This window comes from Schistocerca piceifrons, chromosome 2 (assembly GCF_021461385.2).
Source record: "Schistocerca piceifrons isolate TAMUIC-IGC-003096 chromosome 2, iqSchPice1.1, whole genome shotgun sequence".
NCBI classification, from domain to species: Eukaryota; Metazoa; Arthropoda; class Insecta; order Orthoptera; family Acrididae; genus Schistocerca; species Schistocerca piceifrons.
This window is the reverse complement of record NC_060139.1, coordinates 467,653,255-467,939,492: the sequence shown is the minus strand read 5'-3', so window position 1 is coordinate 467,939,492 and position 286,238 is coordinate 467,653,255. Positions and strand designations below refer to the sequence as shown.

The 286,238-nt window shown below is 40.6% G+C and overlaps 5 protein-coding genes across 9 annotated transcripts in view; 4 read left to right on the top strand and 1 right to left on the bottom strand.

Annotated features, from left to right (window-relative positions):
- The first annotated feature begins 21,049 nt into the window (after positions 1-21,049).
- LOC124777904 lies at positions 21,050-29,265 on the top strand. The gene is made up of 2 exons (XM_047253451.1): positions 21,050-21,182; positions 28,773-29,265. The coding sequence occupies exons 1-2, from the start codon at positions 21,050-21,052 to the stop codon at positions 28,991-28,993; spliced, it is 354 nt and encodes a 117-aa protein (XP_047109407.1). The 3' UTR covers positions 28,994-29,265.
- A 76,753-nt stretch (positions 29,266-106,018) lies between these two features.
- LOC124775492 (protein mono-ADP-ribosyltransferase PARP12-like) lies at positions 106,019-106,576 on the top strand. Its single transcript, XM_047250326.1, has one exon. It carries the CDS (start codon positions 106,019-106,021, stop codon positions 106,574-106,576), a length of 558 nt encoding a protein of 185 aa, XP_047106282.1.
- An 18,317-nt stretch (positions 106,577-124,893) lies between these two features.
- On the top strand, positions 124,894-271,632 carry LOC124777317 (dynein regulatory complex protein 9). 2 transcript variants are annotated; one of them, XM_047252673.1, is made up of 6 exons: positions 124,894-125,056; positions 252,586-252,690; positions 261,240-261,480; positions 261,576-261,782; positions 263,049-263,180; positions 271,220-271,632. In XM_047252673.1, exons 2-6 carry the CDS (start codon positions 252,662-252,664, stop codon positions 271,430-271,432), a joined length of 822 nt encoding a protein of 273 aa, XP_047108629.1. In that variant the 5' UTR covers positions 124,894-125,056; positions 252,586-252,661; the 3' UTR covers positions 271,433-271,632. The 2 variants fall into 2 exon arrangements, with proteins under 2 accessions (XP_047108629.1, XP_047108628.1); XM_047252672.1 differs by lacking the exon at positions 124,894-125,056 and adding an exon at positions 246,937-247,111.
- Positions 126,856-138,996, top strand: LOC124777319 (protein mono-ADP-ribosyltransferase TIPARP-like). 4 transcript variants are annotated; one of them, XM_047252675.1, is made up of 3 exons: positions 126,856-127,026; positions 136,410-136,543; positions 138,216-138,996. In XM_047252675.1, exons 2-3 carry the CDS (start codon positions 136,535-136,537, stop codon positions 138,804-138,806), a joined length of 600 nt encoding a protein of 199 aa, XP_047108631.1. In that variant the 5' UTR covers positions 126,856-127,026; positions 136,410-136,534; the 3' UTR covers positions 138,807-138,996. The 4 variants fall into 4 exon arrangements, with proteins under 4 accessions (XP_047108631.1, XP_047108632.1, XP_047108633.1 ...); XM_047252676.1 differs by lacking the exon at positions 136,410-136,543 and having other exon boundaries at positions 126,857-127,026; XM_047252677.1 differs by lacking the exon at positions 136,410-136,543 and having other exon boundaries at positions 126,946-126,983.
- Positions 271,633-276,782: 5,150 nt separating the features above from the next.
- LOC124777408 (mitochondrial chaperone BCS1) overlaps positions 276,783-286,238 on the bottom strand; it is a 44,810-nt gene continuing 35,354 nt past the window's right edge. The window contains exons 5-6 of the mRNA XM_047252803.1: positions 277,282-277,399; positions 276,783-277,136 (exon numbers count right to left, since the gene is read on the bottom strand). Of these exons, the coding sequence (XP_047108759.1) occupies positions 276,875-277,136; positions 277,282-277,399 (380 nt within the window). The 3' untranslated portion in view covers positions 276,783-276,874. The remainder of the gene's footprint in view (positions 277,137-277,281; positions 277,400-286,238) is intronic.

Genomic DNA, 286,238 nt, shown 5'->3' with positions numbered 1-286,238 from the left:
TGTGTAAATAAGTATGACTGAAGAAAAAGGTTGATGGTTGTTAATACATAAGAATGTCTTGAAGTTTCTTCTACAATTATAGTAATGAGATATATGAGACTGACCTACTTCCACGAGCGGAACACCACCACGCTACGAGAGCTACGGTTGCTGACCAATCATCGTGTTTGTGTTTAACATCAGGTTTATTCTTATGTTGAAGTAAGTAAAGTCACGGTACCATCACCACACAATTCAAATTGTAAACAAAGGTTTTCTCGTGTGCATCATTTTGAGCACTTTATATGCTTGCTTATAGATCAATGAAAGAAAAAAAGTTATTTTTGCCATGTATTTTGTATGGTTGTAAGTATTGGAAGAAATTCGTAATTATCATGACTGATTCGTAATAATTGGCATACCTGAATCTGAAATGTTAAATTTCTGTCCTACTACTTTTCTTCATGAAGGTGTACTTTTTTAAATTTGCGAGTTTAATTTTTGTATCAATCCTATTTTCTAATAAAAAAAATTTATCACATAACCTATGAAAAACCAACCTTGCTTTCACATGCTATACATATTGTTGGCAACAGGTTGGCTAGGAGAAGAGCGGTATCTACTGTCACGTCACAATGGATATTTAGGTTTTACATCATTGGAATGTACCGTCACAAATATTTTAACAGGTGTGCCTGACTGATTCTCTGGGGTCTCTAGGTATAATAGTGCATGTCATCCACTAAGACTTTACTAAACACCTGCTAAAACACAAGTATGAGATAGTGTGACAGATTTCAGATATTTAACAATGAAATTCGCCAAATACTCCTGCAATTGAGCTTTTATTTTATTTTCACTACCAGTTTCAGCAACTCATTATACAACCTTGATGCCCCGTACACTCCTCTCAATGGGTCCTGAAGACGGCATAATGAACTGCCAAAACTGGTAGTGAAAATAAATTATCACCTCAATTATATGGATGTTTGGTGAATTTCATCATTGAATATTTGACCAACTGCTGTCCCATGTCCACAACATCTACATTACACAACATTAACGACAGTAACAGTGTGTCCAAGACAATGATGGTTCTGTCAGTGGAAAATTAAAATATGTGCCAGATTGGGTTGTGAGGAAAGGTGAAAAAGATATGTGCAGCAGACTGCAGAAAACAAAAATACCTTAAGTTCATGAAAGAGAAAGGTTTGTTTTATTATGGCAGTAATACAAACATTAGAAAATACTGAGCCTGTTCTTATTACCACTTTTGCCACAGATAGCAAGAGTCCACTTGCTGTTAAAACTTTGTTTGCAGTTTTCTAGTATGGCCTATGATTAGAATATCAGGAGCAAATTTAATACAGAATATCTTGCAAACTGAGCACTAATGCTACAATAGATACCACTTAAACAAGATATTTGTTTTTTTAACTCCCCCCCCCCCCCTCTCTAGAACTTTAATGAAGAATGAAATGCATAAATAAGGTGGAGTATTGTTCTTAGAAAGGGGTGGGGGGTGGGGGGATTGGACTGAGGAAATGCATCACCCACATATATCCTAACAGGAGACAAAATGCAGATATATTGTATGAGCTGTAAAGGAAGCAAAATCAACAGTTGATTTTCCAAGGAAAAACAAAATTAACTGAAGTGTTTCATTGACAAAGCAGTTCCAATTGTTCATTTCTTTAATTACACTTGGCATACTGTGACCACTGCTTTAAGGATCTAACAGCAGTTAATGCTAAATGGTATACAACAATCTGCGATAAGCCACTCATGAAATTAGGAAAATGGAGAAGTTGGAATTGTTCATCATGGTAATGCCGGTTGTCACACAGTATCTCAAGGTATTTACTTGTCTTTGAGTGTTTTGAATGTTACTGATGTTAATAGTTTGTGCAAATTGAATAATACATAATGGTGCATCTATAAAGCTCATACCATTAAAGTGTAAATTCTGGTATCTATTGCCAAGATGTGATTCTATATGAGTGAGTTCCGTATCTCAAATGTCACAGCACCTCAGTTTACGCATTAGTGTCTGATGACTCAGAGTCAAATGCCTCACTCAGGTCAATCAGTATAGTTCAACAGATGATTTTGCTTCAAAGGCACTGAGTATTATCGAAACAACAGTTCAAACAGTTTTCAGTGTAGATGAATTTTCCCTGAAGTCATACTGAGCATTTGTCAGCTCCCACTGCAGGTGAAATGCTTGTAAATTTGTTGGTACATACAATGTTCTACTATTTTCAAAAGTATTGGTAAAAGAGAAGCAAGATGATAGTTATTGACACATGACTTTTCTTCTTTTTCATGTAAAGATACAATTAGTTATCTTTAAGTAGGCTGAAAAAGAACAACTCATAAAAATCCAGTTTATTGGTACACATATATTGTTGTTGTATAATGTCCACTATATTTTCGATAACAAAGTTGACAGACCATACAAGTCCTCTGATTTTAAGTTGATGATTTTTGCTATAGCTACTGCAACTTTCGTAACAGCAATTTGGGCCCACTTGGATACAGATGTTGCTGGTTTGTTGCATGATATGAATGATTTTGATTTTTCTAGATGATTATTAATGCCTGATTTATAGCTGTCACTTTGAGCTGGGTGTCCTTTATTACCAGAACTAATGAAGTAGTTCATTTCATTGGGTGTGTGCAAGTAGCTTTGTATTTGTGTTGTGAATGTTGATTATAGTTATCATTTGCCACTCGTTTCTGTTTTTATAATTTCTAATCTGTTCCTCTTACTTCAGTTGAAGGTATTGAAGCTATGTTGTTCTTTGATCTGTTAAGGAGATTGATAACCTGCGTTCTTATTAATTTTTTGAGGTCAGGTGTGAATAATCAACATCTATTATTACTCTTGCTTGTTTCCTCATGTGTCTTTTTAATACTTTAGGACAACACTTATTAAATGTATTAGAAGCAATACTGACAAAGCTGTCAAATGCTTCAACATCTATAAATTGCCCACTACCATGCCAATATAGTTTTGACTATCAATAGACGACAGGACAGTGTGTGTATTATCTTCGGGGGCAGTTGTTTTGGAAGTGTGTTTTGTTTCTTGCTTGATGTAGTTTTTTGCTCTGTTATGCTGTGTAATAAGGTTAAGTGGACATTAGCACAAATATGCGTACATGCTCTTTTATGTAGCAAGAGTTTCCCCTCATAGGTGATGACCACAAACCTACATTGTTGTGGTAGTGGACAATTTTTCTTGACACTTATTCTGCATCACCAAGTACCAGCACGTCGTCCAAATAAAAACTCCCTCTGCGACATTGATGGTCCATTCAGAGCATCACAGAGGAACTAGACACGATATAATGAACTTCCCATTCCACAGCGTTACAGGATCCTAAGTCTCAAACCGAACATGTCCATGGCATTATGGTTCCAAATGCAGAGTCACAGCATTGTTTCCCACAACACTGCAACAAGCTGTTTTCTCTCACAGGACACAGTGAAATCAACCAAAATGTGAACATGCTGGCTTTTCCATGATCAGCGGCAGTGCCACTTCCACAAGCTACAGGCCCTGCCATTTGTACCCTAGCACCCAGAGATGTGGTTCATGGTTATGGAGAACATTTTTGTGCTGCAGAAAACTGTAGATGATTTCAGACAGTTCACCTTGGCGATCAGCAACCTTGATCAATGTACTTCTTCGATGCTATCAGACATCATTTTACACACCCCTCCACAGCAAGCTTAAGACAATGTAAATCTCTTGGTGCACAAAACTTATAGACAAGCAGACTAACCTTATTTTCACAACAACAGTCACCTCGGCAGGTGTGCTTAACCTTGATAGCGCATGAGAGTTGGCCAATAAGTGAGCTGCTGCTAGTGGCTGATACGAGTGCATGCCCTGCTCACCTCACATGCCATAGTGGCTGCTGTTGCAACCACCACAGCTGATGACTCCCCAGGAGCATGGCCAAATCCAGAAACTAACCTGCTCGACCTAGTCTGCCATGGCTGCCCGATGACCGCTGGATGTGAAAAAAGATTTTCAAACCCTCCACATCGCTATCATTCAGCTGACGGCCCAACTGCAGCACTTACATCTACATATATACTCCGCTAGCCAACAGCGATGTGTGGCACAGGGCACAATTTGCACCAAAGATCGGATTTCGGAATTTAGTGAGCAGCCCCTTCCGTTTAGCACGTCATATATCTGCAAGTGTGTCCCACTTCAAACTTTCTATGAGATTTGTAAAGCTCTCATGATGGCTAAATGTACCAGTCGCTGATCTTGACACTCTTCTTTGGACCTTCTCAGTCTCTTGAATCAGACCCATACAGACAAACAATACTCTAAGACTGGATGAGCTAACGTATTGTAAGCAATTTCCTTCGTTGAAGGACAGCATCACTTCAGGATTCTACCAATAAACTGCAATCTAGAGTTCGTCTTGCTCATTAATTGTGTAACCTGATCATTCCATTTGAGATCATTCCGAATAGTTACACCCAGATACTTGACGGATGTTGCTCCACTTCCAAAGACTGTGCATTTATTTTGTACTCATACATTAATGAGGATTTTTGCCTTGTTATATGCAGTAGTTACACTTACTAATATTGAGAGATAACTGCCAGCCATTACATGATGCATTTATTTTCTGAAAATCCTCATTGATTTGTTCACAACTTTCTTGTGATACTACTTTCCTGTAGACTACAGAATCATCAGCAAACAGTCTAATGCCACTGTCAATATCGTCAACCAGATCGTTAATGAAAATTGTAAAAAGCATCGGACCTATTACGCTGCCCTGGGGCACACCTGAAGTTATGCTTGTTTCTGTTGAGGTCACCCCATTCAGGACAACATAATGCTCTCTATCTGTTAGAAAACTTTCTATCCAACCACCTATGTCATCGGATAGACCGTAAGCGCACTCTTTTTGGAGCAAGTGACAGTGCGGAACTGAGTCAAACGCCTTTCGAAAGTCGAGAAATATGGCATCAACTTGGGAGCCAGTATCTAGAGCCTGTTGTGTATCATGCACAAACAGGGCCAGCTGTGTCTCGCATGACTGCTGTTTCCTAAAACGTTGCTGGTTTCTGCAGATGAGCTTCTCAGAGTCGAGAAAGGTCATCATATCTGAACACAAAATATGTTCCATGATGCTACAACAAATCGATGTCAGTGAAATTGGCCGGTAATTATGTGCATCCGGTTTTCTCCCATTTTTATAGATTGCTAGACCTGGGCCTTCTTCCAGTCCTTTGCAACTTTCCGCTGTTCCAGTGATCTCTGATAGATGATGGTAAAAAGGGTGCTATATTTGTAGTATAGTCAACATATAATCTTACGGGGATACTGTCTGTGCCAAATGTCTTCCTGGTGTCAAGGATCTTAACTGTTTTACAATCCCAGATACACTAAACACTATGTCACCCATCCTTGCGTTTGTTCGATAATTGATAATTGAAAGGGGGAATGGTGCTGCAGTCCTCTACTGTAAATGAGTTTTTAAAAGCTAGGTTTATAATTTCGGCCTTCTCTTTACCATCATCCATTACATTACCCATACTGTCAGCAAGACAAGGTATTGAATTATTTGTAGTGTTCATAGATTTTACTTATGACCAAATTTTTTTTTTTTTTTTTTTTTTTTTTTTTTTTTTTTTTTTTTTTTTTTAGAATCTGCAGATAAAATATGGCTTTCAAATTCATTAAAAGAATCTCTCATTGACCTTTTGACAGCTGCTTTCATTTCACTTAATTTCTGTTTGTCAGCGGGGCAGTGACTACGTTTAAAATGACTGTGCAAAATTCTCTGCTTTCTCAGCAATTTCCTAACATGTTTGTTGTACCAAGGTGGATCCTTTCCCTCCCCTATATTTTTGCTAGGCACGTACTTCTCTAGCACGTGGTGGACAATACCTTTAAATTCCGACCAAAGAAGGTCAATATCTTTGTGTCCTGTGGTGAATGCTTGGAGCTGACTGTGAAGATATTCATTAATGACACTTTTATTTGCTTTCACAAACAAACAAAAACTCTACGCTGCTTCTTTGGTTATTTTTACAACTTCCACTGACATAGAAGCCACAACAACATTATGGTCGCTAATACCTTCTTCTAGATTAACTTCCTCAAAAAGATCAGGTCTGTTTGTCGCCAAGATATCTAATATGTTTCCATCTCAAGTTGGTTTTCTAACCAATTGCTGAAGATTGTATGTTGAGAGCGTTCCTAGAATAACTTCACAGGAGTCTTTGCTTCTGCCCCCTGTGATAAACTTGTAATTTCCCCAGTCAATGGATGCCAGATTAAAGTCTCCACCTATAACTAATGGATAATTTAGATATTTACTTCCTATGTACTCAAGACTTCCCCTGAAACGTTCTGCGCCATTTGTTGCAGATGCTGGTGGTCTATAAAAACATCCTAATACAATGATCAATCCTTGTCTGATTGACAGCTTTGTCCAGACTATTTCACAGTCCGACCCAGTATCAATCTCAATTGCGTTTAAGCAGCTTTTAACTGCAATAAACAGACCACCTCCCATAGCATCAGTCCTATCTTTCCTAAACATTGTCCAATCAGAGTTTAAAAATTCACTGCTATTTATGTCTGGTTTCAACCAGCTTTCGGTACCTAATACCATATTGGCATTGCTACTGTTTATTTCGGGGAGTAGCTTAGGGGATCTTGCTACAGACACTTTGACAATTTACTAACATGTGGTGTAGCATATTTAAATTCTTTGGAATCAACTGCTTAGGCGAACTAACAATTTTTACAGTTGGCACACCCACATCAGTGTCATGAACTGGTAATTTTTCACGCCAACCGTTTGTTTCCCGTGGGGAGGAACCTATTCCCAAAAAAAAAAAAAAAAGAAAAAAAACACGTGTGCACACCACAAGTACTGTGATACCCATGTAGCTGCTTCCTGTGTGTAGTGCACCCCTGATCTATCGAGGGGCATCCCACACCTTCCACCCTATAGCGCAGGTCGAGTAATCTACAACCATTTTCGTCACAGAGTCGACATAGCCTCTGGTTTAGATTCTCCACTCGACTCTAAACCAGAGGACCCCGGTCCACCCTGGGTACGATGCTGCAGATTGTCAGCTCGGCTTCCACTCCTCAAGAGATGGAGGCCACCTTCGCCAATTTAGCTAGCCGTCGAAAGGACCCAAGGATTTCCTCGTAACCCCAACTTCAGGCATTGCTGGTGCCGATGTGTGCAACAATCTGCAGCTGGTTGCACCCTGCACACTCGATAGCTGCCAGAAGAGCCTCTTCCACATCCTGGACAAGAGCTCCCCCCCTCCCCCCGGCAAGCACACAGAGTGAACGTTGGACTTTTTCCCCGCTATGTTCCTGAGGGGCTCCATGACCCGCCTAACATTGGAGCTCCCAATAACTAACAAACCCCTGCCCCTACATGCTTGTCCGGACCTTGCTGAAGGAGCAGCCACTATCCTGTCAGAAGGTGCATTCTGGTCCGGTTCAGCCACCCCCCCCCCCCCCCCCCCCCCATGCATCAGGTAGCACACTGAATCTATTAGCAAAGTGCATGGGATTTGGCAGGAGCCTGCATCCCCCATGCAGCCTTCGCCTTGAGGCTCGAGACCTTGACACAGTCCACCACCCACAATGCGGTGAGAATGGGCCGGCCAGCTCAGTCGCACCTGAGGTCAGCTCAGTGACGAGAGCTGTGACAACCACCCCACCCCTCCTGCACATCTAGTACGGTAGAGGCTGCCCCAGGCACCCCATCCCCACCGCACCTCAAGGTGGCACTCTCTAGCTCAGGGCTTCACAACCTTCCAACTTTTTAGGCTGGCGGATCCCTTCTTCAGTCGAAAATCCATGGCGGACCCCTAGTCAGTCAAGAGCACAGTAACTTTAAATTTCAGAGCGAAACCCATGGGAACTGAAAGCTTCTTAATGCAAGTGCCATGTTTCCAATGACCCCCCCCCCCCCCCCGCTCAGTATCCATAGTCTTTGGGTCTTTGGTATAGAGATGAATGAAAACAACTTGAAATTAACAATCCAATTTGAATTCCCACTGTATCCAGACACTTACTAGTGGATTTGCTCCCCGTGTTCAACACACTATAGCCTGATTAAAATTACTTGGTAATTGACATTTCACACGTTGGAGCTGCCTTCCTCCAAGAGCAATCCACGTCACGTCCAAACTGTTTGCTGTTGACAAGCTGCCGCTTGTGGTCTGTTCACTTCCACTGTTTGGCTACTGTTGAGTAAGGAGCATGCATATTTGATAACAGTTGTGTGTGTGTGTGTGTGTGTGTGTGTGTGTGTGTGTGTGGCTCAGCTGCCTGCAAGTACTGATAAGAGCAGCGCCATACGTCATACTTCCTGCAGATAATGAGCAGCTAACTGGGCGCGGCAGGAAGTACCATGCTCAGAAACCACAATGGCGGCCGGAAGCTGCATTTTTAACTGCGGATCGCGCTATAGTTCTAACTAAGCTGTCCTCCGAGCTCTAGTGGCAGCCAGGTGAACTATGTAGGCACTGGCGCTGTATGTAGCTGCAGCAGCTAAGTCAACACAGCCATGCACATAATGTTCAAATGTATGTAAAGTCTATGGGACTTAACTGCTGAGGTCACCAGTCCCTAGTCTTACACACTATTAACCTAAGTTTAACTTCTGCTAAGGACCACACACACACACACACACACACACACACACACACACACACACACACACACACACACACACACACCCGAGGGAGGACTCAAACCTCCAGCGGGAGCAGCTGCGCAATCCACGACGACATGGTGCCATAGACTGCACGGCTGTGAAGAAAAAAGGCAGACCCATGATTCGGGTTACAAACACATCACGAAAGAAAAGAGGCCAAGGAATTTCCTTTAAAGGACTATTGTGACATCTGTTGTGCAATGTGTGGGAATACATTCACCCAGTTTACATGCGTTTCAAAACCGGATTTCATAAGACGATGTCCCAGTTCCACTTTTGGTTGGTCAGGTAAACACTTCAAAATCGATTCTGGAAATCTGCTTTTATAAACCAGTTTTCCAGTACCACAATCGATTTTCGTGCCCATGTAAACAGCTCGGAAAGTCTAGTTATTTTTACGTCTTTGCGTATCTACTGAACAGCAGCTGTCAGTCCATAGCCGGCAGCTAGCAGGCGGCATTGCAACAGTGTGCTGTCAGCTGGTAGCTGGCAACTGGCAGGTGGCGTGGCAACAGCTTAGCCACAGCTGACAACTTCAACTACTACTTGGACACTATATCATGGCAGTCAGCCTCGACTGTAAACAAATTAGGAAAACAAACAAACAGACTCTGTTGTTTCTATATAAGAAGACTAAGCATTTCACAGAACATAAGATTTCTTTTCTCAAAGGAAACAATTCTGGCAGAGGTGGTTTACCTTTTACAAGGTGGCATGTGAAAAGTCCTCATTTGTTTGCGCTTGCAGCCAGTTGCCACAGTGTAATGTCAGAGTAATAGCAGGTAATTGTAATTGGAGTATAGGCAGGCCGTATTTTTAACTGAGGGGACGGAATATATTATAAAGAAAAGAAATTAGCTTTAGAGATCATTTTAATTTTCGTAACAAAAATATCAATGCCAACAGAATTCAATTAATAATTATTTTGTAAATGATAGAAGACAGAAACAAAATTCCTACAGAGCTATAGTTCAGGTACGTTCACTGAGTATCTACAAAGAAAAATGCTTTCTTCTTTACTATTGATGAGTCTGTAGGAATAATAATGGAATCCTAATGTGATGGTTGAGGGTGCTTCTGCTGACACAATTTTGAAAAGTTGGGTTCAATTCTTGACAACTGGAGATGGAAGTCTGGTTCCGCATGTAGACAGCTTCAGTACTTAGTTTTGTGGGCAGCATAGATCGAGAATACAGATTCACACATGTTTGTTGTGGCAAACGGAAGAAGTACACGTTTTGCAGTTTCAACGGATCCAAAAGTGTGAGTAAATGTCAATGCCAAAACTTGATTTCAAGGTAGGGTCTGTGGCAATTTCTATCAACAACTCATATTCATTTGACGATAGAATGTTCGGCTTTTTGGATACAGTGAGTGGGTTGACCACCCATTCGTATTTCTGCAGCTTCTCATCTTCAGCTGTTGGGAAATAATATTTCAACAATGACATCAAGCTTCAGATGTTCCAGGATTTGATGAAACAAATTCTTCCCAAGTGCCAATGTTTTGCTTTTCAAAAACTCCTTGAGAAGAGCAAAACACTTGACCTCCCCCTCCTCAACACACACTGCCCAAAAATTGATTTTCCTCTTGAATGCTCGAACTTTGTCGATAGCAGTGACCTTTGTTTCACTTTGCCCTTGGGGTAAAATATTCATTTCGTTCATTTTGGAGAAAATATCTGACAAATAGGCAAGTATACATTGCCAATTTTTGTCATTAATAAGGTCTGCTAATTTGTTGGTATGCTCCAAAAGGAAAGCTAAGACTTCCAATTTTAATTCGTACAATCGAGAGAGTACATTCCCACGTGAGAGCCACCTCACTTCTTTGTGGAACGATGAAGGCTTCCCATATCTTCACACAGTATTGTGAAAAGTCTCGACTTCAATGGCCTTGATTTTATGTAGCTAATGATTTGAATGGATTCGTCTAAAACTTTCTTGAACGAAACAGGCATTTGTTTCGTAGTTAAATCATATCTGTGGAGAGCACAATGACTACTGCTGCAGTTCTCGGCGTTTTCTTTTATTTTTATTATTGCTCCAACTGTAGGACCCGTCATAGCTTTTGCACCATCTGTGCACACATCTATGCAATTAGACCATGAAACTTCGTTAGTACTTAAAAAAACATCCTATAGACTGAATATTTCAGCACCTGTTGTGTTGGCATGTAGTGGTCTGCACAATAAATGGGTCCTCCTCAAAACATCCAGAATATTCATAACTGACAAAAGCCAATAAAATTGGTAATCCTGCAGCATCAGTGGATTCATCTATCTGCAGACAAAATGAATTGTGTTGGATGCGAGAAACAAGAATGTCTTTCACATAATTTGACATGCGTCTCTTGACAGTATTGTTTGATAATGGCACCGAGGATGCAAGCTTTACTGCCTTTTCGTCTAGCATGCAAGAACAATATCATTAACACACGGCTTTATGATATTTTCTGCAGTGGTACGAGCTTTGCCTACTTTTGCCACTCGATAACTAACCAAGAAAGAAGCTTTTAATGAATTTTCATTAATAGTTTTTGCATGAGTTTTCATGCAATGCTGAGAACCAGGTAGTTCAGCACTCTTCCTTTTGAAAAAATTGATGTCTTTAGCATGGAAATCCGGGTGAATACTTCAAAATGACGGTGCAATTTAACTGGAACCATTGAACTGTTCGGAAGGACTCGCACACAAATTACACATTGAGCTTTACCCTCCTTTGTCTCCATAAAGCCCATTTCTAAATAGCTTTCGTTGTACTTCCGCTTCTTGGTTATTCCACTTCCACAGGATATTGTAACCAATGGAGTACTTGCAGCGTTTTCACATAATAAATCCAGCTGTGGAGCTTCTCGTGATTGTTCTTCCTTTGGTCGTCCTTCCTCCGCATTCATTTCAACTGGGAACTTCCCTTGTTGTGAAGGCGATGGAGAAACTGCACCCTTCTTCAATGATCCTGACTTCAACCACCAATCCATATTAGAAGTAATAAACTGGTCAAAAATCAACTTATGAAATAGATAGTGCACTGCCAAAGCAAGTTTAACATTTAATTATGCCTGGGGCCGCATACGTGCCAGCGAGCGCTGCGATTGGTCGATAAAGCTCGCTCCGCGCATGCGTAAAAGGTTTCAGCGCATCTAGCGCCGCGAGCAAGATCATCTACCCCCATATTGTTGCGAAACAGTCGATCAGAGAAGCCGCATTCTCCGGCACTAAACTGTGTATGCGTTCTCACTTAGGAACCGCAAAGGCTGCTTTGGAATACGACCTGAAGTAAAAGTACACATTTTTCACACGAAAAAAAAAAATAGTGATGAATTTCATTTTCACATTTTTATTCAATAATTTTACTCATTATTTTACATGATTTGGTGAAAGGTGGCTGCGGACCCCCTAGAAAGAGCAGGCGGACCCCTTGGGGTCTGCGGACCACACTTTGGGAAGCCCTGCTCTAGCTCACTGAGTGTGGTCAACAAAGCTTCCAGCTGTGGTTGGACTGTGGCCAACTCCTCCTGCATCCGCACACAATACACACAGGCCCTATCCATCCAGTTAATAACTGATTTACTATAAGAAACTTAAGGAAACCTACTGCCACACAAGGTTAACAGCCACACTCTAATTGGCAGAAAGGACACTCAACAATGAATAACAATAAAAATGTATGGTAGAAGCTCAATCTGGTGCTTATTTTCCTGCTGGGGGCTATTTAGTGAATACTAAAGAATAAGACAGTGACCTATAGTAAACTGCTAGGGGCTATCTAGTGAATATTACTAACGAATTAAACAGTAACCTACTGTAAGCTACACCTACTGATTATCCCTCATATTTATAATGTAAACAAGCATTTACGTACACATGAAAATTACCTAATAAAACTATAAAAACTGCCACCTTAAATGTACAGAGTCTCAATGACACTAATAAACATAAATACTGAATATTGCACACTGACAGATGCAGGAGCAAAACAAAACCTTTAGCTAACAATAAGAGATCAGAATGTAAAGCACAAATACGAACTCTACTTTATAAGAACCGATGGGCTTAGACTACAAGATCACTAAAGCCCACAACAAGCTAAGGCATTTAAGCAGACGGCGAGGTGAGTTTTAGCTTTCTGCTAACCAAACCGTATGTAAGAAGGGCTCAGAAGTTGTATTGTAACACTAATTTACCACATATTGTACATTTGCTTAACTGTTACAGGTTCCAGGTGCCAGCTCAGGGCATTTTTCCACTGCCAGAAAGACTGGATTGTTGCTTATCCTTCCTCAACCTCGAAATTATAAGGAACTCAGGCTATTCCTAGAACAATAAACATTTATAAATACCGTCTCGCAGGAGAAGCCATCATTCAGACACCACTCAACAGCACACTGGCCAGACATACTAAGTATGGCAAATGCCAACTTCAATGGACGTCTGAGATGGAGTCAGCCTTCACTAAGCTGCAAAGCAGTCTCCATGATGAAGTTGCTCTCGCACATCCTGCACCAGCTCACCTAGCTTTAGTAATCAATGAAAGCCACTAAGTCCCCCCCCCAACATTTACATGCTGGCCTAACATATTGGAGTGCATTTGACAGAGAACTCCTTGTGATGCACGAGGGTGTCCAACATTTCTGTTTGAGGGCAGACTTGTCACAATACTCACCGATCACCAAACCACTGTGTCAGGTTTCCACAAAATGAGTGATTCATGTTCTCCTTTGTATGCTTGCCAAATTGAGCACATACGTTAATCTTCTACAGATGTGTGCCATATATATGGAGCTGGCTGACAATATGTGGTAGATTGTGTTTTGCACATCAAAGGGATAAGCTCAATATTGGATTATTCTGAACTTACAATTGCTTGAACTTCCGACGCACTGCTACTGTTGTCGTTGATAAACTCTTTTACTGGCCTGTGTTTCCAACTTATAGGCGCACCCTGCGGATCTAAGGTATGGTGCGACATTTCTACTGCTAGACCAATTCCTATGAAAAGTATTTGACGGCATACACAACCTGGTGCACTCAGGAACTAACGCATCTCAGTGGTGGGTGATGGGCTGTTTTGTGTAGCTGTCAATCAAGAAAGATACATGGAAGTGGGCCCACACCTGCTTGCACTGCTAGTGCAGCAATGTAGGACAATTCCCGACATCTACCGCACTTTTTGGGCATGTCCACATTGGTATGATCAGACATCTCCCCCCTTTCGAAAGCCATCAATTTTCGTTCACGGCAGTGGATTGTTACACAAGGTGGGCAGAGGCCATTCCAATCAGAGACATTTCCATGTAAACTACTGCACGAGTGTACATGGAAACTTGGGTGACCTGTTTAGGGTGTCCATTTTTCATTACTACTGACCAGACGCAAATTTGAGTTCACACTGTTACAGAAATTGTTAAAACTTCCTGGTTTCCAGTGTAACTGGAGAACCAGCTACCAGCCAGCCCACAATAGGCTGCTGTAATGATGGCACCACATTTTCACGGCCGCACTGATGTGCTATGAAGACTCTTGGATTTAAGTGTTGACACTGCTTTTGTTGGGTTTATGGAGTGCCTTAAAAATTGACATGGATTGTTCGTTAGCAAGTTACAGTTGTTCATTGGCTGAGTTAGTGTACAGGGAACCATATGCCATATGCCTCCCAGCAGAATTTCACACACCTGTGCTGTTCCCAAATGAGGCACAGCTACTTCAACTCTTGTAACAAATCAGAATGCAAGTGGTGACACTACACACAGCTCTTATGTCATCGCATGGCACACACCCGGTTTTTGTACAAAAAGCTTTCAATAGTTATTGACATATCATGCTTCGCACGGATCTGGCATGACGTCCTCTGCAGCCACCATACACTGGCCTGTATCAAGTAATACAATGAGACAGACACATGGTGTGCACCTCCTCCAGGGAAAGACGAACCAAGTCTTCCTAAGGTGGGTGAAACCTGCTTGGGCATTGCCAGTGCCACCCATCACCCCACAGTCAACTTCATGCTCACCTCACATTGAGTCAACAATCCCGTCAGAGCCAGACAGCTGTGACCAGCCCTACTTTCACCACCCCAAATCAGATGCATCAGCAGAACCATCCAACAGCACCCATCCCCTGCCATCAGCACTCATACAGGCTGGGAGGTGAAGTTTAAGTACCCTGCCGTACCTGTTGCTCGCACTTTAGGGTGAGGACTGTGCGGGAGTGGCTATCGATAGTTTACAGGACACCATGTGCATTATTATCTTTAGGGGCAGTTGCTTTGGACTAATGTTTCAGAAGTGTGTTCTGTTTCCCACTTGATGTAGTTTGTTGTTCTGTTATGCTGTATAATACAAGTTAAGTGGACATTAGTACAAATATGTGTACATGTTCTTTTACACAGTGCGAGTTTCCCTACAATCTTATAAATACATAGTATTTTACACATGACCTGAAGACTATGAGCAAGTGTACAAGCTTTGTTGTTGTAACCCTAATGTCAGTGTTCATATTACCAAAGATTAAAATTTTATGTTGATTGCATTTTTGCAAGTGGGAGACAGTTCTATCTACTACCTCTGCGAAGACACCACCATTGCTGTCAGGGGTATGGTATGCAGACGCTACAATTAGTTTGGGGCCTGGAAATAGTACAGCAGCTGCCTCAAATACACTTTCAATGCAGAAATCACAGATGTCAAGACTAGTGCATTTTGTCAAAAGATCTTTGCTGATGTATATCTAAGTATCTCCATTGTAATTCAAGCTTCTACAAAACTTGACACCGAACAATAGCCTGATGACTCAAACAAATTAAGTTGATTTTCATTCAGCCAATGTTCATTAATATCTAAAACAGAATGTTTGCTTTCTCCTAGAAGAACACTAAGATCACCTACATTATTTTTATCAAGATCTCATGGTGGTCATAGAGTTATTAGAAGATGGGGGGGAGGTCTGTCCTGTCTGAATGTAGTTCACTTTGTACTTTGTCAAAATCGTCAGCCTCCACATTGAGCCCAAATAAAAAATGTCAACATTGAGCCCAAATAAAAAAAGAATAGTGGTGAGACTGTTAATCCCACCGTAACATATTTTCTGTGTATGTAGAATGTGAGGTTTGTTTACAATCATACAAAGCACTTTCTTGGTTACTATACATTTAACCAGTCCATTTAAATGTGAACCACAGTAAGTGTGAAATCCACAAACCTGCATCCAATTCTATTCACATTTGTCATACTAATGTTTCTGAAGTGTTTTGTTGAGATTTGGCAGAAAAAAATGTTTGTTTTGTTGGCAGTGAGTTAATGTGTACAGATCTTTCTGCCTATCATATGCTCTTTTAGGTACCTATGCCAGATGTTCTGTGTAATATGCCTTTGTATAGTGCTGGGAACACATTAACCATAGTAGAATATGTGTTTCTAACTAGTGCTTCTCCATCAACATTATTTTACTGGTCAAATACATAATCCAACAGGTTATGGGCCCAGGAAGATTGAATTGAATAAATTTGACTAATGAATGGCAGAAAACTTAAAATTGTTTATGAGTAACAATTATATTGTAACTATGCAAATGGATTCTGCCCAGATACTGCAGATTGAGAAGTTCATGGGTTGAGAGAATTATGCAACTTGGAAGTTTACAGTAGAAGGTTATTTACAGTTGGACGACCTTTGGGATATCATTGATGGAACCTTGAAGTCCAGAGATTCTGATTCCAAGAATAAAGATCATAAGGCAAAATGCAGATTAATTCTTATAGTTGATCCTGTAAATTATGTTCATATAATAAAGGCCAGCACAGCAAAGTCAGTACAGGACAATATAACATGAGCTTTGGAAGATGGAGGTTTAACTATGAAAGTAGGTTTGCTAAGGTAGCTTATTATGACATGTTTAGACAAATGCATAAGGCTGATGAATATGCAAACAAAATCATCTCCACCTCGAACTGTCAAAAAAATACTGGATTCGACATTGCTGAGGAATGACTGGTACCTTATTACTAGTCGGACTACCTGGTAAATACTCCCCCTTGACAAAGGGCTTAAATAGTTCAGCAATACCTATTACAGGCAACAGCTTTAGGGAACCATCCAATTCCACCCATCTGCTTTGATCTATGACATCATCAATATAGCAGAAACGTTACTTCCAGCACATACAAAATGGCAACAATGTTGTCACTGTGTACATATGCCAACAAATGTGAACAAAAATAAACATGACAGAAGAACTTCTCACTCCAATAATAAATGAAACTAATAGGACAACTGTGGCAAATAGGAATTAGTGAGTGTACGGTGGGGACAAGCTAAATATATAACAGTTCAAAACACCACACCATCCCAAAACAAATATTCCAAATAATTAAATGAATAAGAATCTCAACTTAGGATGTAATGCTACAGCCACAAAACCATCAGGAATCATATGCTTCACTTGACTTACATAAATCAAAAAAAGCCCTCAATACCAGAAAATCAGCTCCCCCCCCCCCCCCCCAACTATGAAAACTGGAATCAGACACTTACCTTGACCTATATAACTCAAACACAGCTCTCTAGGCCTGCTGGCAAACCACAAATAAAAAAAAACACAACCACAAACTTCAGACACCTATATAAATCACATAACCAAAACTACTTGAAAATGTAAAAACCACCATATTCACTAGATCAATTAAAACAATCAATATGCCATAAGTATAAAACACACAAAACATCACAATTACTATAAAATAAAATCAAAACAAGAATTACTTAACACCACACATTAAACTCAACACATCAACATCCACCACAAGAGGGCACCATCAAATACAACAACACAACATCTACAAACATGAATCAACTCAAAACCACTGTTCAATAGTGATGCCACACAACACAACACATTTACGTCACAGATCAAAGCAGATGGGTGGAATTGTAGGCTTTCAATAGCCCCAGGCAACTGTGTATAAGTCAAGATATTACAGATTTTAAGCATGCACATGAACATCCTATCCAGAACAAGGAAACATCTTTATATTCAAAATACAAAAAGAAGAATCATGTTCCATGTTGTAAATGATGCAGAATGGGGCTTTTGCACCACAGTGCATAGAAAAATAATATACACAAGAAAAAAGTCAGGTTTGAAAAGGTCCAGAAAGGCAAGTAAGCAATAAGGCACTTAATGCATATCACTCTTACAGTAAGGGTGCAGATTGGTTCCTGGATTCTGAAGCACCTATGCATATTACCGATGAATATTACCAAAGACCAATCAGTTTTATAAGTTGTTTCTCCAAGAACAAACACTGGTGTTCCAACAGTTTATTGTTCTCTGTTACAATGTGTACTGGTATAGGAAAGAGACTTTTATTTTAATGTTAACCCTGCTGTTCTATTCGGGTCTATAAGACCCCAAATGGTTATAAATTTCATTTCTTATTATTTAAATATCAAAATAACTTTATGAAATTTGGTGACTTTCTCTGAAAATGCAAGGGCATTAAGTAGTTCAAAAAGTTTTAAAATATTTTAAGACATTTGGTCATAAATCTTAAGAGTTACATACACAATGTTCGGGTCAATGTGATTACTCTAAAGTCAAATACTTTCTAGTCGTCTCATATTTTGTAGTAGCAACATTCAACAAGTCAACAAAGACACTGAATTTGCAACAATGGACTGGTCATGTTACGACCTATCAACTGTTTGAATTATCCCTTGTTTCTGCTCAGTTTGTGTTCTCTGTCTTTTGTGATCAGTCTGAATTGTGGTATTGTGGTGATTACTTCATTGACTGACACGAGTTGGAAGAATTAGTACATAAATCAACAGACAAAGCGAGTGTTCTGATGAAACTGCACAGCCTGTTCCATGTGGTGTGCAGACTTCATTTCTAAAAATGAGAACACTGAATGGCAGTTGCAACCACCAGCACAACATGGCCGCGTGCCTAGTTTGAACATAATCTGGTGTACCCCAGAAGTTAGCAGATACGCAAGCAGCAGAATAAGTGTTGTCAAAAGCTCATTTGAAGTATTATTTTCTACAACATTTCAGAATGAAATAATAGAGATGTCAAATATTGAGGGGTAACAATTTTACGGTACACAATGAACAAACATTGATAATTCTCTTTTTCAAGCATACTTAGGACTCCTATTCCTTGCAGGTGTGTATTGTTCACATGGGGAATCTACAAAAATTTTGTGGGATAAGGATACTGACATATTCTGTAACATATCAAGGACCTTGCGATTTGATATGAAATCCACAAGAGATGAAAGACGACATATTGATAAACTCGCTGCAATTTGCAGTACCCGGGAAAAGTGGTTAGAAGTCCTTTGCAGTACCTGGGAGAAGTGGTTAGAAGTCCTTCCTAAACTGTATAATCCAGAGGAAAATATGAACATCGAAGAGCAGCTAGTAGCGTTCAGAGGCCACTGCCCACTCAAGCAGTACATCCCAAGCAAACCGGCAAAATAGGCACTCAAGATATGGACTCCGTGTAACACAAAGCCTTCAAATGTACTGAAAGCCCAAATTTACACATGAAAGGAGAGTGGAGCGGCACCAGAAAAAAAAAAAAAAAAATCAGCGAATGAGATTAGTTGCTGATCTTACCTCTGATTTGCGAGGTCAGAATGTAACATGACAATTTTTTTTACATCATATAATTTGGGACAGCTGACAATGTTTGAAACCTTATGTAAAAACAAGCCAGAGCTTCCACAAAATATGACCAACAAGGAGGTTCATAGCTCTTCGTGTCACTTCACAAATAATACTACGGTGGTCAGTTATATTCCTAAGAGAAATAGAAATTTTGTACTAATGAGCACCTCCACCATGGTGGGGAAATAAGTGACAGGGCTGAAAAGAAGCCACAAATGATTTTAGATTATAATTTAACCGAAGGGGCTGTAGACACACTCGATCAGCTAATAGGTATATATATACACGCAAACAAAAAACCAATAGATGACCCATGACAGTTTTTACAATATTCTTGTTGTTACTGCTTATAATGCATATGACTTGTGGACTCCGATTGACCTGAGTCGGAATTTGACTAGAAGGGGAATGTTTATGGTGGAACTTGGAAGGTCACTGGTTGCAGAGCACATTGCATCAAGGAAGCATTTTCCAAGAACAGAAGATTCTTCGAGAATGGTCAGGAGCATACAAGACCCTGAAGGAGTGGAAAGTGTGGCTAAATCAGTAACAATAAGGAACTCTACCAAACATGGACACTGTAAGTTCTGTCCTTCAATAAAACAAACATGTTGTGTGGGAAGTGTAATAAACATGTATGCAAAACATGTCACCTACTTGTGTCCAAACTGCAGTGAGTAAGGAGGAAAGAAGTGTTATGGGCAAGATGGACAGATGGTTGTTCAGAATTACTTTTTGATGGAAATTTCTGTTGTTCCTAATACACCCTGCATGAATATTAAAACAAAAAATTTTCTTGAGTCATATTCTGTATATTATTATTATTATTATCATCATTAACAACATACTGCAACATAACAAAAATGTCAATAGATAACTATACGAAAAATATGTATCAGCAGACTTTTTTCAACATTTTATTATGTCGGGTCATATTGACCCGAACGGCACATTTGTATAGTAAAAGTGGACAGCACAGCAGTGTTAAAGGAGGAGGATGGGCCTACTACAGCACATAAAGTACATTATGTGAAGAATGTCGCTACAAATTTGATTTCAGTGAGTGAAATCGTGAATAAGGGTAACAAGGTAATTTTTTATTTAAATGGTGCATAAATAATTGACCAGAGCGATGGGCACAGCAATTCAGAATCCAACAATGATAAAGTAACATTAAAAAAAGGGATATTTATAAATTAGATGCTATTCAAATTGTAAATAGTTATTCTGTATATTGTGCAAGAAGTTTTTTTACGACACTGAAGAATCGGGCATCTTAATAGGAAAAGTAATGACTATGTTAAAAAGTATGGAATATAATGGTTGTAACTTACCATGTGGAATTTTTATACAAGGAAAGCAAGCCAAATTACCATTTGTGACAAGTCAAAATATATCTACTGAGCTATTAAAGCTGATACAAGGTCGGGACACACATGTCCGGACCGTTTCCGTGCCGAGACACGTCCGAGATCGGCTGTCACCCGGAGAACGAAATACATCATTAAAACAAATGTAGCGGGCCCCACTTGACCGGGCCGTGCACGGGAACTTCAACGGGCCGGGCGGGATTTGCCGTGTTTAATTTTTCACGTGACGGACACGGCCTGACGGTAGAATTGTCTTGTGAGCTGTGCAACTGCGCAAGACTGTTCTGTGTACAAAACATGGATGTGCAACAACTAATAGAAGAAGTTCGTAAGTTTCCTGTTATTTACGATCAGCGAAGTGAAAACTACAGGAATATCGAGTACAAAGACAGAGTTTGGGAGACAATTGCAACGGATCTACAAGCGAAAGGTAAGATAAAAACTATACAAGTTTTAATACCCGAAAGATATTTATTTACTTTTTATTTTACAAACAGATGTTTGGTTTATGTCATCGTTATATCGCCAAGGCAACATGTTCTTCCATTCCACAGTCCCTTGTCGAGAATTCAGGAATTTTTTTAGTTGTCCTCGTACAGCAAATGCAGCATCTGTTGATCTCCCACGAATTCGAGGTAAGTTTCGAAGATTTGAGATCCTCCGGATCCCTCAGCAGTTTCCTTTTGATCCATCCTCTGTTCGGGCACCCTATAACCTTCCATTTTTCGAATAAAGTTGTACAGTACACACGCAGCCGTCACAGTCATTGGATTAGATTAGATTAGATTAATTCTAGTTTCATGGATCATGAATACGATATTTCGTAATGATGTGGAACGAGTCGAATTTTCCAATACATGACATATTTAGGTTAATTTAACAACATACTTAAGTTAATATAACAACTTTATTTTTTGTGTTTTTTGTTTTTCTTTATTTTTTATTTTTTTATTTTTTTAATTTTTTTTTAATATTTTTGTTTTTTTTTCTTCTTTTTCTTAATTTATATCTAAAAATTCCTCTATGGAGTAGAAGGAGTTGTCATTCAGAAATTCTTTTAATTTCTTCTTAAATACTTGCTGGTTATCTGTCAGACTTTTGATACTATTTGGTAAGTGACCAAATACTTTAGTGCCAGTATAATTCACCCCTTTCTGTGCCAAAGTTAGATTTAATCTTGAATAGTGAAGGTCGTCCTTTCTCCTAGTATTGTAGTTATGCACACTGCTATTACTTTTGAATTGGGTTTGGTTGTTAATAACAAATTTCATAAGAGAGTATATATACTGAGAAGCTACTGTGAATATCCCTAGATCCTTAAATAAATGTCTGCAGGATGATCTTGGGTGGACTCCAGCTATTATTCTGATTACACGCTTTTGTGCAATAAATACTTTATTCCTCAGTGATGAATTACCCCAAAATATGATGCCATATGAAAGCAATGAGTGAAAATAGGCGTAGTAAGCTAATTTACTAAGATGTTTATCACCAAAATTTGCAATGACCCTTATTGCATAAGTAGCTGAACTCAAACGTTTCAGCAGATCATCAATGTGTTTCTTCCAATTTAATCTCTCATCAATGGACATACCTAAAAATTTGGAATATTCTACCTTAGCTATATGCTTCTGATTAAGGTCTATATTTATTAATGGCGTCATACCATTCACTGTACGGAACTGTATGTACTGTGTCTTATCAAAATTCAGTGAGAGTCCGTTTACAAGGAACCACTTAGTAATTTTCTGAAAGACAGTATTGACAATTTCATCAGTTAATTCTTGTTTCTCAGGTGTGATTACTATACTTGTATCATCAGCAAAGAGAACTAACTTTGCCTCTTCATGAATATAGAATGGCAAGTCATTAATATATAATAAGAACAACAAAGGACCCAAGACTGACCCTTGTGGAACCCCATTCTTGATAGTTCCCCAGTTTGAGGAATGTGCTGATCTTTGCATGTTACGAGAACTACTTATTTCAACTTTCTGCACTCTTCCAGTGAGGTACGAATTAAACCATTTGTGCACTGTCCCACTCATGCCACAATACTTGAGCTTGTCTAGCAGAATTTCATGATTTACACAATCAAAAGCCTTTGAGAGATCACAAAAAATCCCAATGGGTGGTGTTCGGTTATTCACATCATTCAAAATTTGACTGGTGAAAGCATATATGGCATTTTCTGTTGAAAAACCCTTCTGGAAACCAAACTGACATTTTGTTAGTACTTCATTTTTACAGATATGTGAAGCTACTCTTGAATACATTACTTTCTCAAAAATTTTGGATAAAGCTGTTAAAAGGGAGATTGGACGGTAATTGTTGACATCAGATCTATCCCCCTTTTTATGCAAAGGTATAACAATAGCATATTTCAGTCTATCAGGGAAAATGCCCTGTTCCAGAGAGCTATTACACAGGTGGCTGAGAATCTTACCTATCTGTTGAGAACAAGCTTTTAGTATTTTGCTGGAAATGCCATCAATTCCATGTGAGTTTTTGCTTTTAAGCAAGTTTATTATTTTCCTAATTTCAGAGGGAGAAGTGGGTGAGATTTCAATTGTATCAAATTGCATAGGTATGGCCTCTTCCATTAACAGCCTAGCATCTTCTAATGAACACCTGGATCCTACTATATCCACAACATTTAGAAAATGATTATTAAAAATATTTTCAACTTCTGACTTTTTGTTCGTAAAGTTTTCATTCAATTTGATGGTAATACTGTCTTCCTCTGCTCTTGGTTAACCTGTTTCTCTTTTAATAATATTCCAAATTGTTTTAATTTTATTATCAGAGTTGCTGATTTCAGACATGATACACATACTCCTGGATTTTTTAATAACTTTTCTTAATATAACACAGTAGTTTTTATAATTTTTGATAGTTTCTGGGTCACTACTCTTTCTTGCTGTCAGATACATTTCCCTTTTCCGGTTACAAGATATTTTTATACCCTTAGTAAGCCATGGTTTGTTACAAGGTTTCTTACGAGTATATTTAACTATTTTCTTGGGGAAGCAGTTTTCAAATGCATTTACAAAAATGTCATGAAATAAATTATATTTTAAATTGGCATCAGGTTCACGGTGCACCTCATCCCAGTCTAACTGCTGTAGGCTTTCCCTGAAATTTGCAATTGTTAAATTGTTGACTGAACGTACTACTTTGAAGGACTGTTTAGTATTGCTGAATGGAGCTATGTCATATATTGTAACTAGCTGTGCACCATGATCAGAAAGACCATTCTCAACAGGCTGAGCATTTATCTGGTTAAACTTATCTTGGTCTATAAAGAAGTTATCTATCAGTGAGCTGCTATCCTTTACCACCCGAGTAGGAAAATCAATAACGGGTGTCAAATTGAAAGAACCGAGTAATACTTCAAGGTCATTTTTCCTATTACCCTCTTTCAGAGAATCTACATTGAAGTCCCCACAAATAATAATTTGCTTCCCCCTGTCTGACAGATAGCACAACAAGGAGTCCAAATTTTTCAGAAATAGATGAAAATTTCCTGATGGGGACCTATATACAGTTACAATTATAAATGTGCCTTTATTTAATTTAAGCTCACAGGCACATGCTTCTATATGTTTCTCTACACAAAACTTTTTTGTTTCTATACTTTTTGCACAATGATAACTTTTGACATATATGGCAACTCCTCCTTTCTCCATATTTTCTCTCATTACATGTGCAGAGAGCTTATAACCACTTACATTTACCTTATCCATATCAGTAACAATGTGATGCTCAGACAGGCATAGTATATCTATTTCATTCTCAGCTTCTAAATCTTCCAAACAAACCAGAAGCTCATCTACTTTATTCTTTAAACTCCCAATATTTTGATGAAATATACTTACATTATTTTTAATTATACTTTTATGAGAACCTTTCCTTATTCTAACATTTGCAGTACTCTCCTGTCTGAGTTTCTCATTGTGCTTAGGCCTAGTTCCTATACCAGTGGTCACATGGTGTTCAGAGAGGCAGATTATGCCAATTGGGTTGGGTGACTTTAGTTCATCAATGCAATTACCTAGGACTGAGATACAACTTGGTGGAGATAAAATTTCTGGTGATTGGTGAAAATTTATAATTGATAGCTGTGATTGGTGATCCAATGTGCTAGAATTGTGCTGTTGAATTTCTTTCCTAAACTGAAGATTTGTTTCAATCCTGACCTCTCGTAGAACTTGACATCTTTCTGTCTTACCTATCCTAAAAAAGGTGCTGCTCCAACACCTGTAACCACTGGTATTTTACCATTCATGGCAGTGCCTCCCCCCCTTAAATTTCCTGCTATTACCCAAGCCAGTTTCCCCTTCCCTTTCCTGTTGAGATGTAGGCCGTGCCTGGTATAGTCCCACCCACTGAGATAATCAACAGGAACCACACCAATATGAGCCCCCGCTCCCGACACAAGCAGCCGTTCCAACTCCAAATTAACTCTCCCAACAGAAGAGTTCAGATGAGGCCGGTCATGGCGTCTCAGGACAGATACAAATTCAACATTGGTGTGTCTCGATGCCGACGCAATCTTTACCAGGTCACACTCTATACTGTACCCAGGATCTCTGTCGATGCTGTTCCCTGGCCCTCCCACAATAACCACGGTGTCTTCCCTGGTAAATCCTTTACAGAGTGAACCTAAATCCTCTGTCACCTGATCCAGACTAGCACTTGGTTTGAAAAAATTTGTGACCTGGTATTCTGGTCCTAATTCCTCCTGCAGAAGTTGGCCTACACCTCTGGCATGAGAACTGCCTAACAGCAAAACTTTCTTCCTTTTCGATGACTTTCCTACATTCTTTTTCAATTTCCTATTGAAAGTTTGTTGTGTCCTGTCTACACCTACCTCTGCTTGAGGCTCATCAGTTTCTAACTGAAGCAACAGGTCAAACTTATTTTTGACATTCACCACAAAACTGTCAGACTTAGTTCTAGGCCTGTTCCTTCTGCTACCTGTTGCCACTTCCCACCTCTCTTTGCCCTTCTCCCTCCTTAACCTGTCCAGATCTTCCCTAGCCTGATCTAGCTCAGCCTGAAGGGCAGCAATTTTCCCCTCCTGTTCCACTATCTTCCTATCTCTGCTGCAAATCCTACATAACCACTGATGAGCCTGATCCACTTTCCCAACACCCACGCCACTGCAGTCCCCCCAGTGAAAAAAACTACTGCATCCATCACACCAAACCCCGGAACTAACAATTCTACAGCAAGTCAGGCACTTCTCACTCATGGCAAAAATAATACTTTAGCTAGAATAAATCAATTAAATTACCGAAAATCAAAAAAGACGTTACAAGAATTAAGCCTATTCACAAATGTATATAAGCAAGTTTCTGATTTAAAATTCCGCTGGTTTTCTGAGATTTGTATTAAAACAACGAAGGTATACGCTATTTATTATATATTTCACTCGATGGAATGAAAAAAGGGCAATTAAACGAGATACTTTAACTTTGATTCTCCAAAAACGTTACGAGAATAGGCCTATAAACAAACGTATATAGGCAAGTTTCTGATATAAAGTTACGCTGTTTTTCTGAAATCTGTATTAAAACAATGAAGTTATACGCTATTTACGGTAGTTTACTTATTTGTTACCGAGAAACTAGTTAAATTACCTTGAAACAAGAAACAAACACGTTTACAAAATTTAAGCCTAAGCACGACTTCGCGAAGTTACGATCTTTTCGTGTTTTCTGAAAAAATACGCAAATAAAAGTCAAACCTTTAACAGCAAGACTAAACGATACACTAATGCACGTATTTAATTTGTTGTCAGCGTTAAACTAAATTATATTCCTGTCTAAATCACTTAACTTTCTGGAAATGGTTTCTGGCGTCACTTACTCGGCGGCCATCTTGGCTCAAAAAACCAAGGTTATTAGGATCTCCCTGAAGGATTCTTCTAAATATTCGAAATTTCTGTTACAATATACTGAATGCATTTTCGGATATTCTTCTTGCCCGACTCAAACGATAATTAAATATAGCCTTGTCATTTGTTAAGTTCCTGCCAGGATATGGTCGCATCAAGTATGTTTTGAGAGGAAAGCCTTCATTGCCTATAATTGCCATTAGAAGTTCAACATCATTCCGGGTAAAGTTTTACTCTTTGGGACGCTAAGCGTATTGTTTTCCAATGGCTTTCCAAGGTCTGAATTTACTAGAATGCCTCCATCAGAGTTTTTTCCGTACGCTCCCACGTCTATTGCAATAAAATTATAACATGGGTCAACCAGAGCAAGAAGCACAATGGAATATGTTTTTTGTAATTCCAATAGAGACTTCGTGAGTTTTTTGGAGCCTGTATTGTTACGTGCTTTCCATCTAAAGACCCAATGCAGTTTGGAAACTGCCATTTTGTCCAAAACTCCTCAGCTATAGCGTTCCATTTTTCTTCCTTCGGCAAAGGCAACACCTCTTCTAACAATAAATCGATAACTGCTCTAGAGATGTCATGGACGATAGCTCCAACTGTGGAGTTTCCCAGCCTGTAGCTGAAGGAAATAGTTTTAAAGGAATCTCCTGTAGCAAGGAACTTGAAAACAATTGAACTGTATAAGATGAGAAATACTGTATAATCTATAAAATATTTGCAGCATTTAAACCTTGTAATATAAATACACGATTTAAAATATTTTTGCTACAGGTGGAATAGAGGAATGCGCAAAAAAAAAAAAAAAAAAAAAAAAAAAAAAAGCATCTGTTCATGACCGACTAAGGAAGATCCTGCAGTAAAGGAAAACTGTTTCAGGACAAGCTGCTGTTCATCAACATAAATATAAGTATGAAGATCTCTTAAAGTTCCTGCTACCTTACATGGTAGAACGAGAATCAGTTTCGAATGTTCCTTACACGCAAGACAGTAATGAGCATAAACAAGAATCAAATACAGATTCCCAAGACGAGCAGTCTATTGTTGAAAACGAAAAAGAGTCTACACAAGAAGACATTGCAGATGAAGAATGGATCATTAAAACCCAGGATAGTGAAACAGAGAATTTGATAGAGCGCACTCAGCATTCCCAGACGTCCTCAGCTCATTCGTCCGTCACTTCAAATAAGAACACGTTTATGAAGCCACCACTGAAACGAAAATTTCAGCGTGAGGTTAAACCAAGGGAATCTGCATCAAGCCAGCTCATGGCTTACATTTTGGCAGAAAAAAAGGCTGAAAAACAGAGAGAAATACAAAACCCAGTTGATGCTTTTTTGGCTGGTATAGCACCAGCCCTAAAATCGTTGCATCCACTACTCTTTCATCAAGCTAAAAGTAGGATTTTTTCAATTGTACAAGACTTTGAACTGAAGCAACTCATGAATGATGTATCAGTCCATCAATTCACTCCATCATCCTCCAATTCCTCAGCAACCTGTGTAAAACGAGTAAACAGAACCTACACAGCAGCTTTTGGATCTGCAAAGGGATTCCCACAATTTGTATATAAATAACCAAAGCCATCACCCTCCAAGTTCCCCTGCATCCTCATCAGCTTCAGAAACTAATTCACTGAATAGTTCTCATTTGTTTTTCTTAGGATAGTAGAAATTTAACTGTATAATTTACTAACTTACGTATTTATCTTTCAATTATTAAAGTAATAAAATAAAAATGCTGTTCTTAAAACTTCTTATTAATTGTGTTCTGTGTACTTTTCTTTAACCTACCTTAAAAAAACAGGCAATCGTTCTTTGGGTGAAACTGATACTCTCCAGAAAGTGTCAGTTTTTTCTCAGTCTTGGTTCTAGTTTCTTTGAAAGTTCACAGAAGGTGTACTGCGTCATCCTAAAATATTCATAAAACTTAGTCTCATCATTTATGAGATGAGAAAATAATGTTCGAAACTCTCCCTGTACTGGTCTTGTTTTCCAGGCTCTGTGGATCCATAGTTTTCTTCTTCTTGTTTGCCTTCATCCTTTTTCCTCTTCGTCTAAAGCAAGTGCTATAAGTTCCTAATTCATTATTACGAAAATTAGTGAACATGTTTTACAGCTTTCACAAACAGAAACACAGATCACCGCGTCCGAGTCACTTCAAGGAACAACAAAGACACGGACGTTCCCTGGTCATGTGTGACCTCTGCAGGAATGGACCGGAGCTCGGCCGTCACTCATCCGACGCTCAGCCCTGACATGGCCCGGACGTGTGTGTCCCGACCTACATGCAGACATTTGAGGGCCTATGGAAGAAGACATTACAGGAGGCAGTTATAATTTCCTTAGAACCAACGACAAAGTGAGCAAAATATTTGCCAATTTTCACACCATGGTTGAAAGAGAGATAGGTAAGAAGATTTAAGTTATCAGATCAGATAATGGTACCAAATATGTCAATAAACAGTTAAGCAATAGCTGAGTGAATTTGGAATCTGACATTAAACTACAATTCACTATAGTTCTGCTGGTAAAACTTCACAAAGGACTGTCGGGGAAATCAAAGATAGCAGAACCGCTGAACTGTGAATCAATGTTTCATCTGATTTGTTTTTCTGTATAGGGTCATTCCATGTATACAAGTAATCATTATCAAAAAATTAATTTCTCTGTGGGAATATTCCCCCCCCCCCCCCCCCCCCCGTTACATATGTAGTAGGTTGGGCATTGAATTTTGTTGGCAAGATTGATTTTTCCCTCTAAAACCTATTGTTTACATGTGGGAACCATTGTTTTGAAGACTATATTGTTGAGTTTGTTCATGTAGAAGATTTTATCAATTTCAGAGCAAGAAAAAAAAATGAAATTTATAATAATTCTTTATGGTCTATATATCACTTTAAAGTGCAAAACTTCTTTTTGGTATATTTTTAGAAGCAAACAATTTAAGCATGATAAATACAAAAACAGTTATATAACCTGACCCAAAATGTGTAACATGAGTTATCAAATGCCAATTTTTTAAAGATTTTCACAGAATACATTAAAGTATAGAAACTTTTATACCATGCTGTCCCTCATATAAGTGTACTTGATAATTTGGTGTCTCAAATAAATTTCCTCCTGGAAGCTTTCTCCTGGTATAGGATATTTAATTCACAAAACGCGAGTTACCTTTATTTATGTAATGTGAGATACCATAATTTTTGTAGGATTAGTTATAACTTTAAGCAGTCAGATCGGTTCTAAATTACATACAACATGACACTTGACGTTTTCTTTGAAAGAAGCCCATGCAATGTTTTGTAAAGAAAATAGCAAAGTGATTGGTAAAAGTGAATTCGCAGAATTAAGACCCAAACATTTCATGCTTGCTAATAAACTTCCACACAACGTGTCTCTCTGCAGATATCACGAGAATTTCATCTGTGCTATTAACTCTCTTCATAGCACAGTACCTCAAATACCTAAGTAGGCCTCCACCAATAACTGGCCAGAACTTTTTCTATGTGCCGATTGTTGATTGGGAAAGTGCATGAAATGTAAAGATTTATTGGCAGTTAAAGTTCTTGATTTATGTACTGGAGTACAAGAGTATGGTGTGTAAGGGTATGTGTGGCAGGAGAGTGATGGCAGAATTTTGAAAGTAGAGAAGAAGGTATATTACAGAGTCTTATTGATCATATTCTTACCATGGGACCTAAATTTTTAGACCATTGCTACTTAAAGAGAGAACAATCAAAGAACTATCAGAGTGATAAGGAATTACTGCCTTCTGCGATGCTAACTGCCATGATGAAAATCGATTTTTCTGAAAATTTTACATGTGTAAGTCAAGATGAAATTCAAAGTGCACATTGGCAGCATAATCAAATTAGTATTTTTACTGCCATGATTTGGCATTCAGGTACTTCTCACCCCTACATGTTGGTATCTGATAATCTGGACCACACAAGAAACACTGTCATTACCTATGTTGATAGACTTCTTGAAGAAATACCAAAAAATATTAGAGAAGTTACAATCTGGTCACATGGTCATGCTTCCAGTTTAAAAATAGATATATTGCAGAGGCTATAAAAGTTCTAAGTAAGAGTCATGCCAAAAGAATTATATAGAAGTGCTTTGCAACTTCTCATGGGAAGGGGCCAATGGATGGAATTGGTGGGGCTGTCAAATGCCAACTTTGGTCTCATGTGAAAAGCAAGAAATCTGTTGTAAACAGTTCAACAGATTTTGCAAAAGCATTGTTGAATTCTTCTTCTAATGTGACAGCAGTTCTTATGGGTGAAGACGATTTTAGCCAAAGAAGCAAAGAACTACATATCTCGGCCTTAATCAAGAACTGCAAGCCTTTCTTGAACATTTCTAAAATTCATCACTTGTCGCTCTATAATAATGAAATTTTAGGACACACCACTTCATCAGCTGCGGGGGAAAACAAAAAAATTACTAGCTACACAAGTAGATGACTGGGTGGTGGTAAAATATGACAATTCATATTTTCCTGGTAATATTACTAAAATTGAAATTGGTGAGTTTAAAGTTGATGTTATGATGAAAGATGGGAAGTTTTGAAAGTGACCTGAAATTAATTAAAGATGAGACATACTAAAGACAAGCTCATCAGAAAAGTGAACCCTGGCCAAAGTGTTGTAAATTCCCGTGGTTATTTCAAGTTTGACTCTGATCTGTGACAATATAACGTGAGTTACCGTATGTTGTAACGCGAGTTACCTGTTCATTATGTTTTGATATTTATTTTATTGGAGGTTAAATGTTTGGAACTTTGTTAAAATACTTATAAGATCTTCTGGTATTGTGTGTAAAACTTACAAGAAATGTTCACATAAAACAGAGCAGACTTTTGTATTTTCTTTATCACATGCAAAAACCATTTCTTGGAAATGTAACATGAGTTACCAAGAATTATTATAAGATTTGGTTTTATAAATATAGTAATGTGACAATTATTATGATATAGGTTTATAGAACATTCTGTATAAAGTAAGTCTTGAAGTATAAAAAATATTTAGTAGAAACATTTCCTTCAGTTAATTCCCCCCTGCGGGTTCGGGGGTTAGAATAGGCCCGCGGTATTCCTGCCTGTCGTAAGAGGCGACTAAAAGGAGTCTCAAACGTTTCGGCCTTACGTGATGGTCCCCTCTCGGGTTTGACCTCCATCTATCTAAATTATTCCGAAGAGCGAGCCAATTGGGGAAGGGCACCTTACATGGTGCACTGTATCCTTCGTGCAATTAGACCTATAGCCGTCTTTCTCGTCGTTGCAATGGTGTCCCGCTCGTTTTCGATCTCTTGGGCGATTTCCACGCTGCACGCTGCAGTGTTTCTTTTAACTGTGACGACGACCTTGGCCATTTTTGCACCTAAGATCCAGCACGGTAGCCAGTCCGTTGTGGTGGGGTCGCCATGTACCCTCTTGGTTGTAGCCCCCTGACAACACAGGGATCGCTCTACTGATGCCTGCGCCGTTCACTCCCCACGTATGCCAAGGAGTAGATGCCCATCTCCCTGGGGCATCAGGACTCCCGGCAATGGCCATCCTGCCAGGTGGCCTTTGCTGTGGCTGGGTGGCGCCCGTGGGGAGGGCCCTTGGTCGGAGTAGGTGGCATCAGGGCGGATGACCCGCAATGAAGTGTGGTACATCATCTCTCGCTGGCGGCCAGCCGTCAGCAGTCTCTAAGCGTTCGAGAGCCCATTTTAAAGGTAACGTTTATGACCCCAAATCGTTCCCCTCCCTCGCCACACCATGGGAGGAACGACAGGCATTGCGTGACACTGAGACGTATTCGCCCAGATATCTTGTCTGTACCAGAGCTGATGGGGAATCCTTTATATCCGTGAAGCCTCAGTTCTTTGTAGAGCATTTAGAGGACAAGTTTGGGGAGGTGGAGGGCTTGTCCAAGATGCGGTCCGGATCGGTGTTGATAAAAACGGCATCCTCCGCCCAGTCGCGGGCCTTGCTCGCTTGTACTAAGCTGGGGGATGTCTCCGTCACTATCACGCCCCATAAAAGTCTGAACATGGTCCAGGGCATTATCTTTCACAGGGATCTGCTTTTACAGTCCGACGACGAGCTGCGCGCCAACTTGGAGCGCCGAGGTGTCCATTTCGTCCGCCGCGTCCACCGGGGTCCGAGGGATCGTCCAGTTGCCACCGGTGCCTTCATCTTGGCCTTCGAGGGTGACACGTTACCTGAGAAGGTCAAGGTGATGGTGTACCGTTGTGATGTCAAGCCGTATATCCCTCCCCCGATGCGGTGCTTCAAGTGTTGGAAGTTCGGCCACATGTCTTCACGCTGTGCTTCCGACCTCGTCTGTCGCGATTGCGGTCGACCTTCCCATCCTGATCATCCCTGTGCGCCGCCTCCAATCTGTGTGAACTGTGGTGCGCACCATCCGCCTTGCTCGCCGGACTGTCCGATCCTGCAGAAGGAGCGGAAGATCATGGAAATAAAGACTATCGACCGCCTGACGTACACTGAGGCGAAGCGGAAATATGATCGTCTTCATCCGGTGCGCATGCCAGTTTCTTATGCCGCCACTGTCACTCCTTCTCCACTTCCATCCGCTCTGGTCAGCTCTCAGAGTCGAAGTCCCACACCTGCCCCCTTGATGGTGGGGGGCACTAAACCTCCTGTTGCTCCTGCTCCATCTACTTCAGGAGCAACACCCCCCCAACCATCGGGGACATCAGTCCCCCCTTCCCAGCCGGAGAAGCGTAAGACTTCTTCGGCTACTCTCGTAAGGAAGGGGTCCCTTGGGGACCTCCCTTCCCAAGTTCCGTCCGGTACAAAGGCCGACAGCCGCAAGTGGCTTAAACAACCGCCAGTCCCTGGTCGTAGGGACACACGGTCGTCGTCTGTCCCTGAGACCGACCCAGTTGCGCCCTCCCAGCCTGCGCCACCAAAGGCACAGCGCGAGAAGCAGAAGGGGAAGAAACTCCCCAAGGCTACCGACATTGCGGTGGCACCCATTCCACCGCTTCCTACAAGCTCTGCGTCTGAGGATGAGGTGGAGATTCTGGCGTCCGCTGAGGACATGGATCTCGCCAGTCCCTCGGATGCAGTAGATGGCTGTTGTCCAGGTGGTGACTCAGTAGCAGCAGGGGCCCCGGAGGCGTAATCTGCCTCCCCAGTCCCTTCACGCCTTTCCCATCCATGGCTAATAACATCCTGCAGTGGAACTGCAGCGGTTTCTTCCACCATCTCGCTGAGCTCCGCCACCTTATCAGCCGTCATCCTTTCCTTTGCATTGCTCTGCAGGAAACTTGGTTTCCAGCAATGCGAACCCCCGCCCTCCGTGGCTATTGGGGTTATTTTAAGAACCGGGCAGCTTATGCAAGGGTGTCTGGTGGCGTCTGCATATATGTCCTGAACTCTCTTCACAGCGAGTTTGTGCCTCTACAAACAGCTTTAGAGGCTGTCGCTGTTCGGGTGTGGACGCCCCGGGCCATTACCGTCTGCAGTATTTACCTTCCACCTGATGGTACTGTCGCGCAGCATGTCCTGGCTGCTCTGATATCACAACTGCCGCCACCTTTTTTGCTGCTGGGCGATTTCAATGCCCACAACCCTCTATGGGGTGGGACTGTCTCCGATGATCGTGGTCGGGCCGTGGAGCATGTGTTGGCTCAGCTCGACCTTAGCCTCTTAAACACCGGTGCTCCCACGCATTTCAGTGTGGCCCATGGCTCGTTCTCGGCCATCGATCTCTCTATTTGCAGCCCTGGACTTGTCCCATCCCTCCACTGGAGGGTGCATCCTGACCTATGTGGTAGTGACCATTTTCCCATCTATTTGTCACTGCCACAGTGTCATTCTTCTGGGCGCTTGCCCCGCTGGGCTTTCCACAGGGCTGACTGGCCAGCTTTTACTTCCGCTGTAACCATAGCGTCTCCCCCACAGGGTGACATTGATGAGGTGGTCCGTGTTTTAACCACGTCCATCATTTCAGCGGCCGAGGCTACCATCCCCCATTCCTCTGGCCTCCCTCGGCGGAAGGCTGTCCCCTGGTGGTCGCCGGAGATTGCTGAGGCTATTCGCGACCGTAGGCGGGCTCTCCAGCGTCATAGGCGGCACCCGTCTCTGGAGACCCTCATCGCCTTTAAGAGGCTCCGTGCGTTCGCCCGTCGACTTATTGCACGGCGTAAGCAGGAGTGCTGGGAGAGGTACGTCTCCTCCCTGGGCTCCCGTGTCTCGTCCTCGCACGTGTGGTCCCGGATCCGGCGGATTTATGGCTCCCAGACCCCTGTGGGTGTCCCTGGGCTCTCCTTGGACGGCGCTGTCTGCACGGACGCTGCCGCCATTGCTGAACGGCTCGCCGTGCACTTTGCTCAGAGCTCTGCGACTGCATCCTATCCCCCCGCCTTTCGCTCTCTAAAGGAGCGAGCCGAGCGGACGCCGTTCTCATTCCACACGCGTCATTATGAAACATACAATGCTCCTTTCAGCGAGAGGGAGCTCCTCGCTGCCCTCGCCGATTGCCCTGATACAGCACCAGGCCCAGACTGCATCCACGCGCAGATGCTGAAGCATCTCTCCAGGGACTGCCAGAGACACATCCTCACCATCTTTAACCGCATTTGGAGCGAGGGCGTGTTCCCGTCGCAATGGCGAGAGGGTCTTATTGTCCCCATCGTGAAGCCCGGTGCGGACCCACTGGCGGTGGACAGCTATCGTCCCATTACCCTCACCAACGTTTTGTGCAAATTGCTCGAACGTATGGTGGGGCGGCGTTTGTGTTGGGTCCTTGAGTCGCGCGGTCTCCTCGCTCCATCCCAGGGTGGCTTCCGTCGGGGCCGGTCTGCAGTGGACAATTTGGTGCGGCTGGAATCTGCTGTCCGTACGGCTTTTGCCCGACGTCAGCACCTTGTTGCTGTATTTTTCGATCTGCGGAAGGCGTATGACACCACATGGAGGCATCACATCCTCGCCACGTTGCATGGGTGGGGACTTCGTGGTCGGCTCCCGGCTTTTCTTCAAAGCTTTTTATTGCGCCGCTCTTTCCGGGTGCAAGTCGGTGCCACCTCTAGTTCCTCTTATATACAGGAAAATGGGGTCCCGCAGGGCTCGGTGTTGAGCGTCTCGTTATTTCTAGTGGCCATTAATGGTCTGGCTGCAGCAGTGGGGTCGTCGGTGTCTCCTTCTTTGTATGCCGACGACTTCTGCATCTCATTTAGCTCCACAACTACGGGAGTCGCCGAACGCAGGTTGCAAGTCGCCGTTCGCAAGGCAGCATCATGGGCTCTGGCTCATGGTTTTCAGTTCTCTGCTGCCAAGACTCGGGTTATGCACTTCTGCAGGCGTCGGACGGTCCACCCTCATCCTGACCTTTACCTCGACGGCCACCTGCTTGAAGTGGTGGACACTTGCCGCTTCTTGGGACTCGTGTTTGATGCCCGGCTCACATGGGTTCCTCATGTTACTCAGCTGAAGCAAAAATGCTGGCGGCACCTCAATGCCCTCCGCTGCCTTAGCCACACGTCTTGGGGTGCAGATCGCTGCACGCTACTGCAATTGTACAGAGCCCTTGTGCAGTCCCGGCTTGATTATGGGAGCCTGGCCTATGGGTCTGCGTCACCCTCAGTGTTGAAGTTGTTAGACCCCATACATCACTGTGGGGTTCGGCTTGCTACTGGCGCTTTTCGCACCAGCCCCGTGGATAGTCTACTGGTGGAGGCCGGGGTTCCCCCGCTGCGGATTCGCCGCCATCGTCTGCTCGCCGACTATGCTATCCACGTACATTGCTCGCCAGGCCATCCCAATCGTCGCCTGCTTTTCCCTGCCTTGGTCCACCACCTGCCCGAACGGCGACCTCGGTCTGGGCTTTCCGTAGCTGTCCGTGTCCAGTCCCTGCTGTCAGAACTGGGGTCATTCCCGCTTCTGCCTCCCTTCCGGGTCCGTACACCTACGCCTCCCTGGTGTTTGTCCCGGCCGTCCGTCCATCTGAATTTGGCACAGGGACCTAAGGACTCGGTTCCGCCTGTGGCCCTCCGTCGCCGTTTTCTTGCGCTCCTCGACTCATTTCCGGGCTGTGAGCCTGTCTACACTGATGGTTCCCTGGTTGATGGTCGCACTGCCTACGCTTTTGCTCACGCTGCCCATGTTGAGCAACGCTCCTTGCCGGCTGGCTGCAGTATTTTTACTGCAGAGCTGGTGGCCATCTTGCGAGCTCTTGAGCATATGCGTTCCTGCTCAGATGCGTCCATCGTCATCTGCAGTGACTCCCTGAGCAGCCTCCAGGCCATCAACCGCTGCTATCCCTCTTCTCCTCTGGTGTCCTCTATTCGGGAGTCTGTTTCCACCATTACCCACTCTGGTCGTTCGGTGGTTTTTGTTTGGACGCCAGGTCACGTTGGCATCCCGGGGAACGAACGTGTTGACAGGCTGGCCAAAGGGGCGATAGACGCCCCAGCTTTGGAGATCGGCCTTACGGCTCGCGACCAGCAGCTGGTGTTGCGCCGTAAGGTACTTGGGATGTGGGCTGCTGAGTGGCGTGGCATGACAGCCCCGAATAAACTACGGGCTGTCAAGGGGACGACCGATGTGTGGCGTTCCTCCCTGCGGGCTTCTCGCAGGGACTCTGTAGTCCTGTGTCGGCTGCGCATCGGCCATACCTACCTGACGCATGGCCATCTGTTACGTCAGGAGGATCCCCCCTTGTGTCAGTGTGGGTCCCGGCTGACGGTCGGCCACATTTTGCTGGAGTGTCCTCGACTGCGCACACTCCGGCAATCTTTTAATCTCCCGGGCACTTTGGCTTTGGTTTTATCCGACGATGCCTCCATGGCTGATACCGTTTTAAATTTTATCCGTGGTAGTCCGTTTTATGGTTCGATTTAGGGAGGTCCTGCGCCTTTCCCTTTCTGTGTCTATTGTCCTTGTGTCTGTTGCTGTTCTGGTGTGCCGTGAGATGGTTGACTCTTTCCCTTTTTTGATCTCGTGGTCAGTCAACCAGGCTCCGGCCATCTTCCTTTCTTCTGTTTCTTTCTGTCTGGTGTTCCTCTGTCCTGTTCTTGTCTGTAGTGTTTGTTGCTGCATTTGTGTGCTTTTAGCGCCTGGGGGGACGTCTCCTCCCCCTTTGGTTTTTATCTGCTTCGTAGATTTTCGGCTCGCCTGACTTTGGAATGGGGGACTGATGACCTTCGCTGTTTAGTCCCCCTTAAACATCCAACAACCACCACCATCCTTCAGTTAATTGTCCAAAACTTTTAATATAAACATCACTTTGTAATGTGAGTTACCATGGAATGATCCTATATGGGGGAAAAAAACACGGGACTATGGAGGTGGATGGGTGAAGATAAGTGATCAACTTTTAGTGTCAAAAGTAATCACACATTTGCTCTTAACCATACACGCATGTGTGTTGCCAACATCTGCATCTGGGCGGCCCATTGTAAATTTCAGCTGTTCTGCTCAAAATGGAGCAGCAGAATTGACTAACAGAACTTTTGCAGAGAAAGCAAAGAGCATGTTAAAGGATGCAGGATTACCGAAATGTTACTGGGCAGAAGCAGTATCCAAATTTTAGTGATACTGCCAAAGGAAGCCACAAAAACTCCTCAATAAAAGCATAAAAGTTGATGGCTGAATAGGAGCATGTATGGTACTAAACAGAGTGGATACTGTTGGAATCAGTATTTACATAATGCATTAAAAAGGATGGACATGAGTCAATCAGCTGCTGGTCCTGGTGTATATCACAGAAGGAACAATTTTCATCAAATGGGTTGACAATATTTTTATTTTGACAAAAAATGAAAGGTCAATGAATAGTTTCAAGAAACAACTTCAATTTGAATTTTATATGCATAATTTAGGTGAACTGAAACAGTAGCTCAGTGTCGAAAAAGTGACAGTGGAGAAGAACTGTCAACTGACCAATTAATGTACACAAACAGAATACTAGAAAAATTTGGCATGAGTAATTGTAAGCAAATTTCCACACTATGGAACAGGATGAAGTTGGTAGTAGTACAACAGAATGAAATGTGTAAAAAAGAAAGACCTTATTTGGAGGCAGTGGGAAGATTTTTATATTTAGCTCAAACTTCCAGGTGAAATACTGCCTTTGCGACTAAAACTATGAGCAAATTGTGCAGACATCCTAGAAAAAAACACTGGGTTGTAGTCACAAGAATACTTAGGTATTTAAAAGGAACTTTGATTACAAATTAAAGTACCGTACTGTAAGACAGAAATGTTACAGCAATGCAGACTGAGAAATGAACTGTAACAGCCATTCTATTACAGGTAGCTGCTTCAAGATGATAGGAGGATCAATATCCTGGTCTTCCAAGAAACAAATTGCAGTGGCTTTGAGTACTGCTGAAGCTGAGTAGTATATGGCATTGTTTTTCACTGTACAAGAAGAGCTTTAGCTAAGAACTCTATGATCAAGTTTAGCCACATACAATTATCCAGCCGACCACCATGTTTTGCGACAACATGGGAGCTAACAACTAAGCTCAAAACCAAATAACAAGCATGCAATCCAAGGAAATGATATTAGAGAGGACGTTGCTATAAACTATTTGTGTACAGATGAGATGCTTTTTGATTTACTGACCCAATCTTTGAGTAAAAGCAAATAACAGAAATTGGTAAAACGGTATGGTTTAACAAAGTTCTATGCATGGTGCTTTAAATGGAGTAGTGTCGAAAATTATTGCGACAACATAAAAATATTTGTTCAAGGGGAGTTGTTTTGATTTGGTGAAAAAATATGTTATATGGGAGTGAGTTAATGTGTAAAGATTTCTTCATCTATTACGTATTGCTATGCATCTATGCTAGATGTTTTGTGTAATATGCCTTAGTACAGTATTCCTTCGTAAAGTGCTGGGAACATAAATGTAGTAAAATTTATTTTCCTAAATCGTATTATTTCACCAACATTATTTTACTGTACAAATATATAAACCAACATGTTTACATATATTTTTGAACTGTTGATTTGCTGTAGTTATTTTTGTTTAACACAGGATCACCATGGCAAATCATTGGGGTGTGGGATGTTGAAAACCAGGACGTTGGGATTTGTCCACAGATCCCAACATTTCTTCAATTTCCGAGGGGTATGGGCATTTAGTTCTTATGAAAATAATTCGAGCCTTTTGTCGGCACGGCGAATTCGTTGGAAAACTTACCTATATCTGACAGGTTTGTAAGTTTGTTAACTTCCGCAATCATGCACCACGCAGATGTTTCAATTATGCGGGAAGAAATGCTGTCACCAAAGTCGATTGCTTTCCTATGTAGTTCTAGTTTTAGGTTGAACTGAGAAGGGGAACAGAAGTAGTGTCCTGCAGTATTTGCACGCATTTCCCTTCCCACCATGCTATGTAGGAACATTCTTGAGAGTGGCATCACTGACTTCACCATAAAAGTCGGCATATATGGTATTTGACTATATTTACGTTGTGAAAATTTTAGTGCGCTCAGTTCTCTTTTTCTTCACAGCCGTTGTTGCCCACTAAATTGGCACTGCTTTCACACTTTTTTCAGTTTTCCACTTTCCACCATTGAGTACTTTTTTATTTGCAGGAATTAATGTCCTCACCATTTTCCTAATGGCTCGAGAGCGCTTCGTTCACTCTTTGGGTTCCACATTTCATTAAAGAGTTGTTGTAAACGAAACTTACACCGTTTTTACAAGTTTTTTGGTTTTCTACTTTCTGTAGGCTGTTTGCGTACTCAGCTTTTCTCCAATGATACGAAGAAGCGTTTTATTGACTAAATTTTATCGTATTTATCTTCGACATCAGCTCAAGATTTTCGAATTACATAAAAGAGCATGTACGCGTATTTGTGCTACGTCCACTTTAGCTTGCAGCTCAACAAAACAATACATTGCGTCGAGCGGAAACCGGGAACGAAATACATTTCTCAAACTTAGTCCAAAGATACTAGCCCGATTATTCGCTGTCGTGTTTTTGTTCGTCGTTTTTTGTTTTACCGCGGTTGTTCATCGTCGCTGTCGTGTTTTTGTTCGTCGTTTTTTGTTTTACCGCGGTTGTTCATACTAGCAGTGTTGTGCTGTTAGTACTTCTTAGCAGTTTGTGTAATACCGTCAAAATGAAACATAGATATGCACTCTCAATAAAGTTATCATACACAAGGTACCTAATTTTGACTGTTGTGGCCAACTGCTTTCAAGACTGATATCTAACATACATTAAAGTACGAAAAGATGTGTTTGGAATGACACTGACGAAATTATGTACATATGTTTAACAATAGGCAGATCGAAAGCTCTCAAACACTGAAGAAGAACTCAAAGTAATCTCGTGTCTGCTATAAGCAAGCAGTCATAAGAGTTCACAAGTAAAAATTCACCCATTACACAGGCAAATATTAATGAAGAATGTCACTGTATAAATATCTGACTGCTTGCATTACGCGTTTCTACATTATCCCACTCTTATATTCTTCAGTCTTAATGAGGTAATCAGAAACAAACCAAGACATCGACTTTGCCTTGTTTATGCACAAAATTGACTTTAGACAATCGAGATAATGGACAGCATCCTTGGCGATACTACCAATTAATATTTCCAAACAGAATTTCTTACACTATGCGAGGTGACGGAAATTTGCGCTCACTGCAGTTAACAAATATCAAATTTTTTGATATAGTGCAGATGAAAGCTCATGAAATAAAAAAGACAGTGTGGATACCATTTTTATTTTTCTTTCTTATTGATGATTTTTCAACTCGCATATTAATGAACATATTTCTAATTCTTTTCACAATGGTACCAGAAAAACTGTATTTCGTACTAATAACTGATTTTCTCCCATGTTATGACCGGCATATCTGTGATACGAACAACTTTGATGTTGGAACATGCAGCAGACCATGGGCAGAGCTTAGGATATGGGTTGGTGTGGAGAGGGGTGGTTGGGCGGGACTTGTGCACCGTCCAAGGCTGTCGCTAACGTTACGTTGCGCATGGTATCCTGTCGACTATCGACAGTCACTCCCGCAAAGCCCAAATCCTAAAACGCGGAACACAAGGTATGGCCGGCTACTTAAATTTTACCTCCCGGCCGGCATGAATGCGGACAGTAGGGGGACGGGTGCTGTGGTATGGTGCTGTGGTATGGTGCTGTAGTATGGTTCTGCTGCTGCATCTGGTCCCGGGTGGCAAAAGTCGGGTCGGTCACAGCTGTCTGGTTCTGACAGTATTGTTGACTCAGTGTGAGGCATGCATGAAGTTGACTGTGGGGTAGTGGGCGGCGTTTCCAGCATCCAAACTGGTTTCACCCGCTCTGTGGAGACTTTGGTCAGCTTTCCTTGGAGAAGGCTGTCCAGCATGTGTGTGTCTCATAGAAAACTTGGTAAGGACCAGTGTATGGTGGCTATGGATGACGTCACATCATATCCATGCGAAGCATGACGTGTGATCAATTATTCACAGCCTTGTGTATGGGTGTGAGCTATGCTGTGACATCAGAGTTGCACAAAGGGTCTCTGCATGCTTCATGATTTGTTGCAAGAGGTGAGGTACCTGTGACTCATTCGGGAGTGGCGCAGGTGCGAGAAATTCTTCTGGGACGTGTAATGGTTCCCAATACACTAACCCTGCTGATGAAAAGCCCATGTCAGGTTTTAAGGCAGTCGTTGGGCATGAAGAACATCCAAGTTGTTCAATCGCTTCCGTCAAATTGCAAATGATACAAATAAGGTCTTTGGAAAAGTCATCAGTTAGTTTCTTGCAAATGGGCTTGCTCTAAACTTCGAAAAAACACAGTATGTCCAATTTTCTGCTGCAAAAAGTACAATTCCTTCAATAAATATAACACATCAACAGAAGTCAGTAGACAGGGTAGAGCATACTAAGTTTTTGGGTGTACATACAGGTGAGAATCTTAACTGGAAAATTCATATTTTGGATCTCCTAAAGCGACTAGGTTCAGCAACTTTTGCAATCAGAATAATTGCCATTTTTGAGTATACAGAAATCAGTAAGCTAACAAACTTGGCATACTTTTACTCTCTGATGTCATATAGAATAATTTTTTGGGCTAACTCAACATTTAGACAAAAAGTATTCACTGCTCAAAAGAAAGTGGTTAGAATAATGTGTGGTGTTCATAGTCGCACATCTTGTAGGCATCTGTTTAAAAGGTCAGGAATTCTTACAACTGCTTCACAGTACATTTACTCAGTAATGAAATTTTTTCTCAACAACATGGACCAGTTTAAAATCAACAGCGACATTAATGATTATAATGCCAGAAAAAAGAAAGACTTACACTATCCTTTGCTCAACCTATCTTTGGCCCAGAAAGGGGTAAAATATGCTGCTTTAAAAATTTTTGACAAATTACCAAATGAAATAAGGTGTCTGACAGAGAGCAGTAATAGCTTCAAAAATAAATTGAAATCATATCTCCTTGACAACTCCTTCTATATCATAGATGAATTCTTAAATAGGAATAAATAAATCTATAAATATAGTACATGCATTTTGTGCCATTTAAGGGACTGGGGTAAATAATAGAAATATTAATCTTTAACTCTGTATTGTAATATATATATATATATATATATATATATATATATATATATATATATATATATATATATATATATATATATACAGGGTGTTACAAAAAGGTACGGCCAAACTTTCAGGAAACATTCCTCACACACAAATAAAGAAAAGATGTTATGTGGACATGTGATCGGAAACGCTTAATTTCCGTGTTAGAGCTCATTTTAGTTTCTTCAGTATGTACTGTACTTCCTCGATTCACCGCCATGATTTCATATGGGATACTCTACCTGTGCTGCTAGAACATGTGCCTTTACAAGTATGACACAACATGTGGTTCATGCACGATGAAGCTCCTGCACATTTCAGTCGAAGTGTTCGTACACTTCTCAACAACAGATTCGGTAACCGATGGATTGGTAGAGGGGGACCAATTCCATGGCTTCCACGCTCTCCTGACCTCAACCCTCTTGACTTTCATTTATGGGGGCATTTGAAATCTCTTGTCTACGCAACCCCGGTACCAAATGTAGAGACTCTTCGTGCTCGTGTTGTGGACGGCTGTGATACAATACGCCATTCTCCAGGGCTGCATCAGTGCATCAAGGGTTCCATTCGACGGAGAGTGGATGCATGTATCCTCGCTAATGGAGGACATTTTGAACATTTCCTGTAACAAAGTGTTTGAAATCACGCTGGTACGTTCCGTTGCTGTGTGTTTCCATTCCATGATTAATGTGATTTGAAGAGAAGTAATAAAATGAGCTCTAACATGCAAAGTAAGCGTTTCCGGACACATGTCCACATAACATATTTTCTTTCTTTGTGTGTGAGGAATGTTTCCTGAAAGTTTGGCCATACGTTTTTGTAACACCGTGTATAAGGCTGCAAACAGTCTGACCTAATTGTAATCACATCTCAGTTGTAAAGTAACAGTACATTGCTATTACAACACAGATATGTTAAGTAAACTTCACACCAATTCTAAACATATTCTCAACTTTTCACAAAATCAAATGAGATTATAACTTTATCAGCATAATGAGAATAACTGTATGGTCATCATGAGTAAATATTACACCAACTCTCCTCAAAATTCATTCTGTGGTTGTATTATTAAACTACACATTATTAAGTCTGCCCAAAGTTTGTACTTTTATCCAGATAACCAGAAAAAGGCAGCTCACCCAGTATAAAATACGTGCACCAGTTCCTTTTGGCATCCGGTCTCTTAACTACTCGTCCGAATCAAAAAGTGGAAGAGGGTGAGTTTGTGCAGATAAGTAAGAGAGGATGTGACAAGAAACGGAAATAGTCAACCAACTTGGAGCCTTGGGTTCGCCACTCCCAAATCGCAAAAAGAGCTTGCAACCTCCTGAGGAAAGACAATTCTTATGATGTTATATGAGTGATGACGACTGTTTGTATAATTTCAGCTATGTAACATTCCTGAGTCCAAATAACAACAAATTCAAATGGTCCTACGTAAAATCAAACAACCCTCAATCTGTGCCAGGTAAAAGCATACACAAATGTTCAAATATACCCTTTTCAACCCCCACTCTTTGAATACACAAAAATATAGGTAAAAATATACAAATATTCAAACACAAAGAAATATGAACAAAAACTACAAAAAATATTTTACAGTACTAGCTTTATATCAAACGATTTCTTCTGTTCTTTCATTAACTGAACTAACCTATTAAAGGCTGATACACTACATTCAGATCCACAAAAGGGTGAACGTTCACTACTGTGGTCACTATTCTCTGCGATTTCACTGTCCTAATTAACTATATTATTAGCAGTAATATCTACGCTGTTTTCCAAGTTTCCATTAACCTTCCCATTATCATCAACTTGCGTATTGTTGTTAACTTCTCTATTGTCCTCCATAATCACAAAGCAGACGAAAAAACAGTTTCCAAAAGTAAAATTAAAGTAAAAAGGTAGACGAAAAACTGTTTCCAAAGTAAAATTAAAGTAAATTACAAAAAGCTGGTTCTCCAAGTTGCGTTTTCACATAAGTATACTTTGTAGTGTTACTCACGTTCCTCTTTGTCGTATACTCGTAAAAAATGGAATATTATTTCAATAAGCGGGTTAACTCTGAAACAAAATAGAAGATTAGTTTACAGATTTACACTGTATCCCAGCTCCATACACCAATTATAACATTCTTAGGGGTTGTTTTACTCATCGTATCAGGCAATCTGTCGCAGCATAAGTGCTGGAGACAGTTACTGTAAAATTCCTACTTCAGAAAAGTTGAAATTAAAAAATCATCTTGCATTATGTTATTTTAAATACATTTATTATACTTTCAAAACAGTCAAAGTATTATTACAAAGGCAAACAATACTTACAATACAAAATGAGCAGCTACATGCTCACTGCTCAAAAACTAAAACCAGACTGATTCTCCCTGCCAACATGGTAGTCACTCTTTATATTTTCTTTACAATGCTGAACAATCCTCGGCATTGTTTAAGATGAACATTTGATTAATTCACAAATAAAATTCATACGAAAACTGAAAATACATATATAAACTATGTCTGCTCAGTACAGTAAGAACACTATGATATTAGTACATGTCTGCTATTTCTTTCGAGAATAAACTCTCACATAAGAAATTACAATAATACATTTATATTTTTCTTTAATTACTAGAGACTCCCTTCACAGGAATTATTCCCTTCATTTACAGAGCTTCTACACTTTGAACTGAAGTAGATTAAACAGTTATTTTCTCAGTTATAAGTTTTTCTGGGTGAGTTACATATTTTATTTAGATACGCAATCCTGAATTAGACTGGGAAGTGTTCATTTTAAATTGGCCTTAATGGGCTGTTACGTTTCAGAGCTTATTGTGAAGATGACAATATTATTGGACTCCAATAATATAGCTTTTCGTGGACATAGGGAGAAAACAGGGAAATCAAACAATGGAAACATTTAAGCACCATCAGTCTTCTCACAAAGTACAATCTGGTATTACACGATCTTGTAAATAAACCAAAATAGGCCTATACTGGTATGCTGAAATGCCTTAGCCCTTCAATTAAAAATGTCTTATTCCATGCAGTTGAGAAAGAAATTATTAATGACATTAACACTGTCTCTTTATTTTCTATTATTACATATGCAATGCAGAACATTTCAAAATAGATCAGTTAACTCATACATTTAGATATGTTACAGTGGAATACCTTGTGATGTGAAGATAAATGAAAGCTTTTTAAGCTTTCGTGAAAATAAAAGGTAAAAGTATATCAGGAAAGGAAATACTTAATGCAATAGACGAAAAGGGACTTTTTAATTGAGTGCTGTGATCAGCGTTATTATGGTTGTACCAGTATGTCAGGCATATACAAAGCTATCAGAACGAGAATTCAACAATGACAAAAGGCTGCAAAATATTTGCATTGTCCAGTGCACACTTTAAGCCTAGCACTTAACAATGCTACATTGGAATTCAAGTCAGGTCCTTTCACGACACAGTGGAAACGCTTTATCCTTTCATCAGTCACAAAATTAAATGTCGTGTGACTAGGGCTGTTCCCCGGGTGCAAGTCTTTCGATTTGACGCCACTTCGGCGACTTGCGCGTCGATGGGGATGAAATGATGATGATTAGGACAACACAACGCCCAGTCCCTGAGCGGAGAAAAAATCTATGACCCATCCGGGAATCGAACCTGAGCCCTTAGGATTTACAATCCGTTGCGCTGACCACTCAGCTATCGGGCGTGGACAGTCACAAAATTGAAAGATGAGGACTTCTGCTATATTATCGTGACTTAAAATAGCTTCACCCAACACGTTCATCTTCGAGATACTCTACCTGTTTGTAAAAGCTCTTTGTTATGCTTATGTCTATTAGGCTGTTTATGACTCCATAAAAAATAATATCGATGTCTAAGTAAAGGGAAGAAAGAGAACAAGTTGCTGTTTTGAAAAAGCCAATTAGAGGGATGCGAATTCACTTTTCAGATAGGTTTGCAATAAAAGCTTTGCAATTTAGCATCTCAAATCCTTCAATGGGAAAATGTAGAGCTTGATAACGATTGTTCTTTTGTTCAGATTCAGCTGATAATTTATCTTGCCATCGGCACAATTTTTAAGAAGCAGTGTCATCGGCTACATCTTTGGCAAAGAAATGGGTCTTTTTAATGTCTATTTGAACATAATTGTAGTCAAGTAACCAAGTGAAAGAGTAAATTTGATAGTATGCATGATGTTAACCTTATCTTCAAAATTATTTTCCCAAAATTTATAAATTCTGTTTCCAATGAAGAGACTCAAAATGAAGCAGTAATTCTTCAAAATGAATATGAGGAGGATTTATCCCAAATGAAAAAAGCTCTGAAAAAGAAGTAGCCTCATTGACCTTGGTAGCTGATCAATAAAACTGTTAGTAACATCAAATCGAAACGTAACTATAGTGTTCCAGATAAATGCACAAAATGTTACTTGTTCTTAACTGTTGTGGTTTCTTTAGCAGAACACTTGCTTTTTAAGCACTTATTTATAAATAACTATCTGTGCAATTTCTAACATTCTGGTGGTGTCTGTTTGTTCTATATCGTGTCTCCCTACCACTTTCGCGAAATGACACTCTGAGCGTGTTTTTTTTAGGGAATTGACTAGTTTGAACCTGGGACCTGTTGCTGGTAAGGAGACCTCAGACCACACATGACATGTAGAATTCAGAAGAGATCAGTGAGACTAGCGATGATATAACCAAATACTTAATGATTTCTGCGTCAGCTCCACTGCACTCCCTGTAAAAGAATCTTAATACTAACTAAATTTAGTGGAAGGGGTTCAAGGCTTTCCTACTTTTAGTTAGCTGGTAAAATAACGTCGAAAAAGCAGTTAAGTTTACCATTGGAAATTTTATTCTACTCACAAAACATTGTTTATAAATTGCACTATTAATAAAAGGAAATGTTTTAATACAGGATGGTAAAAACCAACTGCGTTCAACAAAAATGTGAACGAATATTCCCTGAATGGGTTTCCAAGTTCTACAATGGATCGAAGGATGACCTATGCCATATCACATCTATAATCTAGGTTTAAATTAAGTTTCACAAAAGAGAAAACTATCAAAATGGTCTACAGTGACCCTCGATTATCTTTAATTACTTACCTAACTTGTCGTAAATTACAGTGGCTGATGTGGCTTCTCAATAACTATATAACAGAAAAATCATCGCGTTTCAGATTTTTACTTCAAGTGGCAAATGTGAACACCATGAGCTTTAATTGACGATCGACACTAGTATTACGCAAAAAGGGGGTGTAACAGATGAGACTTCTGCAGTTCTGAGTGAAGCCTTATACACTCAAAAATGCGGCATCGCGTGGGTTCATTACCTTGTCGGTGTTCGTCAGGGAGCGGCGGGCAGCACAGCTCCGCTCACCTCGCTGTCTCGGAAGCAACTCCCTCCTAACTTCTCCTTACTACAATTTACCAAAGTTGGTTTAAAAAAACTATCTGGCTGTTTTTCATCTGACCAATCAGGTTCTCAATGTTAACCTTAAGCTCAGCCTACAAAAATTCTGTCCATCCAATGAGAAACGTTATACTTTTCGTGGTGGGGCAATGTTTTTAAAGTTTGCAACATAACAGAGACGCGAAAAAGTCTCACGCTAAAACTTGCAGCTGGTGTGGTCCTTTTAGCGTTATTGTAACATCTATACTGTTCTTCTGGAGGGCTCTATCTTTTAACATGGGCTGGGGGGTGGTCCTGACGTAACAGAGACGCGAAAAAGTCTCACGCTAATACTTGCGGGTGGTGTGGCCCTTTTTGTGTTATCGTAAGATCTATACTGTTCTTCTGGAGGGCTCTAGCTTTTGACATGGGCTGGGGGTGGTCCTAGCGGTTAGCTGGCGACGTGGGTGTTCGTCCCTTATCGTAGGGCCTTCAGCTTAACACGGTTCTGCTCTCGGCTTCTGTTCTCGTTTCCCCCCTCAGAACTGCGTCTGTCTCATGGTGGGAAGGTATGACATGCATTTAGGCATTCTTGTGTTAGTCTGTGGTATTCCATTTGCTCACTCGTTACTCGTATTACTTTGGTTAATTTAATGTCACTATTTATTCGGAGCTATGTGACATACTACTGGATTTGCTTATCATGTCAGGGTTTTCATGGAAGGTGTGGGATTTGCCTGACACCTTACATATCACCACCCTTCGAACTTAATTTTTGCACTGAATTTAGGCAATGATTGAATCGTCTAAGTCAGTCAAAAATTATTCCTTTATCTAAATTTTGTTGCCTACTGTTCAGCCACGTTATTCTGGTTCTATGCTAGTTCGTATTACTAATTTATATTTTTATATTCTTCTACATTATTCGCAAAAATGACAAGAGAAGAATATTTTTATGCTATTATTAATTTTTAATTATTTTCTTTCTTTATTTAAGTGTGAAGTTTGTTTTTTAAGAAGTTTGTTATCGAAAAGGCCCGTCTACACGCAACGATCTGTCTGCGCAGACATCTGCGCAGATGTCTGTACATGCAAAAGATCGCTGCAAATGTGGTGTGTTCACACGACACAAACCCCAATCTACTACTCGCCCGCCATCTGTCGGTGTAGAAAAGAAATATCAGTGGCAAGCGACTACGCTCCCCGTAAACGTCAAAAAACTAATTCAGTTATTTTGAAATATAGATATGGAAAAAGTTCTGTTGTGGTCTGTGTTCGCAACTTGTGTTGCAAAAAACATTCAGACCAACCGCAGGAAACAGAGTAAGCGGTCAAAATGGTGTAGACAGTGGCTGCTAAAGCGAAAGCAGTTTTCTCATGTAAATTTGCTGCGAGAGTTGCAGGGCGAACCTAACGACTGGCGAAATTATTTGCGGATGGATGTCGACACATATAATCATCTCTTAAAGCTTGTAACACCTCATATTATGAGAAAAAGTACTTGTATGAGAAGGGCAATTTCTCCTCATGAACGGCTGGCGGTAACACTAAGATTCCTAGCAACAGGAAGGAGCTACAAGGATTTGGAATTTTCAACTGGAATATCAAAACAAGCGTTGAGTGAAATAATACCCAACACATGTGAAGCTATTTACGCTGTCCTGAAGGATGAGTTCATGAAGGCAAGTCAAGTAAATTAAGTCTGTCAAGTTACAGATAATATTTTTCGTGTTGTAGACCTGTTTGAAACACAGTAGGCCTATATTATTAGAGATTATATACCTACATGGCCAATGAGCTGCAGTTTACTTTGTTTCTGAGTAGGCATTTTCAGTTCGCTGCAGTGTAGAAGTAACCTGTTACAAACTTTCGTTCCAGGATACAAAACTCCACTCTGAATTCTAGACAGAGATTCGTTATCTGCCTGAAAAGTTTTATTTGTAGTAGTGTGGTGGTGAATACTTTAGTTAATCTCTAAGTTACTATTGTTATGAACCACATGTTAGGTAGTAAAACAAGTCTAACAATCCTTCTGTCCAGAACACATAGTTGCAAGACCTTCCAATATTAGCTTAACACAATCTTCTGACTGCACTTTCTTCAGAACAGATAGGGCATGCTTTTTCATATTGCTACAATGTCACAAAGGATTACGGCATAGGACAGTACTGAGTGGAAGTGTGCTAACAATCCCTGTTGCAGGTAAACATAATGGAAAAGATTTCAAAGGGCAAAGCAAGCAAATCTTACAATTTTGTTTAAGTTACCCAAATTGTGGTCCCACCTAACAATTTTGATGCATAAGGTACACCTGGATCCTCAGCGCGTACTTTGTTTTGGGAATGCCTTGGTAAAAAAGAAAACAATTGAATGAAATTTAAACATTTAATAAGGATTATTGCTATCCTTTTAAGACTACATTAATCATTTCTCGTCATATCTTATAGATGTTATTTTAAAAAAAGGCAGTGAAGTACATAAAATATATAATGTGAAAAATATGGCCTACTTTTCCAAAATCTAACTCATCAGCTACAAATAATAAGCTAAATTCACGCATTTAAACACAAAATAGAATAATCTTCAAAGCAGTATACCAAAAGAAGAGTGCAAATTCAGTGTATAAATTTCTGCAGGGATAACTTATCGGGTGATTTTATTGCAACAATTTCAACTGAATGACTACATCATTTATGAAAACAGTACACAGCAGTATAAATTACTGTAAAATCTTAGTTTTTGCTCATTCAGTTCACTCCAGTACTTTTAATTCACACTTGCTACGTACACTTTTAGGACACAAAACAATGGAACATTTCAAACACAACAGTGCTCAACATCTTGTCTTTGTCCTCTTTGACTTTGTCGTAGAAGCTTATGTCATTAATAACAGTATTGGGTTGTTAAGAGTACCCATAATATCTTCCTCATTCATTTTTCATAAGTATGTTAGCATTAATCCAAAATATTTAATATGATACTGAGAAAAAAAACCTTTCACTTAAGAGACACCTGGCTCCTTGGGACCCTATCATCTTAACAAAAGTCAGCCTAGCGAAGGCATACCTGCAACAAGGTTGAGGTGGTAGCCAACTGTGCTGGGGAAGTTCCAGGGGGGGGGGAGATAGTGGCATTACAAAAATAAAGATTAATAAAGGAGTTTCCCTCAGGTCAATAGGACCTAGGTGTACCAGTTGTGGATTAATATCTGCAGCAAACTCACCCAGTTAAGACTTGTATGTTTTCTATCTTGTAGAGAAGAGAATAGTAGCAAAAGTCAAGTAATAGTGTTATCTACAAGAGAAATCTTAAACTGTTTCTTATGATCCATCTTCAGTGGAATCACTCCTGGAACTTCTGTGGTGGTACAAATAAGACATCACATTGATTATTGATAATGCACTGCCTATGATGAATGAATTATTTGTTACCAGAACTTAAAAGATCCGAGGATTTCTTCAGATCATTTCCTGAATAACTAATTATTATATCACCTTCATTATAGCATATCTTTCTATTAATTTCCCAAATACTCTAAGGAACAACAATAAAACTTTATGTCCCTATAAGGGACACAGTCAGGTTTCAATGATACAATAAAAGAAATGAAATTAGTCTCTCCGCAGGTACTTCATATATAAGGCAACAGCTGTACACCGCAATTTACATAAGACACTACCATAATTGGGCATTCTAGAAAATATGTGGTACAATAATAACAGGCAAGGCACAAAAGTTTTGAGGCAACAAAACATGTTTTGAAATACACTCCTGGAAATGGAAAAAAGAACACATTGACACCGGTGTGTCAGACCCACCATACTTGCTCCGGACACTGCGAGAGGGCTGTACAAGCAATGATCACACGCACGGCACAGCGGACACACCAGGAACCGCGGTGTTGGCCATCGAATGGCCCTAGTTGCGCAGCATTTGTGCACCGCCGCCGTCAGTGTCAGCCAGTTTGCCGTGGCATACGGAGCTCCATCGCAGTCTTTAACACTGGTAGCATGCCGCGACAGCGTGGACGTGAACCGTATGTGCAGTTGACGGACTTTGAGCGAGGGCGTATAGTGGGCATACGGGAGGCCGGGTGGACGTACCGCCGAATTGCTCAACACGTGGGGCGAGAGGTCTCCACAGTACATCGATGTTGTCGCCAGTGGTCGGCGGAAGGTGCACGTGCCCGTCGACCTGGGACCGGACCGCAGCGACGTACGGATGCATGCCAAGACCGTAGGATCCTACACAGTGCTGTAGGGGACCGCACCGCCACTTCCCAGCAAATTAGGGACACTGTTACTCCTGGGGTATCGGCGAGGACCATTCGCAACCGTCTCCATGAAGCTGGGCTACGGTCCCGCACACCGTTAGGCCGTCTTCCGCTCACGCCCCAACATCGTGCAGCCCGCCTGCAGTGGTGTCGCGACAGGCGTGAATGGAGGGACGAATGGAGACGTGTCGTCTTCAGCGATGAGAGTCGCTTCTGCCTTGGTGCCAATGATGGTCGTATGCGTGTTTGGCGCCGTGCAGGTGAGCGCCACAATCAGGACTGCATACGACCGAGGCACACAGGGCCAACACCCGGCATCATGGTGTGGGGAGCGATCTCCTACACTGGCCGTACACCACTGGTGATCGTCGAGGGGACACTGAATAGTGCACGGTACATCCAAACCGTCATCGAACCCATCGTTCTACCATTCCTAGACCGGCAAGGGAACTTGCTGTTCCAACAGGACAATGCACGTCCGCATGTATCCCGTGCAACCCAACGTGCTCTAGAAGGTGTAAAGCAACTACCCTGGCCAGCAAGAGCTCCGGATCTGTCCCCCATTGAGCATGTTTGGGACTGGATGAAGCGTCGTCTCACGCGGTCTGCACGTCCAGCACGAACGCTGGTCCAACTGAGGCGCCAGGTGGAAATGGCATGGCAAGCCGTTCCACAGGACTACATCCAGCATCTCTACGGTCGTCTCCATGGGAGAATAGCAGCCTGCATTGCTGCGAAAGGTGGATATACACTGTACTAGTGCCGACATTGTGCATGCTCTGTTGCCTGTGTCTATGTGCCTGTGGTTCTGTCAGTGTGATCATGTGATGTATCTGACCCCAGGAATGTGTCAATAAAGTTTCCCCTTCCTGGGACAATGAATTCACGGTGTTCTTATTTCAATTTCCAGGAGTGTAGAACTTTATTGGCTATCAACTGTTCACAGTATGTATCACTTGCACTTATAATATGACATTAAAAACAACATATGGAAACATTTTGCATTATTGAAAACCTTTAAAAAACTGTGTCAGGTTTTGGCTTTCCATGTTTGAAAGTGTCTCAACCTCAACAACCTTAAAGTTTCTGTTTAAAGACTCCATGTCACCTTCAATAGCACATCATTGATTAATTTTTGTGTAATGATATTCTGTTGAGGGGTGAGTGCACGTAGCTTGTTCGCCACATGCTGGCCGAATGTGTCGAATGGATCTGGTGGCTGCATTGTGTTCAATTTTTTGCCCACCAGTGACAATATTTCGCCTGTTTTATCCTCCATTGAACGTTTCTGCTTCCCACGAGGAGCGTTACTCAAACTGTTATTAGAGTTTGATGATCTCGGAGTGAGAGGCACCCACATGCCTTGCTCATACTGTGGCATCAAGCAGTCAGGCCTGCAAGATGAGTGGTCTGCCAAGCGAGTGGATTCATTCTTAATTTTATCGAGTAACATGAACTCTCGTACTCACAATTTAAGTTACAAGTTATCCTCCTATATGATTAATACGCAACGGAAACACGCATCTGACTATCAATAATTTACAGAACTCTGACTGTACACTACGCACTGGCAAAACCACATTTTCTTTTTTGTCCTTTATTTAACGGCTTTTGTCAACACGTGGCCACCACACACATTATAAATTCGGGACATTATGACAACATACAATTCGAAGTAAAAGTCCACCAATCTTTTTCTTTTCACTATCTTATTTATTCCGATAAATTCTCTAACCTAAACACACAAATTCTACAACCTACAACAATAACACATAAGAAATTCCGCCCAGTGGGCATGGCTTTACAATAGTGAATCTCTATATTATGGTCTCGTAATTACTTTTAACGCTACAGTGCACTTTCTGGATAGGATGGTGGATCTTTTATTAAACCTCACGCTTCGACTCTCACAATCATCATCACTAAACCTTCCTCCAGACCGAGCGGTACCGAAGGAACAAGCATAACCCACTAATCTTTTCAAACTACCTCGCTACTCTCCCATGCAAACCACACATACCCAAATTACATGACATACACCACACTACAACATGAAATACTACACAGAGAATAGTCACAACATTATCACTTTCAGCTTTCCCACTTCAATTAATATTTATCCCAGTTTCACACGACACTGCCCCACTTTGTAATTCTACTTTCCTACTGTGAACTCTGGAGATATATGCACGTCTTCCTGTGCAATGCAAGCCAAGTGGCGTTGCTGGATAGACGGCCGACTCACCTTGATTCTCTCTCAGAGTTTAAATCTAGCGTCACACGGAATCATATCACACAATTTAATATTAAGCTCACACGCGAGTCCTCAACTGATACCATGGACGAGTACTTCTCTTTATCTTTTGTCTCATACACAGTTTGAGACTCACACAGTACTCACCACGTGGAAGTACTCGTCTCTAATTTCAAGTCCTGCACACGCCATTTCTTAAATATTTCAACTTATGGTACACACGCTATTTCTTAAATATTTCATCTTATTGTACACACGCTAGTAATTCAGCTTAACTTAAGCACACGGAAGTATTTCAACTTATTGCTACACGTGGTTCCATTGTGACCGTTGGTCACTTCTGAAGATTACTACAATCCCTTTAATATTACGTGCCTGACATTTAATTCTCCCCACAAAAGTTCCTGAAATAGAGAAATTAATATCTCAAACTACTCTTAAATATTCCACATGCATACCATGTCTCCACTCTTTCATCATTACGAAGCACAACTAAAACAGGTCTTAACAGCACAAGATCCAGCGGCAGAGTGCTGAAATATGGCCGTTCTCGAGGTGCTCTCGCACCTCTGTCGAAGTGGGGGGAGCACCTTCTTACCGTATTGGTCAGCCACAATTCAGGCGCTCAAAGCTTAGGCAAATTTCATCTCTTTGGTCCCACCAAAGGTGGCCAAAGGATCGACTCAAAGATGATCATATATTCACATTCACTATCTGCGGTTAGCAGACGACCATACATTCATTCATTTCACAGATCTCACCAAACTGGATGTAGGGATTTACTTTGTGGGAGTGCACATGTGATCAATTAAATAAATAAATTGTCATTCTTTCCCACACTGGTATCCGGCTTCGCTGTATTAATTGAAATTGAGTTATTTTACAAAAAAAATGTGTTGTGCTGACAAAAATAATCAAGTATTTCGTACCTATTTTCAATGTCGGGCGTTACTGTACCCTTTCAGGAGTAACTGGTGTCATTGGAGTTGACTCTCCAGTTACTGGTGTCACTGGATTCGAGTCAGTATCTTCAATGGCTACATTTTCTATGTCATTCTCTCCTTCACACTGAAAAAATAAGAAAGACTGTATGTTTGTGATTTTTGCTTTGGATTTTGTTTCTTATATCTTTATAGAGCTTATGAATAATTTTTGGAAAAATGTATGCATATTGGAATGTACAAAACTGATACATTGTGATAAGAGCCAAGCTGTAAATATTGTGGTGGTATATGATTTGACATGGTGTAATGAAAAACTTAACAAATATGTCTAGCTAACAAAAACCGAGAAATTGTTAATAAAAGGTCTTATAGAGTTCCATAATCTCACATCTTACAACGAAAACAGGAATGCTTACGAAACACACACTGCACTGGGCAACTAACTCTTTATCCACATAAAATTCTGAGACAGTGTGGAATGAATACTGAACAAAAACACTTTCAGACAAAAAACAACTCGATGGAGTTTCATTTTTTTGTTATTGTTGTGATCATGTACATTAACAATTAGCTGAATGTTACTGTTAACAGAAACTTTACACAAATTTATTTTAATTCTTTTTTTCATTGCAGTTCCCAAAATGTGAAGAAGACTGGCTGAGAATTGCAAGTGATTTTGAAAGCAAATGGCAGTTCCCTCACTGTTTAGGAGCTATTGATGGGAAACACATCAGAATTGTACCTCCTAAAGAAAGTGGATCGTTTTTCTTCAATTATAAGAAAACAAATAGTGTCGTCTTAATGGCTGTAGCTAATGCAAATTATGAATTTGTGTACTGTGATGTGGAAACAAATGGGAGAGTATCCGATGGAGGGGTTCTGCAGAACACTAAATTTTATGAACTTCTTGTTAATAATAGTTTAAAAATTCCTCAACCTCAACGAATTGCAAATTCGCAGGAAATAGGCCTAATGGAGTATGTTTTTGTTGGTGATGATGCCTTCGCAATTCGCAAAGATTTAATGAAGCCATATCGTCAAGAAAAATTATCAAGGGAAGAAAGACTCTTTAATTACCGCCTCTCTAGGGCACGCAGAGTTGTTGAAAATACGTTTGGAATATTGGCATCAAGGTTCCGTATTTTCCATACAACCATAAACTTGAAGCTGGAGAATATTGACACTGTGGTATTAACTTGCTGTGTTTTACACAACTTTTTGCGCAGAAGAAACCCGCAATTTTACACACCATATGAGTCACTGGATCGCGAAAATATCAACGAATGTTCTCTTGAACTGGGCGAAAGATGTGACGAAGAAATTATGCACGCCCTGCAGCGTGGAAGAAGTGGACAAATTTTTGAAAGCGCAAAAACTGTTAGAAATAAATATAAACATTATTTCAGTACTACTGGAGCTGTTCCATGGCAGGATGGATTTGTATCGTAATAAACTTTGTGTTGTAAAACATGGACAAGTAGTCAAGTATATTCATAATCAAAATATCCACGGGTATGCTGCCGGTCTATAGTGTCCAACGGGCACAATATTTCGGCGATCAAACATGTCGTCATCATCAGGTGAACTGACGGACTGAGCTCCTGTGAACGTGCCGGCACGGAGATCCGTACGCTATGGCTGCTCAGAGGGAACTGGGTTCGGTCGCGGCGGCGGCCGATTTAAATACCCTCCGCCCGCGGCGCGCTCCCTCCGCCGTCCGCGCCCAGCGCCACGGTCGCGCGGTGGAACAGATTGCGACGGCGTCTGAGATGACGTCGGTGTGATGGCTCTGTCCGCCGTGGTCGTCACAACTATACGTCTGCTCGATTTACTCTTGATTAACCCAATCGCTGGTTCCCAAGCCTTGCTAAGATTATAGCCACAGTCACGGTTTATGAGGTCGCCATTGGTGCGAATTTCGATGGCCTCTCTAACAACGCTGTCCCAGTATCTCGACGTCTGTACCAGAATCCTCGTGCGGTCATACTCCATGGCGTGATTTTCCGACAAACAATGTTCAGCGACCGCCGACTTGCTCGGATACATCAGTCGAGTGTGCCTCTGGTGTTCACGGCATCGATCCTCGACGGTACGCATCGTCTGACCAATATACGACTTGCCACATTGACACGGAATCTGGTACACGCCGGCCTTCCTCAAACCGAGGTCATCTTTGGCGGTCCCCACCAGTGCACGAGTTTTATTTGGAGGACAAAACACAGTTCCGACCCGGTGTTTCTTCAGAATGCGGGCGATCTTCCCCGAGAGTGCGCCTGTGTATGGAATAAATGCAATGCCTACCTCCTCCCTCGTGACTTCATCCATCTCAACAGGTTGTGCTGCAGAGTGGCAGATTCAACGTGCTCTCCGCCCAATCACTGCAGCACAACCTGTTGAGATGGATGAAGTCACGAGGGAGGAGGTAGGCACTGCATTTATTCCATACACAGGCGCACTCTCGGGGAAGATCGCCCGCATTCTGAAGAAACACCGGGTCGGAACTGTGTTTTGTCCTCCAAATAAAACTCGTGCACTGGTGGGGAGCGCCAAAGATGACCTCGGTTTGAGGAAGGCCGGCGTGTACCAGATTCCGTGTCAATGTGGCAAGTCGTATATTGGTCAGACGATGCGTACCGTCGAGGATCGATGCCGTGAACACCAGAGGCACACTCGACTGATGTATCCGAGCAAGTCGGCGGTCGCTGAACATTGTTTGTCGGAAAATCACGCCATGGAGTATGACCGCACGAGGATTCTGGTACAGACGTCGAGATACTGGGACAGCGTTGTTAGAGAGGCCATCGAAATTCGCACCAATGGCGACCTCATAAACCGTGACTGTGGCTATAATCTTAGCAAGGCTTGGGAACCAGCGATTGGGTTAATCAAGAGTAAATCGAGCAGACGTATAGTTGTGACGACCACGGCGGACAGAGCCATCACACCGACGTCATCTCAGACGCCGTCGCAATCTGTTCCACCGCGCGACCGTGGCGCTGGGCGCGGACGGCGGAGGGAGCGCGCCGCGGGCGGAGGGTATTTAAATCGGCCGCCGCCGCGACCGAACCCAGTTCCCTCTGAGCAGCCATAGCGTACGGATCTCCGTGCCGGCACGTTCACAGGAGCTCAGTCCGTCAGTTCACCTGATGATGGCGACTTGTTTGATCGCCGAAATATTGTGCCCGTTGGACACTATAGACCGGCAGCATACCCGTGAATATTTTGATTATCAAATACGCCGGGAGAAACTCAAGAATCACAAGTATATTTATGTTTCTTTTTATAACAGCAGTTAATTTTCTATTATGTTTGCACACAAATATATTCTTTTGAATAAACTTTTGATAAATGTATGTGAAATATATTGTTTTACATTACCTCGTGTTCCATTTCCTCGCTCGTTAACACTTCAATTTCATCTTCAATTGTACTCCTGCTTGGTCTTGGCGTTTCTTGATCACTAAGAAAGCCAAGCAGATCAAAATACCACAGCGTTGGCTGGCACACCTGATCCACTCCTACACCAGATCTTCGAGATTTCTGCACCTTCGACAACTCTTTCCGGTAAACAGTTCGCAACGAATTTATTTTTTTTATCACTGTTTCTCGGTTTGCCGAGGCGTCAACTGCCCGCAATTTTACAATTAGAGAATTGTATGCTGCTGCCTTTTTGTCTCTGTCACTATATTCCTTACTTTTTATCTTCCACAAACACGTGTGGTGTCTATATAATTCAATGAACTCACTGATAAATTCGCGCGAACACTGACGAGTATCAGCCATTTTGATGCCCTGTGCGCACAAATACAAACACTAGACTGAGCAAACAGCTGTTTCGCGCCAGATTTGCGGCGATCTCCTGTCCACACGCTCCAACTTGTCTGCGCAGATGTGGTTTGAACCCACAGATTTGAGAGGTTTCGCTCAAACCTCCAACTCCAACTTCCAGGTTTGCACACACCTCAGGTTGGTGCAAATCTTCTGTCCACACGCAACGATCTGTCTGCACAGATGTGATGTGCGCAGACATTTGCGCAGACAGATCGTTGCGTGTGGACTGGCCTAAAGTGAGGAGTCTTTCACATCGATTTTCTTAGAAATATGTTTTTTTTATAAATGTAGTAATTAAGTAAAATCTATTCCTAACACATTTTCTAAATATCATGTACAAGTAAAATGTTTTTGTTTGTAGACACTCATTTCAACATTGTTACACTAACAAATAAGAATTATTTCCAAGAATTGCTTTGACAAAGAAATATACATACAAAAGTCTTGAGATATTATCCTAACAAATGGTACAAATGTTAAAAAAAGGGAAAACATCCAACAAGATAATTTTTTATTCTTTGTTTTTATAAGAAGAAAATAAGTAAAATATAGTTATTCTTTTATTTTTATGGGGAGATAATAAGTGGCATATAGTTTTAGTGTTTATTATGTCTTACTTTTGTTCTTTACATACTGTCCATTTCAGAACTAATGACTTATTGTTATCGATAGTCTATTTTTTACTTAAGTCCATAGTCAATGACTGTTATTTTGTAGTTTATTAGCTGTCTGGTGTGCTTAACATATTTAGTTTTTCACACGTTTCTTTTGCACAATTCCTATATCACATAATTTGATTTCACACATTCACACAATCCTATGAATGTTTAAGCATGAGGTTGGCGAATGTTTTTTGCATGAAGGTGATGGACTTGAGCGAGATGGATGTGGGCAAGTATTTGATGTACAGCTTTGTTCGTCGTTCCTTGTTGGCTTTGCAAGTGTGTGTTGCTGTTGTGGAGGTCCCATAATGGAATGGAGCTGTGAGTGCAGAATCTTGTGGTTTACTGGCTTTGTATGCATGAAAGTCATCGTTATGTGTCGCTGCAAGCGGTCGTTTTTCGTTGTTGTACTTTGCAGACGACTAGTTTACAATAGGGTAGGGATTTGGGAAGGTATGTCGTCTATTCTTCACCCATCTTCTTTCTTGGTCTCAATCTTGCGAAACTTCAACTTCTGTTCTTCCTGCTTTTTCTCTGCTTCTTACTTGCTTCTTGGTTCTTTTCTGGGCAGGATATGGAAATATTTATTGATAACTAGTCGCTTTGAAGTTCTCCTCTTAGTAACAGCTTGATAAATGGTTTGGACATGTCATTTCTACTTTGTGAACGTTTTCTTCAGTTTCGTGCATCAGCGTGCTGTTTAGTAGCAGTAGTGTGACTTTTACACATATTTTTTTTACCAGTGGTGGCTTGCCCAAGCGGTTTCACGTCGGGCCGTTTTTTGCTCGCTCCGCTGAGTGGGCGTCACGGGGTTTACGAGCGGTGAAAGTCCGGTGTCTGCTTGTCAGTCCCTGCACCGGTCCCTTCAGCAGGAGATTTACAAGTGCCTTTTGTTGGTCTCACTGTCCTTTCCCTTCTCCTGACGCTTCTGCCTTGTAGGAATCGTGTCTTGCTAATTACGTCCTTTTCTTTCTTGATACTTCTCACGTTGCAACTTGTGGGTCGTTGCATCTCGTCCTTGCTGGAGTTTTTACAATGGTTCTTACAAAAAGTTTTACTTATAATCGTCTAACATATGTCTAGTACCTACATTGTTTTACGCCTTCTTAAAAAGCTTTACAAATTTCGGCGCCCTTTCCATGTTACAATTCTAAGATATTTTGAGTCTTAACCTCTACAAAAATCCTCAAATTCGTTTTTTTTATTTTTTATGTAGTGTCGTGGTGTATAGCATTTTAGTATTTCATGCTGTTAGACTATCTACGCTTTATCCCTTCACCTTAATCTATGGTACTATTGGTGTTATTTTTGTTTTTGTTTTTATTGAAATTACTTTCTTTTTCCCACCTTCCTCTCTCTTCATTCTTCTTTCTCCTGACGATCTTATCTGCAACATAATCTTGAAATATCGTGCTGATTATTTACCATTAATAAAATTATTCTTCAAACTTGTACTGAAAGTGTTTAATACTGCCAGTCTTAGGTAGAAATACCTCTGCTTTATCGCGTAAAATACCCTCTACTTCTCTTTTACTGTGTTCCGAAATACCTGGAACTTCTTGCAATTTTTCGTCGATTTCTTTATGGACTTATAAAATGAGTTGAGGCGATTCCCCCTTTTGTGCATACCATTCTAATTCTTCATCCTCTTTATCTCGCGTAATTCTTAATTGTTTGTTTATAACTGGTATTTCTTCTAATTTTAGCTTTTGCTCAAAGAGAAGTGTGACATTCCCGAATGTTACGCTACCTTTCCCCATATCTATTATCGCTCGTCTCTCATTTAAAAAATCTGCACCTATAATCAAATCTACAGTTAGTTTAGGTATAATCACGAAGTTGGCTTCGATCTTTTGACCTTGACACGAAAGAGTTAACCTTGTTTGTCTCTTACGTGTTTTCAGAACTGGCAATTCCTCATTGGCATTACACTGCATGAATAAATTTTCTGAGATCGCAGTCAGTTCACTTCCGCTATCCATTACAATATTGACTGGGATATGCTTTACCATGGCCTTCACAATTGGTTGAATCTGAAATGGTTGGTTCTGTTCTTCTTCTTCTTCTTCTTGCATCAACGAATCCTCCACTGAATCATACATGAGTCTTTTTAGGAATTTCCCTTGTGAATTCGAACTTCCTGTAGGATAAGCTTCGACTGCTACTTCTCTCTCTTTTATTTCCTCTTCTCTATTTCTTCCTTCATTTACGCTTTCTTCAACATCCTCTACTTTTTCCTCATCCTCGTCTATCTTCTCCTTCTTCGTCGCTACTTCTACATAATCACATCTAAATGCTCTAATTATCGCTTCATAACTTCCTTCATTATATACGCTGGGTTGTGTGCCCACTCGTAACTTATTTTCAACTTCTGTCGACTGCGCATTATCCTCACTGAATTCGCTTTCCCTGGTTTCCATCTCAAATAGCTCTGCAATACTCACTACTTCGTCCTTTCCTCCTACATTCGTTGTGCATGCCTCTGGTAATTCATCTTCCTCGTCAGTATTCTCCCAGTTAATTTCGTCCCAACACGATATTGTTATTTTCTTGTCTTCGTTTTCATCTGGTCCCTGCGGATTTGTTTCTTCCTTCTTCTCTTCTCGTGATAAGGTATTTACTTCTTTGTTCAAGGTGCTGCAATTGTCCTGGGTCGGTGCGTCATTCCCTTTGGCATGGGCGCTTAGCTGTCAATTCGAACGTTTATCGGGGTTTGGTGGTCTTACCTTCACCTCTTTTATCTGTATTCTCTTTTCTTGTTCAGCTTGTTGATAGTGGTTTCTTTGTTGATAATTTGTCGGTCTATTGGTTCTCCAGTACCCGTTCCGGTTGTCGTTATTCCCTCTGTAATAGTTGTTGCCGTTCCTGGGTGAATTATAGTTATTGCTATATTCTCTTCTAAATCCATAACCGGTTCTTTGTTGAAATCTATTGTCGTTTCTTGGTGCGAAGTTATCACATGGTTCGTAATTATTGTTTCTTCGTACTGTGTCTTGTGGATTCCAATGCTTTTTGCTTTCGTTTTCACGTGCGCTTCGTCTTTTTCTTGCGTCATCTTCCGAAAATATGAACTCTAGTTCCCTTAGAATACCTTTAAATGCTTCGACGTCATTGCCTCCGCGACCTACTAATAATTGCTGGTATTTCAATGGTAACTTCATCGCGCATAATTTAATCAACACTCCGTCACTGTATGGTACATCTAAGCATTGATTTTTCTTTGCCATTAATTCGAAAAATTTCACGGGACTCTTCTCTCCTGAATTTTCAAAATATGGGTTCTGTAATAATTCGTACTTCACTCTGTTCTGTGCTTCGCTGGACCAATATCGTGAGAGAAACTTCTCTCTGAAATCTTCGTACGATCGGCATGTCGCTGCAACATTGTGCATGGTTTCTGCGACTGTTCCTGACATGTGTGCAAATATAAAGTCCAATTTGTGTGCTAGCGCCCAGTGTTCTGGTAATCCTACTCGGAATTGATCAATAAAAGTTCGTGGATGTAATGAGTTTCCTTCTCGAAAGTGTTGAAATTTTCTGACTGTGAGGAAATGATCGTTATCGTACTTCGTCATAGTTCCATATGAAATTTGCGATTCTTCGCCACTTTTGATTCCGATCATTTCACCCGTCGATCTTTCCGGTTGTGGTAGATCCATTGGATATTGTCCACTGTAACTTTCGCCTACCCTTGGAGTGGTACGCAATAATTGTCTTCCATCGGTTGTGAACGTGTAGCTGAATGCATTGCACTGTACTCTTCGCGACCTGGCTTTCCATTGTCAGGTATTGGTTCGGTATCTTGTCTGGCTAACCTTGCTGCTTCATTGCACGATCCAAACTGTCTTGAAACATACATTTGTGGTTCCGCATGTGTCTGTGATGACGTTTGTTCATCAAGAATTGCGAAACGTGTTTGTTGCTGTGCAGGCTGTCTGATTTCACATATGTTACTTTCCGCCTGTGATTGGAATCGCAAATGTGTAATATCTTCGTTAATAGCTTGTTTTTCCGGTGCCGCTACAGATACGGATGTGGTTGCAGACTCTGTGCTTGTTCGATCCTGTTCACTACGCTCTTCAATGGTTTGCAACAACTCTGTTCGCAATTTCTGAAATTGTCGCTTCGTTTGCGCTTCTATTTTGACTATGCGGTTATCATATCTTTTCAGCGCTGCTTTTGTGATACGTTTGTGTAACACACTATTTTCAACAATTTCACGCGCTGTACCTGCTGCTTGTCTAGTAATTTCGTTTATCTGTTTCTCTAGTTTCTTGACTTCTCCCTGGGTGTTGTTACGTAATGTTTTGATCTCGTCCTGAATGTCATTACGCAATGTTTCTACGTCCGCTTGTACCTTGTCAATGTCTGTTCTCAATTGATTGTGACCTGTTATTAAGTTTCCTATGACGTCTCGATATTCTTTTGCCTCGTCTTCAATATGACTTAGGTGTAACTGAATTTTTTTGTTTTGTTCTTTAATCTCACGCATTTGTCTCGTGGTTTCTGCAGTTTGTTTCGTCGTTTCTGCATTTTGAATTTTAATTTGGTTCGCAATTTCTTTATTTTGTCTTGTCATGGTTTCCGTCATTAATTGTAATACTTCTGTCAGATTGGTGGGTCCTATTGCGTTTTCTTCCGACGTCCTACGCTCTGTGTTTTCGCCCAAGTGTTGGTTTGCAACCGATTGCATTGAACTGTGCGGTGACACGTTTCTGCTCGAATTCCTTGTACTCTGTGGTGAGGGAGCTCTGATTACTTGTACTATGGGTTCTACGTATTCAAGACGCAAGTTAGAATCCTCATCGACTGTCTCTCTACTTTCCTGCTCCTCTGTCGTATGCTGACTTACGTTTTCTATGCCTTGACTTTCATTATCCTCGTTATGGTGCGTTATATGTCCTATTTCTCGCGATACTGCATCGTCTGTTGTTCTGTCCTCTATTCTCTGTCCATTTTCATGCTGGGTCTCTACCTCAAATCGGTCAAGGTCTCGAACTGCCATTGCTAATCTTTCCGAATCCCTTATTTTCTGTTTTAAAAGCAATTCACGCGCCCTACTTCGAGTCAACATGCGCTCATACGATCTCACGCGTTTCATAAACTTTTTGTTCACACGACTTGACAAACCATTCACTTGTTGGGTCAGAACCAACTTGTCAACGATGTATCCGCCACCTGTGTGCTTGCATTGAGTAGAAAACTTAATTCTAACAATTTTTAATAGTCATAACTTAATTATGCTACTTTCTCTGCTAGAATGTCTCACTGTCTCTTGAATACTTTTACTATCTATCGCTGCAGCTACTGTTTTCGACTATGTATAACGTTAGGAAAAAAAATTATTTTTACAAAAATTTTTCAATAAGATATTTTTCTGACCTAGTTAGACATGTGGTCGACCTTCAATCATGGTATTTTACCATCCTGGCAGGGTCGCCATTCTCTTACATTCTGCGTGGTGTCTCTTTGTTCTATATCGTGTCTCCCTACCACTTTCGCGCAACGACGCTCTGAGCGTGTTTTTTTTAGGGAATTGACTAGTTTGAACCTGGGACCTGTTGCTAGTAAGGAGACGTCAGACCACACATGACATGTAGAATTCAGAAGAGTTCAGTGAGACTAGCGATGTTATAACCAAATACTTAATGATTTCAGCGTCAGCTCCACTGCACACTCTGTTTAAGAATCTTAATACTAACTAAATTTAGTGGAAGGGGTTCAAGGCTTTCCTATTTTTAGTTAGCTGGTAAAATAACGTCGAAAAAGCAGTTAAGTTTACCATTGGAAATTTTATTCTACTCACAAAACATTGTTTATAAATTGCACTATTAATAAAAGGAAATGTTTTAATACAGGATGGTAAAAACCAACTACATTCAACAAAAACGTGAACAAATATTCCCTGAATGGGTTTCCAAGTTCTACAATGGATCGAAGGATGACCTATGCCATATCACATCTATAATCTAGGTTTAAATTAAGTTCCACAAAAGAGAAAACTATCAAAATGGTCTACAGTGACCCTCGATTATCTTTAATTACTTACCTAACTTGTCGTAAATTACAGTGGCTGATGTGGCTTCTCAATAACTATATAACAGAAAAATCATCGCGTTTCAGATTTTTACTTCAAGTGGCAAATGTGAACACCATGAGCTTTAATTGACGGTCGACACTAGTATTACGCAAAAAGGGGGTGTAACAGATGAGACTTCTGCAGTTCTGAGTGAAGCCTTATGCGCTCAAAAATGCGGTATCGCGTGCGTACATTACCTTGTCGGTGTTCGTCAAGGAGTGGCGGACAGCACAGCTCCGCTCACCTCGCTGTCTCGGAAGCAACTCCTCCTAACTTCTCCTTACTACAATTTACCGAAGTCGGTTTAAAAAAACTATCTGGCTGTGTTTTCATCTGACCAATCAGGGTCTCAATGTTAACCTTAAGCTCCGCCTACAAAAATTCTGTCCATCCAATGAGAAACGTTATACTTTTCGTGATGGGGCAATGTTTTTAAAGTTTGCAACGTAACAGAGATGCAAAAAAGTCTCACGCTTAAACTTGCAGCTGGTGTGGTCCTTTTAGCGTTATTGTAACATCTATATTGTTGTTTTGGAGGGCTCTATCTTTTAACATGGGCTGGGGGGTGGTCCTGTCGTAAAAGAGACGCGAAAAAGTCTCACGCTAATACTTGTGGGTGGTGTGGCCCTTTTTGTGTTATCGTAAGATCTATACTGTTCTTCTGGAGGGCTCTAGCTTTTAACATGGGCTGGGGGGTGGTCCTAGCGGTTAGCTGGCGACGTGGGTGTTCGTCCCTTATCGTAGGGCCTTCAGCTTAACACGGTTCTGCTCTCGGCTTCTGTTCTCGTTTCTCCCCTCGGAACTGCGTCTGTCTCACGGTGGGAAGGTATGACATGCATTTAGGCATTCTTGTGTTAGTCTGTGGTATTCCATTTGCTCACTCGTTACTCGTATTACATTGGTTGATTTAATGTCACGATTTATTTGGAGCTATTTGACATACTTCTGGATTTGCTTATCATGTCAGGGTTTTCATGGAAGGTGTTGGATTTGCCTGACACCTTTCAAATTCTATGACCCAAGACAGAGTTAGTGAATTCTGCTTCCACAATATCCAAAGTGCTCTATTGATACCATTGAAATAATCAATACCTTCCATTGCAAAAAGTATGCCACATGGTCCATTTTCACTAGAGATAAAGGTGAACACAGTAAGGTTTTATAAGCACAAAACAATCAGACAATGGATAGAACTATAGGCCTATGCTAATGAATATTTATTGTCAATCACTGTAATGTGTTTAATTTTTAATAACATTTATCAGTATTACTAATTCTGGTTTAATACTTTCAGTATAGTAAATGAATGATCTCTTTGTTTATATTACGTGGGATTTTACAACATACTCCATTAAATTTCTATTTCTACCTTCTGCAATGAAAGTTACATTAATTAATGATAGGTTATGGCTCTGGCTCTGAGCACTATGGAACTTAACTTCTGAGGTCATCAGTCCCCTAGAACTTAGAACTACTTAAACCTAACTAAGCTAAGGACATCACACACATCCATGCACGAGACAGGATTCGAACCTGCAACCATAGCGGTTGCGCGGTTCCAGACTGTAGCATCTAGAACCACTCGGCCACCCCGGCCGGCAATGATAGATTATGCATTTTATGTTAGGGTGTCAGGATCTCTATTTTTGTAGGCAAATCTGTATGGTGTATGTTAATGCATCTGGGCTTGTGGGTTTGTCCAAATACATTTGAACTTGAGTTTGATCTCATTTGTGTTGCTTTTAAGCCAGCTGTGTCACTGACTGAGCTAGGGCAGTCTCAACATACGCTTGAAGTACTGATATATTTTACTTTATCACATCTCAGATCTTTATGACACAGGCAGTGTTTATAAAAGATTATAAATGAAAGGTAATCTTTGTAAAAAATATCGAGACTCCACAGAAAACATATACTACACTCCGCCATTTATAAGCATCCACAGACATTTTGGAAAGTCAGTACCTTTGCTGAAAGGTATATTAAAGATAACTAATGGTTCATTGTTCAACATAGCAATCATATTTATGTTCAACCAGTTGTTATCAAAAATGATTATGTGTACTTTGAAATGAATGTCAGTACCTTTAAAGTAAGCTCCAATAACTTTTAACCTGTCAGATTTCTTGCTGGAAATAAACTGACATTTTTTTTTTCAAATGGCCAAATGCAGATGAAGTCATGGGAGCCAGCATAGTTCCTACACTACAAAGAGGTCGATTTTCAACAAAACCCATTATAGTGCCATTATAAAATGAAAGCTTCTCATGAGCATAAATTTCATCTATCTGAACAACACCCTTCTCCTAGTCACTTTGCCTATTGCAAGCTGTTCCAATAATTCCTGTTTACATCTTCCAACATTAGGAGACAAGCAGTCTTTGTGATGGGTTTTACGTGTGTTTGGGATATGGCAAAGTTAATCTCTCTTCTGCTGTTTGCTCAGTGGACAAAAGTTTCATGTATGAAAATGCCATTGTAACTCAGATGTTAAAGTAATTGCATCAAATTTTGTGTGTCATTATACTTATCCAACAAGTTGCAACCATCACAACTGTGATCACTGATTGTTTTATTATTAACACAAACGAGTTTTAAATCCACTTGTACCATAACAATAACAGCCATTTTAGCCAGACATATATATTCACACTATAAAACATAGAAGCAAACAAAAGTATCTTCTACACACAGTTTCCACTTGGTACTGTAGTCACTTTTCTCATCTATCTTACTCAAGAAGTCCTGAAGTGAGCAGTTGAAGTCTTTCCAACCACTGGTTCCGCTTTTCTTCCAATGTCTTAAGTTGTACCTCTCGTCTCACAGAAGGATCAACATGATTATTAAAACGTTACAGAGACCTGAGAATATTCTTGGTACTGCACCTTCTGGTAGTTCGGAAAGTAAGCTCCATTTGGTAGTAAAAAAAGCAGTCGAGTACAGATAAAGCAAGCAATTTATTTCACAAAATCTATAATGCTTACACTACTTTTCAACATAGCTCTCGTAATTTTCCAGGCATATCTCATAGTTTGGTGTTCCTTTATGTATTCCTTCGTCATAGAATGTGTGTTGTCAACAATGATGTAACATGTTGTTTTACTTTTTCATCGATGTTGAAGCGCTTACAGCGAAGGAATGACTTCAGGTGCCAAAAAGAGATGAAAATCGTTAGGAGCGAGGTCGGGACTGATGGAAAATGGCCAAAAACGTCCCAGACAAAGCTCTGAAGTAGTTGTTTTATCGCATTCGCAGTGTGTGGTCAGTGTTGTGAATGAAAACCACACCTTTTGAGAGCATTCCTCTGTGCTCGTTCTGTATTGCACAGTGCAATTTCTTAAGCGTCTCGCAATAAACGTCATTGATTGTTTCAGCTCATGGTAAAAAATTAGTCAGCAAAATGTCTTGTCTGTCCCACAACACAGTGCACATGACTTTTTGGGGTTTCAAGAGTTGCTCGGGTTTAACCTTTCCTGGGGACGAAGTGTGCCCCCATTCCATCTATTGAGTTTCGTTTCAGAGGTGTCATAAGCAACCCAAGTTTCATCCCTCATGACTACCTGGGATAAAAATTTCTCGCCATCGTCATTGTAACATGTCAAAAAATCAAGTGCGCTGCCCGTCCGTTATTGTTGTGTTCAGTAGCTCTCGGCACCTAACGTTCGCAAAGTTTACGAGAGCCCAGTTTTTCAGTAACAATCTCATAAATTACTGTTCATAAAATTTGTGGAAGTTGACGAGCAATAGCATTCATTGTAAACCAAAGGGTTTTCTTAATCATTTCTTCAACTGCACTAGCCAGTTCATCAGAAATCACAGATAGATATGCACTTTGCTCTTCGTCATGCTCTTGATCACGCCCTTCCTCAAGTTCAAGTTGTCGGATCCATCTTCTCACCATCGAAGGACGCACTTATTGTAGTTTCTCCAAACTAGTGATGTCATTCTAAACAATTACTACGAACAACATGCAACACATAGCGAGCTCGAAATGGCGTCATTTGGTTCTGCTTTTTTTTTTCTTTTTTTTCTTTTTTTTTTTTTTTTTACCAAAAATGCTACTGCTCATGAGCGGAACTGCGATCGTAGCAGTGTTGTTCCCTAAGAAATTTAGGCATTAAACGTGTGCAGTTTATGAAACTTTCTTTCCGAGCTACCTTTGTATTTTGCAGGTTCCAGTCTTTTTGCGAAACAGTTCTACTCTGCGCAACTGCCTTGCCCTCACCTACATGCACATCCATACTATACAAACCTCTATGAAGTTGTTGTTGTTGTTGTGGTCTTCAGTCCTGAGACTGGTTTGATGCAGCTCTCCTTGCTACTCTATCCTGTGCAAGCTTTTTCATCTCCCAGTACCTACTGCAACCTACATCCTTCTGAATCTGCTTAGTGTATTCGTCTCTTGGTCTCCCTCTATGATTTTTACCCTCCACGTTGCCCTCCAATACTAAGTTGGTGATCCCTTGATGCCTCAGAACATGTCCTACCAACCGATCCCTTCTTCTGGTCAAGTTGTGCCACAAACTTCTCTTCTCCCCAATCCTATTCAGTACTTCCTCATTAGTTATGTGATCTACCCATCTAATCTTCAGCATTCTTCTGTAGCACCACATTTCGAAAGCTTCTATTCACTTCTTGTCCAAACTATTTATCGTCCATGTTTCACTTCCATACATGGCTACACTCCATACGAATACTTTCAGAAATGACTTCCTGACACTTAAATCAATACTGGATGTTAACAAATTTCTCTTCTTCAGAAACGCTTTCCTTGCCACTGCCAGTCTACATTTTATATCCTATCTACTTCGACCATCATCAGTTATTTTGCTCCCCAAATAGCAAAACTCCTTTACTACTTTAAGTGCCTCATTTCCTAATCTAATTTCCTCAGCATCACCCGACTTAATTAGACTACATTCCATTATCCTTGTTTTGCTTTTGTTGATGTTCATCTTATATCTTCCTTTCAAGACACTGTCCATTCCATTCAACTGCTCTTCCAAGTCCTTTGCTGTCTCTGACAGAATTACAATGTCATCGGCGAACCTCAAAGTTTTTATTTCTTCTCCATGAATTTTAATACCTACTCCGAATTTTTCTTTTGTTTTCTTTACTGCTTGCTCAATATACAGATTGAACAACATCGGGGAGAGGCTACAACCCTGTCTTACTCCCTTCCCAACCACTGCTTCCCTTTCATGTCCCTCGACTCTTATAACTGCCATCTGGTTTCTGTACAAATTGTAAATAGCCTTTCGCTCCCTGTATTTTACCCCTGCCACCTTTAGAATTTGAAAGAGAGTATTCCAGTCAACATTGTCAAAAGCTTTCTCTAAGTCTACAAATGCTAGAAACGTAGGTTTGCCTTTCCTTAATCTTTCTTCTAAGATAAGTCGTAAGGTCAGTATTGCCTCACGTGTTCCAGTGTTTCTACGGAATCCAAACTGATCTTCCCCGAGGTTGCCTTCTACTAGTTTTTCCATTCGTCTGTAAAGAATTCGTGTTAGTATTTTGCAGCTGTGACTTATTAAACTGATAGTTCGGTAATTTTCACATCTGTCAACACCTGCTTTCTTTGGGATTGGAATTATTATATTCTTCTTGAGGTCTGAGGATATTTCGCCTGTTTCATAAATCTTGCTCAGTAGATGGTAGAGTTTTGTCAGGACTGGCTCTCCCAAGGCCGTCAGTAGTTCCAATGGAACATTGTCTACTCCGGGGGCGTTGTTTCGACTCAGGTCTTTCAGTGCTCTGTCAAACTCTTCACGCAGTATCATATCTCCCATTTCATCTTCATCTACATCCTCTTCCATTTCCATAATATTGTCCTCAAGTACATCGCCCTTGTATAGACCCTCTATATACTCCTTCCACCTTTCTGCTTTCCCTTCTTTGCTTAGAACTGGGTTTCCATCTGAGCTCTTGATATTCATACAGGTCGTTCTCTTATCTCCAAAGGTCTCTTTAATTTTCCTGTAGGCGGTATCTATCTTACCCCTAGTGAGATAGGCCTCTACATCCTTACATTTGTCCTCTAACCATCCCTGCTTAGCCATTTTGCACTTCCTGTCGATCTCATTTTTGAGACGTTTGTATTCCTTTTTGCCTGTTTCACTTACTACATTTTTATATTTTCTCCCTTCATCAATTAAATTCAATATTTCTTTTGTTACCCAAGGATTTCTACTAGCCCTCGTCTTTTTACCTACTTGATCCTCTGCTGCCTTCACTACTTCATCCCTCAAAGCTACAAATTCTTCTTCTACTGTATTTATTTCCCCCATTCCTGTCAATTGCTTCCTTATGCTCTCCCTGAATCTCTGTACAGCCTCTGGTTCTTTTAGTTTATCCAGGTCCCATCTCCTTAAATTCCCACCTTTTTGCAGTTTCTTCAGTTTTAATCTACAGGTCATAACCAATAGATTGCGGTCAGACTCCACATCTGCCCCTGGAAATGTCTTACAATTTAAAACCTGGTTCCTAAATCTCTGTCTTACCATTATATAATCTATCTGATACCTTTTAGTATCTCCAGGGTTCTTCCATGTATACAACCTTCTTTCATGATTCTTAAGCCAAGTGTTAGTTATGATTATGTTGTGCTCTGTGCAAAATTCTACCAGGCGGCTTCCTCTTTCATTTCTTAGCCCCAATCCATATTCACCTACTATGTTTCCTTCTCTCCCTTTTCCTACACTCGAATTCCAGTCACCCATGACTATTAAATTTTCGTCTCCCTTCACAATCCGAATAATTTCTTTTATTTCATCATACATTTCTTCAATTTCTTCGTCATCTGCAGAGCTAGTTGGCATACAAACTTGTACTACTGTAGTAGGTGTGGGCTTCGTATCTATCTTGGCCACAATAATGCGTTCACTATGCTGTTTGTAGTAGCTTACTCGCATTCCTATTTTCCTATTCATTATTAAACCTACTCCTGCATTACCCCTATTTGATTTTGTGTTTATAACCTTGTAGTCACCTGACCAGCAGTCTTGTTCCTCCTGCCACCGAACTTCTCTAATTCCCACTATATCTAACTTCAACCTATCCATTTCCCTTTTTAAATTTTCTAACCTACCTGCCCGATTAAGGGATCTGAGATTCCATGCTCCGATCCGTAGAACGCCAGTTTTCTTTCTCCTGATAACGACATCCTCTTGAGTAGTCCCCGCCCGGAGATCCAAATGGGGGACTATTTTACCTCCGGAATATTTTTCCCAAGAGGACGCTATCATCATGTAATCATACAGTAAAGCTGCATGCCCTCGGGAAAAATTACGGCTGTAGTTTCCCCTTGCTTTCAGCCGTTCGCAGTACCAGCACAGCAAGGCCGTTTTGGTTATTGTTACAAGGCCAGATCAGTCAATCATCCAGACTGTTGCCCTTGCAACTACTGAAAAGGCTGCTGCCCCTCTTCAGGAACCACACGTTTGTCTGGCCTCTCAACAGATACCCCTCCGTTGAGGTTGCACCTACGGTACGGCTATCTGTATCGCTGAGGCACGCAAGCCTCCCCACCAACGGCAATGTCCATGGTTCATGGGGGGGGGGGGGGGGCTCTATGAAGTACATAGCATTAATTTGTAAGCAAACTCCTTTGTAGACTGATTGCATTTCCCTAGTATTCTAACAACAAAGTAAAGTCTACCTGATGTATTCATGACTGAGTCTATGAGAGCATTCCATTTCACATCCCTACAAAGTGTTACACCCAGGTATTTGTATGAGTTGACAGATTTCAACACTGATTCATCTATGCTGTAGTCATAGGTTGCTACATTTTTTTGATTCCCAAAGGGGACAATTTTAATTTCTGAAAGTTTAAAATAAAGTGCCTATCTTTGCAGCACTTCGAAATCTTGTCAAGATCTGACTGAATATTTGTGCACCTTCTTTCCCACAGTACTTCATTACAGATAACTGCATCATCTGAGTTTACCATTAATATTGTCTGCAAAGTCATTAATATACAGTGTGAACAGCAGTGGTTCCAACAATACACTTCACAGGGACACACATGAAGTTACTTCTACCCTGTCAATGAATCTCTATCCTGGATAACTAACGGCCTTGCGAGAAATCCTCTATCCAGTCACCAATGTCGCTTAATACCTCAAACGATCGTACTTTAGAAATAAGACATGGCACTGAGTCAAATGCTTTGCAGAAATCAAGGAATACTGTATTTACCTGACTGTCTCGATACAAAGCTTTTAGTGTGTCATGTGATAAAAGTGTGATTTGGGTTTCACATGATCGATGTTTCCGGAATCTGTTCAAGTCATTCTATTTGAGTTCAGAATATGTTATAATATTCAGCAACAAATCGATGTCAAGAATATGCGATGGTAGATTTGTGTATCATTTGTGTAACAGGTGTAGCCTATGCTTTCTTCAAACTGTTTAGCATGGTCTTCTGTTTGAGGGACCTATGATACTTTATAATTAAAAAAGGGGCCAACTTAGGTGCAAATTCAGTACAGAATCTGATGAAGCTTCCATTGGGCTATGGAGCTTCGTCCAGCTCTAATGAACTCAGCTGTTCTCTTCGCCACTGACACCAATGCTGTTTCACTCATCTCTTCAGAAGTACGATAATTAACCTGGGGCATCTTTCCTAGGTCTTCCTTAGTAAAGGAGAATTTCGTAATGCAGTTAAGCATTTCTGCTTTTCCTTTGCTACCTTATTATCTGGGCACTAACACTGGTGCTACTAACAGCCTTAACCATACGACCTGAATTTCTTTGGGTTTTGCGAAAGAATCATGTGACATAATCTGTTATGGCAGTGACAAGTTTTCACGCATTGCTGTCTGGCCATCCAACTGCATCTCTCGGTCTATAGAGCCATGCTTTGTTCTGCGCGTATTATGCAGTTGTCTCTGTTTCTTTAGAAGTTTTTCTAGAGTGACTGTATACCGCAGAGCTCCTCCCATTATGAGGAATTCTACTGGGTACATTTCTATCCCGTGTATAGTCAAATATTCTTTTAAATTGGAGCCATAAGCAATCAACATGCTCCTGTCCTGTGCTAAAAGTTTCAAATTCCTCAGTCACACATGACACTACCGGTACCGCTTCTTTTATCTAGTTTAGTGAACATATATCTTCCATCTTGTTTAATTTCCCTTTGTATTTTGGTAATCATTGTTCCCAGAACTGTGTTATGGTCACTGATATGAGTTTTGATGCAGGCATCCTCAAAGGGGTCAAGTCTATTTTTTGCCATTAGATCTTAAATATTTACATCATGAGTGAGGTTTCAAACCATCTGCTCTGGGTAGTTTGCAGAGAAGGCGCTTAGTAATGTGTCGCTAACAAAACTATAATTTTCCCAACTGATTGTTGGGCGGTTAAAATCCCCACCGATGTTCACTATATGATTACTTACATACAATCGAACCGAGGTTTTCTCTGAAGTTCTCGCTACATCAGGAGGTGAATCTGGTGGTTGACAGAAGGATCCAATTACAATTTTATGACCTCCACCGATACTGGGTCTTCTACAAACAATCTTACTGTGGAATACAGTTACATAACCTGTTTCTTTAATGGTGCTCTCGTAGTTGCTGAGACATCCTGGAACACATTTTGGATCCATCTGCAAACAAAACTTTCAAAGTAGTACCAAAGTGCAACCAGATAATCGTAGACCTATGTCTTTCATCAAAACCACAAGTATGTGAAATAAAAATGTTTTGCTAATACATGTTGACTGCTAAACACATCATTCGGCTAACTCAAATACTGGTTCATTTCAATAAGAATTTACAGTTCTTCATTATTAAAGGGTTGTGACAACTCTCAAGCTTACAGAAAAAATACGTCATCAGTAAGATATGTTGCATGAAAGGTAAGATCTCACTTCTTCACTAACAGAGTATCAACATAAGGAACGGGCAGTAGCACACAACAAGTAAGCCATCGTATGCTTCAAGCAGGCCAACAGGACAGTGCTGGTGCACTGAAACCATTCCGGCCAGTCTGTAAGAGACCATGGCCAGAGCATCTGCTCTAGGATATTATAGAAACAACAGATTTTTCCAGAAAGAGCTTTTATAAAATTAAACCCATTGTATGACATTCAGAAGAAGATGCATTTTATTGTTTTCCACGGAATAAAGTTGTGTTTGCTTGTACACAGAATTACCTATTGTCATTGTTATAAGGTTCATATCCAAAATCATAAATGCAAAGTAAAACAAAAGAAAAACAAAGATGAACAGAACAGTCTTTGCTGTATGTTCAGTAAGACCAAATGAAATATGAACGTAATTTATTCAGTCTTTAATGAAATGAATATAATTCTATCTTTATTAAAGATATAATATCCTTTGCTGAGTGTCTTTATTTTTTTTAACTTTACAACTAGCAGATACATAGTTATAGCTCAAATATATGCACTATAAAGCATACGAGGTCTGTTCAAAAACCTCTGGAACATTCGTAATTTCGCGCACATGGTCTGTTGGAGCGAAATGCGGTCGGAATCGCTGCACACGCCTGGTTTTATGTGTAACTGCCGGAAATTTCATTGTTGTATGTCAGTTACTGACCAGTGCTGTATTGAGTACAACGTTGTGTCGCACGGTTTGCGAAATTCGAGATGGCAGAGTTAACGAATGGTTCACACAGTTTAAAAATGGCCGGACGGAAGTTAAGGCTGACCTTCGTTTAGGACGCCCTTCGACGTCTACCGACTACACTCACGTCAGGAATGTCAACGTAACTATGCGTGCCAATCGAAGACTGACTGTCCGAGAGATTGCAGAAAAATGTAACATTTCAGTTGATCATGTCATTAAATTCTCGAGAAAGATTCCTCGTCAGGTCGGGTCAAATGTCAAAGCCATGCTGATAGTTTTCTCTGACTTTGAAGGATTAGTTCATCATGAATTCGTGTCACAGGTACTCATTGTTAATCGATGGTACCATCGGGACGTGTTGCGTCGCCTGTGAGAAAATGTGAGAAGGAAACTGCCTGAAATGTGGCGAGACGATTCATGGCTCTTGCATCACGATGACGCGCCCGCACATTCATCCCTGTTGGTGCGTGACTACTCCACAAAAAACGAAATCACTGTGCTCCCTCATCCTCCGTACTCTCCAGACCTGGCCCCTGCGGACCTTTTTTTATTTCTAATATTGAAAATCCTGTTGAAACGACGACGATTCGCAGCGACAGAGGAGATAAAAGAAAATTGGCAGACGGCGCTTCGCGCGATCCAGCAAAACGCGTATCAAGTTTGCTTCTGAGAGTGGAAACGGCGTTGGAAGCGGTGCATCAGTTGTGGAGAAGAGTATTCCGAAGGAGACTATCCGCAATAAATAAAAGGTAAGCGCAGAAAAATTTTTTGGACAAAGTTCCAGAATTTTTTGAATAGACCTCGTAGAGCTAAACCAGTTTTGGTCTGGGGTGCACAGTAAGTTCTATATCAATGACATGTCGCTATAGAATAAAGGGGCTATTGCTGTGCAACATTTTGTTTCAAAAGCACACATATTTCGTTATTGCCTCCTCTATCACTACAACGCTCCATGAAAATTTTCCATTGATGGAAGTCCTCCTCGGTAGCTTCTTTGACGATGCATGCTGCTTTTTATTTCTCTGCTTCGACGGACCGAAATTCCTTTTAACGCAGAATTGACGTTAGGGAATAGAAAAAAGTCATATGATGCTAGGTGAAACGAATAAGGCGTGTGGTCTAACACTGGGATGCTGTATTTGGCTAGAAATCTATTAACAGATAATGCAGTGTGAGCCGGTGTGTTGCCCTGATGCAGAACCCATGACTTTTTCTTCCATAGTTCGGGTGTTTTTTTTGTTTTTTGTTTTTTTTTTTGTATTTTGATATTCTGGAATCCAGTAAAGATACGCAATTTCATGAATATAAAAAGAAACAATCATTACCACTTTGAATCTTGATTTGCTCATTCGAGTTCTTTTGCTCTAGCTGATGTTTGGCCCTAGCGAGGCATGAACAGGAGCTTAGTTTCCAGATAAGAAGTGAAAAATCAAGATTCGTCACGTGTTATCATTCAAAGAAACTGCGTTCATTTTCAATAGTATTCAAAGAGTCAGTACAAACATTTTCACAAGCTTCATTTTGTTTGACGATGAGATTTTTCGGCACCAGTTTAGCATATACCTTTTTCAAGTTAAATTGCTTATGTAAAATTCACCTTCCGCATTGCTTGTCAATTGCTTTAGTTCAGCAATCGATCGAATACCCAACCGATAGCCAGATATAATCAGATTACCTACTATTTCGATATTTTCGTCCGTTTGTGACACTGAAGGGGGTCCCAGGCGTAAATCATCTTCAACGACATTTCGGACACCTTGGAAACGCTCGAACCACTCAAAAGCTTGCGTATGTGATAAACAGTCTTTGTCCTGCACTTCTTTTATGAAAAGGTTGGCTCCAGTTGCAGTTTTTCTACGTTCCATGTGAACCTTCATTACAATTCATTACTCTCTTATTAGACTTACCATTTCTCTGGCAAAACAAAATAATAGCTCCTACACAAACGAAGGGAACAGGCACACTGATTTGTCAACAGACACCATAGATTTCACATTGGACTGAGAAGGCTTCATGCTACATAGCTGTTGGTACTTCATCTTTGGTGTACTTACTCTGTGACAGCATCACTTAATTAAAAAAATAATTATTATATGGTGATGTGATGTGATGTGATAACACTAACCAAAACGGCCTTGCTGTGCTGGTACTGCGAATGGCTGAAAGCAAGGGGAAACTACAGCCATAATTTTTCCCGATGGCATGCAGCTTTACTGTATTGTTAAATGAAGATGGCGTCCTCTTGGGTAAAATATTCTGGAGGTAAAATAGTCCCCATTCAGATCTCCAGGCGGGGACTACTCAGGAGGGCATAGTTATCAGGTGAAAGAAAACTGGCGTTCTACGGATCGGAGCAGGGAATGTCAGATCCCTTAATCGAGCAGGTAGGTTAGAAAATTTAAAAAGGGAAATGGATAGGTTAAAGTTAGATATAGTGGGAATTAGTGAAGTTCAGTGGCAGGAGGAACAAGACTTCTGGTCAGGTGAATACAGGGTTATAAATAGAAAATCAAATAGGGGTAATGCAGGGGTAGGTTTAATAATAAATAGGAAAATATGAATGCAGGTAAGCTACTACGAACAGGATAGTTAACGCTTTATTGTGGCCAAGATAGACACCAAGCCCACGCCTACCACAGTAGTACAAGTTTATATGATAACTAGCTCCACAGCTGACGAAGAGATTGATGAACTTGTAACGCCGGAAATGCATATACTCCTATTTCCATCTATTGTACTATTATTTTTTTTCCTTGTTTTGTTACCTCAAGATATGACATTTCTGTCTCTTTATATATTGTAATTGTTTTACTGTTTGTATATATATATTTATGCACTCATGTCGATGTATAATTGGTTTGTTTCGTAAATATTATTTGTATTTTTACGCTGGGTCTTGCCTAGGGAAAACTGCTATCGAACGATTACGTCGATAGGTCGTGTGACGAATCAAAGTGTGTAGGATCTTTGGTAGTGTTAACTCTGCCGCGTGGAGCGCGGGCAGGACAGTGGGAGTCTGGCGGGAGTAGCGAGTGGAGCAGGTGTCGTGTGACGCTCCCGCGAGTTGCCGCGCTTTCGGGGTTTGGCAGCATGTAATTGCGCTCGACTCGCGATGATAGTTTCTGACATGGTGTCGCGGACGGGAAGCATTAGCTGGCGCACATCAAGAGCCCGTTTCGCCTGGTGACCGTGTCGAGAAGAAGGCGCACCAACATCCAGCTTCTGCAACAGCGACGGCCGACAATGAGTGACTGTCGCCACCTCCTCGATCGACGGCTTCAAACCTTCAATCAACCAACAAGGAAGACTAAAAGCACGTAAAGTTTCAGAACTGTATGGCAGACCTCAGCTTTTCAAATTGTTCCATTTGCCTCGCAAAATTACAGCAACTTAGCATGAATCTTTGTTGCTCATTGTCCCAATTGCATTGCCAAGCAGGGTCCCTTCCTTTTCCGAAATGAACCCGAGTGTCGTTGAAATTCAAACGCCAGCATTAAAATAATATGATTAGATTTCACTGCTTTAATTTCAAAGTTCAGTAGCTGGCTACAATATTTAGTTACACAAGCACGAATTAAGAGTGCGAGTTTTGTTACCGTATTTTAGTTACCTGTGACTGCAGCTCAGCTTGGTACGTACTAAATTTTACTATTGTTAATTGTTCAGAATCGTTTAATTCAAGTTCAAAGTTAAATCTCTTCTTTCTAAATTGCGTAGATTCAAGTAGCTTTAGAAATGATTGTTGAGGTAGTCCAAGACTAACTGTATTTCGATGTGCTTCAGAAAGAAAGCTCACTATTAACTTCAGTCACTAAATTAACTTTCGATTTTCCGGTTTAATAATTCTTTTGCTAAATTAAGTCAGAGTGTAGCGAAATTTATTACTTCTGACAAACTTTCAGTTTTCACACTACACGTGTCAACCTTTAGTTGCCACGCTTCTAGTGTTAATTATATGTGTAATAACCTTTCTTTTTCAGTTACTATAGTAATTGTCCTTAGGACTGGCGACCGTGATTTCCCCCAAATCTCAAATATCTGATTACCGCTAGTTAATTGTTAACGTAACGGCCGCACATTTACTTTCTTTATTAACTTTATCCCTATTTCAAAATTAATTTCCACCAGTTTCACTTGCATTTTTCCTTTCATTGAGATGTAACCCTTTCCTCCCTCTTTACCGATAGATTAACTTTGGTGACGATTGCTTTTCCCAAATTTCCATTAGGTACACGCGGTTTAATTTCTCACTGTCATTAAGGTCGATAAGTGAGGGGGGAGGTTACAAACTGTGTGATGAGATAAAAGAAATTATGCAGATAGTGAAGGGAGACAAAAGTCATTGGTGACTGGAACTCGTTAGTAGGAAAAGGAAAGAAGGAAACGTAGTAGGTGAATATGAATTGGGAGTAAAGAATGAAAGAGAAAGCCGCCTGGTAGAATTTTGCACAGAGCATTACTTAATCATAGCTAACTCTTGGTTCAAGAATCATAAAAGAAGGTTGTATAAATGGAAGAAGCCTGGAGATACTAAAATGTATCAGATAGATTATATAATGGTAAGACAGAGATTTAGGAATCAGGTTTTAAACTGTAAGACATTCCCAGGGGCAGTTGTGGACTCTGACCACAATCTATTTGTCATGAACTGTAGATTAAAGCTTAAGGAACTGCAAAAAGGTGGGAATTTGAGGAGATGGGACCTGGATAAACTGAAAGAACCAGAGGTTGTAGAGAGCTTCAGGGAGAGCATTAGGGAACGATTGACAAGAATGGGGGAAAGAAATACAGTAGAGAAAGAATGGGTAGCTTTGAGAGATGAAATAGTGAAGGTAGCAGAGGATCAAGTAGGTAAAAAGACGAGGGCTAATAGAAATCCTTGGGTAACAGAAGAGATATTGAATTTAATTGATGAAAGGAGAAAATACAAAAATGCAGTAAATGAAGCAGGCAAAAAGGAATACAAACGTCTCAAAAATGAGATCGACAGGAAGTGCAAAATGGCTAAGCAGGGACGGCTAGAGGACAAATGTAAGGATGTAGAGGCGCATATCACTAGGGGTAAGATAGATATTGCCTACAGAAAAATTAAAGAGACCTTTGGAGAAAAGAGAACCACTTGCATGAATATCAAGAGCTCAGATGGAAACCCAGTTCTAAGCAAAGGGAAAGGAGAAAGGTGGAAGGGGTATATAGAGGGTCTAGACAAGGGCAATGTACTTGAGGTCAATATTATGGAAATGGAGGAGAATGTAGACAAAGATGAAACAGGAGATATGATACTGTGTGAAGAGTTTGACAGAGCAGTGAAAGACCTAAGTCGAAACAAGGCCCCAGGAGTAGACAACATTCCATTAGAACTATTGATAGCCTTGGGAGGGCCAGGCCTAACAAAACTCCACCATCTATCGAGCAAGATGTATGAGACAGGCGAAATACCCTTAGACTTCAAGAAGAATATAATAATCCGAATCCACAAGAAAGCAGGTGTTGACAGATGTGAAAATTACCGAACTATCAGTTTAATAAGTAACAGCTGCATATTACTAACGCGAATTCTTTACAGACGAATGGATAAACTGGTAGAAGCCGACCTCGGGGATGATCAATTTGAATTCTATAGAAATGTTGGAACATGTGGGGCAGCACCGACCCTACGACTTAGCTTAGAAAATGGATTAAGGAAAGGCAAACCTACGTATCTAGTATTTGTAGACTTAGAGAAAACTTTTGACAATGTTGACTGGAATATTCTCTTTCAAATTCTGAAGGTGGTAGGGGTAAAATACAGGAAGTGAAAGGCTATTTACAATTTTTACAGAAACCAGATGGCAGTTATAAGAGTCACGGAGCATGAAAGGGAAGCTGCGATTGGGAAGGGAGTGAGACAGAGTTGTAGCCTATCCCCAATGTTATTTAATCTGTATATTAAGCAAGAAGTAAAGGAAACAAAAGAAAAATTCATAGTAGGAATTAAAGTCCACAGGGAAGAAATAAAAACTTTGAGGTTCGCCGATGACATTGTAATTCTGTCAGAGACAGCAAAGGACCTGGAAGAGCAGCTTAACGGAATGGACAGTGTCTTGTAACGAGGATATAAGATGAACATCGACAAAAGTAAAACGAGGATAATGGAATGTAGTCGAATTAAATCGAGTGAATTAGATTAGGACATGAGGCACTTAAAGTAGTAAATGAGTTTTGATATTTGGGGAGCAAAATAACTGATGATGGTCGAAGTAGAGAGGATGTAAAATGTAGACTGGCAATGGCAAGGAAATCGTTCCTGAAGAAGAGGAATTTGTTAACATTGAGTATAGATTTAAGTGTCAGGAAGTCTTTTCTGAAAGTATTTGTATGGAGTGTAGCCATGTATGGAAGTGAAACGTGGACGATAAATAGTTTAGACAAGAACGGAATAGAAGCTTTCGAAATGTGGTGCTACAGAAGAATGCTGAAGATTAGATGGGTAGATCACGTAACTAATGGGGAGGTATTGAATAGAATTGGAGAGAAGAGAAATTTATGGCACAATTTGACTAGAAGAAGGGATAGGTTGGTGAGGAGTATTCTGAGGCATCAACGGATCACCAATTTAGTATTGGAGGGTAGTGTGGAGGGTAAAAATCGTAGAGGGGGTCAGGAGATGAATACACTAAGCAAATTCAGAAGGATGTAGGTTGCAGTAGGTACTGGGAGATGAAGAAGCTTGCACAGGATAGAGTAGCATGGAGAGCTGCATCAAACCAGTCTCTGGGCTGAAGGCCACAACAACAACAACATACGGTGATGTTTAGAATACAAATATATGTACAAATTAATTTGCAATATGAATGTAAAATGACTCGTTCCACATCATGACGATTTATCGTGCAAAATGAGCCATGGTATATGAAAGTAACTAACTAACTAACTAGCCACGGCTCGTATACTTTGCAAACCACTGTGAAGTGGATGATTGCGGATATGTCCTACTCTACCAGTTATTAGGAATTTTTTCCGTTCCACTCACATATGGAGTGAAAAAAATCATTGCTTAAGTATCTCTGTGTGCACAGTAATTAGTCTAATACTGTCTTTACAATCTCTATGTGAGCAATGTGTAGGGGGTTGTAATATATTCCTATAGCCAAGATGGCCTATGAAGATTCCTGACAGCTCAAAGTGCTGTTGTCAGCTTTCAACTGTGAAACGCTGACAGTTGCAGCAGACATCTACAGAACTGTGGCGACACTGACGCATTGCCATAGAGACATTTACAAAATCACATTACGTTATAGGTTGAGGTTGGCCCACAAAACTGCCACGCCCAGCCCACTGCAACTGTCAGGGATCACAATGTATGCTGACTAAACTACAGATTCATCAATTAAAGTTGGGTCTCGAAATTTCTGAAGCAGATGTTCATGGGATAATTTACATCTATCTTCAAGTGTCTGCCAGTTCAGTTCTTTCAGCATCTCCATGATTCTGTCCCATGGGTAAAAGAAACCTGTGATCATTTGTGCTGTCCGTTGTTGTACCCATTAAATATCTTCTGTTATTCCTATTTGATATGGGTTCCTCCCATATGACCTGGAATCATTTATTGAAGGAATAATGGGCAACACATTGTATTTATGTACTGAAGACAAATGTGTATAAGTGAAAAATACTAGGTTTGTTTTAGAATCAGTGGTATAGAAGGTAATGGGCACAGATCCAAGGTTAAGGCTGGGGAGGGATGGAGGTCACAGATCGTTACAGACTACCCAGACCACTAAATTTAACTGGCCAACCCCAGATTTAACGTGCCACAGACACTTAGTAATAATAATAATAATAATAATAATAATAACGCCTGAGAAAGGAAAATATAATAATAATAATAATAATCCCGTGGAGGCCCGGGAAAAGAGTAGGCCTCCGGTATGTTCTGCCAGTCGTAAAAGGCGACGAAAAGAACAAACCACTAATAGGGCTAACCCCTCCTTTAGTGTGATTAGTTGGTTCAGGACAGAACTAATGAAGCCTTGGACAAGTGTTGTCATGGTCGGGGACGACGCTTGAACCCTATGCCTGTTCAAAATGGTAACGACACTGCTAACCACACGGTAAATGATTTAAATCCAGGTGTTTTGTAGGATATGCTTCCTGCAACCACTCTAGAAGGAAAACAAAGGCAGAGGATGAGATGGTCAGATGAAGTTAACCGACACCTCATGTTCTGTTATTACCAAGATACAAACTTAGGAACCAACACAACTAGATACAGATCACAAGTATACATAAAATGTATTACCAGATACCCAGAATTAAAATTTTTAACAGAAGAACGACTAGCTGATCGGATCTGTGTAATAATAAAAAATAACAGGATACTCCAGTCAGAATTAGTAAACATCAAACAACAAGTACAACAAATACGGAACAAAATAATGTGCAATCAGAAGAAGAAGGAAACACAGTAATGGACTCAAACATCCCAGAGCAAACTAACAAAGAACACCACGCATCAATTAAACAATCAGAGGAAAACAAAATCTTAAGACAGCCACCAGAACAAGCACAAATAGAACATGAAGTGACACACAAGTTAGATATAGAAGAAAAATTTCAGCTAACATATATATAATACAAAGACACAAATACAGACATCAGACCATTCTTGCATAGACCACCAAATAACCCACAAGTCGAAACAACAATAACAACTATCAACACAATCATACACAACAAAATCAATGAAAATACAACTATGGAAGTGTTACAACTACTGGTTTATATAGGAGCACTCATTACACTAAATATACACATTAGGCAGAGATCAGAGCAAACCAACACACAGAAAAAACCCACAAAACCACCATGGTAACACAGGCTACAGATCAGAATAGAAAAACTGAGAAAAGACATTGGACAGCTAACACAATTTATAAGAAATGAAATATCAGACAACAAACGAAAAAGGTTAGGTAAAATCCCACAACAAGAAGCGATAGAGCAGTTAGATGAAACAAAGCAGAAATTACAAGCATTGGCCAAACGACATAGAAGAGACAAAAAAGTGAAAATAGAAGGAAACAAAACCAAACATTCAACACAAACCAAAAGAAATCTTATCAGACAATAGATAACACACACATTAAAATAGACAATCCACCAAACATAACAGACAAGGAACACTTCTGGAGCAACATATGGTCAAACCCGGTACAACATAACAGGCATGCACGGTGGATACAAGCAGAAACAGACACATACAAGATGATACCACAAATGCCTGAAGTGATAATTTTGCAACATGAAGTCACCCAAGCAATTAATTCTACTCACAATTGGAAAGCCCCTGGAAAAGATATAATAGCAAATTTCTGGCTAAAGAAGTTCACCTCAACACATTCACATCTAACTAAATTATTTAACAGTTACATTGCAGACCCATACACATTCCCTGATACACTTACACATGGAATAACTTATCTGAAACCTAAAGATCAAGCAGACACAGCAAACCCAGCAAAATATCGCCCCATAACATGCCTACCAACAATATACAAAATATTAACTTCAGTCATTACACAGAAATTAATGACACATACAACACAGAACAAAATTATTAATGAAGAACAAAATGGCTGTTGCAAAGGAGCACGAGGATGTGAAGAGAAACTGATAATAGATGCAGAGGTGACATATCAAGCTAAAACTAAACAAAGGTCGCTACACTGCGCATACATTGATTGCCAAAAAGCTTTTGATAGTGTACCCCACTCATGGTTACTACAAATATTGGAAATATACAAAGTAGATCCTAAATTGATACAGTTCCTAAACATAGTAATGAAAAATTGGAAAACCACACTTAATATCCAAACAAATTCAAATAATATCACATCACAGCCAATACAGATTAAGTGTGGAATATACCAAGGAGACTCATTAAGTCCTTTCTGGTTCTGCCTTGCTCTGAACCCACTATCCAACATGCTAAATAATACAAATTATGGATACAATATTACTGGAACATACCCACACAAAATCACACATTTGCTATACATGGATGATCTAAAACTACTGGCAGCAACAAATCAACAACTCAACCAATTACTAAAGATAACAGAAGTATTCAGCAATGATATAAATATGGCTTTTGGAACAGACAAATGTAAGAAAAATAGTGTAGTCAAGGGAAAACACACTAAACAAGAAGATTACATATTGGATAACCACAGCAACTGATTAGAAGCAATGGAAAAAACAGATGCCTATAAATATCTAGGATACAGACAAAAAATATGAATAGATAACATAAATATTAAAGAAGAACTAAAAGAAAAATATAGACAAAGACTAACAAAAATACTGAAAACAGAATTGACAGCAAGAAACAAGACAGAAGCTATAAATACTTATGCTATACCAATATTGACCTACTCATTCGGAGTAGTGAAATGAAGTAACACAGACCTAGAAGCACTCAATACACTTACATGATCACAATGCCACAAATATAGAATACATCACATACATTCAGCAACAGAAAGATTCACATTAAGCAGAAAGGAAGGAGGAAGGGGATTTATCGACATAAAAAACCTACATTATGGACAGGTAGACAATTTAAGAAAATTCTTTATAGAACGAGCAGAAACTAGCAAAATACACAAAGCAATCACTCATATAAATACATCGGCTACACCATTGCAATTTCATAACCACTTCTACAACCCTTTTGATCACATAACATCAACAGATATGAAGAAAGTAAATTGGAAAAAGAAAACAATACATGGCAAGCACCCGTGTCATCTAACACAGCCACACATCGATCAAGATGCATCCAACACATGGCTAAGAAAAGGCAATATATACAGTGAGACGGAAGGATTCATGATTGCAATACAGGATCAAACAATAAACACCAGATATTACAGCAAGCATATTATTAAAGATCCCAATAACACAACAGATAAATGCAGACTTTGAAACAACAAATAGAAACAGTAGATCACATCACAAGCGGATGTACAATACTACCAAATACAGAATACCCCAGAAGACATGACAATGTAGCAAAAATAATACATCAACAACTTGCCATACAACATAAACTAATAAAACAACACGTTCACACATACAAGTATGCACCACAAAATGTACTGGAGAATGATGAATACAAATTATACTGGAACAGAACCATTATAACAGATAAAACAACACCACATAACAAACCTGACTTCATACTCACCAATAAAAAGAAGAAATTTACACAACTAATCGAAATATCCATACCCAATACAACAAATATACAAAAGAAAACAGGAGAAGAAATTAAAAAATACATCCAACTGGCTTAGGAAGTCAAAGACATGTGGCATCAGGATACAGTTGACATCATACCAATTACACTATCAACTACAAGAGTCATAACACACAATATCCACCAGTACATCAACGCAATACAGCTACATCCAAACGTATATATACAACTACAGAAATCTGTAATTATTGATACATGTTCAATTACCCAAAAGTTCCTAAATGCAATGTAACGTATACCGTACAGTTAAAAGGAAGTCACACTTGATGAAGGTCTGTGTCACTTTCCATTTTTAACCAGACATAACGTCTGGGACAGGAAAGAGAAATAATAATAATAATAATTATTATTATTATTCTAACAATGAGGTACGTAAAATTTTTAGTATACCAGTATTAATTACAATAATTTGTTTATATCAGTACTAAGTACAACCAGGAAATTGGATCTTGGAAGAATACTGCAGTTAAAACTATTACAAGAACATGTGTCATGTAATTGTTAAAAGAACTATAATATCAAAAAACTCTAGCAACATTGACAGCATGAAAATTTTCACGAGATGAAACTGAAGTGTGTGGTCTCCATCGTCAGTATTACACTGAACGTAACAACTGTGAGCGCCAGGTCAGTACATTACTGTTATGTGAGTGTGTATATGTACAGAACGCTGTCATTCAGTCAGTATTTTCCATCTTCCTTGTGCTACTGTTCCTGCACAAGTTTGCCAGTCCTGCCCATATGTTATCAAACGGTGTCGATTTGTTGACGATGGCGGGTAGGATCCGTCTATGAGTGTGCACCCTTCCTGTTGGAGCCGGCCGAAGTGGCCGTGCGGTTAAAGGCGCTGCAGTCTGGAACCGCAAGACCGCTACGGTCGCAGGTTCGAATCCTGCCTCGGGCATGGATGTTTGTGATGTCCTTAGGTTAGTTAGGTTTAACTAGTTCTAAGTTCTAGGGGACTAATGACCTCAGCAGTTGAGTCCCATAGTGCTCAGAGCCATTTCAACCTTCCTGTTGGAACATTCTCTGCAGGGCCCAGCACGTAGCAGGGAAAAGCAAAATATCCTGTGTTCAATATAGCTTCCTGCCATTTTCGAGACATGGTTTTAGTTTTCGCTCTGGCTGAGGAATTTGGAGTTTGGGGGCTTCATGATCACGCCCCCCCCTTTTGCCCCACTCGGATCTGCACCTGTATAGACACTCCACCACAGCCAACTACCGTATGGTGGTATTCGAAATGTGGATGTAGATAACAACATATATCCTCCAACAGCACTGTGGTACTGTACAAAGAATAGTGGTACTGACACAAGCATTACAATGCAGTTCCTATACAATCCTGCAGGACAGCTCAAGACACTCCAGTCTCCTAATTTACGTGTCGTTGAAAATTTGTAAAATGTCATTAGATTCCTGCATTAAAAGCCATCATATTGCAAATAAAAGTGTTATAATGAAGCTATTTGGGAACCTGGTAAAATATTGAAAATGCAGACACTGAAACTGGCAGAATCAATAAATAAATGCTTCAACATAGTGCTAATGCAAAACAAATTATGAAATTACTCGTAGTTTGTGATGGCGCTTCATATCACAATGTAAACTTTATATTTTTGTTTTGAGTTTTCTGAATCTGTTTAAGTAAATACAAGTCACGATTCCGAATTTTCAGGCTTCATGGTTTGATGATATCATCGCAGTAATTCAGTCTCACACAAGCTTAATTTATTATTTATTTATTTATTTATTTCGAGTTCTGCAGATTCATATGAGAATATATCTCTGGATATAGAGCAAGTGAAGTTTTTACAAATTATTGTTTAGTGCATGAGTACATTGTTCTTATCATACAAATAACAGGAACAGATTAGCTAACACATAACTTTATGTATGAGTTATGATACTTGACTTCTGAATGAATATGCAGTTATACATACAGATACACATACATTTCAATTTTTAAATTACACTGTAGATAGACAAAGAATGATGATTAAGGCCAGAAAGGCCACAAAAGTAGATCTAAGAATACTGAGGAGATATTATGAATTTTTGCTTAGAAATTCATCTGTACTATTGCATTACATGTATCGTTTTCCGTGGATCTCTTGGAGAGGAGTCTCTGGGATGGTTTTTTGTTGTTTTTTACTCAGATACATGGATATTGTACAGTTCTAATGCAGACAGAGTTATGAGCTACAATCCTTGTGAAGATATTCATCAATGGAGTAGAAGGTGTTGGCCAACAGGAAATTCTTTAATTCACACTGAAACCGACCTTGGTAATTTCCAAGAATAATTGCCTCTCGAAGTTGTGGGGTACAAACTATACATATCGAAAGTGCGGTAGTAAATCGATCATCGAGTTTCGTGGCGGGCGTTATGATCAATTATTTGTGATCGCCATTTTTATCTGTATTCCGTCATTCCTTTAGTTCCTCTACATTACATTTCCTCGCGATTTATTTGTGACTTGATTGGGAAACCCAGGTGGTTTCTGTCGATAGCGAGTGTGATGTCAGGTGCTCTTGACGTTTCTTCGGCGGATTCTCTGACATGGAAAACTCTAATTCCAGGCATATCCAGCCTAGAGAATTGTTGGACTTTTGCTGCAAATATGGAGTTCTTCCGGACAATGAAAGGAGGGACTGTGTTGACTGTGGTGCTGCAAAGTCTGTAAAACTTCGTAAGAGGAGTGTCGATGCTGAAATAACGATGCAATTTCATTGCAGACAATGCAGAAAACGAACGAGTATCAGGAAAAATACGTGGTTCGACTCTTCTAAGTTATCCATTCAGACGAGCGTAATTCTTCTATCGTGCTGGATTCGATACTACACGTTGCAAGCAACAGCATCAGAAACAGTTATTTGCAAATACCGTGTGTGACTATTTCGGGTTCTGCCGAGAAGTCTGTTACGTGGTAGTGACAAATGGTAGTGTACCAATTGGTGGAGCAAATAAAGTTGTAGAAGTAGACGAATCTCATATAGCTAGACGGAAGAACAAGAGAGGACCTTTAAAAAGTTAAATCAATCATATTTGGGTATTCGGAGGAATAGAAAGAGAGTCCTGGAAGTGTCTTGTTGTGAGAGTATTGTCCCGAGACGAGGTCATTTTAGTGCGTCTCATAAAACATTTTACAAGACCTTTTTATGCTCTGGTAAGTTATTGATTGTATGAGTGCCCATGTGTTTGACTCATTCTTGTTCTAATGTTAAGCATTTATAGTCCTTAAACAGATTGTTTTTGGTTCTGGTATTATAATCATGTTTTGCACTATTTTGTGAAAAAGAGACATATTGGAAATGACAAAGGACATCAACGAGTATATGTACTGAGAAGTAGTAGTTAGAATACCAAGTTTCTTAAAGAGGTCTCTGCATGATGATCTAGGACTGACACTAGATATAATTCTTAATGCCAAGTTGCTTTCACGCTAGAAAATGTTTTCTTTTTTAAGTTTACAGATACTTTTCGTGAATGTTAGCCCGACAGAAACTGCGAATAAAAGCAGAAAAGTGAACCTTAACTATTTAAATATTTGTGCATATAAAATGGGACAACTGCTTAAAGTTTTATTTGATAGAATGTACTTTTACATAAAACAAATACGTTGCAGTGTCTACCATCTATGGCTTAAGTTCTTGTTACTTAAGTTCTTGTTAACGCAGAGATTCGTCTTCAAAACTAGTTGAAATGTGGTTGGTAAATAAGGAGGTAATTGCATGCGGTTGCAACAAAGAAAAGACTGTATTTCCAAGGCAAATATAAAAAATTTCATCGCCAGAAACTGCAACCTACTGTCGTCAATAGTCAAACCCTCACTAGTAACCTGAACTACATAAAAAATACTACTTCTTGGTTCCTGACTATGTTTACCATGTATCCAGCTTCTGCCTGACATGTCTGGCATTTTACAATCGTGTCCATCCAAATATATACAAGTTAGGCTTTTGCCGGGTTTCTAGCAGTATAGTACAACTATGACCCGTTCCAATCTAACAATATAAGGGCAAGGAATAATACGAGAAAGATTACGGAGAAATGCCATGAGGCTCTATCAACGTACCAACCATGCTGTTCTTATGTGTGTGTCCTACGTTTTTATTATTTAATTAAAAGCTGTTTTGACATAAGATTATAGTAGGACAAAGACTGAGCAATTAACAGGACTCAGCATTTAGTTGTTGTGTATTGTAATTGTTAAATTATGATTGATAATTAATAACTATTGAAAATATCCAAATGAGTATATTTGTATTTAAAATAGATAGTCTGTCTTTCAGAGCAAAATATCGCCGAGTCCGACGTTTCTGTTTTTGGACCTGGCAACTCTATGGCTGACAACTTTGATCTGTTTTGTTTCTTATGCTTCGAAAGGGGAGTCATACACATTGTGTATTGGCGTGAGGTTCAAATGGCTCTGAGCACTATGCGACTTAACTTCTGAGGTCATCAGTCGCCTAGAACTCAGAACTAATTAAACCTAACTAACCTAAGGATACCCCACACATCCATGCCCGAGGCAGGATTCGAACCTGCGACCGTAGCGGTCGCTCGGCTCCAGACTTGGCGTGAGGAAGGCGAAGTTTGCTTCCCGTCAGCCACTACTCATCTGGTCATCCCTTGGTTGTCGATGTTGCACTGTTCCTTGTAAGAACATTTCCACTTTTCTCTACTAGGGCTGGGAGAGGCAAGGTATGTTTAAGTCTTACGTTCGTCGCTGAGCAGATAGATCTGTATGATGGAGTTGTGGTATGCACTATTCAGTACACAAAAGCTTATCTGGAAACGGAGCTGTACAGTACTGATCCACATCTGCTAAAATTTCGCGCTCTTTGCTAATCAAGGATGTCCTAGCGCTTCACATGTAATCCAGTGATGGCGCTGCAGTTTGCATGACTGCCAGTTTTCTTTTTCCTGTTCGAAATGAAAAGACCTTCCCAACTGGGTTGAAGTAAACCTATTTCTCGTTGCCAGACGGCCAGTGATGAATACAGTCACTTTCCCCTGGGGGGGATATATAGCTTGACCGGGGGGGGGGGGGGGGAGGAGAGGGGGAGAGGGAGGAGAAGACAAAGTTATAGGCTTAAAATTTAAGTGATAGCGTTCTAAAGACGTAGCAGCGCTATTAATATTTAAAATTTTTCATGAATAGCTAAAATATAATTAAATAATATGTAGGTTAAGTACTAAGTTGTTAGACTAAGCCTAAGTTAATTATATTAAATAATAAAATAATTTTATTGCATGCAAAAAAAACTCACATTTACATCAAACTAATACGTTGTGGCTATTTTACAGCATATCTCTTGATGACGTCATCAATAAAACTTTCTTTTGGCTCCTCGTCCCCTTCAGTTGAAATCTTCACACAAGCTTGGAGCGTTCCCTGACCTATCCTATTCCTTATTTTTGCCATCATTCTGTTCATTGTACTTAATAACCTTTCCACAGTGCAAGTCGAAACGGGAATGCACAGTACACGTTCAGCGAGTGTCCGTAGTGCTTCATAGCCGATGTCGGCTCTCGGAATGAAAGAAGCAACATCAGAAGACGCATCATCTAATTTATTACTAACAACGTACCTAAAAGAATGCAAGTCTGCAATAACAGCGTCGACATTTGTAAGTCCCAAAATTAAGCATAGTTCTTAACAATCATTATCACTAAACTCTAGACATTTTTTAAAATTTTAAAATATGCACTTAGTTCTATCACTTTTATTGCCTTCTCATCAAACCGTTGCTCAATTTCATCAGTCATACTTTTAACAAATTTCCTTGCACTTTTCATAGCTTTAATCTGGTCCTCTACGTTCGTGAATAGCACACCTTTAAATTCTGTTGTGTCTTCCTGCAGTTTTTTAATTTTATTTAGAGTTTCAATTTCTGCACTATGTCCATTGCAGTCACAAAGACTGTCAATGTGTCTTAAATGTTCCAGAGTTCCAGAAACAAGTAGAGGGATTTGCGATATTTTAAGTGATTGTCTCTGCAAAACTTTACGTAAGTTTGAGACTGCATTTAACATATCGTCTAAAATCACTAAACCTACAATGAAATTGGAATTCATCATTTCCAACAACATTCCTCCAGCTAAACTTGTTAAATCCACGCCATCTTTGTGTATCTGTTCACATGCCATTATAATGGACTTGTAGGTTAGGAAAATAGCATGAACTGTGCGATAAATACTTAAAACAGGTTGCTCTAAAGCACACTGAATTTCATGCAAAACATTTTCTCGTTTGGAAGAGCCATGAAAAAGTTTGTAAATGTCTTTAACAACATGTAATGTGCGTTTTATAAAGGGGTGTTTATTCCTAGAGTTGGTGGCAGCATTTGACAAAACATGTGCTCTACAGTGAATGTATGGCTGCTTATGGCCCTTTCTCTCTGACAACTGATCGCGAACTCCAGAGATAGAACCACTAAAATTAGCAGCACCGTCGAAAGAACAAGATAATAATCTGTCGTAAGAAAGTTTTCTTTTCTTTAGTTCAGCATCAATTGCTGTAAATATGGATTCAGCTGAAGTGCTTTTCAACTCAACGAGACATATAAACCTTTCCTTCACTTCAAACGATGGAGACAGTACAACTTATTGAACTACTAAAGACAGTTCACTTGGGTTGGAAACATTTGTAGATTCGTCTGCCATTAATGAAAAGTATTTGTCATGGAGAAATGTTTCATCTTGAAAGTCTAAAAGACTCTCCCAAACAAGTCAACAATTCTGACGCAGTACACTTACTAAGATATGTGGACCTTTCGCTCTGAAATTTTAACCACTTTTCAAGATTAATGTCGCTTTTCAGTACTACCTTACGAATTAGAGGTTCATATTTTGTTGTGTGGGGTATTTCTTCCTTGCTAACGAAATACAGACTTCGAATTAACGACGACAATGCTTAGCGGTTTAAAGCTTTTTCATTTTCATCTTGTTTAACTATCTGTGTATGAATTGGAGCGTTTAATCCCTGTAATCTACAATTTTCAAGTGCAGCGGCTCTTGCATGTTTTTCTGAGTTGGCGTGCTTTTCAAGTTTCCCCGTGCTTCCGGTAGCTTTTCTTAATTTAGTGAAAGGTACAGAAATGAACACTCTTCCTGTTGTCTGTAGACCTTCGATATCGTTTTTTAAATGCATTTCACACAGTTTGCCGAAATCCCCACCCCACTCGCGATCAAAGTACAACCAAGTACTTACACTCCCATTTTTGCTGATACTTAATCTCGCGTTCAATACTTTGTTTAGAATTGCAATTTACGAATGGGACAGAAATAGCACATTTATCGTTTGAAAACTGTGGAAGGGAAACTGAAGACTTGGTAGACCTACGCATTTCATCGTCACAATCACTAGCACTTCTTTTAGTAGAATCACAGTTGTCTTTTGCAATACACTGTCTTTTATTAGAAAAGAAAGAAATTAAAGTTTGTTGTTTCGACATTGTATATCGGCACAAACACTTCCTTTTATGTTATAAACTGACGAAGACTGCATGTAGTACGCTACATAATCACATCACACTTCCATAGTAACCTGTCGACTGACTGTTAAAACCTTACAATAGTTTCAACAATGGATTGAGTTTTTATACAACAATGAAAGCTTAGATTATATTCGTAGAGCAGCGTTGCCAAACGTCCCACTCATTGTGGAATGTACCGCTTCTTTAGGAAAAAAATTGTGTATCACCATTGACACTGCGAAAATCATTGTCAAGTGTACACAAATATTTTGTTTAAAGTTTGTACTCATCGATTAGGAAAAATCTATATTGCTATTAAATCTTGCAAATATTCCCAGTAATGCAATAAAAAAATTAAAACAATCTTTTATAATGTCAGATGCTACTTCCAATTCCGTAGCAATACCTGGGGACGTATTTTGCGACATCAGGTTTATTCTAAGGGCAAATAAAGTATAGATACGAGTGGCGGATGAGAATAAAGTTGGCAGCGAGGGTGGGCTGCACAGCTAAGGCACAGTCTAACATAACAGTCGCGACACTCACTGCGGTAAAAGTTGTTGCCGTTTGACAGATGGAGCGACACTAGCGCTCAGAGCGGCAGGTAAGGTGAACGTCAGACGCGTCGTAAGCATAATGTTTGTTTGGATCCATTTCCTACGTAATTTCCGAATTATTCGGGTTAGTTTATTGCCTCCAAGAGTTTGTGTAGTATCAAAAGGCATATACACTCCTGGAAATGGAAAAAAGAACACATTGACACCGGTGTGTCAGACCCACCATACTTGCTCCGGACACTGCGAGAGGGCTGTACAAGCAATGATCACACGCACGGCACAGCGGACACACCAGGAACCGCGGTGTTGGCCGTCGAATGGCGCTAGCTGCGCAGCATTTGTGCACCGCCGCCGTCAGTGTCAGCCAGTTTGCCGTGGCATACGGAGCTCCATCGCAGTCTTTAACACTGGTAGCATGCCGCGACAGCGTGGACGTGAACCGTATGTGCAGTTGACGGACTTTGAGCGAGGGCGTATAGTGGGCATGCGGGAGGCCGGGTGGGCGTACCGCCGAATTGCTCAACACGTGGGGCGTGAGGTCTCCACAGTACATCGATGTTGTCGCCAGTGGTCGGCGGAAGGTGCACGTGCCCGTCGACCTGGGACCGGACCGCAGCGACGCACGGATGCACGCCAAGACCGTAGGATCCTACGCAGTGCCGTAGGGGACCGCACCGCCACTTCCCAGCAAATTAGGGACACTGTTGCTCCTGGGGTATCGGCGAGGACCATTCGCAACCGTCTCCATGAAGCTGGGCTACGGTCCCGCACACCGTTAGGCCGTCTTCCGCTCACGCCCCAACATCGTGCAGCCCGCCTCCAGTGGTGTCGCGACAGGCGTGAATGGAGGGACGAATGGAGACGTGTCGTCTTCAGCGATGAGAGTCGCTTCTGCCTTGGTGCCAATGATGGTCGTATGCGTGTTTGGCGCCGTGCAGGTGAGCGCCACAATCAGGACTGCATACGACCGAGGCACAAAGGGCCAACACCCGGCATCATGGTGTGGGGAGCGATCTCCTACACTGGCCGTACACCACTGGTGATCGTCGAGGGGACACTGAATAGTGCACGGTACATCCAAACCGTCATCGAACCCATCGTTCTACCATTCCTAGACCGGCAAGGGAACTTGCTGTTCCAACAGGACAATGCACGTCCGCATGTATCCCGTGCCACCCAACGTGCTCTAGAAGGTGTAAGTCAACTACCCTGGCCAGCAAGATCTCCGGATCTGTCCCCCATTGACCATGTTTGGGACTGGATGAAGCGTCGTCTCACGCGGTCTGCACGTCCAGCACCAACGCTGGTCCAACTGAGGCGCCAGGTGGAAATGGCATGGCAAGCCGTTCCACAGGACTACATCCAGCATCTCTACGATCGTCTCCATGGGAGAATAGCAGCCTGCATTGCTGCGAAAGGTGGATATACACTGTACTAGTGTCGACATTGTGCATGCTCTGTTGCCTGTGTCTATGTGCCTGTGGTTCTGTCAGTGTGATCATGTGATGTATCTGACCCCAGGAATGTGTCAATAAAGTTTCCCCTTCCTGGGACAATGAATTCACGGTGTTCTTATTTCAATTTCCAGGAGTGTATGTTTCTAAAAATGATTCTAAAATAAGCGCAAGTATGGACAAAAACCATGAATAGAGTGGCAAGCTACAACACATTCGTGAAGAAACACTTGTGACATTGGACAGAATTGCAGCTTACCACGTTGATATCAAAAGAATATAAACACACAGATTCACATGTAAGAAGCACAGACATGTACCTCTACATGCAAAAGCGATGGACAGCTCGTTTATCATTCTGTAGGCCTACTGTGTTTGTCATTGTCACTTGTTTCCACGACCTTCATCTTTATATTATTCTAAGTGGGACAAGCAACTGACAAATAGTGGGAGAAATATGCTGAAAACATAATGAGCTGGTTACATTACATTTCACGAAAAGCCAAATACTTGAATAATTTTCAAACAATCTGTCTGTAGGCACTTTCCTTGTCCCATAATAGTTTCGCTCGAAGTCTAGCGATCTGGACATTCTGACACTTCACACGCTTTTGTAAGACACGAGCAGCTGCACTTAATCTAACCACTTCATCGTCAAAGCAGGTCTTGTGTTGATGATTCTCACGAATCTGGCACTAATAAATGGATAGTTGAACTAGCTGCTTCTGTGTCATAGGACTGTTTTACAGCTTTAGATTGACTGTGGTATCTTTGTGGCAGTCTCTTCCTCATCGTCAGTTGAGGTGGCTTATTTGGAATGTCAAACAGTGTGGATACTGCATTCCACACGAGTTTGTTATTGTCTGCGTTCATGACCTGGTTTTGTTCGAAATGTAGCGAACAAAACCTAATGTTATTATACAGGTAAACCGGGTCTTTCTTCATAAGGTCTTCTCATCTGCTATTAACTAGCCATTTTTTTCCTCCTAAAATGAAACATTCATGATTTATACACATACATTTGCAAATGAATCCTGACGATACAGTTTAGTAACATCATGTTATATACCTCTCAGGATCCTTAGGAAACCTAAAAAAGATAGCTGTGGTGTCTTCTTCCTATTGCTGCTGCAATTTATTGCGCTACAAACGCTCCCGATGGTAAAAACCATTGTATAAATCAAAATAAACAACCACTAGTCGCTTTCACGATCGCGCCGAACTCACAGTTCAACCTACCGGCCGCTTGGAGCGCTGCTGGCGCTGAAGGCAACAAAATCGAGGCGAAGTGTCGCGACTGTTATGTTAGACTGTGGCTAAGGGATTAGCTTACACGTTAGGCCGATTGGAGGTGCGGTGGGGAAAACATGAGAGAGGAAAGGCTGACTTATTCCACAATCGGCGTTGCCAACACACCTTGCAACGCTTAGCTTTACCGCACACTTATTATACAGCAACTGCTAATTTGTTGGTGTTGGCAATAATAATAATAATAATAATGATAATAATAAAAACAGAACAATCGACGCTATGTTCCAAACCGAACCGATAATTAACGAAACCGAACTATAGGGACCCAGCCCCCACCTATTGTGTTACACATTCATTTTGCTTGTAAAAACTGCATGTCACCACGACTTCTCCATAGTTGACTCCAAACTTCGTTAGCAGCAGTAGCTGGCGTAGTTTAAATTTTGTCACAACGTTACACGTTAACAGACCAGGTGATAATTTTTACGTTTCACCACGACTAGAGATAATTTCTCGGGGGGGGGGGGGGGGGGGGGGGGGATTTCCAGTTTGCGGAGGCGGGACTTCCCCCCTCCCCCCAGGCCATCCCCTGAATTCATCACTGCAGGCTGCAGGCATCTTCACTTTATACCGCTATCGAAGCTGTCGTCAACCGGTGCATTACGTGCAGCGTAGTAGAGGGCGACAACGTATAATGTTGGCACTACTATGTTGGCACTACTGTTTAGGGATTTTCTTTCATCCGGAATAGGCGAGGCGAGGCAGCGCTACTATATAGGTCTGATGTCAGTAAGGTGATTGGGGAAGTAAGCTGCTGTGGGGCATCTGGTTGTCATCTCTGTCAAGGGCTTACCGAAAATTCCAACTTCGTAAGTTACCACTCTCATTCTTATTACCGTGGTGAATTTCAAAAATTATAATTTATTAGTGACACGTACGTTTATCTTATTAGGATCAGTGCGTTACCGGTATGTGCGGTGTGGATTGTGTAGTGCTTATTGTTGTGTCCGTAGTGGAGAAGTTTTATGGGTACGGTTTTAAAACGTCTGACAGCTTCAGAGAATGAAAGCATTTACTGACTTGCAACGAACTTCGCACACCGTTTCAGACCTTAGCGAAATGCGTTCTCGTTGACACCCTTAAAAATGATGAAAGGTTGAGTTAATCGCTTACTACATTTTGTATGAGCAAGCATGCGCATCAGCTTACTGACTGCATGTTGCAGATAGTGTTCACGTAAAGCGCTTCATATACCAGCAATATTATGTTATTGTACGACACACAGTTCAAAAGATATGACGTTATATACACTGAGATGCGTGAAAACTTAACTTTCACGTAAATTACACAGTATACACTCACCCAGTGTTTGATAATGAAAACAAACGTCAAACAATTTAAAATCTTTTCTAAACTAATTTCTATCTTACGTGCTTAATGTCAAGTATTTAACCCATTCAAAGCAAGGTGATCAGAAACTTGATGCTGTTTTGTTAACGGGAGTTCGGTTTTTTAAACAATCGAGTGTTTACTGATATTATCCCTGTAAGTCGGAGATTGTATATACTGAAATAATGGTAAAAGTATAAACTGTGGTGGACTCGTTGGAGACTGAAAACATGATATAGTGCCAGACACATACACGTTCCAGATGATTCCCAATGAAGTTAATATTTAAGGTGCCCTACACAGGCAATTGTATTGGAATAGCACTTACTACATTTCTCTGTATCCCATGTTATAGGAGGAACAGCAAAGGCCCTATAACACAGCTTTGTGGCGCTCCTGCTTCAGGGCTGTTTGCGTCTGCCATTAATTCTAATTGTATCTCCCCCCCCCCCCCCCCTGTGTCCTGTTTTGTAAATGTGATTTCAACTTTATGTCATGTCTTTAATTTCTAGTACTCTCAATTTATGTAAAATACTATTTTTTATTAACAGTAGGACCCACTTGTTAAGCTTAGAGACACATGTGCTGCACTTATTTAATTTTCTGATTACTAGTATTTTTGCAGTGTAATCCATTATTATTGATACTGTACTTCACCTGCTTGAAAACCATGTTTAACACTGTGTAGTACTGGGGGTATTCACTTATTTAGATTTATGTGGAATACCCAAACACTCCTTTACTGATTGATAATGAAGCATTTTGCCAAGAGATTAACAGTTATTGAAACAGCCCCTGACTGTCATGAACAAACTCTTCCACATCACACCAGTTGCTGTACTAGTAATGCAGTTTAGTATTTTTTCGCTCTCATCTGCCATAATAATTGATTCACCGTGTTGCACGATCCATCTTCTGCGACTGTGTGGTTACTGAATACCATAATTTCCATGTTCCCATTTTATTTTTCAAATACATTCACTATTAGCTGTAAAAATATGCAGAAAAGTATTGAGCTACTTGTACTGTATTCATTATTGTTCTTGAACTATAACAATTTTAGTCTTTTAATCACAGCCATATATTCAAGTATTTTTGTTGTTGCTTAATGTATTGCCAACGTTAGTGGTGAATTTTAATTCAGAGACTTATGAATGTAATAGTCTGGACTCATTATATGAAAGACACACAGTTCCTTTAATCACATACAAAAGAGAATCTCCATTTGACGACTGATGACTTTCCTATGGTAAAGCAGGTATGCGGGAATTTAATGCTAACAGTAAACAAATGTTTAGTGATGAAGCCAAAGGAAGAAATTAAATTAACCATCCTCACAGATGATTTTGGGAGCAGAGAATAGGCAGAATCCCTTAGATATGCTCCTAGCATTCACATTGCAAACTACCAAGCTACATTATATAGCACCTATTTCAGTTCGTCAATGTAGGCCTATTGGTTTGGACTTTTTTTACACTGATTAGTGTTCTCCCTTATAATAAAATCTACATTACACACAATACATGTGTATCACAGTTCCAAACAAAGAATCTTGGATTATTTACAAAATGTAAAAAATGAGAGTTTGTCTGGTGGTATAACATAAGTGTTGATTTAGAGTATGATTACCCCCAGTAGCTGTATAGCAATGAGTGATGCTGTTAATTTTGGTGTTCAAGAGTTCCATGCAAGTGAACTTTATTCTTCACAACAAGCTGTTCTTGGTACAGTTGAAGGCTCAGTACATGCAGTGCTACTCATAGACGTTTTCCAGAGACTATCGTGGGGAATTTTTCAGATAGTCAGGCTTAGATTTAAAAAAGCTGACTGCTTATGTGTTCACATATTTTTCATTGAAAATATTGATCTATTGAATGAGCTTTGTGTAGTGACAGATTCAATATTTGTTGCACTGGCATAAAGATACAGATAATTTTGGGAAGCATCTCCGTAGATATGGATGGCATTCCTTGTCGAAAGACATTTTAGAAGTGTTTGTTCATTTTTTCATCAAATAAAAATATATTTCCTATCAATATGTTAATAAAACCAGAATTCACTGATGAAGAGGATGGTCGGCCATTGATCTACCTTCCAATGCATAAACCACTATGGCTACTGCAAATGCTCCCTCCTGTGATGAGAAATTAAAGATACACTTAACAGCACAAAACTTTTCAATTAGCAATCACACCCAGAGTTAAATTTCTGTAAACTGACATGAATGAAATGCAACATACAAATATTTTCATTAAAGTGTGGAACTTGTTAAAGAGATAGTATTACTTAAAAAATGTGTGAAACAGGTCCTTTCTATATTCTAGGCCTAGTTCAAGTGATGGAAATACTTTTCTCCAAATTGAAAACACTTATTATCTACAGTTAGTGACTAAATAGTTTTATTATAGAAGCAATGAACAGATTGATCAGTATCATTTCTCCTTAGTAGATCTGGAGGTACAAAATGTTGGAAGTGCAGAATTCCATATCAACCTACACAGATTTGTTTGTGTTTGTGAATGTATTATTTGATTGATTATTACACAGCATGGAATGATTACTGCACAACAGTGAATAATTGTTAAGTGAGATTCCTTATATATGTACCCTCACCACTTTACTGCCAAATTTTTATGATATTCTTGAAAAGTTACTTTGGCGAGACAGCAGGACGACTGCCTTCTTCTTTGAAGTTGGAAGTTCGTAACATTTCACTTCTCATGAAATTTCAGGCAAGCTAATTTAACAGTCACATTTCTTCTGGTTAAAAGTATGCACCTTATACGCTAATACTGATATGTAATTAATTTAATTTTTCAAATAAATTTTAATCATGAGTGCATACTGTCTAGTTCAGTGTTCTCAAATTCAGTATCTTCCCATTGGTAACACCTATTTGTATTCTGTTAGTGCCAGTGCCAAATGTTCTTTTCGCGAATCTGCAGGTGGCTGTTGTTTGGAAATATCACTATCAGGTGGAGTATCTCTGTTTTCATGTGATGCAGAGTTAATGTATTTAGTTGTTAGATTCGTTTTTTTTTTATTAATTGTTTTTATTACAATTTTCTCACAATTTGTGGGATGTTGTTTGTTTAAGGAATGAATTAAGGTTGTAATCAACTCATGAAAGGGCAACGGCATACAAATTAATAGATTACTGCAGAAAATCTATTTAACTCGCATCTATACCATAAAAAAATATAATGGCACTTCCACTATCCAAGGAATACCATCAGCGTCATCATTTCATTTTTAGAACAAAAATGGTTTAAATGTATCGAACGCATAATGCCCCAATATATAAGCAACTTTTTTCAGTTGCAAATCTGCACGACATCCAACAAAGACTTAAGATATACACAACCACCGTGTTTGAAGGCATTCAAATGGACACGTTAACATGTAGACGGTACGGTTATTTGAGAAGATGCATTCTATGACAACTGACGGGTTTTACCACTATGTCACATGCAATTATCAGGATAGGTGACATTAGCCCCTGTGACAGGAAATATTAATTCTAATTATACTGCTAAATGATGTGTGGCAGAACTTCTAGGGGGAGGGGGGGGGGGGGGTCCTTCCAGCATAATATGTTTTTCAAGAAGTATTCTCGGACATGTTATTTTTCTGATGTAAGATACTGCTCCAGTTCCCTGAATGGTTGACATATATACAAGCTCAATGTCACTCTGTTTTTCCTTTCAACCAGAACTTTTATTTTTATGCTTTGTCTATAGGGAAAGGGAACTTAACAGTTTAGCTGTTCATACAGGTGCATATTACTAAGACACTTTGTGTGTTCTGCTGCAGGGTTCTTAAGTCCCTGATGGTCATTGTGACCTACTGTTGGAGTCACGAATGATGGCAGTAGAGTTTATGCATCTGTGTGACGCTTTCTTCAACAGCCAAGGAGCATTCAGTAGTGCTCTGAGCACTCTATTGTGAATGCCATGCCAGTGCAAGCATTAAACGTGATCACTGCGAGTTATTTAGTGACTTTTCATTCCATTTGTTGTGAGCAGTCATTGCCAATGGTGATGGTAAGCAGCAGATTCTACATAAGCAAGCAAGAGACATAATTTGCAGGATACATGCTTTCTGCTAGTGCAAAGCATGTGCTGCAACTGTCACTTGGAAGTGACAACAATGCAGTTCCCATCCACGCTGCAACCCGTGTGAATTGCCATCTTTCATTGCTAAGGCTGTAGTACAGTTACACAACTACTGCTAGCGCACTTTTACTTGGTCATTCTGAGATTGCTGGAACTGGCTGACTTTATGCCATTAAGGCATGTTTACACTCATATTGCCAACATGACAGTAAGTAGCTGTTGTAAATACGGTTTTGATCTGTGTGTGTTGTTGTTACAAAAATGAGGGACTCACTATTAACTTTTGTGTCACTTCTGTGATGCATTAATACAGTGAAGTTCGTTTCTTTTATATGGTACAAGCTGGCTGCTCTGGGAGAAGGAGACGGGACTTGTCTCAGCAGCCAATGTGCTATGAGCCAATCACAAGCTTCCATTTCCAGCATCCTATGCTCAAGGACCAAATAAACACAAGCGATCAGTAGCTGAAGCAGGACACGTCAAATCCACACTGAGAGTGAAAAATTTTGTACTCAATAACACATTTGTTTCTAGCAGTAATGACAGATTACATTTGTATTTGTTGATAGACATCTTAAATATGCGTTTTACAGCTTCAAATTGTTAGTAGACAATTTCACATTTAAAGTGAGAGCATTAATGGAATTAAGTAGTTGATTTCTTTGTTCCTGTAACAGCCTTGTCTTTAACAAGATATTTCACTATTCACGGAAATATGTAGCATTATTTGCACTTGAAGAATTTCCTATTTGCTTTCTAATTGTATAAACATTATTCCTGTCAAAATAAGTTAAATGTCACATTACATAACCGTAACACGCTGCACAATACATTAACACCCATACCCTTGGAAGCACATTAGGTGTATCACTAATTTACATTTATTTACTACAATATTTGGGATATAGTTTATACTAGATAACATGAAAAATTATAGGTAAATGTTGAATCAGATTATCTTACCATTGTCCCAAAATGGTGTCTCTTTTTCAGTTTGTATGTCATAGGGTACAGTGTGCCCTGTGGCATTATGACAACAATAGTGTTACAAGCTGAAAATATTTTTTCTTTTCCAAAAATGCAAACATGAAAAATGTGTGTAAAAACTATGTGTAGCTGCTGTGCTTCACAACAGTAATCTTATGTTTCTGTGTTTGTTGCCTCATCTGATTTCTTAATCAATTTCTGTCGCAGGTGACTCAGCAATGACAGAACTAGCACTGAAGCATCTACATCCATGTTGGACATTGACATCTTTTGATGAAGTTGAAGAGGAAGAAATTGGTACATTTGAAAGATCACTTCTAACCTGTTCTATGCCACATAACTTGCGTGTCAGATCTGTTGTGAAGGTTATGAATCCATATTTATGGTGCTGTTATCAGCTGAAAAAAGCAGAATATATGAACCGATATGGCAGTGTTAGGGAAATAACTCTGTATCATGCTACAAGTGAAAGTAACGTTGACTCTATAATTAAGAGCAATTTGGATTGGAGACGCTCATGGCGAATCAAATTTGGCCAAGGTGTTAGTTTCAGTCCATCACCCAGTTATGCCAATAAATATTGTAACAGGAGCAGTGGTATTTATAGAGCAATGATTGCTGTAAAGGTACTAGTTCACACTACTTCACTAGGTGGTAGTTCAACAATATTGCCCCCAAAAGGTATTGATACAACTGTTGGAAATCGTGGGCAGGTTTATGTTAAGTATTGTGACAATGAATTTTACCCAGAACATGTCATTTACTATACAATCTGAGCTCTGCAGTTTCTTTTCTACTTCCTTTCTTGATGAAAGTGCATATATTTTTGTAATAAGTGTTTTTATTTAATTTTTTTATGAATTCTGTTTTCTAATAAAAAGGAAATTATTTTCCTACAACAACAACAAAAAATTGCTATGAAACATCTGAGATGTAAGTCTTTTCTTCACATGCTGTATATATCCTGTTGGCAACAAGTTAGCTAGGAGCAAAGTAATATCTGCTGTCTTGTCACAATGGATGTTTAGGTGCTACCTCATTGGAATGTACTGCCAGAAATATTTTAAAGGGTGTGCCTGACAGACTCTGTGGTGCCTCATTAGTTACCCAGTAAGACACTCCAAAGCACATGCGAAAAAGCAGTAATTATCACAGGATCACACAACACTGAAGGCACTAAAGGAGTGTCTAAGGTAATGACCATTCTCTGTCAGAGAAATATTAAAATATGTGCAAGATCTTTCGCGGGGAAAGGGGAAAAGGATACAGATAATAGTACAAACAAAACAAAAAGGAAATATACTTTTAGCTCATCGGAGGGATAAAGGTTTGTTTTAACAGGGCTGTGATACATACTTTACAAAATACGGAGCTCATCCGTAACACAATTTTTTGTTCACTAATAATAGGAGGTCACTTGTTAAAACATTTTTATGTACGTATTTGAAGCATGGCCATTGTTTGAATACTGTAGCAGACTTAGTATAGAGTATTGTCTCAACTGACCACCAGTGTTACAATAGGAACCACCGAGACACAATATCATGTATTGTGTGTCCCTCCCCCCGCTCCTTTTAATATTCTCATGATGTCTGAAACACACAAATATAAAAGTTTCAGCAAGTGGACTCCTGTTATTAGTGACAAGAAAAAAAGATGATTAAGGATGCCTCAGTATTCATATAATGATTGCAGGCTACCTGACTGACTATGTTGTAAGTTAAACTAACATACATCACAGAATTAATCTCAAGACTCATGGCCATTCATACAACAATTGTCTGCCGGTAAACAAGCAAAAGGAGAAAGATGTATACCCCAGACACAAATATGTAGTACATTCCTTCTACACTTAGTTACTGCAGTAGATTAAAATGATTGCTCAAAATGAAACAAAGAAAAAGCCACACAATTCCTAGTATAAATTGAATCAAACAGTTATCAGGAGTTTAAAAAGTAACAGAGCTACTGAAAATCAAATATTTGACCTAAATGGTGTTACTTCAGGTTCCATAAAGATTGCAGCAGCATTCCATTGAGTCCTTAATAAACATATTAAATGCTGCAATGGAGACAGTGTTTTACAGATTCTTCAGAACTTAAACCAGGTTTCTTTACACAACAGAGCGTATGAGAAATAGAATACTACAGGCCAGTATAAAAATTGTTTTGCTAAAATACAGGGCCTGTGCAGTGCAGTAGATGCCGGGCAGCGAGTGCTCCTTGCCCAGCGATCAGATGCTGTATCACCTGTCTACTGCTGCGGTACAACAATACTACATTTAAAATATAAGCAAATAAATTCTGTACCCACCCATGTCACGCAAGGAGATGCTGGAACAGCCGGCCATTATTTTCCATGCATTTTTGACATCTACTCAAGAAATTATTAATTACACGCTGTGTGCCGTTTATCTGATGACCGCCTGCCAGGGTATTGCAGCCCAGTCATAGAAGCCACATCTGCCGGTTTAATGGATCCCACGGAACTGCTCTATGCCCCTCTCCCTTTTTTAGGTGAATTTTAGCCTGGAGGCTGTACAGACATATGCGCCTTGTCAGCCAGTGTCATTTGAGCTGTGGAACAGGTATCAAGAGTCTAGTAGGAAGTTTGCGAATGCAGCTATGGCAAGTGCAAATTCTTCAATTCCACAAGTGTTTATTTACAATTCGTACATGCATACGGAATCCGCTTGTACTGATCAGAAATGTTTGAACAGAAGTTTCCAGGTGTTAGACTTCCAAGTCGTGACGCAGCTCACAAATTAGCGAATAAATTTTGTGAAATGGGAAGGTTTTTTTTTAATGTTTGTGGGGTGGTCATCAGCACCAGTGCAAAGTCTCAATTTTTTCACAGTCCAATTTTTTTACCCTATCCAATCTAGCCACTGTCGTGAATGATGATGAAATGATGAGGAAAACACAAACACCCAGTCCCCGGGCAAAGAAATCGGAAGTGTTCAAGAGAAGAACAGTAAACAACAACATACAGCACTCACAGAAGCTCTTCTAGAGGACATTGCATACTGCCTAGAAAATTCCCCTATAAAGTCTCTTAGACATCTTTTACAGTATCTCTGTGTATAAAAGGTGCTAAGCTGCTTGGGCTAAGGTCCTATAGTGTATCAGTAGTACAAGAACTTCAACCTGGTGACCCTGTGCACAGGGTGAAATTTTGCAAATGGGTTTAAAAACAAGTGCATGACGGTGAAATAGATCCTTGCCTCATTCTGTTTCCAGACGAGGCTTGTTTCCATTTACATGGGTATGTTAATTCCCAAAACAGTTGACATGGGAGTGCAGATAGACCTGTTGTGTTTCATGAGGAACCCCGTCATGATGAGAAAATAGGGGTGTGGGGCGCATTTAGTGGTGACAGAAATTTTTTTTTAATGGCACAGTTACACATGAAAGATAGATGCAAAACATTTTGCTTTTTTTCAACAGGATTCGGCAAGGGCTCATACGGTCAATGTTCCTTTGCACACAATTAACGACGTGTTTGATGAAATAGTGATTAGTAACAACATCTGGCTCACTAGACGTCCTGATTTAACTCCGTGCAATTTTTATTTGCGGGGTGCACTGAAGGACGAAGTGTGCACAGCAAATCCTCACACGATAGAGGAACTCAAGGATAATATCCATGAATCAGTTAATTCAATGTCTCAGAGAGAGTTACATCGTTTCATTAATAATTTTTTTAGTAGATGTTAGAAATACTTGGAAAATAATGGCAGCCTGTTCCAGTGCATGACATGGGTGAGTACAAAATTTATGTGCTTATATTTTACATGTAGTCATGTCGTACCACAGCAGTAGACTGGCGACACAGCATCTGATCACTGAGCAATGGAGTGCTCACTGCCCGGCATCTACTGCGCCGCACAGGCAGTCATCAGATAACTGGAACTCCCTGTATATGAAGAATGGTATTTATACAAAACAGATTTGTAAATTTTATAAAAATATTTATAAAACTTAACCTATCTCATTGTGTTAATTAATCATACTTGATGTAGAAGTTTTAACTATATGAAACATTTTGTAATGATATTCAATCTTATGTAATGTGTATTAAACAATGCACAGAAATTAGGCATCCTAGAAAGGTAAATATAATCAATCAAGAAGAGTGGAAGCAGCCTTTTTGGTAGTCGCAGGTTCAACAGTCTGGCTGATTGACTGATCTGGCCTCATAACATCAGCCAACATGGTCTTGCTGTACTGGTCCTGCAATGGCTAAAAGCAAGGGAAATCTATAGCCGTTATTTTTTCCTGAGGGCCTGCAGTTCTACTGTGTGGTTAAATGAAGACATCACCCTCTTGGGTAATAAAATATTCCTGAGGTAAAATTGTTCCCCATTTGGATCTTGTGCTGAGACTACCCACCAGGAAAAACAAAACTTGCATTCTACAGGTTGGAGCATGGAATGTTAGATTCCTTAATTGAGCAGGTAGGTTAAAAAACTTAGAAAGAGAAATGGATACTGAGAGTTAACAATGTAGGAAAAGACATATTACTACTTACTGTAAAGACGATACATCAAGTTGCAGACAGGCACAGTTACAAGACACTCTCATATCATATAGCTTTCAGCCATAGCTTTCATCATCAGTAACACACGATCGAGAAGCTGGAGTCGGCAGTCGTATGAGCATGAGGTGTACTTGCTTTCTTTTGTGTGTGTGTGTGTGTGTGTGTGTGTGTGTGTGTCTTACTGGTGAAGGCTGTGGCCAAAAGCTATATGTGAGTGAAGTTAGATATTGTGGGAAGTTCACTGGCAAGAGGAACAGGACTTCTGGTCAGTTGAGTCAGGGCTATAAACACAAACTCAAATAGAGATAATGCAGGAACAAGTCTAATAATGAATAAAAAAATACGGTAAGCTAGTGTGAACAGCATAGTGTGTGCATTACCATAGCACAGATAGACAAGAAGCCAGCAGTCACTGCAGTAGTACAAGTTTATAGGCCTACTAGCTCTGTAGATGATGAAGAGATTGAAGAAATATACAGTGATATAAAAGAAATTATTTAGGTAGTTAAGGGAGACAATGATTTAATTGTGATGAGTGACTAAAATTTAATAGTAACAAGAGAAGGAAAAATAGGACAAGGATATGGACTGGGGGAACAGAATGAAAGAGAGAGGTGCCTAATAGATTTTGTTCAGTGCACGAATGAACCATTGTATATGTGAAAGAGAACTGGAAACACCAGACAGTTTCAAATTGTTTATAAAGTGGTAAATCAGGTATTTTGGAACTAGACTTCAAACGGTAAGGCCTGTACAGGCACAGATGTGGACTCGGACCACAGTTTATTGGTTATGAATTATAGATTAAAACTGAAGAAACTGCAAAAAGGTAAGAAATTAAGGAGATGGGATATGGATAAGTGGAAAGAACCAGAGGTTGCTGAAAGCTTCAGAGGGAGCATTAAGTAATGGTTGACTGAAACAGGAGGAAGGAATACAGAAGGGCAAATGGAGAGCTTTGAGAAATGAAGATTGAAGGAAGTGGAGGATCAATTAGGTTAAAACAGCAGGTGTAATAGAAATCTTTGGATATCACGGGAGATATTGAATTGAATTGCTGAAAGGAAAAACCATAAAAATGAAGCAGATAAAAGGACATATAGACATCTAAAAATTGAGGATGTAAGAACAGTTAATGCTGAATGATGTGCAACAACTTGTTTGTCACAAATCATTGAGCATTCTTCATCATGACAATGCCAGCACCTCAAACAACCCATTATTTAACAACAAAAAACATGAAATTGATTCTCCTGTTTCATCGCCTATCAACTTATTTTTGTTCTGTATGGCAAATAAAAATTTTGTCAACCAAGGGGTACCAACATCAATGTAAAAAAACATCTCGGAATGGATTCTACTCCACACAACAGTGTGTAAGTATTTTGAGAGGTTAATATTTTGAGAAACGATAAAACTATGTGTACGATACAATGCTCCTCTTTCATTGTTTTTGTAAAAACTTGAAAAAATATTATTATAGATAATTCTGACCTGAGGTGGTCACATAGATACCACATGCAAGATAATGACATCATATGATAAACGAAAATTCCAGGATGAAAACAACAAATGAAAAGGAGGAATGGCAATTTTTCTGCTGCAGCTGATTGATGTGCAGTGGCTCAAAAATTACAGTGCATAAATTTGCAGTCTTCTGAGGAAACTGCTGTTGTAATGAGCATTAACTGTGGAACAACCACAAAACTGAGTAGATGAAGCATAAGAGTGAGGGAAAAAGGTAGGGAAAACTTGATTGTAACATCAGGACAAGGGAGGCACTGGGCAGAATGGAAGATAGGATTGGATTAGGAAGGACAGCTAAGAGAGGACTAGCAAAGCGTTATGCCAGAGGTTTTTGAGAACAGGCAGCATGCGCGAGGGACAGTTCCCACTTGCACCTTACAGAGGACCAGGTGCTAATGGATAGCGGTGATTCAAATATGACATGGGTTTTGATGCCATTTTTAAAGTAATTTACATTGCTGTGTGCAGCATATTCAATAATTGGTTGGTCAAGTTTGCAGTTAGTCATAGTTTTCAGTGCCCATTCACATGGGTAGACAGTGGGTATGGTATATGGTGAAGCTCATTTCACAGGTGGCCTTAACTTTGATTGGATAGGAAAGTCCTGTGACTAGGACTGTATTAACGTAGAGGATCAATTTTAAGTTTATGTATAACTTTATGTCTACAGCTATGTGCTAGACACACTGGAAGCAATCTGGGAAAGAAAGATGAAGTCAAGATGGTGGGGGTGGACAAATACGGTAAGGCTACGAGGTGACAGCTTGGCAGAATGGAATGGAGTGGATTCAAATTGGAACTGTTTGACACAAGGTCCATTGTGTAGTTTTGGGCTGGCTGTGATCAGCAGTGTGGATGACAAGAAATGCTTCCACTGACATGGAGTACAAAATAAGCTTGTTCAAACAAATTTCGGGCTTGCAGCCGGTCGTCGTTCAATACTTCGCACGATATTTCAACTGGGCACCTGCTAGTCATCTTCAGGTGAGCCGTCGCAGACTGGCGAAAACATCCTCCGTTCCGCAATATGTAACGTACTGTAACTATTCTGCGCATGCGTCAAAAACTTGATAGTTGAACCACACTGCCCGCCGGCAGCGCCCTCACTGGTGGAATAGTGGAACTCAGTCGCCCTCTGCGTTGTTGTTTGCCGCGGCCGTCGACGCACTCTGTTGTCTTCGATTTGAGCAAATCGTGGAGATAATGGGATTCCATGCACTGTCCAGCTGGTAGCCGCTGTCACGGTTTAACAGATTTTCCGCCAGTCGTATTTCTACGGACTCTTTAATAATGGAGTCCCAGAAAGACGTTGCTGTGGACAAAATCATTGTTCTCTCATACTCCATTGAAAGTCCAGTAGAAATACAATGTTCAGCAATAGCGGACTTGCTTGGCTGCAAAAGGCAGGTGTAACGTTGATGTTCAGTGCAGCGTTCTTTCACGGTGTGTGTGGTTTGACCTATGTAAGCCATACCACATTGGCATGGTATCTTGTAAATTCCGGTCTTTCGTAGTAACAGATTGTCCTTAACTGATCCCATAATGTCCGCAATCTTCGATGGTGGGCGGAAAACCACTTTTACCTGAAATTTTCGGAGGATTCTTGCTATTTTAAATGAAGTGGTGCCAACGAAACGAAGAAAAGCTAAACATTGTTCCGACATGTTCTCCTCTTTATTCACTTCCTGCTTCTTAGTTTTAACTGTTAGTTCCCTGTTAATCTGCCGGATGGAATACCCATTTTCGCTGAATACTGCCTTTAGATGGGCGAGTTCTTGAGATAAGCTATCTAGATCTGAGACAGTATGAGCTCTATGAACAAGTGTTTTAAGCAAACTCATGGTTTGCGATGGGTGATGGCAACTCGATGCTTGCAGGTACAAATCAGTATGAGTGTGTTTCCGGTAAACTGAATGCCCTAGAGAACCATCATTCTTCCTTCGAACCAGGACATCCAAGAAAGGCAAACAACCATCTTTCTCTATTTCCATGGTGAACAGGATGTTGCTGTGAATGGAGTTGAGGTGATGTAGAAACTCCATTAATTTATCTTCTCCATGAGGCCACACTATGAAAGTGTCATCCACATACCGCCAAAAAACTGTTGGCTTCAGGGCAGCTGATTCAAGCGCTCTCTCTTCAAAATCCTCCATAAAAAGGTTGGCCACCAAAGGAGACAGGGGGCTACCCATGGCGACACCGTCAGTCTGTTCAGAATATTCTTGATTAATAGACTGGGGGCTCTTCGTCTTAGCAGTGTAGACCTTCTAGTAAGTTTTGATGTGGTCTCACTTTTTACAAAAGTTCCCCTTGCAGATTCTTTGACACTGATTGGTAACCATTTTCCTGTTGATATCACTGATTTGTGCAGGCATGCATTTTCCTCAACTTATTTTATGTTTAATCAAGAATATTTTGAACAGAGCAGTTGAAATATCGTGCGAAGTATTGAACGACGACCGGGTGCAAGCCTGAAATTTGTTTGAACAGTCAATTTGCCGGGAAAATTTTAAAATTCACAAAATAAGCGACAAGCATGGTTAATCCTGAGTTTTGGACAGAAGATTATCACTTTTTAGAGAACTGAGACTTCTTATGCATCTACTTTTAGAATCTAGGTTGATGACAACATCGAGAGTTCTGAAAAAGACTTCTTCAAAAATTGTAATTTTTTTTGAGCGGGTGGGGAGGGGAGGGGGGGGGGGGGGGGGGTGGCAGTGGGTGTATAGGTAGTTGTTAATGGTAATGTGAGAGATAGAGTAGGTCAGAAAAGCAGAGTGTAGGAACTATGACAGACAAGTGAGGCAGGATATCAGGAGGAGCATGTGAAACAGGATTTTGGCTGCATCAAAGAATTGTTTTCAGAGCTTGTGGCCATAGGATGATCAAGTTTATGGTGGATCTGGTCAGAGAAAAAAAGTTAGTAAAAGAGGGATCAAAACCGGAAAACACAATAATATAAATAGTTCCAGAAGCTAATAATACATAGGAAATAGATACAATTAGTCAATAAATATATCTAAAAACAAAGATGATGTGACTTATCAAAAGAAAGCGCTGGGAGGTCGATAGACACACAAACATACACACAAAATTCTAGCTTTCGCAACCAACGGCTGCTTCGTCAGGAAAGAGGGAAGGAGATGTTTTTAGATATATTTTTCCCACGTGGAATGTTTCCCTCTATTATATTCATATCATTAATTTGAACCCAACAATTAGTCAATAAGTTAGACGAGGCAGGCCTTTTTTCCGGTAAGTGAACACATTTAAAAATGTGAACTTGAGAAGATGTGTACATTATTGTAATGAAATACATGCATTTGCCTTTGTTTGTGGAAATAAGCTTATAGACTTCTTGCATATGCAACAGAGTAAACTTTGTTAAAAAGGTTGAGGACAATGTATTATGTTCTAATACTTCCACATCACAGTGAGAACAATGTATTATGGCCTAATGCTTCCACATTGCAATATGTATCTTTAATTCTTCTATGGGGAACCTTACTGTGTAAATTTATCACAAGTATGCTTTCACAACAAAAACAGTTTGCAATTATTATTAAGAGGCCACCTAAACATTCATGAAAACAGTTTCTTCTCAAATTCCTGGATTAGGATTGCGTACTCGCTGTACATATACTCTAGAAGGCACCAAAATTAAAACTGATGAGGAGCTCTCCTGGTGAAGCAGGCACTTTAAAGGCTGACTAATAAAAAATATACTTAAAGAATGTATGAGTTTTACTAAAATAAAAAAAATTTAAGATATTATTGCTTGTGTGAACACACAACTTTGCATTTATCGGGATTATATCTCCATGCAATATAAAGGGATGATATTCTAGATGTGTGTTCAGGATGTAATTATTATTAAATATTTTTCTAGGAACAAGACTTATGATGTTTTCAGTAGCATCAGTACGAAATTGGCTAGAAGGTTTGCTGGACAAAGCATAACAAAAAAAGATTCTTCTGGGCAACTGTATTGCACTGGCCAAGAGCGAGCGAGCGAGCGCATGACCCCCCCCCCCCCCCCCTACACACACACACACACACACACACACACACACACACACACACACACACACAGGAGTGGAAAAATGGCTCGCACATGAGCGGGAAGCAAGCGCAGGTGTACTGAGGGGTGCCTGCACCCTATCAGGCAGCACTGGAACACCCAGGATATCATGTAGACTGGGTGGTTGGCAGTATATCACTTCGGTAGGGATAAGAAAGATTGTGGGTAAGGTGTTCCTCATTTTTCAGGACACAGTGATAAGTAACTGAAGACTTCGTGAAAGATACGGTTAACTCATTCCAATCTGGTTCGATACCGAGTGACATTGGTGTGCTCTTTTGCTATTACTTCCTGTGGGTTGTCACAGGATTGGAAGCATGTACAGATATGACATAGAAAGTGTGTTTGTCAACTGTGTTTTACCCTTGACAAAATTGTGAATAACTTTCTTTTGGGCTCATTGTAGATTCAGTCATTTCTTCATTTGAAATGAGAAAATGTTAAATTAGATACTACTGCACATTTTTGCAGCAGTTTATCTTAATAAAAAAATATTGTTATGAAGTATTAACGAGAATGACACGTCACATGAGAAATTAAAAATCTGGATTGCAAATTCCAAATTTTGTTACATTATTTACATTTATGTTGGATACCTGTTTGAAAAGAACCACACAATGGAAAATCCACAATGCAGCAACAACAACATGAATTACGAACAATACTCACCACAACCTGAGCTTCCGCTCACAGACATGACAGTGGCCATATAGATGTATGAATGAGTGTATATGTTTTTCTAAAGCTGAAGGAGGGCTGTGTTCAATAGCTTAGTTACTTTCAAATGTGCTTAACTCCCATTCAAGACATACTGTATGTGATGAGCAGCAATCTTTCCTAATTCATTCTGTTTGAAATGTATGTTATATAAAGATTCATCCATTTCTATGCATGAAACTACATTTCAAATTCAGACATCCATAGACACGAAATGGTTCCATAAGCTTTTCACTTTCTTGCAGCTAGTTTATTTGGTTTCCTCGCACATCCCCAACAGAAGAGCAAAAAAACTTTTATTCAATTTTCAATGTTCATAACACAATCGTCATTATTATTATTTCATGTTTCTCATGCACCATATTTGTGTGATTTCTGTTATTATAATTGAACTTTTTAGTCTACTGAAACATCTACAAATTTTAAGCATCTTCATACCAGATATGGACAAGGATTTACTGCTATCCATTGAAATTATGCGATACTTTTTGAGATATGAGATACAACAGAAATCATACTCGACTATCTAAGTTCGACATCCATAGAGAGAATAATTATTTCCTGTTTGTTGAACGTATTGCGCACAAAATTAGTAACTGACAACCGAAAAGGTCAAACTTGTTTATTAGACCTATATTTAAAAAATATGCCTAACTATCATTTTTATAATATAAAAGTAACACGTTATTACGCCAAAAATGCTTATCCTTTAGTAAGTTACATGTTAGGTGTAATAAGTGTCCATTTTACTGTAGGCAGCTGTCACACATTGCCTTCTTTAGTAGCTGATGACAATGAAGTGAAGGGCAAGACCTAATCCTGGCATACAGCCTGCTTCTATCAAATAGTGATGGCACCATTGAGCTTAACATTTCCGTGGGATTAATTTATCATCAATAGACCGAGCAAGGTGGGATGAAACGAAAAACACTGGACTTACATTCAAGCTGATCGAGGCTCAAATCCCAGTCCAACCATCCTGATTTAGGTCATCCTCAACTGCTAAAGGAAGACATCAGAATGTTTCCTTTGGAAAAAGGAAATGGCCAGTTTACCTCCCAAATCTGGATTTGTGCTTTGTTTTCAGTGTCACTGATGGGACATTAAACCCTACTCTTCCTCCCTTTTGATTATAAATATGTGGGATGTCTCCCATGACATTGATGCAAGGTTTGGTAATCATAAATTCTATACCACCTCATTTCATCCTCTTCCTGTTCTCACTTTTTCCACAAAACTCCACAGACGAAAATCTTGTTCTGTCAACTCACTTAAAACTGGCTACGAAGATAGTGTGTCACTGCATTTGCAAGTTGGAAATTTCACTCGTGTATGTAACAGAAAAGAAATAAAAAATCAGTTTTAACACAATTTCAGCAGATCACATAATCTATATATTCAATGTCAAAAGCTCTTTTGGCAGCTCAGCAAGTAAAAATTCATTCTAAACTTGACATTATTCTCATTGTGTATTGCTTATTGTTATTACTTCTTACAGTATGCTTTATACAGAAGCAGTTTTTAGCAAACACAAGTTAATTTTTATGTGGACTCAAAGCTATGTTTGATAATTTGATATACAACACATGCTGTATGCATGAATAAAAGCATTGCCAAGAAGCTTTTACTTAACAGGTGGTAACGGGTACAGCCATACCCTAAACTGACAAAAAACAATGATGTTCATAAGCAGAGGGTGTGAGGGTGCATAGCAGATTTTCAATTAGCCTCGAATACTCCTTTATCACTTGACCCTTTGCTCTCTTGTGTCACAAAATTCCATTGTTTACAAAATCTAGCCTGCTTGTATCTTTCTTTCCTGCTTGCAGGAAACAATAAACATCATGCAAACATGACAATTACCGGTAAGAAGAACAAATAAGACATTTACATACTTTCAGACAATCTTGGAAAGGGCTTAGCTAACATTATGTGTAAAATGCAAACTATGTTCAAAAAATTAGTGAAATAATGAAAGCAGGTGCCCTCTTATGTGAAGTTCTGAAACACTGTGAAAATTGTCTGAATCCTGGCAACATTGTATAATAATAGGAAGTGCTACTGATGTTAATTGGAATGAGGATACACTTGCCATAAGAGCACATTACAGAAAATTACAAATGTTAACTTCTTAACTGCTACTATTCGCAGAGACAACATGGTCTCATAGAAAACTTGTAAAATGTAAATTTTCAAGGCCGGAATTTTCACAAGTAATAAAATATTCCAGGCTACTAGGTCGAAGGGATTTCACTTTCAAACCTGACATTTTGTCCCCATCTGTGGAGGATATTTTCGAGGTGTTGAATGTCCTATTTAACCCTGTAGCGAGCCAGAGTGTTAATCCGACATTCAACAAAGCTACAATCCTCCTTGAAAATGTCCTCTGCAGATGGCGTCAAAACATAGGGTTTTAAAGTGAAATGCCTTAGACCACAGCATTATAACCCAGGATGTCTTATAGAAAACTTCTGTGTCAACAAAGAAATCACAGTTACCAACAGAAAATTTGTCACTCCTAAATGCCACATATGTGAACATACCATCTACAGAAAGATGATGTTTTATCAAGCACAAGCTACACAGAAATGAATTTTTAAAAGCATTTATTAGCCACAAAATCATTAATGCAATGATAGCAGTTAAAGTCAAGAATGGAATAACCATATCAGTTCTGCCACGAAACACAGCAACTGAAAATTTTCAACTAGAAAATGAAACAATCACTGACAACAGGTCCAGCACTAGAATCATCATTCACCACAAAAGCAGTTGAAGTAATTGATTCATCGAGGGTAGAGGCCTCCATAATTGCTTCACCAGTACCAGATGCAACTACATACTACACACTGCAACTTTAACAAAAAAAAAAAAAAAAAAAAAAAAACAGACTGATTGTGCTAGAAGCCACCAAGTCATCAGATTCAACAGAAATTCCAGCATCAAGACTTTGCAGCACAACGAAAAGGAAGAAAGGCAAGATATAGCAAACCTGTGTGTCTAAAATATTTTTGGTACCCAGTCTCAATACAAAGAAGCCGGTGACATGAGACAATAAAAATATGCTAGTTGTAACAACTTAAAAGTATTTATTCATAATATACAGTGTCTTAAAAACAAGAGCTCTGTAACTTAAAATTGAAAGCTCTGATGTTTGTTTTGACTGCTTTCGTATTAAAGAGCACTGGTGCAAAAGTCATCAACCAGAAAACATTAGTACTTCCCCATATAACTGGGTTAGTCATTGCCCTAGGAAGAAAGCAGATGAATTTATGTAAAATCAGGTGTTAAAGTAAAAAATAGATCTGAAGCTGAATTCCTGAGTACAGAAAAACATTTTGAAGCTACAGCAGTGCAGCTGAAAGTAGAAATGAGAAAAATACTAGTCATGTCAGTTTACTGATCGTCATATGATGACCCAGATTTTTTTATAAATAAGACTGAGGCACTGCTGAGCATCTTAGATGATGAAAAATCATCAATTATACAAGGGGTCATTAATGTAAAAATGCATTATGTTCAATTAAAATTCAATTCCTCAATATTTCTACACAGTTGCAACTTATATGCTAATATAAATAGCCCTGCAAGGGTAACACACACATCAATTAGACTCATACACAACATATTTTAAAATATAGAAACCACAGATACCAAAGCTACGAATATAGATCTAGGAATATCTGATAACATTTCACTCACCATTAAAGTTTTAACAGTACCAATAAATACAAAAACAGTACATCAAATGTATAAAACAATTTCTCCCTTGAAAACTATATCCATTTTTCTATCACACTGACTAACCCATCTTGGGCAGAAATATTGTCACAAACAAATGCAAATGCTGCATAAAATCTTCTGTCTTCTTTTTTCATCAGAAATGTGCTTCCCAAACAGATTAGTCAAACACAAATGCATGGATCACAAGTGATATAAAAATTGTTTCAAGACTATGAAGACTCAACTCTGAAAACTTGTACAGACCCTTAAAAAAAGTAAGAAACTACAAAAAAAAGTTTACAGAAGGATTAATCTCTGGTAAAAGTATTAAGTAATGATAGATTAATAAGGAAGTCTGACAATACAGCATGAACTACATGGGAAATCGTTAACAGGGAAATAGGAAAAATCTGTAAGGAACAGGATACTGTACTCATATCCAGTGATAACATTAAAATAAAGAAGGAAAACGTGCCCAGTTACATTAATAACTATTTTCTGTGCCTGAAAAATTGAGCAAGAACTTTACCAGAGAAAATAACAGCACCAAAAGCAGTCAGCAATATGAGAATAAATCCCACTAATGATTATAAAACCACTGGTACATATTGCCAATTTATCATTCAGTAAGCGTGTCTTCCCACACAGACTGCAAATTTGTCAAGCTGGACTGCTATTAAAATGGAGATGCCTGTAAGGTAGGAAACTGCAGACCTGTACCCCTCCTTTAACTTCTCCAAAAAGCTTCATAAAACAGATGAAAATCAGACTCATGATCTACCTTGACACTTTTAATCTCCTGAATTGTAACATGCATGATTTTCATACAGATCACAGCACAGAAACAGCCCATAAGAAAGAGATCATTAGAAATTTAAACAACAAAAGTGTAGTGGAAATCAACCTAGATCTTTCCAAGGCCTTTGATACAGTAAATCAAATTATCCCTGACAAACTGGAGGCAATACGCATCAGGAGAATTGGGAGGAAATTATTTGAATCCTGTCTCCAAGCTAGAACTCAGTTTGTGGAACTCATCTCATCTCATAATAGGCAAAAAAGAAAATGAGTATCAGATGCTAATAAAGTGGAAGCAGGTGTCCCACAGGGTAGAGTTCTTGGCCCCCTATTATTCTTGATTTATAAAAATGACATGTATATTGCTTATTTCCATTCATTCTATTGTGTCTTATGGAATAATGTTCTGGGGTGTACCAAAATCTCCCTTGAAAGACTTTTTTAAATGACAGGAAAGGACCATTAGAATTATCAGACACAGCTCTCCACAAACACACTACAGGCCCTCATTCATGCAGTTAAAAATACTTACAGTACCGTCTTTGTACATATTCGAAAGTGTACGTATAAATGAGCCCACTTGAGAAGTTTACGTACAGATGCATTTCTTCATTGTCACTTGAATCGTGCTGTTCACATTGTGAATGTCATAGGCCTAGTTTGTTTGTATGCTCTTGTAATTCTAAGTGGTGTGATAAATGTTTTATTCAAATTATACTGCATGTATGTCAACTCATTATTTACTTGTCAACAGAGTGTAAGTAAGACCAGTGCATTAGTTCATTGTATCAATTTTCTGAATTTTAAAAATTTTATTTTATATTTATTATTTTACTATGTAGAACAGTGCTATGCATACCCTACATGGTATTATTACAATTCTTATCTCATGTAAGTGATGCAAAATGATCATGAACAAAACTAAACTTGCATATCACATATTTTGCAGAAGAAGTTGTTATTGTGATTAATAGACTGTACTTTCATTTCGAAGACACTTTCATTTGTCAATAAGTAAATGCCATAGCACAGTTGAATTGAACAGAAAATGCTCCTACAACTGTATAAGAGTCTGCTAAAGATGCACAGTTCTCAACATGGAAAAACTTAATAAAGTAGTGCAGCTATGTTTAAAGCAGAAATTAACTGCAGGGAGATGCAGTGTAGGCTACATAATGATTAAGCAGAATTCTGTAAACAGAGTTAAACTGTTAATGATAAAATTGCCAACGTAAAGCTTTACTTACACATTCTGCCTCCAAGAATTTTTGTTGGCAATAGTATGCTATACTGTAAACATTCCTTTTAGCCACATTCAAACTACACCCCATATGGCTTGATATATCTCAAAAATATTGAATGGTTTCAAATGGGGAAGTACTGACTTCATAATAAATATAGCAACAGAATGGCATTAATATAATCTGCCAAGTAAAATCTGAATGGGCTACTAGTACAAAATTACAAATTCAAATATGAAGAGAGTGATTTTGCAGTTGTAAGACAGTAGGCCTGATTGAAATCAATGACATGTAAAATTAAGAAAAAGGAATTATTGTTTCCCCATCTTAAAATGGAAGAGTTGGTGAAAAAATAGCACTGTATGTAGGATTGCGGATTTCACATTTCTGACCAGAATGTTTAGCAACAGCAAACATTTCAACATTTGACATACAGTATGTAGTAGGCACCTCAGTTGTTTTGTACACTTTAATTGGCACTGATTACTGTTGTTCTAGGACGTGATGGCGGTTTAGCTCACATAGAACTTCACTAAAGTAACTTTCGCTCTAATCTGGTCTTTACAGAAGGCAGATTATAATACCAGTAGTAAATTATTACCTTGTTCTTATGCTGTTGCAATCTTGAACACAATATTCAGTTGTGCTTTGTTGTCTATAAACTCATAATTTTAACGACTGTTTTGGTAGAATGATTAGCCACCGATGTCACTTTTTCCGACGATTTAGCACCGCAAACCGCAAGGAAAATGAATCGTTTTGGTGATGTATTCAGTGCCCGGCACTATGGTATATTAGTGAAAATACCCATAAACATAATCCGCAGGTATCAACAAATATGGTATGTTTGCTTCGGAAACAGTTGGTTACTTTGCATGGTGTTCTCACTTCCGTGAGACAACCACAGGACACGTAGCTGCGATTCTTTTCGCATAATCACAGTCATCTGTGATCATGTAATACAAATGTATTGATGTTTAAAAAATTCAAACATCAAGAACGATTCACTTTATTCATTGCAGATGCTGTAGAAAACCGTGTAACTATAAATTGCTACTGTCACATAGTAATATATCATGCATTAACTCGTGAAATGATGCAAGAAACACACAATGCAGTGTTAATGATTTATTCTTATAGGTCTAAAATGTAGAAAAGAAATTTGACAGCTTCTGGAGGCCAAAATCACAACGTGATACTGGTAATACACTCGCATACAAAGTTGACACGCGGCTCGCCGGGCTCGGTGGCTGTGGCTAACGGTAAATGGAAGCGACCAGGCACTTCCCGTTAGTCGCTCCCATCAGCCACCGCGCCGACTGTCGACTTTTGTTTCTTGTGCGAATACGTCTCCAACGGCAAACTTTGACGTGGCTCTTTTTTTTTTTTTTTTTTTTTTTTTTTTTTTTTTTTTTTTTTTTTTTTTTTTTTTTTTTTTGTCATCGACTGACGTCGGGTAGCTACGGAATGTTTACGCCACGCTCATTGCGAACCATAAGTCCTAGCGGAACAATATTGTACGCCGTAGCGATAAAAGAACCATGTTTCTCTTCAAATCCGACAGCTCTGTGTGTGTGTGTGTGTGTGTGTGTGTGTGTTTTTATAGCAACCTGTAGCTGCCAGTCAAACGTGGACAAGTGTAATTTTGTCCACGTTTGACTGGCAGCTACAGGTTGCTAATTAACACACACACACACACACACACACACACACACACACACACACGCACACACACATTGCGAACCCTGTCCCACAACAATTAATATGCATGCCGGTGCTACAAAAAGGAGACGTCACAACCAAATACCAGGCGCCAAAGCCCCGCTGCCGTTGAGTTTTCCAGTGGTAAAAAAAATTAAGTCGCTGATTACGGATCAGAGTAAAAGCTTTCACTCAAGAGATAATTTAAACATTCAACTACAAGAAGAGCAAAGCATAAAACGTTTTCCAGCATAAGTAACATTCAGTAAATATTAATTGATATATATAGATGTTATGGAACTTCGGATATTTATCAACACAAAATTGCGAAAAATGTACTGAATATTTCAGTACAGACCATTTCACCCGCCATCGTCATGCATTTGTTCGAATAAACTATAATTCTGGACACGGGTATCGCTGGATTATGATGATTTGATAACAGGATGTCACGCACTTGTCTCGCTTCTTTTGATTCGGATAACGTCCATGAATTTCAGAAACTACCCTGGTGTAATTTGGTACACTAACATGCTTAAAATATATACAATAATGTATTGACATTAGTTTATTTTATTATTATGTACGTAATACTACATCCTGTATGATGAAGCCAATATCACTGTAAAATAATGTATGTAGAATACAATTCTTGAATATTTACACTTAGGTAATATTAAACTGAACATCATACGTTTAAATCTCTGTTTCCATAAGTCTTACGATACAGTGAAGACATATTTATCGTTTATAACACCCAAGTGTTTCTTGCGTTGGTTATCTGCTTACGCATGATGTGGCTTTCCTTTTACTTATGAAACTATGTTGGCATACCTGTTCGGTGATGTACTGCAGTTTTCAATCGTCGATGTTATAGCATACGTAGGCTGTTCTTTTACAAGAACGAAGGAAGTGTTGGAGAGAAGTGGTAAGTTTTTTTACTACCTTCATTTAATATTTACTGAATGTTGCTTATGTTGGAAAACAATTTTCGCTTTGCTTCCCTTGGGAGTGGATGTTTAAATTATCTCTTGAGCGAAAGCTTTTTCTGTAATCCGTAATCTATAAGACTTGAATGTTTTTACCACAGGAAAACTCAAGCGTAGCGGCGCTATGGGTCCTTGTATTTAGTTGTGCCATCTCCTTTTTTGTAGCACCGGCATGCATTTTAATAGTTGTTTAGTTGTTGTGGGACAAGGTTGACAAGTTTGATAGTGAGCTGCTGCTTCCGCCGAACTTCGAATTCTACAAGTCGCTAAGGCCGGTATTACACTATCAAATTTCTTTGTCAAAGATTTGATCAAAGATGTGATCCAATATTCCGTCCAATATATTTGACAAAGATCTTTGACGTAGCGCTAGAAGGGGTATTACACTGTCATCAAATTTTTCGTCAAAGTTCAAGATGGCTGACAACAACTTGTTATTAACCGCAGCAGTTCTACGTACTCCAATTGCATTGTGTGCACATGCGGAAAAGAAGTGGGGGGAAAAAATGGAACCATACATACGAGGTTGACAGTCTTAAAAGTCCTGGGATTACAACTTGATAATATATTCAGTTGGGAGGAGCACACCACAGAACTGCAAAAAGGCCTTAACAAATCTGTATTTGCAATTCGAGTGTTAGCAGACATAGGCAACATAAAAATGAAAAAGCTTGCATACTTTCATTCCATAATGTCATATGGGATAATATTTTGGGGTAAATCTTTAAGTCAAACAAAAGTTTTCAAGGTCCAAAAGCGTGTAATACGTATTATTTGTGGAGTAAATTCACGGACCTCCTGCAGAAACCTCTTCAAAGAACTGGGTATACTAACTACTGCCTCTCAGTATATTTACTTCTTAATGAAATTTGTCGTAAATAATATATCTCTTTTTCCAACAAACAACTCAGTTCATACATACAATACCAGGAACAAAAATGATCTGCACAAGGACTTAAAAAGCACTTACTTTAGTTCAAAAAGGGGTCCACTACTCAGGAACACTCATCTTCAATAATTTGCCAGGAAACATAAAAAAATTTAGTTAGAAATAGCTTAAAAGGAGCCTGAAAGGCTTACTACTGGCCAACTCCTACTCCATTGGCGAAGTTTTTAGTAGAAACAAATGATGTATTTATTCATACTATTAGTATTGTCATTTCAGCTTAAAAAAATCGACATGTTCCACATCCACGAGGATCTCCTCAGCACGGATCTATGGAACGAAAAACTAATCTAATCTGGGTGAAGCCGTGGGTTTTACGACGACACGATAAAAGCATTCAACAAAACTTGTTACGTGAGCTTACAGTGGAAGACGTCAAGTCGTACATCAATTACTTAAGAATGGATGAGCATACATTTCTGTATGTGCTCAATGAAGTGTATCCTCATATCACAAAGCACAATATTCACTTAAGAACTGCTACATCTTCAGAAGACTGGCTCACTGTAACACTCCGATTCCTTGCTACAGGAGAGGGTTATGTTAGGTTAGGTCACGTCTCCAATCTTCTTAATCTATTTTTGTATTCAGGATGCCTCACGTTGTAAAGCGCCTCAACAGCTTCAGACATCTCTATTAATTTTGTAGTTGTCGGCACACACCAATTGTATTTACCGGCAATGGTTATAAAAACACTACAGACGACAGAACCCTGCAGCGATGCTAGCGCTCCATGTGGTAACATGTCACATTGCAGTGAACAGAAGACAAGCGGTTTCTTTGATCAAATATACAGTGAGGCCCTAGATTTGATCAAATATTGGACGACATTTGACAAAGTCCCTATTACACTATCAGATATCTTTGACAAAGATATTGGACAAAGAAATTTGATTGTGTAATACCGGCCTAATATACCGGTAACAAGAAAGCAGTGCTTCATATACGAGTGTCATCTTTTAAGTAATGTACATTATTACGTAATTAAAACTTGTTCCAGTGTCATATACCATTGTCATGAATATCCACAATCATGTCTTGCGATGATAGATATACAGGGAACTAAGTCAAGCGGAATGACCAGAATGGTAACACTGTGTTAATGTTGGAAGTTGAGAATCTAGCTGATGTGGTTCTTTTGCTTCGGACTTCATCTGATTTGCTGCACTTGTAGATAACAATACTGAGAGTTATCTGTGGGTGTTTGTTTCTGAGTAATGGCAACTCAACTCTGCAATTGGCACACAGTACAGTCTATAGAATGCAAGAGGAGTACGGGGTGTTCAGTAACACACGAAACGAGATCTTTATGTTCTTATCCATTCTTGCCGCACATACACGTGTAAAAGAAGCAGAGTAATACATTTTTTGTACCTTACGCTAATGTCTGGCGTTTCATGTTTTGCTTCCACGAGGAGTTTTTTGCTTTGTCTAGGACGTTGTCGTCACTTCTGGTTTATTTCCAGATTGCAAATTCCCGAGTTGCCAGTTTAATTGAGTATTCTGATTTACTTACTTGCTCGTTTTTTGTCTTATTTGTCGCTTATTTTTAAGAAAAAATGTGGGGCTAATGTTTTGACCTAACACCATGAAGAGTCCTCAAGCTGGTGGATGTCTGCAACGAGTGGGCTTAATTTTTATTCGTCGTGCTTACTCTTGTGCTGTTTTGCCTTCCATGTCTAGTTACACTGGTTGATATGGAGCCTCCACTTGCACTGCTTTGCTTCCAGTGTCTAATTTGACAACTACTGATACGTCCCCCACACTTGCACTTCATCTGTCTCTGTGTCAGCTTCATTTCCATTGCCTGCCACATTATTGGTGGTTCTCTTGATATCCTGTAGTGTTAAGTCACACAGAATGCCATTACTGTGCTGTCCATATTTCATAAAATCTCTTTTTTCATTGACAGATTTAATGTATCTGTTATTTCGAGTAAGTTTCTTGAATATTTTGTATCAGAGGCACAACTACTGTAGCCTATATTTCAACTAAAAAATGGAGTTTTTTGTAGTACACCATATCACAAGTCATGGTGTTCCACAGGGCTCCATTTTAGGTCCCTTTCTTTTTTTTTTTTTTGGTCTGCGTTAATGATTTCCCATCACATGCTAAGGATTCTGAACCAGTACTGTTTGCAGATGACACCAGTTTATTGATGGGAATAAAGAAGAAAATCTTACTGCATCTCCAAAAGATATTACAAAAGGAGTGTCTGAATAGTTTACCAGAAACAAGCTAATATTAATCCCCAAAAAACGGTACTCATGAATTTCCACACTGATCAAAATAAAAATCCGGCACAACCTGTAATATGTATAGATAACCAAAACATTAGTGCTGTCAGTGAAACTAAATTTCTTGGGATTCATATCCAGGAAAATCTTAAATGGAGCACTCACATCACAGCCCTAAATTCAAAATCCGGCCAGGGTGGCTGAGCGGTTGTAGGCGCTACAGTCTGGAACTGCGCGACCACTACGGTCGCAGGTTCGAATCCTGCCTCAGGCATGGATGTGTGTGATGCCCTTAGGTTCGTTAGGTTTAATTAGTTCTAAGTTCTAGGGGACTGATGACCTTAGAAGTTAAGTCCCATAGTGCTCAGAGCCATTTGAACCTAAATTCAAAACTAGCAAAAATAAGCTATGTAGGCTAGTAACAATTCTCTGCAACAATACTAGTGCAGAAACAGTTAGGGCTGTATACTTTGCTCATGTACATTCTATACTGAACTATGGTATTATTTTCTGGGGAAATGTACACCAGGCCATAACAGTTTTCAGGAAACAAAAGGCAATCATAAGAATAATGAAACAAGTGAGCAGCAGAAAACCATGCAAACCTTTCTTTAACGATCTAAAGATCCTACCCCTTCCCTGCATTTATACACTGGAAGTAGTCACACATGTAAAAAAAAAAAAAAAAAAAAAAAAAAAAAAAAAAAAAAAAAAGGATAAAGAAAACCTTTTTCCTCAAAACAAAAGTGCCCATGATTACAGTAACAGGTCAGACAGTGACATACGTGTTTATCATTGTAGCACCACATTATGCCAAAAAGGTGTATATCATGCAGGGACAAAACTTTGCAACAGATTACCAAGACATATAAAATCTCTTCTTGAACTACAAAGCTTTAAAAAGTCTGTGTCATCCTACCTTCTGAAAAACTGCTACTGTGGTGTCACCGCCAGACACCACACTTGCTAGGTGGTAGCTTAAATCGGCCGCGGTCCATGTAGTACATGTCGGACCCGCGTGTCGCCACTGTGATCGCAGACCTAGCGCCACCACCTAGGCAGGTCTCGTGATACGAGAGTGGACTCGCCCCAGTTGTACGAGAACCAAGCTACCGCCCAGTTGTACGCGAACCTAGCTATCGCCCAGTTGTACGAAGCCTTTCTCTCTCATTAGCCGAGAGACATAATAGCCACCAGCTAAGTTAATGGCTACGAACTAGCAAGGAGCCATTTGTATCAGTGCCTATAGCTTACGAGTAATCAAGAGAGATGTATTCCAAGGAATTATTAAAAGTTAAGTAAAAAGCATCTACATACTTTTCTTCTTATTCATTCATAAGTTTTTATGTTCCAGACTTCACGCCCGTATGCTTATTGCCGTGCGTGCACTATCGGCTACAGCTTTAGTCTAGCATTCCTTTTCAGCAATCCACATCACGGTGTCGGTCCAGCTACCGACACTACAATTATTGGCGACGAGGGAAAAGGACCTTTTTCTGATTGCTTACATTTATTTCTGATTGCTTACATTATTGTGTCATGGCTTCGCCACATTCTCCAGATGTACTGTCCGAATTTTATCGCTTGCAGAATCAGCAGACGCAGGCGTTACTGGATGCCCTTGGACAGCTCGTCCAGGGTCAACGTGCGCTGCACACCGATGCGGCCGCAGCCGCTTCACCGCTACCGCAGCCACAACCTGCCGTTGCACCGCCTTTTAGGCACTACGACCCGAACCACGAGACCTGGCAAGAGTGGTCTCGTCAGTTCGCCTTTCACCTTGCTGCCTACAGAATTCAAGGTAATGAGCGGCAGCCGTTTTTGCTTTCTTGTGTCGGTGTGTCCACATACCGTGTGATAGTGAAATTGTTTCCCCGCCGCGACGTAGCAACTTTGTCATACGAGGAAATTTTGTCTGCCTTAGATGCCTATTTCAAAGAAACAGTTAATGTGGTTGCAAAACGGTATACGTTCTTTCGTACAAAACGTACGGCCGGTCAAACTAATAGGGAGTGGGTAGCAACATTGCAAGGACTTACTAGGGACTGTGCCTTTGAATGTGACTGTGGTCTTTCTTATTCAGATACAATGGTGCGTGATGCAATTGCACAGAACGTTTCTGATGTTCGCATACGGGAGCAAATTTTGAAACTAGTTAATCCCTCCCTTCAACAAGTGATAGACATATTGGATAGACAGGACACACTGGACTGTGCTCAGGAATCTTTTGAAACTTCGCCAGCCGTGTGTAACATTAACCGGCCCGCTGGACGCGCTGCGCGGCCCGGTAACTGGGCCTCGCGCACGGCGACACAGCGACCGCCGCGTGCTAAGCCAGGTGTGCCGCGCCAGCCCACAAATGTAGTGAAATCATGCCCGCGGTGTGCTACTAGACATTCGCGTGAACATTGCCCGTCACGCCAAGCTATTTGCTTTTTCTGCAATAAGAAAGGACATGTTCAAAGTGTTTGCCAGAAAAAGCTCAGATCAGACAATCACAATCATTCCAGGCCTTTTGCTTCGCGCCGGAATCGAACCAAGGACACTCAGGCTCGTGGACCTTCGCCTATGGACATTCATGTCGTTAATTCCACTTCGTCCAGTGACACTTTCTCTAACAGTAACTGTGATCGTCCCACAAAAACTGTGCGTCGACGTCGCCGGAAATCACGTCAATTAGCAAGTGATTCTGTACCAGTGTCTGTTCCAATTGCACAAAACAGTCGCTCTTGTCGTCAGCAGAACAATAAACTTTTTGTGGACTTAGACTTTGACGGCCAAGTGATACCATTCCAGCTCGATACCGGAGCTGCAGTTTCATTGCTCAATCACGACACGTACAAACAACTGGGCAAACCTCCGTTGCGTTCCGCAAATGTTAAGCTAACTACATATTCCGGACAGAAAATTCCTGTGTTAGGACAGTGCAGCCTTCTTGCAACATTCAAGGGACAAACAAAACTTGTGTCATTTTACGTTCTTCGTTCTTCTTCTGCAGTGAACTTATTTGGTCTAGATTTATTTAAGTTGTTTAACATGTCTATTGTAAATCAGGTCCTATCTGTGAATCAGACTGTGCCTACAGACAGTGTTTCTCGGCTGTGTGACGAATTTGCAGACATTTTTGCACCGGGCTTAGGTTGCGCTAAAAACTATGAAGCACATTTAGAACTGAAGGTAAACGCGCAACCGAAATTTTTCAGGGCGCGCAATGTTCCCCACGCATTGCGTGATGAGGTCGCAAGAACGTTACACGATCTCGAATCACAGGGTGTCATTGAACGTGTGCAAGCTTCTCTCTGGGCCTCACCCTTAGTCATTTTGCCAAAACCTTCCGGAAAATTGAGACTTTGCGTGGACTTCAAGGCCACAGTGAATCCACAGCTAGTGACTGCTACTTTTCCTTTGCCCCGCCCGGAAGATCTTTTTGCTAAACTGTGCCCGGGAAAATATTTTTCAAAGTTGGACCTAGCCGATGCGTACTTGCAAATACCGGTGGACGACGAATCCCAGCGCGTATTGGTGGTTAACACGCATCTTGGATTGTACCGCTTCAAAAGACTGCCATTCGGGTGTGCATCCGCCCCGGCCTTGTTTCAGCAATATTTACAAACTATTTGTGCGTCGGTCCCTACTGCAGCAAACTATCTGGACGATATAGTGATCTCCGGACAGACAGAAGAAGATCATCTTGCGAACTTACGAACATTATTTCAGGTCTTGCGGCACAATGGTCTTCGCTTGAGGAAGGACAAATGTGTGTTTTTTGCTCGTGACTTACCATACCTGGGACATGTCATTAATGCCCAAGGCATACATCCGAGTCCAGAGCACCTCCGTGCCATACAAGACTTGCCGTCCCCTCAAAATCTCAAACAGCTACAGAGTGTGTTGGGTAAAATTAATTATTACAATAAATATGTGCGCAATGCCTCTTCCATTTCAGCTCCGCTTCATCGCTTACGCCGTAAAGGTGTTCCGTTCGTCTGGACGCCGGAATGTGAACGCGCCTTTCGCCAGTTGAAATCGGCGTTGCTTTCTAATACTTGCCTTACGCCATTCGATCCCCAGAAACCCCTTTTGTTGATGGTAGATGCATCGGATTTCGGGATCGGTGCTGTGCTTGCGCACAAAGTTGGCTCCCATGATCGCCCTATTGCCTTTGCGTCCAAATTGCTCTCGTCTGCGCAAAGAAATTATTCACAGATAGAGAAAGAAGCTTTGGCTCTCGTGTTTGGTGTTACTAAGTTCCATGATTTCTTGTATGGTCGTCACTTTACCATCATCACAGACCACAAACCTTTGACATCGCTTTTTCATCCGACCAAGCCTGTACCTCCACGTACAGCGCAGAAATTCATTCGCTGGTCTATTTTCCTCTCGCAGTACCGCTACGATATCTTGTATCGGTCCACTGCTAAGCACGGAAACGCCGATGCGTTGTCCCGTTTGCCTGTTGCTGAGGATAAAGCATTCGATTCTTCCGAACTTGCTTGCATGTTCATTGATTCGGAAACCGATGAAGTGGTCGAATCGTTTCCGATTGATTTTCGTCGTGTAGCTACAGCCACAGCTGCTGACCCTGTCCTTGCTACTGTTTTACGTTTTGTTGCTACGCAATGGCCTTTTTCAAAGTATCGGATCGAGGACCCGTTGGTTCGCCGATTTTTTGATCACAAGGAGAGACTTTTTGTTCGACGTGGTGTTTTGTTGTTGCGTTCTGATAATGATCAGTCCAGAGTCGTGGTCCCACGTTCGTTACAGTCCTCTGTTTTACGGCTTCTTCACCAAGGACATTGGGGTATAGTGCGAACGAAACAACTTGCTCGTCAGCACTGTACTTGGTTCGGAATCGATGCTGCGATTACGAATATGTGTTCTTCGTGCCCGGCGTGTGCCGAACAACAGTCCGCACCGCCGCGGAAAGTCTTTGCGTGGCCAAAAGCCACTTCCCCTTGGCAACGCTTGCACATTGATTTTGCTGGTCCATTCTGGAATGCTCGATGGTTGGTTCTGGTCGACGCCTTCAGTAATTTTCCTTTTGTTGTCCGGATGTCTTCCACGACGTCCTCCGCCACCATCCAAGCGTTGTCTGCTATCTTTTGCATTGAAGGTCTTCCGCAGACTATTGTTTCCGACAATGGCCCACAATTCATGTCCGCGGAATTTCAGTCATTCTGCCAGGCCAATGGTATTCAACATCTGACATCCGCGCCGTTTTCGCCTCAGTCCAACGGTGCCGCTGAACGATTGGTCCGGACGTTCAAGTCACAGATGTTGAAATTGAAAGAGTCGCATTCTCGGGAGGACGCATTGTTGCTCTTTTTGTCTTCGTATCGCTCTCAGCCCCGAGATGGGCGCTCGCCGGCTGAGTTGCTCCATGGTCGTCCTCATCGCACCTTGATGTCTTTGCTGCATCCGCCGCATCAGGTTCCTGTGCAGCGGCAGACTCCTGCTTTTGCTCCAGGCGACGTTGTATTTTATCGCAACTATCGAGGTTCACGGCGTTGGCTCGCAGGGCGCATTCTTCGCTGCCTCGGCCGCGCGATGTATTTGGTTTTGGGGGCCTCTGGTGAGGTGCGTCGGCATCTCAATCAGCTGCGCCTCTGTCGTCGCTCGGGTTCTGCCGCTCCCCGTCTGCTTTCAGCGACGGTGCCATCCGGTCAGCGCCCTGGGGACCCATCTACTGGCTCGCCTCATCCCCAGGTGTTACCGACGATGCCTTCCATTTTGCCCGATGGCGACGCGCCGCCGCCGCCGCCGCAGCAGCAGCAGCAGCCGCCGCCGCCGCCGCTTGTTCTCCCGCCGGCGCCGACCGCATTCGACGCTTCGTTGCAGCCGCCAAGCGCCTCCCAGGGTCACGCGCCGCCGATCGCTTCCCGTGACCAGCTGTCCTCCGCCATGGAACTCCCGACCGCTCCGGACCACATGACGTCATCGCGCGTCGGCTACCCCGACGCAATGGAGGTCGACACTTTGGCCCCTCATGTTTCTTTACGGGCGCATACACCGCATGTTGACGTGCACCCTGGACTAGTTTTGCAGGCGTTTCCTAGCTCCCCTCGGACCGGATGGCCGGGTGCGGGTGGCACAGCCTCGCCTGTTGTTAGGCTCCCCACCTCATCGCATACGTCAACATGTGGTCCTCCCCACGGCGGGCGGAAGCCTTATTACACGACCGTTCGCCGATTTGCGGGGGAGGAATGTGGTGTCACCGCCAGACACCACACTTGCTAGGTGGTAGCTTAAATCGGCCGCGGTCCATGTAGTACATGTCGGACCCGCGTGTCGCCACTGTGATCGCAGACCTAGCGCCACCACCTAGGCAGGTCTCGTGATACGAGAGTGGACTCGCCCCAGTTGTACGAGAACCAAGCTACCGCCCAGTTGTACGCGAACCTAGCTATCGCCCAGTTGTACGAAGCCTTTCTCTCTCATTAGCCGAGAGACATAATAGCCATCAGCTAAGTTAATGGCTACGAACTAGCAAGGAGCCATTTGTATCAGTGCCTATAGCTTACGAGTAATCAAGAGAGATGTATTCCAAGGAATTATTAAAAGTTAAGTAAAAAGCATCTACATACTTTTCTTCTTATTCATTCATAAGTTTTTATGTTCCAGACTTCACGCCCGTATGCTTATTGCCGTGCGTGCACTATCGGCTACAGCTTTAGTCTAGCATTCCTTTTCAGCAATCCACATCACGGTGTCGGTCCAGCTACCGACACTACAGCTACTATTCAATCTCACAGTATCTTATGCAAGAAAAAATCTAATTTGTATCGTTAATTGTAGAAATAAGTTATAAATATACAGTATTTCAGAAATTTGTAATTATTAACTGTATAGTTCCAATTTGTCATAGAAATTTAAATAATGTATGTTTGACATTTGAAAAACCAATAGCTAAAAATATTGTGTCCAATATCCTGTGTACTATATATGTACTGAAAAAGAGATAGGCCTATATATGGACAAATAAATAAATAAATATAAAAAATGCATGATACAGTTTTAAAAACATCTGTCTGTTACAAAATTTTGAGCAGCAATCTGATTGTAAGTTGTTCGTTCATCCATCCAACCACTGTAAGTTGTTCATTCATCCATCCAACCACTGTATCTCATAGAGTTTTGTGATAGAAGAGGACTCTCAGCGATGTGGAAGGAGTCAATTTTATTAAGTGCTGGAATGACCAGCAGTTTGCATGCATTGTGTTTCCATGGAAATATGGCTATTTGCTCACTCATTAGGTCAGAATTGAATGCTACGACACATTTTCATACATGTCTGTAGGGTATTTGCTATTTAAATTAATGAGGTGGTTGCTCATCTTAAATAGCACAAGTGTGTGACCAAGCTTGATGTTTGTATCTAATAGATGGATCATCATCAACATGTCTCATGGTCTTGCTAGAGAAAACAGTTTGAAGAGGTTGGTGATTTGCCCAGGATATTGGTATACAATTTAGTAAAACAGTGAAACATTTTATCTATCAACAGGATTTGAATAAGTTGCCTCTAGAGTAAGAACAACCACAGTGATGTTGATCTACAGTTTTGTATTTGAGAACTGGCCCAGAAGTCCTCATCAGTAGCAGCTTAGTTATTTGATATCGACTGCTGGATAAAGGTGCCCTCAGAATTTTCCGTGCATTACAGTCTTTGGCTGTGTACATTGACATCTCTCTTGCATGTTTTTTAATGCCATCTACTCACTTTCCATTAAGTTCTTCTCTGTTGTACTCCAGCATAGAATTTAAACTGCTGTGCATCTGTACACTTGCATACATGTACTGCCCACCTCTTATTTCATTTTAATTACAGCCATAGGTCCTCTGTTTCAGTGTGTTGCTTGATCTGTGTGCATGCTTTCCTATCTCTGCAAGTAATTCCCAACATTCTTCTTGCTATTAGTTCTCCAAGCAAGCATCAGTATATATATTTTTCACATTAAAAGTTGTGGCCCATAATTATAAATTAAGACTGGTAATACACATGGTAGTAAACTTCCCTTTTCAGACAAACTGAGAGCTTTATATTAGATAAAAACTGAAAATTAATTTCTAAGTGCTTTCATTCACAGTGGCTATTTTATACAAATGTAGGAGCAACCATCCAGCAATGCACTATATCTGGTATGTGGCAGATGTGAGCTGTTTTAAAAACAGATGCATTGTAGCCTGCACAATACTCATTGCAGTTTCATACAAATGGCTTATTAACAGAATGTATGATTCAGGTGAGGAGAAGTGCATATAATTTCAACTTCCACAATCAAAGAAACAGTGGTTGCATAAATATTCCATGGTTAGACCATATAAAGTTACATAGGGGATATGTGTCTCGCTATTACAATCAGATTCAGAAACTGTCATTGTCACTACAATTTTTTGTTTGTTTCGGTATGTTTATATCATAATTGCTATGACTGTGGTTTATTATAATATTTATTAATTTGATTGTAAATGGAAATACTTGATTCATGTATTTTGATTACTATTACCTTCTTATCCTATCGTTCCCTTCAGAGTACTATATTATTTACTTTACCTCATTTTCTTCCAGAATATGCAGTGCTCTTGAGGTATGTTTCAGAAACATAATGACAGATACTTTTTCATGAGGGTGTTCACACTCGCTTCTCTTTGGCAGAATATTTTAAAAGTAGTTATGTAGGTCATCTCCATTTGTTATTATTGCCCAGTGGTTTCTTCATATTGAGTTCTGCCTTGACTATCATTATCTGTTCTTTAAATTCCTTAGTCAAATGATATCTTTTTTCCAAACTTTAAAATCATCAGTCAGTATTTGGTTCGTGGTTGCTATAATTTAACCTGACTCTTCCCCCACCCAAAAACAATAAAAAAAAATTAAACATAAATTTTTTTGAGAACTATGCATTTCATTCAGCTGTTATCAGTTAACTTCTGTGAATATCCTCACAGTACTTCCATGTGGAGCAAATTGATTGTTTACAATCTTAACATTACATATCCTTTTATTGATGAAGATTCCAAAGTTTTTCAGTCATATTCAAGAATAGTTTGTGTGAAAGTCTCTTCACACATGTACCACACTTTCCATCAATAAACCATTTTTATATTCACCCTCTCTACATTTGGTTTCACGTGTAATTCTGTTTCACATTGGCTTATAATATTACACCTAATCTCTGTAACATAGTCCATAGATATACCATCAGGCACCAAATTTTTTTCCTATTGTCTGTGTGTATTATTACCATTTGTCAACATTTTAAGATGAGCAGCCAGTTATTACACAAAATGAAAATATTACCTCACTTTTTGTTTTTATAGGTTTGTCGTCATTAGTAAGCACATTTTTTTCTAGATAACATCAAAGACAGTGTAAAAAAAGTTATTACTCGAATTATTTTTCCTAAAGCTAAGTTGATGGTTTTGGAATGTGCAGGAGGGTTCTTTGCTCTGGGGTGTGAAATGTGCTCAGGTGCCTCAATTGGTGAACCAGTTTGCACAAAAGGGAAATGACCAGGTTCAACTCCTAATCCAACGAACTTCTAATCTGCCAGGAAGTTTTGTTACATTTGACTACTGTGTCACTTGTAATTTCTGGATCTGAAATTACTCTTTGGTAATTTTTGTTTTGTGAACATTACACTGTGGTCCAAGGCATCTTTCTGTGCCTAATATTTCATGCCCAGTGCTGGAGACATCGTTAGAAGTTGTAAAAACTCAGTAGTTTGAAACTTAAAACCAAGCTCAACACTGTGTGATAATTACTCTGTGGGTCCTGTGTGTGGGTTGACTCATGCAAACTGAATGCTGTTACAAGAAAGTTATAGTTCATGTTATAAACTATCTAAAATTTTGTCTGTTCTAATTTGAACTGTGCTTACTTTTTGATTTGAGAGCTTACACTGATTTGTTTAGTTTGCAGAATTGTTAACGATGAAAGAATTGGCAAGGAGACATATTCCTAAATACTGGAGAGTGCGGCGGTCTGCTGAAGTTGTAGAAGAGGAACTCAGTGATTATGAAGATTTAGACATAATAGATATGATGCCATATGATTTGGATATCACATCTGTTGTGAAAGTTAAGAATCCTTATTTGTGGAGCTGCTACCAGCTAAAAAAGGCAGAGTACAGGAAACGATATGGCCACGTGTCAGAAGTAACATTGTACCATGCAACAGCAGAAGACAATGTACAATCCATCATTAGTGAGAACTTTGATTGGAGGTTTTCTGTACGAACAAAATTTGGCAGAGGTGTTAGCTTCAGTCCAGATCCTAAGTACGCTAATAGACATTGTAATAGCAATGCTGGATGTGCGAGAGCTATGATAGTTGCAAGTGTACTGGTATCAAATAAATGCCAGGGTTCATACTCTACTAAGATACCCACCAAAGGTTGTGATACAACTGTTGGGAACAAGGACAAAGTTTATGTCAAGTATTCTGATAACGAGTTTTATCCAGAATATGTAATATATTATAATGATGATTCAGAGCTATACTGAATGATAGATTTTAATTGGCAGTGATTCTTCCATGTTTGTATGTGTTTTGTGGAATATAATTCTGGGATTTACAATTTTTTTTTTCTGTCTCAAGTTTAGTGCCAGTATATTCTTACCCTATTTACATATTGAAAAAAAATCTACGGAAAATGTGTCATATATCTTAAAAATAAATAAAACTATTCTTACACATTTTGAAGTCTGAGTTTGTGTACAAGAAGTACCTGATTTATTCAGTTTTAAAGGTACTGTCTACAAAGTGCAGCCTGCAAACTTTTGCTTTCTTCCTTCTAAGTTGTCTTATTTGATCACTTTATGTACATTGCTGTAATAGATGAACAATGGGTTGTAGGATTCATGTTATAATGAAGTCTCTCTAAGTACTGAATGTGGGAGGGAGAACTCTCATCACTATGGATTTACAGCAGGTAACAGTTTGAGCACTCCCATTGGAGATCTGTGATCAAAGAAATACTCGTTGATTGAAAGGTTTCCAGTCAAAAAATAACAAAATGTGTGCATCATGAGGATGGTGCAAAACTTCTTTTGAGCAATTTAGAAAATGAGGTAGATCAAAAGCTAACGATATATATTTTCTGTTCATACATCTGTGTACCGCACATCAACCAGTTACCGACATGTGGTTACCTTTCCTTGTGTTCCTTTGTTGTTTCTATCCTAGTATTTTCATTATTGCAACAAGGAACTGAATGACCTCCTACACGCTAACCAGCATGGACTCCAAAAATATCTATCGTGTGAAACCCGACTTGCACTTTTCTCACATTACATACTGAAAGCTTTGTTTGGAAGTCAGGTAGATGCAGTATTTCATGACTTCCCAAAAGCATTTGACTCAGTACTACACCTACACTTATTATCAAAAGTACAAACGTGTGGGGTATCAAGAGAAATTTGTGGCTGGATTGAGGACTTTTTGGTAGGGAGGTCACAGCATTTTATCTTGGATGGAAATTCATTGTCAGATGTAGAAGTAACTTAAGGTGTGCCCCAGGGAAGTGTGTTGGGACCTTTACTGGTCATGTTGTATATTAATGGCCTTATGGACAATATTAATAGTAACTTTAGACTTCATGCAGATGATACAGTTGTCTCGTAGGAAGTACTGTCAGGGAGCTGCATGAATATTCAGTCAGATCTTGGTAAGATTTAAAAGTGGTGCAAAGATTGGCAGCGTGCTTTAAATGTTCAAAAATGTAAAATTGTACAGTTCACAAAACGAAAAAGCGTAGTGACGTATGACCATAATATCAGTGAGTCACAGTTGGAATTGGCCAACTCATACAAATGCCTGGTTGTAACATTTTGTAGGGATATGAAATGGAATGATCACCTTGGCTCAGTTATGGGTAAGCTGGGTGGTAGACTTCAGTTTATTGGTAGAAGACCGGGGAAGTGCAATCAGTCTACAAAAGAGATTTCTTGCAAATCACCTATGTGACCAGTTCTAGAATATTGCTCAAGTGTATGGGACCCTTACCAAATAGGACTAAAGGGGGATACTGAACATATACAGCGGAGTGCAACATGAATGGTCACAAATTTGTTTGACCTGTAGGAGAGTGTTAAAGAGATGCTGAAAGAACTGAACTGGCAGACTCTTGAAGGTAGAAGTAAACTATTCTGAGAAAGTCAATTAGCAAAGTTTCTGGAACCAGCTTCAAATGTTGACTTTAGGAATACACAACAACCCCCTACATATCACTCACATAGGTATCATGAAAATAAGATTAGAATATTTACAGCATGCAAAGAGACAGCCAAACAATCATTCTTCCTGCACTCCATACGTGAATGGTACGAGAAGACACACTAATAACTAGTACAATGGCAGGTACCCTGTGCCATGCATATCTCATCGGTTTGAAGAATTTTGATGTAGATGTAGGAAGAGGTAAGGTTTTTACTTCTTTAAAATTAGTGTGCTTGATTTCCTGATGTTTGCATGATTTATGTAATTTCCTTTTTCCCACCTGTGTGTGTGTGTGTGTGTGTGTGTGTGTGTGTGTGTATGTGTGTGTGTGTGTGTGTGTGGTGTTGGTTGGTGATTTACTTTCAGTCTTTTCCTGGCTTATTGTTGACGCTTTCAGTGACAGCTTTCCTGAATTAGTACATCGGTATAAGTTCGTGTATATCCCTTCATATGGTCTCTGAACATTATGACAATACATTTTAATTTATCTACTAGGCATATCTTCCATTTAATAGGTTTTTCTATGCCTTGTGATTTGCCTGTGGGATTCTTCTTGGGGAGTATTGGGAATATATCACAAAATTTAGTTCTTGACTTTTAAGTGACTGTTGGCCCTCATTTCTGCAATTTTTTACTGCCAAGTTACACCAGACAATGCTGCTTTCAGGTCATTTAGTCTTCTTTATGAAAAATCTTTTATGGTCTGGACAACCAAAGCCACAATAGATTACATTGAGAAATAAAACTGCTTCGGCTTAAAATTCTTTTGTTCCTAGGTACTACCATTTTCATAGCACTTACAGCTGTATATTCAGGTGCAAATCTGTATATAAGTGGAAAAACAATTGTGTAGGAAATTAACAATCTCAACTCTTCTTTAACAATAATCAAAGGAATAGGAAAGATTGTTACTCTCCGTGAAGATGAACCATTGAGTTGGAGGCAGGCACAATGAAAATACATACATCTGCAGCTATAAGCCAAAGCCTTCCTCAGCAAAGAAAACATACGTACCTTCACACATGCAAGCACACCTCATGCACACTCAGCCAACGTCATCAGCAACTCTGATAACAGCTGCCAGTGGTGGAAGCCAAGTGTGTGATGTGTTTGCACATGTGAAGGTGCTGAGGAAGGCTTGGCCAATAGCTTCATATGTATCAGTATTCTCATTGTGACTGTCTGCGACTCAATGAGTCATCTTTATGGCGAGTAGCGACCATATCTATTTCTTATATTGTTATTATTCCAACCTGAAGTTTCCAGTGTTTGATTTCAATCCTTCTTTAATAATTCTTGTGCCCTCTCTTTACTACTCCCACCACCTATATGTATGTTGAACTCACCACATAATGCAATTTTTAACTTAAGGACTTAAGGCATATAAACTAAGATAAGCAGTTCTCTATCTGTGCAATATTTTTCAAAGGTACCTTCTGGTGAATGGTACACAGAGATAACTATGAGATCAATATTTGTTAACACCAATGCAAGCAGTATAGTATCCTATTCTGTACAAAAGTTTTTTTAATTCAATTTCCTGTACAGCAAGACTGATTTTGCCATGCACAGACATATCACTGTGGGTTGTTGTTATCCGATACTTTGCATTTGGCATATCCGAATATTCAACAGATCTGTATTAGTCACCATGTTGAGTCAACAAGTGCTCGCAGATACATAAAACATCTGATTTTACTTGTACAAGCAAGTATAAAAGGTCCACATTAGTTCTTAACCCTGCAGTAGTCATGCCATGATTCCTATCATTAGTAGTTGCTCCAGACTGTCGGTCCAAATGGAGATAAACATAGATTTATAAATAAAAACCAAGAAGTTATTGTAAATATATAATTAACTATGTTTAAATTTTAATGGCAACTGAGACTTCCACATGTTCTGAAACAAGCTGATGAGACAACAGGTGCAGAAAATATCTTTGTCTAGTGCACTTGTCTGGGTTTATAGCAGCACGAGTTACTATAGGTTGATACCTGCAGCATGCAGTAGAGAATGAGGTATTACTATGGGCAATCAGTGTGTCTTGCAGAATTGTAGACAGCACACAACCGTCACATGTCTTGATGTCTAGAATAAAGGAGTAACACAGTACTGCTAATAACTGGAAGGTACTCGGGTTATGTGATTTCTAGGTCCAAACGTGCGAAAAGGAAAGGAAAAAATACATTCATGCAGACTGTTGTACCATGTTTAGCTACTGCAGGGATAATCACTGTATGATAGTTGCTGTAACTTAAGGGATATTACTGTCTACACTAACTTTCTTTCTATATAATAATATTTGGCCCTTATTTTTAATTTCAGACTCCATTTTATTGTAGAATTGGTTGATACCTGCAATAAGAAAATGCCTTATTACAGTATTCTTCAGCCATGTAGTAGTGTCCATTAGCATGTCCTATAGATGTATTCAACAATCTTGAAACTGTTGTTTACACTCTAAGCTTGTAATGTCTGTTCTTGAAAGTTGCTGCTACTTGAAAATTTTTTTTTTTTTTTTTTTTTCCCATTCGCTTTTCCTAAATGGAAATCATCTCTCCATGTACTACTACTTGCTTATCACATTTTTTTGTATCTGGAACTTGAATTTCTGACTGATGATGTGGCAGATGCTTGAGGGACTGGTCTTTCATTCTCTGCAGATTTCTGAAGTACAGTTTTAATGAGATTTTTGGTTGTAAAGGTGCATATGAGTCATTTTGTACATATTGTTTATTTGTTGCTCTGCACTAATGGATGAGATTTGCTTACTGTAATGCTGAGCAGTGCTTTTCTTATAATGTACCTCATGCCAGTCCATGTTTGAGTTGATATAATAATAGTAATAATATTTATTCGACATCAAATAAACAGATAAAATCCCTAGAAATTATACTGTTTCAGGACATCCTACACATTATTCTTCTTATACACCAGTGTGCAAATGATAAACTAAAGTTTTGTATTTAACACTAAATTTTTAATTTTAATAAATTTTACATTTATCAATATGTTGGGCGAGTCAGTGTTATCTGATGATTATTGAATTTATAGTACACAGCAACATTTTAAGATTTAGTGACTTACTGTATTTCATAAAATACATAGTGAATAGCATTTTACATCTTATATGTTAATTTTGACAGAAATTAATCATTTATGATAATATAAAGTCCTTTAAGCACTTGACCGTCTTTTTTGGCGCACTTGTCAACCCTCTGCATGAAGTTTGTCATCACTCTCTCCAACATGTTATGGGGTACAGCATGAATTTCTCGGTCAGGGCATCATTTAATTGAAAAACAGCATATGGTTTTCTCAAGAAAACCCCACAAGAAGGAGTCATATGGACTAAGATCAGAAGAGCAAGGCAGCCAGTCAACTTGCTTAAACCAAATATTTCAATGATTTATGCCTTAGTGGCAAAGTTCTGAGACAAGAAAATTGCACAACATGGTCAAATAATGCTTGGAGCTCACGATGACAGCTCTCCCATTTTCTCCAAGGAAATAAGGTGCCATGAAACCAGATTCCTGTAATCCAGCACACACTGTAACTCTGTCACAATGCTGGTGCAGTTGGTGAGGTGTTAATTAAAACAGCCGTTTAGGAAAAATAAGCATCATCTGACATTAAAATCATAATCTCAGGTTCTTCCTCCAACGTCTCTCTCATTACTTCAGCAAAACATTTCCTTCTCAAACAAAAAGGAGGTAACACTGACTCACCCAGTGTAAGAAACAGCATTACAGAATTTTGTATTATCATTTCATTGCTTGTGAATAACGTAAAACTATAAGCCTGATGTACTTACAAAGTGTGTTTCATAAAGGCAAAGAACTAATTTGGGGAATGAGATAGATTTTCAATTAAAATTCATTTAGTTGGTCTTTTAATTTGCTAATAGGAAGGGATGTGTGTAACATTGTTCTATGGCTATTTAAGTGGTATCTTAATTTTTGTCTTATGGTATGGTAGTGCAGGTCACAGTTTAAGTTTTGATTTTTTTGTTTTCACAAGCAATATTACATTTATTACACATTCTTGTAATTTTTGGAAACGGGTTCTGACATGGCTCTGGTTTTAGCACCATAAATATTTCTGACTGCTTTTCCCTGTTGTGTTAGCAATGTTTTTAGATTGGTTTGTGTTGTTGCACTCCATATTTCAGCCACATAGCTGAAATTTGATGAGAACAATAAGTAATATGTAGTTTCTAGCACAAATATATCTTTCCAATATTTGATAATAATTTTTATGGCAGATATGTTTTTAGACAGCTTACAAGCTAAGGAATCCATTTGCATGCCCCAGTTTAGGATGTCTTGGATTGTGAATCCCAAGAATTTTGTCTGTTTCTCCTTTCTTAAAGTGTTGATAATTTCATATCAAATGCTATCTGGTCCCTGATGCTGAATTCCATTACCACAGTCTTGAAGCACTTACATTTGTACTGGACCATATCATTGATAACATTGTTGCACAGCACTGCCACACAGTTGTAGGCTTTTTATTTGCAAATAATAGATGTATTGTCTGTATACAATATTTTTTTAGAGTTAGAACCATACTTTATATCATTAACATAAATTAAGAATAGAAGGAGTCCCAACATGGAACTTTGAGGCACTCCGTATTTGATATCAGTAATTTTGTATTTGAATGACCCACTGTTTAAGCAACCCAAGTTGCGTCCTATTGCTCATATACAGTTTTATTAATTCATCTGCAGTTTCTCTAATACCCAGGTTCTACAGCTTGTCAAGTAATATGGTGATGTTGACACAGCCAAAACTGTTTTCAAGATTAGCAAACACTCCAGTAATATGTGCTTTGTTCTCTATGGCAGTTATTATTTCATCTATTAACTGTGCTGTCGATACTGAAGTTGACATGTTTTTTCATAAAGCCAATCTGATTTTCAAATATTAGGTTGTGTTTATGCAGGAATATCGTTAGTGTAAATATCTTTCTGAGTTCTCATAGAAAATGCTAGTAAGATTGAGATGGGTCAATAGCTTTCAGTTTTAGATTCATCACCTTTCTGGTAAGCTGGCATTACTTCTTGTATTTTTGGACTGTTTGGGAAGCTAGCTGATGCAGTTAAATCATTTACAACTGTGGCCATGACATCAGACATGTTATCTATGCATCTTTTTAAAGTGCTGGTAGCCAACCTATCATAGCCTGCAGATTTTCAATTTTTTTGTTGACTTTACTATGTATTTTCCATCCTTGCTGTTAGTTGATGACTAGTATATGGTTTGTTTAACTGAAATTCCTTTATATCTGTACTGGAGATGGTTGAAGTAGTCATGGATGGATTTTCCTACAGAAGAAATGTACTGAGAAAAGGAAAGGAAAGAGAGAGAGAATCATATTTTGATCTGATATTGGCAGTTGATGATACTTTATAGTAGCTGGTAAGATAACTGACTAATTTGTCCTTGCAATTCCTAAACAGCTATGCCACTGTTACTCGAGTTTCTTAACATTGTGACTACGTATTCACTTCTAGTTTATAGTAGTAGATCTTTTTAATAATAATGATACTGGTAGTTGTTAAATTCTACCTCTATTCACTTCTGGATTTATCTAGTTATTTATTTTTATTTTTCATACTTGTTTACTGGCAGTGTTATTTCTGGGCATGAGATGTTGAAGTAATAAGAAAGGTCTGATGAAAATTCACTGAAAGTAATGCAGTTTTTTTCATACCATTGGATGCACAGTTCTCTCTCCCTCTCTCTCTCTTTTGCATAATGATTTTCTGTTTCTACCAGTACCTAAACAGCAAGGCAGTAAGGAATGGAAAGGTACAGAACTGATGCATTGTATGTAAAGTGAGGCATGTTAGTTACAGAATAGAATAGAGTCTCATAACATACAATTTCAAGCCATTGACTTAAAATTGCAAGAGATTCTTCAAAACACAAAAACTTGTTTACAATTTTCCTTACAATACAAGTAATATAATATACAGTTCTGGATAATTACTTAATTAAGCAATTAATAATTTTTCTTCAAAAGTAACAAACTTCTAAGATTAACAGTCCTAAGTATTTGCTCTCTCCTGCTCAATTTTTCAGGTTTACATTTATGAATTCTTCTACTGAATAGTAATATTTCTGCACTAGTTTCTCATATAAGGATTTTTTCAGTGTTTCTAAATTTATGCTGAGCAATTCTTTTCCTTTCACTTTGTTATAAATTTTCATACCCATATAATGTGGAGTTTGATTACAAAGTTTTAAACAGTGGGTGGGCAGCATAAAATTATTTTGTTTCCTGGTGTTGCAATCATGTTGAAAATGATTTGCCACAAATAAATCCGGGTTACTGTGTACAAAGATAATCAGCTCATATGTGTATAGTGAGGGAACACTTAGTATACTCAGATTTTTTAGCAGTGGGCGACATGATTTTCTTCGCCCTGCATTGTGCATATTTCTAGTGATAGTTTTCTGAAGTTTTAGTATTTGACACATATAGTCTGAGTTACCCCAAAATACAATTCCATACCTTATTACTGACTCAAAGTAGCTGTGATATACTAATTTTCTTATGCCCATACTGGTAGCATTGTACAATATTCTCATTGCATATGGTAGACTATTTAATTTATTTGCAAGGTACTGTATGTGTGACCCCCCCCATGATATATTTTTATCTAGTTGCATTCCTAGGAATTTCATACAGCTAGCTTCCTGCAAATCCTGGTTTCTGTGACTGACCTGAATATCAGTTAATTTTGCTTGTTTTGTTTTAAATTGCATTAACTGAGTCTTTTCCATGTTTAATTTTAATCCATTTAAATCAAACCAGTTATCTAAGTTTTCTGAAGTATTTGTGGGTTTCTTGGCTATAGCGACAGACCACGCACAGAAAACTCCAACTTATTATGATAAGACACTTTTATTAAAGTTCATATAATTACAGAAAACACAATAAAAACAATGCAGAAATTCACAACACACGTATCCCTCAGTCAAGTAGTAGATGGAACCTCCAAAGAATCTCAAGTCTCCAAAGACCATTTACTCTGCACTTCACCGGTGAAGTTACTGGCGGTCGACTGTTGCCACAGAGGCCCCCCCCCCCCCCCCTCCTGGCAGTGCGGAGCACTGGGGGGTAGGACGTGGGTGTCTTCCTGCGTAGTGGCGTTGAGGTATGCTCGCTGGTTGATAGCACCATGTGCTAAGAGTCCATACTGTCTGTGCAGAGTGGACGAGTGCTCGTATAGTCCGCCATCCAATGGGGGCGGGGGGCGGACTGGTCGACCTGCACATGTGAACTGAACTGTCACAGAAGATGTCGTCGTTGCAGTACAGGTGGAGAGGGGGATGCGAATCTTGAGCATCCCGTCAGTGCTGAACGTTGCAGCTATGGCAGCCGTATCCATGCCATTTGGGATAGGGACTGTGCACAGGATGGTGATATGTGACGTCGGTGTGGACCCACGTGAAGTGTCCCCTATGCAGAGGACGAAGATGGATCCCTCATGGCGCTGCAAGGAAAGCTCATCGCGTGGGCATTCAGAAGCATTGATTGAGTTGCAAATTTCGTCAACAGTGGATGTAGGGGCACTAGAGAGGGTGGGGGGGGGGGAAAGTAACGTAGTTCAGGAGAAACACTCTGCGGGGGTATTGGGTGCCAACACTTGGGATGGGGTAATGTCACACGCAACATGTGGTTGAGCCTGAGGTTGTGGATTGTCACACACAGTGCCTGTGTGAAACGAGGGTAGAGTATCGTTATACACAACCACTGAGTTGCCCACAGGTATAGGCTTGATGCACATACGATCATGGTGGAGCGCAGGGGAGTGGGCAGTCTGTGTGTGATCGGGGTCGTCACCTGACGGAAGAGCACTCGACCCAGGGGGGGGGGGGGGAGGGGGGGTGCTACAGATTCCTCGATTGTCCAGGCTGGTTTCACGCGTTGGAGGGAAACTGTCTGCCAGTGGCCACTGACGAGAATGTCCATAGTATTGTCCGTGCAAGGGACTACTCGATGCAGGCCAGAGTAAGGTGGCTGTTATGCCAGTTTGACTGTGTCATCCCGTAACATAACGAACTTGCAAGAGTCCAGTGTCGAATACAGGAATACCCGAGGACGGGTATGTGGTCGTGAAGGAGGCGTACGGATCATGGCTATGTGTGTCTGGACATGCTCAACTAGCGTGGGGTGATCAGATAGGTCGGTGATTGCTTCATCATTGACGAACTCCGCGGGGAGAACTAGGGTCTCGCCAGACAGGAGCTCTGCGAGTGAAGCCTGGAGGTCTGTCTTGTAAGCCGTGCATATTCCTAGCATAACCCAGGGGAGGGCGTCGCACCACTCACAACCATGGCACATGAATGCCGCTTTCAGAGTCCTGTGCCACCGATCAACCAGTCCATTGCTCTGAGGGTGGTAAGCCATAGTGCGGAATCTATCTGCCCCACAGAGGACGCAGAGTTTGTTAAACAGCAAGGATTCAAACTGTCTTCCCTGGTCGGTGGTGATGGATGTAGCGTAGCCAAATCGAGCTATCCAGGAGGATACGAATGTGTGTGCTACGGAATCTGCTGTGATGTCCTGCCGGGGTATTGCCTCCACCCAATATGTAACGCAGTCAATGATGGACAGGATATACCTGAAACCATCAGACACGGGTAACGGTCCTACGAGCTCCACATGTACATGTCAGAAGCAGCCTTTCGGGATGTCGAATTTACCTAGACTGGGTTGTGTGTGCCTGCCGACTTTGTTGCGCTGGCACTGTAAACAAGCACGAGCCCAAGTATGACAATCCCTCTTCACACCTGGCCTCACAAAGCATCCTGTAACCAGGTGCGTAGTAGCCTTAGCATCAGTACTTGCCAGGTTATGTAATGTAGTGAACACTTGGTGACGCAGCGCAGGGGGAACAATAGGCCGGGCGGTGCCCATGGATGTATCACACTACAGTGGCCTGTAGGTAGTCAGCCACCACATTTTCTGAACCTCGAATGTAACAGATGTCTGTTGTGTATTGGCAAATTAAGTCCATTTGCCGAAACCTACGTGGGGGAAGGTCAGCAGTGAGGTTATGGATAGCCTCTGCAAGGGGCCGATGTTCTGTGAAAATTGTTATATTCCTTCCTTCGATGTCTGTGCAGAAATATTTTACAGCTTCATAAACTGCAAGCAATTCTCTGTCAAATGCTGACCATTTACATTGAGCTGTGGATAGTTTTTTGGAAAAAAACCGGAGTGGTTGTGTCATGTGATTGACATGCTGTTGGAGGACTGCACCGATTGCAAACTCACTTGCATCCGCTGTAATAGAGATGTAGGCATCTGGCAAAGGGTGGGCGAGAGTGACACCACACGCTAACGCTGATTTAAGGTCTTCAAAAGCTCTCACCGTGGTGTCAGACCACTGTACTCAGTGACTGCCCGAGGTTTGTTTCCTGGCCAATGCATCAGTCAAAGTGGCTTGAATGGCTGCCACCATCGGCAGGTTATGATGGTAGAAATTGACAGTTCTTAAAATCTGGCGTAATTCATGAAACGATACTGGGAGAGGTAGATCACGAATGCAGTCAACCCACTCCTGCAGGATACAGATACCATCCGAGGAGACGGTGTACCCCAGAAAAGTGACAGCAGTGCAGCGGAGTTGTGACTTGTCATTATTGATCTCGACTCCGTTACATGTCAATAAGTCTTGTATCATGGCCAGGTGGAATTCATGTTCCCTGTCGGACTGGGAAAAAATTAGTATGTCGTCGAGGTATGCATAGCAATATGTGCAGTTAAACAGAAGTGAGACTATAAAACGCTGCCAAGTTTGGGTCGCGTTTTTGAGATCATAAGGCATGTAACAAATTTCTTACAGGCCCAAAGGTGTGTTCACTGGTGTCTTCGGTATGTCACTCTGTTCCATTGGTATCTGTAAATATGCCTTGCAGCAGTCCAAACACTGAAGATGCGTGCTCCACTAGTGCTTGCACAGTCTTGTATGTGAGGTCTCGCCTAATTGTCTAATACAGTCAGCACATTGAGGTGACGATAGATGCCGCAGAGCTGCACTGTGGCGTCCTTTTTGGGGACTAGATGTGTGGGCGAGGACCAGTTACTGTCCGATGGGCAAACAATACCTGCCTGTAGAAGTTCTTCCACTGCAGCTTTAGCAAGGCGTAGTTTATGTGGTGGCAGTCGGCATACTTTATGATGCACTGGTGGTCCATCTGTCGTGACAATTTTGTGTGTTGTGCCATTTGTGATAGCATTCAGCTTGGCTGGCAAACGCACTTGGGGGCCATCGTGAACAGGAATCGGTAGCACACAAGAGTCACTGACCTGTTGTGCCAGGAAACTGTCTGCATAGGTTCCATGAGGTGCATCTCTAGTGTCAGATGGTGGCGGTGTTGGCAGGCATTGTACGAGGCATTGTGCCTCGGTGAGGGCTTGCATAGCCGACGATATGGCATGGTTCAGTTCGGCGTTGTGAGCACGGAGATTGCCAACTGCAGGGCATTCGGGCTGGAGCTGGGCAATGGGAGTTGTGAGGCTGTCCGCCAGTGAAGAGCACTCGATGGGAGCTGTGTCGAACTCGTCGGGAAACTGAGGGGGAGGGGGGCTGAAGAGGTGACTGAACATGCAATGTGAGTGGACGAGGCGTGGTGCAATAATGCGGCCAACTGAAGATCTGGAGACAGTCCGAAGTGGAAAAAGAAGTCAATGCCAAATACTGGATCTTCGATGTCAGCCACGTAGAAGCACCAAGTGAACTGTTTGCCAGGTATGAGTTCAATAGGTAAGTTGGCCAAACCATTGACTCGAAGTGGCGACTTATTTGCTGCTTGAAGGGACAGTTTGGTTGGTGTCGTGTCCTTTACAGAAAATGTGGGATGTATGACACTAACGTCTGCTCTGGTATCGACGAGAAAATACCGGCGCGAACCTAAATCCAAGGCACACAGACTTCCTCGTGAGGTGGGGGATCTGACAGAATGCAACGTCTGTGGGCACCCCTGCATGTATCGGCGGGCCGTGGCGCCTACTGCGGCCCGTGTGCAGTGTTTGGGAACGCGGAAGGCGGACGGCAGTTGCGAGTGGCGTCCCTGAAACTGGAGTGGAACCAGCATATGCCTGAGTCAACTGTACTTGTCCCGCCAGTCGAAGCATCATGCAAGGGGAAGGTGGGGCGGGCAGGCACTAGCCCGGTTGGGGTGGGGAGAGGCTGTTGCCGACCCACTGGCGGTTCCAGGTCGTGGCTGCTAGATGGCTGCTGTTCCATGTGCTGTCCACGATACGCATGTGCCCGGCCTCTACCACCCGATGGTGGAAGTATAATCACAGGATTACCAACCTCGGCAGTATTAGGCACTGTGCTGCATGGAGGGAGGTGGCTGTGTCGAATAATGGCGTATGCCTGGTCTGCCAGCTCTAGTTTATCCTCGAGTGACACTGTGGTATGTGGAAGCAAATGTAACTGTAGTTCTTGCGGCAGCTTCACCAACCACAATGCCCAGAGCGCTAAGTTCGGCAAGATCTCGGTGCTGACCTGCGCTCGCAAGCGTCGCCACAGCTGTGAGGGTATTCTGTCGCCTAAAGTCTTATTGTAAATTATGTTGTAAATCATATTGGCTGGTGGACGAGAGAGGCGTTCGATGAGTAATGCACGAGCAGAGGCATATTTGTTGCTCTTGGGTGGGTTCAGCAACAAGTCACTGGTGAGATCAGGGTGGTCGTGCAGGTGGTTCACTTAACACACAAAACAAGTGCCGTCGTCTGCAGTGCCATGTATGTCCAACATGTTGTCCACCAAGGTACACCACATCACTGGGTTGTCCGTTTGTAATGGCAGCAGCTTCGGAAAACGACCGGTGGCCAGTGCTTGCGGGGCTGTAGGAAAGGCACGAAACGTACAGGGATTCTGCATGGTGTTCACTGGTACGAATGGTGACGGGCGATGTGTTGCGTTGAACGTCGGTTAGCTGTGTAGGTGAGACATGGTATCCAGTCCTTGAAGGCATAGAATCTGAACGGCCACACGACGAGCACAGCACGGCAGGCGTGGAAGGATCAACTGCCGATGCAGCCGAAATCTCGAGCAGAGGCGCGAGATCGCGATTAAGCGCCGAGTGACAGGGTGTAACCATGGCAGGTGTGTCGCCCAAGGTGTGCACGGGGCGGCAGGATGGATAGGCGTATAAATGGCCCGGCGTGGTTGGCCCGAATGTCCCTTCGACCGGCGTGGAGGGGAACACGTTAAATGGCGGGCCACTCTGAGGAGGGGAGGGGGCAGCCATGCGGGTGGACCCCGAAACTGGGTGGCCGTGTGGTCCATGTTGTGCGGTAGAAACTCGGGCAAGGGGTTTCCGGGATCTTGTGCTGGAGGAGCATTCTGTCGTGCATAGAGTGCCATAGAAGGTGTCCACGATGATGTGTACAGTGCCTCATGCGGTATGCCGGCAGAGGTTAGAGTCAGCCGGCCAGGGGAGGCAAACACCGGAGATATGAACATTCCTGGTGTATTAGTAGCAAATGGGGTAAAGCACTGCGCTTCACAGTCGAATGTCCATTCTGCGGTCACAGCGTCCTGCAATGCCAGGAAAACTGGAGGCTGTGACATTGTCTATTGGCGCGAAACCGGTGATACACAGCGAGCGAATGCAGCGTATTTTCGCGACTCGGGGTCACCAGTGTGGGTTTTTTGGCTATAGCGACGGACCTCGCACAGAAAACTCCAACTTATTATGATAAGACACTTTTATTAAGGTTCGTATAATTACAGAAAACACAAGAAAAACAACGCAGAAATTCATGACACGAGTATCCCTCAATCAAGTAGTAGACGGAACCTCCAAAGAATCTCGAGTCTCCAAAGACCATTTACTCTGCACTTTGCTGGTGAATTTACTGGCGGTCGACTGTCGTCACATATTTAATACAGTTTGTGGAATTCGATCTGTAATGTTACTTTCAATGATTAAAGATGTGTCATCTGCAAATAAAACTGAGTGTTACTCAATATTAAGTGGCAGATCATTTATGTAAAACAAAAACAGAATGAGATCTAAGATAGAACCTTGGGGTACTCCATGTGAAATGGTTTTCCATTTTGTAGTATAAGTTCCTCTCTCTGATGTTATAACCACTCTTTGTCTTCGGTTGGTTGGATAGGATTTAAAACATTCTAATACTGTGCCACTAATTCCATACTTTTCCGGTTTTCTGAGTAGCAAGGAGTGATTCACACTATCAAAAGCCTTTGATAGGTCACAAAAAATTCCTGTGGCATGCAATGAATTGTCTAGAGACGAGCTAATTTTATCAACAAAATTATTTATAACAAATATTGTGGTTTTGCCTTTCTGTAATTCATACTGATTTTTTGAGATTATTTTAATTTTTTCTATGAAATTTTGAATTTGTATGGTGACTACCTTCTCAAATATTTTTGACAGTGATTGAAGAAGAGAGACTGGACGATAGTTTCCTATGTGTTCTTTTGTAACTTTTTTGAATAGTGGCTTAACTGCTGCATACTTCAGTGTGCCTGCAAAACAACCTTCTTGAAGGGAATGGTTAACTATTGTAGGTAGTGGCTGCGCAATTATTTTAGAGGCTGTTTATAACACTTTTGTAGGTATATCATCGCATCCTGCTGAGGTTTTACTTTTTAGTGACAGTATCACATTTTCTATATCTTTTTACAGTGGTTTTTATAAATGTACTGAAAAATTCTCTGTCAAGTTGCTCACTGCTGAAGAAATTTACCGTTTCTGGATACTCTGCTACATTGACATTAGATCTGTTTACATTTATAAGGAATTCATTAAGCAATTCAGAAATTTGAGCACGATTTACAATAGTTTTATCATCTACCTTGATTTCAGAAATATTGTGGCCTCTACCTGTGGCCCCTTTTTCAGCTTTGATCACTGATCATAATGCCTTTGATTTATTTTCACTATCCAATATAAATCTATTATTTGTCAGTTCTTTGGCTGCCTTTACAACTTTTTAAAAAAATATTTTTGTAATCTTTTACATAGGTAACAAAATCAGAACATTTGTTATGTTTTAGTTCCCTCTGTAGCCGTCTTTTTCTTGCACTCGAGATTTTTATTCCTTCAGTAATCCACTTTACTTTATTTCCTACTTTTTTTATTATGTACAGTAAGGGAGTAAAGTTTCATTAAAAACGTGCAGGAATTTTTCCAAGAAAGTAGCAAAATTTTCAGAGCATGAAATACTATGATCTATAGACCACTCCACCTTATTTAATCTATGATAGAATAAGTTTATATTTTCTTTGCTGAACCGGCATTTGGTGTACTTTTTTCGAGCATGGTTCTATTGTTTTTGGTAACTCCATAAACAGAGCGCATTGATCAGAAAGTCCTAAATCTAAACAAAACTTATTTGCCTCATTATAAGTGTAACTGGTTAAAATATTATCTGTACATGTTGCAGACACTTCGTTTACTCGAGTGAAATAGTGAAATTTGCGCTGAAACCCGATGTTTGAATTATATCAATGAATATTGTTGAGTTATTGGCTTCACTGGCCGGATCTATGTTGAAATCAGCGGTTATGATCTATGTTGAAATCAGCGGTTATTATGACTCTTTTCTTGGTTTCTTTTTGGCGTTTTCGCAATAGACACTGGAATTTCGACAAAAAATGTTTAGTTATTGCTGCTCGCAGAATTCTGTACACAGATAAAATTAGAATATTTTGCCCTAACTTTACGTAGTAGCTTTCAAATATATATTGTTCATTTTGGGAATCTAAATAGAGTCTTGCTCTATATTCCATTGATCTTTCAACTACACTCCTGGAAATTGAAATAAGAACACCGTGAATTCATTGTCCCAGGAAGGGGAAACTTTATTGACACATTCCTGGGGTCAGATACATCACATGATCACACTGACAGAACCACAGGCACATAGACACAGGCAACAGAGCATGCACAATGTCGGCACTAGTACAGTGTATATCCACCTTTCGCAGCAATGCAGGCTGCTATTCTCCCATGGAGACGATCGTAGAGATGCTAGATGTAGTCCTGTGGAACGGCTTGCCATGCCATTTCCACCTGGCGCCTCAGTTGGACCAGCGTTCGTGCTGGACGTGCAGACCGCGTGAGACGACGCTTCATCCAGTCCCAAACATGCTCAATGGGGGACAGATCCGGAGATCTTGCTGGTCAGGGTAGTTGACTTACACCTTCTAGAGCACGTTGGGTGGCACGGGATAGATGCGGACGTGCATTGTCCTGTTGGAACAGCAAGTTCCCTTGCCGGTCTAGGAATGGTAGAACGATGGGTTCGATGACGGTTTGGATGTACCGTGCACTATTCAGTGTCCCCTCGACGATCACCAGTGGTGTACGGCCAGTGTAGGAGATCGCTCCCCACACCATGATGCCGGGTGTTGGCCCTGTGTGCCTCGGTCGTATGCAGTCCTGATTGTGGCGCTCACCTGCACGGCGCCAAACACGCATACGACCATCATTGGCACCAAGGCAGAAGCGACTCTCATCGCTGAAGACGACACGTCTCCATTCGTTTCCAGGAGTGTAGTATGTACGATTCTCCTCGAGTTAAATTACTTCTACAAAAGCTGCTTGCAACATAAAAATTGTCAAGGTTATTTAAGATTTTGATACTATCCTTTGTAAGCCAGTGTTCACTCAAGCATACAGTCTTGATATTTGGTATTTCTGATCAGAGGATTTGCAAGTCGTTAAGTTTTGTTTCTCTGTCATTTGTGTAATTTGAACTTACCCATTTATGTTCAAGTGCATTACGGACGTATTGTTACCTTTTTGAATATTCGTAAAGGCATCTGGTTTGAAACGCTGTTTGTGTATAATGCTGCAAAATTTCTTTCTCTCTCTCTCTGTCTCTCTCTCTGCCAGTGCTTTCAGACCATCAGATAAAACACGAAAAGTGGCGAGCGTCCTGTTTAGAGTTTCAGAGACATTTATTTCAACTTCCAAATATCGTCGTTTTGGCGTGTGAAATCAGATATTGCGGTTGATATCGGTTTCGGGATCTGTTTCCCACAAAAGCGGAGGAAGTGTCTCAGGAAGGTTTCACAAGTATACCGCAATCTTTTTAGAGTCAAGTGTGGCGGTATACAGCGCAAAATTGAGCTACCTTTCATTAAGTGTATTTATAGACTTATTCAATTAGATTTAGGAACTCCTGAAGCAGCTCATGCTCAAAGATAAGGCTATTTCCCACAAACGCGCACAAAGTGTCTCAGGGGTGGTTTCACAAGTGTGTTGCGATCTCTTCCTCGGGATAAAACGTGTAATTACATTGCAAATTGTTTAAATACTCTTCCATCATCTGCAAAGCTCTCTCACTCTCTTTATGCAGTGTTAGTTTCTGTGACATCCTCAAAAAATGCAAATGTGTGTGAAATCTTATGGGACTTAACTGCTAAGGTCATCAGTCCCTAAGATTACACACTACTTAACCTAAATGATCCTAAGGACAAACACACACACCCATGCCTGAGGGAGGACTCAAACCTCCGCCGGGACCAGCCTCACAGTCCATGACTGCAGCGCCCTAGACCGCTCGGCTAATCATGCGCGGCGACATCCTCAAGTTATGTGTGTGACAATATTCCGCACGTTGCTTAAACCCCACATGTAACAACTCCTGAAGCAGTTCGTGTTCAATGACAAAGGGGATCCATATGCTGTGTATGGGAAGAAGGAACGCTGAGGGTATTTCCAACGCAACAGGACGCGCGCAGCCGCCCCTGCGGCTACCAGCGGTGCTGTGAGCCCAGCAAGTGGTCTCTGGGGCAGGGAGCACATGCGCACCAGAGTGAAGATCTTGCCTCTTGCACTTCGGAAGATTGACTAGGCTTTTATTGAATGATTTACAGTTACAGCAAATATATTTATCAGTATGTGTTGCTAAGTGTCTCATCTATTGAACACATAGTACAGACAGAAAACAATTACATCTGTCCTCTCAGTCCAGCAGTTAGACACAGACTGAGTCCTTTTCCTGCCATTTTTTCTCAGACTGCCATTTTGGATTACATCATAGGATAGGAGAGGGGAGCGCCGACGGCGTCCTGTGGTGGTGGTGTTGTGAACTAGGTCAGTTGGATTCCATATCTCAAGGTGAGCACGCTGAACAGAGCGACTGTCTATAACAACTCAATTGTTTAAATAAGCAATATACTGCAATGCATACAAAATAAAGACTTACATCCATGCTATCCAGCAGCTGAGGACAGACTGAGTCCTTTTCCCACCAATTTCCACATGGGAGAGGGAAGTGGAGGGGACAGGGAGGGGAATTGGGGTGGAGTTAGGTCAGTGGAGGTAGCCCAACTGACCTGTTCCCACCAAAATTTGAGCTTCTCGCTATGACATCAGTATGACATTGCCACATGGATCCATGATCTTTAATAAATTTGAAACAATGCAGAGTTGGGCCATACGCCCTTTGTCCCACTACTAACATGACTGATGCACCACTTCACTGAACCCCTAGGAATGCACGCCTGAGACCATCGCTTCCACATTTCCGTATGATGATCATCAGGTGTCAAACAATTACCTAAGACAATGATCCATGTTCCATTCCAGATGTTGCCTTGTCCATCTTTCTTGTGTGCTGCGGTGATTGGGGGAGGTTTCTGCTGTTGTTCATAACAGACAACTGAAGGACAGATTGATGGCGTGGAGACCGTTGCATACTATCTGGGGAGCACACTCCTACCATGTACATCCAAAAAGACAGCAAGCAGTTCTGCTTCCTTGGAGTATTTGCCCTGTCAGTCCATAAAGTTTCGAGACTGGATTAATAAACCAAGATAAAAAATTCTGCATGGCTGTGCTTCAGCAACCGTGCTTGCAAGAATTTCAAAGGATTGGAAATAACAGCTAACCATTTGCAAAATACAGGTTTGTTAAGCCTTCACCATTGTCTAGACAGTTTTAAAGTTATTTTCTTTAGACAGTATTTGACGTAGAATCACATATCCATATCCAATGTAAGAGTCGTTGACTTCGTCTAGTACCTATGTGTCATCCACTTACTCACCATTTAAAATACATGATTTAAAAATAGTAACTTTCTACTGTAGAACTTAGTCTTAAAACTTCTTACAATACCCTACAGTTGACAATGATTCCAAAAATGTGTAGGGTGCCACTTGAAAGGGTTGTATATATATGACACTGAAATATAAAATGTAGCATCGAATCCTGTAGAGCGTAAGTATGCCATGTATAGAGCTAGTGATACCCACTGACTCGATGCAACACAACGTGCAGTGTGCCGCTTGAAAGATTTGTATATACATGACACTTAAAAAGGAAAAGTGGTATCCGATCCCACAGACCTCTACGAGGCTGGTCATCAATGTTTTGTGTCTCACGATAGGGGTAAAACGTTGGAACTTGTGTACGCCAATTAGACAGGCATATTCTTGTGCTGGCAACCCTTGAAGGTGCGAAGTGACAACGCGTGCACTGCCGCGGCAGGGCCGTATTTACGAACTACAACCCCTACGCTGAACTTGGGCTCTGGGTCCTACCAGGGAAAAAATGGAGGCGGCCAGCCAATAATGGACATCTCAGTCGTGCAGCCCTACGGGTTCAGCAAGGTAGTGGACGAGTCATATTTTATGCAGTATCATGTTCGTATGTTGGACAAGTCTCATTGTTATCGAATATAATTGTCAGGCTGTGAAGTATCAAGACAAGATCCTCCAACCTTTTAGCCTGTCCTACAGTCAACATTTCGGCTACGCGTTCATTGTTCAGTATAAAAGTGTGTCATTACACCATGCCTACCTCTTGAAAACCTTCTTCCAAGAGGTAATACCCAGCCGAAAGGAATGGCCTCCTGCACCTGGTAGTTAGAAATTAATTAGATAGTTAGTTACATGTTCCGTAGGTCATTTGAGCAACACTTTTATAGAAATTATGTGGTACGAGCCAGTTTACAGGATACGTATGGATGGCTGGTGTTAACAATAATGAACACATTACTTTTTATTCCTATTCATGCCACTAAACTTAAAAACTACGCTTTTATCTTTTTTTGTGCAGGCTATCAGTTTTTAAAAAGAAATTTATTCGTGGAGTCGAAGGAATGGTCCAGGAGAAATGATTTTAGGTCATATCTGAAACTTGCTTTGCTACCTGTCAGACATTTTATGGTATTGGGCAAATGATGAAAACTTTTTGTTGCTGCATATTGAACTCCTTTCCAGGCCATTGACAGCTTTAATAACGGGTAAAAGACATAATTTTTTCACTAGTGTTGTAGGTATAGACATCATAGTTCCTCTCAATTTGTGATGGATTATTTATGACGAAATTCATTAGCGAGTATATGTATTGTGATGGTGCAGTTAAAATGCCTAACTCCTTGAAGAGGTCCCTAAATGACGAGAGTGGGTGAACTCAGCATTTTATCCTTACTGCTCACTTTTGTGCAATCAACACTCTCTTTATAAGTGGTGAGACACCAGAAAATTCTTCCATGAGTATTACTAAATGGAAATATGTAAAATAAGTCAGTAGGTTAATTAGTTTCCAAGACTAGCAATTATACCAAGGACCAAAGTAGTTGAGCTTAATTGGTTTAAAAGCTGAGTAGTATGGTTCTTCCAGTTTAAGTTTTCATCAATATGTACACCCAAAAATTTACAGCTAACTAATCTATTTACTGACTCTTAATCAAGTGCTGCGTCAACTGCTGGTATGACCCTATCTGTTGTACTGAACGGAACATTGTGTTTCTTCTCTAATTTAGGTAGAGTCCATTACCTGACAACCACTTAATAATTATTTATATAATGTCATTCACAATCTCTTGATATTTCCCTCGATGTCAGTCGGTCATCCACCGTAGCCTAAGGTAACAAGTCAACTTAACTGCCCCTGCACACGTTTGTTTAATACATGATCAGAGCACTGTCACCAGACCGCAATCACCCTCCGAACTGGTGTACAAAGGCTGGGCTGGTTCCCCCCTGGCACAAAGGCATTACTGTTTCCACCCCTGACCTGTTTGCTTGCTTGCATGCTGCCATGCTTTCTAAAGCCATCTCCAAACTCTGAGATTGCAAGAACATATGTATTGTCACATGGTTTGCCAGAACATCATACCATTTACGCGATAGTTTTATAAATCAGCCACGTAGCAATATGTTACCAAAGATAAGATTATATCTCCAGATATAATCTTATCCTTGGTATCATACTGCTATGTGGCTGATATTTCAGAGTCTGGAGATGGCTGTAGAAAGCATGGCAGCAAACCCGAAACTTTAGTGAGGCGCAGTGAGACGAAACGTGCTGCAAACCCCCAAGTAACTAGAAACTTATCTCGTCTGCAAAGATCTTTACGTGAAAACTCGAAAAAATTGAAGAAACTGGTAGTCCCGCTCGTATTTTTTAAGAATACCTACAACAATGATAAAACACATTCCTAATCATTCTTGCGCTTCACAAAGTCAACTAAGGTGTTTCTCTTGTCCAAAGAACCAACAAACGTCTCTTGCAGCCGCTTTTCACTGTCCAGATGCACACAACACACATGACAATCGATGTTCTCTCAACCAAATAAAGACAGGAAATGTATACAAGCAGTCAACTGGTCAGTCTACATGGTAGGGAATAACTGCCCAGCACAAACACACAACCATACTGAACCTTCTCAAATTTCCATGGAGAACACACGCGATAACGAAGGCTGCCCAGCACATACTGAGTATTAGTTCACTGTTCACCCACCTAGAGGACGAAAGGTCAGGCCAGGTGCATTCTTGTACTCCGACCTGTCCAGTTCAGATGGCTCCCGCCGGAAGCCGGAAATGTCAACCGTTCTGGCCACACGTCACTGATCGCAGCGAACCTATTGTACATTCCCTACAAAGTATAATATTTCCCGGCCGTTCGCTGTGGCCGAGTGGTTCTAGGCGCTTCAGTCCGGAACCGCGCTGCTGCTACGGTCGCAGGTTCGAATCGTGCCTCGGGCATGGATGTGTGTGATGTCCTTAGGTTAGTTAGGTTTAAGTAGTTCTAAGTCTAGGGGACTGATGACCTCAGATGTTAAGTCCCATATTGCTCAGAGCCATTTTATAATATTTCCCCAATGCCTGAATGCTGGCGATACCAAACAACATTGAGCGAAATTCCGCGTTGGATGGATATTCCTCATTTGTTTTTCTTGCGAGTGGTACCCTTGTATCTTAGGAAGACAGACATAATCGTCTTACAATCCGCCAGATGTTAAAAACAGGATCGCAACGGGCATGTTACTGCCGACCTGCATAAAAAGCGTTCTTTGTTCTACAGGCGCACGTAAATACGACTGATGATATCCATGTTAATAACTGTACAAGCTTTATAAATCGAGGTATGGTATTACTTCCGAACGACGTGGCCTTCCACCCAAGGACCATGACATTGAATATAGATGATAATCGAGGAATGTATATTAACAAACCAAAAGCGCAGGTACTCGTCGCCAGCGGCGTAAGCTCGTAATGAAATCATCGAATTTAGAAAGTGATTCGGCTAAGGAGTGTGATAGTAAGCCGGTATTTGCAACTCCCTCATGCTGCAGCTAACTATTTCTCATGCTAACAAACAGAATTTGTAAGACATTCTATCCTGATGCCATGTCACAGGTTCTGCAATATATCCACTAGATTATAAGTGAGGGAGGTGGTGGTTGATTGAGAATGATGACGTACAGTAGATGGTGTGCTATGTGACGGATCACTTAAAAAATGCAACGCTAGATCGAGGTCGTAAGAAACGTACAAAAGCCAGTGGCCAATACACTGGCTTTTCAGATCTATAGTGTTATGCTTTCTGATAGAAATGCTGTCTGTGATTTGGAATCAAGTCTTTCCATTCAATCACATACCTGCTTTGGATCCTATGGAGATGTCTTTTAATGATTAGAGCCACTGGTTAATCATATTCGTGGCACTCTCATATCTCGAAACGAGTCACCCTTTTCAAATTTATCTGCTACAGTAAAGCTGCAGTGTAGTTTAGACAACCCATGTGCATCATGTAACAGTTTCTCAGTCTCTGCCCCGCATGCCTGCAGCTTTGTCCATGTGATCATCCAAATTTAAGTCAGAACTGGGCAGAAGTCGGAGAGCGCTATATCTAAGACTATCTGCAACCCGTGGAGACACAGGGTGAGCTGAGTTATTGTGGCAGGACCGTCTTTTCTGACCACTCGGTGGACATTGTTGTAGCTCTGCCAACTGTGTACGATGTGTAAGGCCTTCGCCAAACGAAGCTTTCTCCTGCAACGCAAGGTAGTAGAAAAGACAGTATATGCAGTTATGTGAACTGGAAGAAGGACGAGGATTTTGCTACTGCATTGCAATGCGTCTCCAAACTACATACAGGCACTGCAGTCCGAAGGAGATCGCATCCCTCAGGGTGCATTCACCCAAACATTCTCACTGTCATCGTTATTTTGTAGCATCCAACAGCGAAAAAAATTGTAAATTATAAAAACTCTGCTAACATCATCCGATAGAGATGTCAATAAGATTTGACCGCGTCCCTGTCTTCTGACACACACACACACACGCACACACACACACACACACACACACACACACACACACAGGGGTTCAAAAAGTCTCTGCAGTGCCGTATGATTGTTACCCGCGCGTGCCGTATGCCGCAGTGAATACACCGAAATGAAACTCTGTGAAACACAAGTTATTAATTTATTTAATATTCATTTTTACTTACAAATTTTCACATTAAATGTCGAAAGTGTCCCCCTGTTGTTGAATACACAATTCAATTCGTGTAATCATGTTTTCAAACGCTGAACCCGTACTTCGAAATTTATTAATCAAATCTCGCACAGTATCGCGATGTGGGAATGTTGTCTCCGTGAAAACTGAATTAAATGTTTGACGAGCTGAAAGTGTGTATTTACCGCCAGCTTTGAACACTTGTTCGACTAAAAACACACGTTCTTCAATGGTTAGCATTTTAACAGTGACAAAAACGAAACTAACGATAAAGGAACTAAACTTAAACGTTCGTGTCAACACGTAACGACACACACCAACGATACTGCTGACGCTGGCTGAGATAAACGAAACAGTGGAATGTTGGGAGAGTCCACTTGAAGGGAAGTAACCCAGGCAGGCGAACAATCATACGGCGCTGCGGAGAGACTTTTTGAACATCCCATATATATATATATATATATATATATATATATATATATATATATATATATATATATAGCCTACAGGAAAATTAAAGAGACCTTTGGAGAAAAGAGAACCACTTGCATGAATATCAAGAGCTCAGATGAAAGCCCAGTTCTAAGCAAAGAAGGGAAAGCAGAAAGGTTGAAGAAGTATATCGAGGGTCTATACAGGGGCGATGTTCTTCTTGAGGACAATATTATGGAAATGGAAGAGGACATAGATGAAGATGAAATGGGAGATATGATAGTGCGTGAAGAGTTTTCCAGAGCACTGAAAGACTTAAGTCGAAACAAGGCCCCGGGAGTAGACAACATTCCATTAGAACTACTGGCAGTCTAGGGAAATCCAGTCCTGCAAAACTCTACCATCTGGTGAGCAAGATGTATGAGACAGGCGAAATTCCCTCAGATTTCAAGAAGAATATAATAATTCCAATCCCAAAGAAAGCAGGTGTTGACAGATGTGAAAATTACCGAACTATCAGTTTAATAAGTCACAGCTGCAAAATACTAACCCGAATTCTTTACAGACGAATGGAAAAACTGGTAGAAGCCGACCTCGGGGAAGATCAGTTTGGATTCCGTAGAAATGTTGGAACACGTGAGGCAATACTGGCCCTACGACTTATCTTAGAAGAAACATTAAGGAAAGGCAAACCTACGTTTCTAGCATTTGTAGACTTAGACAAAGCTTTTGACAATGTTGAGTGAATACTCTCTTTCAAATTCTGAAGGTGGCAGGGGTAAAATACAGGAATCGAAAGGCTATTTACAATTTGTACAGATAGCAGATGGCAGTTATAAGAGTCGAGGGGCATGAAAGGGAAGCAGTGGTTGGGAAAGGATTGAGACAGGGTTGTAGCCTCTCCCCGATGCTATTCAATCTGTATATTGAGCAAGCAGTAAAGGAAACAAAAGAAAAGTTCGGAGTAGGTATTAAAATCCATGGAGAAGAAATAAAAACTTTGAGGTTCGCCGATGACATTGTAATTCTGTCAGAGACAGCAAAGGACTTGGAAGAGCAGTGGAACAGAATGGACAGTGTCTTGAAAGGAGGGTATAAGATGATCATCAACAATAGCAAAGCGAGGATAATGGAATGTAGTCGAATTAAGTCGGGTGATGTTGAGGGAATTAGATTAAGAAATGAGACACTTAAAGTAGTAAATGAGTTTTGCTATTTGGAGAGCAAAATAACTGATGATGGTCGAAGCAGAGAGGATATAAAATGTAGACTGGCAATAGCAAGGAAAGCGTTTCTGAAGAAGAGAAATTTGTTAACATCGAGTATGGATTTAAGTGTCAGGAAGTCATTTCTGAAAGTATTTGTATGGAGTGTAGCCATGTATGGAAGTGAAACATGGACGATAAATAGTTTGGATAAGAAGAGAATATAAGCTTTCGAAATGTGGTGCTACAGAAGAATGCTGCAAATTAGATGGGCAGATCACATAACTAATGAGGAGGTACTGAATAGGATTGGGGAGAAGAGGAGTTTGTGGCACAACTTGACTAGAAGAAGGGATCGGTTGGTAGGGCATATTCTGAGGTATCAAGGGATCACAAATTTAGTACTGGAGGGCAGCGTGGAGGGTAAAAATCGTAGAGGAAGACCAAGAGATGAATACAGTAAACAGATTCAGAAGGATGTAGGCTGCATTAGGTACTGGGAGATGAAGAAGGTTGCACAGGATAGAGTAGCATGGAGAGCTGCATCAAACCAGTCTTAGGACTGAAGACCACAACAACAACAACAACAACAAATGGCTCTGAGCGCTATGAGACTCAACTTCTGAGGTCATTAGTCCCCTAGAACTTCGAACTAGTTAAACCTAACTAACCTAAGGACATCACACACATCCATGCCCGAGGCAGGATTCGAACCTGCGACCGTAGCGGTCTCGCGGTTCCAGACTGCAGCGCCTAGAACCGCACGGCCACTTCGGCCGGCAACAACAACAACAACAACCATCTGTATGCTGCCAGCTAGCATGATAATCAGCAGAATGTCAGTGGATGGATTGGATGGAAAAGACACTTTCGATGTACTGTAACAAGCATCAAAGTTGCTAGTGCGATCAATTTTAGCGATTTTACCAGTTTTTTTCGGTAATTTCAACGTCGACCAATGACTGGGCAGCATGCTTACCAGTTTCTTTATCATCGCTAACCACCTGTCCTCTACTTTGCGAATACCATTGTGAATGTAGATAAATTGTGTCTCACATCCTCCCCGGCTGTGGAGGATGTGCCCATTCGGGCAAATAGATGAGCAACCATTGAGCAACTGACTGCCCAGATGAACTAAGGGGCTACCAACAGTGTCTCCTCAATGGCCGTTCAGCGAACATTGTTGCATATGGGCCTCCGCAGGAGACACCTGGTTCATCCACCCAATATGATTGCTGTTGATCGGCGACGAAGGCCGTACGCCAGTATCGCAACTGGACGTCCACTGAGTAGCGACAGGTAGCCTTTTCTGATGACTGATGGCCACTGGCGTGTACAGCGTGAAACGCCTGAAAGCAAAAACCCTGCAGCAATCATCAGAAGGGTCCAAGCTGGAGGAGGGAATGTTGTGGTCTGGGGAATATTTTCGTGGCATTCTCTGGATGATGTAGTCATTCTGGAAGGCACAATGGATCAACAGAACTATGCATCTATCCTTGGGAACCATGTCCACCCCTGCATGCAGTTTGTTTTTCCTTGTCATGATGGCATCTACCCAATGCAATGTGCCCCACAGCTCGCAGTATACGTGCGTAGTTCAAAGAGCACCAGAATGTTTACCGTTCTCCCCTGGCCAGTAAAAACCCCGGATTTAAGCCCAGTTGAGTACCTGTGGGACGACCTCGATCGGGCTATTCGCGTCATGGGGCCTCGACAGAGAAACCTGGCACAGCTTGCCAAGGCACTGGGACCAGCACGTCCCTGTCGGTACCTTCCAGAGCCTCGCTGACTCTCTCTCTCTCTCTCTCAACGTTTCGCAGAGACCTGCACCGCAACAAGTGGTTATTCAGGCATTTGACAGGGGGTCACATTAATGTTACTGGACTCTGCATAAATATACTAACTAACGCTATTCCTGTGTCTGTGTCCTATGCTCTTATGTTTAAACACCAAATGAGCCGAACACATCATGTCATAAGCACGCTACGCATAGAGTAAATGAGGCAAGTTTTCCTTTTTCTTTTTCTTCTTCTTTTCTTTCGATTCGTTTCTTTGTCGTTATGTCTTTACTGGATCTTTGTGAACGTCGCATGAACTCTTTCAAATTCTCTGATGACAACTTCACACAGTGTTTTTTATTACAGGAGGGGGCCTTGACGGAACACGCTGAGTTACCGTGCTGGCGGCAAAGTAGAATGTACTGAGCAGCCGATGACAACCCGCACTGTCCGCCTCGCTAGCACGTCAGTTTTCCCCGTGTTGAGACACGCAAGTGTGAACGAGAGTTAGGAAAAAGACCGAACAATTAAGAAGACCGAGAACTTAGTTGCTACCATAATTACCAAATTATAAGGCTGTTTACTGATCTTTTTAAAAAAATGGGTCAAATGGCTCTGAGCACTGTGGGACTTAACATCTGAGTTCATAAGTCTCCTAGAACTTAGAACTACTTAAACCCAACTAACCTAAGGACATCACACACATCCATGCCCGAGGCAGGGTTCGAACCTGCGACCGTAGCGGTCTCGCGGTTCCAGACTGAAGCGCCTAGAAAAAGCTCGGCCACACTGGCCGGATACTGATCTTTATCTTCAAGCGTTGACTGTGATTCATTATTAATAAACAACTGAAAATCCTAACTGATTCCATTTCTATTTCAATTTGGCAGTCTGGATTTTAGGGCAAAATGACTCGCTAAAGATAGCGCCGATTCCTGCTTTTCTATTTTTGAGCCTGTTTATCATAGCTGTACATGTAACAGCCGGAGAGGCATTGAGTAAACTACAGTGCAGGATATAGCACACAACGAGATGCTGACAAGACTCAACGTTTTCCCGAGGCAGTCATAAAACCTTGGATATGTTTAGAATATAAATACAGTTGTATTACTTCAGCAGGATTTACACTGATGAGCCAAAGAAGCTGGTACACCTGCCTAATATCGATAGGTTCCCCGTGAGGAAGCAGAAGTGCCGCAACACGACGTGGCATGGACTCGACTAAGTCTGAAGTAATGCTGGAGGGAACTGACACCATGAATCTTGCAGCGCTGTCCATAAATCCGTAAGAGTACGAGGGGTTGGACATCTCTTCTGGGGGGTTGGACATCTCTTCTGGACACCACGTCGCAAGACATCCCAGATATGGTCAATAATGTTCATGTCTGGGACGTTTGGTGGCCAGCGGAAGTGTTTAAACCCAGAACTGTGTTCCTGGAGCCACTCTGTAGCAATTCTGGACGTGTGGGGTGTCGCATTGTCCTGCTGGAATTTCCCAAGCCCATCGGAATGCACATGGACATGAATAGATGCAGTGATCAGACAATATGCTTACGTATGTGTCACTTGTCAGGGTCGTATCTAGCCAGGCGATATGGCCAAACGGTTCTAGGCACTTGTCCGGAACCGCGCGACTGCTACGGTCGAGTACTGCCTCGGGCATGTATGTGTGTGATGTCCTTAGGTTAGTTACGTTTAAATAGTTCTAAGTTCTAGGGGACTAATGACCTCAGATGTTAAGTCCCATAGTGCTCAGAGCCATTTGAGAGAGTCGTATCTAGACGTATCAGGGGCCCAATATCACTTCAGCTGCACACGCCCCACACCATTACAGGGCCTCCACCAGCTTCAACAGTCTCCTGCTCACAAGCAGGATGCATGGATTGATAAGGTTGTCTCGATACCCGTACACGTCCATCCACTCAATACAATTTGAAAAAGAGACTCGTATGATCAGGCAACATGTTTCCAGTCATCAAGAGTCCAATGTCAGCGTTGACGACGAGGCGAGAGCTTTGTGTCGTGCAGTCATCATGGGCACACGAGTGGGCCTTCGGCTCCGAATGATTCGCATGCTGACACTTGTTGATAGCCTAGCATTGAAATGTGCAGCAATTTACGGAAGGGTTGCACTTCCGTCACGTTGAACGATTCTCTTCAGTCGCCGTTGGTCCCGTTCTTGCAGGACCTTTTTCCTGCCACAGCGCTAACGGAGATTTGATGTTTTCCGGATTCCTGACATTCACGGTACGCTCATGAAATAATAGTAAGGGAAAACCCCCACTTCATCGCTACCCCGCAGATGCTGTGTCCCATCGCGCGTGCGCCGACTATAACACCACGTTCAAACTCACTTAAATCTTGATAACCTGCCATTGTAGCAGCAGCAGTCGGTCTAACAACAGCGCCAGACATTTGCCGTGTTGTATAGGCTTATCCGACCGTAGCGCCGTATTCTGCCTGCTTACACACTGTATCTCTGCATTTGAATACGCGTGCCTATACCAGCTTCTTTGGCACTTCAGTGTAGTTTCCTTTCCATAGTTGGTGCGTTTATAGCAATTGCCTTTGATTTCATTTCATTTCAGTTCAGTGTATCATAAAGCCATGTTGTGTTAAACATTTTCTTCTGCAACTAATAAACTACTGACAGTAATCTGGAAAATAACGGAGTGTGACATGGTGCCACTTGTGTGGTTATCTTCATGAAACAACAACAAATAAAAAGATGGCTACTGGTATATGTGACAAGGCGCAACTTTTAAGTAAATCAGATCGTCATGGCCCTTTAAAAGATTCGGAAGGCGTGTTGTTCAAATCCATGTTCTAGATTAGGTTTCATATGCTTTCCTTAAATCATTTCGGGTAAATGCCGAGCCTCTGGTATTACTTCCCCATCAAAGTCCAACTTAAATTAATTCTAATTATCTAGTAGCCGAAGAGACGTTAGACTCGAACTTTTTTTTCATGAAACTGAAGAAATGTGCTGTTAAAACTGGCTTTTGACTGCTGCCAATCCACTGCCATGCCTATTTTACTTTTTTATTGCTATATTTAGATATACCACAATGATTTTCAAATCTAGGATGGGAATGTTTCAGTCTGCAGCTGAGCGTGTCATTTTGTGGACTTCCAGGCTGATTAAATCTGTGTGCTGCACCAGGACTTGAACCCAGACATTGCTCTTACTGACGGAGCCGACCTGATGCTACACGCCACAGCTTGAACTCTACCCGTAGGTCTTCTCTTTCTTTCCAAACTTCATAGAAAATCTTTTATTGGATCAGTGCTCCTGGAAGGAAGGATATCACGAAGCTCTGGTTCACTACACAGTTTAATTGTTCGGGAAGTTTTTATAATATTTGTAGTTGTCCTACGTGCTAACGCACGAAGAAAATGACGCCAAAAGAGACATCACATTACTTGCTTTCAGTTAAAGTATTTGCGTAACATCTACTTTTGTTGAAGGTAGAACCAGAAACTATTTTATTGAACTGCGAGCTATTCCGTCTCGTTTAGCAACATAATGTACTTATTTGTCAAATCCTTGCCATCGTTTCGCATGTCACCTGTTACACTCGGCTTATGTTTTTCTTCCGCGTAAAGTTCGAGCGCGCTTGTGGCACGGACTGCGTCACGCCTTGCGCATCGCTTGTGAGTACAAACGTCAGCCTATGACTCAGCCAGTCTTTTCCGAGCGGATCCATGAATAGAACGCCGGGAGTTTGGTAGGCAATGAACCCAGGTATTCCCCTCGTGTCGTTAAGTACTCGAGCCAATAGCGTGCCGCGTAATACGGCTGGCAGATTTGTGCTTCACTTGACGAGCGAACTCGGGGAAGAACCGAGTGTTTTTCCGGTCGGGAACATGAGCGCGACATATTCCCCGAAGCGACTGCAATGTAACTCGACTAGAGTAGCTTAGACGGCTTTAACACCAGGGCGCCCAGGCTTTCCCAGCCCTTTCTAATGCCCAGAGGGGTCATTTTGACCCCTACTATATAACACTATATTATATTTTAATGCTTTTACACGAATTACATTCCACCTAAAATACAGAATTGTGAATGAAATGCAACACAACACAGAAAAAATCAGTTATTAAAAAATAAAATAATTTCACTGTAACTCGTGAAACCCAAACAAGCGCAAGGAAGTGAGGGGGTTTACTTAGATTTAAATGCATAAAAAAACTAATCAACAGCAGTTTTAGCTAGTTCATACTTCTACACATGACCCTTTTGTATTCAGTTTTCTCTTTGTCCATTTTCCGCAAACCTTCATACAAACAGTGCACTTGTAAGTAGTTTCCGTGCTATTTCGTCTTCATTATCATTTCGATTAATTTCATAATCGTCTGTGGCCCTATGAAATGAGCGATTCTTCACGAATTCAGAACGTAGTTCCTCTGTTTGACTGAATACTGCGTGACCATTTTGTGTACTATGTCAACCCCACATCTACATCTACATCTACGTGATTACTCTGCTATTCACAATAAAGTGCCTGGCAGAGGGTTCAATGAACCACCTTCAAGCCGTTTCTCTATCGTACCACTCTCGAACGGCACGCCGGGAAAAACGAGCACTTAAATTTTTCTGTGCGAGCCCTGATTTCTCTTATTTTATCGTGATGATCATTTCTTCCTATGTAGGTGGGTGCCAACAGAATGTTTTCGCAATCGGTGGAGAAAACTGGTGATTGAAATTTTATGAGAAGATCCCGTCGCAACGAAAAACGCCATTGCATTAATGACTGCCACTCTAATTCATGTATTATGTCTGTGACACCATCTCCCCTATTTCGCGATAATACAAAACGAGCTGCCCTTCTTTGTACTTTTTCGATATCCGTCAGCCCCACCTCATGCGGATCCCACACGGCACAGCAATACTCCAGAATAAGGCGGACAAGCGTGGTGGAAGCAGTCTCTGTAATAGACCTGTTGCACCATCTAAGTGTTCTGCCAATGAATCGCAGTCTTTGGTTTGCTCTACCCAAAATATTATCTATGTGATCGTTCCAATTTAGGTTATTTGTAACTGTAATCCCTAAATAATTAGCTGAATTTACAGCCTTCAGATTCGTGTGACTTATCGCGTAATCGACGTTTAGCTGATTTCTTTTAGTACCCATGTGAATAATTTCACACTTTTCTTTATTAAGGGTCAATTGTCACTTCTCGCACCATACAGATACCTTATCTAAATCATTTTGCAAGTCGTTTTGATCATCTGATGACTTTACAAGACGGTAAATGACAGCATCATCCGCAAACAATCTAAGACGGCTACTGACATTATCTCCTATGTCGTTAATATAGATTAGGAACAATAGAAGGGCTATAACAATTCCTTGGAGGACGCCGGATATTACTTCTGTTACTACGAACTGTGACCTTTCTGACAGGAAATCACGAATCCAGTCGCACAACTGAGGCGGTACTCCGTAGGCACGCAGTTTGGTCAGAAGACGCTTGTGAGAAACGGTGTCGAAAGCCTTCTGGAAATCTGAAAACTATGGAATAAATTTGACATCACCTGTCGATAGCACTTCATGAGTATAAAGAGTTAGTTGTGTTTCACAAGAACGATATTTTCTGAATCCGTGCTTAACTATGTGTCAATGAATCGTTTTCTTCGAGGTACTTAATAATGTTCGAATACAGTATAATGCATATGTTCCAAAACCCTACCGCAAATCGACGTTAGTGATATAGACCTGTAATTCAGCGGATTACTCCTACTTCCCTTTTTGGGTATTGGTGTGCCTTGAGCAATTTTCCAGTCTTTAGGTACGGATCTTTCTGTGAGCGAGTGGTTGTATATAATTGCTAAATATGGAGCTATTTTATCAGCATACGCTGAGAGGAATCTGACTGGTATGAAATCTGGACCGGAGGCCTTACCTTTATTAAGTGATTTAAGCTGCTCTGTTACACCGAGGAAATCTACTTCTATGTTTCTCATCTTGGTAGTTGTTCTTGATTGGAATTCAGGAATATTTACTTCGTTTTCTTTGATGAAGGAGATTCGGAAAACCGTGTTTAATAACTCTGCTTTAGTGGCACTGTCATCAGTGACTTCACCGTTGTTATCGCGCAGTGAAGGTATTGATTGCGTCTTGCCACTGGCGTGCTTTATGTATTAGCAGAATCTCTTTGGGTTTTCTGCCAGATTTCGAGACAGAATTTCGTTGTGGAAATTATTAAAAGCGTCTCGCATTGAAATACGCGCTATATTTCGAACTTCTGTAAAACTTTGCCAATCTTGGGGATTTTGCCTTAATTTGGCAAGCTTTTTTCGTTGCTTCTGAAACAACGATCTGACCCGTCTTGTGTACCATGAGGGATCAGTACCATCACTTATTAATTTATGTTGTATATATCTCTCAATTGCTGTCGATACTATCTCTTTGAAAACATTCCACAACTTTTCTACACTTACATGAACAGATCGGAAGGAATGAAGACTGTATTTTAAAAAGGCGTTAAGAGTATTTTTATCAGCTTTTTTAAATAGATATACTTTGCGTTTCTTTTTTATGGCTGTAGGTGTTACGGTATTCGGCCTAGCAGCAACTGCCTTGTGGTCGCTAATCCCTGTATTCGTCACAATACTCACTATTTGTCCAGGATTATTTGTTGCTAAAAGGTCAAGTATGCTTTCGCAACCATTTACGCTTCGGGTGGGCTCATGAACTAATTGTTCAAAATAATTTTCTGAGAAAGCGTTCAGTACAATTTCGGATGACGTTTTATACCTGCCGCCGGCTTTAAACGTATAATTTTTCCAGCATATCGAGGGTAGATTGAAGCCACCACCGACTATAATTGTATGTGTGAGGTACTTATTTGAAATGAGACTCAAATTTTCTTTGAACTGTTCAGCAACTGTATCTCCTAAGTCGGGAGGTCGGTAAAACGATCCAATTAATAGTTTAGTCCGATTGTCAGGTATAACCTCTATCCAACTATTTCACACGAACTATTTACTTCATTTTCGCTACAAGGCAAACTACCTCTGAGAGCAATAAATACTCCACGACCAACGGTATTTAATCTATCCTTTCTGAACACTGTTAGACCGTTTGAAAAAATTTCGGCTGCACTTATTTCCGGCCTTAGCCAGCTCTCTGTATCTACAACTATTTGAGCTTCAGTACTTTCTATTACGGCTTGGAGTGCTTGTTCTTTCCCAACACAGCTACGACAATTTACAACTCCAATACCAATCGTTTCCGCTACGGTCGCAGGTTCGAATCCTGCCTCGGGCATGGATGTGTGTGATGTCCTTAGGTTAGTTAGGTTTAATTAGTTCTAAGTTCTAGGCGACTGATGACCTCAGAAGTTAAGTCGCATAGTGCTCAGAGCCATTTTGAACCAATCGTTTCTACAACTACCTTACTGTGTTTTACCTGCCCACTTTTAGACGGACGCCCCTTCTGTGGTTCCCTGAGGTCCTCTAACCTAAAATAGACTAGGATGAAGGAAAGTCATCACTAGCATATTTTCTACTTTCTTTCCTTGAGACACAGTCAAGGAAATATAACATGTTGTAAAATTTTTCTCGACTACAGAGGGCCCTTCAAAGACCTTCTCTTCTTGCTCTGTTTACTGGTCCTACGATGGAAACTCACTTTTTTCCAATTTCTTGGAAAGTTTGAGGGAAATGAAGTAATTATCTGTATTGACATTTCTGCCTTTATACAGGAATTTTTCCTTAAGATGCATGACTTCATAATCTGAAAACTTTTCATCTCGGGACCGTGCCATATCATTACTAAGATAAAGGAAACCATTAAGAATACGCTTGCTGTCAAACATCTACAGCTAAACAGCACTTCTTTCAGGCTGCGAAACCATGATTTGTGTGAACGGCCATCTAGTTTTACTCAGGAAGAGTTGCCCTTCTATCATTATATCAAATCCGTGTTTGTAACACATGGTGCAGTTTTCTATGAGAATGTTCCAGACATCAGAAACCAATGCAAATTTATCAGTGCGCAAACGTATAGAGCGTGTAGACTTCTTGTCGAACCTCAAGAATCCCATAATTGAAATGAATTTTTTTCTAACCGTGATTTCCACACAAAACGGTATGCGTCATGAGTCTTGTGATAGGCGAATATAAATAAAGGCAAGTAATGCTTTTATTCCTTTCATGGTCGTTGTCAAGCTATCTTTTCATAGTAACCTATGTTCCTCTGTTACAGTACATTTCAAAATATGTTTGTTTATGTAGTTGTCTATGAACAAGTGCCAAGCGCTTGATACGTGTTCATCACCTACGTTTCTTTTTTCATGTGTTGTAGCTCCAGAAGATTGTCTCACAATATTGTGAGTATAGACGTTCGCCTTGTGAATTAGGCACTGCTTCTACCCAGACTGTGCCATTAGGAGCAAGTTCTTCAAGTATTACATCAGACAATGAAGAAGCAGTCGCTTGTTCTACACTCCGAGGAACAGAATCATCTCTCCTGTTCTATGAATCTTCTCTATCTACAAAACACAATAATACTTAAAGCAACGAAAAAACCGCGAAGTGTAGGAAAGCAATTACAAATTCTAAATTAAGTATTGTAAATTGTTTTTATGTAAGGATACAACTACAATAAATTAGCGGCAATAATAATAATAATATTCTTACTAGACTCTGTGTTTCCATTTTCAATATCTGAAGAATTAGTATCATTAATATTAGATGATTTATCTTCTCTAGTTTTCTGTTGTATAAACTCTGCTTTTGAGTTGCTAGACAAAAGGTCACCACCATCTGAATCATCCTCCTGAACTCTTTGTAACTCTGAAAGTATCTGATCTTCATGTCAAAAATGTTTCCAGTTTCAGCCTTCACCTCACTATCACTTTTGTAACACAGATTCTTGCAAGGGAATGGCAAACAAAAGTACCTCGTATAGTCTTAGTTTATACCACAGTTATGTGAATGAAATTTAAGTATTACAAATAAAATTTAAGTATTACAATAAAATGGCCTGAACAAGGAAGTGCACGAAATAAACTGATATTTGCAAGCAAATGAAAAACAACGGTAAATTATATTGAGTCCATCGCTGTCATAAGATGATCGATATTTTCGCTGTATATTTCAGACTGTACTATAATACTCACTGTGTGTGGATTGCGTTGAAAGGCTGTGCAATATTATTGGAAAGACGGGAAACTTTTGAAAAGTTCTGCGCTTTCAGAGAAAAATTGTCCGTCTGTGTGCAGTATTGACAATATCGTTGCCATTTGCATACATGCTTCGTTGAAGTACTGTCTCTTGGCTTCTTCGAGATCCCCGTTGTGTTTCTGTACTAAAATGATTTGAAAGCCAGAAGAAAGATAATTAATACTAGCGTGCAACGAAATGTAGAAATTATTGCCGATATTATGGGATGTTACGGCGGATAATTATAAAAACCGGAAAAAATTAAGAATGATTCCTATGGATCGTTGCTCACCAAATACAGGATAATGTACATATATGCGGTCAGCGAAAGCGTGACGGCTCCATGGCATTTGACAGTGTGGATAGACTAATATGGTTCGAATTCCAACAGGAATCAATAATTGACGAGTAGGGGCTACGTGGACGAGGGACGCTACATTGCAGTGTGCGGTAAGTTGAAAATTTGGGTCAGTTGGCGACCTCAGACAATGCTAAAAAATGGTTCAAATGGTTCTGAGCACTATGGGACTTAACAGCTGAGGTGGTCAGTCCCCTAGAACTTAGGACTACTTAAACCTAACTAACCTAAGGACATCACACACACCCATGTCCGAGGCAGGATTCGAACCTGCGACCGTAGCGGTGGTGCGGTTCCAGACTGAAGCGCCTAGAACCGCTCGGCCACCACGGCCGGCTCAGACAATGCTCCTAGCGAAAGAGGAATCCAGGCGCGATTCACAGCACGACCTCATAGCTTCAATTGTGCAGGTACCTTGACATTTACGCTGTGAATCCAGGGCGTGAAACGTGCCTGGGCACCTCTGTCAGTAAGGTCACTGCCCGCGAAAAGCAATGATTTACGTACTGCACCAAATGTAGCTGCTTCCGTGTTCTACATCTACATCTACATTGATACTCCGCAAGCCACCCAACGGTGTGTGGCGGAGGGCACTTTACGTGCCACTGTCATTACCTCCCTTTCCTGTTCCAGTCGCGTATGGTTCGCGGGAAGAACGACTGTCTGAAAGCCTCCGTGCGCGCTCTAATCTCTCTAATTTTACATTCGTGATCTCCTCGGGAGGTATAAGTAGGGGGAAGCAATATATTCGATACCTCATCCAGAAACGCACCCTCTCGAAACCTGGACAGCAAGCTACACCGCGATGCAGAGCGCCTCTCTTGCAGAGTCTGCCACTTGAGTTTATTAAACATCTCCGTAACGCTATCACGGTTACCAAATAACCCGGTGACGAAACGCGCCGCTCTTCTTTGGATCTTTTCTATCTCCTCCGTCAACCCGACCTGGTACGGATCCCACACTGATGAGCAATACTCAAGTATAGGTCGAACGAGTGTTTTGTAAGCCACCTCCTTTGTTGATGGACTACATTTTCTAAGCACTCTCCCAATGAATCTCAACCTGGTACCCGCCCTACCAACAATCAATTTTATATGATCATTCCACTTCAAATCGTTCCGTACGCATACTCCCAGATATTTTACAGAAGTAACTGCTACCAGTGTTTGTTCCGCTATCATATAATCATACAATAAAGGATCCTTCTTTCTATGTATTCGCAATACATTACATTTGTCTATGTTAAGGGTCAGTTGCCACTCCCTGCACCAAGTGCCTATCCGCTGCAGATCTTCCTGTATTTCGCTACAATTTTCTAATGCAGCAACTTCTCTGTATACTACAGCATCATCCGCGAAAAGCCGCATGGAACTTCCGACACTATCTACTAAGTCATTTATATATATTGTGAAAAGCAATGGTCCCATAACACTCCCCTGTGGCACGCCAGAGGTTACTTTAGCGTCTGTAGACGTCTCTCCATTGATAACAACATGCTGTGTTCTGTTTGCTAAAAACTCTTCAATCCAGCCACACAGCTGGTCTGATATTCCGTAGGCTCTTACTTTGTTTATCAGGCGACAGTGCGGAACTGTATCGAACGCCTTCCGGAAGTCAAGAAAAATAGCATCTACCTGGGAGCCTGTATCTAATATTTTCTGGGTCTCATGAACAAATAAGGCGAGTTGGGTCTCACACGATCGCTGTTTCCGGAATCCATGTTGATTCCTACATAGTAGATTCTGGGTTTCCAGAAATGACATGATACGCGAGCAAAAAACATGTTCTAAAATTCTACAAGAGATCGACGTAAGAGATATAGGTCTATAGTTTTGCGCATCTGCTCGACGACCCTTCTTGAAGACTGGGACTATCTGTGCTCTTTTCCAATCATTTGGAACCCTCCGTTCCTCTAGAGACTTGCGGTACACGGCTGTTAGAAGGGGGGCAAGTTCTTTCGCGTACTCTGTGTAGAATCGAATTGGTATCCCGTCAGGTCCAGTGGACTTTCCTCTATTGAGTGATTCCAGTTGCTTTTCTATTCCTTGGACACTTATTTCAATATCAGCCATTTTTTCGTTTGTGCGAGGATTTAGAGAAGGAACTGCAGTGCGGTCTTCCTCTGTGAAACAGCTTTGGAAAAAGGTGTTTAGTATTTCAGCTTTACGCGTGTCATCCTCTGTTTCAATGCCATCATCATCCCGTAGTGTCTGGATATGCTGTTTCGAGCCACTTACTGATTTAACGTAAGACCAGAACTTCCTAGGATTTTCTGTCAAGTCGGTACATAGAATTTTACTTTCGAATTCAATGAACGCTTCACGCATAGCCCTCCTTACGCTAACTTTGACATCGTTTAGCTTCTGTTTGTCTGAGAGGTTTTGGCTGCGTTTAAACTTGGAGTGGAGCTCTCTTTGCTTTCGCAGTAGTTTCCTAACTTTGTTGTTGTACCACGGTGGGTTTTTCCCGTCCCTCACAGTTTTACTCGGCATGTACCTGTCTAAAACGCATTTTACGATTGCCTTGAACTTTTTCCATAAACACTCAACATTGTCAGTGTCGGAACAGAAATTTTCGTTTTGATCTGTTAGGTAGTCTGAAATCTGCCTTCTATTACTCTTGCTAAACAGATAAACCTTCCTCCCTTTTTTTATATTCCTATTAACTTCCATATTCAGGGATGCTGCAACGGCCTTATGATCACTGATTCCCTGTTCTGTACATACAGAGTCGAAAAGTTCGGGTCTGTTTGTTATCAATAGGTCCAAGATGTTATCTCCACGAGTCAGTTCTCTGTTTAATTGCTCGAGGTAATTTTCGGATAGTGCACTCAGTATAATGTCACTCGATGCTCTGTCCCTACCACCCGTCCTAAACATCTGAGTGTCCCAGTCTATATCTGGTAAATTGAAATCTCCACCTAAGACTATAACATGCTGAGAAAATTTATGTGAAATGTATTCCAAATTTTCTCTCAGTTGTTCTGCCACTAATGCTGCTGAGTCGGGAGGTCGGTAAAAGGAGCCAATTATTAACCTAGTTCGGTTGTTTAGTGTAACCTCCACCCATAATAGTTCACAGGAACTATCCACTTCTACTTCACTACAGGATAAACTACTACTAACAGCGACGAACACTCCACCACCGGTTGCATGCAATCTATCCTTTCTAAACACCGTCTGTACCTTTGTAAAAATTTCGGCAGAATTTATCTCTGGCTTAAGCCAGCTTTCTGTACCTATAACGATTTCAGCTTCGGTGCTTTCTATCAGCGCTTGAAGTTCCGGTACTTTACCAACGCAGCTTCGACAGTTGACAATTACAATACCGATTGCTGCTTGGTCCCCGCATGTCCTGACTTTGCCCCACACCCGTTGAGGCTGTTGGCCTTTCTGTACTTGCCCAAGGCCATCTAACCTAAAAAACCGCCCAGCCCACGCCACACAACCCCTGCTACCCGTGTAGCCGCTTGTTGCGTGTAGTGGACTCCTGACCTATCCAGCGGAACCCGAAACCCCACCACCCTATGGCGCAAGTCTAGGAATCTGCAGCCCACACGGTCGCAGAACCGTCTCAGCCTCTGATTCAGACCCTCCACTCGGCTCTGTACCAAAGGTCCGCAGTCAGTCCTGTCGACGATGCTGCAGATGGTGAGCTCTGCTTTCATCCCGCTAGCGAGACTGGCAGTCTTCACCAAATCAGATAGCCGCCGGAAGCCAGAGAGGATTTCCTCCGATCCATAGCGACACACATCATTGGTGCCGACATGAGCGACCACCTGCAGATGGGTGCACCCTGTACCCTCCATGGCATCCGGAAGGACCCTTTCCACATCTGGAATGACTCCCCCCGGTATGCACACGGAGTGCACATTGGTTTTCTTCCCCTCTCTTGCTGCCATTTCCCTAAGAGGCCCCATTACGCGCCTGACGTTGGAGCTCCCAACTACCAGTAAGCCCACCCTCTGCAACTGCCCGGATCTTGCAGACTGAGGGGCAACCTCTGGAACAGGACAAGCAGCCATGTCAGGCCGAAGATCAGTATCAGCCTGAGACAGAGCCTGAAACCGGTTCGTCAGACAAACTGGAGAGGCTTTCCGTTCAGCCCTCCGGAATGTCTTTCGCCCCCTGCCACACCTTGAAACGACCTCCCACTCTACCACAGGTGAGGGATCAGCCTCAATGCGGGCAGTATCCCGGGCAACCACAGTCTTAGTCCGATCAGGGGATGCGTGGGACGAGCTGGCCGTCCCCGACAAACCCCCATCCGGACCCCCACAGTGATGCCCATTGGCAACAGCCTCAAGCTGTGTGACCGAAGCCAACACTGCCTGAAGCTGGGAGCGAAGGGATGCCAACTCAGCCTGCATCCGAACACAGCAGTTGCAGTCCCTATCCATGCTAAAAACTGTTTTGCAAAGAACGTCTGAACTAATCTACAGAGAGTGGCGGTCTCTGAGGGTGGGGATGAAAGTGCATCCAGCCAGCTAGGAGTCTACGCATTACGCTACGGCAACGGGGCTTAATTATCAATTGCAGACCACTCATAATTCTGCAAAATTCTTCTAGTTGTGAACCGCCTTAGTTATTACAACGCCAGATTCTAAATAAAAAGGAATTCGACGCAATCGCGTATCTTCATCAAGTTTACTTGTCTGTGCTTAGGACGCATTTTCACTCTCTTCTCTTCTTCATTAGCTTTTCTCGTTTCTTTACGAGGTCGGCGATATTATGTGAGTTTTTGCAGTGTTAGTAACAACGACTGGCTGGATGCCCTTTCTGTAGCCACCACTGTCCCCCCCCCCCCCCCCCCCCCCCCCCGTCCACCGCATCCCAGACGCGGAATAGGTGAACTCTATCTGTCTGTGTCTACAGTAAATCTCTTGTTCAAGTGCGAGGAAGTTTTCTAAATGCTTGTATCTGAGACAGGATGCGTGTGTCGCGTGGTATTCACTTAACTGGATTTGGAAAACTACCTAAAAACCGCAACCAGGTTGGCTAGCGCACGAGTTCTCGTCGTCAGTCCGCGAGGCGGATTCATTCCACATCTGGCTCGTCCCCGAATCCCCGACTTAGCACATTAGGCTATCTGGACGGATCAGATATTTTCACGTTCATACACACTGCAAAAAAAAGTTTTGCACCACCTCGGTCTGAGAGTTGCGGAACCTGTACAGAAAATTGGAATAGAGATCAACATAAGCATAATTTCTGCCATTTTTATTGCTCATGAAAAGCACACGTTGCATGTTGTACCACCATAAAGCGAGAACTTCAGAGGTGGTGGTCCAGACTGCTGTACACACCGGTACCTCTAATACCCATTAGCACGTCTTCTTGCATTGATGCATGTCTGTATTCGCCGTGGCGTACTATCCACAAGTTGATCAAGGCACTGTTGGTCCAGATTGTCCTACTCCTCAACAGCGATTCGCCGTAGATCCCTCAGAGTGATTGATGGGTCACGTCGTCCATAAACAGCCCTTTTCAATCGATCCCAGGTATGTACGATAGGGTTCATGCCTGGAGAACATGCTGGCCACTCTAGTTGAGCGATGTCGTTATCCTGAAGGAAGTCATTCTCAAGATGTGCACGATGGTGGCGCGAATTGTCGTCCATGAAGACGAATGCCTAGCCAATATGCTGCCGATATGCTTGATCTATCGGTCGGAAGATGGCATTTACATATCGCACAGCCGTTACGGCACCTTCCGTGACCACCAGCGGCGTACGTCGGCCCCACATAATGCCACCCCAAAACACCATGAACCTCCACCTTGCTGCACTCGCTGGACAATGTGTCTAAGGCGTTCAGCCTGACCGTGTTGCCTCCAAACACGTGTCCGATGATTGTCTGGTTGAAGGCATATGCGACACTCATCGGTGAAGAGAATGTGATGCCAATCCTGAGCGGTCCATTCGGCGTGTTGTTGGGCCCATCTGTACCACGCTTATGGTGTCGTGGTTGCAAAGATGGACCTCGCCATGGACGTCGGGAGTGAAGTTGCGCATCATGCAGCCTATTGTGCACAGTTTGAGTCGTAACACGACGTCCTATGGCTACACAAAAAGCATTATTCAACATGGTGGCGTTGCTGTCAGGGTTCCTCCGAACCATAATCCGCAGGTAGCGGTCATCCACTGCAGTTGTAGCCCTTGGGCGGCCTGAGCGAGGCATGTCATCGACAGTTCCTGCCGCTCTGTATCTCCTCCATGTCCGAACAACATCTCTTTGGTTCACTCAGAGACGCCTGGACACTTCCTTTGTTGAGAGCCTTTCCTGGCACAATGTAACAATGTGGACGCGATCGAACCTCGGTATTGACCTTCTAGGCATGGTTGAACTACAGATAACGTAAAGTGCCCTCCGCCACACACCGTTGGGTGGCTTGCGGAGTATCAATGTAGATGTAGATGTAGAACCGTGTACCTCCTTCCTGGTGGAATGATGGAACTGATCACCTGTCGGATCCCCTTCGTTAATATGTGCTGCTCATGCATGGTTGTTTACATCTTTGGGCTGGTTTAGTGACATCTCTGAACAGTCAAAGTGACTGTGTCTGTGGTACAGTATCCACAGTCAACGTTTATCTTCAGGATGGTGGTGGTGGTTGTTGGGATGTTTAAGGGGGACTAAACAGCTAAGGTTATCTTCAGGAATTCTGGGAACTGGAGTGATACAAACCTTTTTTTGATGTGCGTATGAAACGGCCACAGGGCATATATTTAAAGAAACTAATTGTTCACTTTTTCTTCTACTTTATATATTATACTGAGATTCCCCCCATAGTAAGTAGGTAACTTTTATGTTTGTTTAATCTTCTTCTTTTTACTTCCAATTTAGTGACTTTATTTCGCTTCAGCATCGTAAGCACCTATTTACTTGAGAAAAATATTCATCTTTTTTTTTTTCTTTTTGCCAACTAGGATCACGTAACAACTCCCATTCCTCAACTTTTCTTGTTTTTTCATATTTTTCCCGTACTGCTTACTCTTTCCCCCTAGTTGTCTTTTCCTTTTTCTGTCCGTGTTGATCGCGATTTCTTATTTCTTATGCATTGAAAGGCTTCTAAATTTAGTCCTTTATTCTTAAAAAGGTTTCTGTCTGTTATTTACGATTCTTTTATGTTGTTTGTTTCTGCTTCTGTAATCCATGCTATTGTCGACTTCTTCCAGACGTACGGGAATTTTGTTTCGTGAGCCTGTTCTCATTCATTCGGTAGAGGTGTTCAAAAAGAGTTAGTCTTTTAGCCATTCCTTCTCATATTTTCTCTATATTTTCCTAGATCTCCTCATTACTTCTCACTTTCCAACCATCCATAGGCTGTATAGCACCCATTATTTTTCTAACAATCAGTATTTCAAGTACCTCTATTCCGTCCCGCATGTAGTTGGTCGTTACGCATTCACATCCATATAAATATTTTGGTCGTACCACTGTGGTATCGTTTTTTAGTTTTGTTTTTCTAGGTATGCATTTCTTGTTGTAAATTTTCTTTGTCTAACCCTTTGCTCTCATTATTTCGTCGACTCTTACATCTATTGCAAATTTTTCTAATCCATTCCGTTGTACAGTGTCTCCAAGATGTTTAAATTTACTTACTGGCTCTAGTTTAGCTACTTGTGTTTCTATACATTTTAATGACTTTCTTATATTTGTCATCAGTTTCGTTTTTCCATCTGAAATTCTGAGACCATTTATATTTTTTGTCTCCTGAAGATTTATTTTTATAACAACATCTGTCAGATTAAAACTGTGTGCCAGACCGAGACTCGAACTCGGGACCTTTGCCTTTCGCGGGCAAGTGCTCTACCAGCTGAGCTATCCAAGCACGACTCACGCCCTGTCCTCACAGCTTTACTTCCGCCAGTACCTCGTCTCCTACCTTCCAAACCTTACAGAAGCTCTCTGCGAACCATGCAGGACTAGCATTCCTGAAAGAAAGGATATTGCGGAGACATGGCTTAGCCACAGCCTAGGGGATGTTTCCAAAATGAGGTTTTCACTCTGCAGCGTAGTGTGCACTGATATGAAACATATGAACATGTCAGCGGACACTTCGCGGCAGAGTGAAATCTCATTCTGGAAACATCCCCTAGGCTGTGGCTAAACAATGTCTCTGCAATATCCAGGAATGCTAGTCCTGCATGGTTCGCAGGAGAGCTTCTCTAAGGTTTAGAAGGAGACGAGGTACTGGCGGAAGTAAAGCTGTGAGGACGGCACGTGAGTCGTGCTTGGATAGCTCAGCTGGTAGAGCACTTGCCTGCGAAAGGCAAAGGTCCCGAATTCGAGTCTCGGTCCGGCACACAGTTTTAATCATCCAGGAACTTTCATATCAGTGCACACTCCGCTGCAGAGTGAAAATCTCATTCTGGAAACGTCCGTCAGATTTTCGGAAAGTATTGCAGGCAGTTTACCGTAGTTCCATTTGTTTTCCTTCCTAGATTAATTGGTTCAGCTTTTTGATTTTTTAGTTCCAAATTCCAGATCCCTACAATTTTTTCGAGAATGTAGTTAAGCAGTAAAGGTGATAAATCATCCCCTTGTTATTGTCATATTCATTTTTAACACATAGACCTATGTATTTTTGAAGTCAACTCCTCGTGTCTCCTATCAATAGAAGCATAGTAGCCTTCAGTTTCTTTATCTCTTGGCTTTGGCACCTGACGACGATAAGTTTATGCTCTTATCAACAGTCCATCCGTTCACATACAGGGACTTACAGGAAACAGATAAGATGCTTGGGTAAGCGTCACGGCATATCGGATTACTGAGAAAACTACGCTCTTGGCAAACGGGACATATCATTGTTTGAGTTAAATTCGCTTAGCATAAAACGACAGAAGTATTGTTCCATTACGAATACTTGCAAGGTCAATAAACAGTGTTAAGTCCATATTTGTTTGTCATATGTTAAGTTTCCGTCACACTTTACCGCTTACTGTGTTTGCGCGAAATTTTGCGCTCCAGCGGAACGCATTCGAAACGCATCTTCAGCACGCCATACATCTCGTTCGTCCGACGAAATGATGTAACACTTATTAGATCAGACTCAGTTACATATCTGAAGAATGTTTCGACTGAAGCAGGGAGTTTGACGCTACAAACATCTAACATCATTGTGGAAGCACAATTTCCTATTTTTCAGGACATCGAATAATTGTCCCTGTTTCTAGACTAAACTACCTGTAAAAAAAATTATTCATTTACTGTTGTCATATAAGCAACCATGTTAACATTTCACGTTTATAATTGAAGGTGGATCTGTGAGAGCACCATAAATACGTTCATCCCCAACAAACTCACGGTAAGTATGTCTAATTAGAGCGCTAACATATTCTGACCAAGGCCTTTAGTTATCGCAGTACGAGTCTCGATCCGGCACACAGTTTTAATTTGCTAGGAAATTTCATATCAGCGCAAACTCTGCTGCAGAATGAAAATTTCATTCTGGAAACATCCCCCAGGATGTGGCCAAGCCATGTCTCCACTATATCCTGTCTTCCAGGAGTGGCAGTACTGGAAATTTCGTAGAGAAGCTTCTGTGAAGTATGGAAGGTAGAAGACGAGGTACTGGCTCAAGTAAAGTTGTGAGGAAGGGTCATGAGTCGTGCTTGGGTAGCTCAGTCGGCAAAGCACTTGCCCACAAAAGACAAAGACCCGAGTTCAAGTTTCGGTCCAGCACACAGTTTTAATGTGCCAGGAAGTTTCAAAGTCTTTAGCTATGTTGTTTGCTTGCTGACTGAAGAACAGGTACAAAAATGCGGTATCTACTCTTCGTAACTCTTTACGTTTACAACATTCACAGCTGTTGCCTGCTGATCTCCTACAGCTGAGCCTTGCTTCTTTACACTTCATGGTTTTGTGTACTTGTTACATGATGGCCGCTTGTCTCACTAGCCGATTACCGTTTATTAGTTTTAGAATAACTTGTTGTTTTATCTAGCACTGCAAAATTCATACTCTATGACCTTTGAATACATGCCGTATATTTAAAGTTTTATTGATTGAGAAAATGTGACAAAAATGTATAATATTAGAGGAATAGCAGAAACATGAGGCATCAAGTCTTGAATTGTAGGTTACATATATACACATAACGCAAAACGGAAATTTATTTTCCTGGCAGTATAACCCATGAAAGCAGTTGAGGAATAGCTCCTCAGATAGCAACAGCAAGAATTAGTTCCTAACAGGCGACATAATTTTAGCTACTCAATAAGAATATGCATACATTTAAGTACAAAATTACCACATACAGAATTTTATAACATTTTCAAGTCCAAAATTAATTCCCTTCGGCAAGAGGACTGGAATTCATCAAGGCAACTAAAGTGTAACTATTAAGCAGCATTTCAAGACAAGATCCCTTCGAAACCCTGGTTTCACAAAACTAACTACAGCAGAAGAAGCATCTCCGATTTAATGAGGGTGAGGCTAAACCACGAAAAATTGCCAAGCCGTTTGTACCGCCTCAGCCTACGTGAGACACCTTACTGAGGGTCCGGAAGTAAAGCAGTTACTGATGTGTACCACCTCCTATTAAGAATTCACCAAGACGATCTAATCTGTTACGCAAAATTTTCCTCTCCACGTGTTCACTAACCCTTCCTTGGAATCAGGACTAGTTGTCATCTACGATGCAGTGATGAAATACCGAAACAAAAGTAATTTATATACATAGTGCATGTTCACAATGAGGAAAGAATATCATTCAGAGAAAAAATGTAACATCAATGAAAGAAAAATTTAATCACAGTGTTAATGACATACACACATCAAAAAAAGTTTTGTTTCACTTCGGTTCCGAGAGTACCGGGACCTTTACAGAAAATTGGAATATAGATCAACATAAACATCATTTCCGCCCTTTTTATTGCTCATGAAAACCACACATTACATGTTGTGCCACCATACAGCGAGACCTTCATAGGTGGTGGTCCAGATTGCTGTACACACCGGTACCTCTGATACCCAGTAGCACGTCCTCTTGCATTGATGTATGCCTGTATTCGTCGTGGCATACTATCCACAAGTTCATCAAGGCATTGTTGGTCAATATTGTCCCACTCCTCAACGGCGATTCGGCGTAGATACCTCAGAGTGGTTGGTGGGTCACGTCGTCCATAACAATCTTTTCAGTCTATCCCAGGCTTGTGCGATAGGTTTCCTGTCTGGAGATCATGCTGGCCGCTCTAGTTGAGCGATGTCGTTATCCTGAAGGAAGTCATTCACAAGATGTGGACGATGGTGATGATGCTGAGGTCCCATACTCCGAGGAGTGTAGGGAACGATGCGGGAGACACACACCGCCGACCAGGTAAGGTCGTAGCGGAGGTGGTTTGCCATTGCCTTCCTCCGACCGTAATGGGGATGAATGATGAAGATGAAGACAACACAACACCACCTACTCATCTCGAGGCAGGGAAAATCCCTGACCCCGTCTGGAATGTTTGCACGATGGGGGCCTGAATTGTCGTCCATGAAGACGAATGCCTCCCAAATATGCTGCCGATGTGGTTACACTATCGGTCGGAGGATGGCATTCACGTATCGTACAGCTTTACGAAGCCTTTCATGAACCACCAGTGGCATGCGTCGGTCCCACATAATGCCACCCCAAAACAGCAAGGAACTTCCACCTTGTTGCACTCGCTGGACAGTGTGTCTAAGGCGTTCCGTCTGACCGGGTTGCCTCCAAACACGTCTCCGGTGATTCTCTGGTTGAAGGCATATGCGAGACTCATCGGTGAAGAGAACGTGATGCCAATCCTGAGCGGTCCATTCGGCGTGTTATTGGGCCCATCTGTACCGCGCTGCATGGTGTCGTGGTTGCCAAGATGGACCTCGCCATGGACGTCGGGAGTGAAGTTGCGCATCATGCAGCCTATTGTGCACAGTTTGAGTCGTAACATGACGTCCTATGGCTACACAAAAAGCATTATTCAACATGGTGGCGTTGCTGTCAGGGTTCCTCCGAACCATAATCCGCAGGTAGCGGTCATCCACTGCAGTTGTAGCCCTTGGGCGGCCTGAGCGAGGCATGTTATCGACAGTTCCTGTCTCTCTGTATCTCCTCCATGACCGAACAGCATCTCTTTGGTTCACTCCGAGACGCCTGAACACTTCCCTTATTGAGAGCCCTTCCTGGTACAAAGTAACAATGTGGACGTGATCGAACAGCTGTACTGACCGTCTAGGCATGGTTGAACTACAGACAACACGAGCCGTGTACCTACTTCGTGGTGGAATGACTGGAACTGATCGCCTGTCGGACCCCCTCCGTCTTATAGACGCTGCTCATGCATGGTTGTTTACATCTTTGGACGGGTTTAGTGACATCTCTGAACAGTCAAAGTGACTGTGTCTGTGATGCATTATCCACAGTCAACGTCTATCTTCAGGAGTTCTGGGAAGCGGGGTAATACAAAACTTTTTGATGTTTGTATTAGAAGTAATTTTTCTAGTACTATTGTAAAACTTGAATCTACACAATCATTGTTATTATACGATCAATTCAGCACTTTACTCAATATTGATATTCTTAGTGTGTATTTTATGTAAATGCGTACAAGGAAGACGGTTGTATGGCGAAAGAGGCTGAAAAACAATAAAGTATCAATGACAATAATTACAACTATACTCTGTAATGGGTCACATGCTCGATTTGTAGAAATTCAGTTTCGCAAAGAGTTGAATCTTTAACTTTTACGTACGAAAAAAAGTATAGCTCGTATAATATGACAAGCAATACAAATAGAACTTGGGCATCACTTCATGATTTACTGTTAAAATTCCGAGAACGTATGTCCGTAGAAGAGATAACCAACTTATTGTTTTGTCCAATGCGTGCATTTCGAAAAGACCTGCAAGGAGAAATTACAGAGATTAGAGCTCACACGGAGATTTACCAACAGTCCTGCTGCTTTCGCGTTATTCGCAGTTGGAACAGGAAAGCGGAAGTGACAGTGTACACCAAGTTATTCTCCGCCATATGCCATTAGGTGGATTGTGGTGTGCCCGCATCTCGTGGTCGTGCGGTAGCGTTCTCGCTTACCACGCCCGGGTTCCCGGGTTCGATTCCCGGCGGGGTCAGGGATTTTCTCTGCCTCGTGATGGCTGGGTGTTGTGTGCTGTCCTTAGGTTAGTTAGGTTTAAGTAGTTCTAAGTTCTAGGGGACTGATGACAATAGATGTTAAGTCCCATAGTACTCAGAGCCATTTGACCCATTTTTTTTGATTGCGGTGTATACATGTAGATGTAGATCACATACATTCTGCTGACTGCACATATTTCAATTTTAAATTTTTTAGGTAGAATATGCGACAGTGAGTATTTACAATTCAACTCCTCACCGAGCACCTACACTTATAGAAGTGATTGTTTCAGCTATCGTCAGTTATACTGAAGAGACAAAGAAACTGGTGCACTTGCCTAACATCGTGTAGGGCCCCCGCGAGCACGCAGAAGTGCTAATGTCTGAAGTAGTGCTGGAGGAAACTGACATCATAAATCCTGTTCACAAATTCGTAAGACTACGAGGGGGTGGAGATCTCTTCTGAACAGCACGTCGCAAGGCACCCCATATACGCTCAATAACGTTCATGTGTGGGGCGTTTGATGGAAGTGTTTAACTCTAGAAGAGTGTTCCTGGAGCGACACTGTAACAATTCTGGACGTGCGGGGTGTCGCAGTGTCCTGCTGGAATTGCCCAAGTCCATCGGAATGCACATGGACATGAACAGATGCAGTGATCAGACAGTATGATTTGTATGTGCCACCTGTCAGACTCGTATCTAGACGTTTCAGGGACCCAATATCACTCCAGCTGCACACGCCCCACACCATTACAGGGCCTCCACCAGCTTCAACAGTTTCCTGCTGACATGCTGGGCCCATGGATTCATGAGGTTGTTCCACACCAGCACACATCCATCCGCTCGACACAGTTTGAATGAAACGAGACCCGTCCTACCAGGCAACATATTTCCAGCCATGAACAATCTAATGTCAGTGTTGACGGGCCCAGGCGAGGTGTAAAGATTTGAGTCGTGCAGTCATCAAGAGTACACGAGTGGGCTTTCGTCCCAGAAGCTTATATAAATGATGTTTCGTTGAATTATTCGCATGATGACGCTTGCTGATGGCCCAGCATTGAAATCTGCAACAATTTACGGAAGAGTTGCACTTCTGCCTCGTTGAACAATTCTCTTCAGGAGTCATTGGTCCCGTTCTTGCAGGATCTTTTTCCGGCAGCAGCAATGTCGGAAATTTGATGTTTTATGGGACGCTCGTCAAATGGCCGTAAGGGAAAATCCTTACTTCATCGCTACCTCGGAGAAGCTGTGTCTCATCGCTCGTATACAGGCGTATCCTACCGCAGCAACGTATTCTGCCTGTTTACGTATCTGTGTATTTGAATACGCATGCCGATATCAGTTTCTTTGGCGTTTCAGTGTAGAAGTGATTGTTTCAGCTGTTATCAGTTTGCGAGTGTAGAAAGCTCTGCTTATCAGTTGAAGATAAAAAGTCTAAAACGAGTCCGCAATCATGTTTGGCACTTTATACATGATTGTCTGTCCTGATCGCACATTACTACTCATTGCAGAGTTCCCGTTTTCGGTTTACTGTCCTCATTAGATCCGTTATAAAATAGGAAAAAAACAGCCGTTGGCAAAATAGGTTCAATTGTCTGCTTACCAAAGTGTTTTCCATTTTGTAACAGTTCTGGTGAAGATGGGGAAAGCGAAAACCGGTCATTGTGAGCTGAGTAGTAATGTGCCATCAAAAAGGACATCTGTTAACATAGACATCTCAATGCTCACAGGAAAATTATTTCAATATATCAGTTTAGTGGAGAAGCAATTTCTTACCAAAAAATGTTCCTTTATGCCAGCCAGCATTACCATTATTTCGATGCAAAATGTTAGCGCCCATTTTCATGGATGTTCTGAAAAATGCCTGCCGGTGTGCGCCGTCTGCTCAGGAGTGCGGTTTTGCGATTGCTGATCGAAAAAGAAATTAAGAAGGGCAAAAGATAAGCGCAAGAGGGTCGGCGAAGAAAGAGAAGAAAAAAGAAAAAGGAGAAAAAGGTAATAAAATGAATGGAAGGTTCTCCTCCGTGAATTAAACATACGAAAGTCAAGGGTTTTTTTCCTCGACAAAAGGCGGTTTCACTGAGATGCTAACAAGGACGACGTGAGGACGAAATACGAAAGCTTTGGTAGAATTTACAGTCGTAACGTGAACGGCTGTATGCGTAAATTTTGGACTGCAGTATGCTGCTATTAAGCCGTCATTCCATCTAATTATCTACAGCATTCTGGCAATGTGGAACCAGCGGTCGAATGTGACCTTCTGTGGCCGTTGATGTCGCGTCTTCTGCCTGAATGTTACGAGATGTGTATATTTATATTATAATGTATTTTGTTCAGTCACACTCCGAGTATTCTTTAAATCGCACATCTAACAAGGCGCAATGCCTGAATGAAATTTACTCATTGTGTCTCATGACATTATGTGCTTATAACAGTCCTTCGGGTTTAATTATGTGATACAGCTCTTCTATTGAGAACAGTCGTTTTATAAATCTTGTTCAGGTTGTCGCGATATCACCACCCAGAGGTTAGGAATAGCTGTGTTACATACATTTATTTAAATGATATTTGCATATTCATCTCTATCTCATGTTTCAGATTAAACGGCTCTATAGCTACTGTATCCGAGTGCGCAGTTTTTCAACCTGACATTTTCTTCTATGTGCGCTTTGTTATCATTCAAACTGAGGAACCTCTATGTCGAGGTACAGTTGCACTGACGCACAGACGTGGGTTTAAGTTGATTGAGTTGTCTTCGCGCGCCATATGACAACCACGGCAAGTAGTGATCAGACTGATTTCACCCGTCTTTCCCAATCGCTTTACTTCACGGAATATTTTTACGTAATATAATTAGAACCAGTGTACCATTCATAAAAATAAGCCAAACAATGGCTGAAAAATGACTTTTTAATGCCTGCCTGAATTATTTCAGTGAGGGACTCCTGCAAACAAGTTAAGATGAACAAAACCTTGCATGCACCAGTATTCTGTAATTTTATTTATTCTCGTGCCAGAAACATTCACAGGTGCACAGTTAGTATGTGATATAGTTTTTGGACAAAATTAGGCCACTTCCACTCCATTTTCTGTCACTTGGTGGAGGTCTTCTGCAATACATGAGGCTGGACACAGTCGACACTGACGCATGTGCTGGACAGTCAGGACTTCTCCTCCGTCACACTTAATATTGATTTCTGCACTGTAGCCCCATCTTTCCAGATTAAACCTTGATCTACCCACTCCTGATCTGAGCCCATTCAAATATTTCCAGGTCATCCATTTCTCGTCATGTCTTGGAGGCAGGGCTTCAGAAATTCTTTACCAACCAGAGGGAAGGGAAGTCTTATCCCTCCAAAGTTGCAACCTGGCACTTTCAGCAGTGGTAGTAAATACCTTTGATGTTCTAAGGAAACTCTTCCTTGATTTCAATTGAAGCGGATTCTCTCCATACAAGCGATGGATTTGTTCTTGTTCCACTTTCTTTCGCTCCTCATTCGGCGCTATTTCTCTTCGAATGGGAGGTGGTGCTATTCCTGCAAGGTGGTAAATCCATTCGACAGGAGTATATTTAAACAACCTGTTATAATTCTGCAGGTGTCGTTGAGAGCTACGTCTACCTGTTTGGCCGCGGGGTATAGCCGCGTGGTCTTAGGCGCCTTGAAACGGTTCGCGTGGCTCCCGCCGTAGGGGGATCGAGTCCTCCCTCGGGCATGGGTGTGTGTGTTGTCCTTAGCGTAAGTTAGTTTAAGTTACATTAAATAGTGTATAAGTGTAGGAACCGATGACCTCAGCAGTTTGGTCCCATAGAAACTTGCCACAAATTCGTAACATTTGTTTTTGTCTACGTCTTTGGCATGTGATGAATTACACCAAACATGACAAGTGTACTGTGTTGCAGAATAGACTAATGTCTCTCGAAAGTAAGGGATCTGTCCAGTGTCATTCCAAGGTATTTTGAAGTGTAGCAACGTTGTAACTCGACTCCTGACCATAGTATCATCAACTTGCGAGGAGGTTCCCTATTTCTCAAATGAAAATACACTTTTGTCTGTGAGGGGTATGGTTTAAGCTGATTTGTGCAGTAATATCTTGACAGATTTTCGAGGGCATTCGTGAGGTATTCTCCACTGATTCAAAGTCTGAGCTCTGAGTGGGGAGAACAAGGTCATTAGCATACAAGAAGCTCCTGGTGTTGAGGGCTATAGGTTGGTCGTTTATACTCGTATAAAGGTGTTGAGTAGGACTGGAGTCAACACGCTTCCTTGTGGAAGACTGTTTTTCTGTATCCTCATCGACTGCGCTGGCCTTGAAACTAAACAAAGAACCTGTGGTTTTGCAGAATTGCTTCGATGAACCTAGTTAGGCTGAAATCCTTGGTCATATTGTTACCGTGAGTAGTAGTATCTGTTGGCTGACAGCGTCATAGGCCGGTGATAAGTCGACAAATACCACCCTTGTCACCTTACGAGTTTCAAACCCATCTTCTATGACCTGCGTAAGATTCAGCAGTTGTCGAGTGCAGCTTTTGCCAGGACGAAATCCAGCTTGTTGAGGTATTAGAAAGGGGTCAACTACAGGTAGGAGGCGATTTAAAATCATTTTTCCAGCAGTTTGAATAGCTGACAGAGTAATGAAACTGGTCTAAAATTCTTTGGATTGTTCCTTTTTTCTGTCATTCCAAGCATGTGTGTCAATTTTTACCTCTCTATCTACATTATTCCGTGGTTTATTATTTTTCAAATTTATACTGACTTTTTGATCACCCGGTATATGTTACAGAATAGTCACCTCGTTAGTTAGGGTTAAGTGTGTGTGGAGTTTTCCGCCGAGGATACTGCACGTCATGATGCCGATGAACAGAGACGGAAATGCGCAACGAAGAGAGTGAAAAATGTTGGCACTTTTCACGAGTGTTTGGCGAAAACCTGTCGGCTCAGAAGTTGCCTCGTTGAGCGATAGGCCTACTTCCCCGGCGAGGCCGTGCACAAGGAACGTGATAACTTGTTCGTCAGCAGTGTCAAGTGTCGATCCCGTTCTCGGAATGCTGCGTCGCTGCGTTGGGAGCACGCGATATGCACTATCAGCTTGCGTGGCTCTTAACGGGCCGCCATGACTTCAGACGACAGCAGTGGAAGGAATGCGAGGAAGAAAGATTAGGGCTTAACGTCCCTTCGACGACAAAGTCATTGAAGACAGAGCACAAGCTCGGAAATGGGAAAGGATAGGGAAGGAAATCGGCCGTATTCTTTGAAAGGAACCATCCCTGTGTTCGTCTCAAGAGCTTTACGGAAATCATGAAAAGCTTAATACGGATAATTGATAGGGTATCTGAACAGCCGTCCTCCTGAACACGAATACGTTAGATTAGATTAGATGTACGTGTCGTGTAGTTGATCCGTAGTGAGGAAATCATAAAGAATGTAGATTATGTCCTGAAACAAGAATACATAAAACGTGTTGACACAATTCTGGAGCTGCTACTGTCCTTTACACAGATAGTAAGTGACATGCTCCTCATGGACGTGGAGTAAGTAAAAAATTTGAAGAATAATTTTCATTTACCTGTAATAACTAGACTTGTCACAGACAAGTAAATGTAAATACACCGGGGTGCCAAAAGTAATTCTTACGTTATTTTAGCCACGCATTATCTAACAGCAAGGAGTTTGCGACACCTACTTACGTACATTCATCACGTTACTGCACTGAAGGTGTACCGAAGTCAGATTTTTAACTAAGTCTCGCGTTGATATGTAGTGTCCATTGTATGAGTCGTCAGGTGCGTTTCCGCTGATGTTTCGGCAGATAATTGCAATTTCATTTTTGCAGTGTGTAGACGGAAGGGAACCAAACAAATACTGCTAATCATATGTTTCACACTGCACCCATTGTCAACCAAAAACTTCGATTTGTTTTCCGTCATAAACAAACTGACTGTTAAAGCGGAATTTTGCGCACTCATTTGATAGAGTGGAACAGGGCGACGCGCAAGGCAATAAGGAGCAAGTGTGGCAAGGACTGTTCTCGGAGTACTGGATATTATTTGTGTTTTACAGTCGCTGTTAATATCGATAAAAGGAATATCGCACTTCAATAATGTGGGGCCGCTTTATCGAATGGTCACGCAAAATTTCGTTTTAAAATCATTTTGTTTGTAATGGGAAATAAACAAACACTTTCCGTTGACACTAGGCCACGCATGTAAGACAGGATGAGTAGTATTTTTTTTTTTTTTTTTGGTAAGCCCCCAGCAACACATTACAAAAAAGAAACCGCAAATACCTGATAAATACTTTAGGCTTCTCTAAAACTAAACATTATTAGTAGCTACACTTTTTATGGCTCCTCGCAAGTTATTGGACATGTGTGTTTCTGAATAATATAATGAATCTTTCTCGACCAAAGTAAGTCACCTTAATTCTTTAAGTGGATAGTTCTGTGAAAAACAGGTGTATTACTTAAGAACATCCATTGAGGAATAAATAAACCAGGTGTGATTAAAAAATAATGGGAGTTTTTTGTCGCGGGCTTAATATATCCGATTTTCAATTTTTTTATCTTGTTGATATATTCCTGACGTACGCTTGCATTTTCAACTGTTTTCAGTATTTAGTTTGTTGTTGACAGTCGAAAAGGTTATACGCGTTATAGAGTGCTCGACTAATTTTTACTTTCAAAAAACAAGGGTCCAAGAATTTGCATCAAATTTTGTTTGAGAAATGGAATAAAATGCAGCACCGCATTCGAAATGTTGACTATGGTTTTTGGCGAATCCACTATGATTAAGACAGCAGTTTACGAGTGATTTACACGTTGCAAAGTGGGCCGAGAAGACGCTGAAGACGACAGCCGTTCTAGACGCTCTAGCACATCTATTACCGACGGCGATGTGGAGGGAGTAAAGAATCCTTTGGCTCATGGCATGCTACTTCTCTGGATGTTTCGCGCATGACAGTTGCAGCAGCAAGTTTTTCCCGAAAGTACTGAGTTTGGGCCAAAGACGACGTCGCGTACACATCGCTCAGAAATTGCTGAATGAAGTGAACAACAATCCAGAGCTTCTGAAGAAGGTTATATCGCGTGACGAAACATGGGTATACGGGTATGCGTCCCAACCAAAGCCGAGTCGTCCCGATGGAAACGGCCTGAAGCGCCAAGACCTTTCATATGCGACAAGTTCAATCGCATGTGGAGTTTCTTCTCACTGTTTTCTTCGTTTACAATAAAATATTGCATCATAAGTTCCTGCCTTATGGTCGTACGGTCAATATGGAATACTACCTGGAAGTTATGCGCTATTTGCGTTAACCAATCCGAAGAAAACGACTGGAATTCTGATAACATCACGAGTGGAAATAGCATTACGATAATGCTCCCGCTCACACCTCAATGCCTGTGTTTTTGGCAAAAAATAGAAACAAACCGATACGTTGCCTCATGCACCGTATTCACCTGACATGGCCCCCACGACTTCTCTCAATTCCCGGTGCTGAAAGGAACCATGAAAGGACGCCGTTTTGTCACCACCGACGACATAAAAACACAATCGTTGAAATAACTGAACACCATAACGAAAAGCGAGTTCCAGAAGTGCTTTCAAGGTCGGAAACAGCGCTGTCACAAGTGTATTTTATGTGACGGGGATTCCTCTGAAGGGAACAAAGTTGTTAATGGATAAATAAAGATTCATTAAGAGAAACAAATATTCCCATTACTTTTTGATCGAACCTTGTATTGGGAAGCAGTAGTTAGTACAATCAGTTCGTTGAGAAGGCCTTTGCACGCAGTCCTTGAGTTCGCACCATAAATAATTCGTATTGCACACTTTGGACTCGGAAAACTTCAGTTTGGCTTGACCAGTTACCCAAAAAAATGATCCCAGTTGACATTATGGAAAGCAAGTAAACGAGGTATGTTAGTTTTTTTTAAATTTTTATATCACCAATGGTGAAAGCGTCCGCACTGCAAATAATGATTTGCTTTCAAGCTTCAGCAGTTCTGCAGTAAGCTCCTCCCTATTTTATTGCCGGCCGTTGTGGCCGAGCGGTTCTAGGCGCTTCAGTCTGCAACCGTGCGACCGCTACGGTCGCAGGTTACAATCCTGCCTCGGGCATGGATGTGTGTGATGTCCTTAGGCTAGTTAGGTTTAAGTAGTTCTAAGTTCTAGGGGACTAATGACCTCAGATGTTGAGTCCTATAGAGCTCAGAGCCATTTGAACCTGTTTTATTTAGTATCAAGACGTAATGCATTACGCCAGTTAATGAATAAACGTGATGCTGCACATAGGGCCTTCAAGCGTAACCCAACTCCCGAGGCGTACGAAGCTTATAGGAAACTCCGAAATAGAGCCAAGCAAAGCTTGAGGAATGCCAAAATCAGACATGCCCGCTCTGTCGTATGCGGCATATCAAAACCTGCTGCACTGTGGAAAAAGCTGCGCAGTTTCAGTATAGGGAAGCGAAGATCTGACGCTGTTTATCAAGCGTCTGCAGAAGAATTAAACGATGTCTTCTCAACAGCTGTAAACTGCCCCGCAGCGACAAATTACCAGCCCCAAGATATCAATCTCTCGAGAGACAAGTTTTTCCTAAAACATGTCACTACCGGCAGAGTACACAAGGCAATTATGAGAATCTCTTCCGAAGCAGTAGGAAATGATGGAGTGAGCATTGGCATGATTAAGAACGTCGTAAACACTATTACTCCAGTTATCACAGACATCTTCAACCTGTCTCTTGTCAGTAGTACATATCCTACTGAGTGGAAGCAAAGTTTAATTCAACCTATACCCAAGACTGACAACCCTAAGTCGCCAGGTGACTACAGGCCGATCAGCATACTTCCTGCAATATCTAAAGCCCTAGAATACATCGTCCATGAACAGCTGACGGATTACCTCAAAACTCATAACATCCACGACAAATATCAGTCAGGCTTTCGAAAGCACCATAATACAGCAACTGCATTAATCAAAGTAACTGATGACATTAAACATGCTATGGACAGACGTGAAGCTACCATCCTAACACTGCTTGACTTTAGCAAGGCTTTTGATACAGTTGACTTTGATATATTACTAATTAAAATGAAGCAGCTGAATTTCTCAAACAGCGCAATACACTGGTTCGACAGCTACCTCAAAAACAGAAGTCAACAAGTCATTTGTGGGTCGGAGAAGTCATCATGGAAAAACGTGCGCTCTGGAGTTCCCCAAGGCTCTGTCCTTGGTCCATTACTCTTCTCACCGTACATTAATGATATTTCTTCAGTGATTCACTCCTGCAACTACCATCTGTATGCCGACGACATCCAACTGTACATAAGTGCAAGCCCCAAGAACATTGCTGACGCAGCAGCGAGTATGAACGCAGATCTTTGCTCTGTTTCTCGATGGACACAGAACCTAGGTCTGAAACTAAACCCCAAGAAATCCCAGGTCATACTTATATCTCATCCAAAGTTAATCAGTCGGTACTTTCGCAAAACAGTCCCTCAAATACTCCTCAATGGTACCCAACTACCACACCAAAAAACAGTAAAAGACCTTGGAATAATCTTAGATGAACACCTAAACTGGGAAGAACAAACAGTCACAGCTTGCCGGAAATCGCTCTCCTCCCTACATGCAATTCAAAAATTTAGAAAAATATTTCCAACCCATGTTAAACAAAAATTAGTCCAAACACTAGTCTTGCCTAATCTTTACTACTGTGATGTAGTTCAACACGGCACAAATAGCGAAAATTCGAGATGCCTCGAGCTAGTGATGAATGCTTGCGTTAGATACGTATGCAATATACGGTTGTATGATCATATCAGTCCTTCATACTCCCAGCTAGGTTGGATACGCCCACATAAGGCACGCGATCTCCACACGATGTGCTTACTTCATCGATTTCTTAGCCACTGGTGCCCCCAATACTTATCTTCTCACATTAAACACCTCTCATCATTCCACAACCGCAATACCAGATCGGATACGTCTAGCATCTTGGCTGTACCTTTACATAACACAAAATCTTTCTCCGTGTCATTCTCCATCTCAGCCATACGACTATGGAACGCGCTCCCCTGTGATCTGCGTCTTATCCAAAACCACTCAGCATTCAAGAGGGAACTCAAGACTTACATATTAGGGACGGTATAACCACCATTGTTGTGCCCCTCTCATCTTTTTCTTTCTCCTCTCCATCATAGCTTCGAATTTTACCATTCTATTTCTCTTCCTCTAACCTATCTACCTCTTCTATATCTCTTTCACTCCATTCCATCGTCTTATGTCTCTGCTTGATGAGAATAAATCACAAGCTGCAAGAATATAACGAGAAAATTCCCAACTAGCAATAGGACTGACATTCATAAAAGAAAAATATGTTTACTTTCATATACATAGTCATTATTATTATTATTATTATTATTATTATTATTATTATTATTATTATTATTCTTGATTGTTATAATTATTTTTTGATTGTTATAATTATCATTGTACTACTTTTATAATCTCTATTTTTTTTCTTTAACATTAATACTGTATAACATGTTATATGTCCTTAATGTTCTGTAGAAACTGAAATTTGTTGAATCTGAGTATGCCTGGTTAGGTGTAAGAGAGGGCCTGAAGGCCCTAATCTTGCCAGGTAAAATAAATGCATAAATAAATAAATAATTTGACACCGTCAGCCTTTTCTGTGTACTTATCATCATAATTTAGATATGTTCTGGGAGAAAGTTCTGAACCGCATTAGTGTGAATTTTCAAAACTTGGTGACGAAGAATTAGCTGGGACGCATTTACTAATGTCCAGGGACATTTTGTTAACAATTCTTTGAAAAATCATGCTTGATTTGCTGGTCATTGCAATATTTGTATCGTCTGCAATAAAAAAACTAAAATAAAATAAAATAAAAAAACAAAAAAACGGCATCTTTTACTGTTACTGTTGTAACTGCATTAATATGTTTAATATACATAAGAAGAAAGTAAAGACTCTAAGGTGGAACATTGTGGAACACCATATGTAATTAGTTCTCAGCTGGATGATGAAAGATAGCTTAATACAGGACGCTTTCCCACAGACACTCTTTGTGTTCAGTATCTTCTCACTGCGAACCTCGCTCATTAAAAACCAGCGGCGTAGTCGACCATTGTGGCAATGCAAAATCTGAAGTTTTACTGGCGTCGTTGATGCAAGACATATCTCCATGCGTCCAACCAGACTACTCCACTTTTATGCGCTGTATTTGAACTGCTGATACGGTCGTCTTCCTCACGTATTGCGAACAAAGGTCTAAAATGTTCTCACTGAATTGACTCCATCCAAATAGTAAGGTATTTAGAGTACAAGGAGCGATTATCAGACGAAACGACTACATCAGTCGTATATATAGTGCAGACAAGAGGTAACGTCCACCAGGCCAGATAGCCACAACATTTTTGCTTTCAGGGTACTGCTGGTGATGATAAGGACTTTCTTACATAATCAATGGATTAAAAGCATTGAAAATGTGCTGTAATCTACATTTTTCTTTATCGCCACTCGGGACACATTTGGTTTTAATTAAAACTTTAACTACTTTATTGAAGAACGTCTTTTTCTCTAGGAGAACTATGATCACTGGCTATTGCAAAATCGTAGCCTTTTTCGTCTGTTTATTGATCTACTGACATCTCTTTCCATCCACCGAATAACATTTCATCAATCTTAGGATTGTTAAAACTGACGTGTTACTGTCAACGCATTTTGTACTTCACTAAAGAAACCAAGTACGTAGCTCACGAGGTGTTAATAACAGCCGGCCGGAGTGCCCGAGTGGTTAAAGGCGCTACAGTCTGGAACCGCACGACCGCTACGGTCGCAGGTTCGAATCCTGCCTCGAGCATGGATGTGTGTGATGTCCTTAGGTTAGTTAGGTTTAAGTAGTTCTAAGTTCTAGGGGACTTATGACCACAGCAGTTGAGTCCCATAGTGCTCAGAGCCATTTGAACCATTTGTTAATAACACGAATCAACGACAAAGAACGCGATAATGCAACAGACAGCAAAACATTACAGGATTGGTGATTTAAGGAGGGTAGGGGAGGTATAGAAGCATTCCGCTAGAAATGAACTTGCAGAGGGAGAACGAAAACTTTCGCCCGGTTTGGGAGACAACACCTCGTGAGTTAAGGGGTAAATCGATGGCGGGTTCTCCACTTAAGACACATGCCTACATCGAAGTAATAATGGAGTTCAAAGAAGGTCAGTTCGCTTGGTATTGTGTCATTCACTCGTGTTGTAATTAGTTTAGTCTCTCTACAGGAGTTATAACTCATCTCTTCACTAAACCCCACCCCCCCCCCCCCCTCAGCCACAAAAATCACAAGTTTCGATTCTTGAAAACTTACGATAAAACGTACAAACGAAAAATCATTTCTTAAAAAATGGTTTTCTGAAATTCAGGTTTTTAAAACATAATTTCTTAAAATCAGAACAACAAGACCACGAGATATAATATAAACAACAGGAGCATAATGTGGTTCGCCCATCGTCAAGTTCATTGGGGCCGGCGTAGAGGCGAATTATATTCGGTTGGTGCTTAAGTTCGTAGCGTTTTTCCATAGGTCTGTGCATGTGTGTGTGTGTGTGTGTGTGTGTGTGTGTGTGTGTGTGTGTCTAAACATACCAGATACACATAACAGTGATTTTAGTCATCAATAATATGAATGACTTCCAAATAAAACTGGTGTATAGTGTTTTTTGCAGTCTAGCAGAATACGATCGGGAGTTATCGTGGTGGAGTAACATCACTTAACGCAGTCTTCCTGGTCGTTGTTCTCGAATTGCGTCAGCAAAACGTCTCAGCTGCTAAGAATAAATATCAGCAGTGATGGTTACACCTCGGGGAAGTAATTCGAGTACACCTAGGGGTGCCATCTGTCCAGATATATCTGAACACTCACCATTATGGACCTTCTCTTCCCGACATCTGACAAGACCCAATTTTGTCCCGATTTTGAAAAATACTGTTACGAGCTTGGCTCAAGTACCGAAGTAATGCCACCTGTTAAGGCAAAGCGTAAATGCAGCCTCAGTTAGTTTTATTTATGTCAACAAGTTTATGTTGGCAAGGTCTTCTCACAGATGGCTTTGCATGTTGCACATCCTGTATCAACGATGTAAGCACCTTCTAGATCTAGCGCCATCATTCGCGAAAATATGACTTCTCCAGCAGTACGGGGTTGGAACTATTTCAGTAGCGCCACGCTGAAGAATCGGCAGTTCATATTTGAATAGTTGTCTTATACGTAGTGGCGGCTGTTGTGTAAGAGCAGAAGAGCACGTGAACACCCTAAAACTTTTAACATTTGCGGATTTATTGGTTATTTTTCTTTGGATGCTGTTGAACGTAAATGTAGTTGTGGTAATCTGAAAGACGCGGCACTAAATCTACCGCGATATGCTACATTGCTTCTCCTCTAGACTCTGTTAAACTTGGCATCAGGGTCGCGATCACACCTTCAGTTGTGCACGTAAAAGGAGCTTCTGCGCATGCGCAACTGGCGTTACATTATTGCCTTACAGGCCAAATACACACGGATTTCTTAAACGCCCGTTGGACTCGCATTCGGGAGGACAAAGGTCCAAATGCGCGGCCGGCCATCCTGATTTAGGTTTTAAGTGATTTTCCTAGATGCCGGGATGGTTCTTTTGAGAGGGCACGGCCGACTTCCTTCCCTATCCTTGCCTAATCTGATGAGACCGATGACCTCGCTGTTTGGTCTCCTTCCCCCACCCAACCAACTGTAAACAACGTGTACGGTTCAGGACGTGCACACTTACCACTCAGCAAGTTTACGTCAGTGCCACCAGGTGGTAGCACACTGCAGCAGACTTTTATCTCCGTTCGCTTGGCAGCACACTCATCAGATATGCCAGTTCAAACAATGTATAGTAAAATTAGATCGGATAGGTATTTGTTGTAGTTATACTGATAGGAAAATCTGTTTTGTGGGATTTTGAATGAGATGCTGTATATTAAGTTTTGGGTTGAATCACACAGTAATCCATTTGAGGCGCTGAGAACCACAAGGCTGAGACGTGAGACTGCAGCATTTATTCCTGCTTCTGACATCTGTTGTTCTTATGGTGGACCAAGTCTGTCTGCGCTGTAGGCCCACACTGTATATATGAACATTCACGAAAAGCTGTCTCACTGGTTTCTCTGATGTTCACTTAAATGTAGGATCGACGACGATGTGCTCCAGGCCCTTATGGCCCTCAGCGCCACGTTTGTATTCTGGTCAAATGACCATGATACTGACAGACAGTACTATTTGAATTTAATCATTCCCACAAACGGCAGTTTGCGTTTGGAGTTGGCTGTTTACAGTGCAGGAACTGACTTTCGTGTGTAGTGTCAACACGAACTCTGTGGAATCTGTTTTAAATGCTAACAGAAAAGAAAATTACCAGGTAAAGTTAGCTGCAAAGGAACAAGGGCCTCCCACACCAGATTCGTTGACTGAGAAAATGACGGTATCAAATAAGCGTGAATACAGGCGAGCATTTAACAGAGAAGCGTCTAATAAGTGTAAGTTGTTGCGTGTGTGCAACGTAAAAATGTCTGGTTTTCAGCCCGGAAGTTTAATTCGTTAAGTAATACAAGTGACAGGGTTTTTGTGTATGTGTCCGAAAAACTAAAAAAGCACGAAAACTCCCATTTACACAAAAATGCGAAACGGAGAGTAACGAAAGCTTAAACATTATTTCGTTCCTGCCGGAAACTGTTCTTAATTATGTACAAAACAACAAAATTTCACATAAACAATTCTTTCCTTTTTCAGACAAGCTATGCATATTATTATTATTATCATCATTATTTCTCTTATTATTATTATTATTATTATTATTATTATTATTATAGTTGTTTAGGTATGTTGATAAGCATAAGTGTTATATGGCAGATGATATTAATTTCACACTGTCATATTTATTTGAATCTAAAAACCTTTGAATACTCAGAATGTATACTCACGAGCCACTTCTGCTTATAACACGAGTCTTTCTAAACGGAATACGAACAAGTGCAAGTCAGTAATGTTTGAAGTGTTTACTGCGGGTACACAGGGCGTGAAGTGCATAGTGACTTGTACTTCGATGACTGAAGTGTTATTGTAGGCTATTTACCGTCTAATAAACTTATCGTGTTAACGCTTACGAAAATGCCTAAGGATGGAAATAGAAAGTGTTACTTTTCGGATGATTCCACAAAAGAGTCGTCTCTTGCCAAGAAAGAACGTATGAACCAGGAAGCGTTGTGTAAGATTTGTGGCTGTTTCATCTCAGCCAGTCACAGAGGCAAGACAAATGTGAGGCATTACATTTCTACGAAGAATCATACAAATAGATTCGCGGTGTCATTGACATCAAAGCCTATTTCTACATTCATGATTAAATAACACACCTAGGAAGAAATGCTCGTCGTTGTTGCAGAACTAAAACAGCTTATAAAGTTGTCAAGTATTATCAATCCTTCAGTTCTCTTGACTGTGCCGTAAAACTGAATGCTGCAATTTATCTTGACTCCAAATTGCTGCAAAGCAGTCTACTGCCAGGACCAAAGCTACAGCGATTGTTAAAAATACACCTGCTCTGCACTCCGTGTCCGCATGCATAAAACAACTGCAAGAAATTTCATTTTACGGCATATGCACCGACGCATAGAATCACAACGCTGAAAAAATGGTTCCTTTAGTTGTTCAATACCTCACTGAAACTGACGGAATCCAACAGAAGCTGTTGAAGTTTGATTTGCTGAACAACGAAACATCGGAGACAATGGTAACTTTTATCTAGACACGTTAAGACAACTGCAAACTCCACTAGATAAATTATTCGCTTTTTATGGAGACAGTACCAATACCAAAAACGGAGGGATTCATCGACGCAACCAGCGGAAAGTGTTTCACCAAAGTAAAAAGGACATAGAAAAAAATGTAGAAGGAATTGGATGCCCTGCCCATATTCTACACACTACTACACTACATCAAGCGCTGCTGTCGACACTGAAATAATTGTTGGGAAAATATTTAATGATTTTTCAATACACACGATAAGGACAGAGAAGCTGAAAAAGTTGTGCTTATAAGTTGATGTCAGTCATCTATCTCATCAGTCATCTATCTTTTCAGTAGTCCCATCAGTGAAAAAATATGTAAATGCGTGTAGAAGAAAAAGTCTCGATAATTGAAATAAGAAATATATCAAGGGACACTCAGGGATATCTGAATGAAAGGAAGGCCACCAATTTTATTGGCATGCAAACCGAGATGCATTTGAACGAATTAAAGAACGAAAACCCTAACCAACAAATATATAATTTGTTTTCGAAGTTTGAGGAAGAGAGCAGGCTTTCTATACAATAGCATTTGATTGCTTGGAGAATTTATTTTAATAAATATCGAGTATTTGATAGGGTGACGCAATCTGAAACCCCAGACTGGGAGATGACTGAAAACTCTATTATATATCTAACTAAAAATGGTGTGAAGATTTCAGGCGACCATTGTTTTTAGGCATATATGAATCTGAAGAGCCTTTTACAATTTAAGCGTGACTCGGAAGAATGGAAGCCTTAACACTCCCTGGAAGAAAATTGGATTTGCTTTCGTAAGGAAACCGAAAATCCTATTATGCAAGTATTTGTTTTCTATTCCTGCACAGTACGTCACTGTGGAAAGAGTATTTCCACTGATGTCTGCCCAATGGACTGATAAAAGAAATTGACTGCTGCCAGGGATTATGGAATCAATCTCACAGTGCCAGTTTAACTACAAGCTGAGTTGCATGGCGTTAAATAAATACGTAAAATAGAAAAAATACTTGCTGAAAAAGATGAAATCTTCCGAAAAATATGGGCACCAACTACTTCTCTCGCAAGTTCCACATAATTGTGGTCTAAATAAAATGGAATTATATTAATTAAATCTTTTACTTCATTTCTACACCCGCATCTCAAGAGGTCCCAGCTAGGTACGGCAACGCCATCACTGTTCCACCAGATGCATAGCCTTCATTTTTTGTGGATGCATGCAGGTCTTTGTACGGATGCTGCTTTGTTTGAGCTCAACCATTCCTTTCTTTTTCTTTTATTAGCATATAGACACAATTTCTCGTCACTAACCACGATGAAGGACAGGAATGGTCGGTGTTCACGAGCTAATTGATGAAGAGCAAGCAGAGAGATGTACATATGGCCACCCAATGATTTTTGTGATTTTGGCTTAGAGTATGCGGTACTCACACAACCGAGTTTTGAACTTTTCCCACTGCATGCAAATGTCGTACGATGGTGGTATGATGACAGTCCACCATGTTTGTCAGTTCTCGAGTACACTGACGTAGATCATTGTGGATTAATGTGTAAACGATGTTCATCAAACGCCGAAGGTCTTCCTGAACACGGAGAGTGACTAGTGTCAAAACGATCCTCCTTAAAACGTGAAAACCATTTTCTTGGAGTGCTCTGTCCAATGCCATTATCACCACACACGGCGCAAATGTTTCTGACTGCCTCCGCTGCTGTCACACCTCTATTGATCTCAAACAGAAGAATATGCCGGAAATTCTCCGATTCCTCCATTTGGCACTCCGCTTTCTAGCATCCACAGATCTCCAAATAACAAAATAAGAATATGTAAACTGAAATAGCAACAGTGAACTACAAATAAAAAAAAATGACAATCGGTAAATAAATCCACGGCAACCAGAATACCAAAATGCAAAAGGAAAACGCTACGAACTTACTCATCAAGCTTACTTTGTACTATTTTGAATCTCCGGTGCTGACTTGTTCCAGTGTGTTAAAAAAAAAAAAAGTTCCTAGGCGGTGCCGGAACGCCGTTCCATCCGAAATTAAGACCTGCGTTGTAGTACAATCCTGCAGTACTTACTTTGTACTGGTACGTGAAACTTGGCGGTTAGGCTTCAGCTTTATGGTTGACGTCTATTTTCAAGCGTCTAGCATTTCAGGTTTTCAGTATGTCTGTGAGTCAAACGAACTTGTGACTGTTCGTTCAATATCCACTGGCAGTCCTATCTGGAACAGGCGCTATTCACTTAGCCATGTTCTAGAATGGGTCGCACAAGATTGTAAGCAATGTCTTTTTCTCTTCGAAAGTCTGCATCTACATCTGTGTGGCCGAGGGTTCTTTGTGTACCACTGTCATTTCACCCATTCCTGTAGCAGTCACGAATGGTCCACGAGAAGAATGACTGTTGGCAACCCTCCGTGAGAGTTCGAATGTCTCTGATTTTACTTCGTGGTCTTTTCGTGAGGTATACGTAGGAGGGAGCAATAGATGATTTGCTCTTTAGGAACGTGCGCTCTCGGAATTTTAATTGAACCACACAGCGATACAGAATGTCTCTCCTGTAGTCTCTCTCAGTGGAGTTGGCTGAGCTCCGTGTAGCTTCTATTTTCGCCTACTTTATGAAATACCTCCGTACATTTCTCTTGTCATACATACAATTTCCATAGCTCTCCAATTACACAACATCCCGATCTAACTTGTATGACGACGTTTAAGCATACGAATATTTACTACCTATGTTTGACGTTTCATTCGCTTTACTTCGCAACGCTAAACAGTGAGATGTATGTAGCAATAGCAGAAATGGCGATTCATGGACTTCTTTTAGCAGGTATTTATTGCTGGGAGTCATACGTTGTTGCTTGCTTCCGATGTGGCTACTAGTTCACTCAGATATTGATCATCAGCTTAAAGTACACTCCAAACAGCGGTGCGACGAGCCAGTGATGTACCTTTCAGTCATTATCGAGGCAACTGTTAATGGAAACCCTGAATGCATTACGTCGTCTTAAGAATAGGCGAGGAGTGAAGAAAGGATAAAAATTGACATATTAATCATTCTGTGCATGACCTACACCTTTTGTACATTTATGTACCCTGGATCTGTTGAACCCGTTATGTGTAATATGAGATTTTAAGTGAAAACAAGTATTTTGTAGATATTTTCATGCATGAGTATTTTGTTTTAAAGTTTAACAGTATGATAGAAGTCAGGTCAAATCATTTTTAAAAGTTTTATTAAGTTATAAAGAATGTATTTTTAATCCTGAATAATTTGCTAAGAATAATTTACACTATAAACCCTTCTTTCGGTTATAAAATTTTACAGTCTTAGGCTTCCGTTTTGGATGTTCATCTACAGTCATGTTGGGATGTTGTTTATCTAGAATTATCGTGATTCACTGTACTCTGTAGGATTACACACTTGTTTCTCCTTGCCAAAAAACGGATCATGTAATTTCTCTTTTATTCATCCTCATTGTTTCTGCAATAGTTTTTACTCAAGAGATGTTCTGCCACTAGTACATTTGGGAAATAATAATCTACAGTAACATTACTGGCTGTGCCAGCAATATTGCTTGCAGCGGTATTCACTGTGGTAAGGCCCAAATTTTCCTGGGATGACTCACCTTGTTCTCTTCTTATATACATAATTCCATTAAAGGCATAACCACATTCTGCTTCATACATCCTGAATATTTTCATTCCAGACTTTCCAGGTTTTTGGCATGTATGGCACAAATTTATAAGGGCCCGTAAATGGAACTAGTTGTCCCTCCATGGTAACATTAATTTTAGTCATCATTACCTTCCTGGACTGTCCTAAAAATATTTTCCATATGTAAGATACAGCAGCAAGATCATCAGCTTGTAACCTAGCCTCTCTTGGCCTTTTGTCATCAGATCTAATAACTCTTGTTATTGCCTCAAGCTGATTCAAGTTTCACCCTTCTAAGTCAATTCTAAGTGTGTTTTTTTATCACTGCAAATTTGACGTGCCGTGTAAACGGTTGTAGCCACTTGGCGTGTCACCTCTGATGGCGCCGCTCACCGGCTGCAAGCAGGGTATCTTTGCGTAACTAGACAGTGTTTTGTTTTCCAATGTTGTATGGCTTTATCTCTGTGACAAGTGACTGTTCATATCGGTAAACATAAACGCTATACCATGTGTGTTGACTTGTGGAGTTTGCTTTGCGTTGTTTAGCTGTTCAATTTTGCATATTTGAAGAATTTTGCTCATACCTGCTTTACATATTTGGTTTGTGGATATCAGTATGCCCCGTTTCAGCAATCGAGTGTTTAAGAAAAGGCACAATGAGTGTAACAACAAATCTTTTGTTCTTTCGAAGGGAGATGCTGCTCAGGCTGCTTTCCCGACTACTCCAGATGAATGTTATAGAACTTCTTCCAGCAAGAAACTTTGTGACACCAAAGAAAAATTTGAAAACTATGAAAGTGACAGTAATGTGAATGAAATAATTAAATTTCTTGCTCTCTAATATTTTGAAACATATTGTATTATGCCAAGTTTGCAAATAAAGAGGACTGGAATTGAAAATAACTTCACACATTGGTTTGGCATGTAAAATGTTACTGAAATGTAACAAATGTGCTGCAGAAGTTTCGCTTTCTAATTCCAAAAGTATTCCTCAGTGGTAATAGTGGAAAGAAGGTGTATGATATAAATGTTAGGCTAGTGTATGGCTTGCGTTGCACTGGCAAGGGCAATGCTTCATTGACAATATTATGTGGAATTATGAACTTGCCAAAACCACCAACCAAGTTTGGATTTTATAATGAATTGGTGGGATCTTCTGCTGAAGATATTGCTCAAGCAATAATGAAGAAAGCTGTTGAAGAAGCTGTTACAGATAATGGGAATTGTAGAGATTTAACTTGCTTTAGATGGACCATAGCAATGTAGAGGTCATAAATCTCTAAATAGAGTTGTGACAGCTACCAGTGAAGACAGTTGCAAAGTAATTGATGTTGCTATTCTTTCAAAACATTGTAGATATAAGGGAAATACCAAAGACGAACGTAGTGAACGTTTTGAAGCAAATTTTCTCGGCATGAGTGGAGCAATGGAAGTAGAGGGGGTGAAAGCAATTTTTTACAGATCACAGGAGTGGTATAATGTATGATACACTATTTAGGAGATGGCGATTCTAAAGCTGTAGAAGAAATCAAACCTTATGGCAGTGAAATACACATTAAAAAACAGGAGTGCATTGGACATGTGCAGAAGTGCATGGGGGCTTGCTTTCGCAAACTAAAGCAGACATTAGGATCCCAGAAGCTTAGTGATAGTAAGACCCTTGGAGGAAGAGGAAGATTGACAGATGAAGCAATTGACAGATTGCAAAGGTATTATGGGTGTGCAATCAGGCAAAATATAAGAAGCATTGAGCATATGAGGAGAGCAGTATGGGGATTATTTTTTCATACTGCGTCAACAAATGAGCACCCACAACATGCACTGTGCCCCACAGGTAATGACTCATGGTGTAAGTACCAATCATAAAGGAAAATGCCCATAAAACAGTTTTCCAAATGCTGTAATTGATGTAATTAAGCTCATATTCAGAAATTTATCACAGCCAAGTTTATTGGAAAAGTGTTTACATAGGAAAACACAAAATCCAAATGAAAGTGTAAATAATTTAATTTGGATTAGGATCCTCAAAAGAGTGTTTGTACAGATAAAAACATTGCATTTTGGAGTGTATGATGCAGTGGCAACATACAATGAAGGAAACATTATCACATTTGATGTGCTGAAACGTTTAGGCTTCCAACCAGGACACAACACCATTTCCACTCTGCCCCTAACTAATGAAGAAAGACTAAGAGGTGCAGGAAGAAGAGACAAAAGCGTACAACATGCAGCAAGAGGGAAGAAAAGACCAGTGAAAAGGAAACTAACTTTGTAAAAAGAAGAGGATGCTGATAATCCATCATTCATCATATTGGGCAGGAATGTATTAAAAAACTTTGGAAGCCATTTCCAGTAACTTCAAATTTTCATCTTTGGGAAACATTTTCTCAAAAACTGCTTACAGTATATCAGTGAAATTTATACACAATATCATTTACTTCTTTTCCTTCATTTTTATAACAAATTGTAAAAGAATATTGTATAGTTCATGAGTTATAGAAGAAAAAGTGCAAAATTTTAGAGAAAAAGAAATAATCATCTGTTTAAAAAAATTGTAAAGCAAAAACCAATAAATATTTCTTAACATAGCGTCCAAATTTCAGAGCAATATGTTTAATGGTTTTAGAAAAAATGTTCCTTTTATTTGCTAAAATTAACATGGAGGAGATGGATCATTCCAGCTTTCCTTAACAAATATCTCTTCTTCAGAAACACTTGCCTTGCCATAGCTAGTCTCCACTTTATATCCTCTCTACTTCGACCATCATCAATTATTTTGCTCCCAAATAGCAAAACTCATCTACTACTTTAAGTGTCTCATTTCGTAATCTAATTCCCTCAGCATCACCTGATTTAATTCGGCTACATTGCATTATCCTCGCTTTGCTTTTGTTGATGTTCATCTTATATACTCCATTAGGGACATTGTCCATTCAGTTCAACTGCTCGTCTAGGTCCTTTGCAGTCTCTGGCAGATTTACAATGTCATCGGCGAACCTCAAAGTTTTTATTTCTTCTCCATGGATTTTAATACCTACTCCGAACTTTTCTTTTGTTTCCTTTACTGCTTCCTCAATATACAGATTGAACAGCATGAGGTATAGGCTACAACCCTGTCTTATTCCCTTCTCAACCACTGCTTCACTTTCATGACCCTCAACTCTTATAACTGCCAATTGGTTTCTGTACAAATCGTAATTAGCCTTTTGCTCCCTGTGTTTTACTCCTGCCACCTTCAGAATTTTAAAGAGAATACTCCAGCCAACATTATTACCTTCATCCTCATAATCATCACCACCACCAACACCACCAGCTTGTCAGCTACCCATTGAGTAACGACTGATTCAAAATTTGGGCTTGAAAACAGTCTGCTATCTTCTTTCCTGTTCCTTGTTTAGACTTAGATTCCGACAATCTTTGAGAAGAAGAACCATCTACTGCGATATTTCTCTCTGTTACACAACACAGGAGTACGCTATCTGACAGCTGAACACAACTGCAAGGTGTAACAATGTGTTTTCTGCAATCACAACAGTGCATAAGTGTGCCAATTATGTATTCTATGAAGTCCAATAAAATGTACCTGATTACAAATCAATCAAATTTAATAACACTACAACATAAACCAAAGGGATCATCTGACACATGTTATGTAAATATGTGGTACAAAGAAGAGAATATAAGTGTCACTTAAAACTAATGATACACATTTGTAATAGTACAGTATCTTTAATTTGTTATTGGAAGACAGCATATCGGAGGAGTGGGGCTCAAATTTAAGTCTTTCATTGCAACAATTAAAATTTAAAAAACTGTCTGGGTCCATTGGACCCAGTGTATCCACAGTAGGATTAAAGTGAAAATGGAAATTTGTCCTGCTGACACCAGTTACTTACAACACAAACTTAATGAAATAATTTTTAGGAAAGGTTTAGGAAATTTTATAACACTTAAACATTGCATTTGATTGCAATACAAAAAGCAAGTTACTAAGCTAAGCTCTATAGCTCAAATCTGTCATCCCACTTCTCAGGTGTTGGAAATAATAATATGAATACCCACCTAATAAATTATAATGCCACATAGAACATTCGCATTGTTAGCAATAGGATTTTATACTACTCTACACACAGAAAGTGTTCCGATTTCTTGTGATGTGCTGAGAGAGGGAAACTGGTCCTTAACTATTTATGCAGTACACACCACAGTGGATTCAGAATTTGGACGCCATGGAAAACGTATTGTTTTATCCTCCAGCTCACCACACCGATCTTGGATATTTCCAGCCGTGTGTGTGGCGGTTGTGTCATCTTGGAAGATGAATCCCCATCTGCGCCACTGGATGAACAAAGTCACCTAAAATACACCTTCCTAATTACCTTTCCTTTCGTTGTTACGAACTGGATCACTGAGAAGTATGATATGATTGATATGATATCCCGATTCAGTACGGAACTACCACTGTGCTTCACAATTGGAAGGAGACTGTATGGTGGGACACTTCTCCTAGTGTTTTTGTAGACATACGTTCCTTGGTGTTGGGAACGTAATTATCGATTGGTCAGACTGAAATACACCTTCCTAATTACCTTTCCTTTCGTTGTTACGAACTGGATAACTGACAAGTATGATATGATTGATATGATATCCCGATTCAGTACGGAACTACCACTGTGCTTCACAATTGGAAGGAGACTGTATGGTGGGACACTTCTCCTAGTGTTTTTGTAGACATACGTTCCTTGGTGTTGGGAACGTAATTGTCGCGCGTCCGTCGGCCGTCGTAATTTAATATATATATTATTATTGTTATTATTATTTTTTGATTGTTGCCGACTTACGTGGTGGGCCTTAATAAAAATGATATTTAAGTTGAACAATGTAATAAACTTTTCATATTAATTTCCTCGGCTAGCCAGTTCACATTAAAGCAAAAGATCTTTAGTTATTAATTACAATTGCGGCCCACACACGCGCGAGAGTATTTTTCTTACCTCCGTTAACCATTGTATTGTTGTCAGAATCCTGGCTCTGGGTCTCGGCTATGGTACTGAAAATAAGAATCTTAAAGCTAAGTATTTCTGCAACTTCGTGCGGCTGTGGAGAAAAATTAATATTATGCTAATAGCGGGCGAGTTTTCCGCTTCCGCTAATTTTTCATAAGTTAATATCGCCACGTAATGGCGTCGTTGGCTGCATCGGCCGCTGCGATTGTTGAACTGTAAATTACTTGAATGCAGGTTAATTCAGGGAAGGCGGACATGAAATCGGGATCACCTCTTACAAATTAAAAGTGCACAATAATATTAAATCGGTATATTATATGCTTAACTCACACAAATATGCTTACATTTGCCAGCACTCGCAAGATGTTGTACGTACACAATAAAGACAAGAGAAGAAGTGAAGTCGACTAAAAAAAATTAACAAAAGAGCGTATCTTGTCGTCTCTTTAGATCATTCTGTCATAAATTATTTCTTTGCAATCTAAACCTACACAGAGAAATTATTATTTTACGGCTACATGATAAAAATTTGGCACTGGGGACGCTATATTGCCCCCCGAAATGTTTATGTCATAAAAAATGTTCGTGTTTTTTGACATAAATATTTCCACTTTCATGTCCACAGTGTCCACACGCAGATTTTTCTTTCACAGTCTATATATGTCACATCGTATATTTAAATCGTTAAATTACTGAGGTGTGTTGCGCACAAAGTGTAATACAGATGAAGTTATCTACATAACAATATAATATACAATTGGTTACGTATGCAGTCATGTACAAAAGGACATAGAATACAACTAGTTTTATTTTGGCTGCTTCTTCTTAGGGTTGCAACTTTTGCAGTGTTCAAAGGTATACAATCACGAGTTAGTCCATTAACTTGAAGTCCCAGGGGTGTCAACTGTTCGCTCCCCATTTGGCGCGGCCATAGGGAAACCTGTGGAAAACCTCGGCGGAGCGACAGACTAACTGCTTTGGTCACTTTCACTTAATTGTTTCTGGAATGTCATTGGAGTACAGGATGTGCATACAAATATTTTTGTTGCACTATGCAAAAAATGAGGTCATTATAACAATTGATTGCAGTGTCGTTGATGATCTACGCCGCGACGTTTAGCTCGCGACGTCGTCGGTTGGTGTGTTCGGTGCTCGGCGTTCGCGGCGGCTGCGGAGAGGTCAACGCCCGCCCGACGCCAGCGTGTATCTCGCCATCGCGGAACGTCAGAATCAGCTGATCGGCTGCACGGTTGGCGATGCGCTTCTGTCTCGGCCAGGCGTGGCGGAGTGGGATGATATCCGCCTCCCGCGCTTGTTGGCAGGAGTCAGCTCTGCTACGCATCTCCGACGTAGTACATGAAACATACACACAACCAACGTAATATTTGTTTCCCGCTGCAGATGGTTACGCTAGTGGGAAAGGAGCATTTATTAGTGCGGCAGTTGTTGTTAAGTTTTCGCCAGTTTCCGAGTGTCAAGCTAGCACTGTCTCGCAGAATACATGACATGGATCTTCTCCCGTGAATGAAGTTTTGATGCGCCACTGTTTCCATTACACGTCAGTTTTTGTCTTGATAAAATTATTTATGTTTTCGCCGCACTCGCAGGCACTGGTGAGTGTCCCAATACGAGCTTAGCACAAACATTCGCCGTTTCTGCGGTCGCTGTTTTGCAACAGCCCACGCATCGCATTCCAATCTCGCATTATTGTGCTCACTGAAACTACAGTCTGTTCCAAAAATTTTGACTGTGGGTTCACTTCACGTTAACAGTTCACATTTATAAGCAAATTCACAGTTTTTCGTGCGTAATATTGGCGTTTGGCGTCCTCACCGCTGTTGAACGTTCAATACTAGCACTTCACTGTCCATATCACAGTTTCACCTTCACAGTTTTTCACACTGTTTAAAGTAACTGTTTCGATTAGTTCACAAAAACTAATGTATTTCATTCAGTCTGAACTGGATTTTGGCTCGTGCTGGATTTTACCAGTCTCTCGCACTAATTATCTCTTTTCATTTTCCACTTAGAGTCGTACTTGCCTTCAGATTTTTTGACTATACAATTGTATTTCCGCCTCATCTGAGGTAAGTCCCCATGTCATGTCTGCCCACTCATTGCGTACTTGCCCTCCAGAGCCAGGCTCGACTTTACAAAACTTTGCCTCTCGCATTATCGTACACATTTTATAATCTAAGCCTAGCGTGCAAGTTCCTAGATTAGTGTTTGATTTGTGACTTTTGTTTACACGATAAATTCGTGTAAACCTCTGCCTTAGCAGATGGCAATATATTTTAACACTGCTAAGCGGTAGTCGCGTTTACTGATTTCCTTTGTACCTTGTCCACAACACATGAGGTACCTTGGGTGATGTACACCCTGCACTCATATTGTTAACTAAATTATGCTTGAGCATATTTCAAGATCGGTATAGACATAAATACATGGAACAACATATACATTATAATATTAAATTTTCATAAGTTTCATTACTACTACAGTTCAAAAATATTCATGACACTCTAATGAAAAATTCTGTCATCATTACATGCTATTGAAATTTTTTTTAATATTTTTTTAGCATTTTTCAACATGAAATTTTTAAAATATTCTTAAATCTACGTTCATTTTTTTTCAAAATGCAATTGTTTAAAAATACTATTATTCCTTAACATCTACAAAATTGAATCGCACTAATCTTGTGTGCCTCATTGTCTTTAAATGTTACACTAAAATCTGAACATTTACTCACAAAAAAAATACACTATAAACTTAACCTATTATTCACATATGTAAAAGTTGCTCTACTGAGCGAACATCTTTAAGTCTTTATATGGATAGAGTCCTTTAATCTCTTCCGATTCTACGTCACCCAACAAATAGCTACATCCATGTGGTATGTCTATGATTTGGTAGGGCCCGGCATACACCGGTTGCCATTTTTTATTCTTTTTCGCTAACAGAGATGACTTGGGATGAGTCCTTATTAGCACCAAGTCACCTGGTTGATACACTGTTACCTTCTTTATTTTCTTGTCATGCTTCTCCTTTCGGCGCTCCGCGCACCTCGTTAAGTTATTTAGAGTCTCAGCTATAATTTGTTCGTGAGGTACAACTTGTCGTGGTACAGTTGGTAATGGTGACAGCCAGCTGTCGGTTTCATTCTTTCCAAACATGACTTCTAGTGGAGTATAACCGGTGGCTGAATGTGGCAATCTATTGTGGAGTTCCTCAAAAGTCGAAACGTATTCTGCCCACTTGGTGTGGCGATTCGGAATGTGCGTTCTCATGAACCTGTTCAACTCTTTAAAGGTACGCTCTACAAGACTGCTCTCCGGGTGAAATCGGGCTACAAAAATGTGTTTAATACCTTGCTCTTGTAGAAACGTTTTCCATTTGAGACCAGTAAAATAGGTGGCATTATCAGATAATATGATCTGTGGTTTGCCAACATTAACAAAATAATCTGTTCGTAATTTCTGAATGAGGGGTGTGGCCGTTGAAGCTTTTACAGGATACAATTTTAGAAATTTGGAAAAGGCATCATATACAGCAAATACATATTTCACACCACCTCTGCCAGTGAGTAGTGGCCCTAGAATGTCAACAGAAACTAGTCGTAATGGTTTGTTAGGAACAACAGGATGCAATTCACTTACAGTGGGCAGATTTGTAGGTTTCGTCCTTTGACAAACTACACATGTCCTTACAACATTCTGAATTATTCTTTTCATATTCTTAAAATGACATTGTCTTGCGAGAAGTGCTCTACATTTTTCAATACCCACGTGTCCCCACGAAAGGTGCACGTGCCAGATTAAATCACTGATACATACTTCCGGTACACAGATACACTACAAGTCCTTGTTAACATCCTTCCGGTAATATAATACCCCATTTTGCACAGAATAATGGCTACCTATCTGATTTCCAGCCGAAGATAGGAGTTCTTGTTTGACTTTTCCCCAAGCGGGATCTTCGTCCTGTAAACTAGGCAGTTGCTTGCACGTCTGCAGGAACTTTTTTCGACAAGTAGGGTCTTTCATAACTAAAATTTTGTACTCTGTTGCCTGTTCTAGTATTGTTGTTAACTCAGGCAGACCTTGCGGCAACCGTGACAAAGCATCAGGTACTACGTTGTCACAACCTTTTATATACATTATTTGAAATTGATATTCCTGCAGAGCAAGCACCCACCTAGTCAACCTGTCGTGCATTAACTTGCATGTCAGCAAAAAACTTAAGGCCTGATGATCACAGAAAATTTTTACATTTTTTCCGTACACATAGTATCTGAACTTCTTCATGGCCCATACTACTGCTAGTGTTTCGAGTTCGGTGACTGTATATGATCGTTCACAACTTGACAACACTCGGCTTGCGAAACCGATTATTCTTACGTTCTTGTTTCCACCATCCTCATCGATTTGAAATAAACAAGCGCCTAGTCCGACAGTGGAGGCGTCTGTAGCAAGGCAAAATTCCTTTGACATGTTAGGATGTGACAGTAGATTAGCATTTAGAAGGGCTTGTCGTATTTGCTCAAATGACTGCTGGCACAGTTCATTCCATATCCAGGGTGTATTCTTTCTCAACAAGTTTAACAGGGTATTATCATTTAAAAGCTGGTCAGGTACGAATCGTCTGAAAAATGACACTAGACCCAGAAATGCCTTTAACTGTTTCTTGGTTCTAGGAGGAGGGAAGTTCTCAATTGCTGCCATTTTCTTCGGATCGGGCACAATACCTGTAGGTGATATTACATGACCAAGAAATTTTATTCTCTCGCTGCCAAATTTGGATTTTGCGAGGTTTGCTGTTACGCCTACCTCAGAAAATCTTTTTAGTACGCATCTCAGCGTGTCCATGTGGCTTTCCCAATCGGGAGTAGCTATTAATAAGTCATCGACATACAACGTTACTCGGTCCAACAAATCTGGTCCTAATACTTTATCGAGCGCTGCAATGAAGACACCTGCACTAACATTTAACCCAAATGGTAAAACTTTAAAGTGGTAACTTCTGCCGGCAAACACAAAGGCAGTGTACTTTCTTGATGATTCAGTTAGTGGGATTTGCCAATACGACGAACGCATATCGACAGAGGTCAGATATTTAACGCCATAAAACTTCTGTATCTGTTCATCCAGGTTTTCTGGTCGCGTTCTGACAGGTACAATTATTTTGTTAATATCGCGCGCATCAAGCACGAGACGTATACTGCCGTCCGCTTTCGCTACGGCCACGAGCGGACTGCTGTACGGGGATAGAGATGGTTCAATTATCCCCCAATCAAGCATTTTTCTTATTTCCTTCGTAACTGCCTCCTTCTTTGACCACGGGATGGTGTAGTTTGCGTGACAGAAAGTATCGTGAGGTACCACTTCGATGTTATAGGTGTAGTCCTCGATAACACCGGGTTTTTCCGAAAACACATTCTCATAATCTGTAAGTAGCTGAGTCAATTCGTTTTGTTGTGCTTCAGTCAAATGTTCGGACTTTCATGGCTATCAGTTTCCTTTTTTCCTCTTTATCTTCAGTAATGAATTCTTTATAATATGCTTGTCTTGTACTTAAGTCAGAACATAACTTCATTACCTGTATTCCTCCGAATCTCGACTGAAAGTTCCGGCAATATTTACCGTGCACTTCCCGTGTCCTCAACAATGGCAAAATTACACGTCTATCCTCATTCATAAGGCTTACTTCCCCGCACAAGAGGTCGATTTTTGCGTCCCTCTGGCGTAAAAATTCCATCCCCAGGATGCAAGCAACACCTAATCCCTTAACTACTAGGAACGAGCTTTTCATTGCTTCATTTCCTACCGTAAACTCGACTTGCACCTGGTGCTTTATGATATGAGATTGTGCACCTATTGCACCTGTTACACGACAATTCTTCACTGGCAATACTGGCATTCTATTATTTTGACTCAAGTACTTGTAAAAATTTGCACTCATGACATTGGTTGACGCACCGGTATCGACTGTTATCTGTATTGGTGCTCCGTACATATCTGCTTGCAATATAGCCTGCACAACACTTTTGTCGGTTCGGTTACACTTCTGCGGTATGTCTACAAGTTCCTTTTCTATTTTTGTTCCTTCATTGTATCTCAGCATACAAAGTTTATGGCTGTCATCCGTGAATGTGCCCTCACTACACCATCCTGCAGCCAACAACGGAGAGCGTATTGTGGCTGTCTTTAGTTTAACGGATGAGCATTAGTGGGTTGACAGTTGTCTGTCACTTCCACTAACCTCACATTGTGGTTTTGGTTGTTGTTGTTGCTACTGTTGGGTTGGCCGCCCTGCCTCCCCGATGGTGTATTTTGATATTGTGTATGGCTCTGGTTTTGCTGTGGTTGGTTGTAACTCCCTGCATATTCTGTGACGGACCTGGGTTGGCGTTCCATTGTGGCGCTGTGTTTTGTTGCCACTGTGGTGTCGGTTCGTTACGACCACGGCACTGGTTTCGGTTGTTCCGTCATTGCGGATTGCCGTTACCATTATATCCATTACTCGTGCGTCCATCATGATGTCTCTTTCGATTTTGACGATTATAGCCGTTGCCGTTATAACCATTGCCATTGTTTGTGCCTCGATTCTGTTGCCGGTGCTCTTGCCTATTCCCGTTGTTACTACCGTTACTGTGACTGCTATTGTAATCGGCTTTTTGTTGATTACAGCCTGCATGGTTCCACTTGTTTTCGGTTTTCATATATTCGATCAATAAGTCAACAGAATCCACTATTTCCATGAATTGTTCTATATCGTATTCCGGCACATGGATGAAATATCTTTTAATTTCACTGGGCAACTTCATTTTTATTAATCTGATTATGTCACGATCGGACATTGGCTCATCCCGGTACCTGGTTTTGTTTATATACTTTTCGAAATATTTGCGTAACGTTCCCATCTTAGGATTGTACATTTCTGGACTGTACAACTCCTTTCGTAGTCTTTCTTGGACGCTATCGGACCAGAATTTTTGCAAGAAGGCACCTTCAAACTGTTGCATCGTTAGACATTTTTCGGACACGTCGGTGGCCCACAGTGCCGCGTCACCTTGAATAAAGGAGACCACGAACTGTATTCTTTGTCTTTCCGTCCATGTCCTGGGAAACACATTCCTGAAGCTCTTAATAAATACAACAGGGTGGATATTTCGTTTATCGCTATTGAAGGGTTGGAATGTCCTGTGTTTTATTACATTGTCCTCTTTTTTGCACATCTGACTGCCACATTCTGTGACATTCATTACTTCGTGATGTGCGCTGCACGGTATCGCATGTTGTTCGTGCTCATAATTCGCATTAGGTTGCGGTTGCGCACTCGCACCCTGCCCACGGTCAGCGTTATTATAGTAATCAGTACGCGGAGTCGGATTCATTATCTGTCCGCCACTGTTTACATTGCTTTCCAACGCAGACAGTCTCCGCGCGACCTCCTGTTGCCAATTTGGCAACTCCGCAGTCACACGGGACTTAATCTGTGTTAATTCGGCATGTAGTGCGGCAGCGTCAATATTTACACTCGCGGCCGCAGTCGCTTGTTTTACAGCTGTTTTTACGTCGCTTGCAATCTTTGCAGATATCTCGCGATCCTTTACTTCTAGCCATTCATTTAATTCTTTTTCTACTTTTTGAGCTTGCACTTCCAAATATGCGTCAATACTTTTCCGTGCATCTATCTCCACATTATCCACGCGGTTGGTTAAAGTCTGGACATTATCTTCAAGCCTAGCCTGCGATATCTGTAATTTTTGCATTTCGCCGGCTAAGCTTTGCACAAGATCGGGTATTTCTTTGCACACGTCCCGCATCTCGGCAAGTTCGCTTCGGATACTGTCTAGTTTCGCTTCATTGCGCTGCTCTTGCTCACGTAGCATCTGAGCCAGTTTCCCGTCTCTTTCTTTTTCCCTCTGTTCTAACATTCTTTCTTTTTCCCTATCTCTTTCTTCTAACCTGCGCAGAAATTCTGCAAATGGGTCTGCAATCGGTGAGCATACTGGTGCCCCGCTTAATCTAGCACTCGATTGGCCCCCCTGCCCAGGCAGTGGAGTTGTTATTCTATTCCCATTCTGCTGTGGAGAGTCATTCACCGTCCACAGATCCTCGCCCCCCGCTCAAATTGTGTCATCCGAGGCGGTGGCTTGGGATTCGTTTGCGTTTTGCAAATGACCCTCACTTTCCATATTAACAAAATTTTGTTCGTCTGGTACGGGTGCTTTAGCTTGTCCTATCTTACCCATAATAAATTCACTTTAAGCCACTGACAAATCTTTAACACTGATACACGCACGAATAATTATCCCCTCCAAAAATAAACACATAAATACACAAAACGAATAATTATCCCCTCCAAAAATAAAGACATAAATACACTAAACACCGAAGGTATCTCATGTGCAAATGGGTTCGATATTCCGCACAGAGCTACACAGGATGCTTGCACAATAGGCCTTACCTTACTTATTTTTCTTTCTCGCAATCCTTTTTCTTTTCTACACTTTTTCCTCTCCAGATCTCCTCAGGGTGTGGTTTTGTTGTTGTACATGTAAAAGAATTCATATAAGCATTAATATTTTACAACAATTAGACACATACATAATTACATTCAATACAATAGAATCATATTAATCGGGCCCCAAAGTTGCGGCGCCAATCTCGCGTAATTTAATATATATATTATTATTGTTATTATTATTTTTTGATTGTTGCCGACTTACGTGGTGGGCCTTAATAAAAATGATATTTAAGTTGAACAATGTAATAAACTTTTCATATTAATTTCCTCGGCTAGTCAGTTCACGTTAATGCAAAAGATCTTTAGTTATTAATTACAATTGCGGCCCACACACGCGCGAGAGTATTTTTCTTACCTCCGTTAACCATTGTATTGTAGTCAGAGTCCTGGCTCTGGGTCTCGGCTATGGTACTGAAAATAAGAATCTTAAAGCTAAGTATTTCTGCAACTTCGTGCGGCTGTGGAGAAAAATTAATACACTCCTGGAAATGGAAAAAAGAACACATTGACACCGGTGTGTCAGACCCACCATACTTGCTCCGGACACTGCGAGAGGGCTGTACAAGCAATGATCACACGCACGGCACAGCGGACACGCCAGGAACCGCGGTGTTGGCCGTCGAATGGCGCTAGCTGCGCAGCATTTGTGCACCGCCGCCGTCAGTGTCAGCCAGTTTGCCGTGGCATACGGAGCTCCATCGCAGTCTTTAACACTGGTAGCATGCCGCGACAGCGTGGACGTGAACCGTATGTGCAGTTGGCGGACTTTGAGCGAGGGCGTATAGTGGGCATGCGGGAGGCCGGGTGGACGTACCGCCGAATTGCTCAACACGTGGGGCGTGAGGTCTCCACAGTACATCGATGTTGTCGCCAGTGGTCGGCGGAAGGTGCACGTGCCAGTCGACCTGGGACGGACCGCAGCGACGCACGGATGCACGCCAAGACCGTAGGATCCTACGCAGTGCCGTAGGGGACCGCACCGCCACTTCCCAGCAAATTAGGGACACTGTTGCTCCTGGGGTATCGGCGAGGACCATTCGCAACCGTCTCCATGAAGCTGGGCTACGGTCCCGCACACCGTTAGGCCGTCTTCCGCTCACGCTCCAACATCGTGCAGCCCGCCTCCAGTGGTGTCGCGACAGGCGTGAATGGAGGGACGAATGGAGACGTGTCGTCTTCAGCGATGAGAGTCGCTTCTGCCTTGGTGCCAATGATGGTCGTATGCGTGTTTGGCGCCGTGCAGGTGAGCGCCACAATCAGGACTGCATACGACCGAGGCACACAGGGCCAACACCCGGCATCATGATGTGGGGAGCGATCTCCTACACTGGCCGTACACCATTGGTGATCGTCGAGGGGACACTGAATAGTGCACGGTACATCCAAACCGTCATCGAACCCATCGTTCTACCATTCCTAGACCGGCAAGGGAACTTGCTGTTCCAACAGGACAATGCACGTCCGCATGTATCCCGTGCCACCCAACGTGCTCTAGAAGGTGTAAGTCAACTACCCTGGCCAGCAAGATCTCCGGATCTGTCCCCCATTGAGCATGTTTGGGACTGGATGAAGCGTCGTCTCACGCGGTCTGCACGTCCAGCACGAACGCTGGTCCAACTGAGGCGCCAGGTGGAAATGGCATGGCAAGCCGTTCCACAGGACTACATCCAGCATCTCTACGATCGTCTCCATGGGAGAATAGCAGCCTGCATTGCTGCGAAAGGTGGATACACACTGTACTAGTGCCGACATTGTGCATGCTCTGTTGCCTGTGTCTATGTGCCTGTGGTTCAGTCAGTGTGATCATGTGATGTATCTGACCCCAGGAATGTGTCAATAAAGTTTCCCCTTCCTGGGACAATGAATTCACGGTGTTCTTATTTCAATTTCCAGGAGTGTATTATTCTAATAGCGGGCGAGTTTTCCGCTTCCGCTAATTTTTCATAAGTTAATATCGCCACGTAATGGCGTCGTTGGCTGCATCGGCCGCTGCGATTGTTGAACTGTAAATTACTTGAATGCAGGTTAATTCAGGGAAGGCGGACATGAAATCGGGATCACCTCTTACAAATTAAAAGTGCACAATAATATTAAATCGGTATATTATATGCTTAACTCACACAAATATGCTTACATTTGCCAGCACTCGCAAGATGTTGTACGTACACAATAAAGACAAGAGAAGAAGTGAAGTCGACTAAAAAAAATTAACAAAAGAGCGTATCTTGTCGTCTCTTTAGATCATTCTATCATAAATTATTTCTTTGCAATCTAAACCTACACAGAGAAATTATTATTTTACGGCTACATGATAAAAATTTGGCACTGGGGACGCTATAACAAAGTCACCTAAAATACACCTTCCTAATTACCTTTCCTTTCGTTGTTACGAACTGGATAACTGACAAGTATGATATGATTGATATGATATCCCGATTCAGTACGGAACTACCACTGTGCTTCACAATTGGAAGGAGACTGTATGGTGGGACACTTCTCCTAGTGTTTTTGTAGACATACGTTCCTTGGTGTTGGGAACGTAATTGTCGATTGGTCAGACTGCATTACCTGCTGCCATTGTTCAGTAGTTGTGTTTTTGTCCTCCTTACACCTCTAAGGCCACTCGCTTGTTTTATTGGACGTTCGGAAATAGTGGATCTTACGTGTTGCTGTTATCCATTTATAGTATCTGTTGTACTGTTCTCATTGGCACACGTAAGTTCAGCAGTCACTTCCGTGGCAGTAGTCTTATTAAAGGCAACAATCTTGTTCAGCGCCGCCTTGTCTGGTCTGTAATCTGGTTTAGTTTGTTTTGAAATATTGTATTGAACAACTCACCCCTTCCCCCGCCCCGATCTTTTCACTGTCGTTCTCTCGTCGTGACAACACACCTTCTAGATTCACGATTTACGACAGTTGGAAGCCGTGCGCGAGGGTCTGATCCTCAAACAGAACAGTAAGGCATGTTTGACTTTACCTATTCTCTCCGGTTTTCCAGCCAAAGTTTTAATTTCCTGTCAGTTTTAAATGGCTGTTTTTTGTTACCAGTAATTTATTAGCAATGTGAAGTGTAAGAGGGAAATCTACAACGCAGACTGCATCAAAATTGGCCATAAAAACATTATAGTGATCTTGATTTCTCCTCGGTCTTTATTGTATATAGCATTTCAAACTTTCAGTCAAATTATATAATTTTGACGTAACTAAGCACAGTCGAAGTGACAGCATAATAAGTAAAAAATTTAGCTTTTTCTAAAGATTGTGATTGCCATGGACATTAGGGACGATGAAACCATTCACAAATGGTGAAACTTTCCACTCGTATTTTACTGGCTACGATCATGAAAGTGCAAAGCAAGTTTCTTTCAATTAATGATTAATTAAACTAATACAGTTCCATAAATACGCCAACATATCCTCTCAAACTACATAAGCATAATAATGCAATAGTTCTATTCTTATTTACAGTCTATTATACCAATCGGTGCACGAAAGTTAGGAAATAAGAGCAACTAATCTACATCTACATCAGTACTCTGCAATTCTTAGGAAATAAGAGCAACTAATCTACATCTACATGAATACTTTGCAATTCACACTTAAGTGCCTGGCAGAGGATCTATCGAACCACCTTCAGACTACTTCTCTACCGTTCCACTCATGAATAGCGAACGGGAAAAATTAACGCTTAAATCTTTCGTGCGAGCTCTGATTTCTAAGATTATCATTTATCCCAATGTAGATGGGCATCAACAAAGTATTTTCGTAGTCGGAGGAGAAAGCTGGAGATCGAAATTTTCTGAAAAGTTCTCGCCATAACGAAAATCACCTTTGTTTTAATGATTGCCAATTCAATTCGCATATCATATCTGTGACACTTTCTCCCTTATTTCGCTACAACACAAAACGAGCTGCCCTTTTTTAAACTTTTTCGATGTTCTCTGTCTTTCCTATCAGGTAAGAACCCTTTACGCACACCAGTACTTTGATGACGGTGCGTTCTGAAGATCTGTGGTTCGCAACAACAACATGGTGCGGACCACAGATCTTAAGAACGCTCCGTCATCAACTTGACAGCGAGAGATATAAACGCGGGTGCAATGTCGGCACTTAAGAAAGGACTTAATTTCGCACCTTCACCGCGGGAAATTCCTGTCTGTGAAATAATAAGCGGTTTTGAACAGGCAGTCCACAAGCTCCCACATGAAACAGCGGGCGAAATACGGCGAGAAACCAGCCGTATAGTGACAAAAGCGAAGTTACCAGCATCCAACATGACCAGGGCTGAGCGCAACGGCCTTCGAGCACTACGTAATGATGAAAGCATTGTGGTACTTCCCGCTGACAAGGGCAATGCCGCCGTAATTATGGAGTTCGAGGACTATGATACGAAGATCTGTGCGCTACTGAACGAAGATACTTATCGGAAGCTCCCACGCGACCCGGCATCAAGAATAGTAAGAAAAACATCAGAACTTCTTAAGCGATCTTCAGTGGAAGACAGTGTGGCTAAGAATCTTCTCCCACAGGCGCCTAGACCACCTACTGCTTATGGTTTATCGAAGATACACAAGGACGGGACGCCATTTCGCCTTATCCTGTCCACAATAGGTTCTCCAACATACAAGCTGGCGAAGTACTTGGCCAAGCACCTCGCTCCAAATGTGGGACACTGCGAACAACATAACTCAGCAGAATTTATCAGCAGAATCAACCGTCAACGCCTTAATGAGGGCGATATTATGGTCAGTTTTGATGTAGTGGCGCTGTTTACGAATGTGCCTATCAAAAATTCTTTGGATCTAATTTCCCAGTACTTTGTAAGTGACGTGGTCGAGCTATTTAGGCACACTCTTGCGGCCTCCTACTTCGTGTACAACGGCCAGTATTACGATCAGACAGACGGCGTAGCAATGGGTAGCCCGTTGGCTCCAGCTGTTGCAAACCTCTTCATGGAGAATTTTGAGGATATTGCCATATATACTGCGGCATTGAAGCCGAAGTGTTTCTTTCGATACGTTGACGACACGTTCGTCATTTGGCCACACGGACGCGAGAAATTAGACGAGTTTTTGGAACACCTCAATGGCATCAACAGTAATATCCAGTTCACCATGGAGGTGGAAAAAGACAATGCATTGAACTTCCTCGACGTCCTTGTCCACCGTAAACGAAATGGGTGCCTTGGCCACAGCGTCTACAGAAAACCCACCCACACAGACCTGTACCTGCACGCCACCAGCCATCATCATCCAGCACAGAAGCGCACAGTATTTCAAACATTGGTGCATCGTGCAAGAGTAATATCAGACGACGACAACCTGCCCCACGAACTGAGCCACCTACGCAAGTTTTTCAGGAATAATGGCTACAGCACCCATCAAGTGAAAGAAGTGATTTCTGGGAAATATCAGAATAAGACCAGCGACGATGAGCAGGAAAAGAAACTTGCTTTGCTGCCATTCTGTGGCTCTGTGTCGGGCAAGATAAGCCGCCTGTTGAAAAGATACAAGATCAAATCAATCTTCAGACCTCCAAAGAAAATCCGTCAATTACTGAGACCTGTTAAAGACGCTGTAGGTCTCAGAACACCTGGAGTCTACGAAATATCTTGTGAGTGTGGCCAGAAGTACATCGGACACACAGTGCGTACTGTGGAACAATGCAGGAAAGAATATGAGAGGTATTATCGCCTACGCTATCCAGAGAAATCTGCGTTAGCTGAGCATGCGTTAGAAAACGGTCACCACATAAAATTTGGCGATACCTATGTCGTGGCTCCCACTAACGGCTTCTGGGACAGTTTAATAAAGGAAGCTATTGAAATAAAAATTACCACAAACACCCTGAATAGAGACGGTGGCTTACAGCTCAGTGCTGCATGGGATCCAGCAATCGCGCAGTTGAAGAGGGCACATCGAACGCTAACTCAAAACATACCCATCTATGGCAATGTCACGGGCACCAGTGACGTCACAGCCGGCAGTTAGCGTATATAAGGGCGCACCAACAACCCACTGGCAGTGATAACACTTGACAATGGCCAAGGAGTGCTTGGCCGAAAGCTCGTGTAGTTTTAACCAATTGACGCGGTTGGAAACCCGAGAACATTTTATTCAATGTTATCGCCGCGAGACTCTGCATTCATACAATTCAACAGTTGTTCTTAAATCTGAGCCACGAACAGCAAGAATCTTCGATACATTCGCTTTTGAAGCGAAAGTAATTACTTTTCTAAAACCATTCGTGAATTTGAAAGTGGAGTGAGGTATAAGAAAGGGCGAATGCCATGGAAAGTGCCTATGATAGTAACAACAGAAATTCATGCTTCTCATGCATGAAATGGGTGTTTACCTTTTCTTGCTTTCAGTAGAGTAAGCTGCGAATACACATATTCAAAAGAATTTCTTTGTAAATAAGCTGTAGCTTATGTCACTCAATCAGTGTTGTTCAGCTGTTTCCACGACCATTAAATGGTACTTCATTTTCTTGATAACTTACTAACAGATGGAACACAAAAATATAACAACTATTTCGTTTAATAAATAGAAAATAACTAAAAACAAAAAATTAATTTAAGACGCATGTGAATGTCTGCTTTCTCACCGTTTGAAGAGCTAGTGTCGCTCCTGCTGTCAAACAGTAACAACTTTCGCAACCAGTGATTGTCGTGGCTGTATTTATTAGCTTGTGGTGCTACTCAATAATGGAGCCAAGGGAGTAGAGGAAAAGAGGGAGGTTGGTGTCATGACCTCCCCAAATAACATTTAACCACAAGCTTTTAATTTTATATATAGGGCACATATTAATATCAAAATTTTCCAGGTAACTTTTGGAGAATGAAGCAGCATTAAAACAAAGAATCTCGAAAATGGCAAGAAATTCTAAAAAAAAAATCATGAGCTTTGGTTAACACAGGATACTTCTCAGATGCTTTCCTGAGGATTGTCACATGAGGACTCACTTGCGACCTGACTAGCTGTAGAAAACACTACAGCTAGGGGAGAGGCGCCTATTCGCTGACGGTATCTGCTGCCAACACCAGCAGACTTCAAAAAGTTGAGTAAGGTAACACAGAGGAAAAAATGACAAAAATACTTCTCGAACATAGCTGGAACCACTGAAAGAAACAACATTCTCCCCATTTACATGTTCACATCGCTGTAGTCTGCAGAACAGAGTTCACAATCTTGTTGCTAAATGGAACATTATTATGATGAGTGTGCACTTCTACTTTATACCGTGAGAACTATGAAGTTGTCAAAACTGATAAACTTTTTTGCTAGTATAATTCTTAAATCAGAGCATAACACTAGTACTTTGCAAAGTTTTGGATGAATGCTTTATAACTCACGCATTTTTCTAAATATCGATTTCTTCGTTGTTATGCTGAAGCAAGACACTAAGCATTAACATTAAAAATTACTATCATTGTTATTACTATTATTATGATTATATTAAAGTGTTTTATATGTTTTTCATTATTATTTAATCTTAACCATCTATGGCTCGTTAAAAGTGGGGTTGATGGCAAGAACCAACCTTGGATATGTATCAGGTGTTACAGGTATTAAGTGTTCTTATATGGTGAGGCGTGGGAGCATTTAATGTACCCAGAAACACTGTCGAACCTGATCAGTTTGGTGATACAAGTGGATGGGCGCTATGACCTTCAAATCTTTGAACACAGTACAGTTGCCATTCATCATTGTTGTGAGACTGTACCTCTTATCCATGTGCATCTTTTCAGGGGTATATTTGGAAATAACTTCTTTTTATGGGTGACAATCCGTGACCACATTGAACTGTGTAGGTGGAGGAGCTCTTGGAATAAAAGATATTTGGCGAATGAATCAGCATGTCCAATCCCCTGAGATAAATCCCATTGAGGACATGTGGGTTGTGCAGGGGAGACGTATTGCAGAGTGTCCACAAGCATCAACGGTCATCTATTAGTTGTCAACCACGCTGGTGGAGGAATGGAGTTCTCTACCACCAGAACTTCTCACCAACCTTGTGCCAGCATACGTGCACATTATGACAGTGCACAAATGCACTGCCACCCATGATGAACACATACCCTGTTAAGAATGATGTCTTGCTTTCCGAAATGTCCAGGATAAATCGTGGTGACTTCAGTGTAATTATTTTCTTTGAATAAAAATGTAGCTTCTGTTCTTGTCACTAAATATTTCTTTTGGTTGCTTCTGTACAATACTGTAGCAGTTCTTTCTATGTATGGTCCAAGTTTCATAATGCTCTGCTACTTGGTAGTGACACATCATGTGAAAGGTCCTTTGGTCCTTACGTTTTGCACACTACTGTATTATTCATGAGTTTCCTGCTTTGAACTGGAATTTTTTGAGGCGATGATTTTATGTTATTTCAATGAAAACTAAAAAATATGAGTTTAAGAGGAGTTAAAGTGGTAAATTATCAGGCTTGTGAAGGCAAAGAAAACAGAGAGAGATCACTATGAGATTGGGAATGTCAAAAACTTATGTCCATTAAACAGTACAATCATACAATGAGTTCACATCCATATCTTACAAGATTCGTTCAGGCTGCCCGAGGAAGACAACACCCAGACAGGATCGTAAATTGCTTCAAAGTGGTAAATGTGACAGAAATGTTAGTGCTACTAACATATCGGGAGAATTTAAACCATCCTGTGGTGTTGTTCACAATGTTGGGAACATGTTAAAAGAAACTGGTCTAAAATCCTTTTGTGCAGTATGTAAGCCATCAGTGAATGATATTAACAAGAAAACATGGTTGGATGAACTGCAGAACCATAGGAAAGACTCATGTTTTCTGATGAATCCTGCTTTGAAATCTTTTCTCGATGCAAGGTTCGAGTTAGAAGGATGATAACAGAGTTATTTCCTCCATCTTGTGTTGTTCCTGCTGTGTGGCAGCGTGGTGGAGCCGTCACGTTCGGGGAGCGTAAAACATCTGAAGTGCTAGGTCGTTGCAGGTAGGTAGATGATGCAATGAACAGTGACACATATTGTGAATTCGTGGAGGAGGTTATGGTGCCCTCTGCTGAGCGTTTACTAGGTGAAAATTTCATTGTGCAGCAAGACAGAGCACCATGTGACAGATCTCTAGTGGCAAAGGAATGATTTTGGAAGCAAGACAATTAGCTGCTTCCATGAGCGCCATATAGGCTTGACCACAATTTAATTGGAAACTTGTAGAGTCCCATGGGTTACCATCTTGTAAAATGCAAACCCAAGAACTTGAACAAATTGAGATTGCGATTCATAGGCTGTGGGATGAAGTTTCTAAGGAAAAGAGCGGAAATTGACTCAGTCTACATCTGACAGGACTTTGGCTTGGTACAAGGCCCAAGATAGACCCACAAAGCTCTAAAAATGTTGATTTAGTATTCAACACTTTTTAACATATGATAAATAACAGAGTCATTGTGAAATGAAAAAAATTGTTTTTATTCAGTGGTCTTAAATTTCTTCCAGTACTTTAAATTAATAAGGAAGTTCCAGAACTTTCTAGAAAATGTGAAAGGGAATAATTTTTTTTTTTTGCTTTAGCGAGACATGAACCAGCTACACACTGTATATACTGCCTCATACTTCGGCATCTCTATTCATTACACTACACTGAACTTCCATAACATGTGACCATTCTTGTCTCCTACCAACTCCTGAATGCTTTAATCGTCATTGTGTTATTAATTTACAAGTCATACCAAGAAGAACATGCTTTTGATGGCTCTTTAGTGTGCTGATACTTTCAGATCACACAAGTAACAATTCGAAAATTCTTTGACTACCGATATGGCGTTCCTGTAATTTTATTACAACAAATCATAGCAACAATGACACATTTTCGAGAGATATTCAATGTGCTGGTGCTTTAAAATGGCATATGTTCACAGGACACAAGTTGTCATATAGGGTACAGTCACATTAATGTGAACACCACCTATATTCGACATCAACGTTCATTTTTAATGCTGCCGCATATCGTCTGTGAGTAACTATTGCGCGTTGACGTTGACCATGGGGGGAGGGGGGGGGGAGGGTCACATAAAAGTGACTGGACTGTGTATTTATAGCCCAGGTATCAGCTCTGTTCTGTTATTGGAAAACCTAAATCATTTTTTGGTTTCAGATATCTAGCTTTGCTTGTAGAAGAACAAACAATGGAAAAAATATCCAGGATATGGTGTAACATTTGAAATTTGTCACGAAGACAAAGCAAAATAATAAAATAAAGATAAGAAACAAAAGCGCAAAATCAACTACTCTAGCATGAGTGAGTACAGCGAAATTAAATAACTTCCGATGTTATCGGACGATGACACAATTGCCCCCTCCTACGTCAATGTCAAAACTTTTTTACTGAGAAACCTCAACGGTGACGTGAGATGATGTTTCGTTCCATCAAGGGTGAATCGGCCATTAGGCTGTTCAGGTGCAAAGAGTCTGTTATCCACCACATGGATTCCAACAGGATCAGACTCACTTCTTCGCGCTACAAGCTGCGTGTTAAACCACAGCTGTTTGTATTGGAGGCCAGAGGGCTGAAATGTGAAAACGTTACATAAAAACCTATCGCATGGTAGTTGCAGTGAATTGAAGAATTTGTTTGTGTACTTTTGCATCTTCTGTTTAATCCCACTATATAATGTCATTTTGGTATGCTGTACTCTGATGAAATTGTAACGATACTCGTGACTACAGTCAAATATGAAACACTAGTGTAAGTGTAGGTGAGTCCCTTGCCTCTCACCATCAGGGTGCTTGCCTTAAGTGTGTCTCCTTGCGTCTCACAAATCTTCATGTTTTACTGACACAAATGTTCTAAATGGTGCCCATTTGCTACAGTATACATTGCAACTCTATTTCTGAAAGACATTCCTACATCACTAAGTGACTCTTCACTAATGTTTGCACATTCAGTGATAATTCTGTTATATTGTAATTTTTTCTGAAGATGTATCTCAGATCAAAGTGAATATTCGAATCAACAACAAACTCATTTCAAATGTATTGTCACCAAATAAGTGTTTGCTTCAGTATTAATCCATTATTAGAGGAGTGTGTTCGTATTTCTCCTTACTTATGTCACAAAACTCTCCTTTTAACTTTGTTCAGTGTCATGAGATACGAAAATTATGGTAACACCATTATTGCAGCAGTGTGTGTATACACAGTGTGGGGCAGTTATAACTGTTTTGGGAAATATATAGGAAACAACACATTGTATTAAAAAGAGAACTGCAATAACAGTTGTTCATCTCAAAGGGAGACATCCAGTGAGACTACACTCGATCTCCCTACCCCACTCCCAGGAGGTGGGATGGGAGTCAACTTTGAACTCTTTAATAGGAACCCCACATTTTTATTGAGGATTCGAATTTTGCAGGAAAAACCACGTAACTTTTGTATCATACGATTTTGTCATTATGACACAACAGATTAGGATCCCAGGAGGAGAGAAGGATGATATTTCTAAATTCTGTAATATGAAACCAGAGTTTTATAGCAAACCAAATTGATTCTCCAGACCATAACACATTACAGTGTCCACATTGTTGGTGTAATTATCTTCACAGATGGCGCCAAAACGGAAAGTAGTTGGAACAGGTCATTGGTTTGTTTATCAGTGCATTAACAAATACATTTATCGTTATCTAGGAACAATGATGTGGACCTAGTAGTGTTTTGTTCCTATTAGGCTGCCTTTTATTGTGAGTTCCCTTGCCTCTCACCATTGGGGTGCTTGTTTTAGACGATTCCCCCTCCTCTCACAATTAGGGTGCTTGTTTTAGGTGAACCCCCAATGCCTCTCACCATTGGGGTGCTTGTTTTAGGTGAGTCCCTTGCCTCTCACCATCAGGGTGCTTGCCTTAACTGTGTCTCCTTGCGTCTCACAAATCTTCATGTTTTACTGACACAAATGTTCTAAATGGTGCCCATTTGCTACAGTATACATTGCAACTCTATTTCTGAAAGACATTCCTACATCACTAAGTGACTCTTCACTAATGTTTGCACATTCAGTGATAATTCGCTGCCGCATATTTGCTGGGATTGTTGGTACCTCCATGTAACGTTTATCTTTTAGCGTTCCACACAGTAAAAAATTGGGAGGCAGCAAATGGGGTGTATGCACAAGCCACTCATCAGGACCTCCTCATCCAATTCATCGAACAGGATAGTGTCGATTCAAAACTTCTCGAGATATCCATGAATAATGCGCTAGATAGCTATTGTGTTGAAACCACATATCCATTCTTGTTTGAAGTGGGACATCTTCCAGTAGTATTGCCAAAATATTATCTAAAAAAATCAGTATACATTCGAGCGTTCACATTATCGTCTATGAAGTATGGGCCAATTATCTGGGCATCTAACACACCATACCAAACATTGACTCTCCAGTGGCACTGAAGCTCGACTTATCTTAACCATCAGGGATTCTCCAACGTCCTATAATGCAATTATGACGATTAACATGACCACGATTCATAAACGTTACGTTATCACAGAAAAGTACCTGTGAATGAAAATCATAAATGACTGCTAGTTGTTAGTGTAGTCAAGTGCATAAGTTCAAGCCGCTATAAAACTCGCCCCCGTACAGGGTTTGACGTAATGACAAGTGGTATGGGTGGTATTTGCGTTCAGGCAGTATGTGCAGAACACTTCATCACAAAATTCCTGCATCTTGCTCGATCTACAGCAAACTAATGTCAGGATATGCAGCAGTTACACCTAAAATATCCACTGAGGCATTTTCGTTCGTCACAGACCGTGCTCGGATTCTTTATGTGGGTTCAACCCTACCAGCTGCAGTAAACAGTTGGATAATACTAAGAAACGTCTTTGCAGAAGGAACATTCCTCTCGACGAACAGGTTCACAAACCGTCGACGAGCTTCTCCTGCGTGCCCCTTTGATGCAAAGTATGAAGCAATGATATCTACCCTTTCTGCACTCGTCAACATCGTTGCACATGTAGGAAGAGATGATTGTGGCTCGAATGTTTGCAGTAAAGTGAATCGCGACCGCTTTGTGGCGCTGTTTCCTTGTCCATTGTTTGCAGTGCAGTCACAGTCGTGTTGGACACAATGGAACTACATCCTTGCACCTGGAGGTGATGCAGCTACAGGGAAAGTGTCAACACGGACTGCAACGCATGTTCACCATCCGTGCACCACAGAGAGTTATTTGAATGTTACAAAATATATCACAGACAATGGTTAACATATCGAACTCCCCTATAACTTTTGAACGGTTTGTAACATATTTTGATTTGTGTCGATTACAGCGCCATCCATCACGCAACGATAAAGTTGTTCCATGTAAAAGTTACTTTTTTCAGAGTATCCGAATCTGTAATAAAAATAAGGAGCTTCTACTGAAGGTTTAAAAGTTGACCTTCCTCCCATTCCCTCAGGATGGCGCAGGGGGTTCGAGTTTAGTGTCATTGGAAGTCCCCTTTCGAGACGAACAACTTTTATTACAACCCTTTTTTCATTCGGTGTCCCAGATATTTCCACAAGAGATTTTAACTGTCCCACTCTGTATATAGTCTCTTCTTTCTATAGCGAAGATTAGCAGAAATATGCTAGTACAAAATGCAGTTTTGTGCTGGAATATCAAACTTAGTCCACTGAGACCTGAATGCCCACAACACAGAACAGGTGGCTTACATTTGCTGTGCACTGTTTGAACATCCATATGATCATGCTGCATACATAAAAAGGAATGAAATATGGTTTTGGTCTGTTATTGTTTCAACTTTTTTAAGGCAAAAGGACATCTAACTCAGTTGATAAATCGATTTCATTGAAGCAGTATTCCCTCCCCCCCATGAACCATGGACCTTGCTGTTGGTGGGGAGGCTTGCGTGTCTCAGCGATACAGATAGTTGTGATTCCTGAAGAGGGGCAGCAGCCTTTTCAGTAGTTGCAGGGGCAACGGTCTGGATGATTGACTAATCTGGCCTTGTACCACTAATCAAAATGGCCTTGCTGTGCTGGTACTGCGAACGGCTGAAACCAAGGGGAAACTACAGCAGTAATTTTTCTCGAGGGCATGCAGCTTTACTGTATGGTTAAATAATTATGGCGTCCTCTTGGGTAAAATATTCTGGAGGTAAAATAGTCCCACAGTCGGATCTCTTTCGTTATCAGGAGAAAGAAAACTGGCGTTCTACAGATCAGAGCATGGAATGTCAGATCCCATAATTGGGCAGCTAGGTTAGAAAATTTAAAAAGGGAAATGGATAGGTTAAATTTAGATATTGTGAGAATTAGTGAAGTTCGGTGGAAGGAGGAGTAAGACTTCTGGTCAGGTGAATACAGGGTTATAAATACAAAATCAAATAGGGATAATGCTGAAGTACGTGTAATAATGAATAGGAAAATAGGAATGCGGATAAGCTACTACAGACACCACAGTGAACACATTATCGTGGCCAAGGCAGATACGAAGCCCACACCTACCACAATTGTACAAGCTTATATGCCAACTAGCTCCGCAGATGACGAAGAGATTGATGAAATGTATGATGAGATAAAAGAAACTATTCAGACAGTTAAAGTAGAGGAAAATTTAATAGTCATGGCGACTGGAATTCAGTGGTAGGTAAATGAAGAGAAGGATAAATAGTAGGTGAATATGGACTGGGAGTAAGGAATGAAAGAGGAAGCTGCCTCATAGAATTTTGCGCAGAGCATAACTCACTCGTCGCTGACACTTCGTTCCAGAATCATGAACGAAGGTTGTATACCTGGAAGAGGCCTGGAGACACTGGAAGATAGATTATATATTGGCAATACAGAGATTTAGAAACCAGGTTTTAAATTGTAAGACATTTCCAGGGGCTGATGTGGACTCTGACCACAATCTATTGGTTATGAACTGTAGAATAAAAATGAAGAAATTGCAAAATGGCGTGAAATTGGGGAGATGGGACGTGGATAAACTGAAAGAACCAGAGGTTGTAGAGAGCTTCTGGGAGAGCATTAGGGAACGACTGACAAGAATGGGGGAAAGAAATACAGTGGAAGAAGAATGGGTAGCTTTGAGAGATGAAATAGTGAAGGTAGCAGAGGATCACGTAGGTAAAAAGACGAGGGCTAATAGAAATCCTTGGGTAACAGAAGAGATATTGAATGTAATAGATGAAAGGAGAAAATACAAAAATGCAGTAAATGAAGCAGGTAAAAAGGAATACAAACGTCTCAAAAATTAGATCGACAGGAAGTGAAAAATGGCTAAGCACGGATGGCTAGAGGACAAATGTAAGGATGTAGAGGCACATATCACTTAGGGTAAGATAGATACTGCCTACAGGAAAATTAAAGAGACCTTTGGAGAAAAGAGAACCACTTGTATGAATATCAAGAGCTCAGATGGAAACCCAGTACTAAGCAAAGAAGGGAAAGCAGAAAGGTGGAAGAAGTATATAGTGGGTCTATACAAGGGCGATGTACTTGAGGACAATATTATGGAAATGGAAGAGGATGTAGATGAAGATGAAATAGGAGATACGATACTGCGTAAAGAGTTTGACAGAGCAGTGAAAGACCTGAGATGAAACACGGCCCCGGGAGTAGATAACTTTCTGTTAGAACTACTGATAGCCTTGGTAGAGCAAGGCCTAACAAAACTCTACCATTTAGTGTGCAAGATGTATGAGAAAGGCGAAATACCCTCAGACTTCAAGAAGAATATAATAATTCCAATCCCAAAGAAATCAGGTGTTGACAGACGTGAAAATTACCAAACTATCAGTTTAATAAGCCACGGCTGCAAAATACTAACATGAATTCTTTACAGACGAATGGAAAAACTGGTAGAAGCCGACCTCGGGGAAGATCAGTTTGGATTCCGTAGAAATGTTGGAACATGTGAGGCAGTACTGACCCTACGACTTATCTTTGAAGAACGATTAAGGAAAGGCAAACCTACGTTTCTAGCATTTGTAAACTTAGAGAAAGCTTTTGACAATGTTGACTGGAATACTCTCTTTCAAATTCTGAAGGTGGCAGGGGTAAAATACAGGGAGCGAAAGGGTATTTACAATTTGTACAGAAACCAGATGGCAGTTATAAGAGTCGAAGGACATGAAAGGGAAGCAGTGATTGGGAAGGGAGTGACACAGGGTTGTAGCCTATCCCCAATGTTATTCAATCTGTATATTGAGCAAGCAGTAAAGGAAACAAAAGGAAAATTCGGTGTAGGTATTAAAATCCATGGAGAAGGAATAAAAACTTTGAGGTTCGCCGATGACATTGTAATTCTGTCAGAGACAGCAAAGGATCTGCAAGAGCAGTTGAACAGAATGGACAGTGTCTTGAAAGGAGGATATAAGATGAACATCAACAAAAGCAAAACGAGGATAATGGAATGTAGTCGAATTAAATCGAGTGTTGCTGCCGGAATTAGATTAGGAAATGAGACACTTAAAGTAGTGAAGGAGTTTTGCTATTTGGAGAGCAAAATAACTGATGATGGTCGAAGTAGAGAGGATATAAAATGTAGACTGGCAATGGCAAGGAAAGCGTTTCTGAAAAAGAGAAATTTGTTAACATCGTGTATAGATTTAAATGTCAGGAAGTCGTTTCTGAAAGTATTTGTATGGAGTGTACCCATGTATGGAAGTGAAACATGGACGATAAATAGTTTAGACAAGAAGAGAATAGAAGCTTTCGAAATGTGGTGCTACAGAAGAATGCTGAAGATTAGATGGGTAGATCACATAACTAATGAGGAGGTATTGAACAGAACTTGAGAGAAGAGAGATTTGTTGCACAACTTGACTAGAAGAAGGGATCGGTTGGTAGGGCGTATTCTGAGGTATCAAGGGATCACCAATTTAGTATTGGAGGGCATCATGGAGGGTAAAAATCGTAGAGGGAGTCCAAGGGATGAGTACACTAAACAGATTCAGAAGGATGTAGGTTGCAGTAGGTACTGGGAGATGCACAGGATAGAGTAGCATGGAGAGCTGCATCAAATCAGTCTCAGGACTGAAGAACACAACAACAACAACGAAGCAGTATTCCTAATTATGTCTCAGATGTCAAAGGTAATTAGTTCCACAATATTCCACAGACAAATCTTTGGAGTGCTTGCAACATGTTCTACAGTTTGATATTGTTTTATACAGTAAAATCAATGTTTCTATATAGTGACCACAGTATAAAAAAAACAATTTGTGTCATCTTCATGTAGGCCTTTTGTGTTGCTGGAGACCATGACGAGACTTTCTTTTTGTATCTGTCATCTAAACCATTCATGTTATGATAAATAAAAGTTAGAGATGACAACTCTGAGATCTATAAAATATGGGTAAATTTCAGTTTAAAAAATAATAGATTAGTCATGCTTCTCATACAAATCTCACACCAAAGTCTCCAGATCAATCTATCTCAGAAAGCTGCATAAAAGAATTTAAACGGATATGTATGATTTGTGATGAAAAAAATCAAATTCAATATATTGAGGAACAGTCATGTACAAAGTTGCAGAAATATAATGTTGCGGTTCCCGGAGACTATAATGCTAGTTTAAGGGGAGCTGGAACGCCCTATCCTGACAACGTTAAATTTAGTGACTTGGCTTCCCTGTATTTCAGGAACCACTGTAGCCATCGATATGAAACTTTACAAGACATTAAACTGTATGTTCTGAGTCTACTGAACTACAATAATTGCATTTCAGCCACTGCTTTCGCAAATACATTTTTTTAATTACACAATTAAATTTTGTGTAATTTTTTATGCATTATCCTAAATAATTTTAATTATACATAACATTATGTTCTACTTTTAGTTCAACAGACTCAGGATATGTATCTTATTACTCCTTGAAAATTTGAATACTCTACTCAGAGTGGTTTCTGAGATTTAGGGAAAAGTGCAACAGAAAATGTAAATTTTCAGGAACGACTTCTAAAGTTTCAAAAGACTGTAACTCACTTAATATATGCTTAATCTTTTTATTTTTAGTCACTCATCCCCTTAATCTTCTTCCAAGTTTTTTCTTCTTTCTGGACTCCATAGTGGCCGACTATGCTGCATACTCTGCTTTATCAATGCGAACCTTGTCTGTCCATTTAAGTTCTATGATGCAGGTTGCTCTAGGATTAATTCCCATATACTGTAGCACTTTCAACCCACCAACATTGCCAACATTAAAAGCAATAACAGCATCACTGATCCCCTACTTTGCTGTCTTCATTCCAACAAAAACATTTGTAATTCAGGATTTGTCAGGTCTCTGTAAATAGGTTTTATGATATCCATAACTGCTGCTGGCATGGAATGTTTCTGGCTGTATGAACTGTTTGAGTACTGGTCATTGTGGTAATTGCACCACAAATCAGGTCCAGGAGGGCAAAAGTGGTGTACTGGTTCTTCATCAGTTGATAGTCTGTGGAAAAAGGTAGCCCATACTGCCTGCTTCATTTTCAAAAAATCCTCAGTATTATTTCTAATGGCCATCCCATAATACTACTGTAGTTCATCAATCATCTTGTCTGTCAGCCTGCCTCTTGTGGTTTTATTGTCAGAACGTTTGTTGTCTCTCAAACTGTGTTTCAATTTCCTCAACCTGGCGCCCATCCTCTTCTGGACATGACCAACACATTCCAGTTCTGTGATAATCTTCTCACCATAAAGCTGAGTGGCTACTGCATTGCTTTATGCTTTTGAGTCTCCATCACCTAAGAACCTAGTGTAACACTCCCCTTTCGTTTACAGATCGACTAAAAATTTCAATAGCTGCAGAGGCCTCAATACCACCACTTGTTTCTTCATAATTTCTCTCACAGATATGACATAATTTAAACTTATAACGATGTTTGATTCAGATCAGGAAATCTATTACCTTTCCTATATCCACATTGGTCACCATTGCAACAGAATTCTTAGAACTGTAGCCATGCTTCTGCCAAGTGCCATCAAAAGCTACTGGTATGTCAGTCATACCATCATTTATTTCAACAAATTCGTTTGCAGCGTCCTTCATTAACTCACATGCAACAGAGTCCACAGCAGCTCCAATAAATCCTGCATACCTGTCGATTTTATAAGGTGGGAATGGCATGTTCACCATGGCACACACTGTTTCTGCTGCAGTGTGTCCTTTGCCAATAGCTCTCAATCCATAAAACCACATAACATTTACTTCAAAATAGTTGTCTTTACACTTATCATAGTTCCAAAATGAATGAGTATATATTTTACAACTGGCACAATTAATGAAACATCTCCTGGCTAGTCCATTTGATAACTTACTATCTTTATGTAAACTAACTGGCCCTCCACGTATTTTACAACACACAAATTCGCCTAATAGCCTTCTTAGGATGTGTAAATCTATCAAAATATAACCTAACCTACCATTTACATCACTTTCGTTTTGAGGAAGCTGTGTGTCATAACGTTTTATTTTAATCTTCGAAGTACTAATGAGTGTTTCTCTAGATACTGACAAGTTTGCCTGTACTTCATTGTGTGTAACTTCATATGCCACATGCTGAAAACAGTGTTTCCCTTTATTCGAAAATCTATTACTATGAAACCTACGTTTCCTAAAAACACTTCTCTTTGGCGTCATATTTTACTTATTGAGAAATTTTTCAATCTATTCGTCACTTTTCCTCGGAAAAACGTTAGCACTTCGATATACAACGCGTGTTTATACTGTGAAACAATACGATACGGTTTTTGACAGTGCTACAAACATGTAATTTAACCTTTATAACATAGCAATCCAAAGCCTTCTATATAAAAATTACTGATTTTATTACATCTTGAAGTAAAGCACGTAAAAATTTTAACATTTTTCAGCTGGTGTAGATTATATTTTAAAAAAATAAAAGAAAATACTTCCCATGTGAGTTTGTGGGTGATATATGTATTATTTTACTCAGAAAATTGTGAACTTTACAACGAGGTAAAAATCCGAAAATGTGAAAAAAAAATTCCGTTCTAACTCCCCTTAATGCAATTTATATACGAATGAAAGTAGTTATACATTTCAAACAGCAGTAGATTGAAATAATTGCAAGTGTGGAAAATATTGTACATAGGCATCTAACAAGACTGTGTGATTCCTGACTTATAATGGTAAATTCCCGATTATAAATATCATAATATGCTGTTATGAAGGAGCTAAGAGTTACTAAAAACTTTATTACAAAAGTTTGCAACCATTGCAAAGGAACAAGAATACAATGTTTTTTGTGGGTTTAAACAGATTGATTTTATTTATGACATTAAACATCACAATGGAAACTTGACATTTTTTAGTCCAAGCAAATGGATATGAACAACAACAAAATACTAATGAAGAGTAAAAAATAAATGTATTTATTTACATACAATAATTATATGATATGAAGTACACACTTCATGTTCGGCTCACTTTTGTCACTACATTACACGATCACCAATCCCCCCCCCCCTTACTACTAATGGTATCTTTTCTTAAAACAGACATTAAATTGAGATCACCTAATGAGAAGCCCTGTGCAGGCTGCCATAGAATTGTGAATGTGAGCATCCAACATCTGTTGTGGCTGGTCTATCAATGTACTTTAATAAAATCGTTTACACATATGTCACCGCAGACATCAGAAACTGCCTGATGTCTTGAAAGCTACTGAAATGCGAAACAATCGCTGCTAGTTATGGAAAGATCCCCAGTTGTCGATAACCAGAGTGTTAATGCTAGCCTTTCTTCAGGTTATGTTGATTGTCGGTAAATAGTGCTACAACCAACCTACACATGTGCAAGGCATTGGGCTAGTGATAAGAAAAACTGGAGCTGCAATTCAATGTTATGTGCACTACCTCCACACGTTTATGTGCATTTCCCGATACTTTAACAGAACAAATCGTACTAAAAATCGGGTATTTCGGAGAGTAAGGTATCACAAAAATTGCGTACGGTGTTTTCATAGTAAGCAAATGTGAATACGAAAACCACCAAATATGGTGTGTTAGCTATGCGAACACTGAAATCGGCTGTTTCGTTATGTTGTTGTCCTCTTCCATTCACTCCAGTGTAAATGTCTATTCGTAGGTACAAGTGTGGATGGTACACGCTGGCGAATCCTTGTGCATTGCCCACACAAATGCGCTTTCGCTCATGTTCGCCAGTGATCGCTTAGGTGTAAAGGGGGCTTAATAGAGGCGATCTTGGTTAAGCTGTACTGAACATGAATTCCATCAACTATCAACACAAAACTCTTCTACAATAGTGAGCTCACTAGGAGCAGTGCGATTACTGAAATTTGATAAATAATAGAAAACAAATATTTGATCACCTTTCGAAAGTAGTCACATCATGCAGAGAGATATAGGGTAAGCACATGAATCGTAAATCGTTATTTTGGCCAATTTCACGTCACATACGGGAATTACTGCAAAATTGGAAGTGCTTAAGATGTCTTTCTTTTTCATATCATGGCCCATGCTTGCTAAAGGCTTGGGTTCATTATTTGTTTTAAGATATTTAGTACCTCCTGTTTTCTAACATAGGTTGCCTCAATAGGCTGTCTAACACATATTTAACAGCTTTCTTCTTTCTAAGAATACTATTCGTTCAAGGTTCAATTGTTTGACCAACGTTTGTTGAGTTCTTATTTCCATCCCGTGTTGCAGAAAGCATTTACCTCTCATGGAAAATTTCTCGTCGTGTATGTTATCTTTTATGGTGTTCACACACGTAACTGCATGATTGACAAGCAAATATACTTGCACAAGACACACACATTCTTCGCACATACACACAACTGAAGCACGCTTGTACGAGAATGTTTGTTCACCAGCAAATTAAATCCCAGACATCCTTGCGCTGGCTTTAGCGCCCTCTTTGTTTGTATTACGAAAAAACTCGAAAGAGGACACGTGGAGTAAAGAGTGTTCACAGAAACGAAACTATAAATCCCATATTTACTATTGGCGGTAGATACGCTATGGGAACTGTCTCACATTATTGTTATTTTTCTTTTCGTTCTCCTTGTAATAGCGTATTCTTTGCCTTATCCTACATTTGAGTGCAAACTCTGTACAGAACGTAATTTAGCAGGACCAAATAAACATTAACTCACTGACGAATGCTTAAGCCCGGTCCACACGCAACGATCTGTCTGCGCAGACATCGGCGCAGACGTCTGTACATGCAAAAAATCGCTGCAAATGTGGTGTGTTCACACGACAGCAACCCCAATCTACTACTCGCCCGCCATCTGTCGGCGTAGAAAAGAAATCAGTAGCAAGCGACTGCGCTCCCCGTAAACGTCAAAAATTTAATTCAGTTATTTTGAAATATAGAAATGGAGGAAGTTGTGTTGTGGTCTGTGTTCGCAACTTGTGTTGCAAAAAACATTCAGATCAGCCGCAGGAAACAGAGAAAGCGGTCAAAATGGTATAGACAGTGGCTGCAAAAGCGAAAGCAGTTTTCTCACGTAAATTTACTGCGAGAGTTGCAGGTCGAACCTAACGACTGGCGAAATTATTTGCGGATGGATGTTGAAACTTATAATTATCTCTTAAAGCTTGTAACCCCTCATATTATGAGAAAAAATACTTGTATAGAGAAGGGAAATTTCTCCTCATGAACGGCTGGCGGTAACATTAAGATTCCTAGCAACAGGAAGGAGCTACAAGCATTTGGAATTTTCAACTGCAATATCGAAACAAGAGTTGAGTGAAATAATACCCGCAATTTTTGGGACTAGTGCAGCAGGGGATACAACCCGTCGGCTTTGAACAATGACGTCACAAGTCGCCAGAGAGCATGTATTACAGAGATGAAAGAGCTGAGGAGAATGTTGAGAAACAAAGGAATGCGAGAGAGATAAACATTGATCTTGTCAAAAGCATAATTGTTTTTTGACTTTTAAAAAAAAAAATCTCACGAGATAGAATAAACTGATCCTACTTTATTAAGCAATATCTTGTCAAAAGCCGAGAAGCGATTGTTCTTAATGTTCTAGCTCCCTTCAGTACGTAATAAGTGTTTTTTGACTTTAAAAAAAAAAAATCTCAGGAGATAGAATAAACTGATTCTACTTTATTAAGCAGCTCCCTTCAGTACCTAATAAGTGTTTTTTGGCTTACAAAAAAAAAAAAATCTCACGAGATAGAATAAACTGATCCTACTTTATTAAGTAATAGTGTTTTTTTGGCTTTTTAAAAAAAATCTCACGAAATAGAATAAACTGATCCTACTTTATTAAGCAATAGTGTTTTTTTGGCTTTTAAAAAAAAATCTCACGAGGTAGAATAAACTGATCCTACTTTATTAAGCAATATCTTGTCAAAAACCGAGAAGCGATTCTTCTTAGTGTTGTAGCTCCCTTCAGTAGCTAATAAGTGTTTTTTGGCTTTTAAAAAAAAAACTCACGAGATAGAATAAACTGATCCTACTTTATTAAGCAATCAGTAAAAAAACGAAATTGAAACATACAGCAAAAGCTTATTAGAACACAGAACTGCTTTATTATCTATGCCTCGAAGTGAAGACATTAAGATCTATGACTAAGGAATGACGTCATTGTTCAAAGCCGACGGGTTGTATCCCCTGCTGCACTAGACCCCAATTTTTCAATTAGAGCATTGTATGCTACTGTCTTTTTGTCTCCGTCACTATATTCTTTACTTTAATCTTCCACAAACATGGGTGGTTTCTATATATTTCAATTAATTCACTTACAAACTCTCGAGAACACTGACGAGTATCAGCCATTTTAATGCCCTGTGCGCACAAATACAAACACTAAACTGAACAAACAGCTGTTTCGCGCCAGATTTGCGGCGATCTCCCGTCCACACGCTCCAACTTGTCTGCGCAGATGTGGTTTGAACTCACAGATTTGAGAGGTTTCGCTCAAACTTCCAACTTCCAGGTTTGCACACACCTCAGATTGGTGCAAATCGATCTGTCTGCGCAGATGTGATGTGCGCAGACATTTGCGCAGACAGATCGTTGCGTGCGGACAGGCCTTTACTCAAGCCTCCGTATTCTTAGTACACACGCTCATGCCTGAATGCTTGCATACGCATGTGTAATCGAAATTCGATGAAGCAAGCTCCTTGTACACACCTGATGCTAGCGCAGATTTATCGTACACTACATCATGTATGTTTGGTCACACAGTCTTGCATACATGTACTTGTCAAGCATGCTGTACATGTATGGCCATATTTATGTAAATTACAGTACCACAATAAACAAATTTACACCGAAGGTAGCACATGACAACAGGCGTCTGGCTTTATTTACATCATTGCCTAGCAACTCGAAGTTTATCAGGTCTAATTTTGTAGTTGCGCTGACACATATTCAGCTACTATGTGAACATTAAAAGGTGTATAAATACCATTTATTGTGCTGAAGCTTCGGAACAATATGAGTATCCAGAGCGAACAAAATAGTTTACCAGTTTCGGAAACCTCGCGTGTTGATTCCGGAACAGCTAGCCCCGAAAGTGAGGAGCTCAAAGATCAGTCCGATTCGAGCTCACCACAGCAGTCCACGGAGAGCATTTCTATTTCAGAAGAGACAACTGTCAGCACAACTCACATTGTACTTTCTCCACTTGAAGCGATTGGAATTATATCTGTTCTAGAAACATGTATTGATCAAATTAATATACTGAGTTACACCAACGACAAGCCACCCATTGAACCGAATATGGACTACAAAACGCTGGAAGAGAGGTAATCTGTTCCGTAGAATCGTTTTAAACCTTGAAAGAAGAAAGAAAAAGTATACCAGTACATACATGAGTCAACAGCCATTATCATCGAATATACACGAATACCTTCGTTTCTTGTTGTCTACATTGCCAAGTAATATAAAACATTAATTCGTCCGCGGATAGGCAAGGCGTCACAAGTGAAATTTTTGTGTGAAACTCAGTATGGGGCTGCGCGTCGATAGTTAAGTGTTCCATTAGCTTAGACCTTGATTTTTTCCATTACTACTGGTTTGAACTCATACTATCGTATCCACCATTATGTCGGATAAGAATCGTAACTGCCCAATAAAAATGTCGTATGCATCTTCAGGGTGGCGCAGAATATGGCAATCGACAGGACTATTGCATCGTATCCACTACAAATGCACCAAACGCACTGTAAGCGCACTGCCGTCCGAGTTGAGGTGGCAAACCTGTTACTGTATTTCCACCAAATCTAAATTTGCCCATTCTTCCGATTGCCTAACAATCTGAGTCAACATGTCTTATGCTTAAAGATGCCCCAAATGTATGACGTGAAAGTCAAGACATAAAATAAATGACTCTAAATTATGCCATTGTTCAGCATACATATTCTTGCAGATTTAATTCACTCTACAATTGATCGATTTAACTCTAAGTAGATGATTTATGCATCTTCTCAATGGTAAATAATGCCCCCCCCCCCATCCTCTCTCACTCACTCTCTCTCTCTCTCTCTCTCTCTCTCTCTCTCTCTCTCTCTCTCTCACAAAAGACTTGAACCTAGACCATATAAGGCCAGCTGCCTCTTTTACACTGATCTTGATGACAGGGCTTCATCTGAAGCAGAATCTAAAGGCACACCAATCAACCCAGTACCTCTTCCTGTAGAAGAAGCTACATCTGTTAATGAATAAACTGCTGCAGTTCAAACAGTGAAAGGCAAGTTATTGCCCAAGCGAAGGAAGAAATTTGAACGTTCACGGACATTTTTGTGTATTTCAAAGATTGCCCCATCCTCAATGAACAAACAATCTCTAAATCATTGTTTTGTGAAATACAGTTATGTAAATGGTCAGTCAAGTGAATTTATTTTTGGACGTTTTAAATATATTAGAGTGAAGTAAAGTTACTCTACAAGAAACAGATGAGGAGGACGATGTTTCAGAAATGCAGGATAAGGTATAAATTTCGTTTCTAGGGTTAAAATAATATAATTCTTATATGTTTTACTTGGTATATTGAATTGTTTTTAATTATTATATTGGTGAGAAAGGTTTTGTTTTGTAATTCTTTGTCATTATCATGTGTGTAGGAGAAAGGAGAAAAAATACAACTCTGTATTATAACTTAACATACCAATTATATTGTTCCTTGGTTCAGAGCAGTAATATTATTATAGCTAGATGTAACAAACATTTGTGTTCTTTAGTTGTATTTAAGTACTTTTGTTTCACTGCAGAGTCACTATTGCGAGGTTTAATAATGTTGTTATTATTAATTGGATGGTTGAATTAAATTGACATTTAAAATATTTTTGCACTAGATAATAATCTCCATGGATATCATAAAATGTCATAAACTCCAGAATATCTTAAGCACATATTGCTATTAATTCCATAGTTCTCTAATAAAATTGTAAACACCATTTTACTACTCTTTTAGCCAGTTAAAACTATTGTATCAAAAGGTTTGTTCACAGGTATTTCATATATGCCAATATGCATATTGTAAACACATATCAGCTCTTGTTTGAAGATCTGGAGAAATATTATTCAGTTTTTACTGTCCCATCTAAAGTTGGGAAAATGGTGTTTATAATACTCAGCCCTTAGCTAATATGAAAAAAGTGAGTAATTAGCAGTAAGTCTCTACATACAGTATGGTGAATTATTGACTCATGCAGCCACAGAGTATAAAGTACATTTGTTATTTTGCATATAGCAGGAATCAGCTATACATGTAAGTCTGCAGGCTTTCGTGGCCATTGTCACTAAAATTAAAATCTTCTGGGTTGTTAGGCTGTGTCATATTTTCTTCAAATAATCAGTGTTTTGACCCCTGTGCTGGGATCTTCTTCAGGACCTTGTGGTGTCCACTGTAGATTGTACCCAACCAATCCTAAGAATGACCAGGAACCAAACCTGTGGGTCTGTAGTCCAGCACTTAACCACTGAGACACTGTTGACAAGCAAACTGAAAATGAAGGAAAGCTGATGGGTTGTGCTGGGCAAATACCCACATAAGAGACATCTGATGCATACCATGTTTTTAAGACAAAAAAAAAAAACAAAAAACAGGGCACATCAATAAAGTGTCCAAGGAGAATAACAAACTATAGGGACTACCAAATTGAAAGAAGAAGTGCTTGCTTTCATGGATGAAGGACCTTCAGACAGCCCTTGATCCTTAGCGTGTGAAATGGGTGTCGCATTCAGTACTGTCTGGAAAGTGATACATGAACAGCAACAACACCTCCACCTCTATCCGAAGATGCAGACTTTACCTAGGGTTATTTTGAGTCAGTTGATACTTTCCGCAGACTGTATGTTGTGTTTAGTTAGTAGGTACTTTGGAGCTTTATGTTAGTTCTCGTTTTCCTGTGTGTGTATTTTCCTCAGATTAAACATGATTCACAAGATACAGAATACTCAGTAGTGTAGTAGTCAAGTGTTGGTCATTTAGAACTTCCGCGCAACATTGTGAACAGCCATCAATATAGAGTTACAGAGAACTTGTGGGCAGGTATAATCAGTAACTGGTTAATAAACCAGCATCTGCTTGCTGCTTAAATAAATGCACCTGTTATATTGTGTTTCAGAGACAGTCCCATATTGTCAGAAGGTTTTCCCCTTTTCTTCATGGGCATATGTGGTTTAACATGATGAATTGCAACTCTCTTTGGCACATCTTGCTCGTGACATCTGTGATAAATGTTGCCTGAAAGTTGGATAGGGGGCCTTGCTTCATGGCCCACTCATTTGCTTGATCTACCTCACTTGATTTCTCCTGGTTGAACCATGTGAAAAGTCTTGTGCATGAGGCACCTGTGTTGGGACTGAAGATTATCTTGTGACTAGAAGTCTCACTGCCTGTGATTCTGTATGAACAATGGTGTAGTTACTTGAAGGGGTACAACTGAATCTTGTCTTGTGTAGGAGTATGGTATGCCACTTGGTACAATTGTTCTGAATGTAGCACCTTGTTAAGTTATGCAGGTTAATAAAATTATCACTCACAAAAATATGTTGTCTTGGACATCTTCTCATTTTTGCCTTTAGCATTTCTAAACCAGGATCTCTATTTCAATGTGATACATGCACCCTTCTCCGTCAACACTGATTATTTATCAACAAAAATAATAAATTTTTGAAAGTATAATGTAATTGGGTAGATAAAAAATCTACTCACTGAATGTCAACAGGAGAACACACATATAAAGACATTGAAATTCCCATAAGCTTTTGGAGGCAGTGGCTCCTTCTGGCAGTAGCGTTGAAAGTGAAGGAAGAGAGGTGAAGGAAAAGGACCAGTGAGGTTAGGAAATGGGGAGAGTTTGGAATAGTTTCTCACAAGGGAACCTCCCCATCGCACCCCCCTCAGATTTAGATATAAGTTGGCACAGTGGATAGGCCTTGAAAAACTGAACACAGACCACTCGAGAAAACAGGAAGAAGTTGTGAGGAACTATGAAAAAAATAAGCAAAATATACAAACTGAGTAGTCCATGCGCAAGATAGGCAACATCAAGGAGAATGTGAGCTCAGGAGCGCCATGGTCCCGTGATTAGGGTGGGCAGCTGCAAAACGAAAGGTCCTTGGTTCAAGTCTTCTCTCGAGAGGAAGGTTTAATTTTTTATTTTCAGACAATTATTATCAGTCCGTCCGATGCGAGTGATTATCACATCCACAAGAAAACCTAAATCGGGCGAGGTAGAAGAACCTTTTTACCCATTCGCCAAGTGTACAAGTTAGGTGGGTCGACAACATATTTCTGTCATGTGACGCACATGCCGTCACCAGTGTCGTATAGAATATATCAGACATATTTTCCTGTGGAGGAATCGGTTGACCTATCATCTTGCGATCAAATGTTTTCGGTTCCCATTGGATAGGCACGTCCTTTTGTCTACTAATCGCACGGTTTTGCTTTGCTGTCGCAAAACACAGACACTAAACTTATTACAGTGAACAGAGATGTCAATGAACGAATGGACAGATCATAACTTTGTGAAAATAAAGAAAGTAAACTTATCGCACGAAGGAATACTTGAACCAAGGACCTCTCGTTCCGCAGCTGCTCATGCTAACTACGGGACCACGGCGCTCTTGAGCTCACACTCTCCTTGATGTTGCCTATCTTGCACATGGACTACTCAGTTTGTATATTTTGCTTATTTTTTTCATAGTTCTACACAACTTCTTCCTGTATTCTTGATTGATCTGTGTTCAGTTTTTCAAGGCCTATCCACTCTGCCAACTTATAACTAAATCTGAGGGGGGTGCGATAGGGAGGTTCCCTTGTCAGAACCCTGGGTCAAGGGATTTACCAGGTGGAATGAGAAGGACAAGACTCTTCTGAGTGACTTTTTCAAACTCTCCCCATTTCCTAAACCACACCAGTCCTTTTCCTCCACTCTCTTCCTTCCCCTTCAACTCTTGTGCCAGAGGAAGGGGCCACTGGCTCCAAAACCTTACAATTTTCAATATCTTTATATGCGTGTTCTCCTATCACTGTTTGATAAGTAGATTTTTTTTATCTATCCAATTACATAATAATCTGAAATGAGAGGCAGTTAACGAGTTTTCCTGTAGAGTTGCTTTTTGGTAAAATTCAACAATACAGACTGGTAAATAAAACACACTAGATATTATATACATAGGTATGTACTACATGATTTCATACCTTCTAACAGGAATATTTGTTTAATTTTTGCAGCAAGCCCCAACATTGCAATTTAGGTTGCACAGAGAGGAAGTATAACCCTCTAAATCCTCAAAGCTGTTGGACCAGAGATTCAGACATTTAATAGTGTCCATGTTATTGCTGCTGTAATTAGACTCCACTACAGAAATATGAAAGAAGTGAAATGGAATGTATACATTTGGCTATCCTGTTGATCTCCTTCAAAGAGACAGTCCTCGAATGTTAATATTTTCATTTCTCAGTATTGTAACAAATTTATTACTTACCATGGATTCCACCTCGTGTACTAGACAAGTTTTGCATTTAGTCTTGTTCACAAAAATGTGTCTTAATTTTTGGAATATTTTCTAAATAGTATTTTAAGCAAAAGGAGTAACTTCATTCTTAACACTAATTTTTCCTTAAGAACAGTTCATAGAAAATTCTTTCTGATCATCATTGACTGTAAAAACAAGAGAAAAATGAAGCATCTGATCTTTAAAAGTTAATACACAAATATGATATACACTTCTGTTTTTTGCTTACAATGAAACAATTTCATTACAGGCTTGGTGTACCCGATGAGAAGGACAGAGTCATTGATGTAGAAACTGATCTGTTAAGAGAAGTGGCTATAGCCTCAATGAAACTGAAGAAATTGCAAAGGGATCGGTATGTAAGTGCTTCATGGGGATGTAATTGGTATCTGTATAATGGTTAGTCCTACAAAACTGAGAAGTGCTATGGGTGGTTTACCCACAACAGATGGAATTTGATGTGTAATAAATATTATGTTGGCGTGTTAAGCAAAATGCTCCATTCTCAACTTGAAGGTCAGTTTGAGCTCTTTGTTGTTGTACTGGGCATAGTTTTATTGGAGGTAGGATGCCCTTGCCTTCCTTGACATTTGAATTGACTAACTCATCCACTTTACAGGGAGACCTACAGTTTAACAATGAATCCAAAACATGGTACTATTTGACATTTTTCACATAATCAAATCATTGCCAGATTTGAAAATAGAAATAAGTGACAGAACAAGTCCTACATCAAATGTTTACAACTGTTTACAACACAACAGTTGATGTAGGACTTGTTCTGTCACTTATTTCTATTTTCACATTATCAAATCATTGCCAGATCTGAAAATAGAAATAAGTGACAGAACAAGTCCTACATCAACTGTTGTGTTGTAAACATTATTTTTGTTGAACCACAAACCTCTCTTGAGAGTTGTCAGGAACATTTGCTCTAGAGTTTTGGCAGATATTTGAAATTTTATTCTTGGAATGTGTAATCACTCGAAGCAAATATTGCTGATCACATGCTTAATGCAAAACCAATGTTGGAGACAAATGCCACCAATGTTGCAGACAAATGCTTGTTTGTTTCTTGTTCCAAACAAAATATTTTTTGAAGTGGAATTTTATGTGGTCATTCAATCTTAATTCCAAATTAATCTAGCACAATATTTGGTATAACAAAATGTATTAGCTGGGATAACAAAACATGAAAAATAACCAGTACTCTAGTAATGGTGCTTTATGATGGTAGCAGACTAACGGTGTGGCAGAGGCCAGCATATGAGACTGGACAAGTGGAGCACAGAAGACATGGTGAACAACAGTTTACTAATGTTTTTATATCTTTGGTCTTACTGAGTGCATAAGAGACAGATTGAGAACAAGCTATGTAGCCATAGTGGTGCACAGCTCAGGACCTGGACAGTATCATTTTTAAGACATTTTAGCGGAACAGCCTGGTGCGTTATTTTACTTAACACTAACACAATAATATTTGATGTATTTTACTGTGCTTTGGGATTAGAAACAAACAATGGGCTTCAATGTCCTCTAGAACACATGACCTGTGTAGACATTTATTCACCATGGCTTCCTTTCCATTTTTGGTCTGACTTGTGTGCCAGCTACTATCATGACACAGTAATGCTCAGTTGCTGTTGAAGCACTGTAAAGGCATAATGTTGTATATCACTAGACTTAAGTTTGGGTCACCCTCTCAAATGGACACACAAAATTCTACTCATTTATTTATTTTTGCAAGAACCAAACCAGTATTTTCCACTGACACTGATTGTCACATGAAATGTGACGAGAAGAATTTTTGGCTGACTCTGTCTACACATTTCAAAATCAAAATTGCAAATCTCTTCCAAAACACTGGAAAATATGTGGCTGATGACTCATAGGAGATACACAGTACAAAAAGCTTAATGAGCTGATGGACTGTGGTCTAGCAGAAGATATCATCCTGATGTTTCACCTAGTATTGTGTTAGGCACCATCAGGGCTGTGATATACCTCTGATGTTCAGTTTTTATTTGACACACGTACCAAGCAACAACTGACTATTGAAGGAACACCAGACCTCTTCATCCGCCCAGAAGGATTTGCAAATTCTCTGAGAACCTGGTTAATGCCATCTATTGATATTGATAATACATATAGAGCTTTTCCACTTTCACATGTGTGTGTCCTGAAGGTCAGCCATTCTGTCTCCCTGGTATGTTGTGCTTGTTGTGGTCTTCATTCTGAACACTGGTTTTCTGCAGCTCTCATTGGTTGTCTATTGTCATGCAAGCCTCCTCATCTCTGCTTACCACAACCTACGAGGTGCCATCCCTGTTCTTTGAGGGTGTTTGTCACCGCCAGTGATGCTTCTTGAATCCTCTCTAGAGTGTCAAACCGATGGCCTTTCAACTTGAGTTTCAGTTTTGGGAATAGTGCGACGTCGCAAGGTGCCAAATCTGGCGAGTATGGTGGGTGGTGTACAACTACCATGTTGTTTTTTGCCAAAAAGGTTCTGGTGAGAAAGGATGTGAGACAGGGCACATTGTCGTGATGCAGCAGCCAGTTCCCTTGACGCCTAAGTTCGGGCCGTCGTCAGTGCACGTTTTCACGGAGCTGTCGCTAAACGTTACAGTAATACGTGGAATTTACTGTTTGGTTGGGTGGGACGAATTCTTTGTGCACAATTCCCTTGGTATCAAAGAAAATGATGATCATGCTCTTGACTTTGCTCTTCACCTGTCTCGCTTTTTTGGGTCTTGGAGAGCCCAGGCTCTTCCACTGGGACAATTGTTGCTTTGTCTCTGGGTCATAACCATAAATCCAGCTCTCATCACTGATGATAACCCATGACAAGAAGGTTGGATCATCAGATGTGGTCTGACGAAGGTCCGTGCTTACTTCAGCACGCTGTGCCTTCTGATCAGCAGTCAAGACCCTTGGCACAAATTTTGTGGCGACACGATGCTTGCCCAATTCATCAGTCAACATTCATTGACATGTCCCGTAACCAATACACACTTCATCTGCAAGGTATTGAATGGTTCAATGTCGATCCGCACGAACCAATTGTTGAAGTTTGGCAACAATGAATGGCGTTGTGCAGCTAATGGGCTTTCCAGAGTGAGCATCTTGATCGACATCTGTATGGCCGGCCCTGAACCAAGTATGCCACTCAAACACACGCATATGGCTCATGCTGTGTCCCCCAACACTTGTTGAATCATTGCAACGGTCTCCATAGCACTTTTCCCGAGATTCACACAGAATTTGATACATACGTGCTGTTCTGTTCACAGATCCATTGTAAAATCACCACAGACCAAACACAGAGTATTATAGAAATCACTGTGAACACGCAACAAGTCCTCCCAGCTGAATGCTACTGTGCACACTGACTCCTACTTTCCAGATGACAGCACCAGTTCTGAAAATTTTGGATTCCACCTCGTGCATTCATTGGAACCTTCTTACTGTAGATGAGCCTTGGTTTTACTCTACAGTCTTTACCCTCCACTCTCCCTTCCATTATCAAACTGATAATTTTTGGATGCCACAGGATGTGTCCTATCAATTAATCCCTTCTTTTAGTCAAGTAATCCCATAAATCTCTGTATTCAGGTGAGTACCTCCTCATTAGTTACACATATCACTTACTGTCTAGAAATAATCATTTTGGGGTAAGAATCACCAACCCATCGAAGGGATGGAGCTGAAAAAGTAGTGTAACCCACAATGCACGAATACGCAGACTTTATTCATCCAGTTTTTGAGAATGAGAGCATTTAGTGACTTACAACAAACTTTACATATAATTTTAAATGTTTAAGAAACTTTTTTTTGCTGACAACCACCGCAAAATGATGAAAGAATAAAAGCAAAAGGAAAAAAACAATTATCATTTACTTACATTTTTTTTTGTTCTTGCAATAAAACTGCCACATCAGGCATCATGTTTTAATTTATTACTTCTTTACTATTTACTCTATTTGCAATTTATTTCGCTGACAGTATTCACATATGCCACTTGGAACATACCTACAAAATTATGTTGTTGTATGACTCAAAGTTTAGGAGACATGGTGTCATAAACATTGAGCTGCATGAAAATGAACCTGCAGGGTGAAATTCACTAGAAATATAGGTGAAATATGTGCACAATATATTAAATATATGTGACATGTGCTCATGTAGCCAAAACCATGGTTAAAAGTTTCCTCCTAAGTGCCATGATTGATTTCAAGCAAACTTGGTACACATATTACTTAAGGTCTTGTAAGAAATGCCATGGAGGTAAGAACCAGCAGCCTCCTGCTGGGGTGTGGGTGATAATGGAGAGAGAGAAGTGAGGAGGAAGAGGTGGACAGACAGAGAGGGGAAAGGAGGACATGGACACAGTTATATGGGAGGAGTAGATGGATAAGGAGAGGGGAGGGAGAAATGGACAGAGAAATGGAAGAAGAGGAGATGGTCAGAGAGAGGAGGAGATGGACATAGAGAGGGGGGAGCAGTGGCAGAGAGAGGAGGAGGAGGAGGAGGATAGAGAGAGGGGTCGAGGAGGATATAGAGTGGGTGAGGGGGAAATAGGGGTGCAAGAGAAGATAGATACTGAGGGGAGGAGAAGACCGAGGAGAAAGAGCAAATGGACAGAGAGAGTGGGAGAGAGCAGATTGACAGAGAGGGGCAGAAGGAGATGGACAGAAAGTGGAGGGGTGGATGGAGAGAAGGGGTGTAGGAGATGACCAGAGAGGAGTGCAGAGGAGATGGACAGAGATGGGGAAGAAGAAGGTGGACTAATAGAACTGGAATAAACACATACCCGAGCAATACTGGATACTCAGATACGAGGGTAAGTCAATTATTATCTGCAATTTAGCTATATTTTTGTTTATTTTGGTAGTAGTGTCGTTTTACGTTGATAATGCATGCTTTGTTTATTTGTTGTTATATCTTTGCAATTTTCAAGCTGCTAGGTTAGTTTCGTTGTCACTGCTGTGCTGTTAATAATGTCTGCTCCAGTGTCTATTTGCACCAAAGAAGAGCAACATTCAGTGATCTGTTTTTGTGGTCAGAAGGCATATCAGGGACCAAAATTCATCAAAGACTTTTGGTACAGTGCAGAAACTGTGTTTTGCCACAATGGGTTGTCTATGAATGGATTAAAAAACTCCGAAATAGTCGCCGCACAAGTGTTATGCACGATGAAGGAGCCAGACGTCTGTTTACCACCACAAATGAAGAAACCATTGAGCGTTCATGTGAAATGATTATCTTAGACAGACATGAAGTGCCACATCGTCTGCAATTTAGTCACGGCTCTGCCTACGAAATCATCCCCAACAGACATGGGTTTCATAAAGTTTGTGTAAGATGTGTCCCAAAACAACTCACACGGTTGCATAAGCAAATGCACTTGGACATCTGCAAAAAGCATTTGGATCATTATGATAACAGAGGGGACAACTTATTAGACAGGATCATTACTGGTGATGAAACATGGATCCATCATTATGAGCTGGAGAGTAAATGGCAGAGTATGGAATGGAAACATTCAAATTCGCTGTGCAAGAAAAAGTTCTGTCTGCAGGAAAACTGATGCTTATGGTTTTTTGGGATGCACAGGGTCCAGTAATGAAACATTATGGGGATAGGGCTACAACAATAAACAGCATATATTACAGTGAGATGATTACTGCCAGGCTAAAGCCTGCAATTCAAAGCAAACACCAAGGATTGCTGTCAAAAGGTGTTGTGTTGTTGCACAACAATGCCCATCCACATACTGCTGCGCACACTACTGAAACACTCCGAAACTCAAATTTGAAGTACTGGATCATCGTCCACATAGTCCCGATCTTGCCCCTTCTGACTATCACTTGTTTGGTCCACTCAAACAGGCATTAAGGGGCAGTGCATTTGCCTCGGATGAAGCAGTGAAAGAAGCGGTGCATTCCTGGCTCGCAGCTCAACTGAGAACCTTCTTTTATTAGGGCATCAGGAAGCTTGTACAACAATGGACCAAGTGCATTGAAATGCAAGGAGACTATGTCGAAAAATGATGTTCTTGTAAGTTTCCTATTTGAGTACAATAAAATTTTATAATGACTTTGCAGATAATAATTGGCTTACCCTCGTAGTACTTTCAGAAAAGACTACCAAACATTTAAGTTTATACAGTATTAGATGTTAACAAATCTCTCTTTTTCAGAAATGCCAGTTTGCGTTTATACCTCTGTATTTCAGCTAACATCACTTTTGCCACTGTCCACGTAACAAAACTCATCTACAGTTTTTAGTGTCTTATTTACTAATTTAATTCCTGCAGCATCAAATGTTTTAATTCAGCTACACTCCATTACCCTTGTTTTACTTTTGTTGTTGCTGTTCATCTTATAACTTCTTTTTAATCCACTGTGCCTTCTGTTGAACTGCTCTTTCAAGTCCTTTGCTATCTCTGTCACAATGACAGTCTTATCAGCAAACTTCAAAAGTTTTATTTCTTCTCCTTGAACTTCAATATCCTTCCAAATTTTTACTTGGTTTCCTTTACTTTTTTCTCAACGTATGGACTAAATAAAATTGGACATACACTACAACTCTGTCTTATTATCTTCCCAACTACTGCTTTCCTTTCATGTATTTTGATTCTTATAACTGCAGTCTGGTTTCTGTATAACTGTTGATAACTTTTTGCCAACTGTATTTCATCCCCACTACCTTCACAATTTAGAGGAGTCTTCAAACTATCTTCTAAGGGTCATTATTGCCTCACGTTTTCCTACATTTCTCCAGAACCCAAACTCTGATCTTCCCAGATGTTCGCTTCCACCACATTCTCTATTTTTTTCTAAATAATTTGTGTCAGCAGTATGCAAACATAACTTATTAAACTGGTGATTCAATAATATTAACAACTGTCAGTGTCTGCCTTCTCTGGAACTGGAATTAATCTACTCTCCTTGAAGTCTGAGGGTATTTTGCTTGTCTCACATGTCTTGAATAACAGAGCATCTTAATAATTCTGTGGGAATTTCGTCTACTCCAGGGGCCTTATTTTGACTTAGGTCTTTCAGTGCTTTATCTAATTATTGCAATATACACTGAGGTGACAAAAATCATGATTACCTCCTAATATAATGTCAGACCTCTTTTTGCCCAGTGTAGTGCAGCATCTCAATGTTGCATGGACTCAACTAGTTGTTGGAAGTCCCTGCAGAAATATTGAGCCATGCTGCCTCCTTAGCCTGTCATAATTGCCAAAGTGTTGCCACTACAGGATTTGGCCTCTTAATTATGCCCCATTAATGTTCAATGGGATTTGAGTTGGGTGATCTGGGTGGTCAAATCATTCGCTGAAGTTGTGCAGAATGTTCTTCAAACCAATGGCGAACAATTGAGGGAACATGATTTCTTGAGAACCTGATGTCCATGAATAGGTGCAAATGGTCTGCAAGTAGCCAGACATAACCATTACCAGTTAATGATCAGTTCAATTGGACCAGAGGACCCAGTCCATTCCATCAAACACAGCCCACGTCATTATGGAACCACCATCAGTTTGCACAGTGCCTTGTTGACAGCTTAGGGGCAACAGCCCTGCCACAGTGGATACACCAGTTCCTGTCAGATCACCGAAGTTAAGCGCTGTCAGGCGTGGCCGGCACTCGGATGGGTGGCCATCCGGGCCGCCATATGCTGTTGCCATTTTTCGGGGTGCACTCAGTGGTGATGCCAATTGAGGAGCAACTTGACCGAATATTAGCGGCTCGGGTCACAGAAAACCATCATAATGACCGGGACAGCGGTGTGCTGACCACGCGCCCCTACTATCTGCATCCTCAGCTGAGGATGACACGGTGGTTGGATGGTCCCGATGGGCCACTTGTGGCCTGAAGACAGAGTGCTGCTGCTTGTTGACAGCTTGGTTCCATGGCTTTATAGAGTCTACATCGATACCATCAGTTCTTACCAACTGAAATCAGGACTCTTCTGACCAGGCCACGGTTTTCCAGTCATCTAGGGTCCAACTGATATGGTCACAATTCCAGGAGAGGCACTACAGGTGACATCATGCTGTTGACAAAGGCACTAGAGTTGGCCATCTGCTGCCATAGCCCATTAAAGCCAATTTTTTTTGCACTGTCCTAATTGATACATTTGTTGTACATCCCGCATTGATATATGTGGTTATTTCATCCAGTGTTGCTTGTCTGTTTGAACTAACAACTCTACGTAAATGCTGCAGCTCTGTGGTGACAGGTAATGCCTGAAATTTGGTATTCTTAACACACTCTTGACACTGTCAACCTTGGAATAATGAATTTTCTTACCAGTTCCAAAATGGAATGTTCCATGTGTCTAGCTCCAACTACCATTCCTCGTTCAAAGTCTGTTAATTCCTGTCATGCAGCCATAGTCAGGTTGGAAACCTTTTCACTTGAATCACCTGTGAACAAATGACAGCTCTGCCAATGCACTGCCCTTTTATGCCTTGTGTATGTTATACTACTACTATCTGTGTATGTGCTTATCACTATCCCATGCTTTTTGTCACCTCAGTGTGATGTCTGGCATTTTAAACACTATCCTACAGCACAACCACCCTTACTTGTTGCTTTCTTTCCAGATAATTTTTGATTTTCTGTCTCTCTAAATTACGAGCTAGCAATGAATTCAGCTAGATATAATATAAAAATTCAGTTCCTTTACTAAATTAGTTACAAAGATCTAACTGGTGTGATCTATATGCAATATAACATGTGAAACTTTAATGTTGATTTCATGTAGTCAGTTCTTTCAATTTCAGTGCTAAATACAATAAAGAAATCAGTTGTTCTCAAAGGGAAAAAATGTTGGTTTAAATCTGTTTATTTGTCAAAGTTTAAATTCTAATTTAGTTTTTTATTACTTCAGTGCATTTTTAGAAAAGACATTGCAGGCAACAGTGGAAGAAATAAAGGCCACTGGATCATTCCACGTGTTAAGCAGAACTGTTCTCCAAGAGATATTGGTCCAAATGGAAGAGAAAGACCTTATAGAACAAGAAGAGCGAAATTCAGAGGAAGTAAAATATCTGCAGGCAAAGATTGTTGAAGAAGCAAAAGAAATTCATGACAAGCTTTATCAGAGGGATGAAATTATTGCAAAACTAAAGGTTTTCATAAAGTTCACACATAATCTGAATAACAAAGCACTTTCTTTGTGATTTATTTGAACATCATTCTCATGCAAATGTTTAAATTTGATTAGGATCAAATGCAAGATGTGATGTTTGACAGCGAAATGCAGCTCAGATATGTCGATCACTGGGAAAGGGCAAGGCAAAGTCAGAATCTTCTCAAATATAATCTACAAGAGAGACATCTTACTGAAGCTATTGAGGAACTTGAGGGACAAAGCAGTACTGAGGTCAAAGTTGGTGAGGCTGTTGAACGATACATAAATGAATCACAAAATGTAAGTAAATTTTGAACATTATTTCATTTCTGTAAAATAAAACACTATACAAAGAACAGATTGTAAGCATTAAAACGTAATGTGCCATACACATGGAAAAATGTTCTGTAGCCTTATTTAAGTGACAGAATGCACTGAAAAATAATAAACATAGTGTAACACGGTAATCATAGATGAAAAATGGAGTATGAAATGGCCACTGGTTATGCTCCTAATGTGATATAGAAAGAATGGTAATGATATTGTTGTGTTATAATCTACCAGATTTTTCTTCTTTTTCTCATTGGGGAGGGGGATGGCTGGAGGTGGAGAAAGGCAAAGGGAAATCAGAAGAAAAGTAATAGGAAGTGCTAAAAACTGAAGCTCATGAGATGTGCATTTTCATGCTTTAAAAGGGAACAATTTCCAGAATAAGATATTGGAAAATCTCAGAAGTATTCTGAGTCATATGAATTTTTGTGAGACTACTTATGCTGATTTCAACCGACACCAGCAGTCCACAATATCATGATAGCTCAAAGACAAAAATCAAGTTCTTTGGTTACACACCCTTTCCATATGTAAATGTTTTAGTTGTCTGGCTCCAAACTAAGTCATCAGGAAACAAAACAATGTTCTGTTCAGTGTGTGCAGATTCATGATATTTTGTCATTTAGTGTTCTCAAGTGCACTTGTTTAGTGTTGCTAATGGTGCACCTGTTTTCAATATTACGCAGCTAAAGAAGGGTGTATATTCATGAGGTTACAGCCTGCATCCTGTGTCACAAAATGCTTTGCACTATAAAACTAATCACAAGTGCTAAAATCTACTTCTTCCTGTTTTATTTAATGTTTCTCCTTTCAATTTGCTTAAAAAAATTCAGATGGAAGGAGACATCCACTTACATTAGCTGAATTCATAAATATAGTCATACATTTACAAAATAATGACAGTAGGCACATTTCAGGAATTTTCTCTTACTGTCTTTGTTTGCCATTCAGTCAGCAGGTGAAGTACAGTGGACTTGTCTTTTGCACCTTGTATTATAAAAATTTCATTATGTCAATGTCAATATCTCACAGACAGGCTAGAAGCAGTTGCACTGAGACAGGTAATTATAATAGTCAAATTATACAAGAGAAAGGATTCAAGGATTAGCTAGAGGCATACTAAACTGGTTGCATAATGAAGCATAATTTGTAAGAAAAAAACATAAAACTAAACAATTGTATGCATTCAGCTATTTGATAAATTAAGCAGGGCTTTTTTTTCTGTTTATGTTTCAGAAACTTCTGCAAGAAATAGACGATTGGCACCATAGATACATCACTGAACTTGAAGAGAGGCAGCTCCATATCTCAAAACTGACAGAACAGCGTGAGCAGCACTTCCAGGAACTGGAGGACCTTGCGGTTCTGGTAAGATTTAAAAAAAATTAAAAACACCCAAGACCAAGGCAGAACTTCTAATTGCTGAACACACTTCAGTATCTTTGTGTACCATTCAGTCAGCAGGTGAATGAGAGAGTTATGAATGAATGTTGAGCCATGACTCTGTAGCTCCCAACTGAGGTACAGTGTGTATATCATCTCCATCCTAAGTTATAAATGTTTTATTATGTTCATTTTTTTAATGCATGGCTTGGCCAGTGTTGCTTTCTCTAGAATGTCCATTACTCCAGTTCTAGGTGTACTTTACTGTACAGTAAAGTGGTTATCCTGGCTAAAAATCACCTTTCTGGGGGTATGAAAACAAAATGAATGGGTGTAAATGGTCTCCAGTTTACCATATGAACCATCATCAGCTGCCAGTGTGTCAATGGATCCAGCCTTGCCCAGTTAAAACGTCGTATAGAGAATCAGTGGTCCAAAATAAACAAGTTTCATGGTGCTGGTGTTTGTACTACATTCAAGATAAAAATTAGCATGAAACAACTAATTTTGTACTTCATCCTACTACTTCACTGACGTGAAGGCCAGTGCACATGCAACAATCTGTCTGCATGAATGTATGTGCATGCAATAAGTTGCCTTCAGTTTACAGACATAACTCCAATATGCTGCTGACCACTATCTATTAGTCTAGGAAAGAACTTTCAGTAGCAAGCACTCACCCTCTTTTGAAGAATATTTCAATTCAGGGCACAGGAAATTCTGGTGAGATCTGTGTTTGCAACTAGCCTTAAAGATTGTTAATAAAGATTCAGTGGCAGAAATAATGATCTAACCAGTCAAGGTAGTGGCTCCTTAAGGTACAGCAGTTTTCACAGTTTTATTTTGTGAGTTACTTTGCAAACCCAATGATTGACAAATTGTTTGCAAATGAGCATGGAGGCATACAACACAACAAAATATTTTTATGTGGAGAGTAAATTTGTCACATGAATGGCTGATAGCACAACACTATGATTCCTGGCAACAGGAAGAAATTACAAAGATTTAAAATTTTTGACATCAATGTCCAAGAAAACATTGAGTGAAACGGTACATGATACATGCAACCTATGTAATTGCCGTGAAGAAAGATTTCATTAAGAAAAGCAAAATATCTCAATTATGTAAAATTTTGATTTGTGACAAGTTACAGGGACATGTGTTTTGTACTCCATGTGTTCTAACAAATTGCAGGAATGGCCACACCATCTTTGACTTTGGTTCTAAGCATACGGATATTTTTAATGTGCTGCCTAAAGTCTTATCAACAACCTGTTCACCTTTTCACCAGAATTCTGAACTGTAAGTAGGGATTCATAGTTTATATGAGAACTTTCATTTTTAATGTTGTAGTAGTGAACTGACAGTTTACCTTTAATTCACTCTTGTTACGAACCATGTATTCCATTTGTGAGTAAATGTATTTACACAGAAGTATATGTATTCCTATGTCACTGAAGACACTGTTGCAAAACATTCCTTTTGTTGTGGATTGGCAAGAGAGCCAACCCACTATGAGAGGAAGCCGAAAGGCACGCATTTTAGCTCACGCAGGCTGGCGTGAGGTCTGGAACAGGTCAAGGAAATGAGACTAGCAAAAAAGGACGTAGCTGTGGAATACTTAACTTTAATCCATAAATGATGAACATCGCTCTTGACGGTACATGTTTTACAGCATCAATAGTAACTGGTAATGGCGCCTTGCTAGGTCGTAGCAAATGACGTAGCTGAAGGCTATGCTAACTATCGTCTTGGCAAATGAGAGCGTATTTTGTCAGTGAACCATCGCTAGCAAAGTCGGCTGTACAACTGGGGCGAGTGCTAGGAAGTCTCTCTAGACCTGCTGTGTGGCGGCGCTCGGTCTGCAATCACTGATAGTGGCGACACGCGGGTCCGACGTATACTAACGGACCGCGGCCGATTTAAAGGCTACCACCTAGCAAGTGTGGTGTCTGGAGGTGACACCACACCTTTATCAATGTAACACAACATTCTGATTCCACTCTTCTGTCAAATAAATATTTTATTTTAGCTACACTGCCACAAAAGATCGTGGTATAGAATAGTATTACGGCATAGGATAATACCTAGAAAAAGTCTACTGCCCTTATTCTGGTCAAAGTAAGAATGGTTTCTAATCATATAGCAGGCAGAAGTGGTAATTTTGTACAATTTTTTGGGTCTCAACTTTCCACAAACATGTGTGACTCCTATATATTTCAGTTAATTCAGCAATGAATTCCGTAAAGAACTGACGCATATAAACTATACTAGAGTTCACTGTGTATGCAAAGATGAGAAACACTAGACTTAACAAACAGCTGACTAAAACTGTTTCATGTACCAGCTTTGTGGTGATTTTCTATCCACATACTGTGATTTGTCTGCATAGATGATGTGTGTCCACAGATTTGAGCAATTTTTCTCAAGCCTCCTGCTCCAACTTCCAGGTTTGTGAGCATGTCCTACCTGCACAACTCACCGGTCAACATACTACAATCTATCAGTACAGATGTGATGTTCACAGAAAGATTGTTGCATGTGAATTAACCTTAAGAATGACTTCAGTATTGTCCACCTGTGCTGCACAGTTACCTGTGTTGTGGCTGTATCAAAGTTATACTGGTTAGGCTTTTTATCTCATATGTTAGCTATTGCACACCTCACTGATTCTACCAGCTTTTGCACTAAAATTTGACGTATTGATTTGTCATCTACAGTAGCTGTGCTCAGATTCATTATGATAGATTCAAAGATTCTTATGGTTTAATTTTTCTTTTGTAATAGTTACATTTTTCAAGAAACATGATTAACACATGGTGTGTGCTTACAAAATACTTTTGTGCCCATACTGAAATACTGATCAAATATGTGGTATCCATATTTATTTGTAACAAGGGGATGTTAAGTTTTTAAAAGAAAAAACAACCTGAATGGTAACAAGAAAGTTTCACAGAAATGTTGAAAAAACTGACCTGTTAAATAAAACAATGGAAAGTACAAGATGGAATAGCAACAACATGGAGAATACCATAGAGTGGGGTGAAACAGAACATGTAGGGTGAAGTGAGTCGTCATATTACCTTTGCTGTTTTGTTGGTGTTGACGTTTAGAGACTCTTTCTCAAGTTAGTCTTCGCTCTTAGTTTTATCTGTCGAGGTTTAATAAAGCTGATACATTGTATTTTAAGCTAATTTTGTCAGTAAGTGATTCACAGAATATTTTTTCTTTCATTTAGGAAAATGAAAACTATGCCAAATCTTCACAAACCTCTTTCATAGCTTTGAAGGACATTAATACAGTTCTCAAACTAACAAATAATCCCAGACCTAGCATACAGGTTATGTTGTACACGAATTTTCATAATATTATTGCCATTAATTTATCAATGAAGCTTATTTGTTGAAATAATTCCTGTTTTCAGGGGTGAAGTGGGACATGGTCAGAAAGTGTAAAAAGATTCCTGGGAGTTCTGCACTCTTTAAATATAATGAAAATGCACAGAAAAAGGCTGTTGCAGAGTGCAGAACCTTAAGGAAAATGGCTGGGGAATATGGTGTTCCAAAAACAACACTGGGAAATAAGGTAAATGAAAAATTTAGGAGGAAACCTGGAGGTCAGCAAATTTTAAGTGAAGAATGTGAAAAATTAATAGTAGAAGATATTTAAATCATTGCGCACTTGGGGTGCCCCCCCCCCCCCCCCCCCTCCCCAAAATGGTGATTTTAGTGATATGGTAAAAATTTTCTGGATTAGTGTGGACATCATGTGAACAAGGTCAAGGCTTAAAAAGACCTGCGAGAGATGGGATTGAGAATCTCTTCCATCAACATCCCAGTTTCACAATTTCATTTATCTGAAAATGTGAAGAAATCAAGGGCTGCTGCAGATGAAGAAATCTAATTGCCTGCTTTAAAGATCTGGAAGCTAATTTAAAGGTATTCCTCCAGAGAGGATACTAAATTATGATGAGACAAATTTGACAGGTGATCCAGGGTCTTTCAAGATCATTGTGAGAAGAGGGTTTTGATGTAGAGAAAGAGTTATTGATCTCAGCAAACAACCAAGCAGTAAATATTTGCTGTATCTGGAAGTGGAGAGGTGTTTCCAACTTTAGTTGTCTGTTAGGGTGGGGTCACAAGTCTCTACTCAACTTGGCCAGAAGGTGGTGTTGAGGGCTCACACTACACAGTAAGCAAATTGGCTGCTTTGATATGCCATTATTCAACGAATAGTTTGTGAAAAGAGGTCTTCCATACTTGGGATGATTTGATGGAAGAAAAGCTGTTATGGGGGACAATCTTCCAAACCATCTCTCCCAGGAACTGGTGAAGCTGTGTCATGATCACTGTATTGCTTTTATAATGCTGCCTCCAAATTCTACATATCTTACTCAGCCCTTGGACGTTGCAGTATTCACACTCATTTAAAGCAACAAGGCAGGCTGTTCTGATGAACTGGAAAAATTGTACAAGGGCTACCTGCCAAATGTCCAGTTTCCAAGAAAACTGAATGAAGCATTGGAGAAAGTTGAAAGAATGCTGAGGAATGTCACCTCTGGCTCTAGCACATGTGGTATAATACCATTAGAACATGAAAAAATGCTGTAGAAATTGCCAAGAAAAGTTCAGCACTAAGGGTCGGAGAATATATGGGCTGATGTTCTATCTCAAGAGCTTGTCATAGCTAGATCTAGTGGTTCACCAAGAAGTAGAGGCAGAAAGCTGACTGTTCAACCAGGTATGAACATTTCTCCAGCCAATTTTGGCTGTGTTGCTACAACTTCTCACACTCACACCAGTATATCTGAACATCAGTCATCCACTAATGTCTGATCGGCTGAACATTGATTGATGAGGGAGGAGGCACTGAAGAAAAAATACAGGCTCCTGCAGATGAGAACAGCAGTTGTGAAATAAAATGTCAATTTCCACTTAGAACTAGGGAATAAGCTACGGACTTCATTATGGTGAAGTTCCTCACAGATGAAGACCACAAGACAAAACTTTATCAAACAATGGAAAATCCAGGCTGGAATGTAACAATATTGCAATATTATGAGAAGAAAAGTTGCTACTCACCATACAGTGGAGATGCTGTTGCAGATAGGCACAGCAAAAAGACTGCCACAAACAAAGCTTTTGGCCAGTAAGGCCTTCGTCTAAAATAGATGATGCGCACGTGTGCTGCCCCCCCCTCCCCCCCCAGTGTGTGTGTGTGTGTGTGTGTGTGTGTGTGTGTGTGTGTGTGTGTGTGTGTGTTTATTTTTGACAAAAGCCTTACGGGCCAAAAGCTTTATTTGTGACAGTCCTTTTGTTGTGCCTATCTGCGACTCAGACAAAACTTAATGTAAGACGGATAATTGCCACAGCAAAGGATAAGATGATTGCAGTAAATTTTCTAAGACAAAAGGAAGGGAAAAAATTATGTTCCATTTTCCTAAAGCTTCTGACAACCAAGATGATGTGTACAATGATATTGTATGGAGAACTAATGTCTGTAAAGATGTCAGGAGAGGAAGAGCTCTCTTCCTGGCATTGTTCAAGCATGTTGATATAATGGAAGTTTGATAAGCAGATGTTTGCGTGGTATTTTTTTTTTTTTCCCCGTGTTAGAGTGCATTAAAATTGACTTCTTTTCAGAAATTGTCCTGTTGTTAACATAAACCAGTAAAACTTTGTATGTGATAGCCTTAAACAGACAGTTCTCTACTTACTGTTGTCTGTAGCGTTATTTCCCTCCGGGGCCAGGCACAGGGGGGGTGGGGGTGGGGGGGGGGGGGAGAGCAAAATCTCCATCTTACTTCACCTTCGTAGTGCACTACAGGGAGATTAAAGCACAAATAAATGTTTTTAAACTCACAGAACTGGTCTTAACAAAATATACTTAAAATATGAGTTCAAAGACATTATAACACATTGTTGAATGATTCTCTATATAAAGTTTCATGAAGCATGGAAGTAAAATTATGGGGAAATTTATTGAAAATCTGTTCCACATCACTCCATTCTGAGGTAATAAACTGTCCTTCCCATGTTGTTGAACTGTTAAATATGCAGAAAATCGACTCAGACAATCTAACTAAATAATTTTCAGAATGGAATCTTCGAACATTCTTCAACTTCTATACCTTCTGCTCCTGTAGCAACTGTGAATGTAAAATTAAACTAATAATACCTTCTACTACGGTGAGTAAGCTGTAATTTTTTTTCCATTTGGCTGTTACTGGTGTAGGAAGAAAATATAAGAATTATATATCAAAACAATTCTGTTGCACTTTATTATATTTTGTATAGTAAAGGAGGTGGCCCTTGGGAAGTATTTGTTTTGCCACATGCAACCTGTAGTCTGCTCAGTCAAAATGTGTTATGCTTTTGGAGGAAGAGATGGAGCTGTTCCAATATTCTGGGCAAACAAAAAACATAACTTTGCTCCATGTTATTCTCCTCACTGTAGAAGAAATAAAAGAGAATAGGGAACAATGTCGTTCGGGAATAGAGTATTTCAAGTAGGTCCAAAATGCACACCCCCCTGTCCTCACCTTATAGGTACACATTTTCCTTGGTCATATTATCATTGGCAGACTCTCTCTTTGCTAGTCAACAAAATATCTCTTTGGAATGACTGTTGCACAACTTTCATTCTGTCAGTGTGTCACCTGCAGTTTCTCTAATTGACCAATTTGAAGTAGCAGGAATCAAGGTCACTCTCTCAACTTTTTGTTCTGCAATAATAGGAATTTTCATGAATAACGTAAGGATGTCACTTTTGACAAATATTAATTTCAGTATGCAATCTGTCCTCATAAATTTTCTAACAAGAAAATGCAATATTGAACGTACTAACTTCCTCTTCATAAACTATAAACATACGAACCAGTTTTTCATGGAGTCATTAGAATGAACTAATCCAGAATAGCATAAAAAACATATTTAACTGTTTCCATCAGCTGCAACTTGCAGCATAGTTAGTATCTTCATCCTTTCTTTCTTGTTAATTATAACATATAGTGTGACATATAAGCAGTTGCGAAAAAAAGCATAAATGGAGATAACAAAAATGAATGTAGCATCGAAACAATAGTAGATAAATGAGGAATTAGTTTGATACAAGTCATTGTAAAGATGGTGTTTAGGATTAATTAAGAAAATATGAAATAAGTGGGGTAGGAATGGCAAATATTATCTTCAAACATTGGGCTCTGACAACACTTGTGAATGGTACCCGAGTGTGTATCCTACTGACTTGTGTGATATGCAAATTGTCATTGTGCTGCAGCTCAAAGAATTTTCCATTATCAAGTATTACTGAATGTGCATAAACAGATATCTCATAATTTTAAATAAGTTTTTTTGTAATAGCCGTAACACTGTAAAAACTGAGCAATGTTCCAATACCAGCAGTGATACGACTCCTTTTTACTAGAGATTTTCCTCTTGCTTATGAATGAAATGCTTCCTTAAGCATTTTGGTCAATTCTGATAAAGTATAGATATGATTTAGATGTTCTGTGTACCTCTGATGGATTCAAACCATTTTTTTTTAATTGACAAGTCATATGGCAAAAAAGACAACCTTGCTGGACACTTGTGCAAAGTTTACATGCAAATCAGTTCTTCGTTTCTACTTCTTTGTTCAGATGACAAAAAGTTTTGTCCTTGTATACTTACAAAAAATTCTTACAGCACTACTAGTTAAAGTATCTGTCAACAGACCACATTAATTGCACTATACATGCCAGTCTCTTGTCCATTATTCTAAGAATGGTCTCCTACGTAAATTGACCTTAACATTTGATGTCTAGTTCACCAAATGTTATCAACCTCCTTGCATTTTGTTCACAAAAATGAGAAGGAAATAGCAACTATATTTTCTTCAAAATCTTTTCTTTTTATTAAGTATGTACTGTATTTGTTGATGAAAAACTGTGCAACTATGGATAGTGTGCACATGTAACAGCAGTTTTAAAATTATGCACTGTAATTCTGAGCTTTGTATTTAAAATAATTTTTCTGTCGTTTCAGTATCAGAAACACCAAGAAGAAATAAGAGACTACCTAGAATTTGTAGCTGAAAGAGAACGAAAGGCAGCTGAAGAAATTTTTATAAATATGACAGCTACAAGAATACAAGCCTGGTGGAGGGGCACAATGGTTCGCAGGGGTCTAGGTCCATATAGAAAGAAAAAGAGCAAAGGAAAGGAGAAGGATGCTAAAGGAAAGAAGGGGAAAAAGTAATAATTGTGCCTCACTAGTCAGAAGCCTCACAAATGACTTACATAGTAAAAATCTCTACAAGTTTATAAATGTGATTATTCAGATTCCACTCAGTGTAGTTATAGATATGTTTCCGCTTCTATTTCAGTAATACAGAGAATGAAACTGTCAGTACAGAGAGGGAGATGCCAAAATAAGATGCTATGCTGTTTTGAAAATTACATGCAAAATTAACCCTGTTCTTTCCTTTGAATTTTCGGAAAATAACCAGTGCCAACCGTTGTGTCAAGACTACAAAACATTTGTATAGTTTTTAAGAATACACATTTATAATGATAACAATTTTTTGCAAACTGAAATGATAGTGAAGAGTCCTATAACAAATGGTAGTGCTAGATTCTTTTTTTGTTTGGATCACACACAGTAACTGCGTAATCATATTATTGAACAGGAAAAATTATCTTTCAACAAAACTTTAACAATAATCAAATAAAAATGGATAACTATACTTATATCTGACTGAAGGAATCTAAAGATTATGATACACTCAACTCAAAGGTCGGTTTGAACACAACAGTGCTATACTGGGCATGGTATGGCCTATCCTTCCTCTGACTTTTCCATTGAATCATCCAGTCAACAAATTGATTAAAAAAGCATTAAGCATCTGTTGCGAACCACTTAGAACGTATTTAAGTTGAACATGAATTATTTCAGTAACAACAGTCGGTAACTGTTCAAATATTCATAAAAATTATAACAATTAAAAAGTCAAGAATGATGAGGTGTTTCCAAAAGCTGCATGGCTATGAAGGTGATTTATTCGCAACTACTGGTTTCATGTCAGTATAGATGCATCTTCAGTTTTATAATGATTATGTTTTCATAAATCAAACAATGGAAAATCCAGGATGGAATGTAACAATACGAGAGAAGGAAAGTTGCTACTCACCATATAGCGGAGATGCTGAGTCGCAATAGACACAATAAAATGATTCACACAATCATAGCTTTCGGCCATTAAGGCCTTTGTCAGCAGTAGACACACATACACACACTGTGTGTCTACTGCTGACAAAGCCTTAATGGCCGAAAGCTATGATTGTGAGTCTTTTTATTGTGTATATCGTGACTCAGCATCTCCGCTATATGGTGAGTAGCAACTTTCCTTCTCTCGTATTGTTATGTTTTCATAAAGCAGATGGACAATTACAGAGTCCCAGTTTTCAGAAAGTTACCCACGTTAAGAGTCAAACCTCAACCATGGGTCATCTTAATAAAATTGAGTACACACATAGATGCTTGTCAAAATCTATGAAGCATGAATGGTGAATGAACCAGGCTGCATAACACCCCATAGGATTTATTATAACATCCGATGGACACGGGCTGTATGAAAACCAGTGAAGTGAAACTTAAAATCCCATATAATGTGCATATTTCCGCTGTATTGTTAGCAGACTGATGTGGTGTAAGTAGCCCGTGGAGACCAGCAATACACTGGAAGGTGGAAGACCACTGTGCCGTTACTAGTGCCCACTTTTGTCACATTTGGCTCTGTTGCTTCTTTCTTATTTTTGCCATTGTTCATTGATTCTTGATGGTAGATTTTTGTAAACTGAATGATTCACTGTTCACAGTAGCAACACTGTGATACAGAGTTCTTCCCAAAAGCTGAGACTCCATAGTTGGCCATCTACATTATGGAAATATAACCATTATAAACCTGAATATGTGCCTATACTGATGTGAAACCATTAGTTATGAATAAAGCACCTTCACACAGCTATGCAGCTTATGGAAACATCTCATCATTCTTGACTTTTTGATTGGTATAATTCTTATGATAATTTGAATGGTTATTGTTATTTATAAGGTTTCAGAGCTGCGGTCACCATCCCCAGAAAGTTGTTTGTGTCACTGGAATTTGATTTCATGCTTGCCTTATGTTGTGTCATGTGTTGACAGCTAGTGTTTTCCTTTGGCTTGGAAATCTTACTTTTGAAATAATTATATCTGTGAAAGTTATCTTCAGAAAGACTTTTCATTTGAGAAGCTTTGTGAAATGTGGTTTATTAGTCTCATAACAAACATAATGTAAATCATTTGATTCAGGTACAGGTGACACATCAAAATTGTGGTAATATTTCATCGTACACATAGAACAGCTGTTAATAACAGCATCTTGTAATAATAATAATAATAATCTGTTATATATCATATATTAAAAAATCTAGCAATAAACTGCCCCTTGCTCAAATTATAATTTCATCCTCTATGAATTCCTTTACCAAATAGTAGAATCTGTCCCACATGATTTTGCCATAGCCTTATTTTTAGAATCTCTGGCTACATGTTAAATATGTTATTGCCCATTAATTTGTTATACATTGTCATTTCCATATACTTTGGAGTCTGTGCATAACGTCAGCTGGTATGAGAGTAGAATATGCTTTTTATTTCTTGCGTTGTATATATGGTTAAAATTATTCTCCTCAATTTTTGTCTGCTGTGTAGGAACATTGTAATTTTGTAAATTTATATAGAGGGGGCAGTTAGGATTTGCAGTTTCCAAAATAATGGGTGACATTATTCTTCTTGCTGTGCAGTACACATGTATCAGATAATTTTCCTCTGCAGATTCAGTATACAAAATACACTATTTGAACTTCGCCAGAAAATTATACCGTACCTAATGACACATTCAAAATAACTACAATATGCTATATTTCATGTACTAATGTCAGAATTTACTAGTATGCATTGAAAATGCAAAAATGCTTAGTTTATTTGGTAGAAAATGAGGAAGTGTATTCCACAAGTTGATTGTTATTTGGTATTTTAAGTTTCATGCATTTGGTTTAGAAATGTATCACATGGACTTTTGCAGTATTCAGTTTCAACCAATTTAACTGAAACCAGTTTTCTAGAGTACCATGTGGGCTCACAATAGAGCTCAGAATTTTTTCTGTGTCACCATTTTCAATTAAAACAGTATCACCTACAACCAGAGCTAATGGGGAATTTATATTCACAGATAAGTCATTTATGTAGAATAGGAATAGGATTGGCCCTAAAATGGAACCTTGAGGCACACCTTGTAATACTAGACTACATTTAGAATAATAATTCGCTGCATTTGAGGTGATAGTTACCTTTGCTTTCTGTTCTGAAAATACAATTTAAGCTATTTCAGAGCATTGCACTTTATTCCGTAGTAATCTAATATGTAGATAAACAAGGCATGGTTTATAGACTCAAAGGCTTTTGTAAGATCACACAAGATACCTGCAACTTTACTCCTCTGATCCAATGCTTTGCATATGTCTTCAATAAAGTTATTCACTGCATCCAGAGTGTTTGTTCCATGTTGCAATGCAAACTGATTACTTATACTAATATTTTTTACAATAAAATTTTGGATCTGGTTCGCAGCTACTTTCTCTACGACTTTCCAGTGGATTGGAAGAACAGAAACAGGGTATGTTAAAGTATAATCTTAACTAAGGTTTTTTTTAAAAAAAAGCTCTGAACTGGACATTGCATATACTCAAAAAGTTTCATTTTTGCAAGATTAAATGGACACTGGATCTAAAAACATTTAAGCAAAGATGTAAATTACCATTATGCAAGAAGAGTTTTATAATCCTTTCTCAGAAATTTCCATTACAATGGAAATCCATGCTCTAATTGCATGTTTGCATCTCTCATGGTCAAAGCGTGTGCCACAGAACAAAATCAACTATCAGAAGATGGTAGTCACTTGACACACTAACAAGACTGTAGACTTCCCCCATTGAAAATATTCAGCAGAAGCCAACAGTAAGAGATGCAGAGAAGTCGGCCATCAAAATGAAAACGGAAGTTAAAACAGTACACAATAAAATTTAGACATTCATCAATTGCTCACTCCTTTTCAATTGTATTGCCATTGGCAGTAGATTATAAACTGCAGCGACTTGGAACATATTTCAATACGGTAATGGTAATACAGATACAACAGTATGATCAAATTAAATGTGGATTTGTGTGGTCCCACAAATACACAAACTATCACAATACTATAGCATCCCTCCAATCTTTCTTCTATACTGCAGTTCCTAATAGTGTGTCTGTAGTTATCACGTGCCTTGCATCACATATTTAATTTAGCTTTAATGGCATCAAAACAAATGAGGAATCTAGTTTCAAATACCACTTTAAAAAATTGGAACTTTCTAACAATACAGGAAATCCTGGAAACATTCATGGTGAACATATGTTTCTATACTGCGTTTGATTTACAGTGTATATCAAGAATAACAGTAACTGTGATAAGATTATAATGTACGAACCGGATCTGTCTATTTTATTTCTTGTTATAAGTTACATATCTAAAACAGGCATTATGTTTTATAACCAAATGTGATCCAAAAGAAGTCACATACAATTAGTGACAATAATGCGCTCTTAGAATCCAAAATATATGTATCAGTTTTATGTTTCTCCTGTTAAAGTAAGCTGGATGACTTCACTCTCGTAGAAACAAGATTTTTGAAATAAAACAATTAAAATCATCTCACTACATTTCTAAAAGAATTCCTCAGTGAATCCACGCCAGAAGGATGTGAACTGGGAGTTATTAATATTGCACAGTGATGAGAGGAACTTTGTACCCTGTGAAGACTGACTTAACACTCAATCTCTTTAAGGAACAGTTTTCTTGTGTTATCTCAACACCTAATGATAAGCTACAAAGAAGCACTCACCCCATTAGACAAATAGTGTCCACTACTGGAACACATTCTCCATTACCTTCCATTTAACCCTAAAATGAGGAATATCCTTCCTACTGTCTTTCCTTATCCTCATCCCTCAAATTTTCTCACACATTCTCTTGGCAACCTCCTATCGAGCATCCTATGCAGATGACAGTCATTCTTCCTGTACTCAGCATGTTCCACATTGGCACAATATCTCTTAAATGTTTCACTTACTGCTCCTCCCCTCAGACCACTTCTCTGTTTCCACCACAGTGAAGATCACTATTCACCCTAGATGAGCTGGCAGTGTTAGATAGATAGATAGATAGAGAGAGAGAGAGAGAGAGAGAGAGAGAGAGAGAGAGAGAGAGAGAGAGAGAGGGGGGGGGGGGGGGGGGAGAACAGTGGCTGTGTGCGTGTACATATGTTTGCACTGAAGGACGACTTCTGCAGCACTCTTCTATTTGGCAAGTAGTGATCACTATTTTCTACTTATTCTGCTAATAGAAATTCCTTAATAATTAGTGCAACTTAACTGTATAATTGTTTTATAAACTCTGCCTTGCTGATAATTAAAGATACCACAGTAGCAAATGCCACAAATGGTAAATATTGACAGAAATAAAAGATCAGTGAAAAATAAAACTTTATATTATTTACAATACAGTTGACTTAACAAAATGGGATACTATATTACAGAATTCATTCTACATGGACACTGCTAGCCTAAGGTCCAGATCTGTTCAACATTTTTCATAGCAGCTTCGGGACTCTGTTTATAAAACATGAAATATCCCTGTATCTGTGCAGGGCTCACTGGTTTCTTGGTCTTCATCACTGCATCTGCAAACTGTGCAGCTCTTTCACCAACAGCCTGATCAGAATAGAATCTCCTAAACATTTGTTCAACCTGCTGATAACTGCAGTATCCAATGTATTCCTTAAGGTCCACACGCCCAGGTCGAATTAGTGCAGGATCTAACCTGTGAAGAAGCAGGGTTGAATCCTGGTTGTAAGAAGGTACACAAAAATCAGCTGAATACTTACACATGCTCAAATATTGACAAGAGTTTGCTATTTTGTAACTGATCATAACAGAACAAAAAAGGCCGTGACAGCATGCCTTACCTTTCCAGATAATTTGTCGTCATGAAAAGAATGCGAGCTTCTGTTGAAGCAACCCCATCCAAGCAGTTAAGAAGCCCACTAAATGTTACACGATTTAGGCCTTCAAATGCTGTTTTTACTGCAAAGATACCAGGAAAGAAACATCTATTATTCTTTTAAAATTATGATCCTTCAGTAGTGTACAATGTAGCCTTTGAATTTTTATTTGTTTCATTGATAAAGTGTGTGTGTGTGTGTGTGTGTGTGTGTGTGTGTGTGTGTGTGTGTGAGAAACTAAGTACAGCTGGACTTAGCAAATGCAAACATGGTTGTTAATTTACCAGTGGTTAAAGTTGTCTGAGCAGTACCGTTTATAGCGAGCAAAGAAACCATACTTTGGTGTGTTAGTGAATGAATACTTTTTTCAATTCTAACTTAATAGCATGATTGTAGTATGCTAAAAACAGGCATAACTTGTTTCCTGCTATTTTATAAAAGTTTCATGCTCTTTTGTATACATTATGATTGAATGCTCACTGACTGAGCAGGATCAACATATTAAAAATACTGGACTCATTACACCATGTGGTATCAGAATAGCCACTCTACACACTGCTTTCACCCAGTGACAGGCGAGCTGATGACTGATGAATGGCCCTTGTGGCCAAACAAGCATTCAAGCTCCAGTTGTTTCCAGCAGAACTGGCCTCTTCTGTAACAATGTCTGTGCAGCCTTGGAATGGCTTTACAAGTTTGGTGTACAAGTAAAGCAGTATTTAATGAATGTGCATGTGCCTCAAATTAACATGCAGGGGGAGATACCCAGGATAATTAATTTTAGACTCAGTAGACTGCAATGAACAGGCTACGTTTCCAAGATATTTAAAAAAAAAAATTTTTATGAATGCCATGACACTGGACCTGAAAGTAGTATAACTGCTTGTTCTATCATTTTCCCTAATCACGTTTCAGAATCTCTATCCCCAGTGAGTTCAATGTATTTTAAGTTGAACTCTATGTGATTATGAGAGTTATAGATCAGTTGAAATATGACCAGGTGTTAAAATTCCTCATCAGCTGTGATTTAAGTTACATTCTTACTTTCTGACATGAACAAATGAGGAATCACCATAGTCATCAAAAACTGCAATATGTTTCAGACCAGTAATGTTATTAAATTTTGCTCAGACGAGCATCTGGAAGCATATGCAGTAGAAGTAGAATTTCATACTAAATCTTTATAAGATGTCTACATACATGCTCCACCAATCACTGTACGGAGTGTACCAGAAGGTACCCTGTACCCCTACTAATTATTTTCTTTCTTGTTCCACCCACAAAAAAAGCAAAGGAAAAATGACTATCTGTATGCCTCCGTATGTGAGGCCCCCCCTTCTTTCATCTTCGTGGTCCTTATGCGGAATGTATGTTGGCGACAGTAGAAAAGTTCTGCAGTCAGCTTCAAATGCCAGTGGCTTGCAATGGCTTATATAGGTTGTAATAACACTGGATTTTGTTTAATGTAAAACAGTTATCTGTAATATGCTTTTGTCCAATGGAAGACGATATTATTGAGTCACACCACCACAGTGGCATCTGGTGGGCTTACGTAACAGAATGTTTACCCTGATTCTCAGTCGGTTGTCAGCTATGTGGGCACTCTTAGTCAGTGCATTAGTATCATGCTTGCACATAGTATTTCTTTTCTGTTTGACATGCTGATTTCCAGAGAATTTCATAACACTGACACATGTATATGTGATGTAGTGCCATTTACAGTACAGATGAAAGAGATGAGCTAATGTTATAAGGCACAAGGTATGTTGTTGTTCCACATATTGTGGTAACTGGAAATACTTGTGTACAGTGCTATATCATGCTAGTTAACTGTTTTTCCTGTCAACTTCGGTTCTACCTTACTGCAGATTCAAAGGTGGCAACATAGTCTTGCGGAAACCAGTTATATGAACCTAACGGTTGGTTTACAGGCGGGAGAAGGGCCCAAACTACGAGGTCATTGTTCCCTTGTTCCTAATAAAACAATGCCACAAGTGCGAAAATAAAACGGACAAAACATAACACAAAACGGAAAGAAAAGCCACAAGAACAAAGGGAAGGCAACGAACACTAAAAGGGACAAAAGAGGACAAGAAAACAAGAGAGGCACTAGAAACAGAAGAGAGTAAAACATGAAAGCAGATTACAGTGGCTGGCCAACCACGAGAATACAAAGGGAAAGCCAGCCACTCTGCAACAAATTAAAACCTCCGCCCTAAAAGCACTAGGGTGGAGGACACAGAGGGATAAAGGACATGCACTAAAACCAACATAGAAATATAAAACCCACTCTCACAGATAAAATGTAAAACTAAAGCTGCTGTGGAGGCTTTGTCGCCCAACACCGAAGGCAAGGTGCTGGAAAAGTTAAAAGTCTGCCACAGAACAGCTAAAAGTGGGGCAGTCGAAGTCCAGCAAGAGGTGGACGACTGTCATTTGGGAGCCACAGCGACACTGAGGTGGGTCCTCATGACAGAGTGGGTAACCGCATGTTAGCCACGTATGGCCAATGTGGAGCCGGCAGAGGACAACTGATTCCCTGCGAAAGGCCTGCATGCATAGAAGACTTCCACACATTCATAGTCTCCTTAATGACATGCAGTTTGTTGTGCATGCTGTTATGCCATTCTGTCTCCCAATGCCGGAAAACCCCGCGGTGTAAGACAGGACGCAGGTCAGCTTCAGAGATGCCTGTTTGGCCAGCCTGTTGGGAAGTCCATTGCTGGGGATTCCGACGTGTCATGAGGTCCACACAAACACCACGGAACAGCGGGACTGTTCCAGGGCATAGATGGACTCCTGAATGGATGCTACAAGAGGGTGGTAAGGGTAGCACTGGTCGATAGCTTGTAGGATGCTCAATGAGTCAGTACACAGGAGAAGTGATTCGCCAGGGCAGGAGCGGATGTACTCAAGAGCACGAGATATGGCTGCCAGCTCTACAATGAAGACACTGCAGCCACCTGGCAAGAATGCTGTTCAATATGTCCCCCATGAACATATGAGAAGCCTACATGACCATCAGTCATTGAGCCAAACTGCTTCAGAGCCCCGGAACATGTCAAGAATCGAGAGGAAGTGACAGTGGAGAGCGGTGGGGTTAACGGAGTCCTTAGGGCTACGCAAAAGATCCAGACGAAGCTGCGGCCGAGGCGTATACCAAGGAGGTGCACATGAACGGACCGCAAGCAGAGGTGGTAAAGGGCAGGACTCCAGTTTGGAGAGAAGGGACCGCACGCGAACCACAATTGTTAGCCCCGATCTGGGCCTCCGATGCGGGAGATGCAACTGCCGGGAAAAGGAGACCATAATTTGGATGCTCAGGGGAACTATGAATGTGTGCTGCATAACTGGCGAGCAGTTGCGCACGTCTGATCTGCAGTGGAGGGACACCAGCCTCCAGCAGTACGCTGGTCACTGGATTCGTCCTAAAAGCTCCTGTCACTAATCGAACCCCACAGTGGTGCAGAGGGTCAAGTAAATGCAATGCTGAAGGCGCTGCCGAACCATAAACCACACTCTCATAGTCAATTCGGGATTAGACAAGGGCTCTGAAGAGCTGCAGCAGCGTACAGCGATCTGCACCCCAATTAGTGTTGCTCAAGCAACGGAGGGCATTGAGGTGCTCCCAGCACTTCTGCTTAAGCGATGAAGATGAGGGAGCCAAGTCAATCGAGCATCAAAAACCAGTCCTAGGAATTGATATGTCTCAACTACAGTGAGTGGATCGTCATTAAAGTAAAGCGCAGGTTCCAGATGAACGGTACGACACCAACATAAGTGCATGACACACGACTCAGCGGCTGAAAACTGGAAGCCGTGGTCTAGAGTCCATGACTGCGCCTTGTGGATGGCTCCCTGGAGGCGCCGTTCGGCAACAACAGTACTGGAGCAGCACTACGAAATGCATACAGAGAAGGTGAGACGGAGGGCCCAATAGATGCTGCTAGACCGTTAATGGCCACTAAAAATAGAGACACTCAGTACAGAGCCCTGCGGGACTCCATTCTCCTGGATATGGATGGAACTATGGGAGTCACCAACTTGGACATGGAAAGTACGGAGCGACAGGAAGTTTTGGATAAAAATCGAGAGTGGTCCCCGGAGACACCACTCATACAATGTGGCAAGGCTATGATGCCGCCAAGTCGTGTTGTATGCTTTACGCAAGTAAAAAAAGACGGCAATCAGGTGTTGCCATCTGAAAAAGGCTGTTCGGGTGGCAGACTCGATGGACACAAGATTATCAGTGGTAGAGCGATGGACACAAGATTATCAGTGGTAGAGCGACCCTGGCGGAAGCTGCCCTGACATGGAGCAAGCAAGGCACGTGACCCCAGGACCCAACCCAACCGCCAACATACCATGCGTTCAAGCAGCTTACAAAGAATGTTGGTGAGGCTGATGGGCCAATAGCTATCCACATCAAGTGGGTTTTTACCGGGTTTGAGCACCGGAATGATGGTGCTCTCCCGCCATTGCGATGGGAAGACGTCATCCCACCAGACGGTTGAAGATGACGAGAAGATGTCACTTGTAGTCAGATGAGAGATGTTTAATCATCTGGCTGTGGATGCAATCAGGCCCAGGAGCTTTGTGGGAGCAATGTGCAAGGGCACTGAGGAGCTCCCACTCTGTAAATGGGGCATTATAGGATTCACTGTAGTGTGTAGTGAATGAGAGGGTGTTCCCTTCCAGCCGCTGTTTGTGTGTGCGAAAGGCTGTGGGGTAATTCTCCGTGCAGAGGCTCGAGCACGTTACTTGGCAATCACGTTTGCGTCAGTACGTAACTCACTATTTATGGTAACACGGGGGACAGCTGTTGGGGCCTGGTACACGAAAAGACGTTTGATCTTTGTCCAGACTTGGGAAGGTGACGTGTGGCACCCAATGGTGAAAACATATCTCTCCCAACACTCCTTCTTCTGTTGTTTGATAAGGTAGCGAACACAGGACAGAGCTGTTCAAAGGCTATGAGGTGCTCCAGGGAAGGGTGCCACTGTAGAGCTCACCGACGCTCCTTAATTGCTTCAGCGACTTCCAGCGACGACCAAGGGACTGCCTTATGTCTCTGACCACCTGCTCAACCATCACATTGACGTTACTGTGTGGGGGAGATTCAGCGGTGACAGCAAAGGTGAAAGTTCCCCAGTCTGCCTTGGTTCAAAGCCAATCTGGGCAGGCTTCCATGTGCCTGACGCTGGGGTAGTGACACAAAGATGGGGAAGTGGTCACTACCACACAGGTCGTCATGTACTCTCCAGTGGATAGATGGGAGAAGTCCTGGGCTGCAAACTGATAAATCAATGGCCGAGTAACTACTATGAGCCACATTGAAATGTGTGGCGGCCTCAGTATTTAAGAGGCAGAGGTCGAATTGTGACAGTAAAGTTTCGACATCTCTGGCGACAGTAAAGTTTCGACATCTCTGCCTCAGCCAGTAAGCATGGTACCACCCCACAAGGGGTTATGGGCATTAAAATCTCCCAGAAGTAGGAAAGGTTTAGGGAGTTGATCAAGCAGTGCATCTACATCTACATCTATACTCCGCGAGCCACCTTACGGTGTGTGGCGGAGGGTACTTATTGTACCACTATCTGATCCCCCCTTCCCTGTTCCATTCACGAATTGTGCGTGGGAAGAACGACTGCTTGTAAGTCTCCGTATTTGCTCTAATTTCTCGGATCTTTTCGTTGTGATCATTACGCGAGATATATGTGGGCGGTAGTAATATGTTGCCCATCTCTTCCCGGAATGTGCTCTCTCGTAATTTCGATAATAAACCTCTCCCTATTGCGTAACGCCTTTCTTGAAGTGTCCGCCACTGGAGCTTGTTCAGCATCTCCGTAACGCTCTCGCGCTGACTAAATGTCCCCATGACGAATCGCGCTGCTTTTCGCTGGATCATGTCTATCTCTTCTATTAATCCAACCTGTTAAGGGTCCCATACTGATGAGCAATACTCAAGAATCGGACGAACAAGCGTTTTGTAAGCTACTTCTTTCGTCGATGAGTCACATTTTCTTAGAATTCTTCCTATGAATCTCAACCTGGCGCCTGCTTTTCCCACTATTTGTTTTATGTGATCATTCCACTTCAGATCGCTCCGGATAGTAACTCCTAAGTATTTTACGGTCGTTACCGCTTCCAATGATTTACCACCTATGGCATAATCGTACTGGAATGGATTTCTGCCCCTATGTATGCGCATTATATTACATTTATCTACGTTTAGGGAAAGCTGCCAGCTGTCGCACCATGCATTAATCCTCTGCAGGTCCTCCTGGAGTACGTACGAGTCTTCTGATGTTGCTACTTTCTTGTAGACAACCGTGTCATCTGCAAATAGCCTCACGGAGCTACCGATGTTGTCAACTAAGTCATTTATGTATATTGTAAACAATAAAGGTCCTATCACGCTTCCCTGCGGTACTCCCGAAATTACCTCTACATCTGCAGATTTTGAACCGTTAAGAATGACATGTTGTGTTCTTTCTTCTAGGAAATCCTGAATCCAATCACAAACCTGGTCCGATATTCCGTAAGCTCGTATTTTTTTCACTAAATGTAAGTGCGGAACCGTATCAAATGCCTTCCTGAAGTCCAGGAATATGGCATCAATCTGCTCGCCAGTGTCTACGGCACTGTGAATTTCTTGGGCAAATAGGGCGAGCTGAGTTTCACATGATCTCTGTTTGCGGAATCCATGTTGGTTATGATGAAGGAGATTTGTATTATCTAAGAACGTCATAATACGAGAACACAAAACATGTTCCATTATTCTACAACAGATTGACGTAAGCGAAATAGGCCTATAATTATTCGCATCTGATTTATGACCCTTCTTGAAAATGGGAACGACCTGCGCTTTCTTCCAGTCGCTAGGTACTTTACGTTCTTCCAGCGATCTACGATAAATTGCTGATAGAAAGGGGGCAAGTTCTTTAGCATAATCACTGTAGAATCTTAAGGGTATCTCGTCTGGTCCGGATACTTTTCCGCTACTAAGTGATAGCAGTTGTTTTTCAATTCCGATATTGTTTATTTCAATATTTTCCATTTTGGCGTCCGTGCGACGGCTGAAGTCAGGGACCGTGTTACGATTTTCCGCAGTGAAACAGTTTCGGAACACTGAATTCAGTATTTCTGCCTTTCTTCGGTCGTCCTCCGTTTCGGTGCCATCGTGGTCAACGAGTGACTGAATAGGGGATTTGGATCCGCTTACCGATTTTACATATGACCAAAACTTTTTAGGGTTATTGTTTAGATTGTTTGCCAATGTTTTATGTTCGAATTCGTTGAATGCTTCTCTCATTGCTCTCTTTACGCTCTTTTTCGCTTCGTTCAGCTTTTCCTTATCAGCTATGATTCGACTACTCTTAAACCTATGATGAAGCTTTCTTTGTTTCCGTAGTACCTTTCGTACATGATTGTGATACCACGGTGGATCTTTCCCCTCGCTTTGGACCTTAGTCGGTACGAACTTATCTAAGGCGTACTGGACGATGTTTCTGAATTTTTTCCATTTTTGTTCCACATCCTCTTCCTCAGAAATGAACGTTTGATGGTGGTCACTCCGATATTCTGCGATTTGTGCCCTATCACTCTTGTTAAGCAAATATATTTTCCTTCCTTTCTTGGCATTTCTTATTACACTTGTAGTCATTGATGCAACCACTGACTTATGATCACTGATACCCTCTTCTACATTCACGGAGTCGAAAAGTTCCGGTCTATTTGTTGCTATGAGGTCTAAAACGTTAGCTTCACGAGTTGGTTCTCTAACTATCTGCTCGAAGTAATTCTCGGACAAGGCAGTCAGGATAATGTCACAAGAGTCTCTGTCCCTGGCTCCAGTTCTGATTGTGTGACTATCCCATTCTATACCTGGTAGATTGAAGTCTCCCCCTATTACAATAGTATGATCACGAAACTTCTTCACTACGTTCTGCAGGTTCTCTCTGAGGCGTTCAACTACTACGGTTGCTGATGCAGGTGGTCTATAGAAGCATCCGACTATCATATCTGACCCACCTTTGATACTTAACTTAACCCAGATTATTTCACATTCGCATTCGCTAATAACTTCACTGGATATTATTGAATTCTTTACTGCTATAAATACTCCTCCACCATTGGCGTTTATCCTATCCTTGCGGTATATATTCCATTCTGTGTCTAGGATTTCGTTACTGTTCACTTCCGGTTTTAACCAACTTTCCGTTCCTAATACTATATGCGCACTATTTCCTTCAATAAGAGATACTAATTCAGGAACCTTGCCCTGGATACTCCTGCAGTTTACCAATATTACGTTAACTTTTCCTGTTTTTGGTCTCTGAGGACGGACGTTCTTTATCAACGATGATAATGTCCTCTCTGGTAAGCCGTCAGGTATTTTATCGTTTCGCCCAAGGGGGGGGTCCCTCTAACCTAAAAAACCCCCGTGTGCACGCCACACGTACTCTGCTACCCTAGTAGCTGCTTCCGGTGTGTAGTGCACGCCTGACCTGTCTAGGGGGGCCCTACAGTTCTCCACCCAATAACGGAGGTCGATGAATTTGCAACCATTATAGTTGCAGAGTCGTCTGAGCCTCTGGTTTAGACCCTCCACACGGCTCCAAACCAGAGGACCGCGATCGACTCTGGGCACTATGCTGCAGATATTAAGCTCAGCTTGCACTCCGCGTGCGATGCTGGTTGTCTTCACCAAATCAGCCAGCCGCCGGAAGGAACCAAGGATGGCCTCAGAACCCAAGCGGCAGGCATCATTCGTTCCGACATGTGCTACTATCTGCAGCCGGTCACACCCAGTGCGTTCAATAGCTGCCAGAAGGGCCTCCTCCACATTACGGACGAGACCCCCCAGCAAGCACACCGAGTGCACACTGGCATTCTTCCCCGACCTACCCGCTATTTTC

Coding starts and splice junctions, on each gene's coding strand:
- LOC124777904 (XM_047253451.1), top strand. CDS start 21,050: ATGGATGTGCAACAACTAATAGAAGAAGTTCGTAAGTTTCCTGTTATT. Junction 21,183..28,772: donor AACGGATCTACAAGCGAAAG/GTAAGATAAAAA, acceptor CATGTTTTACAG/CTTTCACAAACAGAAACACA.
- LOC124775492 (XM_047250326.1), top strand. CDS start 106,019: ATGACAGAACTAGCACTGAAGCATCTACATCCATGTTGGACATTGACA.
- LOC124777319 (XM_047252674.1), top strand. CDS start 127,107: ATGATAGATATACAGGGAACTAAGTCAAGCGGAATGACCAGAATG. Junction 127,152..138,215: donor CAAGCGGAATGACCAGAATG/GTAACACTGTGT, acceptor TGATTTGTTTAG/TTTGCAGAATTGTTAACGAT.
- LOC124777317 (XM_047252672.1), top strand. CDS start 247,086: ATGGACTACAAAACGCTGGAAGAGAG. Junction 247,112..252,585: donor TACAAAACGCTGGAAGAGAG/GTAATCTGTTCC, acceptor ATTTCATTACAG/GCTTGGTGTACCCGATGAGA. Junction 263,181..271,219: donor TGGAGGACCTTGCGGTTCTG/GTAAGATTTAAA, acceptor CTGTCGTTTCAG/TATCAGAAACACCAAGAAGA.